The following is a 264,864-nucleotide window of genomic DNA, read 5'->3' on the forward strand; positions in this document are numbered from 1 at the left end:
TTTTCTGTCATTTCATTTTGAATATTATATATTTTTATGACCCCATTTCATTCTAATGCAAATTTATTATCATATTTTCAATATTTTTTTTCAATTATTCCAACAATAATAAATAAATAAAATTGTGTTATTTCAATAATCCTTTTATTAACATCCTCTTCTCCCTCTCCCTCATACCGGATTATAAATTATCAATTTTATTAGCACCTACACAAAATAATTGACATTTAAATTGGTTAGTCAAAGAGTTACACAATTAATGAGTTGTATCAGTATCTCTCCAGTGAAAGATCTCCATTCAGAATCGAAACGTTGCTTAACACGTAATACCCGGAGGTTCAAAATAAAACACATGCGGCGATGGTGGGTCCAGATTGACACGGCTGAAATGATGAAATTAAAAGGCTTTTTATGCATTTTTCGTTCATATCCTTACTTTTATATGATATTATGTAATTCCTCGTTAACTCATAACATATCCCTTGTGTTTCTTGTATGAAGATGAAAGTTTTAGAAATTAGTATTCCGTAAATTTTGCGGTTCGTCGATATACAGCAGCGCGGACAACAACAGCTAATCAACGACTGAATCGAAGACGGCCCCGAGCCCCCGACGCACGGCCGGTGCGGGTGCCGGGTGATGGTCAGGGGAATAGGAGGGCAGTGCGGGAGGGGGGGGACAGGAAGCGATCGTCATCGGAAACAAACATTTTTATTTCTATAATTATTGAAATTTTCGATGGTGTGCATTTACAAGAATATCGTGTACTATTTAAAATACCAGAAATAAAATCACTTATTTGATAACTTCCTTGTGGCTGTACCTCTAATAGAAAGATGTGTAAAGAGAAAATAAATTCAATTTATAGCCATATTAAACAATGATTGCTTATGCAAATATTAGAAAATATTATATAATGGCATTCTAATTCAAGTTGAGTATTTACTTTCCTCACACATTTATTTGTCACAATTAAAACCATTGAATGACACACATTAAAAATACTAAAACTTTTATTTTTCAACAAAACAAATTTAAATTAACAATTTTCATTTAAAAAAACGGAATAAAAGCAATATTCTAAATACGAAAATACAAAAATGATTTGACGATTAATAAAATTTATATACATACACAAAACACCAAATGGATTTATTATTACAAATTCTAGATCTAATGTTTCGAATTCCAAGTCGCCATCTTCACTGATCTCACTGTTTGAACTGTTAAGTAGCTTTTCGATCTCATTATCAGATAAATAATTCATTGCGTTCGTACGGTACACAATACTAGAAATGTGCCCGAATGGTTGACAACATCTGCGCGGGACTGTGAGAGACAAAGACGGAAGGACAGAGCAAGAGATATGCTGTTTCGTCGGCTGCTCGAATTCAACTGAGAAGAAATGGAGTTTTTGCGTGTTTTTATACACAATTATTCTAATAACTTTTTTAAAACGTGTCCGATTTTTATCATTTTTGAGTCGAAATGTGGGTAAATATTTGATGAAAGAATAGACAGAAGGAAATTAGCCTAAACGAGATATTTGCGGCAAAATCTTTTATTTAAAAAACACTGGGTTAAATCAGACCCATCACCGGAGTCGAGGTGTTAAATTGACTGTAACCGTTTTTGGTATCAAAATCTGAATAGTCAGATACTTTAACCCCCACCTTCCTCTTGTTTTATTAAAACATTTCTTTCTCATCTCCTTTCCTTTCCCACTTTATCCTGCCTCACAACATACCCCCAATTGGCGATGCCATAGCCTTGCTGGCTCCAGACAGTTGCGAGCATTGCAAATACAGAACTAATGTACGGTGTGCAAAAAAATGTTTTTTTCAAAGTAGGTAATAAAAACTTTTTCTCAAATGATTACATCTGTTTCTTTCAAAATTGTATTAAAATAAAGCTAGGTTATGTTAGAAACAAAACTTGCATATCGAAATATAAAATTGTCTACAGTTTTATTCCGAGATTGATGAAATTTTGCAAGCTCGACCTTGGAACAAGAGAAAGGTGACTGTTGTACATGAGATTTCGAAAAACCACTTTCACACCCCTTAGCAGAATTTAGATACTTCTTGATGAAATTTTGCATACTTGATGTTCAAAATAAGAAAAAAATTACTGTCTACATCTGATTTTGAGAACCTCTGCGTAAAGCCCGGGCAGCTATTTCCAGTAAGATAGATCTATTAAGAGATAATACGTAACCAACAAACTTTAACCGATGATTGCAATGAAGTAATTTTTTTTTTTTTTCTATTGTTACTTCTGACTCGGCTGAGTAACTGTCCAACCCCCCACCCCAACTGTAACTGTTCAATACCTATTGATTTTTTATGTTTAACCTTTCCCTTACATTGCTAAAGAAATCCACGCGTTCCGGTGCTGCGTAGTCAATACACATCTCAAAATAAGCGATTTAATGTCGGAAAAATAAGAATATTCATAGCTAGCTTATGTTTATTATATTTTATATCAAAAGTGATAATAATTGTAATTTAATTGCTGAAAACATGAAAAAACCATCGGCAGATGCTAAAAAAACCTGCGAGGAGTCCATATCTAACGACGGCCCGCGACCGACTGGCGCTGGATGCTATGCGGTCGTAGGTATCGATGGTCTAAATTGAATACAACTACGGACGTGTAGATTTCTCATGTTCCCGCATAGCGAACTAAAGCGGGACATCAATAGCGTGTCCTTTCCTTGCACACTCTTCGCGTAGCAGTGTCACACGATTGATTGTATTGGTGTATTTTATCCCGATTTTTAACAAAAATCTCTGATTTTTAATTGAATTTAAATACTATGTAAAATATTATTTTTTAATTCAGTGCATAAATGTATAATGAAGGAATACCTAAAATCTGAACCCAGAATTTATTATATTTATAGAGTTATTAAAGTTATTAGAAGCAATGTGTAGTAAATACACACCACAGATAAGGAAAGGTTAATGGAACACCTCTAAAAGCAGTGACGCTACATCAAGACCTGAGAGTTGCCACATAAGAAGACTTAAAATGGGAAACACATATCACTGGTATTGTCAAATAGAAAATTTATTAGAAGCAATGTGTTGTAAATACACACCACAGATAAGGAAAGGTTAAAAGTCACCAGAGACCAAAATGCCATCTGGTCATCATCGCCAAGTTGATCCCTTAACACCCTGTAAAGCTACCTACCTATTCGACCTTCGTCCACAAGGATACGCAAGTATCCGTTACTCGATGATTCAAGTATCTCACTGCGAGACTCTAAATATGGCATCACTTGCATCGGACACTTAGTCATACCCGTGCTCAATGATTGGTGGTGAAATATCGATTTCAGTAGCGACGTGGACGTGAGAAATTGTTTGCAACGTCAGTACACAAAATTAGTATCGGATACTTAAATAGATTTGTGGACAAAGGTTATTTTTTGCAATTGGCAAGACAATTTTACAAAATCATAAATTGAATATATTACATATTAATTAATCTATACAGAGTGTTAAAGGACGTACTTGAATTACTTTTAACCAGTGATTTCTGACATTATTTGGAGAAAAAATGTAAAAGATGTTTTGGTCTCCGCTGATTTTTTTTTTTTTTTTTCAAAAACGAACTTTTTTTACTTTTTCCACATGTCTTACTGGTCACTCAGCCGAGTAACTGTTCAACCTCTTAACCCGACTTTAACTGTCAAATACCTACTAATTTTTTTTGTTTTTATTGTAAAAACAAAAACCACCAAAAATGTCACCGGAGACCAAAATCAATTTAATCAAAAAAGTTATATTCAAGGTGACATTGTAAATTTTTATATTCCATATAGTTAGATACAATAATTTATTATGACAAAAAGACAGCACAGGACAGTACAAGATAAATAATGAATTCAGTAACCAACAACTTCATATAAATACTTCAAAACTTATGAACAATACTTGTATAATATGTAATAATGTATTATATTGATGGTAACTCTTTATATTTGACATTTTCGGGAGATATTCTTCACAAACATAATCTTTTTGGGAGATATATCTCCCAGCCCGACACGGTCTGATAAAATGTATGCTATCTAATTTTTTATTAAGGTGAGTTATATGATTTAAACAGTGTTAGAAATAGAGAATACCACGCTTTATGTTTACGTTCAAAAATTTACGATACACGCTCCCGAAATTTTTTAAATAATTCTACGAAACAACATTTAGCATTTAAAAAATATTTGTCAAGGTTTGCAAATTTTTTCACAAATATTTTTATAAGAAACGAAAAAAAGTGATAATTATTTTTATAATACTTTTGTCATCAAATAAGTTTTGTCTAAATTGGTAATTACAATTTACACAATAAAAACCATTGGTAAGCCACTATAAAAATTTTAACTAGGTTTGCGTTCAAAAATTTAATATGGTTATTTTTAACACTAAAATCTGAAAGAATCTTTCGTCTCCTTTCAATAACAGTATTTTATTTTGAAATACGTTCAAAAACAGCGAATTTATCTGGAATCGAATATATCTTTTGCGCATTCTACATTCTGAGAGTTCACATATGAGAAGTACATTGAAAAATCTTTGAGGCTTTAGGGATTAATATCTACAGTAATAAATCATTTCCTTTTTAATATTACATTTACAGAAGAAGTAAGTAGGCTTTAACCACTCAGAACATTAGAACGTCAAAAGACGTAAATATGATAATAGCGGTCAAGACATTAGAACGTCTTTTCACGTAAACGCGCGAGATTTTACAAAAATCGATTTATTTCCATCACTAGTATACGGATTGCCATGATTTAAAAAACAGAGTATCGATAATGAATAACGCTACGCGTATGTATTCAAGAATATCTATGGAATGTAGAGGTGCATTATCTAAGTCGATTGGATCTGTCATCTTGTTCGTTCATAATTTATTGCGTTTCTAAATAATTTATTAAAAATATTTTAGTTTGGACGGTTAATATTTTGAGGTGACTAATAGTTTTTAATTATATTTCTTCAATATATAAAGTGTTATTTCTTTATGATACTCAGAAAAAAGTACATTTTTCACAGCTTTGAAAAAATGGTCAGCGATTTTTACATATTTTTGACGTTTTCAGAAAATGTATATTTAGAAACGCAAATATTTACGTATAACAAAACAATACGATAGTGAATTTCATAATCTTTCCAAAACATTTTTTAGAATGGGGCTACGTTTCCTAAAACGTGAGTTATGAAGCTTTTAACAAAACTCGTGAATAACACAAAAATTTTCACGTTTTGACAGTTCGCAAAGGAACACAAAGTAAATAAAAGTCTTTGTCTGAGAGGTTAACATTACAATTTGTGCAATAAAAAAAGCACAACTTCAGATTTAGGTATGTACTTACACGTATAACTTCAGATTTGGGTATGTACTTACATGTATAAATTCAGATTTAGGTATGTACTTACATGTATAACTTCAGATTTAGGTATGTACTTGCATGTACAAAATCAGCGAATTATTTAAACAATTTATTACAGAGAAGATAATATCTTGTATTATGATTAAAAATGCAAAAAAATTATGCCAATAAATAGACCGATACAGAGACGGTACAAAGTTAAGAAAAATGTAAATACATACTAATATTGAAACTTTGTACCACTGAAATAATATTATTTTTTTGGAAAAAATAACTAAATAAATTTAATTTCTCATATCCTACATTATATTTGCATAATATGTTGATAAAAAATGCACACATTATGTAAATAAATTCATTGTTATTTTATCCAAGGCTATTAATATTTAAGTACATCATGTTTATTTTTGTTGTTCAAGTAAGGTCACTTAAAAACACGTGGAAAATTTAAAAAACACTATAATAATTGAGTAAATATTTGAATTATTATGTTTTACACAATATTATTCACAACAACCATGTTAATCAAGTAAAAGATAATTAATTTTCAATTGTAAAGTTTGCACAAGACTTGAATAAATTTTATTAAAAGTATATTTCGCTATTTTGTCTATAATTTTATTATCACTTAAAAATAGGTACTTGGTCTGTTCTGCCTGCAGAATAAACTTGATTTGTACTCAAAACATTGATCTGTATCAGTTAAAGTGTTAGCCAAGTTTAAAAAATTATTCTTAGGACGGGTTGTTTCGGAGAATTTGAACAATTCATCAAATTTCAACGTTCATTTTCAAGATCTGTGAAAGATTTTTTCAAGTTCTGTTTTTATTTCAGTTTTGTCAAGCAACTAGCCTACAATGATATAATAACAGAACTTGAATAGGACTTTCACAGAACCCGAAAATGAACGTTGAAATTTGATGAATTGTTCAAATTCTCCGAAACAAACCGTCCTTGGTAACTTAACAATTGTTCTTAGTAACTTGTTGAGGTGTTACAAACTTTCTTCACATAAATGACATTAGCACCATTTTTTTTCTTTTACATACATGAAAGGTTCTAGTTAAACAACAATTCTAGGCAATTCAAGTATAAAAGGATTATTGAATGGTTTTGTGATGCGTAGAATGAATTCTTCTTTCTTAGCCTTATCTATGCGGCTATCGCATATGTAATCCATCAGCGGCTATCCCCATATACAGATGTCGTCGCATATTTGGTTCACAAAGTTTCACTAAAACATACCTATATATATATAGTGTCAAAACGTGCCGCATGATGGAATAGATTGCGATGAAAAGGCCAGCATTATAAAGGTTAATGCTTCCGTGATCTATTTCCTTCTGATTTTAATGTGTATTTTTTATTTCTTTCAGATTCCTCAAACAGTTACAACTAACCTTTAGACAACACTCCCGCGTTTTGGGTGGGTTTCGGCTTTGGAATAAATACATTACTTGTTAAGTTTGTCAGTTGATCAGAACTTCTTCAAAGGATCATATGAGGCTAGAATCGGATTTTAACAGTTTTCTAATGTGAAACAATATGGTGCTATGTAATCATTGAATAGTGACAATGTCAAATAATGTGACTGAAGTTTAAAACAAATCATCCTTAGTATGATATGTGTTTTATTGTTCTATTAATTTACACCAATAAATTGCCAATCACCAGTCTGAACAAAGTAACTAGAACACTATCATGTAAAGTATATTGACACAGGTGAACAAAAATTTGTGAATTTTCCATAAAAAAACGATTTTTGTTTATTTGGTAAAATCCAAGTGATTCTTATCGAACTCAAACATTTGAAATGAAAAAACCTGAAAAAATGTGAAAACGTTTCTAGACAGATTAGTACATACAACAAATCATCAGAGAATGAATAAAAACTTTTCTATGACAAGAAATAGAGCTACATAATATAATATGTACATAATTCTCTATGGCAAGAATAAATTCCAGAAAGATGAAAAGAAGACATTGTATTTAGATATATTTACTAAGAACCATTTTAACACTCTTATAACAGCTGTATCTGAAATCAGACCATTATTGAAGGCACAAATTAATTAATATTTACATAGGCACCTCCAACAATTAATTACCTAAACTCCTATTTTAAGTACTTCTTCTTTGCAAAGTGCATTCCTATGCCAATTAGTGAAGATATTGTTGCAATTAGTCCAACCTTCACGTCTCCAATCTTTCCCCCCCATAGCCATCCTTCGGGTAAACAGTTGACAGCGTGAACCACATCCATCATGAGCTTGATGCAGGTGATAGTTTCAATCATGTGACGCGCTGCAATCTGGAACTGGACTTCGGGACTCTGTGACCCACTCAAAACGCGGGAGTGTTGTCTTTTGGTTAGTTGTAACTGTTTGAGGCATCTGAAAGAAATAAAAAATACACATTAAAATCAGAAGGAAATAGACCACGGAAGCATTAACCTTTATAATGCTGGCATTTTCATCGCAATCTATTCCATCATGCGGCACGTGGGGATAGCCGCTGATGGATTACATATGCGATAGCCGCATAGATAAGGCTAAGAAAGAAGAATTCATTCTACGCATCACAAAACCATTCAATAACCCTTTTATACTTGAACTACTATATATGGCATATATGTAAGATCTCATCTCGAATTTGCAATTGTCATTCGGAATCCTCAATACCATACTTATATTAACCGAATTGAAAATATTCAAATAATATTTTTGAAACACCTGTCGTAACGTTATTTAAATGTAAAATGTAAAATTAATTCACATTTTTTTATGCTTCCGATTTTGTTGTCCGGGTTAAATCTTCCCCATAGGAAAAACTAAACCCTTCCACTCACTTTTCCACAAATGATCAGCTAGTCAATCAACACAATGCAAGTGCATTATATAAGCAAAATAAATACAAAACAATACAAGAACAACAACACGTCAACTCACCAGAGATCAAATGGGAAAAAAAAATTCACCGACTCCAGATATTTTCATATCAGAGGGTTCGGCTCGGTAGAACTTCTAACAGGGCCTATAAATCCTACTGATCCCTCAACATAAATATTTAAAAAATCTTTCGTTATCCTACATGTATTCAAAATGACCGACTTTTGCATCTTTATATATAAATTTTTTGATAGATCTAATACGCCTAAATTTTTAATGAGAGAGCTAGGTATAATGCCAGTAGCCGAAATAACGAACGGTAATATTTTTATAGTCTGAGAATGCCAAATTCTTTTAATCTCATTTCCTAAATCTGTGTATTTTCTTATTTTTTCATTAACAGATTTTTGAATATTACAGGAATTTGGAATAGCGACATCAATGATATAAGTGATTTTTTTAATTTTGTCATGTAAAACTATATCGGGTCTATTATGTCTAATCGTTCGGTCTGTTACATAGTATAGTTTCATCATAATATATTTTATAAAATTCGTTTTCTAAAAATGAATTTGGTTCGTATTCATAATATGGTATTATATTACGGCAGTCAATCAAGTTATGTTTAATTACCAAACTTTGGTGAATTATTTTTAAAACTTGATTGTGCCTAAATGTATATTCGGACGGTGCTAATATAGAACATCCCGATATAATATGTTCTATAGTTTCCGGAAAAGCCAAACATTTTCTACATAAATCATCAATTTGATTTGTATCTTTGATTACATGCTTCCTATAATTTTTAGTATTAATGACTCTATCCTGAATGGCAAGCATAAATCCTTCTATTTCCGCGCTCAACTCTCCAATACTCAACCATTTGTTTGACGAAAATTTGTCAACATACGTTTGGTTGAGATAATTGAAGTGTTTTGCGTGTAAAATTTTATTTGACCAGGAATCTAATAATTCCTGGTTGGGATTTATAAAAATGTTGGCATTCTCATCGTATAAATTTAAAGGTGTAATATTTCTATCTGCCTTGCAAATTATTTTGTGCATTTCTGAGCTTTCCTATGGAAAAAAGTTCTTAGCATTTCTACCTGATTATGTTTCAAAGAAGTTATTTTGACTATACCTCTACCTCCTAAATTTCTAGGTAAATTAATTCGTTCTATAGCTGAATTTGGATGATGGCAATTAAACTTTGTTAGCGTAGTTCTAATTAATCTTTCTAAGTTATCTAAATCTGTATTGGACCATTTAATTATGCCAAATGAGTATGTTAATAGAGGTATTGCCCAAGTATTTATTGCTTTTACTAAATTTTTAGCAGATAGATTGCATTTTAAAATTTATAACTATATTATTATTAACTATTATATTATTATAACTATATTATTATTAACTGGTTTATTTTATACTCACCATTTTAAATGTAAAATTTATTCACATTTATAACTATATGTTTCCTAAATAAACTTTTTTTTAAAAATGCAGAGGATGGTATGATTTGAAATTATCACGGCCCAAAATATTAAAGTGATTTATTTTTGGGTTATTATGCCGTTGTTGCGCTTCCTACTTTACGGACAGCGTCACAGCATCCATCACATCTGCCCTGATGATGGATGTGTTTCAGGATGATATAACGCTGTCCGAAAAGTTAGTTGAGGAAGAAGGAAGTGCAAAACGGCATAATAACCAAAAAAAATTACGATAAAAATGCAGAGCTTAAAAATAATCATAGGAATATTATAATTTGGAGACCAATATTTAAGATGTGTATATACACAAAGAATTTAAATTGTGGCTTGCCATTATTACTACACTAACAAATGTATAATACTTTATTAGCATGAAGTATTCTTTTAAACTTTTAGTAACAGATACAGAAAGAATTAGTGTTGGAGTTGGAGGTAGAATTAGGAGAAAGAAGAGGTGAAGGGGGCATAGAGAAAGGTGAGTGGTTTACCGGGAACATATTAAGAGTGGGTTATAGGGCAGAATGGTGATTTGCTGGAAAACGGCTCTCTAAAACGGCTTAATACTACCTTTCGTACATCATTCTCAGACTTCATATTTTTTGTTACCAAATAACGGACTATTATTTTTCAGTCTGCCTATTTTTTTTTGTAGTTGTTGTAGGCATTCGACCATAAAAAAATAAAAACATTGATACACCATACAACCCACTTTTAAAACTTCGATCTATGATTATCGCGTTAATAACGATTTTACACAATATTTTTAATTTAATATATGTATATAATACACACATCTGTAGAAGTACGGCCTCTTATTATCGGTATGATATCTGTGGATATTAATAATTAAATAAATACTTCATCTTGCACCAAATTTTCAACACATTTCAGTCTTTTACTTATTACGGGATAAAAGCCCCCGTGAATGGTGATGAAACTGTACGCTCCGTGTTTGACGGCGTATATATTTCGAAAATGCCATCAAAATGTTTCATTTCCGGGTCTACAAGTAGAATACCGACTCACTTGAACCATTACAATAATCTAAGGAAGCTACAAAAACAGTAAGTACTCACAAATTCTCTTTTTTCACGTAAATTTTGTCGCATTGTATTAGTGTCAAATTATTTAAAACGCGTAAAATACAACATTTAATATGCGTTCCTTTTCCTAACGGTTAGCACGAACGTCATAATGTTGATTTTTTTGCCCTTTATGTAAGTGTTTGTGAGTGTGAGAATTCATTGTCTTTAAGCGCTCTGACTAAGTTGAGAGAGTAACGTTTTTTATATGGCGCGTTTGGTAATAAAACCAAAAATTACCATCTAACGCCGAATCATTTTTAGTTTGGTAAAATCGGCCGTTTTAAGTGATAACAAGTCAAGTTTTTCATTGTTCCGATCTTACATGTAAGGCGTATTAATATAAGGAGTAAACAAGTTTATTACTGTTTTTTTATCTTTAGATTAAACAGACAGAAAAAAAAAAATACCATCTCACGCCGAATCATTTTTACTTTGGTAAAATCGGCCGTTTTAAGTGATAACAAGTCAAGTTTTTCACTGTTCTGACCATACATGGTAAGGCGTATTAATATAAGGAGTAAACAAGTTTATTACCATTTTTTTATCTTTAGATTAAACAGACAAAAAAAACTTTTTAAGGAAATTTACAATTATATCGCCTTTCTGTGTATAAACACGTAATCATTCACACTTTGTCAAATCAAAGATATTCTATCTATGTGTTGTAAATAATAAGAGTTTTTTAGGAAACAATTTTTTCCCTACCGAGAAAACACAAGGCCTCTAAGTCTATAATAGCTAGGTAACATTTTTTAACACCCATATGAGGTAAAAATTGTGAGGCGCATATGACGCCGTTCTATTCGTATAAAGAACAGTAACTTTAAATTCAGTAAATTTAAATGATTCACCATTTCATATATTTATTATGCGTCAATACATCTTAAACAAGAGGTCGAATCGTGGACTCGTTGAATAATATTCGTATTTAGGTGTTATATTTCAACCTATTGACGTACATTTTTTCAATAGCGTTGGTCGTTGAATGAATATAACTATTATTTCCAACGGCTAGTTATATTTTGATAGAGTACTAGTATGAATGCATTGTGCAGCCTTGCACGATAGCTACTGCTATGGTTAAAACAGATTATTGTTTAGTTGTACTAAATAACACAGAATAATTTAACAAATATATAAATTTAAAAAAAAACTTTTTTTATTTCTCAAGGTCAATATTATTAATGATGTTATTAATATGTATAGATATTCTATCAAATATTAAATTTTTAAATTTACCAAAAAAATCCACCTTCTATTTTCTCGAAAACGAAAACTCAAATAAAAAAAAGTCATAACCCAAAATTAACTTTAAATGAAAGGTAGATTCATTCACAAGTTATACCGTTTATACCACGAGATTCCGAACACCGTGTAAAACAAACTTTCTTTGTATAGGAAATGTTTCTCAAATGCGATTCGTAAAGCCAAAAGCCGTTCAAATCTAAGTGCGCCCTACTGTCGAATTTGGCAGCCATCTCTGGTCCGGAGCCCCTAAATACCTGAAAAAAACCCTTGACTCTGTGCAAAAACGGGCGGTCCGTTTGATAGATTCCCCAATCTTAACAAACGGACTGCAATCTTTAGAGCACAGGCGTCAGGTAGGTATGCTGTCCTTGTTCTATCGGTATTACAATGGAAGATGCTCTGAGGAACTAGCGTCATAGATCCCTTCGGCACCGGTGCGTAGTCGGGATATACGCCAAACGCGCGCCCAACATTTGTACACGGTTGACATTTGTCACATGAGAACGGGTCGCTTCTACGATTCGTTCTTAAGTTCAACAGCTCGGCTGTGGAACGAACTGCCGGCCTCTGTGTTTCCTCCCTCCTACAACATGGGACTCTTCAAGACCCATGTTCACTCCTTCCTCTCCACAAAAAGACCCTCCACACAGCATCCCCAAAGATGACATAGGCCCTGAGGGAAATTATTTTCTTCAGGGCACTCCTGTGTGGAGTTAATATAAAAAAAAAATTTAAAAAATTAGATTTGACAACAGCAAGTGAATGATAAACATTTATAAAAAATGTTAAATTATGCTAAATAATGTTAAATTATGTTAAATGCTTTACCAAAATAGAAATAAATTAAAATTAAATTAAATTAAATTCTGCAAATAAGTCATACCTTTTTACTAAGTTGTTTGTTTTACTTAATATTTACGATTTACGATTGCGTATGTTCATGATGCGCGACATGATGAACGCACATTTGACGTTATATTTTAACAAGTTCATTAATGTACAACTACCGCCCTCTAGCGATAAAAAATGAAGACATATTGACAGTTTGAGAAAAAATCCACTGGCATATAACAAGCGCTTAAGAATGAGACAATCACTAAATTTAATTGGTTATTGTTTATGCTCCAAATACATACTATTATTGAAATTCCGAGATATCATATCTTTGTCATGACGAAACAGGTTGATAGCGGAAATAAATTTCCTTCATTCCTTCATAAATTTCCACATTTAGCTCCATTATTAGACGATAGTAGAAAGAATTCAACGCTGAATTTTCTGCCGTTAAAAACTAAACCAAAAATCAAGGATCCGCATTGTCTCTTTATGTGCCATTCGGTGGCATTTGAGTGGGAAAGTTTGTTTTTGTGCTTCCGAGCAGAGCACAGATTTACAAACCGGGATTCCGTGATTGATTGAACTATTGGTGTGTTAACTCTCGGACATTCTGTCCGATGATATTTCATTGGGCGCTTTTATAATTTTGACGGCAGCGGCATTGCACGGCATGACAGGGTAGCAAAATCTATAGGTTAAAATCTACATGGTATGAAGATTATATAATTTACCATTTTCGCTGTCGTCCACGGCATGTCATTCAGTAAATAAAAATCGTCTTCGCAGGTGGTAAATTATAAGCGTCTTCCTTGCATTGCTGTCATGCTGTGCTATGCCATCGTCGCGACGTTGCCGTCAAAATCGTAGTACTTCAATAACCACATTTATATTTGAGAGACATGGATAATTCAGAAAACTATTGTGTGGGTGTAAAGATTGTAATTAGATTTATAAATTTAAATCTTTCAAAAATTAGCTGCCCTCTAGAATAAGTCCAATATATTTGGATGTACTTGTATTTTCTTTCTGAATGATGCTATCTTGTAACATATTTGTGTATAATCTTATAGATAAAGAAATGATTTCAATTTATTAAGAAGTGATTGATTAATATCTTAATAGAACCTTATATTGAAGTCAGATAAGAACATTGATTTTTATAGATTTTCCTAAGTTCCCAAATGTTTACAAAGATATTGTATTAAAAGTTTGATGGTTTTTATACTTACTTTCCAAGCACACACCAATGGTGTGATAGATCCCTTGCTCTGTCGGGGGCTGCCCCTTCATCGCATCACTATAAATAAATATAGGCAATTACCTGATTAATGTGAGGTACAAGGAGGTAACCCAGAAGACAGTATTGGCCGTATCGAATTTTTCCATCTGCTTTTCGCTCAGCTTTATTATTCCTAATTCTCCAAGCCATCCCACTTTTTCAAGAGGAAGGAATAGCTGGTCTACTATGTTAGTAATTACACCGAGAAAACTGGAAACTCCATCTGGTTCCTGAAATAAAAACCATTATTTATAATATTAGAAAATAAGATGAAAGAAAATAATTGTAAAAACGGTACCTAAAGGATTGTGAATTTTTTGAATGTGGACATATTGACAGAACGCTTTCTAGAGGAATGTCCCCTTCTTCAGTATTCCGGAAGCACATCTTTAATAAACCAAGTGACTTCCGATGCCGTCCATTGGCTGGAAAACCTAAGGATCCCACTTTGATCTCCTCCATACAAAGAAGAATAATGTAATAAATAGTGTTGTTTCTTCTAATGAGTCTAGCTGTATCCAGTTCGACTATGGAAACCCCAATTGGAAAATAATGTGAAATGGAAGGTGTAAGAGAAACGTTGGAAAGTATCGTAATATGAAGAGACTTTTAAATCGAGGGGCGACTCTGATCATCGCAGATATCTGCATAATTCTCACTTCCACTCAGAATATACTCGATTTTGTTGTTAATACAATGATGCTTCGAAAATAAGTGTCAAATTAGTAAATTTCTAGTTATATTCAAACATATTTGAGGCTTGAATTGTGAAGCTGTTTTGTAATATACTTTCAGACAGACAGAAACGTAAATACATTTTATACATTCCTCAACGATTATAATACTTTCATATCATTTATGTTGTAAAGTCCGTGTCTATCCATATAAAACTACTTGAATATTCTAAGTATTTATTTTTTTCCACCCCATAAAATTTTCCCCCACAAATGTTTTCATAAATAAATTACTTTATTTTTCATATCTCACAATCACTTTATGGGTACACATACTTATAATTAGAATACACATGCCACTGACACGCTGAAGACCGCTACTGGCATGTTTTTGAGCGAGTTTCTAACATGTGTATCTGCAGCTTAATGAGGATATATACTCGATTAAGTGGTATTCAAACTAATTATAAAGAGTTATTTAGTTTTATAGTTAAAAATTGATAAAAGTCACCCTATTTTATGGTACCAGGCTATTCAGATCTAGTTATTAAACGTAGTTGAAGGCATTTCAAGCAGCATTTCGATTCTGAATGTCAGGTTCAAAACATAATGTTTTAAAAAGGTCAACCACAAATGTATGTATTATTTGGAATTGATTGCTTTCTATTTTGCACAATTCACAGCTGTGCAAATTTAATGTCTACAACTGGTTATGTAAGAACATAAAATCATTAAGTTTTTGATTCAACACCGTGAATTGTAAACCAAATAATGATCATATTGCACTATTGTAAATGTAGCATCAAAACAAATATTATGCTTTTTTACTGACTAATTAAGTAAATAGACCAGAGTGGTAGATCCTGGGGAAAATAATTTTCATCAGGGCTTGTCATCTTTGGGGATGCTGTATGGACTTTTTAAGGAAAGGAAGGAGAGGATGTTCTGGAAGTTCTGAAAAAGGTATGAGGAATGGGTAGGAATCTGGGAGTAAGTTTGTCGAGGGTGATGGATGTGTCAACCCATCCCTTCCACTGCGGTCAAAGGTGACGACTTGAGAGTTCAAAGGGTCTTCAAATGGCTTTTGTGTTTAGTGACCAGATCTGAACAGCCAGGTACTTCCCAATCTTCATATTTCCTTCCCACTTACTTCTGCCTTACAACATACCCCAGTTGCGGATACCAATTAAATAGATTCAACAGTTGGGACTCTTTTGCAGTAATCTCATAAAAAAAGCCGTAAACAGTTATATTCGAAGATTCCCATTTTGGGAGACGGGTATAGGTGCCGCCGCCTTGAGAACCATTAACTGGATAACCAACACCTCTGCCATAGGTCACCCCAAGTGTTTTGCGACGTTTGATGACTTTGCAAGTGTAACAGGGTTAATGGGGTGAGGTTTAAAAAGATACGGAAGCATATGCCCTGACGGGCTGCATCGGGAGAGGCCGGTTGAGTGGGATCCTTTGATCTCTGCAACCGGACTCTCTCAACGGATGGATTTATATGTCTGTCACTCCTGGACACACTGACCACAAGATACCAACCTACCCCTCATACCTTTTTCCTTCCAAGAACTTCCAATCCTCCCTTTACTTAAAAAGAAACTCCACAAGATGACAGATGCCCCAAGGGAAATTATTTTCCTCCAGGCCTACTGTGTGGAGTTAATTTTAATTTTTTTTTTTAAATATAGCCATCGCGATGCCTGGTAGATGTGAAACATAGAAATTGGTTTTTATTAAAGGAAGTGAAAATGAAAGTAAACAATTCTTTTATTATTATTAAAATTTACACAAAGAAATATACTACGAATTAAAAATTCATCATCACTTAGAATAGATACATTGCCGATTTAATGAGAATAGAAGCAAATATACCACACAGAGTTTTGATGGCCGGGCAGAAAGAGCCGACAAGTCACGAGGCTTGCCGAATGCAGCGTTATTCTGTGCAAGAGCATCATCCCGTTTTGCCACGATTGCTACTCAAAGGTCGCTAAAAGATGTTTGACATCAAAAACTAGAATAGAAACATTGCTTGAAATGGCTCCAGCTATGTTTAATGACTAGATTTGAATAGCAGAGTAGTTTAAAACCTTCCTCCTTCCCATCCCCACTCCCTTCAGTATCTCAATATACCCCAGTTGCGGATGCTAGTCCAACTAGCTTAAGGCGATGCACTACGTCGTGTAATATTTTAAATTGAGCCGCTATCAATAACAACCCTTACGGAGATGGCGATAAGGTTTAAATTCCCGCTTAACACAATCCGCCTGTTTTGATTTATGCAAGAAAAAAACATGGCCAAAAAGTGCCTTTTATTTTATTTTGTGGATGTTCAGGCATAAATATTTAAAAAATTTTCGATCATTTTATAAATAACTTAATTTTCCGCATTATACAATAAAATCATAACCCAAAATGGGTTCGTAAGTAGGAGATTTTGAACTTTAAAGCAGTTTTCATAGGCCTTTACATTATTTTTTTCTGAGCTTATAAAAAGACTTATCTAGAAAATACTCGATTATTTCAAAGGCCAAGATGTATTCTACTCGCAGTATTTAATTAAAGCATCTGAAACATTTCTAGGTGACCAAATTTTCAAACCAAAAACACATGATTTTGCATTATTTAGGATTCTAGGACGGTATTAAAATAATTAATATTGCTCTCAAAACAACAGTCGGTAGGTAACAGGGCAACAGTTTCAGTTCCAATAAATGGGTACTTACATCTTTCCCCAGTCCGTACTCCAGGGTGTATTTGAGCATGGGTATGTCATCAAACAGTCTCATGGTGGCTCGTGTGGCAGAGAGCTTACTGCTCGCTCGGAGGAGACCCTCATTCTTGGAGGCACTGCCCCACAACTTAAGCGTGTAACAGGCTAGACGTACCACCTAAATAAAATAGAAGATTAAAGATTAGTTTATTTTAACAGAGTTAAAAATGTTAAGGCAGTGATTTTACAAAGTGGTTTTGTGGAATAATAGAGTTGTTACTTTGACTTCTGTAGTGTTCGAGTGAGATGGCAACAGACAAAGATTTATATAGGGTATTGCATACTCGCTCACTCTTTTTTCAACCCAACATTCTACTAGAATAGACATTAGCGCTCGTGATCTCTTGTGTAATTTGTCTTACAAATTATAATAAATTTGCCGAATACAGCAGACTATTAGTAATAATTCCTACACTCTACCCAGGACTGGCCCTGTGCTGGTGCATTTGGAGCTGTCCGCTCCAGGCACCGACTTGCCAAGGCGCCAAGGAGCTGACAATACCTAACACCCAATACAGAGCCCTTAAGGTTTTTAATAGCGCCAGTCGTCGTTTGGCTCAAAGCCAGCCCTGACCTCTACTCCTCTACCCCTTCACATAACAGGTTTGATATCACAAAAGGTGTTGAACAATGTCACTGTGTAATGTCACTGTAATGTGTAATGTCACTGTGGTTATCCAATCTATATGCAAGAATTGAAAGGTGTGGGATTGGGTGTGCGAAAATTAACAATTTGCTAGTATGTGATATATATATTTGTGCCTATCCGAAAGAGATAAACGGAGACTAGAGGCTTTTGAGATGTGGTCCTATAGAAGACTGTTAGGAATTTCCTGGAGAGACCATATTACAAATGAGGAGGTTCTCCAAAGAATCGAAGGAGGAAGGCACCTGCTCAGGACCTTGTCCGAAAGGCGTGCAAGATGGATCGGCCATGTTATACGACAAGAAGGCCTCTTGCATGTCATAATGGAGGGTATGACCGAGGGGACCAACTCTAGGGGACGCCCACGCCGAGAGTACCTGGAGGACCTGCTGGTGGACGTGCGCTGCTCATCATATGCAGAAGTCAAAAGAGCCGCACAAGACAGGGAAGAATGGAAAAGGAGATTAGATGAAATTGCTGCAAACCAATCCCAGGATTGAAACCAGGGAGAGAGAGAGTATGTTGTCTGTTGTATGCTGATGATACGGTGCTGACTTCTAACAGTATGAAAGATCTACAGTCTGGTGTCTAGGATAAACGAAATAAGTTTTCAGAATAAGTTAATGACGAATGTAAGTAAGACTAAAATTATGGTGTTTGAAAAATAGGGCACGAAAATCGTGTGCAATATAGTTGTGAATGTTGAACACAGTACAAAATTAACTATCAAACAACTCGGTTTTGGCACACGCTCCTTGCTTCTTTCTCATTTATACACCATCTTATACATTCTCACATTTCACGCATAGATAGGATAAGCAATAGATTCAAAACAAAGGGCGTAATAGCCATCCCAATGCTAACAAATACCACGGCTCAGCACCACTACTTGATAAAAACATTATTTTCTTTTTGTATATACGTACTCCTCCTATAAACACGAGCTCTTGGAGCTCACCTTATGGAGTAGTAGAATAATTAGGAAAACAAAAATTGCATAGTGTTATAATTTGAAATCTTGTATTATTTTGTAATAAATAAATAAAAATTGTAATGTTATTATTTTTCAATTCCTAAACTTTAAGACTTACTCTTCTATAACAAAATATAAATAAAAATCTTTTTGGATAAAAAAATAAGCAAAATCCCTTTGCACCGGAAAACAGAATGAAAAGTTAAGGCAATAAACCATTGCTGTGAAAGGGTTGCAAAATCTGGCTATCCTAGTCTAGTCACTCAAACTAGTATATGGTTAGATAAGGAATAATAATAACTTTTGTATGAATTCTTGAATTAAAAACTAATCAGATTGATATTAGATAAGTTTAATTTAAAATTAAATAACTTTGAAACCATTTTTTTTCTATTGATTTTCAACAAATATTTTTAAGATTATTTGTCGAGGTAAATGTGTGACAAAGTTTACATACCCACATAAATTTATATTTTGTTAATTCATTTTATGATCAAGTCAGTACTCACCTTATCGCGCCCGTTGTAGGTAGAGAGTAAATCGCAGATATCGTCCATTGTGAATCAAATTCAAGCGCTCTGTGTCAACATTCAGGAATTCTAACACAGCCATATGATAAGATACGCAATCTGGTGCCAATGCTTTCACTTTCAATTTAAACTGCCGCAGGCAGTTCCACTTCTACTAGGAATTCATGTCGGCGAATTAACAATTAACCTTCAAGTTTTGCATTCGTATTGATGTGTCAAACTTGACACTTGGACAGCTGGCATTAGACGGTAAATTATATTAGTATATCATTTCAAACCTTATATTTCCATTTTTATATGAAATCGCAAACCAATTTTGCTTGGCTAATAAATCTTTCAGAAATGAAACGTCAATGAACTAAAAATACTTATATAATTGGTCTTCCGTTGAAATATTCATAATTTCAAGCGTTGAACGGTTGCAGGATACTTTAATATATTTTATGCGTTTTTTTTAAATCAAGAAAGGTTTATATATTTTTTTTCCAAAACCTAATCATTTGGTATTTTAATATTGCCAGTTCTAAAACTGTAACTTAGGTACTGAGGAAATTTTAACTAAAAAAATAATTCCTATTCGTTAAAATTATTAGAAATTAGAGATCTCTTGAAATTTTGACGCAACCAAATAAACTATTCGCACATTCCACTAATTTGCATGCATAAAAAAGTTAACCATAATTAGATATTATTTATGTGAAAATGAAATACACCTCTTAATCAATAATGATCTACATGTTTCAAGTTTCAAAGCAAATGGTTTAATAATGGATGAATATTATTTACACTTTACAGCCATAAAATGAACTGACAAAACCAAATACCTTCCAAACATTGATGAGAGGTCTGGGGAGAAGTCCCCACATCTGGGGCATTTTGAATTTCAAAGGGAGAAAAGGGGAGTTTTATTGGAAAAAAGTACAAAGATTTTGTGTAATCATGCATTTTGTTTTGAGGCCATCGGTGAGCGATATCTTAAAGGCCGATGTAAAGAAACATAGTTTGTCTGGAATGGTTTGTGTTTTTCAAATATTGCTTTATGGATTTCCAATGTTTTCATAAACTAACGTATCTATCAGACGTATATTTTGCCAAAGCTTCTGCTAGTTGACATAAATCTATAATGACGGGCCCTGTATTTCAGTTGCCTTTTAAGCTTGGCTTGAGAGATATTTACGTCTGTCAAGTTGTTCTCTGATGGGAGCCATGTCAAAATAAATACATCTTTCTTAAAAATTTATCTTCACCGACTGTCGTTAATTTTCTTTGTTCTTTTTACATAACAGTTTTTATTTATCATGACAAGGGTCAAAAGTTTTATCGGAAGATTTTTTTGTTAATCTATCATTTTATAGTCAGCCAAAATATTGCGAAATAAAAAATCCCCCTCCCCCTTCTGCTTGTCGATAGCTGTTGCGCCTGTTTTAACCCCGTATTTTGCAATTTTGCCTATTTTTCAAGGTTGAAATACCGAGTTTTTCGAATCTGGGGAGTTTTGGCGAAAAAGCTGGGGAGAATATTTTTTTCGGCATTCCATCACTGATTCCAAAGCACGTCATCTGTCAATCTGTCAATTTTCTTCGATTTTGTGGTTTTTAATTAATGGGAGGTACACCATTTCCTCCCGTTTGTGGAGGTTGACGCGATTTTCATCACATAAAAAATAATATTATTACAAACTAGTCAAAATGGTGAGTAATCGATAGAATTTAAAGTATACTTCCACATTTGCAGAAAGGTGTTTCTTTATCTCTAACCCCAGGAAATCAATTTACATACAAACTACTGTAGAAATTGTTATATCAATTCGTGTGAAATAGACCATGAACACTGTGGTTGTTTTATCATTTTAGATTTATGAGCCGGCATAAAATAATTGGGTACTGAATTGTTACCAGTTTTGTTTTGTGGTCAAAAATCATTAAAGTTCATTCTGTCCTGTTTTTGTTTACAAATCCTGTAATGATATAGGTTATTCGGAAATAACCAGTTTTCCTATTAAAGTGTTGCTCGGAGAACATCTACACGAGTTTTATTGTTTTTTTTTTACCACATTTATTTTAACATTTTGACAAATACCAAGATTTTCATACGGAATGGTGAGGATATGATTATTTAATCTTTTTGCGTATATTTAAAGAGTATTTCAATGATTCAACTGGTGTATTCCACATTAACAAAGACTGATAAAGACAATTCATATAATGAAATAGATTATTATCATACAGATGCAAAATATAATCGAAAATAAAATTGCCAGTTTTTGCACAGCTTTATCGACATAATCACCTACGCATTTTGCATTGCATCCTGCTTAACCTAACCTAAAACAAGAGATAGAATGTATTTGGGAATCAACCGAATTCGGCAATAAAGAAATAAGAAGAACGCTGTTAGGTTAGGGGCACCGAAAATCAGATTGTTAGTATGTCTTTAATTTTTCTATTTCTGATACTGACAATTTGTGGTGGAGTAAAAGTTTAAATTTGTTTATAGCCATGCGAAAACTTGCAATTTTATTTTCAGTATTCCACTTGTTTTTTGGCCGATCACGCTCTATCTATTGGGTTAGGTTAGGTTAAGAGTAGAATGCACAATATGATTGTGAGTATGACTGTATCGATACAGAGTTCATTTCAGTCAATTTCAGTTGTGCTGTGACTCTGGTCTAATGAACTCGGATTTGTGTTGAATAGGGTATGTTCACTGTTTTTTTTATTCTCAAATAAAAATTAAGAAAAAATTCATGATTATGAAGGTATTTTTATGTTGACGTATAAATTTTCTGTAACAACTTAAAATGTGCCATTTTCAATTTGCCGCCAAAATGACATGCCAGGCGATGTTGGTGACAGCCGTCTTATCAGACATTGGCAGTACCTAACTATAATATAATATTTTTTTACCAGAAAATTATTTTAATTCTTTATTTTATTAATATTATTTAATGAGCAGGCAGAATTCTGCTCATTTCACAATAATTTAGCAGTAATTGGGTTGTTTTAAATTAAAAATAAGTTATTCATCTCTCACCAAATATGAATCAATCGAGCTTTAAATTGGTTTATATTAGTATAATCGATGACATGTTGTGGAAGTTGGTAATCTTAGATCATTGAGTCTATCTTCATATTGCCGGTCTTCCAAGCTTTTGGTATCTTTGTAAATCGTCTCTGTATTCTCTATTAGATCTGTATCTTTCCCAGTGGCGGTTCTTCCCTTAGGTCAATTGGTGTTTGACCCCCCAAAATTATAAGACAACAATAATAAATATAATAATCAATTATGTGCATCAAAACATTTAAAATGTAACGCGAAACAGCGGCGGCGGCGAGTGACTAGCAGTGACATCTGTTGTCTCTAATAGAAGCTTTCATTCACAAGTCCACACGATTCGCTGGGTCAATTTAAAGAATGTCCAATTTGGCATCTTCTGTCCCTACGCGCGCCATAGAATAAACGAGATGGCACTATATTTTTCGTCGAAGTAAAAATTAGCTTCCGAAGAAAGTTTAGGGACGCTTAGGTCATGACCGTGGGGGAGACAACACGGTGAATATTATATGTTTTACAGAGATGGTGACATAAACAAATGTCGTTTTTTCATTTTACACGCTTGTAGTGTGTGGAACAATGGTTGTTTTTCAATTGCATAGTTCGGGAAAGGATTAGAATAATTATTTATGTTGTTATCGATTTAGAATGAAACAAAACAAAAAACGTAAAAAATCATTGTCAAATAGAATCAAACACTGATTTTATTTATTTTAATGTTGTGGACAACTACATTAAAACTTAATATCTTAAAAATAATTTGCCGTAAGTACATGGATTGTGTATTTATTTCCAATTTATTATATTAACATAATATTTATTTAGAGTCCGCGACTCTAAAACTCTATAACAAATTGATATAGTTAATAATATATGGGCATTTTTCACAATATCAAATAAAGATTAGTCACACATTTTTTTCAAATGACCTACCACGACTGAATCCCTAGAGCCGCCTCTGATCTTTCCCCATATTTGGAAAGCATATTGCAGGAGAGGTTGAACATATTTTTAATATATATTAACATCAATTCCGGTGTTAGCTCAAGGAAGGCTTTTTTGATTAAATATGTTATTGAATTTTCTATTTGACAATACCAGTGATATGTGTTTCCCATTTTAAGTCTTCTTATGTGGCAACTCTCAGGTCTTGATGTAGCGTCACTGCTTTTAGAGGTGTTCCATTAACCTTTCCTTATCTGTGGTGTGTATTTACTACACATTGCTTCTAATAACTTTAATAACTCTATAAATATAATGAATTCTGGGTTCAGATTTTAGGTATTCCTCCGTTATACATGTATGCACTGAATTAAAAAATAATATTTTACACAGTTTTCAAATTCAATTAAAAATCAGAGATTTTTGTTAAAAATCAGGAACAAATACACCAATACAATCAACCGTGTGATACTAATACGCGAAGAGTGTGCGAGGAAATGACACGCTATTGATGTCCCACTTTAGTTCGCTACGCGGAAACATGAGAAATCCACATGTCCGCAGTTGTATTTTGATTTAGACCATCGATACCTACGACCGCACAGCTCTGTGTGTGCCAGCCGCCAGCCAGTCGGAAGCGGACCGTCGTTAGATGTGGACCCCTCGCATGTGTTTTTAGCATCTGCTGATGGTTTTGTTCATGTTTTCAGCAATTAAATTACAATTATTATAACTTTTGATATAAAATATAATAAACATAAGCGATTAGCTATGAATATTCATATTTTTGCAATATTAAATTGCTTATTTTGAGATGTGTATTGACTAACACAGCACCGGAACGCGTGGATTTTTTTAGCACAGTGAGGGAAAGGTTAAGTGTGTTTGCAAGGCTTACGGTTAGTTTATCCAATATGTAGGACAGTGCATTTTTAACATTGAGTTTTAGAAGCCTATCCTTTGTTCTTTGATATACTTCATTTAAGTCATTTTGCAGTTGGTTGTGATGTGTGTGTGGGTTGGCAAAGAATTTGTATCATCTGCGACACAGCAGGAATCTGATTTTATTTATTATTATTAGTTATACAGATCTGTGATGTACAAAACAAAACAGAACTGGACCCAGAACGATCCTTGAGGGACACTACTGGTCACATTTCGCTCAATTAACAACTGGTTGCCAATTCGAACTTGTAATTTTCTCTCAGTGAGGAAGGATTTGATCCACTCGAAGTATTTGAGAATATTTGAAATGTGTATTTCTGCTGTTTAAATTTCTTATGATTAATCTTGACAAGTAATTTCTACCAAGGTAATAATATCCTGTAATTTTTCTTCTATTCCTGCGTTAGTAAGGCTAGTATTTGTTATTAATTTTATTTATTTGCAGATGCAATTCATGCTGCTGTTCAGCCGGCAGGGCAAGCTGCGGCTGCAGAAGTGGTATGTGGCGCATCCCGACAAGCTGAAGAAGAAGATAACGCGTGAGCTCATAACCACGGTGCTGGCGCGCAAACCCAAGATGTGCTCCTTCCTCGAGTGGAAGGACGTCAAAGTCGTTTATAAAAGGTCAACACTCATTTCGGTTTTTACACGGATTGCTCAGAATACCGTGTACAAAAATACAGTACATCCTGACTAATATTATTAATGCGAAATTGTGTTTGCTTATTTGTCATTCTTTCACGTCGTAACGGAGCGACCAATCATTTTTCATCCCCTTATATTCTTAATACCGTGCGAGAGAAGACGAGGGTAAAAGCTAGTTAAAATATAAATATGGTGAAATGTGAGATATCACACCAAGATGCCAAAAAAAGTAAGTTTTAAAATTCGTTGATAAATTTTTTCACTGTCGCTCGCTGTCGGAAAATAAACGCATCCGTTTTCACACGTTTGGTATGAATCACTTACATCACTCGAAATTCTATCTCAATTCTTCCTCGATACGATTCTATTCTTCTATTCGTACTCTAATTCTAAGTACGGACACATAATATTACCATTTTGTTTTGTGGATTGTTTTATTTCAAAACCGTGCAAAAACAAAATTGGCTGTATTTATTTATTTTTTTAAAGTTTTTACAAGTTCTGCTGTGTAATTATTACTACGCGTGATGGCTGTTTCACCTTCTGAAGGCATTATTAAACTGTCTAATTATGTCTACCTAGTTTGATAACACCTTCAGAAGGTGAAACAGCTGTCACGCATAGTAATAATTATATATCAGAACTTGTTTTTAAATAAACTCTTTTTTATAAATTGAATAACAGTATTATTGAATTACATAAAAAATACTTAAAATTAAAATGGATTTTTACAAATTAAACTTGATAATATTGAATGACTGTAATTAATTGACTGTATGTATTTTATTTTTATTTTTATAGTAATCCGCCTCTTGACTTATCCGACAACAACTATTATCCATCGTTATTTTTACTGTTTGAAAGCACAAAATTTCAAAAATCACAAAAGCTCTATAATCAACCGCTATTCGTATATCAAATTCAGTAGTCTGCAGCGTGCCTGACTCGAGCATCAGCCCTGTACACTGACGGGTTGGGTTAGGTTAGGTTAGGTTGTGTTACTCTTATTCGCTCAGTTACTATGCTGTCATCGAGCTTGCTAAATCTGACCATTCTACCAATCTAATGATTTAACCCTTAAATGCATACTGTTGCAAAACTGCAACATACCGTTCAAACCACCTTTAACTCTTTGGTGTATACTTAATGCATGCCGTTTTAGAATTATCAAGTTCACGGTAATATATTTTATCGAGTGGCATCGCCTTTTTTTTCTTTCGCGGATATCAAATGTCACTTTTCCTTTAACAAAGTGAAGATTCTCGAAAATTGGTTGGAGGTTAGAATTACAGTTTTGTTTTGCTGTTATTATTTTGATTTTCTTAGGTAAGTAGATACAATAATACAATACTTATATGTAATAACTCGTATTTTTCCTGTACACTTATTAGTTTTGAGAAATTTTTTTAGGTTTTTTATTTTTTTTTCATACGTAAATTGTTCATATTAATTTTTATTAAATACATGGTGTTGTAAACTTGCAACAATTTTTTATTAATCAAATATCATTAAAAAATTACAAAAAAATAAAATTATTTATATTTCCTTGCATATGCATGTAAATATCTACAAAATATTTTTTTTCCAGAAAAATAAATAAATCGTGCATTTAAGGGTTAAGAAGAAAATTTGGTTCATTTATAGAGAGAAAATAGAAACGCGAGGTCTACTATACTGTACATAGATACTTGTTATTTTCATCCTTCTTCTTGAGTGGGTGCATCGTTAGTGAGGATCGTGACCTCCTCCAAATGCCTCGGAGAAGCGTGTTCCTGCACTCTTCACGGTCCTGCGCTGCATGGAGAGCTGCAGAAAATTGTATCACAGACGCCTGTGATACTCGGATCAGTCCATCGCATGGGTGATTTCTGCTTCTCATGACTCTCACTATGCCTGTTATCATTCTCGATATTGGAGTTGTCAGTTTGGCAAACAACTTGTCCAAAGTGTCTTACATTTTAGGAAGTTCAGTACAATGAGTATAAGGTTTTCTTGTTTCCAGGTATGCCTCCCTTTACTTCTGCTGCGCTGTGGATCAAGGAGACAATGAGCTGCTGACCCTGGAGCTAATACACCGATACGTGGAGCTCCTTGATAAATACTTCGGAAGCGTAAGTCTAAACCATCACGCCATTCTCCTAGCCACTCGAGTGATAGCGTATTAAAAAAAGAAACACCTTGAGCGATGGACATATTTATTCAGTTTAGGATTCGGCCGCGCTCATTCAAAAAATCATACCAAACATAAACTGCTCAACATAACTGAACACATCTATTTTCAGTCATTTCATTGGAATTGGATAGGTTTTATTTAATATCTTGAAAAATACTAACAGGATAAATTTTATTAATTGCAGATCTATTACAGAATAGTTTTTCTAGAATTACCTAAATTATATTGTACACGGCACAACTCTCTTGTTTGAGGGTATATATTACCCTCTTCCAGTCCCTGGTGCGGTACCCAAGGGTTGTCGGTGTACACTGTGAGTAATGATATCGATCTGTTTGACTGCTAGCCGAGCATAAACTGAATCCCTGAAACTGTAAATTATTACTGATATTTTTTTATTTTTCATTACTTCCTTTTAAGGTATGCGAACTGGATATAATCTTCAACTTCGAGAAGGCCTACTTCATTCTCGACGAGCTGGTCATCGGCGGAGAGCTTCAAGAGACCTCTAAAAAGAACGTCCTGAAAGCCATCGCAGCGCAGGACCTGCTGCAGGAGGTCAGTAGTCCTGCTAACGAACTGCTTTAGTCTTGTCGTAAAAACGCTTGATCTTATCTGCAATTCAAACGAATCCAACTTTCTTAGATATTCTGTTATTTGTATTGTCGATGATTGCTTATTTTATGTATTAATTTCTTACTCATTATTTTGGTAGGTAAATGGATAGCGAATATTGGGTTGGCATCTTGTTTGTTATTCAAACAAAAGCAATTGTCTTATATATTCTGTTATTTGTACTGTCAATTATATATTGTCTCTCACTCTTCGGGAAAATGATTAGACAAAAAAACACAAATTTATGACAGCATTTTTGCCATACTGAGTTTGCATTATAGGAAAGGTTGAAAAAATATTTTGTTTTCATTAAAAATAGGTTATGTTTATGGAGTAAGTCTTGCGTAGATAATTAAAGAAAGAATAAAAGATTATTATAGATTTAGCATTATTCAGGCCGTAACATTTTACTACTCATAGCTTGCTTAACCTTTAAATTCCCGTGTAGGGTCACTGACCTCATCTATTTATTAATTATTGTACGGCAATTGATATTTTATCTGTTATTACGATAATTGTAATGGTGGGGTTGCTCAGTTTCCCCTCATGGTTACCGGGGCTCTAAATACACGTGGAGCCGCCGATTTAAACAATATTCTTGCTTATTTTACTATCCAACCCACATTTTTATAAGCAATAAGCGCCTGACGCAAGCATTTCTTGTATTTTAAGAGCACTTAGAATTTATCAGAAGTAAAAAATTCATGTTAAATAAATATTTATAAATATTCATTTGTTCAAAATATTAAATCTCCGAAAGTTCTTCTACATTCGAATACGCATGTGTTTTTATACACATATTATGTAGATGTCACTTTTGAGGTAAAAAAAAAAAAAACTGCGCCATCTGTTGGACGTAAAAGCAACAACCGCTATTGTTTTTCTATCTGCACAGACAGACTGAGCCGCAGCAACGCGTGGCGGGGTACAGCTAGTAATTTTAAATAGCATTAATCGAAAGGAATAAGATCTGATTTGATATAATATTGATTTATGTTACTTAGGAGAATGGTTGAATTTCATTGTCTAATAATGATATCATTATTAACCCGTTTATTGTTGTTATTAATGCCACGTACAACTGTTATCCTATAAACAGCAGGAATGCGGTGAAATGTTTAATGCTTATAATGATTGGAATAATTAATATTGAATATTCTAACTCTGTTTATGTTTGAATGTTTTATTCATAACTGGGTGGTGAGAGTAACATTTTCATTATTTAATTTTGTCTATCTGAATACGTGTCCGCATAAGTCATATTTAGCCACTCTTCAAGACAGACAAGAAACCACTATTTAAAGTGCATTTAAAGCAAACTTATTGCTGTCGTTTTTTACTTTTAGAATTATTGCGTTTTTCCCATACACTACTGTCAAATGCCATTTCAGAGTGACTTATACGGTGATGGATTCTCAACGAGAGCATGATATTTATTGTATTTTTATAGTACCTACATAATTTTGCATTGTTCTAACCATTATTAGTTATTTAGAATTTTTTTGTGTGGTATTATCTTGGGAATTGTTATAAACATGTGACATTGTAAAATGTATCTTAATGTGTATGGAATTATTACATATGATCAATATGTATTTTGATATTATCTAAGCTGTTTATACATATAGTGAAACTCGCTAAACTCACTAAGTTCACCAGCGCATCCTTAACCTTTCCCTTACTGTGCTTAAAAAAATCCACGCGTTCCTGTGCTGTGTAGTCAATACACATCTCAAAATAAGCTATTTAATATCAGAAAAATATGAATATTCATAGCTAATCGATTATGTTTGTTATATTTTATATCAAAAGTGATAATAATTGTAATTTAATTGCTGAAAACGTGAAAAAACCATCGGCAAATGCTAAAGAAACGTGCGAGGGGTCCACATCTAACGACGGTTCGCGGCCGACTGACTAGCGACTGGCGGCTGGCACAAACACAGCTGTGCGGTCGTAGGTATCGATGGTCTAAATCAAAATACAACTGCAGACGTGTGGATGTCTGTGACATCAATAGCGTGTCATTTTCTCGCACACTCTTCGCGTATTAGTATCACACGGTTGATTGTATTGGTGTATTTGTTCCTGATTTTTAACAAAAATCTCTGATTTTTAATTGAATTTGAAAACTGTGTAAAATATTATTTTTTAATTCAGTGCATAAATGTATAACGGAGGAATACCTAAAATCTGAACCCAGAATTTATTATATTTATAGAGTTATTAAAGTTATTAGAAGCAATGTGTAGTAAATACACACCACAGATAAGGAAAGGTTAAGGATACCATAAAATAATTTCTCTGATTTTTAACTAGCTATTCTGGGGAAATTACTTATGGTAGATTATGTACAATTTTTATAAATATATAAACTCATTATCAGGTTAGACGGTACAATTTACAAAATTTTTAAAGTTCACATTTTTAAATACATATAGTTGGGACCCTTACAACGAGATTGATATAAAATTATCAGACGGCAAAACCTTTTCTGTCATTCAAGTAAGACCGTAAAAGGTAGAACTACCCTTCCCGCCGGAAGTGTGTTAAAAGAGTTTCATTGTATAACGTTCTTGCCTCTTAAAATCTCCCTTTCTTGAATCCATACTACTTTAAATCAATTAATTACATACATAATGAGTTAAATTCATAATTATAAATCATTCATTTTATATGTGGATCTTTTAGTAGGTTTTTATTATCAGATTCATGTAATATGTATCTTTTAAGTAAAATTTTAAACATTAACCGTTTGAGTTCCAAAAAAATTCATACAGTTGCTTGTAAAATGCCACTAAAAAAACATTATTTTTTATGAAACTATATATTTTTTTAAAACCCCATAAATTCTTTGAATTTTCAAGGATTTCGATGATTTTTTCGGTGTTTTATTAAAGAATATTGGTTTAGAATCACGCGGAGGAGGATCCCGAAGTCCAGGCGTTTCGAAAAAATGAGAATTTTACGTTCCGACGTACGCGCGAATCAGAACACGACTGACGCAATCGACGGAAATCGACGATCGGCAATCTTCGTTAAAACACGAATCGATGATTGGCACTCAAACGGTTAATGAATACATACTTTATACTTTCTCTAAAGCAAATACTGTTAGATGGCTGAGCAAACTCCATTTTATTGCAATTGTGTTATATTTGTTTATAATAGGTGCAATCATCTAAGTGATAATAAGAATATCATACGTCCAAGCCGTGCCTTTAGAAGCACAATTAATACTGTAATTATTATATCATAGTCACATAATATTACACATATATATTTGTATTATGTATTATTAAATTATATCGTAGGATTATTGTCTTTAGATTTTTATTGTTTGGAAGTAAGTTAGAAAAACAACTTAATTTTAAAATGATATGTAATGTGTTTAAGTATATAATAATGTATATTTTATGTATTTAAAAAATTATTGCTATTGAGGAACAACATATTTATTTGTATGTTGCTAAGTTTTTAATAAGTTACTGTTTTGCTTCAGAAAACAAAAACTGAATCTGAGCATAATAAAATTATTTTTTTTGCTTTGCAAATAATATTTATTGCTTGCCAAATGTGCTTTATTAATATGTATTTAAAAAAGTATTAAAAATTTATATATACTAATATATTATCATATTTCAGTCCTTAACCACTCGAGTGATCGCGTCAATAACTGAAATATGAGTCTGGTGCTTGACACTTTTTATCATTCGTTTTGAAAATTTCCTGCCCTCATTAAAAAAAATCATACCTTTGAATTTTAATATGAAGTCATATAAACTGATTGTAATTTTATATAGCCAATGAATTCACCTATATTTTGGCGTTTATTCAATATTTTTAGGATTTATAAAAAAATGATTAAAAAATTATAAACTTTATAAACACGTGAATTCTGCATACTGTTCTTTTAAAATTGCTGTCTTTTGTATTTGGGTCAAAATTGAATATTTTCTTTTTCTGTATATTGTTTATAGCCTACTTGATGATTACAGATACAAATTATATATATATAACAAGACTTAATTTTTAATCTTAAACAGCTATTCTAAAAGTTTTGTACGAAAAAATATTTTATAGAATACTTGGTTTTTGCGTAAACTGTCAAGATTGAATTCACTAAATTAGAATATTAAATACTTTTACCACAATGAACAGGTATTGCTTTAGAAAGATACTTTCACTGTATACTATTGTCAATAAGAATAATCTCGATTATTGCTTTATATACAGGCAGCCACCTACACGACATTTGACAATGCAAAAGACAAGTGGTAGAGAATTTACACTTTGATTAGAAAAATATTGAATAAAAGTCACTTCCTATGAGTTAAAAACATGTTAAATAGACAGGTAATTCAATATAACGGGTAAGGAATATGCTGGTATGTAAAAATGTGATAAATATTGAATAAAACAAACATTTGCTTCATTTTTATAGCCCAGCATTCGTAAATAAAGGAACATCAATTCAGAAAGAATTAACAATCTATGATTTTTATAGCAGTCTACTTTAGGCTTTAAACGGCGGAATTTAGACATCTATTGATAAAATAGGAAAACATTAAGTAAGTCCTCCATCACAACACAAGCAACATTTTCGGCTTTCTGTGGTGGTAGTAGGAGATTTTCAAACATTGTTGGGTTATTCGTAACCCGGGAATGTTTGTCTTTCTTTTAAAAAAAAAATAAAAAAATTATACCAATGAAAATTGTAACGTATTAAAAAATTTAAATAAATGTTTTACAAAAGGTAAAGAAAAATGGCATATTTTGGCGTGCGATCACTCAAAACGTTTTGCAAAACTTGGCATAATATGCTGAAAATCACTCGAGTGGTTAATATTGGAATTAATATTTTCCGTAAGTAAAATTTAATGTGTTCATATCTCAGATCTTAATGTTTGTACAAAAGCCGGTCTCCCGTGACCGTTTCCGTATATAATACCTCGAACATTACCACAAACATTATCACAAAAATTATTTGTTTTCGTCCACATTCCGTCTCCTCCTTTTGTTGAAACATTGGTGGGCGTGGCCACACACATTTAATTATTTACTACCTCGAAATTTTAATTGGTTTATGGATTTAAAAATAGAATATAACTGATTTTGAAGAATTATTTTTAATTATACGGCATGTGCAAAAAAACATTTCACAAGAAGTGTGAATTGACATTACATCATGATTTATGGCTACTGTCCATAGATTATACTGTTTAAGAATTTCAAAAATACAATTAATATGAAACAATCCCCTCCCCTGCCTTTCCCGTTTCATCCGCGTGGATAATGTTTTCCATCGGCCATGGAAAACATAAACGTCGCTTCTGCTAAAAATGTGGATGGTTACTTCCCCGTTTTGCATGTTTGAGCCAATGTTTGTGGTAATGTTTTAGATAATGTTAGTGGAAACGGTCGCAGGAGATTCCGCTTTAATATTTCACATACATAAAATTTATGTGGCTTTGCCGGATTGGTGATTGCGTACGAACCAAAAAGTTTTTATCCTATAAGCCAAATAGCACCAAAGCACGCCGTGCAATGCATTTATTGTCTTCACTGTAGAAAGCCTGACACAAACTACATGAATATAAAACTTCTGGACCAAAAACGTATGAAGAATGAATTAATTGTTTAAGTTAAACTATGAACCTAAACTGAAAAGTTGATGAAAGTTACGAACCAAGCCTTCAAATCTCTCATTTTAATATTCTTCACATATCAACTTATTTTATAGGTAAAATGCTGCCATCATTATTTATATATTATATAAAGTCGACTGTTGTTTTGGTAAAACCTTTCAAGCCACATTTTCTGGGAATGTTACTTTTCCGTGGTTTCATATAGAATAGTCTTCAAAGTACAACATTGTAAAGTAATGCATTTTTAATGCTAATCACTGAATTTATGCATACATTTTAGATTATTTCGAGAAAACCGTATATGAAATTACCTGGCACTCAAATATTTCATAATTGTAAATAGAAAAACAAATAACCACTTTCATATATAAGATTTTTGACAAATATTTGTTTTTATTGTATCCTGTAAAGTTTTTACTTTGTGGCTTGATAGGTTTTACCAAATCACAGTCGATATAATATTTTACCATATCTCTACTATAATTGTATTTAAAAGGTAAAAATGAATTAGTTTACATAAAATTACTGTTATGTACTCAAACTAACTCTATTCGTACGTAATAATATGTAGACATCTTTTAAACTGACAGTACATTTGTGTTTGAAGTATGAATTATCTTTATTATTTATTCTTTTAACTGATAGTTTTACAAGCAGATGGCAAAAATATAACATATTGACAGTAGTTGATATAGCATCTGCCAAACACTAATTGAAAATCTATTTTCACTTAATTTATCTTTTATATATCATCGTACAACCAAAATTGAATATGTACATCAATGTAGTAAATCAAAAGGGGTGTAACGTTGTTTCAAACATTGCAGATGCCTGCTAAAAGTGGCTCGCTGATATAAGTTGATTAATGTTAGGTGTTTCGTTTTTTACTTTTGGGTAGAACAGTTTAAAAAGCTAAAAATTCCTAAAAAAATTGAATAAGTCGCTAATAGTTACTACATCAGAAGCATTTATGTATTAGGTCAAATATGGTCAATTTGATGAAATATAAACCAGCTTTTACTATATCATTTACAAATTATTTAAAGAACGGAAACTTGCCAGAAAATGCTGGCAAACAGGGGTTTGTGTTATGACGCACGCTGTCCCAAGCGTTTTGTGAAGTCAGTGAAAATCAGTAAAAGTCAATAAAAAATTATCGTTTTTGGGCGTGAAACTATTGAGTATAGTTGGTGCTGTGACACTAATGGACAGGCTACTAATGCGTATAATATGTGTGTTGTGTCACATATTATATCATATCTTCTCTAAAACGACATCAATAGACGTTGTTTCCGCGCACTTAAAAGGCTCTCCTGCACAGTTTTTTTATTATTTGTCATATACGTATTTACTAACCCCTCTTCCATTAACATAATGAATTGGGTTCCTCTTACGCGAAACACACCTGGCTGTCAAATTAGTGCGGCATACGCACATTATTTTATATGTATAGTACACATTTAATGGGAATACGGAGAAAGCATTATTTCCCTAGGAACTGGACACCTCTAAACTCAGCATGTCTACAAAGAAACACTGCCTGTTTTAGTATTGTAGTTAGTTAATATTCTGCCATCTTTTTATTAGCATTTGAGTGTCACATCTTCTGTATATTGTAACCCGCACAGTCTGTTTGTTAGCACAGCTGTGCCTCATGCATTTAACTAATGTTGTTCTATGTTTTCTGTTTCTGTTTCACACGCCTGGCTAAAGGACCTCAAAGACAGTCTGAATCAATAAGGTTCTTTCCCTTTAATTACTTTTTTATTTTGCTTGCCCGGTATCTTTGAAATTAATGGCTTTTTGATAGATAATCCAGATCGCAGATTGGTATGTTGACTTTTCTATGGTTTGTGAGATTGCATAGACATGTCATCATTCTATGATTCTTCACATGAGTACACAATACATATATTACGTATACGTTCTGATTTTCAGCATGGAAATATTGTTATGTCTACAAGATGTGACATAATATATCGATGAGCGATACAATAATATATCTATGATTTGTGCCATAGACTAATTTTTTTAATGTAAAAGTTTTGGCATCAATTTATATGTCTACAGTTTTGTGCGCGGATATGTTATCATGTCACAATGACAGTGGCATAGAAATTTTAATACATATTTTTAAAAGTTGTGGCATATGTATCTTTAATGTATTTTCTGATGTCTATGGCATGTGGAATATATATTTCTATAGTTTGTCACATGGGTAATGTTCTCATGAATATTGTTTATGGCAGAGAAATAATCTTACATCCAAAACTATTTTTAAGTATATTTATATATTTTCTGTCTATAATTTGCGATTTTCATTATCGAACAATTAGCCATTCAATTTTATTGTTCTTTATTCCGTGATTTGTTTTCATTTATAATTGAATGTATTTAGTTCTGTTTTCAGTGCCAAATGCTTTTGTGATATTATTATATGAATATGTAAGTTTCCTACTCTTCTTGCCCATTTAGCATTGGTAAATATAATGTTGGTAACTACATAATTAATATAGTGACAGCTGAACATCAATCTAAAAACACTTATTCTATGCCAAACTTTGATCAGTATTTGATTAACAGGCCCAAAGGAAGATTTAATATACCCTGCATAATGTTTAGGGAATGGAATAGTTCTCTTAACGCCTCTGGCACATTGACCGTTATATTTCTATCATAAAGTCGGAGAATTTGTATTTATTTCTGCAAATAAATGAAATATTTTTGAACGTATCTGAAAACTGAAAGATGATGAAATACACTTTCAAGTTTTATTATTTTAAATAAACATAATTTTTGAAATATTAAATTTTTTAAATCAATTATGAAAAGTTAAAAAGTTTAAAAAAATATGAGACGATATGAGCTGTTCCCAAAAGCGAAAAAATTGACTCCAGGTTTTTAAATAGCTGTTTGTTCACAAAACCGAACAAATTGACTTTAGGGTTATAAATAGCTGTTTGTTCACAAAACCGAACAAATTGACTTTAGGGTTATAAATAGCTGTTTGTTCACAAAACCGAACCAATCGACTCTAGGGTTATAATTAGCTGTTTGTTCACAAAACTGAACAGATTGACTCAAGGGTTATAAATAGCTGTTTGTTCACAAAACTGAACAAATTGACTCTAGCATTATAAATAGCTGTTTGTTCACAAAACCAAACAAATTAGCTCGTAGAGTTAAATGCATGCTTTGGTGAAACCTAATGCATATTCAATTAAAAAGCAGAAAAGGATTTAAATGCATCGTTATTACTTGAACTAGAAAGCAGCATAGATTTGAATTATTCTCCATTAAATGAAAATAATATTCCTTTTTATTGATTTTTAGTTAGTATTTGTCAATTTACAGTTTGCGTTGTTTGTTAATTAATTCAATTGACTGACTTACTTTTATATTATTTTTTACAACTGTTACATTCTGAAGGAAGTCTGTTTTAACAGTAATCCTTTATTCATAAATAGTATTGAAAATAAGTATTTAAAAAGATTTATTTTTACGTTTTGTTTGTAATCTCTAGGCAGCTACCAAAATGCTTATAGTAGTAACATGTAAAGCCACATTCACGAGGTTGGGTTGGGTTAGGTTTTATTGGCTGTCGATTGGCTGGAAAACACCTATGTACAAGGCTGCTTTTTTATCCCCTCGTAAATGTGGCTTAAGAATAAGTTTAATGTATCTTAATTTTTATTTATACCATACCGGTCGGTGGCTGAGTTGACGTCTCGTTTGAGTCCCACCCAGGCGTAGTGTGTTCAATTCCTCAGCTGGCCTCCATCACAACGCGAGCAACATTTTCCGCTTACTGTGGTGGTAGTAGGAGATTTTCAAATATTGTCAGGTTATTCGTAACGCGGGAATGTTTGTCTTTCTTTATTTAATCAAAAAAGCGTGATAAACATAAATCTTGAAAGATATTCCACATACATATTAGATGATAAAAAGCATTTCATAACTAATATAGACGAGATATCTAGCCGATTTTATTGTCAAATATGATATTATTTTGCCAGCAAGATTATAGAATGTAAATAAAATCGTAAATAATTTATTATTTGAATAAATTGGATATGGTTTGATTTTTGAGCATTGATTATGCTGAAGATCATTTATGTATTTACAACTTTTTTCTAGTGTTAGTAGTATTTACGGTAGTGTGCACCTAGTACAATTTATTAGTGTTTTATGCATTATTTTACAGAAATATATAATATTTACACCAGAGTTTTATTGAAGGGAATATGTATAACCAAAAATGATGATCTATTAACCAAATTTTCAGAAGCGAGATATACAAATTTTTATTTACAGTTGAATGAGAGATGGTAATTTTTTATTTATGCTTTTTGCAAATATTATAAATTAAATTTATTAGAATTTCAAAAGCAGTGTAAACCAATAAGATTGTAGAGGTAAAATATGCAGCTGTGTCATTATTATGCATAAAATTGTTTGATATTTTATTTGTTCTATTAAGTTGGCTTATAAGTCTTTTTATAAACCCAGAAAAAAATTATGTAAAGGCCTATGAAAACTGCTTTAAAGTTCAAATTCTCTTGCTTACGAACCCATTTTCGGTTATGATTTTATTGTATAATGTGGCAAATTAAGTTATTTATAAAATGATCGAAAAAAAATTAAATATTTATGCCTGAACATCCACAAAATAAAATAAAAGGCACTTTTTGGCCATGTTTTTTTCTTGCATAAATCAAAACAGGCGGATGGTGTTAAGCGGGAATTTAAACCTTATCGCCATCTACGTAAGGGTTGTTATTGATAGCGGCTCAATTTAAAATATTACACGACGTAGTGCATCACCTTGAAATATATATTTGCCCAGACGAAGTGTCTTCAAAATTAGATTAATAACTTATTGAGTTAAACCTCAAAATGTAATTTTTAACTATTGAAGACATTCTTAATGACTCTCAAATTAAAGATGTGGAACACAAAAGACAAAAAAAAATTCAGTTGCATCTATGAATTAAACCACTCACTAGATCGAAATCTTCGGGGTTTTTGTATGAACCAAATTGGTACTAAAAAAGCATAGATATGCCAATATATAGACAGTACAATTCTAATTCAGAGCCTACTTATTATACTATACACCAATGAAAAACTCTGAAAGTTTATTCCATAGACTTTCAGAGTTTTTCATTGGTGGAAAAGGTTAGGCAATCATATGACGTCACAATTTATCGGTTCCAATTTTCGATCGGATTTATATCCCCCGAATTGAACCCACGACTTCTTTCTTGCCGTTACTTCCCCGACAAGGAAGAGGTACTGGGTTCAATTCCTAGTGACTGAACCTTTTCTGTTTCACATCTTTCGTTTGAGAGTTGTTAATATTGTCTTCAAAGAAAAATATTTCTTTACATAAATTTAACTTATACAATAGTAGCAAACAATCAATATGTCTACACTGGATTTCTCTAAAACTATCTACAGATAAATGTTTGAAATTTAATTCTGTTTTATTAATAACTTTATCTATGGTGTGTGTTTGAATAGATTGATTTTAAATCTGTACGTAATATGTGTTCAATTATTATTACGTCAATTATTACAGCTAATAGAATATTACATTGAAAATAAATGTAGTTATACTGTGTAAAATGATATATGTATTAAAAGAATGAAAGGAAAATTTCAATTTTCGTAATTTGATTTACATAGAAGTATGTATTTGAAAAAGAATCTCGATAAACTAGGATTTATTAATATTTTTGTTTATTGCTAAATTGGTACAGGTAAATCATTTAAAGAGAGCCTTGCTTATGTAGTGGTGTACTGGATGGATCATAAATATTTTAAATAATGACTTTGATTTTGTTAGGAAGCTGAAGAATTAACAAAAAAATATGAAAAGGACATTGTCGAATTGAATCGCGAGACTAAATTTAAACGTAATTTATAAACGTCGCTACACACTCAGTATCTTTGAGTATTTGCGGGGTAAGAGGGAACTGCGGGCGGGTGTTCCGAACGAGTTTGAAACACTTTTAATACACTGGTAAAAGTGTCCTCTTTAAAATGATTTGACTGTTTGCTCTTGTAAAATGTGTAGTGCCAAAAATGTAATAAAAGGGTGGTTTTAAATATGTAGTCACCTAATGCCCTTTCTTTTACATGTCTCTTTTCTATGGTTATAATTTTGATTCTGAAATATAATTTCCTATCTGAAACCAAATGCATGGATAATCAAATACATAGTATATTTTTTACAATTACCACCACTGATTATTTAAGTTTGTTTTCAAATTAGTATAAAATAAACTGAACATTATAATTATATAATAGTTTGCACTTACATTTCTCGTCAGTATTAATGAATTGATTGTCCACTTTTAGACTGAGAATGAATAACTAATGGAGTATGTTTTATTTTTTATGCATAGCAAAGAATAAGAATATTTAATATTTTCACTGTTTGTATTTTTGTTGTTGTCGTTGTTTTGTTCTGTCTAATGTTTAATATCTTTTTATTAACAAATCCTTCTTCTTTTCACTTTGTCTTTGTGTTGTAATAGCCCCTAGATTATGTTATTGTTTCTTGAAATATATTGAAGGAATGCTGTTTTTAATCCAAAATTTGATGTTTTAATTTCAAGTAGAGTAGTGCCTTATGGTTCCACCAGCGATATTTTGAACCCTTTAGTTGCCGAAAAAAAATTTAAAAAGTAAAAAAAAAAAATCGTAATGTTCAGATCGAAAAAAAATAGAAAGATTTTTGAGTTCTCTATGTGATGTACATTCATTCACTAGTTTCCGGATACTGTGTATATCTTGTGTGAAAAATAATAAAACAGAAGATTTAAAAATCATACCAGATGCATATTTTTCAAAGTGGATTTTTTTTGTGTCGTTTTTTGCATTATGTATCGCTGGTTTGCCTATAACAATCCTTTTCCTGATCTCGTGGAGCATGTGTTGGATATTGTCACTTAATAAAAAATACATAACGGGTTTACAGTGAAATCTTGGTTTATTGATTTTATTTGTACTAACTTAACCTCTAGTTTTGATGCAATTGGCTTTTGACTCCATAAGTTTATGTTGCACCTCTTTTAACTCGTAGGGGCCGGCAAGAAACTACACTAATTAAAAAGATTTTTTGTTAAAGCCAACACAATACCATCCTTGATAAAGTCGTTAACTAACCCAGTAGAGGTAATATCCAAAGGCAAAATGAATGTATAAGGACGTCACTGCAGTTGCAGGGCTTCGTACCACGCATGGGTACGATTATTCAACACTGCAAATGCAGGGCTCCGTCCCCAAGGGGTTAAATATAAAATCATTTAGAGAATTATAATAAATTGATTGATAAAGTCCCTGTTTTCGGCTTACTTATTCAACAGTTTAGGTTATTTTTTCATTAATCTACCACAGCAGGGGATCATTAATGTGTTAAAAATTTCAAAATATAATACCGTTGCACACGGTATCATGGGTAATGATATTGCGGATGCCTTGGCAAAACAAGGAGCGTCCAACCTTGTTGTTACCCTCGTAAACCACATTCCCCTATCTGACATTTTTTCCATCATCAAAGATAGATCCCGCAATGTTTGGTCGGAGTATTGGCACATTGCTAGTCAATCCAAGGGAGCCTGCTATGCCTCAATACAAAGGACTATTCCATCAAAACCGTGGTTTCAGCAATTCCCTCATTTTTCCAAAAAAGAAATTTCTTCACTCATTCGAATGAGGATCGGACATTGTTCCGTTCCTTCCCATCTTTTTAAAATTCACGTCGTTGACTCCTCAGATTGTACATTCTGTGGTCTAGAAGTGGGAAATTTAGATCACATATTTTTTGGTTGTCCCTCTTTAAACAAATATCCTCTCTTCTATCAAGCCTTATCTAAAATTGCCTCCCCTCCATTCAACATCTCATCTCTTCTAAGTCTGAACTCGACTCCAATTTTCATTATAATTTTGAAATTTGCCCATTTAAATAAAATTAATATTTAAATTCACCTTTCATTTCTCAATAATTTTAAATGATGGCCAAGAACACCCTTGAAGGGTGAAAGCCAGAAATAATGTTAAAAAAAAAAATACCGTTGCACAAGTAGGGAGTCATAGACAATAGAAACAGGGAGATACGGATTGGAAGCATGCCGACTGTCGAGCTGCAAACAAACTGCACAGACTATCAAAGCGGCGTAGCCAATAAAAGTTATGTGTTTGGTTTAGAGGTAGAAACAAAGAAAGGACGCCACTTTGTGTAGATGCTATTGGCAGTAGTAAGGGTGAATGATGTTGACGACACTTTTATGTATGCCGTTTAATACTAAAAATATTTCATGGCCTATCTCTCTTATTTCTATTATCTATGTGGTTAAAAAATATTCTTCTGTATAAATCACAAAAATGGCAACTATTTTTTTAATTGATTTTCCAAGGTAAGTGAGATTTCATGGTATCATTGGCTAATGTTATTTAAGGCGATGCCATACGTAGTAATGCAAAATCATGTGTTTTTTGTTTGAAAATTTGGTCGCCTAGAAATTTTTCAGATGCTTTAATTAAATACTGCGAGTAGAATACATCTTGGCCTTTGAAATAATCGAGTATTTTTTAGATAAGTCTTTTTATAAGCCAAGAAAAAAATAGTGTAAAGGCCTATGAAAACTGCTTTAAAGTTCAAAATCTCCTACTTACGAACCCATTTTCGGTTATGATGTTATTGTATAATGTGGAAAATTAAGTTATTTATAAAATGATCGAGAAAAAAATAAATATTTATGCCTGAACATCGACAAAATAAAATAAAAGGCACTTTTTGGCCATGTTTTTTTCTTGCATAAATCAAAACAGGCGGAGGGTGTTAAGCGGGAATTTAAACCTTATCGCCATCTACATACAGGTTGTTATTGATAGCGGCTCAATTTAAAATATTACACGACGTAGTGCATCGCCTTAATTATTGTTTAAAAAGGGATAAGTAGGTATATTAACGGTTCTGCAATTGAGCTCTTAACCAATATGTTTTGGGAATAGGTATCTACTCAGCCAACATGCTTTTACGGAATGCTACAGAAACAAAATGTCACATAAAATCTGGGAAATGCTTTAAAATAACTGTTTTATAAATGTCTTCACCAATCAAAGTGAGCTACCACTAAACTGGTTTACCCAGAAATATCTATGGTTTTAAAGAAAACATGTGGAAAGGGATTTAACAATAGGCTTGACTTATAAGACAGTAAGATGACTGAACGTTTCGACGCGGTAGCTTCAGTTAGTACCCTAATGCCTTAATTTCCGAGTCACATGAGGCTAGTATTTCAAGTCAGAACAGCAAGCTATTGCTAGTAATCTACATTTAAACAGAACTAGCTTTGTTTTTAACCAAGTAAGCTAGAGAGGAAGCCAGTTGCCTAGCATCTCAAGCCAGGTTTAATAGGATGGGGTTCTATTATTTGAGCTAGAATTACTATCCTGGCTTTGTATTTAGCTTTGTGTGGGCGGCGAAGCTTTTGCATGATCGGCTAGTGTAACATGTTTTTCCCTAAGGACTTGTTAATTTAGTCATTGCAATATACTGGCTTAAAATTTTCTAGCATCGAGTAAACCGCTATAGCTGAAGCCAGGACAGGACGTCGGCATAGTAGCTTGCTATTTTCACTTGAAATACTAGCCTCATGTGGCTCGGGCATAATTAAAGGCTCAAATGCACAATCTGGGTGTCACCAACGGCACTTGGCGTAATTCACTTAGTTTGGTTTGGTGAAAATGGCCATTGATTGGTATCTGTTGTATTGTGGGGGGCACTGAAAAGATAAATCGATAGAAGTGTACCGTGGGCGTGTCTGTATGCCTGAAGTAAGGCCATTTTTTTCTTACTTTAAAGTTGATCAAGCATTTAAAAATAACTGAATTCTATCTTGAACAGATAATCAATTTCATTGGCCTGTCTGGGTCATAGGAGTCAAAATGTCTAACGACATCAGCTGTCTTTCAAATCGGTATAGTTTCAAGAAAGGATCACACTTATTGGAGTTTTCAGTTCATTGTTATGAAAGCTACCAATTTTCAACCTCCAATTTTCTAACTAATTTACAGGGGGAGATTCCGGTTCTACTTAAGCATCAGGAATTGTCCTTAACCTTAAATTTTATTATTATGTTTAAACAATAACTATTAACTGGAAAAACCTATATTGATTGAAAAAAATAATTATAGTTTAAAAATAATTTTAGTTATCCTTTGTGCAATGCATAAAAAACCTTGTCTCTTAAACATTAGTTTATCATTAAAAATAATTAAATTATTGAAGATAATATTAGTGATTTTTAAAAGAAAATTTAAAACAGAAAATCAAAAAAAAATCGGTCCCTTCTGGGACTTGAACCCAGGACCTTCGCCTAGCCAGGGCGCTGCTCTACCAACTGCGCTAATAGGACCCTATCTCCTGTGGTCATATTTATCTGTATCGTGCTTCGAATAAGAACTGCCAATGTCATCTTAATTTTTCTCACTGCACATTTTTATTGGTTGCTATCTTTATGTATGATCGCAAGATTCAACTCGAACTAAATGCAATCTAGATAGTGTATTCGATAAATATATCCACTTTTTTTTATCTTAATATGCGACATCTATTGACTTTTCTGGAAGTCTTAGATGAATATTTTATTTTATTTTTGGAAAAACTTAATGAGTAAAACCTCAAATTGTAATATTTAATTATTGAAGTTATTTATCAGTTTTTTGTTAATTGTGATTCCAGTTCTCTCAGATGATTATTAACCACCTGTTCTTTGACTGTGATTCCAGTTCTCTCGGATGATTATTAACCACTTATTCTTTGACTGTGATTCCAGTTCTCTTGGATGATTATTATTAATCACTTTTTCGTTAACTGTGATTCCAGTTCTCTAGGATGATTACTATCACTTATTATTTGACTGTGATTCCAGTTCTCTCGGATGATTACTAACCATCTATTCTTTGACTGTGATTCCAGTTCTCTCGGAAGATTATTAACCACATATTCTTTGACTGTGATTCCAGTTCTCTCGGATGAGAGAGACAAAGCAATCAATTTTAAGACTTATCACAATTCCTTATTCTAAAGTAGAACCAAAATCGCCCCTCAGGTCACCAATAAAATAACATTTGCCTTTATTATTTCAATGGCGAATTTGATTTACAAAGGCGGAAAAAAAAAACGGAAGCCAATCAAAGATTTTTAACTGACTAATGAATAGGTTTCTAAATAATATTCTTTACGATTTCTACATTTCACATCGTGAAGACAATGTTATCTGACGGCGACACATTGTTAAGTTCTTAGTTTATTTCTTTTTTTAAAATAGGATGAAGCTGTGGACGGCGCACTGAGAGACATCGGTCTCCTATAAGAAGAGGATACACAGCCATACTTACACCAGCACTCCTTGCCTCCTAAATATGTACAATAATCCCCTTAGTGTTTTTATGAGGAGCAGCACATGAAAATTAAGGTACCTACATAATTTGAAAAATATTTACCAATATATATATATATATATTATAGAAAATTATATTTATAAAAATTGGTTCTTGTTAGATTCACATCTACTACTTAGATCTGGTAAGTATGCAAAGTTTGTAAAACATGGTATGTATGCACAAAATTATTGTTCAACTTAGGTCAGTTATGGTTAACTAATTTATTTTTTTTACGTTGGCTACCTGCTTTTTGACATATTGTAGCCCTGGTCACCATTCAAAAATGGTATGCCATAGTACGACAGTTACGACAAAAATAGACAATTTTTTTAATAATTTTATGAAAAAATAAAAAATTTTCAAGACAAAATTTTATGTGCTACTCCTCGTGTAATTTTTAATGAACCTATTAGTCTTAGGTTTCAATAAAAAAAAAAACACTTGTCATTTTCCTAATACATAAGACCGAAGTATAGTATTCCCAGGCAGAGCTCGTACACATATCATTACGGAGCATTCGAAAGGAACATACATCGTACCTTGCTTCTTGTAATATTGACGAGTGACAGTGACCATTCTTCTTTAATTAACGGACTTTTACAAATTGAATATATTTATATTATTTTAGTTTTTATGGAATCAAACAGTTTTAAAATTTTAAATAAATATTTAAATTTTACATGTTTGCATTAACCAGTGAAGTTTCCACGTGAAATTCATGTTAAATACAGAAAAAAACTTAAATAAACAGAAAAACACCTTAATGAAAATAACTGAGATATCTTACACACCTTTCTTAATATTAAAAATGTAGTATTATTAAGTGCCTACATCGATGTTTAAGATACTTAATATTTTATGTGTATGCATACATTAATAAATATGTGGTATCGAAAAAAAAATATGGTGTAGTAAAATAAAATTATTTGTATTTATACTCATATTTACTTATTCGGTTGAAAATGTATGCTTTAAGAAATAATTATCAGTATACTTATAGAAACATAAAATTGTATCGTAAAACAAAACATTCGTTAAATATCATTTTCACAAAAAGAAAACGAGAGGTATGTATATTAATATATTTTTTCAAGTGTTCTAAAAATTCCGTTATTCAAAATTGCATGGCCACATTACCATTTCATTACGATGACATTTGAATTTCAAGTGTTACAAATCTAGAAATAAGTTATCCCGGACAGGAACTTATATAAACTTTATAACAATATTATTTTTACGTCTTTTTCGGTTTTATGCAAAATTTTATGTGAGAAGGAAGATTTTTATGATCGACTTTCAGGACGATCGTCGATGACGTGCATACAATCTCTGCCCGGGACTAGTATAGTGTAACATTTCTTACGTGAAGACTTGCCTATTTTTAAGCAATAATTTTTTTACTTTGAATAATTTTAAATGAGATTTACCTATTTAGAAATTGAGTAGTGTTATTTTGAAGTCAATATCAAAAACTTTATTATCAAATTTGACAATATTGAGGATGTATTATTAAAGTAAGAAATATAATTCCTATTATATATACTATCAATCAATATAAAATGTAAATAATATAAAATTTCTATCATGTTAGGTGTAAACAATACAAGTCAAAAAATATTGATTTCAAATTTATAAACTGTGAGCAGTGGCGGCGACTTGTAATCACAAAAATGGGTGGTGTGCTAAAAATATTGCCATTCTATCCCTACGTCAGGTCGGGTAAATCTTCCGACCTGCTAGAATGATATGCGAACTGTAAACCAAAGTGGCGCCATCTCGCTGAAGAGTTTAAGAGGTATTGGCGAGCGCCGTTTTCAATACTATGGTCAATATCCACACTCTGCGCGTATAGAAAATTGATGTTCCGGGTGACGTTTCTCAATGAGCGATATAGAATTCGCTCACACCACGTGACTTATGAAATGCGATACAAAGAATGAAAATTCGAGCCGGTTGAATTTAACTTAATACTTTTATAGTATTTTTATTTTATATATATATATATAAATTACAAACAATACAAACAAAATGAACCTTTGTTTGTCCAACTGGGAAGGATTCCCGTTTCAGGACAGCCAAATTGTGTATTTAGTACATAATATTCTTACAATGGAATGGCGATGCTGTCAAAACCAATTTTGAGAACATTTTTGATTGCATTCGAAGTGACAGGATGGTTTCTTTATCCTTGAAAGAATCGCAAAGATGTAATTTATTACCAGGGTCAATTTGGATAACATTAGTAATTGCATTCAGAACACATGAATGGTTTCTTTCCGGACATCACAAGTCTGAGATTCTTTCCAGGGCATTTTGGAGAACATTTACAATTGTATAGTTAGATTATTATGTTACTGTTATTTGCTTTGATTTTCTGTGTTATTATTATTGGTTGATAATAATTATTTTTAGATTGATTGAAATTTTGGGATTGTGTTGTTCCAACGCTTCTTAGAGCTATCCGCCACTGACTGTGAGTACTTTTATTGGGTGATTGAGTAACACATGCCAATTTAAAATTGAAATTTATCTTTTTTATTTTGATACCACATGAAATTTTTATTTTTTATTATGTACTCTTTTACCTAACATGATAGCTATTGTAATTTTCAAGTATCCAAGTTTTTGTCACAGGGCCTATATTTTTAGGCCTCTACAACCGCAAGTTATGATATAACATTTAAAAAATATATTATATTAATAAATTCAGATTTTTTAAAAATTCAATGAATTTTTAAAACTAATAGTTATTGGTTGGTATTTTTATACCAAATAAAAAACTGTAAAGTTATTAATTTATGTGACTAAATAGATGGCCTAGCGCACGCTGTGTTAAGTGCAGTTTTAATTAAAAACAATTACGTGTTTTGTAAAACATTTATCCAGATTACTTACTTTGTAAATAGATGTTTATTAATTTACATTATTTGTTTCATCTAGAATGGAAAAAAGTATATATTAAACATTAACCTGGAGTATTCTTATAAATTGAATTTTAAAATTGCACTTAACACACTTGTGTGCGTTAGGCCATCGAAATAATGTTTTGATTCATGGCTGAATTGGGATTTGTATGACTGATTTAAAAAAACTAAAACCTTTCTCATCTAATTCAGCCATTTAAAATGTACTTACATATTTTCTTTTCAACGCAGCTGCGTATACATTTCATTCCACGGCCCACTTGCTTGACTGCACTATATATTAAAAACAGCCCACATTTTATCTTGTAAGTTTAAAAAAATATATAGTTGCCAAAAGCGGGAATATAATTAAACCAATGCAGCATTTACGTATTTTGGTCTTAAAAGCACCTAATTTAGTAAATGTAATAGTCAAAAGAAAAATTAATTGCACAGTTTTCAACTAATCATAAATACATATTAGGGACCATTTAAATTTGGCATTTTCCACACAAACAGTTGGAATTTTAACTTTTTTTATCATTGCATAAGACACCTGAAAAAGTCAAATAATTTTTAATTCCCAATCATTTCATTGTTAAATGAATATTTTTTTAACATTTATTGTAGGTAGGTTTTATAAAATTATGCATAATGTAGTTACCATTGAAATCCCATTTATATTTATAATTTTTCATTGTTGTATTTTAAAAGACTTTATTTTTTGTTTCTCGCTAACCAACCCAGCTGTTATTGGACAAATTTTATATTTTATGCTTTGTTATTATTATTTTTAAATGCCTAACAGATGCACACTAGTTTAATAAAATATATTTTTAATACTACATAATTTACTGATTAGTGTTAGGTTTCCAATTTATATTTTATGTTATTTTATAAAATATTTTATTCCTAAAGTTTCTTCCAAATCTCTTGTTGACTCAATTGAATCCAATAAAATTAAATTTCCATTTTGTTGATTTATTTTTACACAACCAGTAATTTGTCTATGACCATGAATTTTTGTCTATGACTTAGATTTAAGTATTGATTTTATGTGGATATTTTGACCTGTTTTGACTTATTCATTGCTGCCAAAAAAAAATGCAACAAAAAATTTACTGCAGCATAAAAAATGGTTTTTTATTTTTAATCTTCTACGATAAGCTTAGCACTAATTAAATAGCTCAACACATTAAATTATATGTTCTTCCATACTTGCCTTCCTTATTTATCTCGATGAAGAAATATAATAATTATTAGATAGGTACCAATTACGACTTTTCTATAATAATATAGTAAATACATGAAAAGAACCAAATTTCCATTGCAGGATGACAAAATGGCTACTTACAATCTTGTTCTCTAGTTAAATCATTTTTTCTTTCAAAAATACTCACCACTTATTTAATATACAATTTAAATTGATGTGTTTCTTTTGTACAATATTTTGATACTATTTTTAAATAATCTTTTGTAAAATGCAATTTATGTTTGCTTTTATCATATAAATTTTGTTCTTTCAATTCGATTAAGTTTAATTTTTCGTTAGTGCTCAATGGTTATTTTAATAATTCCACCTTCTTCTTTTCTCATTTTATCTTAAAATCGCACTCACTATATAATTTCCACAACACAAACCAATAACAAACTAATAATTCTCTAAATTCTTTGTTTCCTTTTTCATACTAGTTTTCCCTCCACAATCCTCCCTAATGACAATTAAAAAATGGAACACATTCAAATGTGAAATAATATCTCATAAGATCTATCCCAATTTTATTTCAATTATAATATTGTATAGTTACCTACCTACTTATGCCCATTACGTTATTCTGACTCAGTGTTTTGTTGTTCCTAATCAGTGCATGAAAAATATTTATTTAGACTTTTGTATCCGAGTACTTAAAAGATCTTCTTTAAATAATTAATAATATTAGTTTTTTTTACTTGCTAGGGGGTTAAACTTACTTCTTATTGCCTGAACATTTAAAATCACAGTAAAGGCCCTCCCCACAATCTGACTTGCAAACCGCGAAATGTCAGGTCAGGTCATGTTTAGGCAAAACCGATGACCGAATTATTATTATTCCGTTGTCGGGACATCAGAATAATAATAATTCGGTCGGCAGTTTGACATGTCAGGTTCTGCAAGTCGGATCTTTTAGCCTTTAAATAAATTGGTTGTGCAAAAACAGTAAGACTACAAAATCTTTAATTAATACATACTTATATTATATTGTTATAATAGGTGTATCGGCACTACCTATTAGCCCATCCATACCCAAAATGTATATCTCATTGTATCAGTTCATTTTTCAAAAAGATACAAAATGAATAATTGGTTGTTATGTGTTATAGGTTGTAATAAATTAATAAAAGTGAAAGGTTAAATAAATAATATTTTTGAATAGGTTTTTTTTATCAAATGCTATATTATAATATTTTTTGGACACTTGTTTTTGATGTTATTTTTTTTCCAATAAATAGAGATTTACTATATAACATTGTCTTTCTTTTCAAAATAAAGACCAAAATACTCACCTGAATGTCATCAGTATTCCACTAATAAACTCCATCTTAGGAGAATGTGAATACAGAAAATATGAATTCTACATTTTCATGAGAGAATAATTGAACGCATTTATTGGAAAGCGCTCTATTATTGTGTCATAAGCATATGGGTGTGGTTGAGGCGAGAATTGCGTGCCTTTAGCTTTCTCCTCTCTGTCAACTTCTTCAGCAACATGGAGTGATGGTTTGTGTCATAAGTGTATGATGTGTGTGAATGAGGCGAGAGTTGCGCGCCTTTAGCTTTCTCCTCTCTGTCAACTTCTTCAGCAACATGGAGTGATGGTTTGTGTCATAAGTGTATGATGTGTGTGAATGAGGCGAGAGTTGCGTGCCTTTAGCTTTCTCCTCTCTGTCAACTTCTTCAGCAACATAGAGTGATGGTTTGTGTCATAAGTGTATGATGTGTGTGAATGAGGCGAGAGTTGCGTGCCTTTAGCTTTCTCCTCTCTGTCAACTTCTTCAGCAACATAGAGTGATGGTTTGTGTCATAAGTGTATGATGTGTGTGAATGAGGCGAGAGTTGCGTGCCTTTAGCTTTCTCCTCTCTGTCAACTTCTTCGGCAACATGGACTGATGATTTGTATGTAAATGTTCAATATGTTTGGTTTTTTCATTTTAGAATAATGGAGTACACGGGAAAAATTAAACCAAATCTAATTTTCATACATTTATTTTATGATCTATAATTATTTTATTTATATAATTTTATTCTAATAATTTTACTTAAAACATGTACATACAGTAATAATTAATATATATGTGTATATATATATATGTATACATGTATATATGTATATATATGTACACATACTATGTTTATATATGTATATATATATAGATTTAATATTTTAAATACTTAGAATCAACATAAAAGAAACAATTTTGTACGAAAAGAATGAGCTTTGCTCATTCTTTAGTTTGGCATTACAGTACGGCTATCTCCCTTTTAGGGCTTCCCGGGACTGCTTCCCACGGCTGGAGGCCCGGGAGACGCTCGTAGTATCTCAAGACTTAACTAGTAGCGGTGAGGGTGAGGGTAACATAAAGGTGTATGAGGGAGATGGATGAAAACCGCGCAGGGGGCCGGAGCCCCCTGAGCCCGCGCGGCCCCGCCCGGAGGGGCTCAGCGCGCTGGAACCTCCGCCAGCGCGCCGCACCCCGCCTGCCCCGGCCGGGTGTGACCCCGCCGGGGGTCGTTAGGGGCGGACAGTCAACATGAGGGGTGATCATGAGATGGATGAAATGAATGATCTTCGCTCCCGCCGCCGCAGGAAGGTTTTTACAGCCTCCCGTGGCGACCGGCGAAGGCCCGCCCTGAGCTTGTTGTGCGGATCGGGGATGTTCCTGAAGAGCCCGCCCTTGGAGGGGGCTCCTATCATGCACCTTGTCCTGCCGGGCACTCTTGGTTTGCAACTGTCACGCGTTGCCGGTGACTGTAAATGTCCGTTGTCCCAACTTCGAGTGCCGGCGGCGTGCGCATTCAACAATCACATTTATTTTTCAAAACATTGAGACGTTTGGCGTCTCGGCACATGTCACAAATTCACTTTTCCAAATAAGATAATTAGACAATCTCTTTATATAAGATTACTTTAAATGGTGGCGTCGTAATAACAGATTTCTTTAAACCTATAGATTTGGGTATGTTCGTATATTCGTCCTAGGCGACAAACTTTAAGTTACTATGATAAGTTACCGACTAAATACTTGTTGGGAGAGAACTCCTACTGAATGGAACACCGAGTGCTCCGACTAGAAATGTACTTATACTCAAATCTATAGTACAAATAAGCGTAACACCATCGTCCTTACGATGATGTCACAATTAAGGACGACTATATATGTAATGGAGTACATCTACTATTTAAGTACAATCATAAAGGATTCCAAACATAAACGGTTAAAAATAAGCTACTGAGATCTCGTGTCGCAACACTGTGAGTTCCTTCATTCGTTTGTTCCTGTTGGTGTGAGGTGAATAACTTAAGTAAGTTTAGTTAGCAGTTAAACATCACACCTGACTAGGGGGGCTTTGGCAGAACTTAAAGAAGAGATAGTAAATTTAAAGTAAAAGTAACACTTTGTAAGTTTAGTCTTAGTCACTGGTCCGTCTGCTGGGCTGTCACTGGCTGCCACACGAGCGACTGAGCAACCCGCACGCCCGTCGTACGCACGCTCCCGATCCCGCTGTGGATCCCGTCGGGCCGCGGCCCCTACCGAGGTGGAAACATGAGCCCGTGAAGAGAGAACCTCTTTTCTTATAGTTGGGCAGGGGCCCGGACCCGAGGGGGTCCTGGTGGCGCGGGAGTTGCGGGGGAATGATGTCCAGGTTAAATCAGACGCTCGTTGTACCAGATTCAAAAGTCCTCGGTGTCGGGATGTGGCTCCAGCGCGCCGCCCATGGACGGCTCCGTGTTGCGGCGCTTCATCTTGCTCTTCAGTTTCTTCAGCATCGTGGCCTGGAGGGGGGGGGGACAAGGACAGTCACATCACATCCACTGTACTGTACTGTACTGTACTGCTGTACTCAGAGTACCCCAATACCCTCACTCAATCAATCAATCAATCCATCAATCCATCAAACAAACAAACAATCCATCCACATGACGCATGTCATGTTCACTCAGCTACGCAGCTAGATTATAATATTATCTATTGTCGTAGAGCTTCTTATATTACTTTGTCTATTACTTGTGCTACTTCAAATGCTAACATACATGTATGTGATGACTTTATAGTTATGGTAGCATTATTATATGTATTACCTTACAGTATGATGAATCCCTCTTAAGGAGGCCAAACTAGACATGGGGTATTACTTAAATACAGCTCTAGCTCTGTCTGTGGAATGTACAGCAATAATAAATGATTCAATATAATATGTATTATAAACAGCGGCCACAGCCCAAAGACTTACGCTTAATGCAATTATCATATCACATATGGTATATGCAATACTCTGAGCAATCAAGTTACGTGTTTATTCTATCCAAAATATATATATTGTCATAATAATATATGTATTGCCGAACAAATGTGGTAAAATGAAATAATAAAAGTTTGAAGGAAGCAAATAATAGAAAGGTACAAAATAGAGATATACGCATGCCAATAATGCCAAGTGGCGTGATGTGACCGTGGGTGGGTAGGTTGTTGGTTGGGGGGGAGGTGGTTGGTCGGGGTGTGGTGCGACACTGTCGCCTCACGGCTACTCGCGAGCCTCGCTCGTCCCCTCCGTGAGCTGCGGCTCCGTCATGCGTCGCTTGGCTTTTATTTTCTTGAGCATGGTCGCCTGTGTCCCCACAAAACATACATTTATTCCATCATGTACCCAAACACCTTCGACTCACACAGTATTACTAGACAGTATATTAACATACAATTGGGATACAACCCTTTTGGAAGGAAGTAGCGACGCTGATTATTATTATCAGCAAAGCAAACCTTCTTTGTAATTTATAATGAATACAACATATCCCAAAAGGGGAAATTAAGTTTATTTAACGCATAAACTGAACACATCTGTAAGCCAATGCAATGCATTTAATAAAGACAGCGACTGTATCTGCAACCAGCTACCCTGTAGCCATTTGTTACTGCACTGTCCATTGACAAAGAGAATCCACGGAAAGGATATTATATTTTATAACATATCTAACAAAACAATCTTGCAGGGTTGCTATGGGTACCAGGGCGGGAAACATAAGAAGGGACTTTTGCTTATTTATCTAAATATCATCATACCGTATTATTTGACGCTCTTAAAGTTAAGATTATGACGTTATGTTTACTACCACTATGACGCAGGTATTTTAGATGGAAGAGAATCTTATACTAGTTTACCTATCAAACAATTTCATATTGCAACATATATTTGTACAACTTTTAGACGTAAAGCAATGAGCATGCGTTCTGCATTATTTAAAAGTGAATAAATCATTAAATGTATTTCTTAACCAATTAGGTATGTTTTACAATATAATATCATATATGACATTCTGAACTTTTCCATTATGTATAAAATTAGTCAAGTATTTATCCATAGTATTTATTTATAAGTAACTAATCAACTGGTACTGTACGTAGGAAACACAGTGTTTATATTATCATATCAGACAGACAAAAGCAATCCCTTCTTATATTATATAAATATGGCGGACACGAATCATAATAGTGGGAAGTAACAAAACAAATACTGGGATGGCTTCGTACTATGCAAACATCTATAAAATAAAATTATAATGTTTACACAGGTTCATTCATACACAAAGTTTCTAAGTTGTCTTTTAAAGAAATACACATCTTCACAGAAACACTGGGTACTTGGTTATATGGTTTAAAGTATGCAGTGGAGGCAACACGGGTGACAACACGCAAGGGGCGGAGGGGTGGATGGGAGAGCCGGGGTGGGTAGGGGGCGAGGGGCGGGGGGGGGGGTGTCCTCACAAGCATGCATGTCTAGGTGCCGGATCACTTTGCCTTATGGTCCACGGCGGCTAAATGTCAAATGCAGCTTGAGGCGGTCGTATTACGAACTAACTGCCGATGCACGTTTCGTCTTCTTTAACATTGTGGCCTGAATTGTTCAAAACGAATGATTAGTAGGTATATATTGAATTACAAGACATTTAACATGCAGATGGACTTGATGTTGCATTTGACGGCTTTATCATTTACATGGGCGAACTGTGTCGTTCAGCCAAGCTGTTTATAGCTGAGCAGCTGCCAGAGAGATGGGCTGTAACATTGATGAAGCAAACTAGAATGGGACTCATTGTCAAGGAGCCAACGAGAAGTAAAATGGGTGAAGTGATTGGTAGCTCGTCTCTACACAGGATGATCCAATTCTCTCTGCAGAAGGAATGAGCGATAAGAACAAACTCGCAACAGTCATTATTTGATTCAATATATCAATCAAATATAATATCTATTGATTACTTTATGGCCATCTTGAAGCTTGAGTCGTGCTCTCAAACAAATGCTTCTAAATACAGAAATACTTCAGTACTAACCTATCATTTCTTTCATTAATAAAGTAAGTATACAAACTTGTGCAAGATACAAACTATCCACAAAGATAAGATATCAGTACGTTCAGTTAACGATGATGAATACTTCCAAATAATGCAAAGTACGGGCGAATTTGGTTAATTTTGGTGTCCATGGGATAAAGAGTGAATGAACGATGGAGGAATAACGGTGAACAGATGATCGGCAAGCGAATGGCGTTTCCTACACATGCACATACTCTCTACTCTACACAAGCGCAAGACAGAACTACAGTACAGTGTTGGATAAGCACGCACAATGATACAGAATCTTAAAATTAGTGCCACAAAAAGGTAATTTTATATTTCTAAACATGTTTTTATCTTCGGCATACTGGGACAATCCACTACTTAAGTTGGATTAATTGGAGCTAGAGTTGGGTATCAATTATTGCAATTGTAAAAAAATAGTCACAATGTAAGTTCAGTCTACCATATTAATAAGTATTATTATTGTGATCTCGTAACTCAAATAATTTGCTAAATAACCACAGTGATGAGAAAGTTAAATGTAAAGAGTTTTTGTTATTATGTTATATTAACCCCTCAGGCTTCTGGCACATTGACCATTATATTTCTTAAAGGCGCTGTCAGAAACTCAAAGAATTTTGTGTGTATTTCCGCTTCGCAACTATCCAAATAAATGGAATATTTTTGAACACCCTCGAAAACTGTTTTTGAAAGGTGATGAAACATACATTCAAATTTTATTATTATAAATAAATATATAGTTTTTGAAATATCAAAATTTCGTAATCAAACATAAAAAAGTTTTAAAAATGGCTTATCTTAAATTTTTTCGTTTAAACATCAAACTAAAATTACTGATAACGGAAATGTGAAGAGGATGAAGAGACTCCAATTTACCTACGGTGCCGATGCCCTGCCCTGGTGAGAACTAGGCGCAGATACCTGGGGAGACAGTAGGACTAGAAGACATAGCCACATATCCAATGACAACCCTGGTGAACTTTATTAAAGGGACTGGGTTGTTGTTAAAGGATTGAGGTAAAATGGGAGATAGTACAATGGGCCTATGGCCTAAGCGCTCACGGGAACTACGTGTAAACCGTCTCCGCCCTTAAAAAAAAAAAATCTAACGAAAATACACATATTTTACTAGACAAATGTATTATAAACATTATTGCCACCTCACTTTTTCGACGATTAATATAAAAATAATTTTAAAATTCACAAAATTTCATATTTTTCCTCAAATCGCGGTCAGAATCTTTAATTTCATAGAGATATATATTTAAATTCTTCCGTGATTACCTTCCAGATTTGAATATAAAGCGTGGTGTTTTCTCTTTCGAACACCGTTTAGTTTTCATTTCTCACCAAGGGAGATTTCTATGAAACTATACGAGCTGTCCCAGCGAACAAATTGACTCTACAGGTAATAAATGTTTGCAAAAAAATCGAAAAAATTATCCTGAGGGGTTAATACTGGTAAAAGTATGTTGTCACTCGTCAGCTTTAATTTACGCTTAACCGCTTCATGCTTTTAAACGAGTCACGCTCGCGCCCGAAATGCGTTCCAATATCTGCTAGCCCGAATGACGCTCGCCGGTTTCGACTTGCAGTGTTCTATTTTTAGCTAACACGAGTAACGCTCGTGAAAGTTAGGGACGTATTTTACTCAGTTTGAATTTGCCTGCAGTTGAGATGGGTCGTGTTTTTGAGCTGCTTATTTCGTTCCTATTTATATTTTAATTGAAAAATGTATAAACATTTAAAAAAAACCTAATTTTTTTTTATGTACTTTTTTATTAAAAAGCCCTAGCATTAAGTGGTTAAAGCACACAACACTTTGTGCAATAAATTTTCGTGCAAAAGATCAATGCCATATTATGATTAGATCATATTTATTCATTTGACTGTAAATAATAACTTACCATTTGAATTTGAATAGTAACCGTGTATTTAAGCTACTGAAATTCTCAATCTGTAGCCAACTTCAACCTTTTAATTTTTTTATTAAAAAATCATGTGGATTCTCCCAATGTACTCGACGATATTTCTTTGCCAGAGACATGACATTTTTTTTTCAAAAAGAGGAGGGTCAAAAATTGTTTTTATAGAAAGGGGTATATTTATCATTTTACCAGTTTCAACAATTTGCATTTTGATTTTAATAGAACCAAAGGTAATCTTTTTCAGACAGTATTAAAATATTATACTGTCAGAGGCATACCCTAACTTAAAAAAGAGAAAAAAGCAGACTATTTAGTCGCAATATTATTTTGACTGGGGTTAAATATAATTTCACAAACACATTCTTTCAACACAGTTAGTGGCATGCCTCTAATAGCATGAATGAAAAAGGAATTATAAAGGAATAATAAATTAGATTTTTCATGTCAAAATATTTGAGGTTATGTTTAGGGTTAAGAGTCTACCATAACCAAAGCATGCGTATGGACAGAGAGGGAGGTCGGAGAAAGGGTGTGCACCGAGCATGGGGGTAAGGAGCAGAGGGGCTGGGGGTTACCTTGAGGGCGGACTTCAGCACGACCACCTCTCCGGGTGACTGCACCCAGGGTTCTCCGTCCACCTGCACGGGGATGTCGGACTTCAGGTGGATCTTGATGTGGCCCCCCTGAGTGGTACACATACATAATGCAGGTAAGAAATATATAATATTTTAATATATTATAATAAAATGTTTAATTTTCTTGCTGAGAAAACGGTAAGTAACTTTAAGCACAGGTAAATTATTTCCAGTGATTCTGCAATAATTACAGACAATTGTTTAATATATATTTTTGTTTTTAATTCCAATAGACAAATACATTTCAGCCATGTTTAAATTAGTGTCATCTCGAAAGGAAATAATGAAAAACGTCCAACTTCAAATGATTGAAATCTAAAGTGGGTTAAATTTTTTTTACAAAGAAATTACTTTGTGATTTTTTACATCAAACAATCAAGCTAATCAGAAAAAAAAGCTGAGGAAGTCGCGAGTTTGAAAATTTTTGGTGTTTTTTTTTTCAATAGTATTTGCTAATTTCATTCAAAAGAATATTGGGTGAAGAGGGTGTTTTTCACACAAAATGAAAGAGTACATTGTGTACAAAAAAACACAATTAAAAAAAATTACATAAAAATATACCTTCAAAATTTACATTTAAAAAAATCTGGCAAAAATTTTTTGTTGAAATTGAACACAAAAATCACATTACAAAATATAAAAATGGCTACCGCCTAAATAAAATATCCAATAAAAAAATTACATGCAAAGCCAGTTGTTATATCAGCAATTGAAAATCTAAAAATGCTGTTTTATATTCTCTCTGTATGTGGAGGAAAAAATTCTTAAATCAATGTATTTTAAAATATGTATACACACAGTCAGAAAGGGTTAAAAGACAGTAACGTTGCTGGCCATATTAAGTCCTGGGATAGCTGTCGAACAGATTGAGTTTGATTTTCCCAAGAGACAGACTTACAACATAAATTATGCTTAGTGAAAATACCAGTAAGTACTATAAATCAAAGGGTATCTGTAAAAGTTATGAATTAGTTTACCTGAGCAATCCTCATAGCAGAGCGCAGTCCCGATTGAATCTGTCCTAGGTGTACAACCCCAGTGACTCCCACCACCTCCAGCATGCCATCCCAGTGGTTGGGCTTGCTGAAGTGATCCTCTTTCTCCGGGCCCCAGGGGTTAGCCCCCGATCCCCAGCTAAAGGAAGAATGGAATATTTTAGTGTGTGTTTACTTTACTTGATGTGAAAACGTCTTTCAAATCGATAACGGCGGTGGGGAGACAATCGTGCCCAAATGAGCAACAGTTTCTATCTAAATAATATCAAACTTCAATAACTTGGCTGAGCAACAGTTTCTATCTAAATACATAATATCAAACTTCAATAACTTGGCTAAAAATAGAAAAAAAGGTCCTTCCTGATGAAAGTTTGAGCCAGTACCAGATTCGGCACATGTCCATAAACGGGATCGTATCTCGAAGACTAATTATCTGATACGAGTGAACCAAGTATTGTTTTCAAGAGAAGTTTATTATTTATGTTACAAATCATCCAACTGTGTATCTAAAAAACTCAAAATGATACGAGGCTGTGAATTTGAAAAAGTTTGAAAATTTTCTGATAAATGAGGGCAAAGCACAAATTTCAAAAATCTCATTGAGGTTAAGTTGTCACAATTTAGTAGACCCGGGCATATCATTGAAATGCCTGAGGGCAGAAGAATAGAGATTTTGGGAAACTAGATTCTGGGCATAGTTTGAGGCAAAGACAGTAGGAATTAGATTATCAGCAATTATGCTTGCAAAGTTGAGGTTAGGTTGATAATCAAATTCATTTGAAGTGAATTAAAAGTTTTGGGTGAATTAAAGGACAGGTTTGGTTGAATTGATTAAGTTAATTTACACAGATACGATTAAATATTAAGTCACATTGATAGGCAGCAAGCTCTGTTCATTTTATTATTACATATAAGTAAATTATTTACAATTTTTTGTATTTCTTGGGCATTACCTATGCAACAATTTCTAGACATTTTTGTTTTATTGAGTTTTATTTTCCAATGTACATTTGTTACTTAAATTTTGTTTGCCAGTTTCTACCAGTTTCGATACAACTGTGTCATTAACTAGCAATCTTAAAACTAACTAACCATCACGCCGTTTCGACGAGAGGACGGACCGCCAAATATCTCGGTCTTGGCACACACTTCTTGCCTCATTCACGTTCATACATCGTCTTATACATACTCTTCTATTATTCTGACTCTTGACACGGCCCGACTCGAGTATCTGATTCACTTGATTGTGCCATGTCTTCCTCGGGCGTCCCCGACTTCTGCTACCATTCGCATTTGCATCATATATCCTCCTTACACTCCTATCTTCGCTCATTCGCTCTACATGCCCAAACCATCTAAGCGTCTCGTATTTTCTCTTCTATTTAAAACTAGAATCAGAGAGCATGAACTCTGTTACATATGTTGGTGTTACATCATGATTTCCTCATCTAACTGTTTGTTGATTTGTTGACTATGTTTGTTAATTTCCTCATTTTCATGTTCGTTGACTATGTTTGTTGATTTCTACATCTTTGTGTTAGTGTTACTTCATAATTTTCATGATGTCCTCATTGACAGATTGGGTCACGTTAAGTTGAGATACTTGTTCGTTTCAATTGAAACGACAGATAGATGGGTTGAGTTAGGTTCAGTTAACAGCCTCTTAGTTGATATTCATGTTTGGTGAGTGAAAAAGACAGATAGAAAGTTAGGTTAGGAGGTGGTTTACCTGAGGATGTTGAGGATGATGATGCCCTCCAGGGGCGGCAGCTCCACGTGGCGCCCGTCCACCTCCAGCCGCAGCTCTCGGTGCAGATCCTTGCACAACTTGCCGCAGCGTCCCACCATCTTTCGTAGACCCATCTTCACGTACACGCCTTTGTTGCGTAGCCTGAAGTCAACAAAACAATTTTAACAATATTATCAAAAAGTTAAGCATGAACAAAGCTATTTTTATTAAAAATATAAGGCAACACGCCACCTTTCTGCATAGTGTAGCAAATGCTACTCATTGAAAAGCAATTGAAGATTTGGCTGTCTGCAGTAAGCTGTTATAATTCCCGTTGCAAGTCACTCGATAGTTCTAATAGCTAACTAACAACTCATTTTCGGTTAAGTTACTTAAAGCCCCAAAACATCGTTATGACCTTGATTAATAATTTTTTTTTTTCCATTAGCTTCACACAGGAGGTTCTGAGGAAAATAATTCTCCCCAGGGCCTATGACGCTGTATGGAGGGTATTTTTTAAGAATAGAAGGAGAGCAAGTTCTAGGAAGGAAAGAGGTATGAGGGGTGGGTAGAAATCTGGGGATCAGTATGTCCAGGAGTGACAGACGTATGAATTCATCACTCCCACTACGGTGCAAGGCTGTGTTGGGAGAAAGACCTGTTGGAGAGGTCAAAAGATCTCCCTCAATAAGTCACTACCGATCTAGCCCGCAACACAGTCGGTGGGTAGACACATCTGATGCCAAGTTCCGGACAAACCTCACCCCATGAACCCGGGCACCCCTGCTAAACCACCAAACATAGCGAACCACTTGGGGAGATCTACGGCAGAGGTGTTGGTTATCCAATAAATGTTTGCCTGAGCGGCTGTAACCATTCCTGCCCCCTAAATCTAATCTGGTCTATTTTTTTAAAAGATGATACAAAGCAACAATAAATAATTGAAAAGTCCATAGAGATTAAATGAAGGATGGGATTCAACATTGCCATTTACTGAGCTGATTTAACCAGTTGATTTGACCGGTCTGTGGTGCTTGTGTAAGACGCGTCTGGGTCTCACCAAGGAGTCGTGAGTTCCTTGGCTGGCTAAGTTCTCTTTCACGATACAAGTAACATTTTCCACTTATTGTGTGTGTAGGAGTATAAAGAATATTGTCCAGTTATTCGTAACCCGGGAGTGTTTGTCTTTCTTTTAGAAAATTAAAATTCAATTTTTTGTTAATGATTGAATGATTACCTGCTGTTGAATTTGTTGGGGTTCTCCTCCCGCGCATTGTGGAAGTCTAGGCAAAGGTCGGCGTCGATGCCAATCCCAAAGTAGTTGTTCATCACGAATATCTGGGAGTTGTCCTCACTTTGGGAGCCTGCAGTGGTCACGGCTGTCAAAATAGACAAATGTTATCAAGTCATTTAAGTAATGATACAACTAAACTAATGCATTTAAAAGGAAAGAATTTATAATTATTATATGTTATTTTATTAACAAGATTGTCAAGATTTGACACTCAAAGGCTTGATACATACAAGCATAGTATTTGTAAATCAGATAACTTTGTTTCATTATTCTTTACACAATATGTAGGCATTTATTTGTAAATCAGATAACTTTGTTTCATTATTCTTTACACAATATGTAGGCATTTATTTGTAAATCAGAACATTTTGTTTCATTATTCTTCACACAATATGTAGGCATTTATTTGTAAATCAGATAACATTGTTTCATTATTCTTTACACAATATGTAGGCATTTATTTTTAAATCAGAAAATTTTGTTTCATTATTCTTCACACAAGAATTTAAAGATGTACAAGTCCTACTTTTTGCAGATGATCTAAAATTGTTTAAAAGAATACGAAATATATATGATTGCCTAATTTTACAAGCTAATTTAGATAAATTTTTTAAATGGTGCGAACAAAATATGTTATTTTTGAACATTGAGAAATGTCAAGTAATACGATTTTCCAGAACTCATTCTCATATCTTACATGAATATAATTTAAATAATGTTAAATTAACACCAGTATCACAAATTCGTGACTTGGGAGTTATATTCGAATCAAACTTAACATTCACAGCGCATATAGATGATATAACTAATAAGGCTTTAAAGATTCTTGGCTTCCTTTGTAGAACCCTAACTGATTTTAAGTCATTGGATTGCATGAAAACACTCTACATTTCACTAGTTAGAAGCCAAGTGGAATATAATTCACCTATTTGGTCTCCTTTCTATAAAGTACACTCTAACAAATTAGAACGGGTTCAACACAAATTTCTTAGGTACTTAAATTTCAAGCTTAAAATTCCAATAGAAAACATTAATTATGTAAATTTGATGAATGGACTTAATTTAATTACGCTGTCTGACAGAAGAACCATTTCAGACCTAATTTTATTATACAGAGTCATGAACAACCTTATTGACAGCCCTGCCATCGTTGCTGCTATTAAACTCTATGTACCGACAAGAAATACTAGACAAAATACAACATTCTTTTGCGACACATATAAAACCAACTATCAGTCAAACTCACTTACCAATAGGATGCATGATTTGGGCAACAAGTTTGGTGGTATTATAGATATATTCCATGATTCCCTTTATAATCTTAAATTCAAATTAAACCAACACTTTGTGGAATCATACAAATTATTGTAATAGATTTAACGATTAGATATGTTATTGTAATGTTTTATATTATATTTTGTTCTTTGTTATTGTTAAATATTATGTTGTTTAAAATGTTTCTTTACGCCATATTCTTCAAAAACTACTTGTATATTTTTTTAAAATTCTTCACTTTTATAACTCTTAGTATAAATTCTAACTCGATAACTTATGTAAAACTTATTTATAATCTATGTAAAAGCCCCTATGGGCGTATAACAACAACAATAAACAATATGTAGGCATTTATTTGTAAATCAGATAACATTGTTTCATTATTCTTTACACAATATGTAGGCATTTATTTGTAAATCGGATAACTTTGTTTCATTATTCTTTACACAATATGTAGGCATTTATTTGTAAATTAGAAAACTTTGTTTCATTATTTTTTACAAAATATGTAGGCATTTAATTGTAAATCAGATAATTTTGTTTTATTATTCTTTACACAATATGTTTCAATTTTCTTCACGTTTTTGTGATAACGCACATCACCCAGAGTGGAATATACATCGCTGATGAGAGAAAGCAATTCAGAATCAAAAAGTTGCCAGAAATTAATTTGGTCCTCTTTAGTGAGCACATGGCCAGGGACCTACTTTCTTAATCTTTCTCTATCTAATCTTCTTCCCTTCCCTTTGCGAATTTACACATTTCTCAGATGATCATACATGGTTTTACCACATTTCTCAGACAATCATACATGGTTTTACCACGCAAACGCATCAGAGATTTCATTTATACAGCATTCAGTCTCCAAAAGAACTCCATTTCAATATTTCTGCTTTTGTTATTTTGTCCATGTTACTATTTATTTTTAATTTATGAGATCTTAATCCACCAATCAAAGAATAGAATAATAATAAAGTGTGTACTAACTAGGCAGTTGCTTAGGCAGTTCCTGGTCGGGCTTGTCTTCGGGATGGAAGACCACGGTCCAGCGGTCCAGCCGGATCTCCTCGGCCTCGATGACGTCCCTTAACAGGGACAGGGGGTCCTCGCCCCCCGTGTAGCCGGGGCCCCAGCGGAGCACCCGCGCTAGGTCGTTGCCTGGAAACAAACAAAAGGGGTATGTCAATCTTCCGAACTAAATTTATTCACTAATGTCTTTGGTGTTTAGCAAGACAAGATAATTATCTTCCTGTTAACAGATGTAATGTACATATCATGATTGCTCCAGTGATATCTTTTAAGTAGCACCGAATTCAAAATTTTGTGCCCATCAGGCGGGTCTGTAGGAAGGGATTTATTAATGTGTGTCTTGAAGAGGCCCTGATTACATGAAGGAAGAAAAACAGATGCTGGTAGTTCTTTCCACATGCGAGCAGCCTTATACAAAAACGAGTCGGAGAAACAACCCATTCTCATGAAGCCAAGAACAACTGTGAACGGATATTCCGTTCATGTCTGTCGAGTGTCGCGTATGATCACTAGTACGCAGACGATTTAAATCACTGTAAATCGTTCTCCTGTATAATTTGTCAGTTTTTGCAGTATAGCGAACTTTGTCCATATGAATCATAAGAATAATGCGGTTCACTTTGTATGGTTTACCAGACAATGTGTGTGTAATATTAGTGTGTAAATTCTAATGATTCATATGGACATGGAAAGCAAACTACAATTGCGTCTTTTCATACTACAATTTCATAGAAAGCTTTTTACTGCCTCAATATATTATCTTTATTTGAAAGTGAGAGAAATAATTTTATTTGAATCCTTTAATGTTTTTCTATTACTATGTGGGAAGATAAAACTTTGAAATGTCCATTACATAAAAATAGCACACTGGTGTGATGTGCAAAAGAGTTAGGCCTCTTATGCCTGCATCTTTGATGGTACTAAACCCATTTTCGCCAAATTTGTGGCTTGGCTCCCTTTACATCTACGGCGACGATTTTAGCTTTTAAATTCAAATATGTGTTGTGTTTTGGTGACTTTTGCTTGGACAACCATGATATATAGTCCATAGATAACATCTATGGTCATTATATAATATCTAAAGGGACTGGGACACGGTCAAGCGGCTTAATCGCAAGCACGTAGTTTTTTGTCTATGGCACTTTGTGACAAGCATTTTGACCGTGTACCAAAGCTGGCTTGCAAGCGTTGCGCAATACTACGTACTGGCGGCGGGGCTTGATGCGAATTTATATTTTTGTGGGAATAGACAAATAAATATCACGTATCATAAACAATGATATTATAAATTGAATAAAATTATTATAAAATAGGTACTTAGTTATTGTTTTTGTGTTCAATTTGTAGAAATCCATCTAATTTAAAAATTCTGGAAGTATTTTAGTATTTTTTAATAATTATGACAGCGGTTTTCAAGGTCATTAATAATCAAACTGTAGAATAAATAATTTTCTGAATTTTCAATGGAGAAAACATATTTTTTGTATGAATACCGCACAAGAGTATCAACTGCTCCCATCTGGAGCCAGTGAGACTATGACATTCTAAAATATTGATAAACTATTGACATTCTAAAATATTGATACTTATTATTAAAACACATGAATAGAATAGAGCGACAAGACCAGACTGGTTTGTTTCCCCGTCAGCAGCGAGTATAAACACGATATACATAGATGCATAAATAAACCAATAAAATAAACCACCACGAAATCACAGGAAGGCGTGGCCATGCTTGACGGAGAGGCTTGATGCGGGCTGTCAAGCCGCTAAGCATAGACAATAATAGACAACAATAGACAAAAAAAACTACGTGCTTGCGATCAAGCCGCTTGACCGTGTCCCAGTCCCTTTAGTTCAATACACAACAACAATTATATATTGATTTGATTGAATTTGACATTGGCAGATAATATATTTTTACGTTACTTTTTCGTACTTTATTTTAACTACCTACATTTTGATATACATAACTATTATATTATGTTTTCATTGTAATTTTTCCTAAACAGGTTTACCTACTGCATTGCATGTAAAAGCCCTTTGGGTTCACTTGAAGTGAAATGACACTAAACTGCGCTATATAAATGCCATGTTATTATTATTATAAAATAAAAAATGTAAAATGAATAACTACTTGTTTAACCGAATGACACACAAAATAGAAATATTGTTTTATAATTATGTTTTCTTAAAATTTTATCAGTTTTACCAAGAGTAAAAATTTATGTAAATCAGATAATGTGTATTGTAAATTAGACCTGTTCCGAGGGGTACAATGGCGCACGGTGGGCTGGAGCATTCACTGTCCTGTCCCACATTATCCAAGCACTGCAACACCCAGCCGATGGTCCCATCCCCTCCGCACACCAGGATCTTGTAGTCCTTTATATGCCGGAACACGTACAGTCTGGGGACAACATGCAGACATGGTCAGTCACTGAAATGTTCCATTAAACACAAACATTTAGCCTGTATGTGTCACAATATAATAAATGTAGCCTGAAGATAAATAGGATGTAACAGTCAATATAATATGGACAATTTATTTTGTGGTATTGTGCGTCTCCTTAGGTTAGTTAGCTCGGACAAATTTATTTATTAATTGAACGACATAATATACAGGGTTTTCCAATAAGAGGTGTTATTTTGATATTCAATCGTAAAAGATCAATGGTTTCGTTGCTTGTGTGGCACGTAGCGCCGTCTTGTTGAAAGTAAACGTTGTCCAGATCAATACCATCCGATTCCGGCCATAAAAAATCATTAATCATGTCTCGATAGTGCAATCCATTCACCGTAACTGTTGCTCCAGCCTCATTTTCAAAAAAGTAAGGTCCAATGACTCCGCTGGACCATAAACCGCACCAAACAGTCACACGTTGAGGATAGAAGGCTTTTCAACAATAACTCTTGGGTTTTCCGAGCCCCAGATGCAACAATTTTGTTTGTTGACGAAGCCACCGAGGTGGAAATGGGCCTCATCACTCAAGAAGATGTGCATTTGATTCATTCAAGTGAATTTTAATCATTTCAATGCGTTGTTGAAGCATGTATCGTTCCATTTTTATTGATGGCGTAGTTTCTACTTGTCAAATGTCAAAAAATGACAGCTTCAAAAGTAACATCTACCGAAATAGCGGGCTATTCAAAATTACATCTCTTATTGGAAAACCCTGTATTTGTATACATATTTTATACAATATATTCACATAAACGAGAAATCAGACATCGACCAACTTCATTTTGCACATCAAGAGATTTAAATCTGTTTGGTTTATACTGGTTTACATTTCACAAAATAAATCAGTTCTATTTGAAGACATAAAATGTATTAAAGCCAACTTTTAATGTAACATTATTTATTTAACTACATATGTCTACAACATTGGAGTGTATGTTTCCCAAATTTTGGATTCGTCTCATAGGCGCGTAATACTGCGACGTAGTAGAAGAATTGCTACAATAATATGGGAGGTACTGTCTTGTAACTGTCCTGCCATGAAATTAAATGTAGCAACTGAGGGGTTTTCAATAACAAATTGATAATATTAAACAAACACAATAAATCGCAAATAATTCTTCGTTCTGATAATTTGAATAAATTTAATGAGTAAAGAAGGTAGCTGTAATCTAGGCATTCTCTAGGAATACCTATTCTAAAATTTACAAATCTTAAGAATTTATTTTGGATTCTTTCAGTGGCGTGTGAATGAACTTCATAATTTTGAGACCAAAGTGTGGAATTATACTCGATATGTCTCCTTACCAGTGAGATATACAATGTTTTGATTGTGTAGATATTATGAAAATCATTAGATAATCTTAAAATAAAGACCAACATTTTCAAAGCATTGTTGGAAATGATTTCTATTATACTTTATAAAATTGAGTTTCATATCAAACTATATACTGAAATCATTGATTTCCGAGACAGAAACTAACGATATATCACTAATATAATTATCAAAAATTATAGGATTCCTTTTTCGTTAAAACCTCATAATTTGACATTTGTTTATGTTGAGATGTAAGTTATTATGATAACTTGACACCTAGGGTTGCCAGATGTCCGGTTTTGGACCGGACAGTACGGTTTTTTGAATGGCTGTCTGGTCTAGAAAATTTTGGAAAACCGGACAATAGAATGTCCGTTTTCTTTTTTAAATATGCCACATATATACCTCACTCATGAGATAATTTACAGAGCAAAAGCCGTGAGCGATTCTGGCAGGTGGTAGCAAGACTTGCTCAAATCTGTTGAAAATGGTACAATATATGTGCAGTGTTCCCGTCTCCAATGCCTTCGTAGAAAGAGATTTTAGTGTAATGGGTAATGTATGGACTGACGAAAGAAATATACTATGTGTGAATACCGTAAAAAGCGAATTAGTGTTTTCTACAATTTAAATGTCAGTTGCACTGAATTTAAAGATACAATTTCAGACAATAAACGATTATTTAAAGCAGTACATCTAGTGGCAGATACGTTAAAAAGTGATTTTATGCTTACCAATAGCGATAATAAATATAAGTTTCAATGTTTACTAAGTGTTTCATTGTGTTCACCCTGAGAAATTTTCTCTGTTTGTTTTGGCCAAAATCAAAGGGGTGTATGATTATCAAAGGACCCTTTGATTTTCGACAAATTGTACCAAAAAAAACAAAGAATATCTTTGATAAAAAATGTTCGGTTTTTTTAAATGGACCATCTGGCAACCCTATTGACACCATATAAAAAGTTTGGACAAGTTATTTGACAAAATATGGCAATCATTAACATATCTTCTTGCCTTAAATAATTTTAGATGATCTGCAAACATTAGGACATGAACATCATAGAAAATATATTTAACAAGTAACAAAAACAAGATCGGTCTTAAATGTGATTCTTGCGGAACGCCACTAGTAGCAATGAATTTATATGATGATATGCATATTATGATATTAGAATGTATGTGAATGGAAAAGATATGTTAAAAGTTGCTCTTACTTAAAATAGATATATAAAAACACACCCCATATAATACATCAGTGACCATGAGTGATTTCAGTTGCTCTTTGCTCGATATGAGAAATATTTACGTTCGTCAGTTCTGATAGAAACCTTGACAACATAAGCCGACAACATAAAACCATTGCTAAAAATTACTGAAAAACCTACCGGCCGTATGGAATTTCATTGAAACAAGGCTCAAACCCCCAACATTTTATCAAACCTTCCTATAACCTCCTGTCAGCGGTCAGCAGTATAATAACACGTCATTCATAGTTATCGAACAAAAAATGTAGCACTCCTTATGAAAAGGATAGTCGTTAAGAGAATATGTGTGTACAAATAAAATAGCTATATGAACGGCCCGCTAAAATACCCTCTTAGTAACGTATTTTCATTATCTTCCAGTGATTTCATGTTATTTTATTAACTCTTATTATCTCTGTGATCCTTTTTCACGAATAATAATACTTAGATAGTTATAGGTTCTTAGGTACATATACATTTAAAGATATATGCAATTTGATAGCATTAGTTGATCCTTACTTTTAAGATATACAATTATACCAACCCGGGAAGTGGTCCTCCGTTGTCTAGATCGAAGACCTGGTACGGGTTGAGCAGCTTCCGAAAGGAGGAGATGAGCTCCAGTCCTTGGCAGCCCCCCGACTTGACGTTCACAAACACCAGCAGGGGTTTCACGCCCGCCGGCACCATGGATGGCTCGATGCTCGGAAGCAACAGGACTGGGCGACATAACCTCAATATTAGTCAAGATCAGGTTTTTTACAAACTTGAAAAGCATATAGGCTTAGTGTGAGTGTCAGGGAAGTGTACGTACTTTGTGTAATACACTCTGTTTTAAGGTTATTATAAACCATTACACTCTCTGTTTAAGTGTGTCAGTAACTGTTACATTCGTTTAGGTGTATAAGTAACTGTTACACTTATCATTTAGGTGTGTTAGTAACTGTTATACTCATTGTCTTCGTGTTTTATTAAAATTTGATTCTGCTTTCTTGGGATATAAAATAATGTCACACATCCAAACAATATGTATTTATAATTAAAATGTTATGGCAATTCTTTTGAAAACATCTGTTGGTATATTTTTAAATGTGTTATTCATAACAGGTGGTATATTTTTCTTATAAACTAGTAATGTAATAAAAATTGATTCACCTGACATGCCCATTAGTTGTTTGTCTTCGAGTTTGGCTTCTCGTAACGCCATGAGCGCCTTTACCGCCCGGTTCGCGTCTTCGTACGTGATCACCATTGATCCGTACTCGTAATATATTGGTCCAATTGTTGAAAACTTGTTCTCTGTGGGCACAAAATTAAAAAATATATCAGTAATGAGTTAAAATCATTTAAAACTACTGAGATTTATGGAAATCATGACAAAATGGGTGCCACAGTAATAGGAAGACCGAGGAAGGGGTAGGCTGACTGTGCAGAAGAGGATTTGAGTACGACGGGAAGAACTGAGGACCAGAGGTGGTTGTGCCCCAGCCATCGATATACAAAAGTACACTCCAGTCATAATTCTCACCAGGTCGTTATTTGAGCTATCTTTTATTACAAGATTCCCGCGCAAGTGGAAACTTGTAATAGAAGAATAGAATTGTGCATATTCCAATGTGCACAAAACTTTGTTTTTCCACACTATGGGACCATCACCGGCCAGTATGGAGATAGCTTGATCCACCGAAACGGTGACACGAGCGAGACAAATTACGCTCATAATGGAAAATTATGTGTTGGAGCAGGGCAGATATATAACTTATCCCTTGCACTAATGTGAATTTTGCATTTTAATCTAAGGCGTCTGTAATGAATTCATTTAGGAATACTGATTTACAATTTTAGTGCTACAACATTCACACATAGGCACTAGTGCTCGGTGAGTTTAGACACTTTCGCAAGATTTTCAGCGATGAATTGCTCTCGAGATTATTTTGAGAATGCTGACGAAGCGGTATTATATATTCAATTATTTTACAAATGTAACTGGAGTGAATGTATTGCAGTATCCTCATTAATTAATTTGCTACACCTATATTAGATACCACAAACATTTTAAAAGTGAAATGCCACGAGCCGCCTCTGCTGAGGACTAAAGACTGAAGGGATAGCTGATAGAGTAGAACATTTGTGGAGGGGGCTGAAGTGCAGTGATGATGATTAAAAGCTGGAGCGGTCGGTGAGCTTCTGTAGCCCTAATGCGGTCATTCAATAAAACCGTATATATCATTACGATATTGACTAAATCCTTCTGACTAGGCAACATTAGGCGGTATGAGCAAGTATGGTCAGCAATTGATAAAAATATTCAGACAGCCGTTAGACAAACGTCAACTAATGTATGTTAACGTGAATGTATTTCAATTCGAAACTGTCAATTTATCTGTATGCACATAGGCGTTTGACGTTTAGGAATGCAGATTGACAATAGACAATACCAGCCACTATTGCCGTTGTAGAGCGATTTCTTATATATTTTGTTGTCAATATCGGCTTGGCTATCGATAAGCCTAATAAGCGCAATCATACTCGGGAAATCGATCTGAAATCGTCAGCAGTTGGCCTTATCAATCCAATATTGTTAAGTTATCGATTTGACCGTACTAAACCCCCTGAACTGCGTAGCAACTTTGAAAATGTAGACAAAATGTAATACTTGTATTAGAAGTAGTGAGTTCCAACCTTTGCATTTTACGACCAAAGGTGTTCGTGGAGGAGGTCATATCTAACCCTGGAATATGATGTTTAAAAGTTACGTGAATTGAAAGGATGAAAAGTTCTGCAGACTGGAGAGGAATGACAAGGCACTCTAGCCTGTGGAAAACATTTGTGTAGGAGGCCAAAACCCACCATTTAGCTCCTGATGATGATTAGAAATAAGTATGTTTATACCTTTGCCCAGGAACTCCATGAGCATATTCTCGTAGTTCCGCTCCGACAGGCCGGGCGGCAGGTTGCCCACAAAGAGCGCTAGGCGGGGCCCGTGGGGATCGAGCGCCGGCTGCAGGCAAAAGCGCAGCAGCTCAGCTTGACGGATGCTCTCGCGTCCAATGCGTTTTATTATCTCCCAGGGGCGCTCGTCTAAACCCAGCACGCGTTCCGTGACTGCAAAGGAATTTCAATAATTAATATCGGTTTATAAAGGCATTAGACACATTTTGATGAAGTATTACTTAGAATAAACGAAGATGCAAAAATTTATTTTGGAAAATTTTGCTTAACCATTACATGACCATTACTCGTTAGTTTTAGTTAGGAATATTTCTTTGGTGAATTATAATATGTATTAAAATATTATTATTTTTAAATTGCTAAAATTTGACTTTTGTTTTCAGATAATATTGATCGGAATTACAAATAATGAATGCTACAAATAGAAATCAATTTTGTATTTGGAAAAATATTTTTAAAATGAACATGTCGTTTTAGCGGCAAATCGAAAATGGGACATTTTAAATTATTATGGAAAATTTATTCGTCAACATAAAAATAAAATAAAAAGCAGTGAAAATATCCTATTAATGCCTACATAGATTGAACTTGAAGCAAAGGTAGGCATTGCTTGGAAGCATGCCAACTATTGAGCTACAACCAAACTGCGCTCATGATCCAACTCCTTTGTTTCTGTTATCTATGGATGGAGGTATGAAAATAAAATGGTAATATTATTAGTTATTGAGCAGGCAGCATTCTGCTGACGCACTGCAATTTCACAATAAGCAATCCTATCTTCTGTCCAAATGAGAATCCAATCGAACTAACTTGAAATAATAATATTTTTTTATTAAATTTCTAACAGATTACAAATTTAGATTTAATGTATGTAAGAAATAACATAAAAAATTTAAAACATAAAAGATTTTCAAATACAAAAAAAATATATATAAATATAGACACCCATTCATAGCTTTAATTTTTAAGAAATGTAGCATTAATTATTGAAAAAATTGCTTTTATAGCTTTTATTTTGGGTTTTCATAGCGTTTATGGCTAAATAGGATAACGTCAAGGAATGGGAGTCGGAAAGAGAGGAAAAACAATTAAATTAGCAAAATCACTTGAAACATGTTTATGGTATTAATGATTGAAACTCAATATGGCACATGTTTCTACAGTAGAGTGTGTCATGTTCGTTCTACGATCTGTCAATACAAGATTATAGCGACTAAAAAATCTTTTTTATTATTGCTAAAAACACCATTTATCGCTTTAATTTGCGAAAATATCATTAATACTATGAAAGAGTGTCTCTATATATATATTTCAATGAAAAGAGGAATTTCAAGAGTCAATAGTATTTCCCTTTTGATGCAAAATATATCGATATCGAAAGAGATTTTTTTTTTTTCTACTCCTCCCCACCGGGAGAACCATTGGCAGGTTGGTCTTACAGGCAGGAAGATAGAGTAATCTATGATGACACTATCTAAGATATCAGGAAGATATAGTCATCAGGAATATGGAGACTCACACGCTCCAAAATAGTCGAGTTCTCGATATATTTACATACATGACGACTGGTCGGTGACCGAGTTGACTATAATGCACAAAGTTCCCACCGAGGCGTAGTGGATTCAATTCCTCTACTAACTAATTCCTCCATCATTGCAGAAGCAAAAACATCCCCTTATAACGATGGTAACAGAAGTTTTTCAAATATTGTCAGGTTGTTTGTAACCCGGGAATGTTTTTCTTTAACCGCGTAAGGACTTAGTCTGAGTATACTCAGGCGGCTATTATGTGCGGAAATTCCCACACCCGAGATAACTCTGAAAAACTTTACCTGCTAAAAGACGGCTTCTGAATATACTCGGTTGAAAATAAATATGAAAACAAATGAAAAATTGACCGGTCGGTGGCCGAGTTGACATCGCGCTTGGGTCCCACTCAGGCGTAGTGTGTTCAATTCCTCGGCCGGCTAAGTCCTCCATCACAACACAAGCAACATTTTCAGCTTTCTCTGGTGGTAGTAGGAGATTTTCAAATATTATCAGGTTATTCGTAACCCGGGAATGTTTGTCTTTCATTTAAAATGAAAAATAAAAAATAAATAAATGTTTTCCCATTTTTTAATTTTTTAATGATCACTGAAGGGGTTAAAATAAAATTAAACTTTATGAATTATAGTGATTTAATTGTGGGGTGTTTTGCCTTGTTGCACTATCTTCTTCTTTAGCCAACGATTAATAATTCAAAATTAATCACTATAATACTTTTGACCATGAAAATCTCAAATCGTAACCATTAAAATAAGTTTTTGATATTTAATTATTGAAGACAATATTAGTGATTCCTAAACGAAGATTTGAAACGCCCCTGTCTGCATAGTGTAACGATAGGGATATCGCCACCCGGTTGGGTAGCATCGTGAGGCAGGTTAAGGTAGGGGCTGTAGGAAGGAATTTATTAATGCGGATCTTCAAGAGGTCCGGATTATATGAAGAAGAAAAAACATATACCGTATATATATTTAAGTTTTCTACTTCTTTCTTTCTTCTTCTCGGTGGGTGGAGATCAAGGGAAGAACTTATGTTTGTACTTGTTTAAAACTAGTAAGGTAGAAAGGTGATCATTTAGACCTGTACCTCCGCGGTCCAGCAGCATCTCGGAGCAGCGGTAGTCCTCGGTGACGATGGCTGCAACGCCAAACCGGCGCAGCGCCTCGTTGACCAGATCGGCCACTGTCGTGTCGCCATCCACCGGCACCGAGGTGACCTCCGCCGCCTCTGACATCACGCGGCCCGGGTACACGCGCACCACGCCTTCTGAGTTCTCTTTGTCCCTGGGAAATAATACAAATGGTAAATTAGTAAAGTTTAGGCAGTTCCAGCAATGTTGCTGTAGATGGCTCTAGTGCTCATTGAGTTTATATGGTCATCCAAGAGATGTCTCCAAATATGGAGTCCTTACTTCGCAAAGGATATAAATCTGTTAGAGAGAGTACAGAGACGTTTCACTAAAATACCAAGAGCTCTGAAAGATCTACGATACGAAGATAGACTCAAGGAACTAAGATTACCAACCTTACAAGAAAGAAGAGAAAGGGGTGACTTGATCGAGACTTTCAAAATTTTATCTGGACATTACAGTTGCCCTAGCATCCAAGAAATCTTCACTACTAATAAAAATATAAATCTCCGTGGACACTCAAAAAAAATTACCAAAACGCCTTTTGCATCTAATCCTAGAAAACACTTCCTTGCAAATAGAGTAGTGGATGCTTGGAACAAACTCCCACAACATGTCATCGATGCAACAAATATAAATCAATTCAAAGCTCTATCGGATTCACATTGGAGAGAAGAAAGGACTTAGTTCAAACTTAAAACAACTCAATTGCTGTCAAACTTGTTGTGAAATCGGATATGAGCGCATCAGCAGAATGCTGCCTGCTCATTACATAATAATAATAAATAAGTTCGCCCCTCCAGTTCAGAAGCGAGGTGAGCTAGTAGTTAGAACATAACAAAAAAGATGTTGGCCTCCAGGTCAGTGTAGGGTAAATGGTTGTTTAGCAGTCAGTTGTGTAAAATTTAAAAGACGTAAGGGGAAAGTGTATTGTTGTGAAGAAGGAGTTATTTATTTCATTGTCAGGGACACTGTGCGGAATATAGTTGTGTACCTGAATCGCAGGAAGATGGCGGGCCGCTTATTGTCCCTCCTCGTCAGCTTGAGTAGTGGGTTGGGGTCCACCAGCGCAGGCTCCTCGGGGTGCAGTGCGTCCGTGAGGCGATAGGCGGCGGGGCGCCGGCCCGCCAGGTGGAACGCAGCCAACGCGGCCCGCAGGCACGCCTCCACAGGCGCTGCGCGCGGTAGGGACACCGTGCGGAATATGCGCCGCCGCAGCGACTGGTTGCCATCATATACTTTTATTACTTCTGCAATTGAAAAATTACATGTTATTACCGAGGTACCCTGATAATCAATTTGTACTTTTATTATTTTAATTTTGAATTCCGCACAAGAGGCTGTGTCATATTTGTTTGTATGCTGTGTGTAGGGTCTTTGTGAGGACAGGAAGGATTTAAACTGTTGGAGGGAAGAAACTCCTCTGCAAATCATTCCACAGAAGAGCCATTGAACACAAGAAAGAGCGACCCATTCTCAAGTAACAAATGTCAACTATGTACCATTGAAATACCCGTAGAACAAGGACAGCATTCCCACCTCTAAAGATCCATTTATTAATATTGGGGAATTTGTCAAATGGATTGACTGTTACAGCATGGAGTCAGAAGGGTTTATTTCAGATATTTTGAGACTCCAGATCAGAGGTGGCTGTGAAAATTCTACGGTCGGGCACACTTGCTGTATCAGTGATTCAATGCAATATTGTATTTGAATGCTTTTCTATAAAGAATTGAGTTTTTATACGGACAAAACTATTTATTCTTGTTCATGTTGCGTTTTTCCGGGGCAAACAAATAATTTGTCTTAACCGTTTGATTGCCAATCGTCGACTTTCGTCGATTCGTGTTTTAACGAAGATTGCCGATCGTCGATTTCCGTCGATTGCGTCAGTCGTGTTCTGATTCGCGCGTACGTCGGGTGTGGTGCTGCGGCGTTGGTAAATATTATTCTAATATTATCTTAATAGTTGTAAGATCGTAGTAAACCGTTTAAATTTCAGATTCATTTATTATTTTTTTTATTTTAGTTAATTAAAAAAATATAACGTCGAGGGCGTCCTCTGAAATGTCTGACAGCGGGAGCGACGATTTCCACTCCTCTAATTCAAGTTCGAGTAAGAGTAGCTCTGATGAGAGTGATGTCAGTGATGTCATACCTGTGTTTCCCAACCGCAGGATGCGAATTTTCAGTAATTCTTCGGATCGTGACCAAGAAATGGAGAGTAACACCGGAAATTACTCATTTTCAAATGTACCTCCCGGAACCAATTTTTCTACTGAAAATTCTCATTTTTTCGAAACGCCTGGACTTCGGGATCCTCCTCCGCGTTATTCTAAACCAATATCATATTTTGATTTATCAAAATCCTTGAAAATTCAAAGAATTTATGGGGTTTTAAAAAAATATATAGTTTCATAAAAAATAATGTTTTTTTGGTGGCGTTTTACAAGCAAATGTATGAATTTTTTGGCACTCAAACGGTTAATAATATTATATAATATGAATGTATGCGTAGATTATAACGTACGTTTGGTTTAAGCTTAAGACTAGCCTTGTATTGTCTTTTCAGCAGTTTCCATAAAATTGTAGACCGCATGCAAGTTCCTTCTTTCGGTGGCATTGCTGGCAGTGGTGGCTCATAACTTTTGAGTGTGATAGAGTGCTCAGTTTGAAGTATTCGACATTTTTGATGTTGTTGTAAAAATGATCTTTTATTTTTTTCGAAAATTAGCATTTCCGTTTAAAGAATTTCAGCGAAATTCAGTTTGGCCGTGTCCTGATTTCCAGATTTTGATTGCCAGATTTCCTGAAAATCTTAATACAAAAAAAATTTCTGCTACAACAACATCAATAGTGGCATTTTGTATAGTATTAGCACTCTAGTACACTCAAAAGTCACGAGCCGCCACAGATTGCCGGCCTATATGATCCAGCATGAATGAATCTACATCTTAAACTAGTATAATTGTAAAGAGTACACATACCTTCATCCCTATCTTCCTTCTCCCCCTTGCCTTTGTGGTGCTGTGAGGACTGCGCCTGCTGGGGCGCCTGCATGGGGGCCTGCTCCTCCTGCGGCCGCGGGGAGGGGCTCTGGTCAGGCGTGGCGCCCCCGCCCGCGCCCCCCGAGCCCCCGCCGCCCCCCGCAGTGCCGCATGGCCCTCCCCCGCCCCCACTGCTAAACTCCTCACTGATGCTGCGCGCTGGAGGAGTAATGCAAAGGATCAGAAACCATTTTTTACAGGATTGGTAATATGATAGAAGGGATCTATAAAGAAATTACTTAGATTCAATAACTATAATAATTGTCATTGGTTGGTTTATATAATTCTCCCAGATCTTGATTCCGTTTGCGTTGTTTTAAATCAGAGTCAAACACAATTTTACGGTTATCAGCTAGTTTTAGCTTAGCTTGTTTTTGCAGGGCTAGATCATATACTAATATCGTTCTGATAAAAGTGATTAAAATTAGAATCACTAACTTTACTGTCATTGACAAACAACCACTGTCATTATTGACAACTACTTTCAAAGCTATTTTGTTGTTGTTGTAGGACTATATTTTAATCCAACTAGACTGAAGTGTTTGGTATTATTACAAGCTTTCAAAGATATTTGTTTTTCGAGGACGTTATCTTAAATTTTATTGAAATAACTTTTTGAAGGTTATACTCATAAATTATAGAAGAATAAATTACCAGCCGATTGAAAGATAAAAATAAAATTGTCACTGACAACTTTTAAAGCTATTTATTATTGAAGAGCTAGATTATAAACCAACTACATTCAAATGAGTCAATCACAATGTTCAACTGTAATTGGGTTTGACTTAAATAATGACAGTTTTAGAAAAAAAGCTTGTTCTTGTTTCGTGTTGAAGAGGTGTACTGCTTGTTATATTGCATTTTAAACATTTAAGCATTTTAGCCACACCGTTTTTAGCGGAGCTCCTAGCTCTTATTGTGTTGTCTCTCAAGTTCGCCTTATTCCTTTCATAGTACCCCGTGCCTTTGATTTTAGTTCACCGGGGCTGGCATCGGGGACATTATTCACTAAAAATCACCCTTCTTTCAAAGTTAACCACCGAAAATTCGTTTACGTTTGTTTTCGAGATGGCTTAACTGTTTTATGGTGTAGTTTTTCTCATTCTATTTTGTGGGAACGAAAAAAACTGTAAATAACACTTGCACGGAAATCATTGGTGAGAAGTTCCATGATGGAAGTCAGAGAAGTCAAGATAGTTTATGTGCGAAGAGGAGGTTTAATTAATAATATAGGGTAAGTAGGTATTTGATTGAAAGTTTGTGAAGATTACAAAATATTATCATCTAGGTTAGACAGTAGTTAAGAATGTTACTTAAAAGCGAAAACATACAAACATTTAGGCACATGGACATGTGAGCTGTCAATCAATCACACCTTAAAACATAACACCAAAGCTAAGACACAAATCTCCACTGGGCTGAGTACAATAATAATTCATATTTTCTAATACATATTGCTGAGGTTTAAATTGTTTTTAATTGGTTATTTATTTATATTTTCTACTTTGAGCTTTAGTTTAGCATTTTGAAATTATTTTTAATATTTTTAAACACCTTACACATTTATTATCTAAGTTAAAACATAATAATATTGTAATTCATGCACTAGTTGATTACAGCAATGGAACCTATTTATAAATAGGTCAATGTTTATGTTGATACATGAAATAATGCAAACATGTATTGCTAAACAATAAATTTACCATTCCATTAATAATAAACACTAAACTTAGTTTAATAATTCTTAAATTAAAGTAAATGCTTTCAATGTTTTTATTCTGAAATGAAACACAAGTGCCCTGCATGCTTTTAAAAAACAGAGTGCAAATCCCAAATCAAAACACTTTTCAACATGTTTTCTGAATTTCAACAAATCTTCTGAAATACATAAATAAAAATAAACTATTCCATTAATTCAAAGTCATACATAATATTCGTTTTGATGCTAGTGATTGTTTGTTGCATTAAAACTTTAAATTTACAAACTAAAGAGATGAGTAGACTCACGCCATTACATGCTTCGTAATAACTACCCGTACCTATGAACACTTATTTCTATCATTCCGTATATGGTTACAAGTCATCATAACACCATGGTAATAGTCAAATAAATCTAAACAAGTCTGTCCTTTTGTAAACCCATTGGCATATCAATTTTTGAGTTTCCGATAATACTAACTAAACGTAACACACTTTGGGGGGGGGAGGTAGTTCAACCTTTTACGACGGTCCTACTTGAATGGCGAAAAAGGCATTGCTGTCTGATAATTTTTTATAAATATTTAATATCAATCTCTTTGTAAGGGTCCCAACTATATGTATATATATTTAAAAATGTTAACGGGTAATACATCATTACATTTATCGCACCGAAGATTTTTGTTTTTTTATGTAATGATTTTTGCGAAAAGGAAAACAATTTTTTTGTAATGTAATAAAATACACACATTTTGTCCATATAAAACATCGAATGGCCCAACATTGACTTTAACTTAAGTTTTTTGGAATTTAATTGTATTACAAAAGTAGGCTTTAATTTCAGACAATATGTAAATTATTTTTTAATTCAAATCATGTATTATTTTCAACTAGCTGACGAGTACCTCGTGTTGCTTCAATAAATATAATATCCATGTATTATATATATATATAAACCTTCCGGAAGAAATTCTCTAAGTAATAGTGAGAACCCTATCAAACTCAGTTGCATAGTTTATAAGAACTAAGCGAACAAACAGACAGACGGGAATAGCGATTTTGTTTTATACTATTTAGAGAAGAGCTGTTTAAAACAAAATCCATTTTCACGAATGGGTTCCTTGTTTTCGCCCGCATGAAGTGTGTTAATATGACACAATATTTTAAATATTTAATCCTTTCAGAAAACTGTTTTCTTATTCATCCTTTATTTTAGTCCCACCCACTTTTAAGTAGTAAAGAAACCTGTAAATAATGTTTCATAAAAAGCATATGATAAACAGTTACTCTATGCTCAATAATATTTTCACTTTTTACACCTGCAACCCCTGTTTGTACTGCACGCATTTAAGGAAACTACATATCTACGGTTTAAAGCCAATATGTATACACCTAGAAGTCGCCGTGTATCCTGTATTTTTAGGTTTTATTATGGCGAGCGATCGCTCAAAGCGTTTTTGCAAATTTGGCATAATATGCCAAAAATCGCTTGAGTGGATTATATATTATCAAAGTTTGCAACGGCAAACCAGCGTTTTGAGGCTTTTTGCTCAGTCTAGGTGAATCTTACAGGTTCAAAATGCTCCAGCAGAGGGCACTGGCAGTATGTAGATGCACAAACTATCGACTAAACGGTGCTATATGTATAAATAATATTTGGCTAATTTATATAGCGTCGTTTTCGTGAAAAATCACCCCAAGGGCGATAAAGTTTATCATTTATAATTTGTAAGTATGCCAATGGGTTAAAAAGAAAACAAATCATAGTAGTTTTTAAAAAAGGGTTTCATTAATAAAATTGCATTCCTGGGTAACAATATTTGAATGCCTTAAACCATGTATCTTCCCATGCTGAAAGAAATTTTGGGTCATGATGGAGGACCTGCTTACAGAGGACTGTGCCCACGACGCTGAGTTTGGAGTAATAAAAACAGTGACACTAAGTAAAACTAAGTGTGATATCTATTGTACTAAGTCCGTCTCGTAGTTAGTTGGGTTCGACTCTCAGCGGTGACTTAAAGCAGATGACCCGGAAACAAAAGCACGGCAAAAGCAAAGCATTGCAGGAATCAAACAGCCAAACATAACACACAGCCAAACATCCCTAGCCCACCCTACACAACCTAAACTTGGATTAAACACCAACCAATCTATCTTCTTACTCCATCTATGATTATGATTATCACCGACCGAAACCAATTGCCATAAAATTTGAACGACAACATTCTTCACCAGCCGACAAATTGACAGTGATGAAATCAGAAAATACAATAATTAATTTAGTTCCCTATAGTTCCTGATTCCACTGTGGTCAATATTTCAGTGGTGCCACTATATTATCTCTGTATTTATTAACAATATAGTCAATATGTTTATTGCATTATAATTTTCAAGGTTTATCAGGATTCGACTCGGTGACATAATATAACACTTAGTTTCGGTTGGTTCCAGCTTCTTGTGAAAAGAGGGATCGGTTGGTGTTGGTCACGCACAAGACACATGGAGAACTGTTTTGTTTCAGTGACAAATAGATTGCTGCCAATAATATGACTATTTTATTTAGTTTTCCATGTTCATTTGGGGTTTATACTTGTCTAGATGTTCCCTCTCACTAAAGTTATATAAGTATGTAGTTTGTATTTCAACCAGTGGTGGCATGTGACTTTTGAGTGTGATAGAGTGCTATGTTTAAAAAAATTCGACATTATTGATGTTGTTTAATCGAAGAGGATTTTTTAATTTCTTTCGAAAATTCGTTTTTTGTACGAAGATTTTCGATTAAGAGCGCCGCACGTATTTCTTGAAAATCTTCGCACAAAAAACCGAAATTTCGAAAGCAAAAAGAAGACAACATCAATAATGCCATTTTTTGTAATATTAGCACTCTAGTACACCCAACAGTCACGAGCCGCCACTGGTTGCAACTTCTATCAATAGAATGTTAAATATATGTTGGTAAATGTCTAACCAACACAGTTTCCTATTATATCCCGGTGTTTGTATTAGAGGTGCCATATACGCATTTTTACTGCGTACAGTTAAAACTTATGACTGTTTACGGTGGTTTAACAAGTAAGTACAGGGTAACAAGTTGGAGCAGTCTGCTCCGGGCGCCACTTGCCAAGGCACCAAGGAGCAAAGGAGTCAAGGCCCTGATAATATGTACCACCTAACACATAACACAGCGCCAGGCGCCATTTGGCTCAGGGCCAGCCCTTTAAATAAGTAACTATTTAATTACAGTGCATAACATTTAAAAACATTGTCAAGTGAGGAAATAAACATTAAAATTTGAACGCAGTGAATAGGTTTCTTGTGTTGTAATGTATCCATAATGATAGTTCATAAAGCATTGTAGCGAGGCAGAGTTACTTTAGTCAGTAGACGAAGTTGGCATAGTAGTGAATAATTGTAGTCCAATTAATTTTCAATTCAAGACAAGGAATTTTTAAACCTTCAATATTTTTTTGTTGTAATCTCTCATTGAGTTTCTTGAGAACATATTTAAATTTTATTGTTACGGAGATTGTTTGCATAGCTTCAGAAAGCGTTCAGGCCATAGGCCCTTTGATTGGGATGTTGTTTTAACTTATTCCTTTCACCTTTCGAGGATCACCATTGTTGTGATTGGGTATTTGGTGATGTTGCCTAGTTCCAAATCGCACCCTACCAGGTCTTCTCCATTAGCACCATAGGTGAATCGATAGAGCTACAGTCCAGAACTATAGTCCATGTATGGACACTTTCTATCATAGTGGTGAATTGTCACTATAAGTGGATAAGCGAAGTCAGTTGGTTCCCTGTACCGACACCGAGATATAATAGGTAGAGGGTTGTTGTAAAGTAAGATGCGAGAATAGAGGGAACATCTATCAGCGCTCAGCTAGGGGTCCCCGGGGGATGAGTGGGTATACCTCTTGAGTAGGGGGGCGAATATTGGCAGTGGGGGGCGCAGGCGCGCGGCAGCAGTCTCCGCAGCACGGAGGGCAGCACGAAGCGACCCCAGGCCAGGGGTGGTAGGGGCGCGCGCACGTCCGGGGCGCTGCGCCCCCCGCCGCCCGCCAAGCTGCCGCCGCCCCCACCCCCGCCCCAGCGAGACAGCGAGCGCAGCTCCGCTAAACCAACACATTCCATAACTTCCCGCCCTCCGCCGCACGCCCGCACCCCCTCCACTACACCAATACACCATCCTACCATCACTCCTAATACCTGAACTACATCATCTTCTGTACATCCTGATACATGTATGTTTCTTTGGTCACCACAAGGAGGCTTTGCATGAATGCTGTGCTGCATTGAAAGTAGTATGTTATACGATATAATTCAGCATGTACTACAGTATTACAGTAACTATTATGTTATTTCATTTTAAAACTTCTGACGATTTTAAATGAGAATGCTGTTGAATATTGTTGTTGGAAATGTCCACAGTAACAATGTGTGCTCACAAGTCGTCAGAGTGTTCATCCGATTGACTTGTTCACAACCAATGATGCATTTATAATACCAACTCTTTATTAATGCAATAATAATACATTTAGAAGCCATGAATATCCAACATAATAAATAACTTGAATTTACATAATATGTTTTTAAGACATTTATCAGAAGAATAAACTTAGACAAATTAATTAGACTTCGTTTAGTTCAATCAGTTTTTGTTTTAAATATCAGACATTATGCTGTGAACAAATCAAACAGCTTCAATAGTGGATTCAATTTAATGTGACTTCTACGTATTTGGTGTAAATTTGAAACTATTCATTTTAGGTAGGAATAAAGTTTACTGGTATAAAGTAACGAATAGAGAATACATTTTACACCTGGGAATAAAGCGACATACTCAATTATTCTTGCCTTGGGTGCCTTCAAATGACTTGTGTTCAGCATAATAAGCACAAATGATTAAGAATGATTTCCTAAATAATTATAATGTTCTGGCTACAAAGCAACTAGGTGTTTAAAAATATGTACTTAATGAAACTTAAATAATTCAAAGATCCAGGAGTCTTTATAAAACTTGGGGCATACATAGTCAAATAATAAATCTTCAAACATCATTTTTATATTCTAACCAAATATTTTTCTGCATGTAAAAAAGAAAATCTTTTACAAACCTTGATAAAACGTCAATAAACTTTAAAAATATGTAACTTCTAGCTGGTCATATATAAGTAAGTCCTTGTTGATTGAAAAACTAACTAAGAAGAGAATTAATTGTGTATTAGTTTAAATATAAACGTAAGTAACGTACCTATATTTAACACGTTGCAATACTTTACAATATTTTCACAAGACGAGATAAGTACTTCAAAAACGTGCCAACGAAATAAAGAAGAAAATTCATAGAAAACGATTGAAGAAGTAGTGCAAAGTGATAGAATTAGTTAAAATTGGAACTGTCTGTCTAGAATTTGAGAAATTGCTCTCCCCGTTGACTATTTACATAAGACTATACAGAGTTTTTCGTTATTCCAGTGGTAAGATTGTTGGACTAACTATGGGATCAAATCCCACACTTGTATTGTCTTATTCCATCTTAAAAATATGCTGTTACTTAGCGTAGGGGATTGGTGAGACTCTATCTACAGCGTTTGTTTAAAGATATGTATAAATATGAGTCCATTCAAAGTCCTCGCACGTATGTGTAGGGTGGCCAGGCACACGGAAAGCGGGAAAAGACGACATCCAGTTCCATTATGACATGCGCATTCAATGAGTATAAACAAGTACAGGATGGTCCGGGTACCGAGCAGTACGGATCCAGCATAACGATACAGACAGGAAGTAACTCATGGAACGATGTGACATAGATGGTTTTTTTTTACATGCTCCGGGATTTCATCTGCTCTGTTGCCAATGTGCCCAAATGTTTATCATGTTCTCTCGGTAGCAGAAGGAACCAAGAAACTAACATAGCTCGCTTATCTTGGAGACCTCGCAAAGATTGCAACAGTCACTCTAATTGCCACATTCCACAAATATTCCAGAAATGGAGTGTTTCAAAATGATTGATATCCATATAAGATCTCAGTGTTTGCTTTACTGTGTGGTTTATACTTGGGAGTCTTAAAAGGTAATATATAACCAAGATTTTGGGGAAATAGATGATATTATCACATGTTTTCGATTCTCTTGTTCTGATTATTATTTATCACTATTTTTTGTTGGAGATTTCTCTGATAATTGATCTCAACGAGTAGCATTCATGAATTTCTCAAGAGTTCAATTGAAGCGCAGGTAGAATCTTAATTGTTTAATTTATTAATTTTTCAACTTTTGATTACCGACATTTAAAATGAACAGCATTATTTTAATTTAACCGTATTGTTTTAACCATTTCAAATACTGTAACATTAACACCCGGACATCATAAAACGTAGAGACTTAAAACCCCTGCAGGTGAATAATATTTTAAATTTTGCTTACTTTCATTGTAAACAGAATAAAACAATAAGCAAACAAAGAAAACAGATATTTCATAACAATATTATGTATCTGTAAAATTACTTCTCCAGTCCAGTTGTTCTGGATAGTGAGAAGTGAACAGTAAAAACCCACAGTTTAAAGCTCACAACAATATAAATTTTAATAATTCTATTTGTATTATTTAGTTACACTTGAAAACACATTGGCGCCACTAGTTAAAAGCGGCCATCTTGATGTAATTTATCACTGACTCAATTAAAATACTTTATATTAATTCATATTCTGAAAGATGTTTACCTAGCATGCAGATATTGTAATGTTCAAATCCCGTAGAGGATACCAACTACTGATAGCTAGTCTTAACTTCAAGATAGCCGACGTTTGGCCATTCTTTAGTTGTTTTGGTGAGTAGAAACCGACTTACTCAATCTGTCAATGATAATCATACCAAAATTTCTTATAAGTGTAATGTCACAATTTTTTAAGACTAAAATTAATGCAATTCTTTTGGTGAATAGAGCCCGACTTGGTTAGTCAGTCTCTGGCAATTGCACAAAGGTGACCTTGTAACTGTAAGGTGACAGGTATTTAGACGAAGATGGACATTTTGCATGGAGTTCGAGAGTAGAACCGGGCTTAGTCAATCGGTGGAAATTGCTCAAACATGGCCACCGCTATTTTGAACGGAAATCTTTTGGTGTGCAAAACCCGACCCAGTCGCTAGTCTAAGACTTACAGAACACGATAATTACACCAAGATGGCCGCCATATTGAACAGAGTTTGTTTGGTAAGTAGAACCCGGCTCAGTCACTCAGTCTACAGTAATTACACCAAAATGGCTGCCGTTTGGCCATTTTCTTACAGTGAGTAGAATCCATCTGTCACGAAGTCTACTAGGAAATTTTGCCGCAGTTTGGCCACAAATTGGGCTCTGTTGGACCCGGCCAAGTCACTCAGTCTACAGTAAGGTGTTGGAGGTGAACTCACGGCAGGAGTACTCCCTCTGGATGGGCGGCGGGCGTGGCTGCACGCCGATGAGCGCTTCCAGTGGGACGGGCGCGCGCGGCACAGACACGGCGTGCGGGGGGAGGTAGATGGGCTGCAGCATACCGAAAGTGCATTCCGGAGGCACCATGCAGCGACACCCGCCATGGCACTGTAATCACAAATCAAGTCAGGTCAGAAAATGCGACAAACTTAAGTGTTTTAAAGTATTTAGCTGTCAAAAAGAGAATACAATTATGGATTTATAAGGAAAAAGAGTAGAGGAAGGTATTTTATTTGGCTTAAGACCACTGTAGAAGACATTCACCACAGGGTAATAACGCCAGTAAGCTCCCGCCTTATTGCTGCACTCGTCTTTTGTTGTATCACTCATGGAGCTGGTTTATATAGTGATAATCAGCAATTCACTATTGGCCGGGTTGGGTTGAGTTGTCCCTTATAATTACATGCTTATTCATAACACCTCAGGAGATATATGCAGCTGTTGTGTTTAGAAACATAGTGGAAAGCACTAATAGCAGGAGGTGCCAATGTCCCCACCTTGCTGAGATGAAAGCTCAGATGCCTGTAGAGTTGACTATAGAACTGTGAAATCAGAAGACTTTGCCAAGCACCCACATTTTATCGATAATGTCAGTAACTTATCATCATCGGTGAGCACCACTGCAGATCGCTAAAGTACAAACAACAGTTCAAGTTGAATAAATTAAGAACACTCAGTCGTTGTGAACTGTTGTTTGTTTGTTGGCGACTGCAGTCATGCTCGAGAACAATTACAAGCTACCGACATAGTCAATAAATCCTTTATCGATCGACCGTGCTCGATACTCCAGACTAGAGAGTGCAATGGTTTTTGGCTCTACAGTAGGAGGGCATAGTTAGGTATCGCGTGTAAGACCTTTAAGGATAGTAAGGCTAGGTTAGGACACAGCACAGTGGTCCTATGGCCTGATTGCTTATGGAAGCTGGTCAAGGTGAGATTTGTCTAATAACAGTTGTTTACGTCAGGTTAGGTTAGGAGAAAGCCAGCTAGGATGGATATACTCACGGTGATGCCGCACCACTCGCAGCGGTACCCCGTGAGACACTCGGCCGACCAGCACGCGCGCCTGCACGCCACGCACTTGCCCCCCGCGGGCAGGTTGCCCTCTCGCCAGTGGTGCCGATGGCGCACCTCCGCGAGCTTCACGTCCGGCACGTATGTTGCGTTCTCGCGGCAGTCTGGGGTGGCAAAGTCGGCGCACTCGCTGTGCACGTAGTACTCGCAGACTGAAACAGACCGTACACAATTAAATAAGTGCACAAATCATACGTCCAGTGCAAGTTTAACCATTTTCTTAACAAGATCCAACAAAATAAATTGCTGCATTATTTGATCAGCCTTCAAGCATAAAACATAACAGTCATCACAATTAGAACAAACGTTGACGGTTACCGACACGTTACAATATTAGAAATTCGAATGGAAAATGATAATAAATTCAAAATGGCGTTGGTGACCACTTGTCAAACGTGAAGGGGGTTCCCCGACTAAGCCACAAGTTTTATCTTTAGCGATGCCATACATAGTAATGCAAAATCATGTGTTTTTGGTTTGAAAATTTGGTCGCCTAGAAATGTTTCAGATGCTTTAATTAAATACTGCGAGTAGAATACATGTTGGCCTTTGAAATAATCGAGTATTTTTTATATAAGTCTTTTTATAAGCCCAGAAAAAAATAATGTATAGGCCTATGAATACTGCTTTAAAGTTCAAAATCTCCTACTTACGAACCCATTTTCGGTTATGATTTTATTGTACCTATAATGTGGCAAATTAAGTTGATTTATAAAATGATCGGAAAAAAATTAAATATTTATGCCTGAACATCCACAAAATAAAAAAAAATGCACTTTTTGGCCTTTTTTTTCTTGCATAAATCAAAACAGGCGGATGGTGTTAAGCGGGAATTTAAACCTTATCGCCATTTACGTAAGGGTTGCTATTGATAGCTGCTCAATTAAAAATATTACACGACGTTGTGCATCGCCTTAATACGATTATATTGTTTGTTTTTTTAGATCAAATAAGATTAATTTATTCCATATTGGTATTAAACAACAACAAAAAAGGAACCATAGGTTGTTTTGCTTGTAATTTTTCAATTATGGGAAGGAAACAGGAAACTAAATATAATAATATTTTTGGTCGTTGTTACGTTATAAGTTGAACATCCATTTGAATCACCCAAAGTGTATACAATATTCAATATTTATTAGTCAAACTAATTTTTATCCTCCATTTCGATGTAAAAAAATGCCATCTGTGAAAATTTAACAAAATAACGAACAACAGTATCACTATGATGTACTATACTTTCACCCGAGAGATCTGCCGCGGCGAAATGGAGAACTACAATAATAACCAACTAAAAATATTGAAAGTAGATGGGGACGAAAGGGTAGTTCCCGATACCACCGCGGCCAAATCTGTCAGAGATGTCGCTTATCCCTCAAAGTGCATATATTTTGAAAATATTATCCAAATCGCAGCATTGCGAATTTATTTCTTCAATATTATTCTCGTAACCGATATTTATTCAAAGTCACATCATTCTACGTTAGTGTTCAGTATTCATTCTCCCGGCAGAGAGCGTGCGCGCGCGCATGCTCTCTACGGTAAGTTCCTTCGCTCCTCTGAAATCCTTTCGCGAATCGCAGCTCAATTCCACGCCAAGGTGAAGGCAAACGTTCACTACATTCGAGATTTAATAATATGTTTCTTCCGCTGACTTGTGACAACCAAATTAACAACTTCAGGCAAAATCGGACTGAACATTCATAAAAAACAATACGTTTTACATTGTCTCTAAACCCCCATACGTAAATCGTGATTTTTTTAGGTTTAATAACCTAAAAATAATTGTTAATAATTTTTAATAACCTAATAATTACATAATTGTCACGATTCAAGCGTTATCAGAATTTTCAATTTTCCAGAGAGAAATTTTAACAGTAGATAGCTTTTACGACATTTCGAGATCAAAACAATATCGATTTGAAACTTATTGTTATTCTGAAACTTTCTGATCACAAACAGAAACGATTTCTCATCGTATTTTATCACATTTAAAAAAATTACCCTTTTTCTGGAAGTTATTAATTTCGTTTATATTCATTATTCTTGATATGATATGCAGTGATTTCCAGAATCTTGTATTTTTTTACTATCTTGTGTTGTCATAAATTGAACTACGTTGGCAACAGGCCCGTATTTTCCAAAACGTTGAAGGGGGATGTGTCCAAAGGCCCCCAAGTTCGTAGGGACTCCGAAGAGTCAAAAAATATATCAAATAGTGCTAACTGTTCTAGTATTTCAGTTTAACTAACTAAACATCACGCCGTTAAACAACTCGGTCTTGGCACACACTCCTTGCCTCATTCACACTCATACATATCGTCTCATACATACTCTTTTATTATTCTGACTCTTGACATGAACTTCATTGGATTGTTATGAATTATAAATTAACGATTTTCGAATAATAGCTGAATAAAAGTAAAAATGATAAAGAACTTTAAAAAAATCTCAGGAAAGAAAGTTCAAGACCTCATCCAGGATGAATCTAGCGCAATATGTTGACAACCTTGGTGGCTTTGGTAATTTTGAAGTCATCTCCTTCTGCGTAGGTACAGATGACGCGCGTTGTATGCAAGTCTTTCGAAAATATGCCATATTCATCCCCAAGAATAAACGATGCAACACCTCAGGGGCCGTTCAAGTATTACGTAAGCAGATTTATTACAATTATTTACCCCCTCTTCCCCCTTGTCACCAAAAGTAAGCTAAGCTCTTAACCCCCCCCCCCTCCCATGCTTACGTAAAAATTGGTACCTATATGCATTTTTCTGTTAATGTATTCTGTTTTTTAAGCGAGTACCTAAACGTATTAATTATTTGTGGGAATCCCCGAATATGTATTCGGTTTTCAAACATAGACAAAGTGTGGGTTGCCAATGTGTAAAAAAAAATAACTACTGCTGACGTAATCACTATCTCGACCCCCCCACCCCCCCATGTCATCAAAAATAAGCAAAGCAAAGCCCCCCCTGCCCCCCTATAGTGCTTACATAATACTTGAACGGCCCCTAATTAAAAAATTGCGATTCGGAAGAATTTTCCGGATCTGCATATTTTTATCAAGGCCATTCATGGTTTTACCACACATTTAGTATTTGTTTCCTCGGGCGTCTCCAAGTTCTTCTACCATTCGCTTCCACATCATATACAAATAGCATTATGGTGTAACTTACTCATGCAATGCAAGGAAGCAGTCTCGTCCAGTCTCTTGCGACACACGGTGCAAAACTTCCGCTTGTGGTGCGCCGGTTCCGACCAGCAATGTGCCACAGGGTTCTGAAACAACACAGTGCCGCATTATTACCATATATCATCTACTTATACCAACAATTCAATTTAAATGTGCTAAGTCTGGATTGAAGAATGGCCTACAGAAGCATGCTGCTCAATGGCAAGTAATCTGGATTCCTCGATGCAGATGGCGCTGGTGTGATTGGATGTCATTTGCATGATATGACAGCTATGTGCTACGGCTTAATGGATATTGAGGATTTTAACCCTTCAGGTTTTTAAATATTTTTACCAACAAGTCCCAACGACATTGTGAATTTCCTTGGAATTTTGGAATGCTTCCGAGGTATCTAAAATGTGCTACATCTTACTTATTTTTGAAGTTGTCGTTCAAAGAAATACTACAGGGCTTTCTAATAAGAGGTATTATTTTGAATAGCCCGCTATTTCGGTAGATGTTACTTTTGAAGCTGTAATTTGTTGACATTTGACAAGTAGAAACTACGCCACTAATAAAAATGGAACGATACACGCTTCAACAACGCATTGAAATTATTAAAATTCACTTGAGTGAATCAAATGCAAATCATTTGAGTGATTAGGCCCATTTCCACCTCGGTGGCTTCGTCAAAAAGCAAAATTGTCGCATCTGGGGCTCGGAAAACCCAAGAGTTATTGTTGAAAAGCCTCTCTATTTTCAACATGTGACTGTTTGGTGCGGTTTATGGTCCGGCGGAGTCATTAGACCTTACTTTTTTGAAAATGAGGCTGGAGCAACAGTTACGGTGAATGGATTGCGCTATTGAGAGATGATTAATGATTTTTTATGGCCGGAGTTGGATGGTATTGATCTGGACAACGTAAACTTTCAACAAGACGGCGCTACGTGTCACATAAGCAACGAAACCATTGATCTTTTACGATTGAATATCAAAATGACACCTCTTATTGGAAAACCCTGTATGATGGTTCGAGTGTCAAGAGTTATTAAAAAAGTGTTATAAAAAGTAATTCGGAAAAGGGATGACTTAGTTTGTTTTTAACCGCAAACTATTTATACACATAATTTTAACAGAATCGGATAAGAAATAAGTTTTGCTATTGTTTCAGATTGGCGGCTTGCGACAGAAATAACAATTTTCTGAACTAAAGTATTGAAAAGCGAGGTTAACTCGAGTTTTAAACTAGTGCCTGAAACTTAATGCTAAATCACTATTTTCGATTAATCTTTACAACGAATTTCTTTATATTACGAATACCAAAAAATATGCTTTGGATAAATTGAAGCTTTTTCCATCGTTTCTCTTGAGTAGAATTCAAATAGAATCGTTAATTACTTTATACAAAATATAAGCGTAAACTGCTAAAAATGTATTTGTTCATTATAAATGTATGAACACATATAGGAAACAACTTTAAAATGTACAATATTACCGCTAAGCTTATATGTGATAGTTACCCTTGATCAACATTCTTCTAATCACAAAATAAATAAATTTGTGCTAAAATCGAGCGTTTCAAGACTCCGTTGTCCAAGCGATTTGTATGCTTATTACCTTTATTCGTGGTGATATAAGGCACACTAAAAATATACACATTTTTGGCTTGCGGCTTCCTCTTAAGCGGCCGCTACACTACTCGCTTCGACGAAGTCCTCGACGAAGTTCGAAGTGCGTGCCCACACACTCGTGTACTTCGCGAGTAACTCAGTCCAACCAGTCAGTGATTGGTTTATTTATGCCGTGACGCTTCGAGTCCTTTGACTCGGGCGCATTTACCGACAACAATCGGAAGTCTTGCGAAGCGAAGCGAAGATGCCCGAAGCGAAGCGAAGTTCGTGCCCACACTATCGTATTCGGTCAACTTCGATCAACTTCGCGAGTAGTGTAGCTGGGCTATTAAAATATCGTTTTGTTCAAATTCAACTAAATGTACTTACGATTGTAACAGATTCAAGGCATCACATCTCTAAATTGTATAAAACAAAATCACTATCCGCGTCTGTCTGTTTGGACGCTTAGTTCTTTTAAATTACGCAACGGATTTTGATAGGATTTACAATATTATTTAGAGAATTTCTTTCGGAAGTTTTACACATATATAATATATGCTTATTATAATTATAGAAAGCAGAGAAAAGCCGGGTACATGTCATCTAGTAGTCTGATAAAACAAAATGTTTATTGTAAACTAGCTGTCGTGTACCCGGCGTTGTGAATGATTCGGAGTAAAGTTTTGACGTTGTAAACATTCCGGCGTATTTTTTTTACAAGCAATTTATTTATACTAATATATAGAAGTCTGATTAAACAAAATGTTTATTGTAAACTAGCTGTCGTGTACCCGGCTCTTGCGCGGGGTTGTGAATGATTCGGAGTAAAGTTTCGAGGTTGTAAACATAGCGGCGTATTTTTTTTCAAGTAATTTATTTATACTAATATATAGTAGTCTGATAAAACAAAATGTTTATTGTAAACTAGCTGTCGTGTACCCGTCGCTGCGCCCGTTGTGAATGATTCGGATTAAAGTTTTGAGGTTGTAAACATTCCGGGTTGTTTTTTTACAAGAAATTTATTTGTATCTACTAATATATTAACATAAATAATAAGAGAGTAATAATCGACATGCATATGTACACGAAGAAAACTTACTGAAAATCTGGTCGAATTATTTAAATTCCTGTAAAAAATGAAACTGCAGGCCTTTAACGAATGAATTGACAGGTTTCCTAACACACTGTCGGTAAAACACGAATATGTTACGAAGATGTCGGAACATGTGTTTATAAAAAATCGTCTTTATATTTATTAGGATAAGCGCAGCTGTTTGAACACGTGTTCAGATATATTTTGAATGTACTGATAGTTTGTTAGGAAATGGTGGGCCATCTTTAATAATTCAGCCATACACATTTTTCTCCACGTAACACCATTTTATTTTTCTATTTATGTTGGTATATATATTTTATTTTTCTATTTATGTTGGTATCTATATTTTATTTTTCTATTTATGTTGGTATCTATATTTTATTTTTCTATTTATGTAGGTATCTATATTTTATTTTTCTATTTATGTAGGTATATATATTTTATTAGATGTACCCCCATAAAAAGCTATATGGGGCCCATGTAACACAAACATACAGCTCCGTTTATCCTGTTATTATATAATGACGAAATGCGAAAATATTGCAAATCAATAACGAAGGTTTTTGTACTCTCTGAATGGTCGTTGAGAAGCAAATTAGATTTCAACCCAAAAAAATGTGTCACTATGTCTTACACTCGTTCTCTAAATACTGTACTTAACGATTATAAGATAAAGGGCGAAACACTATCACGTGTAAATTCCATAAAAGGATCTCGGTTTCGTCTTTGATCCCAAACTGATATTCTCTGACCATACAGGGTGTATCGGCACGTACCCGACAAACTTTAACCAGCTATTCCTTAGCATATTTGGAGTAAAAAATCTTATGTGCACTTTGCTGTCCGGTAACGTTTTTTTTTAATAAAAATTTATTATTCATATTTTCACCACATGTCACCGCTGTTTTATCCTTTGTCAAAGTTTGAAAACCCATCTGGCAAATATTTTATTCGAATTTCGTTGAATAATGCACGTGTGTGCCTATATTGGCGCACTTTTACAATCACAACGAAATGGCACGGCACCATTCGTCTCATTTTTAACTATTATTATTTAGTGTGTGCGAAAGAGCGAAGACGCTTTTTGACATACTTACTTATAACAGCTGTTGAACACGAAACGCAATGCCAATGACAGTGATGGAGTGTGGAAATTTTTAATTTTTTTGTTTTTAATTGAAAAAAAATGCTACCGGACAGCAAAGTGCCCATAACATTTTTTACTCCAAATGTGCTAAGGAATAGCTGGTTAAAGTTTGTCGGGTTAGTGCCGATACACCCTGTATATCGCAGCTCACTCAGTCTTGCTACAAACTTCTTGGGTTCGTCATTAGGACATGCAAGCGGTTACCAAGATGCTATGTTAGCATTGTTCGATGGCATACTGAGAAGCAAGCTGGAGTATGCGAGCCATGTTTGGGCACCGTACCACCAGAAGTACATTGATATGTTAGAGCAAATCCAGAAGAAATTCCTCAGGTATGTCTATATGCGGACGCATGGAACCTATCCTAGGTTCATGCACCATATCGACTTACTTGAGGAAACTAATTCTGTGAGTCTGGAACTAGGCGGAAAGCAAGTCTAGCTATTATGTCTTTCAAAATTTGGAACAATTTTATCGATAGCCCATTCCTCTTGGGATGCTATGATTTATATGTACCAGACCACTACAGCTGAAGTCGATACCATGACTTATAAACATAAACATTCAGAGTACCAAAAGGCAAAACCGACGTCCTGGCAAAGCATAGCATGCGAGGTGAGTGGTGCTGTTAAACGAACTTGCAAAGAATTTTTATGTAAGTGACTGTTTTCTAAATGACTTAAAACAATTTTTGAAGAGTCACCTAGCTAAATGCTGACATTATTTAAAATTGTACTGTAATTGGAATAAATATTATGTTTTACAGTAAAAAAAATAATATAAAGGTCCCGTAGTCAATGGGTAAGGCTCTCGACTAGCAATCTGGAGCTCTCGGGTTCAATTTGATGTGTTAAATTTGTATTATTCCACAATTTACTAGTTAAAAATAATATTTAGTAAATTTGCGGCACGTTCCAGCCGTTTTTTGGTAACCAGAGCTGAATAGCCAGGTACTTCCCTATCTTACTCCTCACCATCTCCTTCCCATCCCCACAACCTCGAACATTCGTATTTACATATCTCGCTTTGACCATCTTTGAAAGCTTACTACGGGGCCTAAATAAATTAGCAATATTTTATATCAGTATGTTTTCTCCGTGTATATACAGTAATACGTACTAAATATCGTTCCCGAGCATGACTGCAGATCCTCAACAAACAAACAACAGTTCACAATGACTAAATATTCTTATTTTATTCAATGTGAAGTGTTGTCTGCACATATACGAAATGCAGTCAAGCTCGGGAACGATGTCAATTTACCGATATGAGTTATATATAAATAGAGTCTATAATCCTTGCAATATCAGTGGGAAATGTTGTTCCCGTACGGGAAGTAGGAAGGGTGGTGTGGCAGCTGTCGATGTCGCCCGAATCCTTCCGACCGCGAACGAACTCAACGGTCGGCAGTGCGCCGCTGCGCAAATGCTCCACAATACATAAGTCAATTGGCACGACCACTGATTGTTGTAAAACCCTACTTACCGATGAAAAGTCTTGTACTTGTAGGTACAATAGATCGCGACTGATGCCTGAGATATCTAACATCGGACAATGATCCGATATGCGTGGCCCATACATCGAACGCCAAAGCTGACTCCATCTACTCGTATATGCCTCATTGCTTAGATACCCTGGACGAGCGACATTGATTATTATCATATCATTCGGAAAAAACTCACTGAAACTTGGTTCAATATTAAAATATTTAAGTAGGTACCGCACTATTATGCTTATTTATGTTGTGGGCAGAGTAGACACTAATATTTGCATTCCACGATTACATAGTGATGATGTCGTGTTGTGTCGACACCGGTGGGACTAGACAAGGTCACGGAATGTTCCAACTAGACCCGGGACTTGACTCGACACGGGGCATACATTAGCCCGGTCCTTCGCCCTCGGAGGAACGACACGAAGGTAAAACGGACAACACGCATGCAGCATATTATTTACTCCACACGAGGCGTGTGCAAATGTGGGATAGAATAGCGGACAGGGAACTTTCAGAATGTAGATCAGGTTTATTACAGTTTTTTTTGACTAGGTAGGTACTTGGATTAAATTTTTTTTTTCATTTATTTATTATTTCTATACATACATTACAGTGTCTACCAAATTATTTACATTTGTATATAACACATAAATTTAGAACTGTTGTTAATATGGTTTTTGTTTTATGCTGGGTGTGAGGTAGGTTTGAGTAGGTAGGTACTTGCATTATATATTTTTGTCATTAGGTTGGTACTTGCATTATAATTTTTTGTCATACGGTAGGTACATGAATTATGGTTTTTTCATTAGGTAGGTACTTGCATTATATTTTTTTGTCATTAGGTTGGTACTTGCTTTATATTTTTTTGTCATTAGGTAGGTACTTGCATTATATATTTTTGACATTAGGTAGGTACTTACATAATATTTTTTTGTCATTAGGTAGGTAGTTGCATTATTGTTTTTTCATTAGGTAGGTACTTGCATTATATTTTTTGTCATTAGGTAGGTACTTACATTATTGTTTTTTTCATTAGGTAGATACTTGCATTACATATTTTTTTCATTAGGTAGGTACTTGCTTTATATTTTTTGTCATTATGTAGGTACTTGAATTATATTTTTGTCATTAGGTAGGTACTTGCACTATATTTTTTAAGAATGATTGATTTTCTCTCAATATTTTTCCAAGAGCAAGATAATTGAGATTATTGATTTACATATCTTTTTAAATTTATCTATTTGAATTTTATTTTTTTATTCGTAAATGAATGAATGCAATTTTTTTAAGTGGAAATTAACCTACTTCCCGATTTGCGATCGAGTTTCAGCTCGGGAGATAGACTAGTTGCCGATGAAAATGCATTCTATCTTTTGGGGGCAATCACGCATACAGACGCGGAAAATCGGGATTTGGCACAGTTGTTAGCGCGGTTGACTTCAGTCTTTGGGGATGAAGGTTCAATCTTCAGTAAAACCGTTTGTTTACGTTTTAATAACAATTCACAGCAGTTAAGAGCTAGTCCTTGGGGAGGAGGGTTCAATCCTCAGTCAAACCAATTTTTTTTTAATATTCATAAATATAAATTTTAACGGATTGATTTTTTAAAGTCATCAAACTGTTTCTGTGCAAAATCAGTATGTCAACCAATGACATTACAAACATAGTAAATTCGATTAATCAGTGGTAAACGATTAAATCATTAATTTTATGAACGGATGGTTTAATTGGTTTAATTATAGGTAAATATAATATGTAATTAGTTTGTTAAAATCGTTGGTTATGCAAATTATAAATTAACTGTAAAACAGAAAATCATCAAAACTGACAGTAATTGATGATTTTCAAGTAGGTACTTAATTGCAACGGGATATTTTGTTCATTATCATAATTTAAAACATTGAAAAAGAAGACATCTAAACGATACACGAAACAGAACAAGACACACAAAAATAAAAAAGATTACGATCACAACTAGGAATCGAACCCAGGATCTCTTGTTTTATCGGGACAGGCGTCTTAAACCACTCGACCATCGGGACCTATTTATTAATCGTCATTTTTGTCGATCTCATATTTCTAATCCAGAGTCAACAATATCATTTTGCCACTAATTTTTCCCATATTTTTGGCATCTACCTTTTTAAATGGAAACAAAGTTTCTAATGAAATTGGTTTGGAACCTAGATAATTGGATGAACATATTCGATTTTTATTTCAAATATTTAATTATCTGTTACCTATATATGTATGAATAATACGTAATCTAATGAGAAAGTTGGTACTCTATAACTTAATTCCAACAAAGTTTACAAATTTCTCTTTCAAACCATGTTCTTTTCCTTTTTGAAGGCTCACTACGGAAAATTAATAAAAAATAATAAACGGTTATCACGGAGAAAACTTACTGATTTTAAATACTGTTAGGACGGGTTGTTTCGGAGAATTTGAACAATTCATCAAATTTCAAAGTTCATTTTTAAATTCTGTGAAATATATTTTCAAGTTCTGTTTTTATTTCAGTTTTGTCAAACAACTAGCCTATATTGATATAATAACAGAACTTGAATAGGACTTTCACAGAATCTGGAAAAGAACGTTGAAATTTGATGAATTGTTCAAATTCTCCGAAACAACCCGTCCTTAATTTATTAAAAATCTGGTCAAATTATTCGTTCTCCTGTAAAAAATGGGACTGCAGTCTATAACGGATGAATTGAAAAGGTTCCTAACAAATTATCAGTCAAAAGCGAAAGTTTTATGAGCGCGGCGGAACACGTTGTTATAAAAATACTGAAATTGTCATTGACGTTGTCGCATTCCGTCAAGATATATATTAGGAAAATAATACGTGTTCTAGATATATTCTGACTGACTAATCATGAAGTATTATCGGGAATCGTGAAATAACATCAGGAAGTTGGCATGCTGTTACTTTTTTAACAGGATTATTTTTCTCCGTGCAACTATACAAAGCGCCGTTTAGTGTGATCGGTGCTGTAGTTGATTATTTAAAAAAATTCTAACTAAGCAAAGTTTGTTCATGATTATGACTTAAGTTATAATTACAGAACGTTAAGTATTGTATACTTGATTTATTACCATGGTGTTTGTTTGGCTAAAACGGTCTTTAACCAGGCTCAAGGCAGGCTTTACCACACCAACGTTGAACAGGCGTATAAGAATCTAATTAGTAAGATGGTATATATAATAATAATATTAAAGTCTTCCACACTAGGGTTTCCTGTTATTGTAGGTGGCTTTTACTTAGTACATTTCAAAATATCAACAGATTATGACGGACTCCACTTGGTCGATAAGTAAGGCTCTCGACTAGCAATCCGGATGTCACGCGTTCAAATTTGTATTCTTACTTACCCTATTGGCTACTTTCTATAAGAAAACACATACTCAATATAATGTACTCACTCTCTACTTATCATTATTGTTATTATATAGATCGATTGTTTTTTATTTTTGTTTTATGAGTCATAATACCACATAAAGAGATATATTATAGACATAGACAAATCACACACTTACTTTCACATATTTTTGGTTCCTTGGAACGGGCAATTTGCCTAGTTAGGAATCAATAATTTCGACCTGATAAGGTACAATAATCACTAAAAATATTTGAATTATATCTTGTATCATATTGTACTGTGTGTAAATCTAAAGGAATATGAATACGAGAGAGTGGAAGGTACTTCTGTGTGGGTGATGTCATAGTAAATTCAGAAATAAATCGTTTGATGACATTGTCAGCTTTATTTAGTAACTAGATACGGATAGTCTGGTTCTCTCAGTCCATCCTTCCCCAACATCCTCTTCAATGTCAGATGAGTACGTAATATTTTCCCATGGTTCCGGGTAATTATACCTACTACTTGTGTGGTCATATTCCTTTTGTACAAACAGCCTTAGAAAATAATAATATTTTCGTTAAATAGATGATTTTCATTATAATTCGGCCGCATTCCATGAAAACTGTGTTTTTCTAGTAAGACTGAATTAATAAATTACCAATTAATCGAGGGAGAGAAAATGGAAAAACAAAAACCAGTTCCAAGCGGAAAACCAGTTATCTTTATCTTAACAAAACAGTAATGTTTATCCTATTTTCCGAGAAAACTGATTTAAATGCATGGATCTAAAATAGAACATCTTTATCCCATTAATAGTTCAGATTGAACTGGTTCCTAGAGTAGATTAATTCACAAATAACGTAAACAAATTATTATCAATTCGAAATTCCGTATCGATTTAATGTATTTTATAATAACGCTGGATTTTAATATAATGCCTTTTATGAAAAAGCTTTTGTACAGAGCTTTAAAATTTATTAAAACCAGTGTTAAAATATCCTTAAAAGATAACCCGTCTTATCAATTAGATTTGTTCATGCCCGTTCAACGTTGGTGTGGTAAAGCCGGCCTTGAGCCTGGTTTAAGACCGTTTTAACCGAGCAAACGCCATGTTAATAAGTTAAGTTGTTCACTGTTCTGAACTTACGCGCAGCGTAATTTTTACACCACAGTTGTATGGAGACTGTACGTATTTAACGAACGGAAAGCACATCGTTTGGAAATCAGATCTCGTCTTTTTCTGATATTTATGTTCTTCTATAGTCGTTTTCTCGCTTCCGAGGATTGTAGTAGAGTATAGCCTAGTATAGCCTCCAGTTTCCCAATGGACAATGCTTCTTCACTCCCCGTGGTTATAGGTAGAATTTGATTGATCACTCCAACGTATCTGTGATTGCCTTCTACCCTCCGCTACACCAGTGACCATAAGTTTCTCCGGGTTCAAGTTTTCAGTGAATGAACAACGTATTCAAAGTACCTTAGGATACTTTTTACGCAGATAATTGATAACCTATCGTGAATGCCCAGCTCTTCCAGAATGGATGTATTATATTATTGTTTTATAATCCCTGACGTAAAGTAGACTTAAAGATTCATTCAGAGAAAATACGCAGTAAGTGCACATTTTGGAATCCATAGAATGCAAGAAACATGGAGAAGATGAAGTATGTATAGAAGATGGATGTCATGGGTAGATTTCAATAAAGTAAATCTGAAATCGTAATTAAATCCGTATTTTGAAATTTTACCATCTATCTATATCTATATCATTGACAGTACTTATCATGAATATATCTTGACCAATATGTATTGACCTTTTCTGGAACATCTCTGGATAATACAATTAATATCTCTTCACAACTCTTGACTATCTATTGATTATTTCTTGAATATCTCTTGTCCATCCACTGAATGTTTCTTGATTCCCTTTTAATCTAATTTCACTACAATACCTTCACTGAGTATCTTGACCAAATATTGATTATCTCATGATTGTCTCCAATCCATCTCATTACTAGATACAAGCTATAACTATATCTTGAATATCTCTTTTGACCATCTCCTGAAGGTCTCTTGACTCCCTCTTAACCTTCTTTCACCATTATAACTTATCTATATCTTGACCATCTCCTGAATGTCTCTTGACTCCCTCTTAACCTTCTTTCACCATTATAACTTATCTATATCTTGACCATCTCCTGAATGTCTCTTGACTCCCTCTTAACCTTCTTTCACCATTATAACTTATCTATATCTTGACCATCTCCTGAATGTCTCTTGACTCCCTCTTAACCTTCTTTCACCATTATAACTTATCTATATCTTGACCATCTCCTGAATGTCTCTTGACTCCCTCTTAACCTTCTTTCACCATTATAACTTATCTATATCTTGACCATCTCCTGAATGTCTCTTGACTCCCTCTTAACCTTCTTTCACCATTATAACTTCTCTATATCTTGATCATCTCTGGATCATCTTCGGATCATCTCTTCACTGTCTTTTGACTAGTCCATCTGGAATATCTCTTAACCATCTCCTAAATGTCCCTACGCGTTGATCAATCTCGTCACGATATCTTTACTACCTTTTGATCATTTCTAGATCACCTCGATGGACTGAATTAATGGACTGGTGATCCTGCGAGGGGTGACAAGGTGACAAAAGTATATATCGGTAAGACCAGTAAGGACTAAGATAAATGGTATGGTTAGAGTGGACTTACCTTAATAAGGCTGGGCGCCGTGCTTGAGCATGATGTGACCACCGCGTTGACGCACCGTTCGTGTACAATGAAGTTGCATACTGAAAAACAAATAAAACAAAATTAGAAAAATTAAAATATTCACAACGATGATTACACTCCCCCATCCAACATACATACTTGGAATCAAGACAGAGAAATACAGAAAAGCTTTAATTTTTATATAGCTACAAAGACGAAACCAATATTATTTGATAATAATTTGTGGTTAGCACTGGATCAATTTACAAGAAAAATAATATGCAAAAATATTTTGGTTCATTAAATTACAATTTATCACTCAAGCGCATTAAGTAAGTAGATATAAGAGAAAAACTTAAACAAATTTAAAGTTTTGGTTACAATAACACTAGCAGATCTCACCTCCCTCAACTCGAAGCCAGAAAATTAGGTGACTACCTATATATATTAAAATTTAATAGTTCCCCGAGCGTGTACAAAAATAATACATAAAATAAATGTAATATTTGTTTTATGTTTTTCAAATTAAAAAAAAAAGTTTAAAATATATACTTTTTTCACATTCAAGTTTAATAAGTACATAAGGTAAATATTCATCTTATTTTATAAGAATTTTCTATGAAATTTTCGGTTATTCCAAAGAAAATCTTCACGATATACATAATTGGAATTACATATATACGGAATGACCGAATAAATCTTCACGATATACATAATTGGAATGACCGAATAAATCTTCACGATATACATAATTGGAATGACCGAATAAATCTTCACGATATACATAATTGGAATGACCGAATAAATCTTCACGATATACATAATTGGAATGACCGAATAAATCTTCACGATATACATAATTGGAATGACCGAATAAATCTTCACGATATACATAATTGGAATGACCGAATAAATCTTCACGATATACATAATTGGAATGACCGAATAAATCTTCACTATACACATAATTGGAATGACCAAAGAAAATCTTCACGTTTTACAGATATATTTATATACGGAATGACCGAATAAATCTTCACGATGTACATATATATAATCGGAACGACCGTATAAATCTTCACGGTATACGTAATTGGAATGACCAAAGAAAATCTTCATGATATACGTAATTGGAATGACCCAAGGAAATATTTATGATATACGTAATTGGAATGAAAAATCTTCACGATATACATAATTGGAATTACATATATACGGAATGACCGAATAAATCTTCACGATGTACATATATATATAATCGGAATGGCCGAATAAATCTTCACGATATACATAATTGGAATGACCGAATAAATCTTCACTATACACATAATTGGAATGACCAAAGAAAATCTTCACGTTTTACAGATATATTTATACACGGAATGACCGAATAAATCTTCACGATGTACATATATATAATCGGAACGACCGTATAAATCTTCACGGTATACGTAATTGGAATGACCAAAGAAAATCTTCATGATATACGTAATTGGAATGACCCAAGGAAATATTTATGATATACGTAATTGGAATGAAAAATCTTCATGATATACATAATTGGAATGACTAAAGAAAATCTTCATGATATACGTAACTGGAATAATCAAAGAAAATTTTCACGTTTTACAGATATATTTATATACGGAATAACCGAATAAATCTTCACGATGTACATATATATAATCGGAACGACCGTATAAATCTTCACGGTATACGTAATTGGAATGACCAAAGAAAATCTTCATGGTATACGTAATTGGAATGACCAAAGGAAATCTTTATGATATACGTAATTTGAATGAAAAATCTTCATGATATACGTAATTGGAATGACCAAAGGAAATCTTTATGATATACGTAATTGGAATGAAAAATCTTCATGATATACATAATTGGAATGACTAAAGAAAATCTTCATGATATACGTAACTGGAATAATCAAAGAAAATTTTCACCGTAGACATAATTGGAACGACCATAGAAAATCTCTACGATATAACGAATATTAATAAGCTATGAGTAGGTACCTACCTAGTCGAGGAACGATTCAGATATTGAACTCCCCAACTCCCAAAATAAACACATATTCATTCACCCAGCAACAACAAGAATGAATCCACTTGAGAATATAGAATTTAATTAACTAAAGTTTTTTGTTACTAGTATTTAACTAACTACGCGACTTCACCCAGCTTTCAATACTAATTTTTATAAGAACAATATAATTTTTCTTCATAATATATGGTGATATGTCACATTATCACACCAGGACTCACCAAGAGAATTTTTTTACTGTTTAGTTAAGATTCAATCAAATCTTTGTTAGTATCTCTTTGTTAGACTATGTTTGTATGAAAAGTTATATAAAATCATTTAAACAAGCTCTTGCTTGTCTAGTGGTGTACTGGACGAATAAAAAAATAATTTAATTTCATAATTATTTTGTTTGGTTAAAAAGCTGAAACGGAAAAATAGTCGAATTAAATCGTGAATCTAAAAGTCAAACAGAATGGAAACACGTTGCTAAGCATCAAGGACCATTGGGCATTTAAGTTTGCGGGCGACTTATTCAAAAAACTTTCAAAACTATTGTTGTGCACGTTGAAACACGTCCTATTAAAAATAATTTGCCTGTACCTGGGTATCTAGCACAGTCGATCGATAAAGGTTCTATCGATTATATCGGTAACTTGTTATTGTTCCCATTTACGACCGCAGATCGCCAACGAACAAATAACAGTTCACAACGACTAAGGTGATAATTTATTGTTTGTACATTAGCGATCTGCAGTGGTGCTAGCGAACCATATCAAGTTACAGACACAGTCGAAAAACCTTTATCGATCGACCGTGCTAGATACCCTGCAAGTAGTTTATTTCGTTTTATGTTAAAATATCAGAGTGCGTTCAAGAATCAAAAAATACACGTCAAAACAGCGCGATCCAATTAGCAGGTACACGACTGAGCGTTTCCCGGATAGCCGTTCCCGAACGCGCCCGCACCGAATTTGGGCGGCAGTAAGGGGGACGTGGGGTGCGGTAGGGGGCGACCCCCTCTTGCTGACGTCACGGGACGCCTAGTGACGTCAGCGGTCGGTCGGTTTCTTGGTTGGTTGGTAGCGGGAGTGCACGCGGCGGGATCCGACCCAGTTTGTTAGCCCCGATCCCGCACACCCATAGATAAATGTTATTGTGGACGTGTTATTTAACTGCTCGATTTATACGTGAATTAAGTCACAAGGATGATAATATAATTCAAATCTGTATTTAAATTCAACAATTTATTTCTTCGAACGTACAATGAATTCAACAAATCTTTAAAAGGTGATATAAATATAAAGCATAAACGAAGAAGAAGATAATTTCAATAAATCTAAACTAAATATGAAACAGTGCAAGACACAAAAATTAAAAGATTACCATCGCAACTAGGAACTCGAACCCAGGATTTTTTGTCTTGCCGGGACAGGCGTCTTAACCAACTTGACCATCGGAACGTATTTAAACGTTATATTTGTCGATTTTATATTTCAAATTCAGAATGTACAATATAATCTAGGGACAAATTTTTCATAAGAGATCCTGGGTATAATACAAGGTGCAGCACAACAGTTAGTCTAGTTTTTATGGGCCGCTAAATCCCGTGTGGTTGGGGTAGGAACCTGGTCTCATTGTGTCGGGAGGGTCATGACGTTTTCAGTCGTTACCATGTTTTGATCCGGACAACACCGGGGCTTCACCGTTCGCACATTTTTTGAAAATTGTCGTTTTTTCTTTGTCACCCAGCGGGCCTTCGCAATTTGTGACTTCTTCGTGTGGGGGTGCCTGAAGGAAATTGTTTTTGAACATTGGCCTCACACCTTGGAAGATCTCAAGGATCTAATTCAGGAAAAAATGTGCGGCTGAAATCTTCAGATATCGCCTTCATCAATGTATCATTGCTGGGAGCCATCATCTTTGTGATGCCATATTCAGGACTTGATGCATAAGACGGCATGATGTACCGAATAAAATGAAATATACTCCATTTCTGTAAGTTTTCGTTTTTATAATAGCCCTTCAAAACCGCCCTGTATATAAATACGCAAAAATTAAATCACCATGATTATTTAATATCATTCGAAATCTCCCGAGTCTCAAAAAATACGATTATATGGTATCAAACCTTAATATAACATATAACACATTTAAAAGGTGAGAGGAAGGTTGGACGGTATTTGACTTTTCAGAGCTGGACGATGGACAAATTTTAAAGTTAATATCTGTGAGGGTTCTATTCAAGTTCTGTTATTACATATCGTTATTGGCCATTCGTTCAACTTAACTGAAATAATAGCATAAGTTGAATAGAACCATTACAGAACTTGAAAATTATCTTTAAAATTCCATCAACAAAATTATTCAAATTCTGTGAAAAAACCCGTCCTTAAACTTTTCAGTTCTGAATTGAGGTCTTAACAGAGGCGGATTTGCAGTCTTGGCCGCCCTAGGCCCCAGACCATGTAGCCGCCCCTTTCTCAGTACCCATCATATTGACCAGGAGTATCCAAACTTTTCAGTAAGTTCCTAGGGTCAAAACCGTTTTAATTTTCCTGCCATTATCATTCATGGTTCATGGGGTGAGATTTGTCCAGGTCTTGGCGGCGGATACGTCTGCCCACCTGCTGCGTGGCGGGCCGGATCGAGAGAGACTGGGTGAAGGAGGCCTTTTGACCTTTACAGCCGGACTATCTTGACCCATCGCCTTGCACAGCAGTTGGAGGGATGTATTCATACGCATGTCATTCCTGGACACACTAATCCCCAGCTTCCTACCCACCCCTCATACATTTTCCTTTTCAGAACTTCCTATCCTTCCCTTCCTTAAAAAGACCCTCCAGACAGCATCACCTAAGATGACATAGGTCGTGAGGGAAAATATTTTCCTCAAAGCCTCCTGTGTGGAATTATTGTAAAAAAATACGCTTACTAAATTCGCTAGTTCAATTACTGTATAATTGTCGATTGTCGCAGGCCGTATTGATGACATAGACATAGAGAGATATAGACTATAGACTTTGATGAATTTACTTTATTGACAACTTTTATCGAAATCGATTCAGAAATTTAGTTAACTATAATAGCTGCTAGTTTGTAATACTTTCTAAGGTTTCAAGGATTTGAATAAAACATTTAAAACAGTTTTAGGTTTAATTTATTTAACTAGTTTCAGGTTTATTCTCATACAATAATATATAAGTGTTTCACAGTTACAATTAGGGTTGCCAGATACGGGCTGGATAAAAAGTTATTATTAAGTCTCCAAACAAATAAAAGAAATCAGCACCTCTTTTAAATAAAATTCAACTTAAGGTACATATTCGAATATAATAACTAAACTTAAAATACAAATTAAAACGTTGGTAAAAAAAATTACGTAAAGCATTATCTAACATAAAAAAAAACTGAACTCAAAACAAAAATCTGGCAGTTACAATTCTCGTCTGCACTTAAGTGCAGCAAAATCATTAATTAGATCTTCGCAATCCAATTTCCTTTAAAAATTTGCTTCTATGTTGCAAAGCAAGATTGTTCAGCCTTTGCTTCGCCATTGTTGTGCGTAAATAATTTTTTACACGTCGTAAACAAGAAAATGATCGTTCTCCAGAACAGTTACTGGCGGAAGTACACACACACATTCGAAGAGCAATATCCACGTTTGGATAAATGGTTTTAATTTCTTCAGTTCGTAACCATTTTAACAAACTGACAGCATTGTTTCGATCCTTATTTTTCACACTGCAGTGAGCACGAAAATGGTGACATTCTTCTGAAAAATGGGCTTCTAAATCACTAGAATAAATCATTTGCAATGATTTTGCCTTTTCTTCGACTTCAGACGGGCTTAGTTTTGTCAATTGAGTAATAAAATTAAATTTATTATAAAGTGATTTGTAAGCACCCAGTCGTTTTTTTAGTTCTGCTGATAAGGAATCGATTATTACTAAAAAAAGTAGCGATTCTGAAATTTTCGCGGCCGTTTTTTTGTTGCATCTCTACACCTGTATTATTCTCGCCAGGAAGTAGCTTAGGCTTTCGATTGCGTCGAAAATCTCTTTCATATTCCTGTAACGATGACAGTTTTTTGGCTTGGTTTTCGAAATCATCGAAATTATCTCGCATTTCGCCAATAAAATGTACAAGTACCTCATACAGTTCTATGACAATGGTGATGTCAATTTCCACACTCTGAAGTTTTTTACTTGTGGCGTTAATACGATTCAGTAAAAATCCCCAAAACACAGTCATGATGGCCGTTTCAAAGCGTTCCAGTTTTAAACGAATACCTCGTGCTTCACATATAACGGCTTTCTTCTGTTCTTAGGTGTGGCGAGGGCGGCTTCGGGGCGTGGGGGCGCGCTGTGTGCTGTGTGTGAACACGCTCTTGCATATCGCTATTTCGTACGTAGAATATTTAGGTACTTAGGAAGTAATTTCTTGTTATCATCTGTGACTTTTTTGTCACGATTGGCCGCCCCTAATATCTGGCCGCCCTAGGCCCGGGCCTACATAGGCCTAAGGGCAAATCCGCCTCTGCGATCTTAAGAAACTTTATATTATCTACCATTCTGAAACGTGACACAAATACAGGTATACAGGTTACAATAAAATCACATTTTTTTCAAGCCTTTAACTCTTGACAGGCGAAGATGCCAAACAAAACGTCTGTAACCAAGTGGGTCTTTCGACGACCCCATGCATTTTTCTGTCTTATGAGCTTTTGAACTATAGAAATTCAAATTATTTAGTCAATTATATGGTGACTTGTGTTTTTGCGCAGAAATAATAAGAATAATAAAATGCAATAATAATTGCATTTTTTTACATAAATTCTTAGATCTATCAAAGAATTTGTATTTAAAAATGCAAAAATCAGTCATTTTAAATACATATAGGATTACGAAAGATTTTTTAAGCATTTATACTGAGGGATCAGTAGGATTTATAGGTCCAGTTAGGATTAAACTGATTGATCAGTTTTGTAAGATCTAAGTAAGAGAAAATAATGTACAAAAAAAAACTGAATAAACACATACATAAAAAAAAATTCTACCTAGCCGAACCCTCTGATATGAAAATATCTGGAGTCGGTGAATTATTTTCCTATTTGATCTCTGGTGAGTTGGCGTGTTGTTCTTGTATTGTTTTGTATTTATTATGCTTATATATTGCACTTGCATAATGTGGATTGACTAGATGATCATTTGTGGAAAAGTGTGTGGAAGGGTTTAGTTTTTCCTGTTAGGAAGATTTAACCCGGACATAAAGTCCGAAAAAGCCAATAGAATTTCAAAAAAACAAAAAGACAAAAAGGTCACTGCTAATATTAAATACGTAAAATACTAAAATTATATGGCAAGTATTTAAGCTAATATAAGGAGGATAGTAATTTTGGGTACTACCTACTCCCCCTCTTGGCTGCGGGATAGTTGAAAAAAACATTTTTAAATAATTGTAAAAAAAAATAATATTCTATTTGATGAATTTGTGTTACTTCACAATTTATTAATTTAACATAATATATAGGTATTATACTTGCGTCACGTTACAGAGTTGAAGATACTTTCAGAATTGATCTGATGTAGGACAGAAACGCCGATGGGGAACATGCGAACATTCTAATATGATACTTATTAGAACAATTTGCGATGCGATTTTGACAATAAGGATTCACAAAATGTATGAAACACAAAATCAGCTTCATTTGGGCTAATAGAACGTTGAGTTCCATTAATATTTTTCTGATTTATGCTCCGGCCTTCAACAGGTTAAGAATTGAAACGTCGCTTGAAATGACTAGCCGTGTTTGGTGGCAAGATCTAAATAGCCAGGTTCACCTTCACCTCACCTTTCTCTTCCCCATATCCTTTCCATCACCACTACCTTCAACCTAACCTAACCTACCCCAAATATTGTGGGTGCCATTGTCTCACTGGCTTCAGACGGTCGGGAGCAATCGGGACTATTTTGCGGTAAGCACATGTAAAAATGAATGGTTTTTGTACAAAAAGTTTTTGTCCACCAAATCTAATCGATCATAGAGAAAATTGAAAGTATCAAAGTGTTCCCTTGAGAAATGTTTGTTTTTTTTCTTCATATTTTCATTTACGACCGCATATTTATGTGTGAGCTTATTAGTAGGATTCAGTAGGGCGATTTTACTAAATACACGATGTTTTGTTTAGCCCTCCGATTAGCAAAAATTACTAATTATTAAGAGTCCAACCTTCCCATCTTTGAGTCTATCTCGATCGTTCCGCCCCGGGTACATTTATGGGGTACGTTCTTCCAATAATAGCTCTCTTTATGGACTTTTTATGGCGGTTTTATGTTATATTGGTGATACGAACGTTGTCGTTCCGCAATGTATAAGTCAATTTGTAAAGTGGTCGGTGTTCGTCCTGACGCTCTCGGTGGGGCGGCTGCCGGAGGCGGGGAAGGGAAGGCAACGAAAAGCAATTGTAACTTTTTTATGCGGCATGCTTCGGGAGCGTGTGTGCTCGAAATTTTCTACATAGGCAACAAACTACTGGGAACATTCAACATGTAAAATTTTTAATTTTTTTCACAGATCCACACGCTTGACTTTGTAGTCGGGGGCGTCGCCAATGTAGATATTTTGTAGAAAAGACCAAGGATTTCACGTTTGTTTTCGTGATTGAGCGAATGCAAATCTTGAAAGTGGAAATTAACCCACTTACCGACATCCGATCGAGCTAAAACTCGACAGATAGACTCGTTGTCGATGACAATGCATCCTTTCAACTTTTGGTGGCAATCACGCATACACACCCTGAAAAATACGTATTTCTCTGAAATTGGATGACATTACAGCAATCAACTACAAAATAAATGTCAGTCCTACAAAATCGGGATTTGGCTCAGCTGTTAGTCCCTGGGGAGGAAGATTCAATCATCAGTGAAACCAAAAAATATATAATTTTAAATGAATTAAAATAGATGACTTTTTTTTCATTTCCTAGCCACAAAACTGGCACACTGTTTGTACGTTGCTTGTATTTTTTACGTATGTTTATTTCTTCGTGCGAGAAAGAAGACAAGGATCTTCGATTACGTATATACGAGCTTTCTCTGGGACTACTTTACATATTTTTTGATTCACACTCCTTTGGAATATCGTCATTTTATTTTTGGACTATTTACAAATCCACCCTCCATTCAAACACGTCACACTCATTATTCTGTCGCCATATTCGGGCCATTAGACCAAAATAATATTATTGTTATCGAACAAATAAAGTAGGTTGTATTATCAGGGAACATTTCCCATTGAGACAAAAAGATATCGATCAATGAATAGATTACAGAACGATGAAATTGGATGTTTTCCCTTTCATCAGTGAGTTATTATTGCATGAATAAACATCGCCTATCGTTGTTTTTACAGAGAGATTTCTACGTTAGGTACATAAATAGATTTATATATATATAATGTCATCCGAAAGCACATTGAAATGTTCGTATTAGCAGTGGGTCGACGAAGGCAAAGTTAGAAAAGTAACTACAGAGGCTAAACGAGGAGAAATTAGATCTGAAATTGATGGAAACGCCTTGTCGAAGCGCAGACACGATCAAGAGCTAATTTGTTAAGGCCCCGTAGTAAGCGTTCAAAGATGGTTTGAAAGGGAGATATGTAAATAAGAATGTTAGAGAGAGCGCGCTAATATTGAAAAACGATAACAATGACGCGAAAATGGTGCAAATATTTAATAAAACACGACTCGTTTGAAATAGAGCAAAAATCTCTCGACAAATGCTTTAGTTGCATTTAAAGATACACTGTGAATTTTTTCATGCGTATTAAATATTAAATAACAGAACAAAAGGTGTTCTTAATAATTTTATGAGCTTAATTTGCGATTTTTTTCTATCGAGGGAATTTCATATAATTACCGTTTCGGCATAACAAATTTATTTATTTATTTATTTCACGCCTATTAAGGCTTTTACATACATACATATAAAAAATATTAACGATTCTATACATGAAAATAGTGCAGGCGACTATTTAAAACAATTGCAGAAAAATAACTATAATCAAAATATCACTGAACTTGATCTACAAAGCATGCAGGCACAAAACATAAAAAATCCAAAATATTTTTTTCTGTTTCAGTTTAATAAATAAATAATTGTGTGTTAGTCAAATCAAATTAAATACCTTTATTAAAATATTCCACTATTTGATGAAAAAAAACTTCAATAAGGTATGCTTATATATTGAAATTGATGTACTTAAATATATCAACAACATCGTAGTATTTGTTTCCTAGCTGTTGAATCCGTCGCATAGGAGTGTGATATTGGGACGTTGAAATAGAATTGCTACAATAATATGGTAGGTACTGTCTTGTAACCGACCTGCTTGGAGTATGAAAAGAGATTACATATAATAAATCAAATGTATATTATCTTAAAAAAAATATTTTTTTGGAACTTTAAATTTAAAGAGTTAACTAAATAGGTAGAAATTGGGAATGCGGGGGCTTAAGGAAACTGGATAACAGAGACAAAGCCGGCCCTGAGCCAAACGGCTCGCGCTGTTGGTGACTGCTCCAATTACACCCGCACAGTGCCAGCCCTGAACACACGAAGAAAACTTACCGGTAAAAAATTAAAAAAAATGATAAAATTATTCCTCATCCGGTTAAAATGGGATTACAGGCTCTTGATGAATGAATTTATAGGTTTCTTGATAAACTTTTAGTAAAATACCAATGGCATTGTCACGATGTCGGAACACGTATACGAGTACATTAAAATTTTGCATTTCGTTATTATATATTATTAGGAAAACGCAGGTTCATGAACGCGTATTTCAATATTATTACAAATTTACAAAAAAATTATCAAGAAGTGGCCTGCAGTCCCGTTTTTAACCAGATTACCAATTCTCCGTGCAGAAATATCAGATCAGATAATAAGGGGAGGGAGGTGTGAAACCGGTTGCTCAGAATATTTTTCTATTATGGGGGGAGACCAATAACTTTTAATTAAATGACAATTTGTTTTCACCGCTATATTTTTTTTATTAACGCCAACCGGTTTCGGAACCCGTTAATAAAAAATATAAAGGTTTATATTTTACGTAAAATGTTTCATGTAAAAGTTACATTATTGTTCATGGAAAGTCACAAATTGACATCTCTATAATAAATTAACACTTTACATAAATGAGTACAGTTCTGAGTTCTGTTTGTTTATTTAGTACTTTTAACAATTAAAAGTGACCTTCCCAAAAATGTGATTTGAAGGATTTTACCAAAACACAGTCGAAATCATAAATAACCAAAGATAAACTCGTTGACATTTTGATAAAATGTTTTACAAAATCATTACGAGTAGGTCCTACAAATATAGAATAGTAATAAAACAATATTAATTTGTGAAAATTACATAGAGCCCAAAAGGAAATTTAATGTCAATTATTTTTTGAACCTACCGCCTTAAAATAACCAACAAAGCTTGTTATTACATATAACCTATAAAAATAATATAATACATTCCAGTGAAAAATAATATATGGCTATTTTTAGTGTGTCTTATATCCCCACCAATATAGGTAATTGACATAAAAATCGCTTGACAAGTGCAGTCTATAAATAATCGACAAGCCCGAGAGTTGTTTTTATTTATATTGTGAATAATTTTATAAGGAAAAAAGTTCGTGAAGAGAAACTGTCACAAATAATGTTAACCAAAAAGTTCACCAATGAAAACTGTCACAAATAATCTTAACCAGAAAAGTTCACCAAGGGAAACTGTCACAAATAATCTTAACCAAATAAATTCATCAAGGGAAACTGTCACAAATAATCTTAACCAAAAAAGTTCATCAAGGGAAACTGTCACAAATAACCTTAACCAAAAAAGTTCACCAAGGGAAACTGTCACAAATAATCTTAACCAAAAAAGTTCACCAAGGGAAACTGTCACAAATAATCTTAACTAAAAAAGTTCTTCAAGGGAAAATGTCACAAATAATCTCAACCAAAAAAGTTCACCAAGGGAAACTGTCACAAATAATCTTAACTAAAAAAGTTCTTCAAGGGAAAATGTCACAAATAATCTCAACCAAAAAAGTTCACCAAGGGAAACTGTCACAAATAATCTTAACCATAAAAGATTTTTCCTACAAGCGTTCATATTTCAAAATAATTTATTGGAACAAATTTTGAAGGTTATGCCCATCAATTTATTATTAATCAATGGAGGGGGTGAACATAATAATAAATCAAAACGAAACAACAAGCAGAACGAGACACAGAAAATACAAAGGTAACAACAATCGAACCAAAAATTGACAAAAAAAAAATTAGGTCGCAATAGTAAAGTGGATTGCGTTGCCCTGTAAAATCAAAACCTCCTAGATCACATTATAATTATTATTAATTATTGTGATCTAGGAGGTTTTGGTAAAACAGAGATCCGTTGCGACCGTTTCCTGTGGTGTTTGTGTTAATGTGTATAAGTGCAAGCGAGATAGTATGCTTGCGAGATTCTATAAAAGGCGATGCGTGCTAGGATAGTGTCTCTTTTGTTACAAACAGCTCCCTAATAAATACCAGTACAAGATCACGTATTACTTTACTTAGTTACTACCTTCACACGCCACACGACACGACAAGTCCATACACAACATTTGGCGCAGCCGGTAGGATGCGATGATTTTTCATTTTTTGTATCTTGTTCTGTTTCATGTTGATTTATTATTTATTACCCCTTTTTTCAATGATTAAGAAATAAATTAGTAGGTTATTTTCTTCATGTCGTAATTATCAATTTTATTTCAATTCTACTCAAGCGAAATTTCAGAAAGATTCGATATATTCAAAGCCTATTTTTTGGTATTCGTAATGTAAAATGTAACCCGATATAGTATAAATAGAGACACCCCCATTCATAGATTTAATTTTGAAGAAATGTATCATTAATCATTAAAAAATATCTTTATAGCTTTAATTTTGCGTTTTCATAGCGTTTATAGCTAAATAGGATAACGTCAAGGAATGGGAGTCTGCAAGAGGGGAAAAACAATTAAATTAGCAAAATCACTCGAGACATGTTTATTGTATTATTGATTGAAACTCAATATGGCACATGTTTTTACAGTAGAGTGTGTCATGTTCGTTCTACGATCTGTCAATACAAGATTATAGCAACTAAAAAATCTTTTTTGCTATCGCTAAAAACACCATTTATCGCTTTGATTCGCTAAAATATCGTTAATTCTATGAATGGGTGTCTCTAAGTATAGATTAATCTAAAATATTGATTTTACTGATAGCTTCACTTTAAATTTCTGGTGAAGAATAAAACGAAGTAATTATTTAACCAAACGTTAAAGAAAACACATTACCTCTTTGCAGATTTATCGTATTTCAACTAAAATAAACGATAACAAGCATTAATGAATTAATTTAACTATTTAATATCTAAGGCACAAAAAAGATGCACCTGATAAACTTGCGTCGTTTTACCTGTGCTAGACTCAATTCAGAAAAACGTGAATGGGAAAACCGGAAGCTTTCCATTGATAAATTTTAGAATACCAACGCGACCTACAAAGCAACAGGAACATTTTCTATGTTAAAAAGAAACTATCATTCTCAAGTGTGCTGCATGGTTAAGAGGAACAGCTGCGCGGCCTTTTCATACAAAACTTAAAATTTGAATTAGAAGCAAAAATAAAAACTTGATTTATTTGTGTTGTAAATTTTAACTTTGAGGCAACTTTGGCAATTATTCGTGAGTTAATGATATTTATTTGTTAATTTTTTTTTATTTGGAGCAAATTTGATGAAAAATGAAAAAAAAATTCTGATTAAAAAAAGCATTTTGATGGGCATAAATTTAAATTACATACGATCGATTTACAGTGGAACACAAATTTGTCGTAAATAAATTAAAATTTGTACCCAATAAAAAGAGTTTATTAATTTTACGTACAGTTATTTGTGTAAGATTATGTTTTTTAATAATTACACTTAACTTGCAAAAAATCATGCAAAATTTCACTCTATTAAGTCTATTGCGATTAATTTAAAACATAAATAAATCAATAAATGTTCACTAAATAGTACCTACATCTATTCTGCTCTATGATATATGATACCTTACATATCATTCTATTACAACTAACTGTACGGAAATATGTATAATATTAACTGATTACTTATTTATTTATTTATACTAGGTTTTTACAGACGATCTCACTTACGTTGGAACAATCCAGTTATAAAAACTCATTTAAAACCCAAATAGGTACAACAATTACAAAAATCTACTTAGACATATGATATATTAATTTTCATACATTTATATAAAGATTAAAACATAAAACAAATAAAAACACAAAATTATATAATTACACTAAAGATAAATAGTACAAAAAATTAAGACACAAATGGAGACGCAAGTAATCATCAGCGCAATATATTTTTTGCAGTAACAGTAATTTTTTTCTGAATCCGTATAAATTATCGATGAAAATGTCTACTTCAGCACACTCTATCTCATTATATAGTCGACACATTTGTGTCGGAGGGCTAAAGTAGGCGATATTATTTTTGTATGTATTCAGGTGAAACGTGCTATGGCGTCTTAAACAATGGGAATTGGGAACATTTATTTCAATATTGCTATGACATAAAGCAGGATCAAGATGGCCGTGAAAATTTAGTGTAAACATATTAGATCAGTAAGCCTTCTAATTTTAATTGTACTCATCTTGAAGTTATGATTGTTATGTAGACCATGAAGTTCAGATTGTTATGTAGACCAAATTTTAAAGATAACAATCTGAGCATTTGGTTTTCGAACAGATTGTACAGTGTTTTCATATTTACAGTAATGTGGATTCCGAATAGTGCTTCCATATTCAATTTAACAATACTGTAAACTGAACAGTACCTACATCTATTCGGCTCTATGATATAACCTCATACATCATTCTATTATAACTAACTGTATGGAAATATAACATTAACTGATTACAATAATATACAATGAACAGTACCTACCTCCATTTTGCTCTATGGCATAACCTCACACATCATTCTATTATAACTAACTGGATGAAAATATAACATTAACTGATCACAATACTATAGCTCCATACTATACAATGAACAGTACCTACATTTTGTCTGCCCTATGGTATAGCCTCACAAATCATTCTATTATAACTAACTGTATGGAAATATAACATTGACTGATTAAAATACTATACAATGAACAGTACCGACATCTATTCTGCTCTATGGTATAACCTCACACATCATTCTATTATAACTAACTGTATGGAAATATAACATTGACTCACTACAATACTTTAACTCCATACTGTACACTGAACAGTACCTACATCTTTTCTGCTCCATAGTATAAAAATTCACACCTTATTCTATTAGAACTGTGTGGAGATAGAACTTATGGCAGCGTGAACGTCGGGATCACCAGTATGGCAGTGTAAAGTCGGGATCACCAGTATGGCAGGATAAATGTAATTTACGATGGCTGCCGGTATCGTAAATCTGTGTTCAAGGAATTCTGATGATTGAAAGATAAAGGTCTGCGATCTTTGTTGAATTTATTTGCGAGAATGAATTTACAAGTTGAGTGAACGCAGAGACGGTGGTAGTAGAGAGTGGTGGTTTGGTCGAAAATTGAAACTAGAATGCCAGAGAGTTGCGTTCCCGTCCGTACCGAGCTCTCCCGGGGCTTCAGGTGGCGGAGTAATTATTTTAATGTTGTCATATGTGGGATGAGTTAAAGTAGTCCCCACATACCTCCCCACCAGCGTCTCTACGCGATACAATAGTAACATATAATACATAATAACAACAATGAATATTTTACAATGTCAATCATAATTTATAAAAACACAAGTCCATTTATAATCTAAGGTACATAATGTTGTGATAATATTGCGCTCGGTTAGCGACAGGAAAGTAATAACAATAGTGGCTCCATGCCGCCGTTTCATAGTAGCTGTGGCCGTACGAATTTTTATTCGCCGTAGTAAATAGGTACATAAATGATATACAGGTAAACATAATTATTGATAAACGGCGAGCGCTAGTCGCAATGTACTTAGCGTAGTAGTGAGCTACCTGTGTATACTATGATTGTTTACAATGATTTAAAAATAGCTTGTTATGACAGTTCTATTGTTGTTTTTATTAATGCACTTTTGACGTAGTACATAGTATTGTGAATATTTACATAATAAAGATTTTATTGTAGGATGCTTATATACCTGTGCGTATTATTGATTTTAAATTTTATATTGTTTTTTTTTTGTTGTTTTAGTAACAGTAATTTATTATATTGGCTAACATTTGCGATATGATAGTTACAAAATAATTTATGAAATTTATGGATACGTCAATATAAGGTTTCTGGTTAGTTTTTTTTGCTAATTACTGTGCCTTAATTGTGGTATTGCCAAATTATTACTGCGCTTGATATCTGTCCGGGAAGTGAACATGTCTTCCGGATCGAGTTGTCATTTTTGTTATTAGAGGCTGTGTGACGGTTCCTCTTGATGGGCTTTCTTCTGTGCTTTGAAAGAATGCAGGTTTCAGTCGATCTATTGAGACTCTTTTTGGTTTACCGTTGACCATGATAACATAAGTTTTATCGTCACGTTCTTTGACTTCAAAAGGTCCTTCGTAGGGGTTTTGAAGTGGTTTCCTTACGGCGTCGGTGCGTAGAAAAACGTGTGATGAATGCGGTAAATCCTTGTGGATGAAAAATTTTCCAGCGCTGTGGTTACTAGCGGGAGTGGGTTTCATCTCATTAAACCTTTTTTGTAGGCGTCCGACGTAGGTGTCGGGTTCTTCGCGGTGGGTTGTGGTGAAGAATTCAGATGGTAGCCTAAGTGTTCTTCCGTACGTGATTTCGGCGGGTGAGCATTTTATGTCTTCGCGGACTGTTGATCTCAAACCGAGTAGGATGATCGGGAGATTTTCCAACCAGTCCGAGTTATCACGCGCCATCAGAGATGCTTTAAGGGTCCTGTGCCACCTTTCAATAATTCCGTTAGATTGCGGGTGGTAGGCGGTGGTTCGGTTATGTTTGATACCGAATTTTTGAGTAAGGCTCCTGAAAAGACAGGATTCAAATTGTCGTCCTTGGTCTGTGGTGATTGTGTCTGGAACGCCGTGTCGAGCTATCCATTGTGACATTAAGGCTGTAGCTACGTTTTCTGCGGACATCTCTTTTAATGGCACTGCTTCTGGCCAGCGAGTGTACCTGTCGATCATTGTTAGGAGGTATTTGTACTCATTGCAAGCTGGTAGAGGGCCGACCAAGTCAATGTGGACGTTTCTGAATCGATCCTCGGGCAGGATAAATGTCGCTGTGGGTGCAGTTGTGTGTCGTGATACTTTGGCTTTCTGGCAAGCCACACACTGTTTGACGAAGGTTTTGATTTCCTTTGCCATCTTGGGCCAGACGAATCTCTGACGTATGCTGTTGGAGGTGCCGGAGGCGCCTGGGTGGCATACGTTGTGTACGTTGGCTATTACTTGTTCTCTCATGTCTCGAGGAACAAAAGGTCTCACACGACCAGTGGAGATGTCGCACCATAATAATTCGTCCGTGTCGGGAATTATCATCTTCCGCAAGACAAGGGAGGAGTCCTCATGCGCCTTAATAAGATCGTCGTCGTGACTCTGCTCTATCCCCATACGTCTGTAATCAATAGCAGAGGGGCTGTTTATCTCTTCTATTCGAGACAGCGTATCTGCTACGGTGTTGAGATGACCGGAGATGTGTTTAACGTCGGTGGTGAACTGTGAAATGAAATCTAGTTGTCTTTCTTGTCGCGGTGAGCTTGAAGCGCGTTTCTTGCTGAACGCAAACGTAATCGGTTTGTGATCCGTGTAGACTGTGAAATTTCTACCCTCTATTTCATTTCTAAAATATTTGATTGCTTCGAATAATGCTGTTAACTCCCGGTCGAACGTGCTATATTTACATTGAGCGGGTGTAAATTTACGGGAGAAAAATCCTAAAGGTTGCCATGCATCACCTTTGAACTGTTGGAGGGATGCGCCGATTGCCAAATCAGACGCGTCGACCATTATGGCGATTCTCGCCTGAGGATCCGGATGCGCGAGGAGGGTGGCGTTTGCCAGCTGATTTTTGCATTCCTCAAACGCAGCTGTCAATTCCGGAGTCCAAGTGAGGGTTCTTTTGTCATTTTTCCTGTAGCCTGCTGTGAAGTTGAAGAGTTTAATCTGGGTGCTGATTGAGTTCTTCAAAAATCTCCTGTAGTAGTTCAACATTCCAAGAAAACGTCTTAAACCTTGCATTGTTTTGGGAAGTGGAAAATCTTCAATCGTTTTCACCTTCTCCTTGATGGGAGTGATACCGTCCGGTGATATTGTGTGTCCTAGAAAATCAACGGCTGGTAGACCAAATTTGCATTTGTTGAGGTTTATTATCAGGTTGTTTTCTGTGAGGCGTTGGAAAAGGGCATCTAAATGTTTTAGGTGTTCTTGCTCGTTTTCTGATACAATTAAAATGTCATCTATATACACGAAACATGATTCTAAATCTCTTGTTACAGCGTGCATAAATCTTTGGAAGGTTTGGGCTGCGTTAGATAGTCCAAACTGCATCGATGTAAATTCGTATAAGCCAAACGGTGTTATTATTGCGGTTTTCGGTATGTCCGCCTCGTCGACTGGGATTTGATTGTAGGCGCGCACTAGGTCAATTGTAGAGAATATTTTTGCCTTATTTAATTTGTGAGCGAAGTCGTGGAGCTGTGGTATCGGAAATTTGTCTGGCGTTGTTATTGCGTTTAAACGCCTATAATCGCCGCAAGGACGCCATTCCCCGTTGGATTTTTTCACCATGTGTAGTGGGCTCGCCCAGCTACTTTTGGATGGCCTGCAAATCCCTTGCTCCATCATAAATTTAAATTCCTTCTTTGCGGCTTCAAGCAGTGCTGGTGCCATCCTGCGGGCTCGTTCAGTTACCGGCGGTCCCTTGGTTTCTATGACGTGAGTGACGTTGTGACTCGGAACGTCTTGACTCTTGATGTTGGGTCGAGTCAGTGTTGGGTATTTTTGTAGGATGTCCCGGTATTTTTGACTTGAAGACAGCGTTGAAATGCCAGATGAGGGTCCTTGCAGCGAAGCTCCTCTAATCTGCAATCCTGTTGACTGGTCCGTTAGGGTTCCTTTCTTCAAGTTGACGCTTAAGTTGAAGAAGTGTAAGAAATCTGCTCCTAAAATGGCTTTCGAGACGTCTGCGATGATGAACTTCCACTTCATATCGCGGCGGAGGCCAAATTGGAGATTTATGGTTTTTGTACCGTATGTTTTTATATGTTTCCCATTAGCACTGTATAATGTGGTGGGGCATGTATCTGTGGTGACCGTATTGGTCGTGTTCCCGCATGATCTTGGGAGAACAGATACGTCAGCACCAGTGTCAATTAAAAATTTCTGTCGCGTCACGAGTTCGTGAATGAAGAGACGACAAGTTTTTTGAGGAAAATCGCACGTCTCTACTGCGGGTTTTCTATTGTCGTTTCTTGACTTATTATTAATAAAAGTACATGGTTTGGTGCAATTATATGATTTGTTACCGAATTTTGCATGGTAACTGCAGTAGCCGAGTGTCGTGTTATTGGTGTTTAACTGGCTACCGCGTGACCTAGAACGAGATCGGTGCGCGGAATTTGGATATGATGTCGATGGATGACGCCATTCGCGGCGGGTGCTGGGATTTCGGTTTTCGAAATTAATGTTTGCCTGTCCATGATCATCTCTCCGAGTTGTTTTAAGTCGACTGACTTCTAGAGTGAGTGCCGAAATTTGTTCTTGTAAATTTTGTAATATAGCACTGATGTTTGGATTCGAGTTCGGGATGCCATTATGATGATTATTGTCCATAGTTTCACATTCAGATTTTTGATAAACTTCCGAGATTTTATCTGCTGCAGATGCTAGTTGTAACAGATTGTCGTCGGGTAGTGCGGTAAGAATGGCCTGAATGTGTTGCGGGAGTCTTTGCAGCCAAAGTACGCGTACGATTGGGCTCTCCGATAGCCCGGGACCAGCGAGTTCATGGATTAGTCGAAGCAGTCCAGAAGGCTTCCTGTCCTCGAGCTGTAGTCCGGTTAGAAGACGAGTGAGTCGCTTTTCCTCCGAATCTTGTAATCTCTCGATGAGTGCTGATTTGAGATGAGTGTACTTGTCTGCTGCAGGAGGATTGATGACGATGTCGCTTACGGTCCTGAGGGTCTCCATATCCAAAGCGGCAACAATAATGTTGTACTTGGTGAGGTCATCCTTTAGTCTTGAGTTAGAAAATTGGCTTTCAGCTTGTGCGAACCAAAGTGCAATGTTGTCGCGCCAGCACGCGGGTAGTTTAACCGAGACAGAGTTTATTGTTGTGTCCATTGTGGAATTATTACCGTGGATTTCGTTCGATGTCTGGTTATTCTCGAATGACATATTGTGTTGATAATACGGCAAGCAATAGGCAGTATAAAATAGGCAGATGTATGTGTAAAAATAGCAAGGAAACAAAAGCAATGACGACAGTAAATTTAGGTTTTGAAAAAAATTTTAAAAATTCAAAAATGTTAGATTGATGGTATCCGGAAATTTCAAAAATCCCTTAATCTAGAGTGCATACAATGTAAATAATGTGAATGTACTGTGACGAGTTCAACTTGTCTGGTCACTTAATTTAATAAACATGTAACAATATTGTACACTTGCAAAATTTTTTTTTTTTAAAAAGTTATTTTATAATGTTCGTATTCGGAAATTTAACTGTAAAATCACTGTATGTAGGATTAATTATGGTTCGTTACTTGGTGTTGATTACTGGGCATTGATTTGTCATGGATGTTACGAGGTCCGGAACTGGAGTTCTGCCTGCGTAGTAAATCCGGTAGATCCTTGATCTGCGATGAAATTGATGTTGGTCTGCAGAGATTGTTGCGTTCTGCGGTGAATTTGATGCTTGGTCTGCAGCTGCTGGTGCGGTGTTTCACTGAAATTGAGATTTTTTGGCACTATACTATTCGAATATACGAGTTTTTTTGGTTCAGATTAGTGTATATATTTGATATACTTAAGTTTCAGAATTGGTGGGACAATAATGTTTTTTTTTTGAAATGTGCTTTATAATTCGACAATCAGACTCTAATAAATATACTGGACTTGAAAATGTTGAAAATGAGATTGTAAGTAATGAGATTGGAAGTTACTTACTCGATTGTCCAGGATTCCAGCTTCAACGATCGACCTACCGTGTCCACTAAATATTATTATCACCAGAAATGTCGAGGGTCACCAGTATGGCAGCGTGAACGTCGGGATCACCAGTATGGCAGTGTAAAGTCGGGATCACCAGTATGGCAGGATAAATGTAATTTACGATGGCTGCCGGTATCGTAAATCTGTGTTCAAGGAATTCTGATGATTGAAAGATAAAGGTCTGCGATCTTTGTTGAATTTATTTGCGAGAATGAATTTACAAGTTGAGTGAACGCAGAGACGGTGGTAGTAGAGAGTGGTGGTTTGGTCGAAAATTGAAACTAGAATGCCAGAGAGTTGCGTTCCCGTCCGTACCGAGCTCTCCCGGGGCTTCAGGTGGCGGAGTAATTATTTTAATGTTGTCATATGTGGGATGAGTTAAAGTAGTCCCCACAAACTCATGAACTGTATACATTGATGTATACTATACTATATGCAGGTAGCTTCACACAGTATTATCTGCTGTATGGTATAATTCTACACCGAGTTCAGCCACTGGGAGAGGGGTGGGAGGAGGTAGGTAGAGGCCGTGCGGCGTGTAGGTACTCCAAGCCCGGGTTCGCGACCCAGTTTCGCCAGTTTTCATTGATCAAAAGCCTCTCCCGCTCTGACGTCATCGCCGGGCCCCATCATTCAAGAGCCTACCCGCCCCGCGGCCCCGGACTGCGGGCCTACATCGCTATTATAGCCCAAATCCTTACCTACAGTTGTACAGCCCACAGCCTGCAAGCAATCCTACACGGGAAGTCACCTGCGCGCCCAGCCAGGAAACTGATCAAATAAGGCGGGAAGGACGCCATAATAATTATTGATACTTCACATTAACATTCAGTTTAAATGTGAAACGGTAAGAGAACATATTAAATTTAATACAGGGTTTTCCAGTAAGAGGTGTTATTTTGATATTCAATCGTAAAAGATCAATGATTTCGTTGCTTGTGTGGCACGTAGCGCCATTTTGTTGAAAGTAAACGTTATCTAGATCAATATCATCTAATTTCGGCCATAAAAAATCATTAATCATCTCTCGATAGCGCAATCTATTCACCATAACTGTTGCTCCAGCCTCATTTTCGAAAAAGTAAGGTCCAATGACTCCGCCGGACCATAAACCGCACCAAACAGTCCCACGTTGAAAATAGAGAGGCTTTTCAACAATAACTCTTGGGTTTTCCGAGCCCCAGATGCGACAATTTTGCTTGTTGACGAAGCCACCGAGGTGGAAATGGGCCTCATCACTCAAGATGATTTGCATTTGATTCACTCAAGTGAATTTTAATAATTTCAATGCGTTGTTGAAGCGTGTATCGTTCCATTTTTATTAATGGTGTAGTTTCTACTTGTCAAATGTCAAAAAACGACAGCTTCAAAAGTAGCATCTACCGAAATAGCGGGCTATTCAAAATAACACCTCTTATTGGAAAACCCTGTAGTTGCAATTACCAGGTACAACGTCTAAAATATTAGGTATATATATGTCCCGTATGGCAGGTCATACGTCCGTCACTAATGGACCCATAGATTTTTCTAAGAACTTTCTCTTCTTCCTTTCTCTTAAATGACCCCCCACACAGCATCCATAAGATGACATAGGCCCTGAGGAAAATAATAACTGGAGCCAATGTAAAGTATATATTATACTCGTAAAAGAATTACAGTTCTTCACATGATGTAATATGTAAATTCTTTACATTTTTTATCATCATTATATTCATTCTTCTACTGACGTTTTCATTCAACACGAAATATGTTGAATGAAAAACGTCAGTAGGTCACAGGGAAAATATTAGAATAGCAGGTGTAACAACCCCAATTATTCTAATAAGTTTCAATATTTTTTTATCAGTCAATTTCTTTATGTCATGTTTAGTGTTGAAAGAAAAAACTAAAGAAGGTCGAGGCTTCGCTTGCGATATTACTCAGTTATTGATTACACAACATAAAAGTTCTAATTGAAGCACTGTTATACTTGATGAAATTGATCAACAATGAATTTCATGTGTTTCTGGTCAATTATTGTGATACTAGGAGCAGACCTGTGAAAAATCACGGGACATTTTGTTAGTAAATCTGCTTAATTAGTTAAAAACGCATTCCTGAAAATTGAAAAAGGACAGACCCTTGAAAATACACCAAATTCGATTTTACCCGTTAAGAACTTATACAAAAATACTAATTATGAAATTTATACTAAAAAATACTAATATACCAGTTCCAATTTTGAAAATGACATTTAAATTCAATAGTTCTTGAATTCGACAGTGTTCGGCCGAAATTAATAAATTTTTAAATTCATATTCCTTTGTCACAAATTTAGTTTACTTATTCCACATTAGGTATGCTGTCTCAGTAGAGGAAAAGTCACAAGGAGGAAATCCATAATTTAGTTTTATTTTACTATATAATTATTAATTTAATAATTATCACCCGTAGTGAATAGTATAGCTATGCGAAAAGTTGTATTTTTTCTATTTGTTTTTTATTTTTTTTATTATGTTTATTTTTTGCCATTTAATATGTTGTGTAGGTAAAAAATACTAAATCAACATTTAACTCAATGGAACTTAATTGGTCTAGAACATATGAATGTTTATTGTTATAATTTTTTACTGTACGACTGTTTGCTTCCTAAATAAAAAGAAATAATACTTATTGTACAAACTGATTAAATGTAAACTGTCGATTTCCCGAAAATGAATAAATAAATTAATGTTTTTGGTCAGTTCATAATGTCATGAAAGTATCTTCATTTAAGTACTCCAGCCAATGAAGACTGGAAATCCTTCAATTGAAGGTTATTACAATGATATCAAGTAAATTTATTATTAATCTTAAATTTTCGTTTGCAGAAATGACTTAGTGATAAGGAAGAGGATTGAAAGTGCTATGCTGATTTTTTTTTGCTCATTACGATAATAAAATTAGTGAATTCTCGAATGTGGTACGGCGCTAACTAAACACAGAATCCCAGCCAACATGAACCTCTGATGATAAGTTCTAAGTTCATGCTCAGTATTTAATGGACTGCACCTAGCCCTCCCCCATCCCCCCGTGGACGCGCGTCACGGGGCACCCCCCGTCCGCATCCCTCCCCCCCGCCCCGCACAGGCTGATCAATGGGAAGTGGGTCACTAGGGTCGATGCACCGGGGCCATTCAGGCTTCAGGCTGGCCGACCCACTGCGAGCCTTCCTTGTACGGGGGCTAAAAATAGATCCACCCGGGCAACGCCGGGGAATAAATAGATTTAGAATGAAAGCATTCGAAGGCTAAACGCTTTGGGAAAATGTGTATTTTCCATGCTTAAATTATTTAATGAAGTAATTTAAAATGAAAATATTTATTTAAATAATAATGATCGTCATGAATCATGAAATGATGATATAATATTGTGTTCCCTTTTAGCATATTTTGTGGCATAGAATAAATAGATCAATTTGGAAGGCGGGTTTGCGGCACTACGTCGTGTAATATTTTGAATAGAGCCGCTATCAATAACACACCTTACGTAGATGGCGATAAGGCTTAAATTCACGCTTAACACCATTCACCTGTTTTGAATTATGCAAGAAAAAAACATGGCCAAAAAGTGCCTTTTATTTTATTTTGTGGATGTTCAGGCACAAATTTTTAAATTTTTTAAATCATTTTATAATTAACTTAATTCGCCACATTATACAATAAAACTATAACCGAATGGGTTCGTAAGTATGAGATTTTGAACTTTAAAGCAGTTTTAATAGGCTTTATACATTTTTTTTTTCTGGGCTTATAAAAAGACTTATCTGAAAAATACTCGATTATTTCAAAGACCAGTATGTATTCTACTTGAAGTATTTAATTAAAGCATCTGAAACATTTCTAGGCGACGAAATTTTCAAACCAAAAACACATGATTTTGCATTACTACGTATGGCATCGCCTTAACGCAATATCTCCACATCGGTATAAGATACATTGTGGTATACAGTAATGCAACATTATGGTATACAGTAGTGAATGGTGAGTGAAATTGGTGACGCCCGAGAAAGACATTAGCAATAGCGAAATATTGCGGGGTCCACTGGTTTAAAACAATTGCTGTAGAAACAATATTAATTATTAATTGATCAATTTTATTTTGGCCAAGTTCACAAAAGTCTAATTATTTATTATTTATGTACACACATTATTATATTTTTATTATTTATTACATTTTATTTTTATTAATAAGCTTGAATCTATCAATATGTGCAGACTTTCAGAAATGGCAGTTTTCAATAAATAAAAATGTAAATGTTTTTTCTTTCAAAATCTCAAATCTCTAAAAGTTCTTTACCGATTGCTTTGCAATTTTGACACAACTTTGCATTCAAATACGCATGTGTTTTTTTATATATCTATATGATATAGATATCACCTGTGACAGGTAAAAATATGATTTTCAACAAAACTGCGCACTCTGTTGGGTGTAAAAGCTACACGTGCTATTTTTTCTCTATATAATACTTGGATTCTACGAAGTTATTTTCAGGCTAAAATAGGAAAACATTTAATATTATTACATTGAAGGCCTACTTGTGGGAGAGAACCTTCGCACGAATGTTATCACTTGGCATTGGCTCGAGTAGGCAAGGTCAGAAATTATTACGTTGAGAAAAAAAATTTTGCCTTGTGCTAACCATGGGAACATCGTATTTTTATCACAAAATGATTTACTCTGTAGAAGAAAGTTGATTGTTATAAATAATATTACTAATAGTTCTGTTAACAGCAGACTGTTGTAAATGTTGATTACTCCGAATTGACAGCTCGCAACAGACGCAACACTCTGGTGGAATAAAAACGTACTTTCAAATACGGCTACCATCTTGACAGAATTGACCGGACACGTAACTCACAAACAAATTAACAGACAGATGAAATGAAAAATGGTCCAGTCGAAACAAGACTTCGCTACGTTCAGTCAATTATTAAATTTGAAATTAATTCAATAATAAATACGGAGAACTGAACAAATATATATTTTTTTAAACTGTTGAATCTTAAGATAAGTGCACAAAATTAATTATTGTTACGTTTTGTAAAATTATTATTGTTATACATATTAACATTACACAGCTTTTATTTATGTATTTAGTTAGAAAGCGAAATAGTTATATTTATTTAACTATAATTAATAAAAAGTAAATATATTTTAATTATGAATATATAATAAAGATGAAGAAATATAAATATTTTGCTTTCTAATCAAATACACGAATAAACGCTATTTAATATTAAAACGTTCTATTTTTGAAAATTCGTGACGAAATTTTATTATTTGTATATTGAAACAATTTTTTTTACTTTTTTCCACTTAACCTGTTGAAAGCCGGAGCATAAATCAAAAATATATTAGTGGATCTTAACGTGTTATTAACCCAAATAATGCTGATTTTGTTTTCATACATTTTTCGAAGCAAGTCGAAATTGCATCGCAATGTATTCTAACAAGAATCATATTAGAATGCTCGAATGTTACCGTTGCCGGTTTTAGCCTTTCGCGGTTATCGTCCATCTTCGAGAAGTTGGTGAAAAAGTTTTACTTCTCAATAATTACAAATTCACTTTGTGGCATCATTTTAAATTAAAGAAATAAATAATTTCGCATACACCACCATTTAAACAAAATAATTGACATGTTTCAAAACCAATTTTTTTTCATCAGAATAATGAAAATTAACAAATATATGAATAGACAAATATTACAATGAACTGTAATTATTTAGTTAGTATTATAAAAATGAATTAAAATTTATAGCATTTATAAATACAAATTTTGAATTGAATTGCCTTTTGAAATAATATAGATTTTTTTTATAAGTACTATTTATCAGAAAAAATAAAGCATAAGGCCTATAAAAAATGCTTTATGGTTCTTAATCTCCTAAGATACGATTCCTTTTTTGGTTATGGTTTTATTTTATAATGTGGCAAATTAAGTTATTTAGAAAATTACCGTAAAACATTCATATATTTGTGCCTGAACATCGCAAAATACAGTAAAAAAACTCTTTTTAGCGATGTTTTTTTTCTTGCATGAATCCAGTAGGAATTTAAACCTTATGGCCATCTACGTAAGGAATGTTATTGTTAGCGGCTCGATTCCAAATGTAACACGACGTGGTGCATCGCATCAATAAAGTTTTCAACTTTATAGTCAGATTCTTTGATATATTTCTGATTGCTTAATAGAATAATTAACGATTTTATTTGCTTCAGACAAATTTATTTCTGTTTTAGGTATGTTTAAGATTGTGATAAAAAGGTTCATGGTCCCTTGCACTGCTTACTGGCAACATTTGATACAGCCGCCCTGACAATGTACATCGAATGAATGACGCGAGTCTTGGACCGCCCCCCTTATCGCCTGGTAGCTGGTAGCGCCCCCTATATCCCCGTCCCTCCCGCAACCCCGCCGCGCCCCCTGTCGAGCGAGGCCGTTGCACCGGTTGCCGCGATGACGTCAGCGACAGTGCATGCAGATTGCAGGTGCAATGGGTAGGAACTTAGAACTAAGAATTAAGCACTACGGCGAGCATTTTAAACAAATCAGAGCTTTTACCGATACAGATCTGCATAAAGTATTTTAAAGTAATTAAACATTTAAAATTTGTAATTTAAAGAAATCCTAAACTATGATAAATAATTATCTCTGTATCGTCCCGATGAAATGACAACATTCCGAATTTAAGCATTGCTTAAAATGGCTTTGGCCATGTTTGGTGATAAGATCTGAATAGCTAGGAGCTTCCCAACCTTTCTCTGCTTCTTCTTATTCCCTTCTCACCTAATCAGACTCCAAGGGTACTCAAATTAGAGATGCTATGGTTGCACTTGGGAGTTGTCTCCGAGACTCTGAGGTAAATTATTTTCCTTAGGGCCTCCTATGTGGGGTTAATGTAAAATGACACCTATTTTTTTAATAAACTATATTAAAAAAACGCCACAATAATCCATTGCTTTGATTCCCAATATACTTAAACGTATTATTAATAAAGTAAAATAAAATACTTTTTGTTTTAAAACCACGAGTTTTTAATAATTTTTAGAACCGACCGGTTTCGCTTTACTACTAGTAATAATTTGTACCCTGAAGATGCTTGAGTTTGAGTTTTAAAACAAAAATTATTTTATTTTATTAAATATGTCGAACCACAAAGTGATTGCTTTCTACAATAATAAACGTATTATTATTTGAAAATTAGATATCTAATAACTAACCTAATATTATTAATAGTAATTAAATTATATAATTTTCAGGAAAATTTTCTAGCCTTAATCTTTTCTGCAGAACGTAAAGATTAGTTTTATTTCTTCTACAGTATACGTAACTCTTGTTTGCAGTAGACTGCACATTGTAGGTACCTACACTGAACACAAAGCTGCCTCAGTTTTGTCTGGTTGCAGTTGCAGCGAGCTGCATTTATGTACGTCATAGCAACAAGCGGTGCGCTGCTGTAACAGTTTTATCAATCGGAACTCTTCCTCCGTACAAAACTAGACGTGACATTTACTAAACAGATAATAATCTTAGAATCGATTGAGGGGTATTATACATTTAGGTTAGAGATCGTTTTAAACTCGCAAATCCGTTGCAATACTTTAAATTATTTTATAAATTTTGAAATAACACAAATTAATCTAATAAAATTTTCTTGCGCACGCCGGTATTGGCACTCGCGACCTTCGGCTTGATAGTCGAGAGTCTAACCCCTTGACTACGGAGGCCGTAAAGACAACCTTTCAGAATCGAAACGCTGCTTCAAATGGTTTTGGCCGTGTTTAGTGGCCAGATTTACAGGGCATGCATTTACAGAGCAGTGTCTGCTCCGGGCGCCGAATTAACAAGGTGTCAAGTGGCTAATAATATCTAACACCTAACCGTCCTAACACATCGCCTTTGAGATTGTTTTTCATGAAAACGGCACTACTCGAAAATACAAATTATCTGAATATTTTTGATTGCATCAATCACCTACTTAGACGTTTACTGGTTTTGAAAAGGGATGCCAAAATTTTACTCGCGCCAGGCGCCGTTTGGTTCAGGGCCAGCCCTGCAGATTCAAATAAACAGTTACTTCCCTAACTTCCTCTTCCCATCTCCCACCCCTCATAACCTCACAAATCTCAACATACCCCAATTGGGGACGTCATAGTTTCAATGGCTCCCGTCAATAGCACTGAACAGTCGGAACTCCTGTGCGGTATTCGCCTTTTATAAAAAATAGCCGTCGCGGGACGCCTTGCAGATGTGAAACATCGAAATTGAATTTTATTAAAGGAAGTGAAAGTGAAAGTAAACAAGTCTCTATATTTTTCAAATCAAAAATGTCCACATCATTTCCAATATAACCATTTGTGAGAATACACGGAGAAAAATTATCCTGTTAAAAAAGTGTCAGCATTCCAACTTCCTGATCAAATATTAGTAATTCATAATATATCGAGAACACGTATCGTTGACCAAATACATATGACGGAATGCGACAATATCAGCAAGTCAATGTCAATATTTCATGAATACGTGTTCCACCGTCCTCATATAACATTCGCTTTTGACTTATACTTTGTTATAATGGCCGAAATAAGCGTGCGCCCTTCCGTGCAATAGCTTCGTTCTGTCTTTCCACGCTTGCTAAACAAGAGTCGGTTTTAATAGTTTTAGGACAGAAATAGTATATATGTATTATGTCAAATAGTTTTGCGTTAGATTTGTTTATCTCAGCAATAGTTTGAAGTAAAAACAACGCAAGATCTATAAATATTTCGTTTAGTTTTATGTTAAAAAAGTTTTCTGTCAAAATAGTTCTCGTGCCGGTTGCATCCAGTTTTCAGGAGCAGGTACATCTAGCCGTATCACGTACCCATTGTCATTTTTCCAATGCCTGCAGAGGGGGTGGGACGGGTGGCTAAATCTACAATTCGAGAACGTATTTACTTAGCGAGATGAAGAAAAAATATCTACGTTCCCGGGAATTCCAAATAAATTAATAATTTAATTTTGTAAGTTTTTGTGAAGCGGAATTATTATTTTTTAATTGTCTACGTATTTTATGTAATAGATTTCCATGTTTATTGATTTAGTACATTTCGTCTTCAAATTTCACTTAGTATTTTAAAAAATCTATTTGGTTTGTATAATATAATTAATTTTAAGAATTTCTCTGATTCAAAAAACAACTTACAAAATCGATAACAATGCTTAGTCAGGTATTCTTCAACCTTTCTTTTACTCTCTCCATCCCCTGTTCATTTTCTTCCATTTGACAAAATACCTTGTTTGGACGTGTTATAGTTCCATTGATTCCTGGCATCAAGAATCAAAGTATGGCATAAAATAAATAATTTTACACTAAGGTGACCATAAAACCAATAACGGGAGTTTGCTCGACGCTCAGATTTTAATTATTTCTGATGAACGTATTACTAAAATCTCGAATGTTTCTAGAGTGATCCCTAAGGATGTAAGTTATTCAAATTCAAGATCATTAAAAGCAGGACCTTTTCATAAAAATATTTTGTCTAAAACGGTTTGCAAACTTTATAAAACGTTTATCAACTATAAAATTGCCGGTAAGCACCAAATTTTATTTTCTCAAACGATGTATTGGTAAATTCCCGAGGGATCCCTCTAAAATCATTAGAGATTTTAGTAATACGCTCATCAGAAAAATTAAAATAAACCCCACGGTAAGTACGATTTTCTACGCCTGCTAGGGCAAAGTCGACCGTAGTTACCGAATATTGTTTTGATACGACTTCACCAGGGCCGCATCGCATATTTTGGTACATGGTCATTATCTCATGTTAACAGATCAAATAACGATATTTTTAAACCAAAGTTTTTTTTGTATCTACAAAATCTTTCCTAGCCACGCCACCTACTACAAAGTTAATGGTGTCAAACTGTGCCTAATTTAAAAATATTTAATTTAATCGAGCAGTTAGGTAAGTACTCTAAGGATTTAGTTTATTTCCGAATTAAATGGTCTCCAAATGCCTATTTGACATTTCCCAAAGTGAAGCCTTTCATAACACATAGTACGTAAACACATTGAGGAAAAATCTAGACCTTTTTAAATTCAGCATACATTATTATCAAAACCTGCCTACGTGTTGTTATGTATGGACATACGTATTTATCTTTCCAGAAATAAAACTGGCTTTAAATGGACCTTTGATCATGTCGTTGCTATATTTATACTGACATTTTTTTGTATTAAATCAAAGTACCATATATTTTTAAATACATCTAATGGATTTTTTTTCTTTTCTTTTTATAATGAATAACGTGGAAAATTGAAAGCAAAAATTAACCTACCTTCCGACATCCGATCGAGCTAAAAATCGGGAGATAGACTCGTTGCCAATGACAATGCATTGATGGCAGATACGCGCGCACTCAAGTTTCCAGAAATCGGATGACATGATATTTAATTATTAAAAATTTATTGCAGTTAATACAAACATATATATTTTTTAAAAAAAGCAAAAATATCCGGGTTACAAATAACCTGACAATAATTGATGGTTACAAACCTGTTAATAACCGGGTTACAAATAACCAAACGCGATGTCAACTCAGCCATTGACCGGTCAAATATATCATGTAAACGTTAGTTCAATCCAATTCAATCCTCAATCAAACCATTTTTTTTAATTAAAAAGCTCACAGCAGTTAAGAGCCAGTTCTTGGGGAGGAAGGCACAATCCTCAGTGAAACAAAAAAACATCATATTAATAAAAACAGATTATAGTAAACAAACTTTGCATTTTATAAATTGAGTTTTTAATAGTTAACATAATGAATTTAATTTTAAGTTCCAAAAATGAACTCTCCTTACAAATTATGCATCTATTTTTGGATAAAGGGTCGGTTAGCGCGTAGTATTTCATATATTTCAGTTTTTTTTTTTGATGACACAAATCTATCACACGTTACTATTGTTTCAGTATAATTTAAGATAAAAAATTCCATAAGATATTTAATCGTGCTATTTTATTTATGCCAATTATAGTCATTACTTTACAGAAAATATTTATTACTAAAATAATAAAAAAAACGCCTTAATATGATTATAATAAGACTAATTTTCACCTCTTACTTTCCTTAAACGGTTCAACAACAACATCCTCAAAACATTATTTACTATAATCTATTTTTGTTAATATGCTTTTTTGTTTCCAAATTCCTCAGTGAAACAAAGTTCCAAAAATAAACTATCCTCACATATTATGTATCTATTTTTGGACAAAGGGTCGGTTAGCGCGTAGTATTTTATATATATCAGAAAGTATTTTTTTTAATTCCACAAATCTATCACACGTTACTATTCTACGTTACGTTAAGTTATACGTTCTTTCAGGATAATTTAAGACAACAAATTCCATAAGATATTTAATCGTGCTATTTTATTTGTGCCAATTATAGTCATTACTTTACAGAAAATATTTATTACTAAAATAATAAAAAAAACGCCTTTCACCTCTTACTTTCCTTAAGCGGTTCAATATCAACAACATCCCCAAAGATAACAAAATTATAAGCAATAATTAGTCGCCTGAAATATCAATACAAATTGAAAATTTCTCCCGAGTAAAAATAAATGCCGCCGACGGGAATTTAACCCGCACCTTCTTATGTCCGGTCAGGTGCTCCGGTATCTCAGTGGTCCTTTGTGCTATGCATAAAAGATTGTCTTATAAACATTAGTTTATCATTTAAAACAATAATCCCCAGAGATGATGTTCGAAGATTACATTTAAAAATGTAACATATAAACAAAAACTTAAAACGAATAGAATATTGCAATTACACAATCGTTTATCAATCCCCCATGTTACAATAAATTTTCCAATTCGACTGCTTGGTTTCTCGCGTAGTGTTGTCGAGGGGAGAAAAGGCCCAGAGGCGTACGTGAGATATGTTCCGGGTGGGAACTCGATCCAGCGAGCGGGCGGGGGGACTGCCGAAAAATATAGGTTAACGATATCCGAGGCTGCCTCAGCGCGCTCTGACGTCATGCCGCCTCCCCCTCCCCACGGTCCCCCGGAGAGAAATGGGGGTTGGGAGAATAGGGGTGACGCTAGGCCCGCGGAACATCCAGTCATTGAAAATGCAACTGACCATTAGGGGCGCACTAGAATGTGAAGACTTGGCGTCGAGTGGCCAATTTCGCTCGAGGAAAAACAACGCAGGGGAGAGAGTTTGTTTCTTTTTTACGTATTTAGAAGACAAAAGAGAGGTTTATGAAGTCTTTGTGATGTTTTATTTGATGATTCGTATGATACTTGAATTTACGTGACTTGTTGTAACTGTGCAAATAACTACTACTGAAGATTTGGTGCGACTACCGTAATAGGACACTTGACAGATCGAAAAAATCGTTGTTTTAAGGCTATTTGAAAAATATGTATATATACTTTGTAAAGATTTTTTGCTATATAGACTCACTAGATGTTATACCTGTGGTGAATTCTACATTTTAAAACTGTTGTTATAATCATTCTATGGTGATGTGAAGCTGAAGAAGTGATAATTTAAAAATAAACACGATTAGATCTTAATGTGTTGCTTCTGTTAGTTATATTGTATATATGGTTCGTGGATATTGTGTTATTTTTTATGTTCCCGTTTGCTTTTCTTTTTAATGAAAGAAAAATAGTTGGGTAAGAGTTGAGAATGTACAAATTTAAAATTTCAAGGGGCACAATTAAAAAATTATATTAAAATAGATTACCAAAATATCTGACACCCTTGAAACCATTATTTATAACTATTCAATGTAGTGTTAGGGGAAATACTTGTAAGTTCAAACGCGATGCTCGTTATTATCAATATTGTATTGAATATTCAATATTGAATATTTTACAATATTCTTTGGTAAAATTATTCTAAAACAAAACTAAATACGAACAAAGACATGACGTACCAAAGTGATTACAATAGTATTCTGTAAATTTTATATCTATTTGTGCTGTATTGTGACTTAAAATTGCGAGTCAGCATACATCTCAATCTGAACATAATAAAATAGTGACACATGTTCATAATACAAGACTGATTGCAAACGATGAACTTGTAGTTCCCAGATACCTGAATAAATACGGTCAAAGAACTCTAGAATACCTCGTTTCAATAATTTACAACATGTTACCAAATTCAATAAAAACCTGTAAATTGACTCTCAGAAGGAAATGGATGTGAAAGAATTTTTTTCTACTTATTTTATTATGTGTATATTTTATGTACTTAAAAAATAAATTATAAAAAAATGTACGTAAAATTGTATATGTATTTTTAAAAAAAAAGTAATTGTTTAAAGAACCCGTTGACAAACTGATATCAATAGTAAAAACTGTATTTTTGAAATTTAATAAATAAAAAAAAATAATAAATAAATCAACGTATTCATAGACGGTGTTAATTAATTTATTTTATAAAAATACGCTTTTTGCATGGTATTGTTTTACAATATTAAGATACGTTATTTGTTTGCGCCCGTACGGCGTACATACGCAATATGAATATGAATAAATGTTTTTGTTCGTAAAAAACTAAATTCTTTCAAGAAAGGCATACAAATACAATATTGGTTTGAATCATATGTATGATATTGTATTATTGTACTTATGCCTTTCTTGAAGGAATAGATTTTTTTAACTAACAAAACTATTTATACATATTCATATTACGTATGTACGGGCGTAAACAAACAATTCGTCTCAATATTGAAAAGCAATAACATGCAAAATGCGTATTTAAATAAAATAATTAAATTAACGCCATCTACGAACGTAAGATTATAATGAATGTTGCGCTTAATCTTAAACCAAATTATTAGTAAAACAATGCCCACAACACAATATTATATGAATTAATGTTTCTTTCATTGTCCCCTATAATGTCAAAAACTACGAGACCGATTTTGCTGAAATTTTCAAAGTTTATTCTTATTAGTGCCAGGAGTGTCTAGAGAGCATTTTGAATGGCAGAAGAAATCGGGGACGCCTGATGAATTGTCGCTTTATCTCTGCACTGGAATGAGATACAGAGTCGAGATAATGTAGAATTTATTAACATTAACAATTTTCATTATTTTATATGAAATGAATGATAGAAAAGACCGGAATCAAAAAAGTATTTGTGGTAAATTCACTTATTCATATTTATTCATTATTCATTTATTCATCTATTCATTTATTCATTTATTCATTTATTCATTTATTCATCTATTCATTTATTCACTTATTCATATTTATTCATTATTCATTTATTCATCTATTAATTTATTCACTTTTTCATTTATTCATTTATTCATCTATTCATTTATTCACTTATTCATTTATTCATTTATTCATTTATTAATTTATTAATTTATTAATTTATTAATTTATTAATTTATTCATATATTCATTTATTCACTTATTCACTTATTCATTTATCCATTTATTCATTTATTCATTTATTCATTTATTAATTTATTCTTTTATTCATTTATTCATTTATGCATTTATTCATTTATTCATTTATTCATTTATTCATTTATTCATTTATTCATTTATTCATTTATTCATTTATTCATTTATTCATTTATTCATTTAGTCATTTTGTGTTTGTTACGTGATAATTTGAAGATGTCCGCTGACTTGGTAAAATTATTTCCCGCCACAAATAATAAAATAATAGTTGTTCCACTTTTAAAATGCATCAAGTTATCAGGTACACTAGAATTGACAACCTCAAAACTTTACCACAAAACACGTAATTTTTTAATACAAAAGTTTTTTCTTTCAGTTTAGTTCAATGCCGATTAATCGGCGTTTATTAAAATATATTTTTATACTTTTTGATACAAAAAAAGAGAACATCAATATTAGTCGGTAGTTATTGTAATTATTTTTCTGTATTATTTAATGATATGCTTTACAATTTTACATTAACTACCTTGCTAGGTTTGACCTGTTCTGAGTTTCTATATCATTGCCATAAAATTCGATGGAATATGTCAGAAAACTTATTATTTAATTGATTTTGTTATGCTTTCAGTTTGAATTGAAAAAATAAGTTTGAATATCAGAATAAGAGCAGTTTTAATTGAATGACATAAGTTTCTCTCATTGTCATTATTGATACACACACCATTTTTACATTTTTATGTCGTTATTTTACTGGTCAATGGTATAAACAATTCTTAGCACTGTAAAATATGAATGTATAAAGGACTATGAAAAGGAAATAAATAAAATTTAAATAGGAAATATAATATTTAGATAAATATTGACGGAGAAGAAATAATAAAGAATGTAGTACGTAAAAGAAAAAGAAAAACATAACATTTTTATACATATGGTTATTAAGTCAACGATTAGGTAAAATAAAAATAAATTAGTGTAAATGCAAGACAGTACTATAAGCAATGCAAAATGAATGACAAGTTCTCTTTCCTACACGAAGAAAAATGAGAATTGCTAATTTACTAAGTTTCTCTTCAAATTATGCCTAATCTGGTTTAAAACGGGATTACAGTCCCATAACGTATGAATTAATAGGTTTTCTGTTCATTTTTTAGTAAAAATGGAATGTATCGGAACACGTGTTCAAATATCGTACAAATAATAAAAATAAAAAATCATTATATTTTCACATTTCGTCATTATACGATATCAAGTCAAATGCAGGAGAATAAACACGAGTTTGGATATAAAAATGTTTTTACTAAAAGTTTATCAGGAAACGGCTTGAAATATCGTTTTTAACCGCATTACGAATAATTTGAAAAGATTTTTAATAAGTCAACAATACTCATTTTTTCAGTATTAAAAAATTTTTAAAAAAATTAAATCTGTGTAAATTGGCTTGTTCTTTATAATTTTTCAACGACTCCGTCACTCATGTAAGTTTACAGGTACACGATTTTCAATCCAACAATAGGCTTTATAACGTGATATTAATAACAAACGTTGTTACAGCTTTGTTAATTAACAGAGCGGTGGCCAAACAGTCCTCGGATGTTTCTGACGAGACAACAATAAACGCGTTACGCGACAAAACTAGTCGGTGACGATCTGATGGAAATACGTACAGATGTATTATGGAGATTGTATAATTTATTATAAGGGAGTGACGTCTGTAACGTGTACTATGTCGGGCGTCGCGTGACGTCACCGATGGCGTCTACTTTCCACGGTGCGGCGTCCCGACGGAGGCGCCGATACGTCGAGTGGCAGCGGCAGAGGACAGCGGGCAGCCATAGCAACCTTCACGTGTTACGGTATTATACTCGTAATAATACTAGCGCGGACCCGTGAAAAAATACGGGATAGTTTGAATTTTCGACAAATCAGTTCCCATTTTGAATATGGCTATTAAAATAATTATCCGTTCAGATTGTTATGTTATAGGTAGGTATTGTATCGCTTGTCTGAATTATCCAAGTAAACACTTTAGCAAATTTAGCAAATGACACTTAAATTTAAAGCAAAATTTGTATAGTTTACGAACCGGGGTTACAGACTGACTGAATCACAACCGATATTAGTGTTTTTAATTGTTTAATAATTATTTACGTAACAAAAAGTTTTAAAAATACTTAATTTGTATTTTTTGTTTTGGAGTAAAAAAGATGACAACCAAATTCAAATCAAAAGTGCTTTATTGTAAATACCGCACAAGAGTCCCAACTGCTCCAATCCGTCTGAAGCCAGAGAGACTATGGCATTCCCAATTGGGGTTGTGAGGCGGAGAGGGGAAGTGATTGGAGATGTGGGATAGGAAGGTTGATAAGTTTCTGACTATAGCGATCTAGTCACCAAATACGGCCAAATTCATTTCTAAAAATTTTTCATTCCGAATGGTGGTCTTACACCAGGGCGATACTGAGAGAATATTCCACTCTGAAACGTTCCGCAAGCATACTAGATATATTATTTATAATTAATAAATTGTGAAATAAATAAAAAAATCAGACAAAAATTACTTTAGCACGCCGGGATTTGAACCCGCGACCTTCTAATTGCTAGTCGAGAGCTTTACCCCTCAACCACGCAGGATGGCTAGAGTTCATTAAACCAGAATTACAGACAGACCCAAAGTAAGCTGGCAGTAATGTTTATAATACATTTGTCTAATATAATGTTTGTTTTAATTTTTTCTAATATCATTAATTTAAGTTAGAAAAGCGTACGATGAACCATTTTTTTAATTTTTTGCTAAGTTTGCATTAAAATAATGTATATTTTCTTACAATAAAATTTGAAATCGTATTTCATAACCTTTCCAAAACAGTTTTTTTCAGTTTTAGGATACATTAAAATATTTCATTTTATTTGGATTTTATTGCAAAGCGGAAATAATCTGATTACATGACAGAAGACCTGAGGTCTTAAAACTTTTGATTGGGAACCCCATTGATAAATATGTTCTACTAATCGTAGGTAAATGAAAATATATTCCTGTATTTTTATTAGCAATGTAGGTATATCATTAATTTGTTAGTTCGTTGTGTCATAAAAATATATTAAAGTTATTGATGATTTGTTTAAATTCTGTAATAACCCGTCGTTAGTAAATTAACTTTTTTTTATTTGACGGAGCGTAGCGATTTCCTGTTTTAACTCGACCGTTTTGCATTTCGTATGTCTGTTATTTTTTGTACATTCCGTTTCCGTTTCTAGACGGTGGCCATTTTGATGTTTCTGTAAAGATTCTTTATTCAAATGTGAAATCGACGTGTTTATGTTTTATACGTCGAGACTCTCTCATTCACATTTTTTCAATATTATGGTACCTACCTGCCTAAACTAAAGAAGATTTGAAAAAAGAATTATTATTCAGAGAGATAATTATACAAATTGTTTAATTCCTTATTTGAAATTTTTGAAAACCCTAATAAAATATAAGATTTAATTATAAAGTAGGTAGATATTTAAGTACCTACTTCTGATTTCGGAGGAAATTTTGGTTTTGATTTATTAAATAAGAGAAAATTAGAAAAATACTTTAAAATTAGGGGTCTACTACAACTGTTCAATTCAATATTGTTAATTTATCATAGTTTTTATTGAAAAACTATATTATGTGCGATGGAGAATAATAACCGTTTATATATGTTCGAATGTCAATTATTTTAACATGTACCTATATCAAATTCTAATTTCATAATCTCCCTGTTTTTTCATCAATTTTCAGATCAAATCTTATTTAGGTTAAAAATTATAATTTCTTAGTGAATCCTAAATTAGCATCTTTACCGCGAATAAAAGTCCGAGAACGTTTTTCTACCCAACCATTTAATTTGAACTTATCATATAGGGCTTTACAACGTGCAACTATGTTTTTTTGCATGTTAGAAGAGAAATATTCAATAAATTAACTATATTTTTTGTAGGTTTCCCAATGTTATTTCCATGAATTTTCAAGCATTTTCCATGCCACTAAATACAAGCAATAAGCTCAGACCAATTGGCAAAGCACACTTTCGATTGGCTCGAAGGTCGCACGAACGGGGCGCCATCTATATATAGTTTCGGGCAGTTGGTACATCTTATCAATGACACAAACCACGCGAGGTCATTGTCGCTCGACGGAAATAGAGGGCGCTATATCACCGCCGAACTAAAACGAGTACACTATTTTTAAACGGCGGTATATCCATACGGGGTCACTTATTTTTGTAACATCTCCGCTCAATTTGGTGTCTTGGCTCGGTTTCGTTTTTAATTTAAGATTTGACTATCCGAAATAAACATTGGTAACAGCTTTCGTCATTGCGTCCAAACGTTACTCGCACAACGCACTGAGCCGCTCTCAAAAAACAAACATAATGTATGTAAATAGAATTAACTTTGTGGCTTCCTATAATTAACAATATAAACACATAAATTTATTTAAAAAAACTTTCTTTTGAATATTCTTTTACTTCTGAAACCGGTTTATTAAAAATTATCTCTTATCTCTAAATAGTGTAAAATAATGTCTCCTGTTTGTGCGCTTAGGTCTTCTAAACTGCGAAAGAGATTTTGATAGATTTTTCACTATCATTTAAATGTATGTGCTTATGTTTTAAAAAATATATATGTATATTTGAGCAATCCAAATGGCTTTAAAATCAATTGTAAATATAATAGTGTTTTCTCACCTTCCCGTTAATGTTTTTTTTTTTATTTTTTATTATTTATTGAGTTAGTTTATACATTTGAATATAAACTAATATAAACAAGATCATATTTCATTTTGTAATTTTACATATTTTTACAATAAATATAACATTTCTTTTTAAATACATTCATTCTTCAGACTTTCAGGCATTTCATCATACATTTTTAGTCCTTTGTACATTAGGCAGTTCTGTGATTTTGTTTTTTTCATATGTGGCAATCTAATCCTATTTACATTTCTGGTTTCGTAATTATGAACATCTCTATTAAAAACAATTTCATCCTTAAAATATTTTGGCATTTGGTTGTTCATGATTTTATGTACAAAAATTAACACATTAAATAATAGTCTCTTTTTTATAGAAATCCAATTTAGCTGTTCTCTCATTTGATCTATGCTTGCGTATTTTCCTTTTCCTAGTATACATCTCATAGCTCTATTCTGTATAACATCTAGCTTGTTCAAGTTTCCTTCATTGGCCAAATACAACATAGTAGAGCAATAATCTAAATGTGGAGCAACTATAGTTTTATAAATCAGCTCTGCAGTGTTTCCATTTAGTTTATTTCTTAATCTTCTAAGAAAATTAACTTTTTTAGATACCTTCTTTAGCACATATTCAAAATTTGCTGCGAAAGTTAGTTTTGAATCTAGTATCACACCCAGGTACTCAATTTCATTTACTTTTTCAATTTTTTCGGCATTAATTGTCAATTTTAACTCTGTGTTATGCGTTTTGTTGCCTATGTGGACGGAACAATTGATTTTTCATCTAATATATCTATACTTGGATTTATTTATTACTTCTAAGAGAAAGAAGAGAAAACATGTTAGATTAGTTGCCAGTTGGATACTTTGAGAAAGCATTGTATATCACTAAATAGTATCTATAAAATAATGTAGCTATCCGCCTATGTCTGTTTGTGCTCTTAGTTCTTCTAAAGTCCGCAACGGATTTTGACAGGGTTTTCAGTATCATTTGGAGAATTTCTTCCGAAAGCTTTATACAGGATTTTCCATTAAGAGGTGTTTTTTTTTTTTTTTTTTTATAGTGAATACCTCACAAGAGTCCCAACTGCTCCCGTCTGGAGCCAGTGAGACTATGGCATCCCCAATTGGGAGATGTTGTGAGGCTGAAGGTAAGTGGGGAAGGGAAAGAGGAAGGTGGGGAAGTACCTGGCTATTCAGATCTAGTCACTAAACACGGCTAAAGCCATTTGGAGCAATGTTTCAATTCTGAATGGTGGTCTTACACCAGGGCGATACTGGTAGTATCTTCCACTCTGGAACGTGCCGCAAATATACTATATATTATTTTAATTAATTAATTGTGAAATAACACAAATTAATCAAATAAAATTTATTTGCGCACGCCGGGTTCGAACCCGCGACCTTCGGAATGGCAGTCCAATGCGTTACCACTGGACTATGCCGGCCGTCTGTTATTTTGAATAGCCCGCTATTTCGGTAGATGTTACTTTTAAAGCTGTCATTTTTTGACATTTGACAAGTAGAAACTACGCCATTAATAAAAATGGAACCATACACGCTTCAATAACGCATTGAAATTATTAAAATTCACTCAGTGGCTTCGTCAACAAGCAAAATTGTCGAATCTGGGGCTCGTAAAACCCAAGAATTATTGTTGAAAAGCCTATCTATCCTCAACGTGTGACTGTTTGATGCGGTTTATGGTCCGGCGAAGTCATTGGACCTTACTTTTTCAAAAATGAGGCTGGAGCAACAGTTACGGTGAATGGATTGCGGTATAGAGAGATGATTAATGACTTTTTATGGCCGATTAGATGGTATTGATCTGAAAAACGTTTCTTTTCAACAAAACGGCGCTACGTGCCACACGACCAACGAAACCATTGATCTTTTACGATTGAATATAAAAATAATAACACCTCTTATTGGAAAACCCTGTATATACATTCAAATTATATATATAGAAAATAGAGAAAAGTTGATCAATGCCGGGTACATACATGTTAGCTTGTTTGAACTGTAAATAAATCATTATTGCCATGAAAAAACAAGGTAAACATATTCACAACTAGGGTGACACATCGTTTTAGCAAATGGAAAGTATACAAAATCTTATTATTTAAGGATAATAAATAATAATAATAAGGAAATACAGATACGAAAAATATTAACACAATCCTCTGTCAACACAAACATATTAAATTTTGTATTTATTCTAACCAAGGAATCGAAGGACTTAACATAATCTGGAAGAATATTAAACGCAAGTGGAGCCTGATATAAATAGTTTCTTTGACCAAAATATGGTTTAGTGTAAACCGCCACCAACTTCAAAGGGATTATAACGTGAACTAAATTATTTATTATTTTTTTTTAATTTGAATCGGACAAAAACAAGTTTTATTATTAACTGTGTTGTGACGATTTTGATCAACAGCATGAAAAATAATATTTTTTTAAGTGTTCTTGAATGTAATTTTTTTTTTTTTTTACAAAAGTAATAAACTCATAAACACTAATTTATTATTTTCCTGAGTGAAAATTTTATATTTATCGAACTATACACAAAAATTTATATATCTTCTAATGAAGACACGTTTCAAGTATTTATTGATTTCTAAAAGAAAGACGTTACTCGAGATAATGAAATACTCCTTCACCATCATTATTTGTACGGATTCAGAAAAAAAAGTTCTGGCGCTATTAAAAAATATTAGCTAATTCATTGTGTCAATTTTCTCTCTATGCATACCTCTCGTATTTCTTATGCCTCTTACCACTTGTAATAATGTATAATGTAATGTGTTACTTGAGCGAGCTTGTATATAATTGTGTATTTTATTTTTATTTTTTGATGTTTTTGTTTTCTAATTGTATGTATCCGTATTTAATTGTATGTATCTGTATTTAATTTTTTGTATCTTTATTTAATTGTAGATTTTTGTAATTGTACAATAACTGAGTTTTTATAAGTGGATTGTTCTCACGTAAGTGTGATCATCTGTAAAAACCCAGTATAAATAAATATAAATTATGTATGGAAAATGTTACTTGTGCAGTGATAAAGGACTTCACTATCAAAATAATTTAGTGTAATTTACGTCTGAGTGGAAACCTAACGCATATGTCCGTTCCGCTACTAAATGGTAATTCTTTATATTCATGTGAGAAGTAGTACAAGTAACATTACCTTCTTAATATGGTTTAGACTGAAAATCAAACAAGGTTATTAAAATATTCACGAAAATTCACGGGATAATCTGAATTCTTAACACATCAATTACAATTTTTAATATTACCTGTTAAAATATTATATTATATAGGTATACGTATATTATACCTTATGCTTCTCTGAGTTCTTGACAAAATCAGTAAGGATTAACCTTATAAAATTTAAACAAAATAAATACGCATTTCTAATATAGAATTAAAATAATTTTCTGATGTATATATTTTTAAATTATAGCCATTAATTACTGAATTCTTCACACACCAGTCCAAATATTGAAAATGACAGTTAAAATAATTTTCAATTATTATATTTAGGTAGAAACGTGGCTTGCCTAAATTTTTGACCCAATCAGTTCCAATTATGAAAATGATACTTAAATTCAAAACAAGTCCGAGTTCATTAAACCATATTTCACACAGGAATATCGTCAGCATCACAGACAACCGAAGTTGTTATGTTTGATAATAATGTCAACACTTGAGCACAACAAGTTAAAATCACTCACAGATTGACAACCTAATTTGATATATTTGATTTATTTTCTAGGATATTGAAGGCAAGGATAAATATAATGCGATTTTCAAAAAAAAAATAGTTAAATAATATTCTAATCTTTCTCGTCATTAACTTGGTGAATTTTATTAAAAACATATTCCAACCCTATTCTTGAACCGTTTGTTCGTTTGCAAACCTATCTGAAGACCGTATTTAAAATAAAAAAATTTCTTTATCGTGTTTTTCAATAAGAGGTGTTATGTATATTTAATTCCGGCCACAAAATGATTTTTTATGGCCGGAATTGGATGGTATTGATCTGGACAACGTTTACTTTCAACAAGACGGCGCTACATGCCACACAAGCAACGAAACCATTGATCTTTTACGGGAAAAGTTTCCGGACCGTGTTATCTCTCGAAGAGGTGATCACAATTGGCCACCAAGATCTTGTGATTTAACACCTTGCAACTTCTTCGTTTGGGGCCACGTAAAAGAGAAGGTCTACGTCAACAGCTCAGCGTCGATTCAAGACCTCAAAAATGGAATTCGTGAGGCTATCGAGGACATAAGGCAGCCATTTTGCGATTTGGTTATGGAAAATTTCATAAAAAAAGGATATGGTCCTGTAGGCGTGGTCGTGGTGGTCATTTGACTGATGTTATTTTTTACTATTAACGGCATACCTTCTTCTTTATAATGAAATAAACATTTGATCATTTATATTAAAAAATGGAATTTTTTTAATATCAAAATAACACCTCTTATTAGAAAATTGTGTTTTTTTATTTCATGTTTGTATCTTTTGTCTAATGTAATTTTATTTATATTATTTATTTCTCATGTTCTCAATTATTATTCACGTCAAAATTATTAAACATATTATACTTGTGTATCTATGCCTAGTTATTTATGTGTGTATACTTATGTTGTGTGGATGCCTTACGGGCGTAAAATGAATAAAATAAATAATGAAAATTACAGAAGTGACATGGCGTGCACCCGATACAAGACGCGATCCCCGCCCATTAATGGCGTGAAGCACATACCAACATTAGCTAATCAAGGCGTTTCATCCACATTATGGTAATTATTACGTTATAGTACAGTTACAGGAAAATCATTCTGAGCGCACGTTTGAATTTTTGTGTACGCCGAAAGTTAGTAGTTCAAAATGGTTTAAAATAGTTTGGATCACCCGGCCGCAGTCCCCTTATACCCCTCAGTAATCCTACGGTATAGTGCACAGGCAAAAATCTCTAAAATATAGCCAGAATCTTAACGACGTAAGTGAGCAGCCATGCACAAAAATATACAACCTAGTGTATTGGACGCGGTTGCACATGGAATCCTTTAAAAACATTTAAGATTTTAGTAATTCGTTCATCAGAAATAATTAAAACGTGAGCGTCGAGAAAACCCCTGTTATTAGAGTACTATGTTGCTTTCTGCTGTACCGTTCTGTTATCGCGCGGCTGCCCCACAGTTGTCAAAGCATTATCGCTTGATTATAATACCTACAATTTTTGTAGTGTTTTCGCACGGTTGTAGTAAAGTTTCCTTAGCGTTATCGCACAGCTACAGTTGTCGCAGCGTCATGGCACGGTCTTATTAACCGTATTAGTTATCGCACAGTTGTCCTACAATTGTCATAGCAATATCGGATGATTATAATACCTACAGTTTTGTAGTGTTTTCGCACGGTTGCAGTAAAGTTTCCTTAGCGTTATCGCACAGCTGTAGTACAGTTGTCGCAGCGTCATGGCACGGTCTTATTAACCGTATCAGTTATTGCATACTTGTCCTACAGTTGTCATAGCGTTATCGCTTGATTATAATACCTACAATTTTTGTAGTGTTTTCGCACGGTTGTAGTAAAGTTTCCTTAGCGTTATCGCACAGCTACAGTTGTTGCAGCGTCATGGCACGGTCTTATTAACCGTATTAGTTATCGCACAGTTGTCCTACAATTGTCATAGCAATATCGGATGATTATAATACCTACAGTTTTTGTAGTGTTTTCGCACGGTTGCAGTAAAGTTTCCTTAGCGTTATCGCACAGCTGTAGTACAGTTGTCGCAGCGTCATGGCACGGTCTTATTAACCGTATCAGTTATTGCATACTTGTCCTACAGTTGTCACAGCGTTATCGCTTGATTATAATACCTACAATTTTTGTAGTGTTTTCGCACGGTTGAAGTAAAGTTTCCTTAGCGTTATCGCACAGCTACAGTTGTCGCAGCGTCATGGCACGGTCTTATTAACCGTATTAGTTATCGCACAGTTGTCCTACAATTGTCATAGCAATATCGGATGATTATAATACCTACAGTTTTGTAGTGTTTTCGCACGGTTGCAGTAAAGTTTCCTTAGCGTTATCGCACAGCTGTAGTACAGTTGTCGCAGCGTCATGGCACGGTCTTATTAACCGTATCAGTTATTGCATACTTGTCCTACAGTTGTCATAGCGTTATCGCTTGATTATAATACCTACAATTTTTGTAGTGTTTTCGCACGGTTGTAGTAAAGTTTCCTTAGCGTTATCGCACAGCTACAGTTGTTGCAGCGTCATGGCACGGTCTTATTAACCGTATTAGTTATCGCACAGTTGTCCTACAATTGTCATAGCAATATCGGATGATTATAATACCTACAGTTTTTGTAGTGTTTTCGCACGGTTGCAGTAAAGTTTCCTTAGCGTTATCGCACAGCTGTAGTACAGTTGTCGCAGCGTCATGGCACGGTCTTATTAACCGTATCAGTTATTGCATACTTGTCCTACAGTTGTCACAGCGTTATCGCTTGATTATAATACCTACAATTTTTGTAGTGTTTTCGCACGGTTGTAGTAAAGTTTCCTTAGCGTTATCGCACAGCTACAGTTGTCGCAGCGTCATGGCACGGTCTTATTAACCGTATTAGTTATCGCACAGTTGTCCTACAATTGTCATAGCAATATTGGATGATTATAATACCTACAGTTTTTGTAGTGTTTTCGCACGGTTGCAGTAAAGTTTCCTTAGCGTTATCGCACAGCTGTAGTACAGTTGTCGCAGCGTCATGGCACGGTCTTATTAACCGTATCAGTTATTGCATACTTGTCCTACAGTTGTCATAGCGTTATTTCATGATTATAATACCTACAATTTTTGTAGTGTTTTCGCACAGTTGCAGTAAAGTTTCCTTAGCGTTATCGCACAACTGTAGTACAGTTGTCATAGCGTCATGGCACAGTCTTATTAACCGTATTAGTTATCGCACAGTTGTCCTACAGTTGTCAAAGCATTATCGCTTGATTATAATACCTACAGTTTTTCTTGTGTTTTCGCACGGTTGTAGTAAAGTTTCCTTAGCGTTATCGCACAGCTACAGTTGTCGCAGCGTCATGGCACGGTCTTATTAACCGTATTAGTTATCGCACAGTTGTCCTACAATTGTCATAGCAATATCGGATGATTATAATATCTACAGTTTTTGTAGTGTTTTCGCACGGTTGCAGTAAAGTTTCCTTAGCGTTATCGAACAGCTGTAGTACAGTTGTCGCAGCGTCATGGCACGGTCTTATTAACCGTATCAGTTATTGCATACTTGTCCTACAGTTGTCATAGCGTTATTTCATGATTATTATATACCTACAATTTTTGTAGTGTTTTCGCACAGTTGCAGTAAAGTTTCCTTAGCGTTATCGCACAACTGTAGTACAGTTGTCATAGCGTCATGGCACAGTCTTATTAACCGTATTAGTTATCGCACAGTTGTCCTACAGTTGTCAAAGCATTATCGCTTGATTATAATACCTACAGTTTTTATTGTGTTTTCGCACGGTTGCAGTAAAGTTTCCTTAGCGTTATCGCACAGCTGTAGTACTTACAGCTTTCTTAGCGTTATCGCACGAACTTAGTAAACTTAATTAGCATTATAGCATTGTCATTCACATTTACCGTAGTATTACGGCACGGTCTTCGTAGGAGCAGCTGGTAGGACAATTGTACTACAACACTTGCATTCTCCAACCAAATATTTTTCAATGAGGAACTGCAGTCAATTTTTTAAAATGAATTAATCATAAAAACTATTTTAAATATATAAAAAAAATATATAAAATTTATTAAAAAATATATTTGAATAATAATAAAATTGATAATTAATTTATCAAAAAATATATATAAAGATAATTTATTAAAAATACTTTAAAATATGTATTTATATAAATACGTTATATTTAAAAAAATATAATTATATATTTTATATTATTTCTTGTATATTTTACTGTATGTTTTTAATTTGTTTAGTTATTTTTAATAGTTAAAATAATTTTCATAGTTTTCATGTTTCTTGTCTCCCGAAAAGGCATCAAATCTGTGGACGTGATGACAGTCACCAATCTCAAAAAGCGAACGTTTTTTTTCAACTACCCCTACAATCTAAATACTATATAAACAACATAGGGTTTGGCAAAAAGGTAATAAATTTATTTTATAATATTTGAGTAAGTAAAAGCTTACAAAATGTTTTAATTGTTGGAATAATTTTTTAAGGTTATACACGTCCATAAAAAAATTAATCAAAAAAGATGACGGTAGCAACCGGGGATTGACATCAGGACCCCCATCTTAGCGGGGCCAAGGAACTATTGAAGCCTTACTATTCTCAGTAATTTTTTACTGATCTCGAATTTAGAAGAATAATCAGATCTCATTAGCTCAGTGATTACAGTATTGTTCCGGTAAGACATAGGTCACGGTTTTGATCCTCAATTGCAACCGTTACCTTTTTATTTAATGTTTCATGTTTCGTTGATATTTATTAAAATTACATTCTTCTACAATAATACTAATAATATGTCGATATTTATAAACTGTCTCTAGTTATTTGTTGATTATGAGGATGATCCATTGTTAACAGACCGATTGCTATCTTTAATGTACATACGAAATGTGGGAATGCTTAGTTTGCTCTACATGTATTTTAATAGAGCTTGCTCTAAGAAGCTAGCAGCATTGATCCCTGGTGCACCGTTAAAGCAGACGTTAAAGAGTGGAGCACCCGTTCACAGTTGGTGTTGGCATCACGAGAACGGGTCGCTTCTTCAGCACGTTATTTTGTAAGACAGATCGTATGTGGAACTAGCTATCTCTTTTTCTCCTTCATATAATCCGGACCTCTTCAATATCCTCATTATTAAAGCCCTTCTCACAGGCCCTACAGCCAAAGCTCCCCTGCTTTTACACCGCACAGACGGGGCTCTCTTATGAGGTGTCACATAACAAAAAAAATAATAATAACAAAATATATTAATTAATGAAGAAGACATGCAAGTAAATTTGCCTATATTTAGGAGCCTTTTTTAATTACTCCAAGTAAATATAAGTACGTTCCTAATTCTAGTCTAGTTTTTTTTATGATAAAATCTTCCATTAGACATGCTCATTGAACGTGTCTTATTAACAACAACTTGAATCCAAACACCCTGGAAGGCCAAGTAATAAAGTAACACAGGGTGTTTTTCATTTTCACGTATCAGACATTCGTCATTCGGCGAAGGTACCGATGACGTCACCAGAGTCACACTCTCAAGTGTCGATATTGGTTACGTCATACTACACCACTAAGACACATATTTTTCTCGATGAATTATATTTTTAATGTTTGATGGCTAGCACATTCCGCTGGAGAATTCGTGAAATATTCTGGATATTAGGAAAATGGTCATGTCGAAATGTACATCTGTGTACGAATTAAAACCAATAAAATAGCAACAAACAACAAAAGAAAAAGATCCATCAAAATCTCTCAGTTGACAGTAAGTTTTTTTACATGTTTTCAAGAGTTTCAACTGCTTCCAACCTCCTGGAGCTAGTGAGACTATGTCTTCCCCTAATTGAGGTATGTTGTCAGTCTAAAAGTGATGGGTACGGGAAGTAGATGAGGAAGAGGTAGGTGGGAAAGCACCTGACTATTCTGAACTGGTCATCAAACACGGCTAAATCCATTTCAAGCGAAGTTTTAATTCTGAATTGTGGTCTTTCACCAGGGCGACAGTGAGAGTATCTTCCACTCTAGAACGTGCCGCAAATATACTATATATTATTTTTTAATAATTAATTTTGAAATAACACAAATTTATAAAATAAAACCTCCTTAGCCTTACCCCTTGGCTACGAAGGCGGTAACATTTTTAGATTTTTAAAAAGAATATATAATTTTTCCTGATGATAAACTTTCTGATCGTATTAATTATACGGAATTTTTTATCATCATCTATATGCACGGTAAATAATGGAGATGTTACTTTACCGACATAATTTTTTTACAATTTTACATACAAATTAAAACGACCTTTTTAAAAATTATTTTCATATGAAACGACAAAAAAGTGAGATGACAGAAAATTAGTGTAATTATGCGTATTGAGAGTGTAGCGGAATTGTAAATATTTACCCAATTTAGAACATTTTTTGTATGCAAAAATATTTGTTTAATAAAAATGTACAGTAAATGTAAAGTATTTTTATTCAAAATTTATATCTAGTAATATTACAACAGAGAGAGAGAGAGCGCGCAGAGACGCAGATATAGGTACGGAGTGGAAAACAGGTCAGCGTCTCGGCGTGCGATGACGCATGCGATACGCGGTGTTTGTGGTACCGCCACCCGCTACCCGCTACCCGCTACCCGCTACCCGCTACCCGCTACCCGCTACCTGGGACCGGGGACCTGTAACACCGTCTCTCCACGGCACGTCACGCCCAACATGCCACACCACGCCTGTGTTAGACACAGTGCGGGCAGAAGGGGAGCGGACGAAAATGAACTACCTCCACAATAATGACTCAGATGAATTGAAGAGATATATGATTTAAGATGAATTGAAGAGATTTTAATGTACCTCGATATTTGATTTAAGATGAATTGAAGAGATTTTGTTGTACCTAGATTTAAGTCGTGTAATTTCTATACCCACTATATCAACTTTCATTGATTTGAAGAAAACCGCAAAAAACTGTCACATCTCTAGCGTACATATGTAATTGCATTACAATTTTTTAAATAATGAATTGGAGTAATAAAATTTCGAAAAGCATTTATTTTTTTATATATGTCTAGCAATAATTAAGTAATTTCGATAAATAAAATGGATAAAGCGGATTTTGATACTCACTTCGTGATATAGAGGCTTTTGAAAGTCAACTGAGCCGACATGGCGGGTTTAGAAACACACGCGTAGATCATTTTGACACACGAGCGTGGCGTCAGAGCGGCGGCCATATTGTATTTTGGCAAAATAACTGCTTGTGATTGGTTGAATCCGATATAGCGCGTTTTGATAGTAACTTTCTGTATGATATAGCGGATTTGGTTTCTCACTCGCAGTTTTTACATGGTTTTTGGTTGTGATAAGGAGGGTTTTGAAACTCAATTTTAGGCTCCTCTTATTGCTCGCAAAAATGTGAACAAGATGTCATACTCAGATCATTTTGTCAAAAAATCGGATATAGCGGGTATAGAAATTATAGGATTCATTTATGATTTAAGATGAACTGAATAGATTTTATTGTACCTACATATATGATTTAAGATGAATTGAATAGATTTTTTGTACCTAGATGTATAATTTAAGAGATTTTAATGTACTTCTATACACGATTTAAGATGAATTGAATAGATTTTATTGTACATAGATATATGATTTAAGATGAATTGAAAACATCTCAATGTACCTAGAAAAATGATTTAAGATGAATTAAAGAGATTTTTAATGTACCTAGATATAATTTAAGATTTTCAGGGTCAAAAGTACTATCGTGATTATTTTTTGGGTTATTTTGCTGTGTTACCTTCCTTCGACACTGTAACTCCGTCCAAAACTTTAGTTAAAGAAAGAGGAAACGCTGCATAGTAACCCAAAAATTAATCACGAGAAGCCTAACCTAGACCCTAGAGTGTAGCCCTGGAGCTACTCCCAGACCATTTTTTGGTTTTTTTGTAATTAGTGTACAGTTTTTACAAAATTTTGTAAAGAAAATTTGACTTTTCAGACGATTTGTTTCTGTGTGAAAATAAAATTTTTCGAACAACGCTTTCTCATAATAGACTAGCTGAAGCCCCCCGACGTTGCTTGGTTTTTTGAAATCAGTATACAGTAATGTTTCTCTTATATTAAATGTTAAATTTGCAAAATTTCGTCAATCTCGGAATAAAACTGTAGATTTGTACAAAAATCATGGACTTAAATTTAATATTTTTTATATAAATAAGTATGTGTAGACGGATATTTGATTTATTGAATTCATTCACAATACGATTAATAATAATTATTGTTTACAACACTCTTTGATTTAAAAATATTATATGGGTATATCAAGAAAATTAAATAAGGAATTTTAAAAAATTTTATAAATGTTTTATTGTGAAAAAAAAAATGTTGATTTCGCATTTTTAGAAGTTAACCATAATGGAATTAAAATGTATTAAATATTATGATTCCAAAACACCAGCCAAACCACCAACCAACTAACACTCTAATAGTGATGGACATCCTTCGAGACACCGGTCACAAACATTTCGATTAATTCATTTTAAAAAAATCCATTCGAAATACATGTCACCTACAATTCTTACTTGTTATGGACAAATTAAAAACTTAGGTTATTCTGTCTTAATGACGGGTATTGACAATTTGATGAAAAACTAGAATGAGCCGAAAATCTACGATTGACAGAAACCGTTCAAATGTCTAAATAGCACAATCTTAATAAAGTGGATTCAAACTTTTTAACCTTTATTGGTCAGATTTTTATGTCACCAAAAATACTAATATCCACTGTGGGTCTGTCTGTGAGTGATTGTAAATCTGGTTCAATGAACTCGGATTTGTTTTTACTTTGTGTCATTTTCAAAATTGTAAAATTTATTTGGAAAATTCAGACAAGCGATAAAGTGCCTACAGATAATATAAAAATACCCTCAAATTATTTTAATTATATTTGAAATGTGTATTTCTTTTGTTTAAAATTTATAGGGTTTTAAGTCACATTTTTTTTGTTTTTATTTTTAATGAAAAGGTTATTTACTTATTAACTAGGTTTAATAACATAATTTCCCGAGTTTATTTTAAGCTAGAAGTCCACAATAGAGTGCTGGTACCTACTGGTGCTGATGAGGCATGTAGCTGGCAGAAGAAGGATGAAAGAAGATTAAACGCCGTAGAAATGAGATCCCTGAGAAGTACGTGTGGTAAAATCATAAATTCATAAATGATCGTGGGAGTAATGTGGAGATCCGGGAATTTAAGGCTGTAAGCGTAATGAGTATCTAATATTAAGAAAATAAGGCTTATATAGTTTGGGCATGTGGAGCGAATGAACGAAGAAATGGGTCTAATGATGCCCAAGGAAGGCATGGCACGATCAAGTTAATCAAATACTTGAGTTGGGAGTCAGATTAATAGAAGACTATATATGAGACGATATATAATGTGAATGAGGCAAGGAGTTTGTGCCAATACCGAGTTGTTTTGCAGTCCGTCCTCTCTGCCTACCGGTGCGGGGAAACGGCATAGTGGTTATTTATTTATTTTAGTTACTAAAACTGTATGACAACAATAATAAATTACTTTGATCGGTGGGGGGAGGAAGGGGTAAAGAAATCACAATTTTTCAATAGTCATCATGGGAAGAAATATCTAACTTCCTAGTCTGCGGCGACTGGGAGAGGGGGGTGGGGTATGATAGACAAAATTTTGACTTGTCATCTTCGTGAGAAGGGGGGGAGATGTCATAATATTTTCAAACTTCTTTGGCGGAATATTTATTTCTGTCGACGCGATGAAGATGTTTCGAAACCGATTACATGTTTGATGATGTCCATCACTAGTTCCCATTGCACTACTGTTTACATTTGCAGCGTGCAACGTAAACAAGACACGCGCCCATTTCACTATTAGTTAGACGGGAGACTTGTACGGAAAGGGAATACCAATTACAAAGGTCAACAATTATTATCCAAGCATAATACATTCATCTCGCATGTAATTATCATAAAACGTATAACTAAGATTTTCGTACATTAAAATTAGTGTTGTTTTTTTAGATACATTTCACATATTACAAACCTAACCCAACGATATTAATACAATTACTCCTACTAATGGTAGTAGTAGTAGTAGGCATATTAGATCCATCAAAAATTTATATATAAAAATGCAAAAATCAGTCATTTTAAATACATGTAGTATTACGAAAGATTTTTTAAATATTTATATTGAGGGATCAGTAGGATTGCCAATTTTAGTGAGAATAGAAACAAATATACCGCACAGAGTTTTGGCAGCCGGGCGGAAGAGCTGACGAGTCACGATGCTGGCCAAATATCGTCGTACCGTCTTGCCAGACTTGCTACGCAAGAGTCTGTTTTACCCCCCCTTAAGCTAAAATATGAGTACCAACTATAAAAATCTATCTATAAAATGTTATAGTTCATTTGTTCAGAATCTTAAACCTCCAAAAGTTCTTCCCAAATTTGGACACAACGCCAACGTTGCATTCAAATACGCGTGTGTGGTAATATACCTTTATTATATATATGTTACCTGTCACTGATAAAAACAAGCTTATTAAAAAATAAAAGCACCAACTATTAGTCATAAAAGCAACACGCGCTATTTTTTTCTCCATCTGCACAGACAGACTGAGCCACACAATGGCGTGGCGGGGTACACAGCTAGTTTTAAATAAATAAGAAAAATGTGTTTATAAATTTTAAAATGTTACGTGAAGTTATTTTGTTGGATTGTGTACACATGAGTCAGGTAATGAATCCAATAAATTATCAGATATTAAAAATGATTGCGTTCTACCCTTCGTGTCAAACTGTAATAAAGGTTATGCTGATAGGTCAAGCTGTAGAACTGATTCATAAAACTAAAAGAAATATTATAAGAGTTTCTAAATAGAAGTGCTAACAAATTCCCCTTTCTGTTTTATTGAAAATAGTTTGATTAAAGAAATGTTTATAAGAATTAACGCAGAAGACCTTGGAAATCAAGAAAAACATCGGCAAGGGGTTTGCAAGACTCAGGGGTATTGCACCATCTTTTACTAGCTTGACTATTTATTTGTTTACTAGCTTATTACTAGGTTTGGGGTTAATTTTTGAGGTAGTTAATAGTAGGTACCTGATAACTGAGTGCATTTTCAAGGTGGAAAAAATACTATTTTATTGTAAGAGTATTTCTAACGAAGTGGCTAACAAATTCCTCTTTCTGTTTTATTGAAAATAGTTTGATTAAAGAAATATTTATAAGAATTAACGCAGAAGACCTTGGAAATCAAGAAAAACATCGGCAAGGGGTTTGCAAGACTCAGGGGTATTGCACCATCTCTTACTTTCTTTACTATTTATTTATTTGCTAGCTTATTTACTAGGTTTGGGGTTAATTTTTGAGGTAGTTAATTTTATAGTACCTGATAACTGAGTGCATTTTTAAGGTGTAAAAAATAATATTGTATTGTAATAAGTATTTTTTTAATGTTTATTAAAAAAATAATGTTACATATTTTACAGAAAATATATTAATCATTTCTTCTAAATTATACATAATATGAACCATCGAGCTCATTTGTCTGTTCCTCTTCAACCATTCATTTCTAAGTCGTACATTCTTCTTAAACCTCTTTCTTCTTTCATTACTTAAGTCTCATTTGACCACAAATAGACTTGTTCTAACATTCACTTCGTGTATTATCTAAAAATCCACATTGTTAGTATTAAAAAAACTACATTAAGCCGATTTCAATTCGACTCCGTATCTCATAAAGTAATACATCTAAGCGTTCAAATCACATTCTTAACACTCCTGTCACTAATAAGAACAACTTTAAAAATTTCATCGCAATTGGATGAATGGCATAGGATCGCGTACGGGACAAATAAAGGAACTGACATATTTTTATATATAGACTAGCTGACGTGTTTATTTATTTTTATTTAAGTACATAAAACAGGCATGGTGCCCAAAAATTTATATACATGGATTTTTAAATACATAATAATAGCAAAATGATAATAACAAAAATAGTAACAAAAGGAAAATGTAAGTAATATTAATATTAATCTATTATAATAATATGTGTTACCGGCGTTACTCGACTTAGAGCAGTTAATTTAATTTAATGACACGAGACATTCTTTGAAATAGTTTTTTTCCTTTACCAAAAGCCAATTCTGAATATTTTTTACATAAAAATGATCAGTCCGATTTTTCGGTATATATTGAGTGAATTAAATATCTTGGGAGCAATATAAGAGAATTGTCGCTGGGCGAATGCTGTTTTTGTTGGAGGAATTACACATTGTAGGTGTGACGAGTAACGGATGTGAATATTTTGTTGTGTTTTTTTTCCATATGTATATAAGAATAGTCTTAATGTATAATTGACGAATATCTAGGATTTTTAATATTTTGAAAAGTGGCACTGACGGGTGTGACGGGTGACATTTGAATATTATCCTTATCAATAGTTTTTGAGTTAAAATCATGGTACGGAGAATTAAGAGAAACTATTCGGTACTTGAACCTGTGAATAGTGATTACTAGTCATAGACATATGAATATTAGTAGACCTGCCCTAAGTGATTAAAAGCGTATTATCCCCACTCCCCATACCGGTTCCATTGGAGCCGGCTGTGCTCGCGTATGGCCTCAAGTGAAATTTGAAATGGTCGAGGCATCATCGGTTCATTTTACGAAATAACACGGCAAAATGTTGACTTGTACTATGAAAACTTGTAAAAATAGATGTGAAAAAGAGATTAAACCCAATTGTCGTATTACATTCCATAATATATAAGCATTATTTTACTTTTTTTCAAGCATATTCACATCGTATAATATGAATCAGTTGTTACTATCACATCGAGAAACGTCTGGACGCGAAACACAAAGCTGATTGGTTGCTGGGTAGTAAATTATGAACATTTATAAAAGTGTCTTAACTAAATACTTAAACGAAATATTCGACTCTGAAAATAAAACCGAATTTTTTTGCCGAATTTGGACTTCGCAAATTTGTTCATAACGTGGCGAGTAATTTGCGCTCCCATGTAAAAATGTCTATTCATTCAAAAGCAGATTTTACTTTTAAGAAGTAAATGGTGATATTATAATGCGAGATGCCTATTTACTGTCAGATTGATTTATTGACGAATCACAGTCAGCTTCACTCCCTTCGTTCTTCAACAGTTGATTTTACCCCTCGCCATTATCTTCTCGTCTATTAATTCCTATGTCTGTGTTACTAGTAGAATATCGGATTAGTTAGTCGAGTTTTTTACCTATTTCGTGGATAGTTATCGAGAGGATGGTGAAAAACGGGACAAGATTAGTGAAACAAATTTAAAACCTCGGCCAGTTTGCGCGATTTCGATGATGCCATGTCGTCAAAATTATTAATATTATTAATAATAGACGTCGTACCTACCTTCGTTTATGAATTAATGAAGAATCAACTGAAGCGAATTGCTTATTATATTATTTTTAAATAATATATTATCCCGTACCAACCGGAACAAAACCGCAAGATAATATGATTTCCGCAATCAAATTGAGCAGGTTAGAAGAAATTTTGTTATAGTAAAATATATTTATACAAATTAATGCATACTTGAAAAATGGTTCAATTCTTCATTCGTTTTTAAAAGTTAAATCGTGGTGAAATACGAAAAAAAATGTATTAAAAAATATTTGGTTTTTATAGTTCAATTTTAGTCTCCGTTTTAAAATTAATCTACTTTACTTTATTTACTTATTAACTAGGTTTAATAATATAATATCGCGAATTTCTTTTAAGCCGGCAGTCCACAATGGAGTGCTGGTACCTACTGTTGCTGGTGAGGCATGGAACTGGCAGAGGAAGGATGAAAGAAGACTGAATGCTGTAGAAATGAGATCCCTGAGGCGTACGTGTGATAAAACCATGAATCATCATGTGAGTAATGTGGATATCCGAGAATGCAAGGCTGATATAAGGTGTAATGTTAAGAAAAGGACGCTTATATATGGTTTGGGAATATGGAACGAATGAATGGAGAAAAAAATCAAAAATATATTAAAAAATTTGCTTTTATAGTTCAATTTTAGTCTCCGTTTTAAAATCAATCTACTTTACTTTGCAGGTATAAAGAGGTACGTACGTTTTTGTTAATAAATTCAAATTAATTAATTAATTATGTAATAAGAAGATTAGAATGATAACACTAAAGAAATAAGTAAATTAATAAGGTCAGATGGAGATCCTGGGTTCGATTCCCAGTTGATACCGTTACCTTTTTATTTTTCTGTGTTTTGTTCTGTTTCATGTTTCGTTTATTATTATTAGCTTCTTCTTCAATGATACTAACTTATTATGTATTATTATATAAAATAAAAGTTGTTCTAGCAAAATAAATGATTTAATTGATTGAAAGTTTGTGTACCCCGTATTAAATTCGTACGTTTGATTTGCCTTGAGTTTTCCAAACAAATTTAGATATTCGGCTATTTAAAGACTCTCGATTACAAAACTCAATGGCTTTATCATGACGAAAGCGCTTAGTACAGAAATACACGATAACACCAAACAGGCAGCTGGCAGCAGGCAGTGCTGACGGAACCTATGAACCGGCCTAAAAATAAATACGACCAACCGACGCCGCGCCGTTGAGAAGGGCCGACCAACAACATTTTACTTCTCTGCAATATCCACTTCACTATTGTCTAATACCGTGAAATTTATTCATATATGATGAGTAACTGTCAAAAGATGCAAAACTACATTCACTAGCTTTTATTGACGAGTACCGCCATCTTTGCGTTGAGGTTGGAAACTTTTCAGACCACCTACTAACGGCGTCATTTCCTGACAAATCCCTAAATAGTATAAAATAAAGTCGCTCTCCGTCTGTTTGTGCGCTTAGTTCTTCTAAACTACGCAACGGATTTTGATAAAATTTTCACCATCATTTAGAAAATTTCTTTCGAAAGGTTTGCGTACATAAAACATGTATATTATATTTATAAAAAGGAGATAAAAGTCGATGTTTTATAACCAAGTCGTAAAAATATTTTTTCTGCCACTACATTGTTAACGCTGGCTAAACCTTATGATATACCTCAAAATAATATACTACGGAGTTAGATGTCTTAAAAAAACCTGCAGAAAATTTGGCGATGGTATATGTCTATCTCTTAAGGATAACGGGTACACGTCAGCTAGCATATAATGAAACGAGGACAGCAAGAATTTTCTCGATGTTTCTCGGTTCATCGAGAAGATTTCCTTATCTTAATAAATGCATCAGCCGGCAGGTGAGAAGAGGGTCAGGGACCACACCATAGCTAGATCCATATATAGCATAAGGGATAGCTTTACTTATTGAAACTTATTAAACATCATTGAGGATGATAACATCAACAACCTCCAATGAAAATATGAAAAGATGAAGACAGAAAATCTGCAATATTCGTACTTTTTAAACCTGCACTCACAAAAAAATGGAGCAAGCCCATTGATGTTATTTAGATGAGGTGCGAAGCAAAAAAATACATTTCCAAAATACAGTTCATATTTTCAAATACATTTTTATACAGATTATGTATTTATTTTCGTTACAATTGAAGATATCACATCACGCGTGTTCCGAGTTGGTTGGTATTTTCAATTCAATTCTGATTTTAAAAATCCAATTTATACAAAAACATCGCATCTGCATTTATATATCCGCGCACGTCTCGTGTAAAACCGCTTTGTGTTCAGTGCGACTGCTGTGATGCCTGAGGAGGATATACAGAAAGAAAACGGGGCCCTTTTCCTAATGGTGAGTCCTTCCTTATCCATACAACATCGTCTTATGTGTATTGGTAATTACACTAACATTTAAAGTCCTTCGATAAACATTTTTTACATTCCTTAAAAACATACCATAACACCTTTTACACACCATAGTCGGTGTCACCATAATATGCATCTCTATACGCACACTCAATGACTTTTTTTAAATACAGTTGCACTGAGATAATTATTAAATCAATTGTGAGTTTTGGAAGATATGTAATCTTTTGATTTTTTATGAATCGGCTTAATTTTTGTTATACGAGTATGCAATATATAAAATTGAGACAATACAGTTGATATAAATAAACTCTAGACGATTTCGTATGGTATGCAAAGTATTGTTGTTGGATATGGACAATGTTTGTGAAATCTTTTGTATTTCTTACTATGAAACCAAACATTTTAGCTGCTTCGGTTGTGATTTGATTACTATGACATATATATCATGACTTAATTTCTAATTGAATTACTAATTGCATAGCTCTATGAGCTAACGCCAAGCTAAGAAAAAGATCATTAGATTACAACACATTAAAGATGTCGATTAAAAATAATTCAAGCGATGTAGATTTTATTTCGTTTAAGAAACCACTGAAAATCTAAAAGATAAGTTTATGAAAAAGTGGGTCGACGATACCTAAATGATTTCGTGTATATTTTTAAGGATAAATTTAATGTTTTGTTTATCATTGAAGTAATATTTTCTTACATTTCTATTTCTTCATTGACTCAAGACGGAAGACGATACAAAAATCTAATTCCAATATTTCTAAAAAGTTGTACTTAATATTTATCGTTCGGAGTGGTGTGGAGCGTCGTGATTGCTATCGAAAAATTACTTAAATGTATTCAAAGATTTTCCTAAAATAGTTAACCTTTAGAAAAATCTTTTGACGTCCACCTCCATTTGATTAAACTCTCCATTTTTCTAGCCACAAAAGCAGCCAATTTAATGTCACACTCATCTTTAATTACGATATTGAACCAATGCACCTGTGCAAAATCGCGCATCCTAAAATAATAGTAAATCTGCCATTTTACTGGTTCGTATTACCATCAGTAACTATTCCCTAAACCTTGAGGTAGTTTTAATTAAACATTTAATTTAATTTAAAGCAGCTATATCTATTTAAATTTGTATACCTATTGTGTACCTACTTTATAATTATAACGTCTACCAAAATGATTAATATATCCTGTATAAATGTTGAAAGGAGTTAACTTGTACGTTCCTAACAACTAACAAGTATACTCGTGGGAGATTCCATGCACATTTTTATCCTCCGAAAACGAGAACTTCTGACTGAACGCGCCAATCAACAGAGCAATTGATCATTTCAATTTTAATGCATGTCACAAAATAGTAAAACTGCCCAAATAACGTTTTTTACTTTTACTTTGCTGTATTTCTTTCGCATCGTAATCAATTTCCTTCGCATCGTAAAATAACACAATAATGTCACCTCTTCTATATCAATGTGTATGCAAAAACCTTTTTAGGCCAATCTGATAGTATTATTGTCCCAGCGTCTGGACGATGTAGGCCCTCTGATTGGTCAAATTCATATTATGTGATTCGGATAAATTCTGCATTGGGGGTCTGCAGGCAAAAAATACCAATCTGCCCCTCAATTTTAAGCAACCGTAAGGTTCATTTCGGTTTGCAGGCGACTGGATACAAAAAAATAAGACATTAAAAATTAAGACACGATTTCATACTGAAAAAGAATCGCCACATGTAATACGATATTTCTTCAAAAATATCGTTTCTCCTAATATAATTTTTGGATAATATCGAAGAAAATATGTTTTAGAAAGTTTATAATCCATTGGATTAATTAAATTACAGTGAAAATTATCCACAATTACGTGATTACGTTTGACGTTTGACGAAAAAAGCACGCGTTCATTCAATATGGCCGGCAATAGCTGGCCGACACAGAGCGCACCTCTGGCGGTGTAAAAACTAACCAAATAACTGGCGCGAATATTTAAATATGCAAAATTACTTGACCATTAAGCGTTTCATAAGAAGATTTCTTCTGGAAGTTTATTTAAACTTTGCAATGGCATTTTTCATTATTATTTATAATTTTTTTTGCTTATTAATTATATCTGATTTTATATTGACATGTTTTATAATTTCTCAAATTTAAAAATTATTTATTTGCGATGCTTTAATCCTGATTGTTTATTTATATCTTAAGAAATAGGGTAAAAATACCGTTTGAAGAGAATATGTTTAATTTTTTTATTTAGTATTTCAACTTTCAATTTATTAGAATAACCGTTATTAAATGTTATTTGTCTTATGAATATATTGTTTTATGCAAATTTTTTTTTCAGGTCTTAAAATACTTCACACGGGATATAAAGCATCACAAATAAATAATTTCGAAATTTTAGAAATAAGAGAACATGTTTATAAAAGTAGATATAATTAACGAGAATTTTTTTTTATAAACTCTCTTTTAAATATTTTCCCACTTAACTGGTCTTTCATATTGTAATTCCTAATTCTTATAAACCCAGCCTACTCTTACCCCTCCCCCCTCCTTCCACTTCTTTTTTCCAATTGTAATCTATATTTAATTTTTGACTTCGGTGTTTACTTCGTTCATGAAACATGTATTGGTTGTATATAATAAAGTGATGTTAAAAAAGTTATTTGTTTTTTAATAAAATAAAGTTTAATAGGATAACATTATTTTATCTATTTCCATTGTATATCAATGCATACGTACATAATAAAATGTAAACATTATATTTATTTATTAATTGGACAATTTGCATAGCGCCGCCTTTGTGAGATATCACCTCAGGGGCGCTATATTGTAATAATCTACCTTTATATATAGATTTTTACTCTCCTGATGAAGGTGTATTTATATTCTAACTTTAAACTTTATTAGATACAGTAACAGTTTTAGGTAAAGAATTACCACCAGTTGGAGTAAAATTTACACCTTTTAATTAAACCGACTGTTAATCTCATCGCACAATTACCCCCCTTTTATCCATAAACACGGGTACAACTAATCAATATGTAATAATCTATTATTTCAGTCAACTTTGTTATAACTATCTTTGATTGTTGTGACAAACTATACGATATTGATTCAAATTATAGACATTGACGGTTGTAACACATATTTAAGCACTGCAAGTCTCCTATGAGCAAATTATATTAGGTACCATAACAGTTAATATCAGTGCCGTCCAAGAAGTGCCGCCCGCAGGGCCTAGCAGCAAAAACCCGCGGAGCGGGTTTTTAACTTCTAGTATAAATTAATATGTATTTAACATATTTAATTAAATACATTTAACCTCATTACTTCAAGCGCATGGATTACTGGGAATTACTAGTAGCCTGGCGTGGAAAAGTTGTTTAGCCGCGTACACGCAGAAAAACGAGTATTGCTAATTTATCATGTATTGCAAATTTATCATGTTGCTCATTTATCATGTATTCCTAATTTATCATGTATTGCAAATTTATCATGTATTGCTAATTTATAATGTATTGCTAATTTATCAGGTATTGCTAATTTATCACGTATTGAAAATATATCATGTATTCCTAATTTATCATGCGTTGCAAATTTATCATATATTGCCATTTTATCATGTTTTGCTAATTTATCACGTATTGCTAATTTATCATTTATTGCTAATTTATCATGTATTGCTAATTAAGAATATAATTCATTTTTTTTAATTTAGTGTATTGGGGAACAAACAGTATTACAATTTCATGAAAATTATTAAATTTTACAAGTTGCATTAACGGTGACCGGATAAATCATCAAAATGATAATTCATCACATCTTTTAAAAGTTATATAAAGTCATGGAAGGTGATGAAACAAAAAAAATATTAACTGGGTTATGTAGGTTAGGTTAGGTTAGGTTTAAATTTTTTTTTTTCATCGTTTTTTTATGACTTTATATCATTTTTTAAAGGTGTGTTGAATTGTCACTGTGTTGAGTTATGAGAACCTAACGAATGAATTAACTTGTTTCTTAATTAATTTTAGTAAATTATTAAAATATTTTCATGATATCTATACATCATATATATAATTTCAGATATATAGATATCATGAAAATATTTTCATGATATCTATATATCATATATATTATTTCTAGCCCACATGTACCCGGCGTTACTGGGGGTTATCCTTAGGAGATAGACATATACCTTTTTAAGATATACAATTCCGTGGTTTATTATTTGGATGTATCTCATAAGGCTTAGCCAGAGTTAGCAATGTAAACGACTGAAAATATTATTTTTCACGACATGATTACAAAACATCGACTTTTCTCTACTTTCTTAAAAACAATATGCATGTATTACACATATAATCCTTTCGGAAGAAATTCTCTAAATGATATTGAAGACTCTATCAAAATCTGCTGCGTAGTTTAGAAGAACTAAGCGCACAAACAGACAGACGGGGACAGCGAATTTATTTTATACTATTTATAGAAGAAGATATTTATACAGATTTAAATGAAACATGCATAGACATATGAATATTAGTAGACCTGCCCTAAGTGATTAAAAGCGTATTATCCCCACTCCCCATACCGGTTCCATTGGAGCCGGCTGGGCTCGCGTATGGCCTCAAGTGAAATTTGAAAACGTGACGTCATCATTCTTGTGCGAACTATGGTCGAGGCATCATCGGTTCATTTTACGAAATAACACGGCAAAATGTTGACTTGTGATATGAAAACTTGTAAAAATAGATGTGAAAAAGAGAATAAACCCAATTGTCGTATTACATTCCATAAGTAAGCATTATTTTACTTTATTTTAAGCTTATTCACACCGTATTATATGGATCAGTTTTAGAAACATATACTATCACATCACAATGTAGCGATTCTCAAGTGTGCTCATCGTTGTTTACTGGGGTAAGTAAATTATGAAACATTTGTAAAAGTGTCTTAACTAAATACTCTGAAACTAACTACGACTCTGCAAACAGAAGAAATTTACTTTGCCGAATTTGGACTTCGCAAATTAGTTCATAACGTGGCGAGTAATTTGCGCTCCCATGTAAAAATGTCTATTCATTCAAAAGCAGATTTTACTTTTAAGGACTAAATGGTGATATTATAATGCGAGATGCCTATTTACTGTCAGATTGATTTATTGACGAATCACAGTCAGCTTAACCCCCTTCGTTCTTCAACAGTTGATTTTACCCCTCGCCATTATCTTCTCGTCTATTAATTCCTATGTCTGTGGAAACATGTATATTTCCATGTACAATAATATGAATATTGAACGTTTGCGGTATATAATGAAACGCATTCGCCTAAAAATAAAACTGACACTTCACGCAAGTAGCAACCACACGTAAAAACTGCTAATTATAGAACTCCAGGAATAGGACGGACCTCATCAGTTAGGTTGGAGTCCCACCTTTACACTTCCCGTCCAGCAGAGAAAACCAACGAATAATATTATTTACGATTACACCACCAACTCTAACTAACTAACTAATTATCACACCACATCCCCGCAGGGGTAGACAGATAGATTTAAACGGTCAAAAACTTGTTTTTTATTAATTTAAAATATATATATATATATAATGGATACATTTTTAGTGTTATTTCACACGCCACGATGGTGTTATGGCAGGCGAAGTTTAAATATTGAAATTTTTCATAATATGATTAAATTAGGTGACGCGTACCCGGCGTTACTAGGGGTTATCCTTAGGAGATAGACATATCATCCTTGACTTTTTAGTAGACCTTTTTAAGATATACAATTCCTTAGTACTTCATTTTGATGTATCTCACGATGTTTAGCCAGCGTTAGCAATTTAGTGCCCCAAAATATAATTTTACGACGTGATTATAAAACATCAACTTTTCTCTACTTTCTATAAATATAATATGCATTTATTATATATGTAAACCTTTCGGAAGAAATTTCCTAAACGATAGTGAAAACCATATCAAAATCTGTTGCGTAGTTTAGAAGAACTAAGCGCACAAACAGACAGAGCAGATAGCGACTTTATTTTATACTATTTAGAGATTATACAATTCAGATTAAGTCATAAATATTTTAATTAAGAAAACTGGATAAGGAACGTGAGAGATATATGAAGGGAGATTAGGTAGTTGGAGTGTAGAATGTATGGGCGTTGTGATTGAAATGTATTGTGGATGTAAGGATCCATAGAGTTATTTGTGTTTTTGAAGTTGGGTTTCGTCTTTTGTAAATTGGAGAATAATAGTAACTCTGTCTTTGGACACTCCTTGTTTCAGTAACATTCACACATCATCCTGTACAGACTGTTCTGTTATTATACTCTTTAGATGGCCTGACTAAAGTATTTGATTCGTTTGGACATGCCATGTTCTCCTCGGCGTCATCGAATTTTTCTACCAATCGACCCTGTTAAAAAAAGTGATAGCATGCCAACTTTTTGATAATATATTTATCATTTAGAATATATCGAGAACACGTGTTTTTTTCCTAATACATAACATTAAGGGATGCGACAATATCAGTATGTCGATATAAATATCAGAATTTGTATGAACACGTGTTCCGCCGTCCATAAAATATATGCTTTTGACAAATACTTTGTTAGGGACTCTTTCAATTCATTCTTTATAGGCCTGCAGTCCAATTTTTAACAGGATAATGAAAAATTTATCCAGCTTTTTAATAAAATAACAGTATTTCATATCAATAAGTTTTCTCAGTTTATCTTTGTGCATCCGTTCTACATGCCCAAACCATCTAAGCGCCCCCTTCTTAATCTTATCCGTTAAGCCTAAATCAGCCTTGAAACCTTTTCGGATCTCCACTTTATTAGCACGGTCATACATGAATTTAACACAAGTACACCTCGTGGATCTTATTCCACAGCATTCCGCTTACTTGCATCCTTCCTACAACAGTTCCATGCCTCACTACCATCATTAGTATTGGTATCAGCACTCTGTTATGGACTGCTAGCATCGCTTCCAGAAACCCATCACCAATTATTTGGAATCCCAATTTGAAGACCCATTAGAATACGGACGAGCTGATAGCTGCAAGATTCGACAGAAATACCAAGAATTCGTGTATTTTTAACTTCCCGAGAATTTGTTTTTAGATATTATTTTCATCGGAAAACGATTTCGCCATTTCAATTACTTAAGATACATAAAATCTTTCCATCATTGATGTGAATTGAACCTCGGAAAAGAATGAAACGGTTTTCTTGTGTGTGTGTTTTTTAATGCCGATTTGAAATTGACCACAGCCTTTCCTACTAAAGTTCGAGCGCTTGCAAACATTTTGAAAATTTAAATCATGTCTCTAAATTTTCTGGTTTTAGATTCAATCAAAACTGTTGTTTTTGCGTCTCTAGATATTTTGTTACTTAGTTAGGTACCTGTCCAATTACATATGGAAGAAATCTATAATTATTAACGTAAACCTTATAGATACATACCATAAATACATACATATTATTTATTTTTTTAACCTAACTTAGGCGTCATTTTATGTTAATACGGAACAAGAATCCTAACTACTCCCTACCGTCTGAGGCAAGTGAGGCTGTGACATCCCCAATCAGGATACTACTTTGTGAAGTTAAATGTAGCAGGTAAGCGAAGGTGATGAGGAAGGGGAAAGTACCTGGCTATTCAGATCTGGTCACCAAACTCGACTAAAGCCATTTCAAATAACAATGATTCCAAATGATTATAAGCATTAATTACTCGCCTGACATATTCTCCCGAGTAAAAATAAATGCCGCCGACGGGAATCGAACCCGCACCTTCTGATGTCCGGTCAGGTGCTCTGGACCACTGAACTACGACGGCTTATTTCCAACACGCCAAATAATTCAATATGTACAATTACTTTACTAACAATTACTGCTTATTATATTTTGGGAGATATTTTAAATTTGTATGAATATTTCAGGCGAGTAATTAATTTTGTGCTATGCATAAAAACCTTGTCTTATAAACATTAGTTTATCATAAAAAAATAACAGTGATTCCGTTTATTTCGTAGGTAGAATTTTAAATTGAAATAACGTTAATAAAAACATTTAATTTACACGTCCATGTATATTTATGGAGTTGGCGCTTCGCAACTGTAGATAATATTATTGACAGTAGAAGTCTTAAATATTTCGTTGGTTCCTCTTTTAACCGCCTGCACGTTATAAATAGCAATATTTGTAAAGATTTTAATTAATAATAATAATTATTATTGGATGACTTGTATAGCGCTGTTTTTGTGCAAAATCACCTCAAGGGCGCTGTACAAACTTATAATACATTTCTGCAGTGATCTATGTTATTACTTGACTATTTATGGAGAAAATATACAGTACAATACTTACCTGGTAGGTCACTTGAGATAACACTTAATTAACATTATCTAATTGTTTATTGGCGAAATTTAGATACAGAATTTAGGACTTAATTAAAAAATTGAATATAACTGGACTTTCTCTTAAGAATGGTATATTTAATTTAAGGGTACGACAGCTTAAAAGGGTAATTTTTTAGTTGAGACCTGAATTCTGTTGGACTTGTTATGGATCTTAGTTCCGGAGGGAGTTTATTCCAAGCCTTCGGCCCAGATACTCCGAAAGCGCGATCACCAAACTTAATATTTGGCTTGCGCTTAGGTTCTATCAGTCTGCCTACAGCTTTATTTTTTTTATTTTTTTATTTTATTGATTTATTGTGAAAAACAGTATATTCCATTTACATTTCACAAATAACAGTTTATAAGAAGTCAGTACATACATTTATTTTCATGGGTAAATACATCAATACTATCTGATTAACCAGATTTGTTAAATAGTATGCTTATTGCCGTCTTAAATTCTCTTTGGTTCAAATTGAAAATGTCAATCACAGAAGAAATGTGATTTAACAAAGTAGTTATTCTCCCCAAAGGCATGATTATTGGTAGGTTGGTCCTGCCCCTTCGAAAAATAAATAATCTGTGCTGTCTAGCTCTGATGAAATTATCAGGGACATAAAAAGAAATTCGTTCCAGAATATCTGGATTGCAAATGTGCCCATTTAGCAGCTTGTGCGCCACTAACGCCATTGCAATATTTCTCCTAACGTCTAAGCTGATGATGTTGCTGATCTAAGAGTATAGCTAGATTCACTTAGGACGGGTTGTTTCAGAAAATTTAAACAATTCATAAATTTCACACTTAATTTTCAAGGACTGTGAAGGATTTATTATTATTTCAGTTCTATCAAGCAACTTGCCTATTATGATATAATAATAAAACTTGAAAAAGACTTTCACAGAAAACAAAAAAAAAACGTTGAAATTTGATAAATTGTTCAAATTTTGCGAAACAATCCATCCTTAGTTACTGGTTGTTTCATAAAATTTGAATAATTCATCAAATTTCAAAATCAATATTCAAGTTCTGTGAAAATCCTATTCAAATTCAAAATTCACAAAGCTCATGTACTACTTTAGAACATACGGAAATATTATCTGTATAAAGTCTAGTATGCTCTTTGCCAATCACGTTTAGAATAAGTAGACCTGACTTAAACACCCACATGAAGCAACTCGTTAAAACACGAAAGTGATAAAAATAATTATCCTGAAAGTACCCATAATAACTCCATCAAAAGAAATTTTTATAAACTAATATATTTGGTATTGTAAAACTCTCCTCAAAAAGTATCTACTTCATTTAAAAGGGACTCATTTTTCCCAACTTACTACACTGAAATCCCAAAATGAAATACATCATTTCTTCAGAAAAATCATAATTTCCATGCTACAAAACTGAAATTAAAAACACGACGGAGAAAAAAAGTTTTTAAAAATGACATAAAAATATGGCTAACTAAACATGAAGATGAGAAAATCATTAAAATTATAAAGTGACATCAACAAAACTTACAGTCAACAAACATGAAGATGAGGAAATCATTAAAATTATGAAGTAACATCAACACAACTTACAGTAAAAAAACATGAAGGTGAGGAAATCATTAAAATTATGAAGTAACATCAACACAACTTACAGTCAACAAACATGAAGATGAGGAAATCATTAAATTATGAAGTAACATCAACACAACTTACAGTCAACAAACATGAAGATAAGGGAATCGTTAAAATTATGAAGAAACATCAACACAACTTAGGACGGGTTGTTTCGGAGAATCTGAACAATTCATCAAATTTAAACGTTCATTTTCAAGTTCTGTGAAAGACTTTTTCAAGTTCTGTTTTTATTTCAGTTTAGTCAAGCAACTAGCCTACAATGATATAAAAACAGAACTTGAATAAGTCTTTCACAGAACTTGAAAATGAACGTTGAAATTTGATGAATTGTTCAAATTCTCCGAAACAACCCGTCCTTACAGTCAACAAACATGAAGATGGGGAATTCATTAAAATTATGAAGTAACATCAACAAAACTTACAGTCAACAAACATGAAGATTTTTATAATATTAATTTTTAATTTGTGGAAATCAACATACATGAAAATGAAGTAAACATGATACAAAAACACCCATACAACAACCTACAGTTTGCCTCAGAACAGAAATATTTCGTGAGGAGGACTGTGAATAGTCATCAATAAATAAATAAATTATGTTATTATCTAATTACTGTGAAACTACCGGCAAATGATTACGTAATAACGGAACTTGAATAGTAATTTTACATAACTTGAATTTTAACTTTGAAATTTGATGAATTGTTCAAATTCTATTAAACAACCCGTCCTTAGTTTTTTTTATTATTATTATTAGAATACTAAAATCTTTTTATAATAAATCATCTTATGTTTTCGATAATGAATGGCAAGTAAAAATATCTGACACTGCTATTTATCTTTCCAGAAACATAAAATTAGCAAACAATGAGAGAAACCACAATACTAGGGACGGGTTTTTTCACGGAATTTGAACAATTCATTAAATTTATTTATTACATTTCAAAGTTGATTTTCACGATACAACCTTCACAGAACCGGAAAATCTACCTTGAAATTTGATGAATTGTTCAGATTCTATGAAACAACCCGTCCTTAATGTTAATACCACTAACTTACATAATAATAAAAACAAGAGTTCTAATTTTGATTGTGGGTTTGTCCGGAATAACTCTGGTTCAATGAGAACTGGAAATAAAATTTTCTTTGAATTTGAGTGTCATTTTCAAAAATTGGAACTGAGTGTGTGAAGAATTCAGATAAACGATAACTTAAGTATCTATAAAATAATATTTGAAGAGAAAATTTTAAAAATTGGAACTGATATATCTAGAATTAAGAAAAGCAATAAATTACCTATCTTTAAATTAACATCTACATTTCGTGATTTTTTTATTGATCATTCTGCAGCAATATGGTCCTTGTTCTATTGTGTTCTTTATTTACGTTCAGCCTCACAAATTGTACAAAAAATATTTTAATATCCCGTGATTTTACACGGGTCCGCGCTAGCTTAAAATAATAATTTACCATGTGACTATTGTGTCAGGTGAAATAAGCGAGATAAGAAAACAATGTCAGAAGTTAAAACTGGGTTAGTTGTTAGGTACGGTGTGTTCACAATATGCATAACATATGGGCTGATAGCGTACCAAGTTGACAAAGAAATACATTTTTGTAAGTACATACCTACAACGTAGGAGTTGAAATAACCTTTTTTTTAAATATGAGACTGTATATTTTTTAAATCAAGCATAGATTTTATGTATAAAACAATCATGCTTTGGGACGTCAAAATTCATAGATCATAAAACGTAGAAAAAAAGAAAACATTTTCAATTAAGGCGATGCACTACGTCGTGTAATATTTTGAATCGATCCGCTATCAATAACACACCTCACGTAGATGGCGATAAGGCTTAAATTCCCGCTTCACACCATCCACCTGTTTTGATTTATGCAAGAAAAAAACATGGCCAAAAAGTGCCTTTTATTTTATGTTGTCAGGCACAAATATTTAAATGTTTTTCTATCATTTTATTAATAACTCAATTTGCCACATTATACAATAAAACCATAATCGAAAATGGGTTCATAAGTAGGAGACTTTAAACTTTAAAGCAGTTTTCATAGGCCTATACATTCTTTTTTTCTGGGCTTACAAAAAGACTTATCTAAAAAATACTCGATTATTTCAAAGGCCAAGATGTATTCTACTCGCAGTATTTAATTAAAGCATCTGAAACATTTCTAGGCGACAAAATTTTCAAACCAAAAACACATGATTTTAAATTACTACGTAGTGCATCGCCTTAAGATTGTTTTAACGTTTTTAGACAACTGTCAAATTATGATCAACGGAACAAACGCGTTTTTTTCGCAACACCCAGCAGTTAATGTCCATAGCGATAATACTACGATTTGGCGGTCAACCGCAGTGGTAAATGTGTAAATTGACAGGAAGAAATAATTAAGCTAATCGCCACGAATACAGTCACAATATTTGTCATTATGGACCTAATTTAAGTATTTTAATAACCTTAATGGCCCTCTAATTGAATAACCAAATTATTGTTGGAAGTAGGTATCGCTGATATGTTTATTCCAATCGAATATCTGAGATGCTCCCTAATCGCGAAAATAAGAATATTACAGCTCTGCTAACCTATTAAATTTTGTATCGTTTTTCTCGTTTTAATTTATTACAGCAGTCGGGAAATGCTCATTGTATGGTATTTAAAGATCATATTTAGAAATTTAAATACAGGAATCAATAGAAAAATATATTTACTTTTCTTTTCTCTGTTTTAAACCACTTTATTTTAGTTATATAGGTGGGTTGATCTTTACCTTCTTCAGGACAATGGAAATATAAACAAAATTAAAATACAGAAGAAAATTACAAGGTAAACAAAAGAGAAAGCATTTATGAGAGGGAGAGAGCATCAGAGACAGACTGGTAGAGAGGTAGAGAAGAAGTGGGCGCTACAAAGAGAGAAAGAAAATAACAAAGATTCGAATCAGAAAAAGATACGGTCCCATCTAGGACTTGAACCCAAGACTCTTGCCTTGCCGGGGCACCGCTCTAACAACTAAGCTAATGGGACTCTATCTCCTTCGGTCATATTTAATTGTATCGTACTTCGAATAAGAACTACCAACATTGTCTTCAATTTCTCAACGTACATTTTTATTGGCTGCTATCTTTATGTAGCGGTGCCCCGGCAAGGCAACGGTCCTGGGTTGAAATTCTAGATGTGACCGTATCTTTTTCGGATTTTTCTGTTTCAAATTTTCGTTTAGGAATCGCTAATATTGTCTTCGATAATTAAATATTACAATTTGAGGATTTACTCATTAAGTTATTCCAAAAATAAAACTTTAAAATTGGTCCGTCGGTTAATTCTATCTGTTTATTTAAAATTCGGCAATGATTTATATTTCATTTGATTAAGAAATTTCTTATGTTTTAAAAACAAATAATTAAGGCGTATTCCTATTTTAGTTTGCTCCTCTTTTAACTCCTGTATTTTTTATTAAATGTATGGATAGCATCAATCAACCGACACCGGTCGACCAATATAACTCAAATAAAGTGCTTTAAAACAAAGAAAAATTATCATCTGCATAATTTCAAGCCACAAAGTGTTTGCTTTCTTCGATAAAATATATGTATATAACGGTAGCAGTATTGAATCTAAAAAATGTTAATATTTTAACTTGGTAGCCAATGTGAAGCGCGGAATGTTTGTTTTTTACTAGTAAGTTATAGAATACTTGGGTATCTTCTAATATTTCCTATGAATTAATCGCAGAAGAATTCCCCAGTCCCACGTCTGTTATCTCAAAAATCTCTGCACAAAGCTATGTGTTGTGTATAGTTTATCTAGATGCCTTATCTACGTCTGCCTTATTGTTCATACAATTCACAACTTTCCAACTGTAATGTAAATAAACGCGTTAAAACATTACTTAAACTAAAGCCACGCCGTTTTTAGTAGTACTAGTTAATAAAACTTGAAAATTAAGGAATATATCGAATAAAATATCAAAGACATTCAAAACCAAACTATAGTACATGATGGTAAATAGTCTTGTATTGGCTAACACTAAAAGCAAAATTAAATGATAATATTATATTTATTTTTCGGAATAACTTTATCGAGTAAAACCTCAAATTGTAATATTGTCTTCAATAATTAGATAATATTATATTAAAAACGATTTCTCTAGATAAATTACAAAACTTATCTAACCATCAATTTCACTATTGCAATATGCTGCTAAATTTGAAAAAAAAACTTGCACATAAGAAATACAATCATTTTGTAAATCTAAAATAAATTATTTATTTATTTTTAGCTATATTCACATGAAAAATTTCACAGGCATGAAACTCACATGCCTAACAATTTAGTGTCGGAATTATATGGACAAAAACACATGGAGAGAATTACGCATGGAGAGAATTACACGTGGAGAAAATTACACACGGAGAGTATTACATGTGAAGAGTATTGCACATGGAGAGAATTACACATGGAGAGATTTACGCAGATAAAACAAAACCTAACTTTAGTTTTTCAAAAAAGGAATTTCATTAACCACACCTAGGATGGGCTGTTTTAAATAATTTGAACAATTCATAAAATTTCGAAGGTTTTTATCTAGTTTTTTTTATTTTTTATTGGAGAAAATACAGGTACAAATAATAATAAACAAGATAGCAAAAACCATAAATTGGATAACTTGCATGCATTATTATTATTGCACTATTTCTCACAGATTAACATAACAGCTGTTAAAAATAATAATAATAAGCCTAAACCAAATATTTTTTTAATAAATTTAAGAGAAAAAAAGATGTGCATATGTAAATAAGAAAATTAACTTATGTGAATAAATGGGAGAAAGTACACAATATAGGAGAAAGTAAACCTAGTTGTTCTGCGTGGTATTTTAATGTTTAATAGTTTGAGTAAGTCAGGACAGTCGATAATTTTATTGCAGACTTTATACAGGGTCATGATATCAATGTATGTTCATCGGTTAGAGAGAGTGGAGACGTTATATTTCGATAGCATATTTATGTATATCTGTTTTTGTGAAAGTTCTATTCGTGTTTTGAGAATTAGAGCATTATGGCCCTTTTGTTTCACAGAACTAAAATAATACCACAACTTGAATAGAACCTTCACAGAACTTAAACACACACACAGCCAGTCCAAACATTCTAAAATTTAAACCTATTAAAGCACATGTTTTGACATTTGTAATTCCAGTATGTATAATTCTCATGTGTAATCACGTCCACGTGAAATTCATAGCTGTGTAATTTCATTCTGTCAGCCTTAAAAACATCGTCCAGCTAAAAATTGTTAACTTTGAAAACTATCGAACAAACAGACGATAATTTCACCATCGATATTTTTTGTACCCCCAAAAAAATATAGCAAGTTGATCTGAAACTCGTCTTGACTACATATAACATGTATTTTTTCTTGACCAAAGATAAAGGTGATTGTGTCAGTATTTCGTATACACGGAAGAGATAAGGATGATTTAATCTTTGTTGTAATGACTCATAATAATAGACCAAACAGCTGTCGTGATTGAAATTTTAACAATAAAATTTGTAACAACCTTTTTGTAACAAATAATGATTTTAACATTTCAAAATAATAACTCATATTTTTGTTAACATGTTGACATTTTGATGTGTATTATGGAATTACCATTAATATGTATTTTTTATAATTAAGATTATGCCTGGCTGGGAAACTGTTTATAGATCAGAAATAAGTTTAGTACCATATTTAATATATATATTTACCGTTTAAAATCTCTTTAAGTGCTGAAAAAAACAGATATTTTTACATATTTGTGCCGTCTACTCAAAAGATTTTTTTCTATATTTATTACAAAAATAAATAACTTTTTCATAGGAAATTTTCCATTCCACAGATTGTACAAGATGGCGTACAAATTGGCTGGCCGATATAAGTTGGATATAATAAGTGATTTTAAATGCAAAGTATGTAACGAATAGGTACACAAAAAATAATGATTTATTTAATGCGTTTGTGGAAAAACTAAACGGTATCATAATGTACGGATATAGTTACGATTTTGTTTGGGTTAGTTTTACCAAATACATACTTTAAACTATAAACCACGAGCAGCTTAATACACACAGCATCGTCAAAATACTAGTAACATTTAACACCACACGCCGCTAGGAGGCGTTAGTGTAGCATGTTTCCATTTTTCCGCCTGTAATATGGCGGCAAATAATTATATTTATGTTGTAATATACGAAAAAAAATAAAGTAAATATTGAAGCTTATATTAGAATCTCTGTAAACAATAATGTTAAAAATAGATTAACTTTAGATTTTAATACATTAAAATCTGCCCCAGTTTGTAATGACTGTGACAATATGTTCTAGGCACTAACAGAATTAATTCTAGAAATTGATTGTGATATTTTAAGCAAACATTTAATGTCTAAAAAAAAGAAGTTAATTAAAATTTCTCACAATCATAATACAAATACGTATTGTATTCCGTTCCTAAACCAAGACACGCGTGCAACGATTGGCGAGGCTTATAACTGTGAATACAGACCTAATATCCTCTTTAATATATTTTTCTGTACTAAAAAAACAGCAGATTAGTCAATTGTGGATAAATTGATTTTTATTTATTTTTTAATTTTAGATTTCTTTAATTTACTAACGTAAAATAAAAAATATATGCAAAAAAACATTTATTTAAAAAATGCAAGAAAGAAAAGTACCCATACAGCATTTAGTTCTCTCATAACTAACTGAACATTGAATCAAAAAAATGTATTCATTTGGAGCTAAACATATTATAAACAATCAAAAGAATATTTTTTGTTTACATTATTTTCACAAAATATTGATTTAACATTTTTTGTGACATTAAACCGTAATTTAGTAACGAAAGTATGGAATATAATATATAAGACTTAAATTAATTTCATATCTTATTACTAACCGGTTTCACCCGAGATTTAGATCACTTTTCCGAAATCTTTTTAGTAAGGTCCAGTAAAAAAGGCATCGCAATTTTAGACAGTTAAATATTTTAAAGGCCCTTTCACGAAGAGAACATATTTGAGTTGACCTAAAAAGTCAACACAAAAATAGTGCAAATTTGATTACGCCAGAGAGGTCGTTTTATCGTGAAACCAATATATTTTTCGTTTTTTAGTTGAATGCACAATTGATTTCATAACAATGTGATCTAATCGAATCTTTTATCATGTCTTAGAAGTCAAATTCAATTTGGAAATGTGGAAAATTGTTTGAACAACGTATTGTTTCTGCAAAATAAATTCATAGCTAAATTATAAAACAGGAACCTACATCCTACATAATATTGTGTATTACGTTCATTACACGACTGGTTTTGAGAAGGGCATGGCTAGGTAGAAATTTAGGGTTCGTCAAAAATTTCTGTACAATCAGAACGTGTTTTTTGCTATATCCTCTATAGCAAAAAAACTGGTCTAAAACGTTACCAAAACGAGAATATTGGTGAATTTCAAACATTAAATATATATGGCAAAGATTTGATTCCGAAATACACGGACATTGACGAACAATAGTATCATAAACCCTCAGTCATGGCCACAACCTGAAAGCTTCAACGTTTTTCATCGCGTGTTTTTTGACAATTAATATTTGACCATAAGGCGATTAAAATTATCCATTTTCACGAATATTCGTTAAAAATTATTCATTTTCGCTTTAAATTGAGAATGTTAGCGATTTTTTTAAGACAAATATTTTAATTCCCGTGAAAATAGTATATTTATCGAAACTAAATCACGAAATATTATCAAGTTTTCTGCCCACGATTTGCGGTATTGAGATTTAGAAGCGAACGGGAGCTATTATGACGCCGATTAAAAATTATTTTCTACGAAAAAATGTTTAGCGGAAAATCGTGTAATACTTTTGGTGTGTGCGTATCGCTTTGATGAAAACACCTTTCATGTACCGGGGCTCGGGAAATCTGAATACGTCAAAAAAATATCTGTTAGGTGAGACGAAATGTTGGGATGGACTCGAGAAGGGAAATTAGGTGTAAATAGTGACTTAGGGTGTACGGGAGAGACGCATTAGAGGTCGGTGTACATATTGAATGGGAGTGAATAGTGAATGATAGCGAGCGCAGGTCGGTTACAGGGTGGAGGGCACGGTGCTCCAAGGAGCGGTGCTCCAGTCTCCGCGGGGCAAGGCGCTGTGTGGGGAGTGGGACTGACCGAGGGAGAGGCGGGTGTGTGGTGTGTGCAGTGTTTGCGGACTAACCTTCGCAGCTGTACCCCTGGCCGATGAGCCCCCACAGCAGGTCCGAGCAGTGGTGGCAGTAGGTCGGCTTGTGGAACGTTTTCTTGCCGAAGGAGTGGCCGCGGGCGGAGAGCTCGTCCGCGGAGGGCACGAGCGCCATCTTCCCCGGCCGCGCGCGAACTCTGCGAACACTAAACACGACACTCACGCACGCTTCGCACTCATATTTACAGGTTTACGTGATGTCGGAACCGTACGCGAACATCGTAGTGCCTCTGGGTCGGGCGGTATCGGCCGGGGACTCGCCTACGGGGCATTCTCGGGCGCCGAGACGAGCTTCTCACGGCTATCCACCATAACGGCGGCGGCTTCTGCTTCTCCTTGTGGCCGCGAGGCGTGCGCGCGCAGCCCCGACCTTCCCGAGCGGGCCCGAGCGCTTCCGACAGGGCCCGAATCTCACCGAACTTTCCCGAGGGGGAATGAGCTTCCGCCGAAGCACCGTAAAGGAATTTTCCCGTCGCCGGCGCGCATGCTTTCTATTCTCCGAGCGTGTCCGATGTGCTCCGAGGCGGGACGGACTTTTCCGACGCCCGAAGCTGCGCGCGCGGGCGACGCGCGCACCCACCGCGCCTACCGGCGTCGGATCGCAACCAACTAACTCTAGGAGGACTCCAACCGACCACAACCGACTCGCCAACAAACTATACTCGTTATCTACCGCGCTGTCTACATAATTATATACTGGCCTTACAGCCTAACCAATCTCTCAATCCCCGACCTATCTCTCGATGCCTCTACAAACAAAATGTTAACTTACATCCCCTTTATATTACAACAATAACATAAATTAATGTATCAGAACACAAAAAGTATGTAACGATATAATCTCCCCCCAATATGATCATTGTTTATTCCTTATTTACATCAATCAATGTGTCCTTGAAAGGAAGTGTTGCCCGGCAGAAATTACATTATTTTTCAGGAACACATTATTTTGAAACTGGTATTTGCCAATCATTCGGGGAAGTCCACCTTTCCATATTATATTAAATTTATTTAACTAGAAAATCAATTATTCTTGAAATAGATTTGAAAATTTAAGGAAATATATATTTTAAAATGCGGTTATAATCGTAAACTAGTCGTTGAATTTCGTATTTTGAGTTATTTTTTAGAAAAATCATTAGTTGGGTTTAATTTATTATTTTTTATCGTCGTTGAATGACTGGAACCGGATTTTTCACACAAGTTTAACACAGGGTAACCAAACAAATAATATTTCGGTAGAAAAAAAAATTAAAACTAAAAATATGCCGTTTAATTTTTGATGAAATTTAATGAAAATATAAAATGCAATTTAATTCATTTTTATGTTTTTATTAATAAATAATTGATAAAAACAACACAAACTATTGTTACTGATCTTGCATAAAAACTTTTAACAACTTTATGTTTCAATATTAAGTTTCAAGCGGTTTTTTAAACCAATTTAATACATGACTTAAAGGGCGTTAGATTAAATAGTTTTAATATAAATTATACTAATGGCTTCAAAGCATAATTTTCACATATTATTTAATAAAACACAATCACATAAAACATTCTATCCGGCAAACAATAAAGTTAAGAACTTTCTGAAAAACACATTTAATATAAAATCACAATTAATTTCATATTGAATGTGTAAAGATTTAATATATTTACCTTCGTCAATTATTATTTTTCTTCAGAACTACAGGCTCATAAATTAATTTCAGCTAATAATAAAAATTACAAAAACTTTTTCCATCCCCTATTTCACTGATAATACAAATATAACTGTTTATTTCGTTTTTTAAAGTCTTAAAACAATTGTGCCATTTTATAGTTTTAACACACAAATTTATTTGTTTAACCGATAATGTATAAAAGCACGTTCTTAACTCTTTTAAGAAAATATATCATTGAAACTAAATATGATTCGTTATAAGTTATAAGTCTAGAGTTCGTAGCTCTTTTGTGAAAATGTTATTTGAGAGCTAAATATAGACTAGGGTTGTTAAAGGCTTGAATGCACAAGAGACACTGAAGCTGGGTGCATCTAAAACTACCCTGCAGTAAATGCATAGAAGACTGACGTCACTAGAAAGTGGGTGAAAGAAATTTTTGCGAAAGTTTGCCAGAGCTTTTGAAGTAGACTTCAATAGTCCAAAACACCGCATTATTTATCTTATCCATTTCTTAAAATTAGCGCAATATAAACATGCACTCAAAATTATTTTTCCATAATGTAACTTTATACAGGGTGTCCGGAAACTCGTAGTACAAGCGGGAAACTGGTGAATCTACATCACATTTGGAGTCGATTTTGTAGTATATTTTTTTTTTATTTGAGCTTTCGTTATCGAGTAAATCGAGTTTGAAGTTGATTTTTTTTTTTTTTTTTTTTAATCAAATTCTTATAAATTATTACTGAATATCAAAGTACCCAACTAATTAAAACTATTTGAAAGTAAAACAAATGAAGAAACTCGGATTTGAACCATTATTTTGAAATCACCCTTCATTTAACCCGGTGTAATCATAAAATATTTCTGCTCTGCAGGCTTAAAACATCTGTTATTCAACCCTAAACACCAGAAAAAACTTTAACCCTAAAATAGCCGAAAAATATTTTTTTTTGTTTTTTTTTTTTTTTTTGAAAATGCTCAAATCAAAAAACTTTATGTTTTTTTGGGTTCCCCATGTGGTGTAGATTCTCCAGTTTCCCGCTTGTACTACGAGTTTCCGGACACCGTGTATATGCAATACGGACATGTTGAAATGAAATGATGATATTTCTCATTGTTCTTTATTGTTATTTTTGGTTGTGATACACAAAATAATTGTATTATATTTTTAAGTTTAAAACTACTATTATGTAATGATATTATTTTTCTTACTTTTGTACTCTATTATATGTTTATTTATTAAAGGCAGTATAGCCGTTTATGTATTTAAAATAAAAATAAAATAAAAATGTTCTAACCTAACCTAACCTAAACTACCTAAACGGAATACGTTTAATCACATTTTATTCTATTTGGTTGTTATTCGGGTTATTTTATTTAATTATTTGTTGATTATTTATTATAAATAATACATTGACTTTCATATTAATAAGTAAATATATTTACTTTTTCGATAATAATATTTGTTAATTCACTTTATGGAATCGTTTTAATCAAACGAAATATTATTTTTATTGATAAACTAACGTTTAAGTGACAAGGTAAATTTATATTTTAGCACAAAGGATCTAATATTATTTTTAAGCATTAATTATTAACTATTTTATAAGCAATGATTATTAGCCTGAAACACTCATCCCCATTGAAAAATCTCCTGACGCCATGGCGTCGTGTATCTTTTATCAGGAGATTTTCCAATGTGGATGAGTGTTTCAGGCGAATAATTATTGCTTGTAAAATAATTGTTATCCTTTGTGCTATGCATAAAAAATCTTGTCTTAAACATTAGTTTACCAAAAAAATAATCATTAATTATTAGCCTGAAACACCATATGAATTGAAAAAATCTTCAGACAAAAATATATTGGAATTGAACCCTTAAATAAATAACTTCGTTTTAACCACTATTCAAATTTAATTAAATTTGCTTATTAGTGATCTCCGACAATTTACTCGGAAATCAATAAGATTTATTTGATTACGATTTATGATCACGATTTTATAACGCTTTCGGAAGGCGAAACTGCTGTAACGCGTACTAATAACTACACTGCTGAACTTGTTTACATATAAACTGTTATTTTCTTTTTTTATAATGATAAACTAATATTTATAAGACAAGGTTTTTTATGCATGGCACAAAGGATAACAAATTATTATAGGCAATAATTAGTCTCCTAAAATATCCATACAAATTGAAAATATCTCAAACAAAATTTAATAAGCAGTAATTGTTGATTGAAGTACTAGTACATATTGAATTATTTGGCGGGTTGGAAATAAGCTGACGTTTCTCAGTGGTCCAGAGCACCTGACCGGACATCAGAAGGTGCGGTTTCAATTCTCGTTAGCGGCATTTACTTTTACTCGGGAGATATTTTCAATTTGAATGGATATTTCAGGCGACTAATTATTGCTTACTAGCAGTTAAAAACCCGCTCCGCGGGGTTTTTTCTGCTAGGCCCTGCGGGCGGCTCTTGGGTAGGCTTCGCCCATTTTAAGTGATATTAACAACAGTTACATTTAATATATAGATATTAGGACATTCACAGAGAGAGGGTGAGTATATATATATATATATATATATATATATATATATATATATATATATATATATATATATATATATATATATACTTATTATGCGTACATTTATCATGTTATTATTAATTAACTCCTTCCTGTTCCGTGTTTTAACAATATATATATATATATATATTGTTAAAACACGGAACAGGAAGGAGTTAATTAATAATAACATGATAAATTTACGCATAATAAGTATGACAGTTGTTTGAATAAATGAAATTTTACGTATTTGTGATGGATTATTTCAAATGAAACACTATTATTGACTACATGTCTACAACTGATATTAACTGTTATCTTAGGTACCTAATATAATTAGCTCATAAGAAAATTGCAGTGCTTAAATATGTGTTACAACCGTCAATGTCTATAAGTTGAATCAATATCGTTTAGTTTGTCACAATTAAAGATAGTTATAACAAAGTTGATTTACAGTGGGTTGCCATATTAATAGGGACAGTTTCAATATTTCGTGATTTCTTTTACAAAGGTAGAACCAATAGAAACTTTGAAGTCAGAACTAAAGAATATCGCAGGGCTTTAAATGGAAATAGTGAATCTGAGTTTGCAAATCATCTTTTGAATAATGATCACACTTTCGATAAAAAAATCAGGTCTTAAAATACTTCACTCAGGATATAAAGCATCGCAAATAAATAATTTTGAAATTTTAGAATTTAGAAAACATGTCAATATAAAATCAGATATAATTAATAAACAAAAAAATATAAATAATAATGAAAAATGGCATTACAAAGTGATAAGCTTCCAGAAGAAATCTTCTTATTAAACGCTTGTTCATCGTAAGTAGTCAAATATTGTGAGCTGCATATTTCAATATTCGCGCCATTCATTTGGTTCGTTTTTATACCGCCAGAGGTGCGCTCTGTCGGCCATCTAAAGCCGTGCGTATCGGCCATTGAAGGAACGCGTGATTTTTTTATAAACGTCAAACATAATCACGTAACTGTGGATAATTTTCACTGTAATGTAATTAATCCAATGGATTATGAACTTTCTAAAACATATTTTCTTCGATATTATCCAAAAATTATACGAGCAGAAACGATGCTTTTGAAGAAATCTCGTATTATTATGAGGCGATCCTATTTTAGTATCAAATCGTGTCTTAATTTTCAAGTTAGCTGAATTTACCCGAAACAGACAATTTTAATTTGACCAATCAGAGGGCCTACATCGTCCAGACGCTAGGACATTAAAACTATCAGATCAGATAATAATTTGTTATTTTCTTCTTAGCACCAGGAGTGAGGAAGAATATATAACGCAATATATCTGCTCTGGAATGAGACTCGTGGTCAAATTAAAGTCGATATAATGTAGTATTTTAACAGAAACATTGTGGTATACAATAATAACAGTGAACGAATGAATGGTGGAAGAAGTGTGAGACGCCCGAGGAAGATATTCGCAATAGCGAATCATTGCGGTGTCCGCTATTCTCTAAATAGTATAAAATAATTATTTTTTAATGATAAACTAATGTTTATAAGACAAGGTTTTAAAGGATAACAAATAATTAGTTTCCTGAAATATCAATACAAATTGAAAATATCTCCCGAGTAAAAATAAATGCCGCCGACAGGAAGTGAACCCGCACCTTCTGATGTCCGGTCAGGTGCTCTGAAACCACTGAGCTATGTTTTTTATTTCCAACCCGCAAAATAATTCAATATGTACTAGTACCTCAATCAACAATTATTGCTTATTATATTTTTTCCACTTGTAAACAACCAACTTTATTTTTGTAGGAAATGCTTTGTTAGTGCTAAATTTCTCACTAGATGGCGTCGAGACATATTATATCTTCATTTGTTGGTGAAATATTTTTGACTTGTGAAATATTATTATTTTTTAATGATTAACTAATGTTTATAACAAATGAAAATGAAACGAAAATGAAAATATTTTCAATTTGTATTGATACAATTATTTAGTATAAAATAAAGTGGCTATCCGTGTCTGTCTGTTTGTGCACTTAGTTCTTCTAAACTACGTAACGGATATTGATAGGATTTTCACTCACATCATTTAGAAAATTTCTTCCGCAAGGTTTATATATGTATATATACGCATTTACAGAAAGTAGAGACAATTCGATGTTTTGAAATCAAATCGTAAAAAAAATATTTTCGGTCGCTTTCATTACCAACGCTGGCTAAATGTTTATTTTATTTTATTTTTTATTTTGTTTATTTGGGAAAACCAACAGATTTTTTACATTTTTAAATAATCAACTTATAAAAAATACAAATAATATCTAATGTTTTCACTTAAAAATTTAATTATAATAAAAAAACTAAGGGTCCAGTACCCGTGGGCAAAAAATATTTACAGAAAATACTAAATAAAGTAAAAATAACATCGGATATAAGTACACAAGTAAATTTCAATATATATTAATTTTATCCTCACACAATATAATAATCACCAATATATTATGTATATACCTACAACTAAACTGAACAGATGTTTATAAAATGAATCACTTGCAGAGATGTGCAAAATGGGTATCCAAAACCATTTGAAATGCAAAATGGAAATGGGTCAAAACTTTTCCATTTGAAAATGCAAAATGCAAAATGGTTTTTAGAAAAGCATTTCAAATGCAAAATGCAAAATACCTATTTTCAAAATGCATTGAAAATGCAAAATGGTTTCTCAGGTTTAAAATAATTATTGAAATTGTAAACAACTTTGTCATTTAATAATGGACATCAATGTAGAACAACTTGTGGAATAACAAATCATACATACTGATATGTACTGTGTAAAAAACAATTGAATTTGAGTGGAATATAATAGAATCTATTATTAACTAAATATTGTCATTTTTAATGTTTTTTTTTCCTAGGGCCATCATCATTTATGTAGTAACTCTCTAGTGAGGGGACATCCACCAGTGAACAATAAAGAAATACAGGACAGTGAGACAATCAGACAATATAAAATGTTGTTTTCTAGTGCGCACCCATTATTTGACCATAGATTGTCACAGAAAACTCCAAGCAGGCGCACTAGAAAACCCACAGATAATATAATACAACGTTGAGAAAACCAATATATATTCTATATTATGTAGGTATTATGTAGCCTTAGCCATTATTAGATTTTCGAAGTACGAGCTTCTCAAAAACATCATCACTCATCTTTCTTCTATGAAGTCTCATGATTATACCTCCATTTGAAAAGAGACATTCAACTTGTGCTGAACTCGGAAGACAAGTATTGCATTTGATGAACATGTGCTTAACAGTAGGGTAGTCATGAAACATTTCAAAATCGGTTCTTTTGTCTTGAAAGTATTGCAAGGCTTCTAAATCTGGAGTTCCTGCTGTTGCTGCGGAAGAATCAGATAAATCTTCATTATCTTCGAAAAGAATAAGATTCATCTTGTACTATTAGTTCCACTTTGTGGATTTATACATAACATTTTTGGTACTTTCTTTTAATTTCCTTATTTGTAGTAAAAACACTGAACGGACTCTGTCCTTCTGTTCTTTAGGTGTGTAGGTACTTCATTTTAAAAAATGGATGCGACACTGTAGCACGAATTTTAGGTACTCGTAGTAGCGACCATGCTTCCTTTTAAAACCTTTGAACAAGTTGAGTAAGTGGCCGAAACATTTCCATTCTCAATGCTGCCAATGATGGTAACATCTTTGTAGCAAATACTTCATATTTGTGGTAATGTATTGATATCTCTCAAAAAAAAATATTTGTTTAAAATGCAGTTCGTACATATATTTATATAATGAAATAAGATAAGCAATGCCATTCAAATTATCCATCCAAATCCATCTTCACTTGTATATTCTTAAACTACTGAATATACTAACATAGCATTCTACAATTCTAGCATAATATATTGGTTTTCTTTAGGAAGCGTGCATAGGTAGATAGTTCGACATGAGATATAATAATAATAATTACAGTACTTACATGATTTTAAATTCAAAAACACCACGATTACAGATTATGAAACCATTGAAAACGCAAAAAAAATTGCGCGGGACTAATGTTAAAAAAAATAAAAAATGCTATCTAAAATTTAATATTACAGCGTCATGGCCCCATGTTCACTATTTGAATCTGTATTTTTTAATGGCACACTTAATTGCCAGTGCTCCTACCAGGTAGCAACTTGACAGACGTAAATTATCTCTCATAGCGAGGTTGAGGACCGACTGATATACTGGGCCTATGATGAAAAGATGAATGGAGATAACAGGAAGAATGTTGCAAAAAAGCATTTAAAATGGAAAATGCATTGAGAAAAGCATTTAAAATGCAAAATGGTTTTTAGAAAAGCATTTAAAATGCAAAATGGAAAATACCCATTTTGCATTTTGCATTTCCATTTGAAATGGATTTATTTGAAATAAAGCACATCTCTGATCACTTGTAACTGTACAGGGTTCATATCAACAACATGATAACTTGCAGTATGTTATTAATTATTATTTAATAATAGCTAAGGTATCTTTTTTAAATGTTCCTAAACTACACGAAAAAATCAATATAATTAAAATTCTTATTGTATAGGGTACAAGCTCTGAATATAAAAGCGTTTTGTCTGAGATTAGTTGAACATTTTTGAAGATGAAAAAGTGATTTATCTCTAGTTCTAAAGCTTGGGACTCTAAAATTAATCTCAGACAAAAGGGGCGAACAATCAATAAGGCCATTGATAATTGTATAGAGATATATTATATCTGCGGAGTCTCTTCTAGTTTGTAATGGCTTTAGTCCATAATATTCCATCGAGCTGTTAATCCCGTAGTTACCAATATTCATCTTAAAATTTAAATGATTGACAATTTTTTTTTTGGATGGCTTCAATGCGCTTTACATAAATATTATATTGAGGATTCCATATGGGAGAAGCAAATTCAAGATGACTGCGAACATAAGAAAAATACAATATTTTAAGTGTTTGAATATTATTGAATTCTTTTCCAATACGGAATAAGAATCCTAACATTCTAAGGGCTTTCTACACAACGCCGGGTGCATTCAGCTGGTAATATATAAAAATTAACAAAGTTAATTATTGTATTTCACTTTGTTAATAGCATGTATATGTTTAAGCCTATTGCCGACCAATATAATATTCGACTTATTATACTGCCCTGAAGGAGCTACGGCTGTTGCGAAACCTGGTCGGCAATAGGTATAAAGAATAAAAGAGATGTTAACAAAGTTAACGTCGTTAGCGTCGTTTTTATGTTACATTTTAATGCCACATCAAAAAGTATCTGCTTTATATGAAAATGTTAATTATTTTCATTTAAATCTTATTTAATTCGAAGCACTATGAAGTAATATCATGTGTTTTAGGTTTTGATCGCGTAGAAATATTATAGTTAGGTACTTTAATTAAATACTGCAAGTAGAACACATATTGGCCTTTGAAACAGTTGAGCGTCTTTTTATAAACCCAAAAAAAAAATCAAGCATGTAAAAATTTTAAGTGCAAAATTTCCTTTACGAACCCCTCTCCGGTTATGGTTTTATTGTATGCTGTGACAAATTAACTGTTTTAGAAAATAATCCTAAATTTTTTTCTTGAACTTTGCAAAATATAATAAAACACGCTTTTTGGCGATGTTTTTTTACGCAAATCAATACAGGTGGCTATGTTAAATTTAAATAAGATCACAAACATATAAAGCGTTTTTATTTGCAAAATTATCAAATTATCGTAATTTGTCAACTTTTATTGTTAAGTTTAGCAATGAAATTTTCACTAGTTCTTCTACCCGGTCGTGATTTCTTAAAATTTTATTTGTTAGATATTTTTATTATATTTGTTTACTGACTATTATTCAATAATAACATAAAACAGAGCATATAATACGTGTTATACATATCTCTAGTTAGAAGCATAATTGAAAACAACTCAGTAGTTTGGTCTCCCTCTTACAAAATTCACATTAATAACATTGAGAGAATACAAAAAAAATTCTACGTTTTATAAATTTTAAATTAAATATCCCACTAGAAGACTTACAATATCGTTTCTTATTAAATACTCTATAAATACACACATTGGAAGACAGGCGTAAAATAAACGACTTAACTTTTTTATTCAAAATTCTAAGCTCTAAATTCGACTGTTGCAACTTCTTCAACTCATAAACTTACGAATACCTACAATAACAACACGACAAAATACACTATTCCACTGCAATACACATAAGCGCAATTACATTGCGAACTCCCCAATACAACGGTTTCACACTATGGGAAACCAATACTTAGGTGATGTCGATATATTTAATATTTATTTTGTGTATCACGTAAAAGATTTATTTCAACAATATTCCTAAATGGAAGTTGTATTTTTGTAAACCAGTCAAATCGTTGTATTTTTTTAATTTATCTTCTCTTTATTTTTGTTTCTTGCATATATTATTTTTTAATGTAATTTTTTTTTATTATTTCTTTCTCATGTCAAAATTGTCTGTTATCAAAATTGTACCACCTACATGTAAAAGCCTTCTGGGCGTTAAATAAAAAAAATGAATAAAGATTGTATCTGAATAAAGATTATATCTGAATAAAGCAATTACAATTTGCACAAAAACTTACACCAGTTATAAATCTTATGTTTTCTAAACACTGTTTTGATGAAATATATGGTTCATGCATTATAATAATTAATAAAGATATAATACAAGATCATAATGAACTACAAACGGAATTACAGGCCGTTTCCTGATAAACTTGTCAAGTGGATATTAGTTCCTATCTTGGTAGATTGCCTGTTCTAAGGAAACGAATTTTTATGTACGTATTAATATTTTCACTGAAAAATGTGTTCTCGGTTAATTTCAACACTTTTTTTCTCACTGGGGAATTAAAAAAAAACATGCGTAAAATACTATTTTTGACAGCTTAACTATGAAAGTTCTATCTAGTGAAAAAAGTTGCGATGCGAGTTGAAAATAGTTGCGTTGATGTCAAAATTCGAGCCAGAAAAATCTTAGAAAAATTCCGATGCCAAAGTTTTTTCTGCCAAATAACAGATCTCTATTTTATTTCATATCGTAAAATAGGTGTTCATTTCAACAATGCGGCAGTGTGTTCATGTTTATATTTGATATGATAGTAATATTGTGATTTAGAATATGATACTTTTAAATACAGCTACACGGTTACCTTAACAGGCGGCTTATAGGACATTTACTATTTTTATATCCACAAACACTGCGTATTATATTTTGTATATCAATAGTAGGTATACTTGAAATGCTCACCGATGACTGCTGACATAAACTGCCGATGACTTTGAAATGTTAACACAACGTTACATTCGAAGACGCGTGTGTTTTTATATACCTATATTACATAGATGTCACCTGTGACAATAAAAACATGCTGTAAAAAATCATCGCCATCTGTTGGAAGTAAAAGCAACAAAGATGTAAAAGAGTACAAGCCGATGTATGAATGTGAATGAGCGAGGAGAGTGTGTGCCAAGACAGAGTTAAGAGGAAGCTACAAGCCAAAAATGTGTAAATTCTTGGTATACCTTATATTTTAGGTAATAGGCATTAAAATCGCTTGACAAACGGAGTCTAGAAACGTTCGATTTCAAGCAAAAAACTGTTTTTTTATTTATTTCGTAAATAATTTTATAAGAAAGCAAAAAGTTAATCAAGTGAAACTATCACAGATAATCTTAGCTATAATACTGTATTTTTTAAAAGTTGTATCCTTTTCGCGTTCATACATTTCTATTGAAAAAATATTTTTTCAGTACCTTACATTTATATTTTTTATTGAATAATTTATTATTTTATTTGTATTGTACTCAAGCAAAACGATAGGACAACCTTCAATTTATCTAAAGCATATTTTTGGTATTCATAATGTACACCAATTCGTTATAAAGATTAATCAAAATAGTGATTTAGCATTAAGCTTCGCCTTAAGCGGTTATCCATCCTCTCTGCATACCCTTGCAAAACGGAGCGAGGGTAAGTTAGTTAATTTATATTTTACAAATCCTGGTAAAGTTTAATCTTCTACATAAATAAAACTGTTATGTAAAAATGTACGTTTGTTCAAAATCTTAAATCTCAGAAAATTCTTCACCGATCGATCTGAAATTTTTACACAATTTTGCATTCAAACATGTGTTATATATAATATAGGTGCCTATCACAGACATATGAATATATAGACTAGAAATTAAAGGTGAGGGGTAAAATAAACTGTTGAAGAACGAAGGGGGTAAAGCTGACTGTGATTCGTCAATAAATCAATCTGACAGTATATAGGCATCTCGCATTATAATATCACTATTTAGTTCTTAAAAGTTAAATCTGCTTTTGAATGAATAGACATTTTTACATGGGACCGTAAATTACTCGCCACGTTATGAACTAATTTGCGAAGTCCAAATTCGGCAAAGTAAATTACTTCCATTTTCAGAGTCGTAGTTAGTTTCAGAGTATTTAGTTAAGAAACTTTTACAAATGTTTCATAATTTACTTACCCCAGTAAACAACGATGAGCACACTTGAGAATCGCTACATTGTGAGGTGACAGTATATGTTTCTAAAACTGATCCATATAATACGGTGTGAATAAGCTTAAAATAAAGTAAAATAATGCTTACTTATGGAATGTAATACGACAATTGGGTTTATTCTCTTTTTCACATCTATTTTTACAAGTTTTCATATCACAAGCAACCATTTTGCCGTGTTATTTCGTAAAATGCCTCGACCATAGCTCGACGCTAGTTCGAACAAGAATGATGACGTCACATTCTCAAGATTCACGGGAAGCCATACGCGAGCCCAGCCGGCTCCAATGGAACCGGTATGGGGAGTGGGGAATAATACGCTTTTAATCACTTAGGGCAGGTCTAATTCATATGTCTATGGTGCCTATATTATATAGATGTCACGTGTGACAGGTAAAAACATGCTTTTTTTAATATTGCGATATTGTTTCTTTATCTGCACACTCAGACTGAACCACAATAGCGCGTGGCTGGGAACAACTAGTTTTTTTTTAAATAATAAATGTGACAAGTTAGTGTAAGATACAGACATAACGCGTCGTCGTCTCGGTCAGGGCCGGACTTCCGCCCAGGCCCGAGAGGCCCCGACCTAGGGCTCTGGTTTGAACTTGCGACGCCTGGGTGGGAATCCGACGCATTTGTCCACTCGGTTACTAGCCGTTTAAGCCGAAATGTTTTAATGGTTTTATGGAAAATACCAAATGATTTTCGTCTAAATATCGTTAATACCAAAAAATAAAAATCTAATGTATTTATTTATTTGTTTACACTTTGACCTAATTTTTTTTTTTGCCGGCTGTGCTTTTACCTTGTATTTGTGATTGTAATCATTCATTTTCCACTCCTTTCACCCACATACCTATTTTAATTGGGGATAGAATGGAAAAAAATTCGCCTGTTGTGTTTAAAATGACTTTGTGAGGGTTGTTAATAATTTCCAATCCAAATCACGATTTGGTGGTAAAACTTGTCTTACATGATCTTCTTCAATATAATTATATTTTGCGATTTGTTTCTGTCCTGAAGGTTTACGCCGTTTACGGCTTTCAAAGGGGACCCCCAAACACAGCAGTGTTGCCAACTCAACTACTTCAAAATATGCTAGAGTGATGGGAAAAATATGCCAGAAACATGCTAAATTCCTTTAAAAAATGTCAAAAAAAGCCAACATAAATTTAACTTAGTATTTATGGAGAAATAGAGTGATGGGAAAAATATACCAGAAAAATGCTAAATTACTTTAAAAATTGCAAAAAAGCTAACATAAATTTAACGTAGAAATAAAATCAGTGAAATTAAATATCAATATCTTCATCTTCTTCTTGTTCATTAACAGCAGCTGATGTGGAAGGCTGAGAGACGGAGTCGTAACTTTCTTTGGTCCCAATGCAGCGTAGTACTTCGTCAGGAACAGTGTAAGAATAACAGCACTTTCCTGCTCTCTTTAGGCCAAATCTCACGTACAAAATGGCATTCAGGGTTCTCACCGCCAAACAATTTCGAAGTTTTGTTTTGACCAGACTCATTTGGCTAAATACACGTTCAATGTCCGCATTTGAATGCGGCAATGTTAAAATAGACATTGCAAACTGACATAAATCACCGAAGGGGTTATTATTAGCTGCATCTTTATATTGCATGACTTCATTCCAAAACTCTTCAGTGGAAGTCAAGGATTCCCATTTAATTTGAACTATGTTTCTCCATTGAGACACCAGTTTTTCAATCGATATCATTTTGTTAGTTAAAAAAATTGGTTTTTTATTTTCATGTTTCTGTAAAAATAAGCCAAATAAATATGCTATATGCTAAAAGCATAATAGTTATGCTAAACATGGAGTAATTATGCCAAATTTAGCATATAATATTAACTTGGCAACACTGAAACACAGTATACACATGGGCCACTTCACGGCTAAAGACGGCCCTGTTCATAACCCCGAGCAATGCCGGGTATATGTCAGCTTGTCTCTACACATTTCTAGTTTATTCGTACTACTTCCTTGTTCTTTCCCTGTAAGCTCTATAAAATAATTAAGCTGCTCCCCCCCACCTAGCTTAGAAGCTTCGAGTATATGCATTGTTTTCCCAAGAGTTAAAATACTCATTGTGGGTTCATATTATGTAGTACGGTACCTATTTTTTATTTTATACTAGGTACCAAACGCGTACTTTTCTACATAATACAACAGTAATAAACAATCTTATGGCAAACTAAAAAAAATGACATTAAATTATTTGAAATTTTAAATTTGCCGCTATTAAGTTTTTTCTCTATGGTATTACCAGAAACAATAGACAGTCGATCGATACCGCATAGCTGTCATCTGTCACCTATCTGTCAGATTCAGTTTCGTACAGTTGGTGTGTCATCGTGTTCGTGTTTTGTGCAAATTGTGGGTGGTGATCATTGGTGATGACCAGATGACGTTAAACATTAAAGAAATTAAAAAACATAATAATGCCGTCGCTAGAGGAGAGCACCTTTTTAGGCTTTGACTGGAGCACACAGAAGGTGAATATTTAATTTGGTCGATAATAACCATTTAAAATAATAAAACTATTACTTATTACCGTTATTTTAAGTTCATTATTTTGCGCTATTATTATTTGTTTTGTGTTATTTATTTATGTGAAATAAAAATTGTGTTGATTTTATCGTGTAAATAATTGTTATTAAGTAGTTATTTTGAATAAAATGGTTCAAGTTTTATTTACATAAATGTCGCGGTCTGATAAACCACTGTTTCATTCATGAATTAGTTTGATAAATCGAGTTTTTTGCGGTGTTAGTCAGAACTTAAAGTATTATTTTCTGCTGCCAAAATGGGTAGTTGAGGTTTGAGGCCATCATTAAATAAAGCATGTATTGAAAAACTTATTTATTAGACCAGTTTTTATAGTTCTTGTGCGTTTTTAATAGTTCCCTCATGATAAAACCGAGAGAAAATCATAAGTTTCATTGCAGTTACCTCTTTAACCTTTCATTATCTGTGGTGTGTATTCACTACACATTGCTTCTAATAACTTAAATAACTCTATAAATATAATAAATTCTGAGTTCAGATTAATTAGGTATTCCTCCGTTATACATTTATGCACTGAATTAAAAAATAATATTTTACATACTATTTAAATTCAATTAAAAATCAGAGATTTTTGTTAAAAATCGGGATAAAATACACCAATACAATCAACCATGTGACACTGCTACGCGAATAGTAAAGTACACGCTATTGATGTCCCGCTTTAGTTCGCTATGCGGGAACATTAAATGACATTATAGAATTAGAAAATTAACCTGGTCGCGCTAACAATAGACTGACTCTACCGTTCTACTATAATAACATACATACATTATCACATTATTACTCACCAATCAGTCGATTACACATTTTGGGAAATGAACATGCCAACATCGGCGACATTTATTTCTTAAAATTAGCGCAATATAAACATGCACTCAAAAATTATTTTTCCATAATGTAACTTTATATACGCAATATGGAGATGTTGAAATGAAATGATGATATTTCTCATTGTTATTTTTTTGTTATTTTTGGTTGTGATACACAAAATAATTGTATGTTATTTTTAAGTTTAAAACTACTATAATGTAATGATATTATTTGTCTTACTTTGTACTCTATTATATGTATATTTATAAAAGGCAGTATAGCCGTTTATGTATTTAAAATAAAATAAAATAAAAACATGAGAAATCCACACGTCCGCAGTTGTATTTAGACCATCGATACCTACGACCGCATAGCTGTGTGTGTGCACCCATCCAGCACCTGCAGCCAGTCTGTCTCGGGCCGTCGTTAGATAAGGACTCCTCGCGCGTTTGTATAGCATCTGCCGATGGTTTTTTCATGTTTTAAGCAACTAAATTACAATTATTATCACTTTTGATATAAAATATAATAAACATAAGCGATTCACTATGAATATTCATATTTTTCCGATATTAAATAGCTTATTTTGAGATGTGTATTGACTACACAGCACCGGAACACGTGGATTTTTTTAGCACAGTAAGGGAAAGGTTAATATAAAATACTAGTGGACGTCTCAATGCTTCGCTATTGCTAATGTCTCTATCGGGCATCTCAGACTTCCTCCACCATTCACTACTGTATGCTACAATGTTTCTGTTAAAAAACTACATTACATCAACTTTGTATATCATTCCAGTGCAGAGATCCTGTATAAGTTAATCTGTATTCCTCAGGCGTCCCCGACTTCTTCCACCATTCAAACCACTATCTAAACACTCCTGGCACTAATAAGAACAAACTTTGAAATTTTCAGCGATATCGATCCACTACTTTTCGAGTTTTGCGAGCACAAACAATGGCTGGTTACAAATTACTAGCTGACATGTACCGGCATAGCTTATCTTTTCTCTACTTTCTATAGATATAATATGCATGTATTATATATATAAACCTTCCGGAAGAGATTTTCTAAATAATAGTGAAAACCCTATCAAACTCTGTTGCGTAGTTTAAAAGAACTGAGCTCACAAACAGACAGACGCGGATAGCGACTTTATTTTATACTATTTAGAGATGTTTGTTTTTGTTTTAGCTAAAGGCCATAATAGTGAACAATAAATTAGAAGTTCTTCAAGAAGCAGAAGTTCACTATGACACCGATCTTCCAGAATTCAGGTGTGTTAATATTTTATTTATCAAACAACCTCAATGTGTTTCTTACTCGCCAATTGAGCGTATTTCTGCAGAATGAAGCTAGTAAAAAGATAATTATACAGAAAGTATAATAATAATAAGTGTGTATTTCGGTTTCCTGAAATGGAAAAATTATGCATTTTTATAGTCGTTTCGTTAAAATTAAAATCGATTGTTCGCTTGGCGACCATTGTTATTGATGTGATAGTTTTAATGTTACTTTTTCTTCTTCTCTTATTTAACGCAAAATATCACCTATGATCCTAAAATAGGTTCTTAGTTTGGATTTAATGAACAAAACTAGAATAAAAAACTTTTTTAATATTTTAATAGCTTAAAGAAAAAACATCTAATTATTTTTTTTAGTTAGTTATTTGAAAAATTTAACAAAATAATTTTTTTTTAAAGTTTATGTTTGTTTGTTAAAAATCTTAAATCTCCAAAAGTTTATCACCGATTGCTTTGAAATTTCGACCCAATGTTGCATTCAAATACGCGTGTGTTTTTATATAGGTATACAGGGTGTCCGGAAACTCGTAGTACAAGCGGGAAACTGGTGAATCTACATCACATTTGGAGTCGATTTTGTAGTATATTTTTTTTTGATTTGAGCTTTCGTTATCGAGTAAATCGAGTTAGAAGTTGATTTTTTTTTTTTTTTTTTAATCAAATTCTTATAAATTATTACTGAAGATCAAAGTACCCAACTAATTAAAACTATTTGAAAGTAAAACAAATGAAGAAACTCGGATTTTAAGCATTATTTTGAAATCACCCTTCATTTAATCCGGTGTAATCATAAAATATTTCTGCTCTGCAGGGTTAAAACATCTGTTGTTCAACCCTAAACACCAGAAAAAACTTTAACCCTCAAATAGCCGAAAAAAATTTTTTTTTTGGTTTTTTTTTTTTTTGTGAAAATGCTCAAATCAAAAAACTTTATGTTTTTTTGGGTTCCCCATGTGGTGTAGATTCTCCAGTTTCCCGCTTGTACTACGAGTTTCCGGACACCGTGTATAATATATGTCACCTGTGACAGGTAAAAATAAAAATAAAAGCGCCATCTGCTGGACGTAAAAGCAACATGCGCTATTGTTTCTCTACTAATGCGAAATAATATTTTTTTGGTAAGGATGAACAATCTTTACAAATGTTTGTTTAACTCCTAAATTTAGGTTACTTGTAAAGTAAAGTGGGGTGGACTTTTGCCTGCTTTGATATACCCCTGATTTAATGTTATTTACGCGGCTGTCGCATATGTGATCCATTTTTGGCTATCCCCGTATAAGGATATCTCATAATAATATACCTTTCACTGCTGAAAACCAGCTGCATTCTGTAAGAAATCTGGAATGTATAGCTAAGCAGTGACGCTTTGTCAATAAAATCAATGTAATAAAAAATATATTATTTGTACTTTTGTCAAATAAATGTTTTATTGTTATTTCTATTTTACTGCGATCCACCAAGTTTCACTGAAACACATACATATATTTTATCAAAACATGCATGGTTGTATGGATAACTTGTAAAGGTTAAAGAATAATAAATAACTCAGGACAAATGGCGGAGTCCTCAAGAGGGAGAAAGGGGAGGTGTTCTCACCCCCACTAATGTGGGTGAAGGCCCTGGATATGGCGCTAGACAGGCTGACCCTGGCCGGGGCAGACTTCTTCCAGGTGGCCGCACTTTCCGGTGGCGCTCAGGTATGTTACACATGGTTCCGTGAAAGTATAAAACAGAATAGTGAAGAAAAGTTCAGGAAAGTGAAGGAAAAAATCTAACTTAACCTAACCATAACCTAACCGACTATTTTATCGTCTTCAGTTTTGTCATTATTCTATTTTATCCGGTTACCGTTACACACGGTTCCATGACAAAACAGAACAGAGATTGAACAGAAAAGTGAAAAAAAAACAGAATAAAAAAGTCACCAAACAGAAATTTGACAAAAAAACAACAGTGACTAAATAGGACAATGACAAAACAGAACTGTGACAAAATAGAATAGTGAAGAAAACTGAAGGAGAAGAACAAAAAAAACAAGAAACTTAACTTAGGACGGATGGTTTCGGAAAATTTGAACAATTCATCAAATTTCAACGTTCAAACTCGGGTTCTGTGAAAGTCCTATTCAAGTTCTGTTATTATATCATTGTAGGCTAGTTGCTTGACAAAACTGAAATAAAAACAGAACTTGAAAAAATCTTTTACAGAACTTGAAAATGAATGTTGAAATTTGATGAATTGTTCAAATTCTCCGAAACAACCAGTCCTTATTGTTTTATAATGTTTGGTTTTATCCTGTTACCGTTACACACCCACCAATATTATTTGATTTAATTTGAACCTATCTTAGCCATAATACTCAAATTCGTATTATTTCTTATCAATGCTTGAAAAATTGAGTTGTTTTCATCGCCATGAGATCGAAAACCTTGACATTTGACCCTGATAAAATAACAATGGACAATTCAATTTTTCAAGCAGTTAAATTTAATGAATGGTTTGTGATGATTTTGCTGTCCAATTTCTAGGTATCACATCAAATATTGATTCAAACACTACATACAGTATGCATTGCTTCCTTGTCCCATAAAGGCATGCATTACATCTTGATGTAAACCAAAACTTTTCTTTTTATCAAGATGAAGGAATAAAAAATACCTGTACAAGAACTTCACTCTTTAATAATAATAATAATATCTTTATTTAGGAAAGTTTACACATTACAACTATACATACATATTATGGTGTACATTGATTTGTAACTTTTATATTTAAGGTTATAAAATTAACAGAAAAATACAAACATAATATTGTGAAGGTAAAAAGAAAATAAAAGTACAGTTGAGGTTTCTCAAATACCGCCTCACTAGGCTAGCCTGTGTTGAGGCAGAATTTTTCGTGTTAGTTCCTAATACCTTTGAACATACCTATACTTGTATTAAGATGTATTCGCTCAATAATGTGGTGACTTCAATAACTGCGAATTTGGGTGAATGCACCGTAGATGGCCCTATTCTTATTTTTGATCCAATTTTTTACATTATCTTTGAAATTTTTTTGTGGATCACATTGTTTTATGCTGTCTGGAAGAATGTTGTAGAGTCTCGTCGCAAAGTATTTAAAGTTTCGTTGACCAAACGTAGTATGTGTTATCGGTATTTGTAGTAAGTTTTTGTTACTGCTTCGAGTACATCGTGTATTTGAACTTTTTTCGTAGTAATTATGTATATTTGAGTATAGATGAGTTAGGATAGTTTTTGCATACAGCTGCCGAACATCAAACACATTCATAATATTAAAAATTAGATTCGAGTCTGTAATTATAGGTAGCCTTAGAATTATTTATAAAATTGTTTTCTGAGCCTTTATGATTGGGTCTAGTGCAGATGAAGTGCCGCCTCCCCATGCTATGATACCATACTAAATAATAGATTGGCAGACTGCAAAATAAATCATTTTCAGGTGTTGAAAGCCGAGAAAGTTTTGTATGATTCTGAAAAAGTGTTAAGATGGGGAAGGCATGACACAATCAAGTGAATTAAATACTTGAGTCAGGCCATGTTCAGAGTCAATAACAGAATGCCAAGACAGGGTTGTGTGGTAGCGCGTCTTTTCTGCCTGAGGAAGGCGTTAATTAATTAAGCTGTTACCCGAAGGATAGTAACTTAATAGATAAGGTTAAATGAGATAAACATATCATAAAAGTTCCATCTTTCCAGTGTTAATGTAACTTTTGTGTGATGTTACAAAATACATAATAATGGTTAATGGCATTTTCTGATAAATGTATTAACTAATATGTTCTGTTTACAGCAACACGGTTCTGTTTGGTGGGCCAAGAGTTCCCTGGAACTGCTGGCCTCGCTGGATAACTCCCGCTTCCTGTATGAGCAGTTTGCCATGGCCTTCTCACTGCTGGAGAGCCCTATCTGGATGGACTCCAGCACCAAGCTGTGGTGCCGCAAGCTGGAAGATGCCGTAGGAGGATCTGAGGTTAATTATTTCACATTTTTAGGTTATGTTTTTTTACACCTTACAAGAACGCCCCTGTCTGTATAGTGTAAAGACTGCCACCTAGTTGGACAACATTATGAGGCGGGTTGTAGAAAGAGATTTATTAATGTGGATTATATGAAGGAGGAAAAACAGATGCCAGTAGCTCGTTCCACATACAAGCCGACTTACACAATGTGATCATAATTCTTCTTTTTCTTCCGCTGCCCTCTCCTACTGGAGGTTTGCTTTCGTAAATAATAGAAACAAAGGGGATATGACATGGCTGTTTTGTCACCGAGTTACGATAAAACTGCACGGACCATCAAAGCGTCTATTTCGTGAAAGTTATTCATTTGATGTGATTTGCAATAGTATGTATGGACTGTATTGGACTCCTTCGGAACATTTATAAACCAAATAAATATTTGATCTTTAATCATTGAAAATAATATTAACATCTCTCAAACAAAAGATGTGAAACAGAAAAATCGAAAAAAGATTCGTTGCAGCTAAGAATTGAATCCATCACGTCAGCCTTGCCGGGACTTTGCTCTAACCACTGAGCTAATTCAAATCTATCAACTTCTTTTATTTAACTCTATAACTGCACAGAAGCTAGGTACAAAAAGGCTATATTATCATATCTTCTAAATCATACATATATTAATACTCAGTTTCTTTGTTTTTTTTGCGCGGGGAAAATTAGGCGAAAAGCGACCGCTCTCCCCCTCAATTCGATACGACTCGAGGTTCGTTTTGGCGTGCCAGAAAAAAAGTCCCATTCAATTGTTTTTTTGTCGATTTCCTGGCGAGCGAAAAGCGACCGCCGCTCTCACGGAGCCGCTTCGACTCGAGGTTCATTATGGCGGGACGCGTTTTGGGCGAAATTCAGTAAGAGTTTGTATGAAAATGTTTTCTAATTTATTCGTTCGGGGTAATTTGTCGACACAAATTTGAGTAGCATCTGGCGGCGGAAACTGGAAGCGCTCGCTGCGCGCCATACGAAAGTACGCAGTTCTCTCTCCGGCCGCCGGGATTGCCCAACACACAAAAAAATGATTTAATCGGGAGAGCTTCGCGGCGAAAAAGAAAGTCACGTGGTCACGCAAAAACCACGTGGTATGCTTTTTTTATAAAATCTACACGCTCAACTTGATGATTGCATTCCGTAGCAAACACGCAGTCTGCCTTTAAAGTTATCGAAAAAATTCATCCTCCGAAGGTTTAGGAACGTCAATCGGCCGTCCCACAAATGGCGTTCGGTTCAAAATGTCTCACAGTAACCGGCTAAAGTTTTGACATTTGCCATTTGAACCGAAAATGCCAACAATCGGGCTTTTGGTTAATCAGAGATAATAGCCGATCATAGACTAGCAGCGAAATGTTGTGAATTCAAAGAAACAATAAAAACTGTGTAGGTACTTACTTGGCAGTATATTTTTAAAAATCGATAGTGCTTTTGAACGAAATAAAATAAAGTTTGGTAAAAATAATTTTACACGGATACCGTCGCCCCGTAGTGAAAAACTACATCAATAGCGTCACGCAAATTTATAAATTGTACCAAGTAGTAGTAGTTGTAGTTGTAGTAGTTGTAGTAGTAGTTGTAGTTGTAGTTGTAATTGTAGTTGTAGTTGTAGTAGTAGTAGTGGTACCGTCGCCCCGTAGTGAAAAACTACATCAATAGCGTCACGCAAATTTATAAATTGTACCCAGAGCGCAGAAGTTGGGTAAGGTTAGCCTGGGAGCCATTCATATTAAAAGTTTTTATCTCTTTATTTTTTAATGTGTAGGTACCTAATTGCGTTATGTATATATTTTTTCGGTAAATTTTTAATAGTAGGTGCAGGTACCTACACAGATGGTACCGGGTAGAGGTCCTAGGTAGGCAGGTACTGAGAGCGTGTTTTAGCCTGTTTTCTAGGTTAGGTCCGTAGTGTTGTTTTATAACGTATGGATTTTAAATTTAAAAATAAAAAATTTTCCAATAAGAGTTTTTACATATTGCGTGTTTATAGAGCAATGTTTTTTTCCAAAATAAAACTCGCTGGGACTTTTGAAGAATGTCGGTGACAAAAACCGTACATACGATATGGGTATCAAATTACGCGTCTCGACTTACAGAATCCGAATGGCTCGGTGAAAAAATGATCAGTTATCTCCTTGGCATTATTTTTTCTCAAAATATCCATTTCTTTCTAAACATACATATATTTTAATACATTTGTGGTCACACACTCATTGTTTCATTTATATGCAAACACACATATTACATTTTTAAAAGTTTTTAAATTTTGGGTGTTAATTGAGCAATTTTTTTTCCAAAATAAAACTCGCTGGGACTTTTGAAGAATGTCGGTGACAAAAACCGTACATACGATATGGGTATCAAATTACGCGTCTCGACTTACAAAATCCGAATGGCTCAGTGAAAAAATGATCAGAAAGCTCCTTGGCACTTTTTTTTCTCAAAATATCCATTTCTTTCTATCCATACATATATTTTAATATATTTGTGGTCACACACTCATAGCTTCATTTATATGCCAAAATACATATTACATTTTTAAAAGTTTTTAAATTTTGCGTGTTAATTGAGCAATTCTTTTTCCAAAATAACAACTTTTGAAGAATGTCGGTGACAAAAACCGTACATCGGATATGGGTATCAAATTACTCGTCTTGACTTACAGAATCCGAACGGCTCGGTCAAAAAATGATCAGTAAGCTCCTTGGCTCTTTTTTTTCTCAAAATATTCATTTCTTTCTAAACAAACATATATTTTAATATATTTGTGGTCACACACTCATAGTTTCATTTATATGCCAAAATACATATTACATTTTTAAAAGTTTTTAAATTTTGCGTGTTAATTGAGCAATTCTTTTTTCAAAATAACAACTTTTGTAGAATTTCGGTGACAAAACCGTACATACGATATGGGTATCAAATTACGCGTCTCGACTTACGGAATCCGAATCGCTCGATGAAAAAATGATCAGTAAGCTCCTTGGCACTTTTTTTTCTCAAAATATCCATTTTTTTCTATCCATACATATATTTTAATACATTTGTGGTCACACACTCATAGTTTCATTTATATGCCAAAATACATATTACATTTTTAAAAGTTTTTAATTTTTGCGTGTTAATTGAGCAATTCTTTTTCCAAAATAACAACTTTGAAGAATGTCGGTGACAAAAACCGTACATACGATATGGGTATCAAATTACGCGTCTCGACCTACACAACTCGAACAGCTCGGTGAAAAAATGATCAGTAAGCTCCTTGGCTCTTTTTTTTCTCAAAATATTCATTTCTTTTTATAAAATTTTGTAGTCCCGCACCCTTGCCTCATTTACATTCAAATACTACACCACGCACCACATTTTTACCCATTAGTTGCCTGTAACGGGCAAAAAGCTAGTTATTAATTAAACTTAAGTCATATCTGTTTATAATATTTTGTATATACTTGTATCTCCTTCTAGAGCTTGAATTAATTTTATACTTTCTGTCGTCATTTTATGATCAGATGCCACGGTCAATTGTTTTTTTTTTAAATTATTATAAGTGTTTGATTATGCTTGTACTCGGTGACATGTAATTATTGTGTATGGTATATTTATACCGTGGATATTAAATAAATAAATAAATAAATAAATACTTTCGACTACCGACATTATCTTCATTTTTGTAACACATCTTTTTTAGTTGAAAGTAGGAAAAGGATGAAGTTGATAGGGTTGAATTAGCTCATTGGTTAGATCAGAGCCCTGGCAAGGCCTAGGTCCTGAGTTCAGTTCCTAGATGTAACTGATTTTTTTTTTCAGAATAACTTTTTTCATTTGATAGTTATTTTTATTGTAATGAAACGCTGTTTTATATCAAAGATGGAGAATAGACTATCATTTATTTCATATAAGTTTACATATTAAATACATAGATGGCAGCACTAGTCTTATATTGTTGTTATCATTTCAACACCCCCACTATAACTAACAATATAAATACAATTAAATTAAACAATTTGCACACCTAGTTTATCCAAAAATTCATAATGTTTTGTGGAACCCAAACTTTTGGTGAACAAATCAGCAGGCATTTCAGCTGTTGGCAAATACTTAACATTTACAATATTATTTGCTACACATTCTCTACAAAAATGATATTTAATATCAATATGTTTGGTGCGCTTATGAAAAACTGGATTTGCTGTTAACTTTTGCGCACTCTGATTGTCATTGAAAATATCAATAGTATACATTTTTTGAGTTATTTCATATTGTAAATTTCTCTAATAAATTGCTTCTTTGCAGGCTTCGGTGATGGCCATATATTCAGCCTCACTACTAGATAGTGCAACAGTATTCTGTTTTTTTGTTTCCCAAGATATAACACAACCAGATAAAGTAAAACAAATTCCAGTGTATGACCTCCTATCTATAATGTTTCCGCCCCAATCAGCATCTACAAACCCTTTTAATATTGAGCTTCCACTAGCGGAATACTTTAAACCATAATCTTTAGTACATTTTAGGTATCTCAATAACCTTTTTACATAAGAACAATGTTCTTTGGAATAACAATTATTAAATTGGCTTAAAAAACCAACCGTATATGCAATGTCCGGTCTGGTTAGAACCGCTAAATACATAAGACATCCAATTATTTGTTGATATGGAAAATTACCAACACAATGTTCATTTTTTGACACATTTAACTTTGTTTCCATTGGAGTCTGTGCAGGTTTACTTTGGCTCATATTAAACTTATGCAACAGCTGATCAATATAATCTTTCTGACTTAATATTATTGTTTGCTTAGATTTGTTAACAGTTATGTTAACACCCAGACATTTCTTTATTTCTCCTAAATCTTTTATTTTGAAATGACTTGTTAAGACATCCTTTAAATGCTTAGTTTCATTAGTATCATTTTAAAAAACAAAAAAATCATCTACAAACAATGCGACAATAGTTTTAAACTGTTCTTTCATTTTTGTATACATACATGGTTCTATTTTAGATCTAATATGTATAACCTATGCTTAACAAACATTCATCTACTTTTTTATACCAAGCTCTTGAGGATTGTTTAAGCCCGTAAATGGCCTTTTTTAATTTAAGTACTTGACCATTTTGTGTTTTTTCAGAAAAACCTTTTGGTATTTGCATGTAAACAGTTTCCTCAAGTGTACCATTCAAGAAAGCCGCTGTTACATCAAGATGTGTTGTTTTCAAATTTAGTTGTACTGACAATGCAAAAAGTAATCTTAATGTAGTATGTCTCACTACAGGAGAAAATGTTTCTGTAAAGTCCACACCTTCAACTTGTGAAAAACCTTTTGCCACTAAACGTGCACGAAAGCGGACTTTATTTTCACTATCATACTTTTTACGAAGCACCCACTTGCACTGTACAACTCTTCCATCTTTTGGAGCATCACTTAACTCCCACGCATCATTGTCTTTGAAACACTGCAACTCTTCTGTTATAGCCAACTCCCACTGTTCTTTTTCTGGTCCATTTAAAGCGTCATGCAGAGACAAACCAGCCGCATTATCATATGTTTCACTGTCAACGCACAGATTTGATAACCCATACCTCTCTGGAATCTTCCTCTCCCGGTTAGGTCGGCACTGCGGGCTTTCTTTCTCACTGTCTGCATCTTCATAATCACTGGGAACATATGTTTCATCATTATCTATAAAACTGTCCATGAAACTTGAGTGTTCTTGACTAGGCACAGGTTCAATTTCACATTGTTCTGTATCATCAAGTTCCTTACTATCCCCCACTGAATCAATATTCTGACCTTGCACTTCCATTAAATTTTCAGATTTTGATTCCTTCTCAATGATGATCACATCTCTACTAGTCGTTACATTCCTTGTTTCTGGATTGAAGACCCTATATCCTTTTATATTATCTGGATATCCTATGAGAATACATTTGGTTGTTTTCTTATCCCACTTCTTTCGCTTTTCTTTAGCTACATGGACCATCACAGTGCTACCGAAAACTCTGATATGACTTATATCCGGTTTGGAGCCAGTCCACAACTCATATGGAGTTTTATTTTCCAATGCCGCTGCCACAATCCGATTCTGCAGGTACACTGCCGTATTGGTGGCCTCACCCCAGAACTCTTTGCCTAAGTTTGCATCAAAAAGTAGACATCTTGCTTTTTCAACTATTGTGCGATTAAATCGTTCACACAATCCATTCTGTTGTGGGGTGTAAGGGTTGCTTTTCTGATGAATCACACCGGCACTATTCAGGAAATCATCAAATTCTTTATTGCAATACTCCAGTCCGTTGTCACTCCTTAATACTTTGATTGTTTTTTTTGTTTGATTTTCCACCTGAGCTTTAAAAATCTTGAAATACTTCAAAGCCTGATTTTTGTGTTTTAAGAAATAAACAAATGTCATCCTACTATGATCATCAACAAATAACAAGAAGTATCTCGAGCCGCCCATAGACACATTCTCCATAGGCCCACATATGTCTGTGTGCACAATATCTAGGAGATTACTGCTTCGTTGGCCAATGCTCTTAAAAGGTAACCGGCATTGTTTGCCTTCACAACATGTTGTGCATGAAGATTTGCTTATGTCAACTTTTTTATCGAGTGACATACCATGCACAGCTTTTTCCATCTGATTCAAATAATCTTTGTTTATGTGTCCTAACCTTCGATGCCAAGTCATTCCTGACACAACTGATGCTGCTAAACAGTCTTGTTTTAGCAAATTCACTTTATATACTCCATTGACCAACACTGTCGTAGCAACCAACTCGTTATTTTTATTATAAACTGAACAACCATTTCCAGTGAAAGATACACGGTTGCCTTTCATAATCAGTTGGCTAACAGATAATAAATTCGTTGTTAGACTTGGTACACAATATACGTTTTTCACCATGATGTCATACTCATGATTATCTGTTTTAGTCATGATTTTTACATCGCCAGAACACAATACTGACACCTTTTCACTGTTTGCGACAACAATTATTTTTTCTTGTTCATACTGCGCATTTATAATCCAACTTTCATTTGCTGTCAGATGTACACTCGCGCCCGAGTCGATATACCAATCGTCTTTGTTAAAATTTCCACTCAGGAACACTGCGCTAAACGCATTAGACTGCATTCGATCCTTATTTATCTGATTTGACAAGTTATTTTCTGTATTTGTACACTGGTTCTTGTAATGCCCGATTTGTTTACATCTGTAGCACTTTATATGCTTGTTGACGTTTGACTTTGACAAGCCAGTGCTGCCATTGCTGCCAACATAACTTTTGCTGGCCGTAGACATATTCGTATTATTTTTTCCTTTGTACTTTGAAGTTGAACGAATTGCTAAAGCTCCGCTAACTTCACTCCCGTCATGACTTGCTGAATCCATATCTAACAATTTTGTTTTTATGGAGTCTGTCGTTATAGGAATTCCTGAATGTTCTAATGCCATAACCATCGGCGAGAAACGATCTGGCAAACCAGCGAGTAGCAATGATGCTGTCCATGTGTCATTAATTTCGAATCCCGTTCCTGAAAGCTTCTGTGCTGTATCGATAATCTGCGTCACATAAGACGTCATCGAACTGCAATTCTCTCGGCGAATCGAAATTAAATTTCTCAGCATACTTATTCTCCGTGAAAATCCGTTGTCGTCGAATAATTTTTTTAATTTATCCCATAAATCTCTACTGGATGTAGCATCTTTTACGTGAACATATAAAGACGAGTCGATTGTCATAATCAATTTTGCTTTGGTTTTTGCATCATCTGCAGGTTTTATTTCAATCCCGACTTCTGGCTGCACACAATGCTTCATGCCTTCGAGGATTAAAAAATTCTGTGCCGCAAAACACCATATGTCGTAATTATCACGTCCCGTTAGCTTGGGTACGTTGACAAGATAGTTCGCCGACATTTTTAAACTGCGATATACTAAAGTTGTACACTTTTATTATAACAATCCGTCACGACACAGTTCAATCGCGTTTTGTAATCGTGTTTTTTATACTGGTCAAACAAAAAAAAAACAACAAAATCGCGAAGATTTATAAGCGAACGGCCCATAACCTGTAATGAAACGCTGTTTTATATCAAAGATGGAGAATAGACTATCATTTATTTCATATAAGTTTACATATTAAATACATAGATGGCAGCACTAGTCTTATATTGTTGTTATCATTTCAACATTTATTATTTTCAATTATTATATATTACAATTTTAAGTTTTATTCAATAAGTTATTTCACTATAAAAGTATTGAAAATAAATATGTTTTCAGGAGCTAGCAAGGAAAACAGGTTCACGCGCCTATGAAAGGTTCACTGGCAGTCAGATAGGGAAGATCTTCAACAATAAGAGAAGGCTTTACGACACGACAGAACGAATCTCGCTGGTCAGCTCCTTTGGCTGCTCCCTCTTCCTGGGGAAGATAGCGCCCATCGACTTATCTGACGCATCCGGGATGAACCTCATGAACATACACACTAAGAAATGGGATGAAAACTGCTTAAAGGTAATGTGATGTTTGGTAATTAGTTGGGTTTTCAAGCGATAGATGGCACCAGTCATAAAGCTTACTCCAAAGTCCGACAGATGTCGCTAGAGTGTAGCAATTGCCTGTAGGATATTATTGCCAGACAACAAGCTTCTAGAAAGAGAGAATTACCAACCCTCGGGTAATGAACAGTGTAGCTAAATCCAGACTTATTTATTGTAACGTAAATAAACGCAATTAGAGTAAAGAACCTTTTACTTTATCAAAGAGTTCCCAACACAGAAATCTGCAAGTAAAGCAGAGATATAACAGGTAATAAGAATTGAATATCTTATTTTTTTCTTATTATTTTTCATTTTCCTCTTTCTTTAAGTGAATACCGCACCAAGCAAAATGAAAACCAACGCTAAATCCATTCCTGCTCAATTGCTCATTCTATATTCCTTTATTGGCTCAAGGTTGCCTGTAAACCTAAGGTGACCAGATTTTTTTGGCCTGAAAAAGGTACATTGGTAGCGAAGTCTCCAGTACCATATAAATACAAGAAGATAAAACTAAATCTTCTAAATATTTATAGCACTCAACATAACCTTCAAATAAATGTTAATTAATAATGTTTCACCCGAAATAAAAACCTTATTTCTTTTAATTATGCCCTTAACAGGCTCAAAAAGGGTAAATAATAATAATTCGTTTGAAAAGGTCCTGGTTAGCAAATCCAATTAAAACAATTTCCAGCAACATTTCGATTCTGAACGATAGATCTAGTCTTTCACCAGAGCGATTACTGTGTACACAGTCCTGGGTATCTTCGCACATCTTTATAGCCTTGTTTGTGTTATGTTAATCTGAATACGTGAAAGATAAGACATTATATTGGACCCAATAAACACTACATTACATTACATGTGTCTAAATAGAATACTCTCTCAAAATCATTTGAGTACATAATATATATATATATATAGGGTGTATCGGCACGTACCCGACAAACTTTAACCAGCTATTCCTTAGCACATTTGGAGTAAAAAATGTTATGGGCACTTTGCTGTCCGGTAGCATTTTTTTTTCAATTAAAAACAAAAAATTTTAAAATTTCCACACTACATCACTGTCATTGCCATTGCTTTTCGTGTTCAATAGCTGTTATAAGCAAGTATGTCGAAAAGCGTCTTCGCTCTTTCGCACACACTAAATAATAATAGTTAAAAATGAGACGAATGGTGCCGTGCCATTTCGTTGTGATTGTAAAAGCGCACCAATATAGGTACACACGTACATTATTCAACGGAATTCGAATAAAATATTCCCAGATGGGTTTTCAAACTTTGACAAAGGATAAAACAGTGGTGACATGTGGTGAAATATGAATAATAATTTTTTTATTAAAAATAAACGTTACCGGACAGCAAAGTGCACATAAAATTTTTTACTCCAAATATGCTAAGGAATAGCTGGTTAAAGTTTGTCGGGTACGTGCCGATACACCCTGTATATTAAATGATTTTTATTTACTTATATGATTTAAAGAAAGTGTCCCGGTGTAGGTTTTTTTTTTAACCAAATCTCCAGTTTCATTTTGAGATTTATGAAATTCTGCTAATTTTGATGTTCAAAATATAAGGAAAATTGAAAACTGTCTATATCTGATTTCGAAAAACTCTGTGTAAAGTCCAGGCAATTCCAAAATTGTCAAATTCATTTTAAAATGTCAATTGTAAGAAATTTTCCTTTTTGTCATGTAAAACAAAATTGTCAAATTCATTTTTAAATGTCAATTGTAAGGAATTTTCCTCTTTGTCATGTAAAACAAAATTGTCAAATTCATTTTAAAATGTCGATTGTAAGGAATTTTCCCCTTTGTCATGTAAAACAAAATTCTCAAATTCATTTTAAAATGTCAATTATAAGAAATTTTCCTTTTTATCATGTATAACAAAAACGATAATTTTTGATTAGTGAATTCACAAGTTAAGTCACTTGTTTGTTTTATTTATTTAATGTGATTTAGCTGAAGTCCTCGGCGTTGCCCGGTGCAGATTTTTTCTAAATCAGATGTAGACACTAATTTTCCTCTTATTTTGAATGTCAAGTGTGCAAAATTTCATCAAGACGTATTAACATTCTGCTTAAAGGGGTGAGAAAAGGGGATGGAGTGATCTTTAGAAATCTTGTGGACACCTTGACGTTCCTCAGGTTTTGAATGCCAAGTTTGCAAAATTTTATCAATCTCGGAATAAAACTGTAGATTTGTATAAAAAACAAAGAAACTCCGCCACACACTCTTCTTTATAACAATGTAATATGTTTAGTACAATCTATTCTCTTGATTTTTTTCTAAGCTTGTTTAACCGTTTGAGTGCCAAAATATTCATACAGTTGCTTGTAAAATGCCACCAAAAAAATATAATTTTTTATGAAACTATATATTTTTTTAAAACCCCATAAATTCTTTGAATTTTCAAGGATTTCGATAAATCAAAATATGATATTGGTTTAGAATCACGCGGAGGAGGATCCCGAAGTCCAGGCGTTTCGAAAAAATGAGAATTTTCGGTAGAAAAATTGGTTCCGGGAGGTACATTTGAAAATGAGTAATTTCCGGTGTTACTCTCCATTTCTTGGTCACGATCCGAAGTATTAGTTTAAATTCGCATCCTGCGGTTGGGAAACACAGGTATGACATCACTGACATCACTCTCATCAGAGCTACTCTTACTCGAACTTGAATTAGAGGAGTGGAAATCGCCGCTCCCGCTGTCAGACATTTCAGAGGACGCCCTCGACGTTATATTTTTTCAATTAAAATAAAAAAAATAATAAATGAATCTGAAATTTAAACGGTTTACTACGATCTTACAACTATTAAGATAATATTTACCAACGCCGCAGCACCACACCCGACGTACGCGCGAATCAGAACACGACTGACGCAATCGACGGAAATCGACGATCGGCAATCTTCGTTAAAACACGAATCGACGAAAGTCGACGATTGGCAATCAAATGGTTAATATGCATGCAACTACTCATTATGACTGTACTTTCACAAAAATAACATTGTTTACAGGCCATTGGTGATGAGACCTTAGCAGATAAGTTAGGAGAGCCCGTCATATCGCAGGAGTGCATTGGCCCCATCTCCTCGTATTTCACTGAAAGGTTCGGCTTCAATGAGTCCTGCAAAGTGATCGCCTTTACTGGAGATAATCCTTCCACTGTTGCAGGTAGGTGATTTTTAGCCATAGTGGATATTACCAGTGGCGGTTCTTCCATGAGAGTCATTTGCTCAATGACCTCCCAAAATATGCTGCAATAGTATTAATATATAAAAAGAATTTAACAAACTACCTGATTATTAATTCAGTTTTAATATTCGTACAGTAATAGCCGGTTCCAGTGCCATCTAGCGTCCAAATGAAAAGCTAAATTTAAAGTTAAATTTTGTCCCCAAACTATTTCCTTTCTTTCTCTTTGCTATACAGACAAAGGAGGTAAACACTATCATGTCTGACAATGTCATGTCAAGGGGTTAAGCATCTGACCGTAAAGTTTGGGTCAAGTGAAGTCAAGTGATTTGAGAAATTTTGTAAAGTGCTGTGGGCTATCGCTAAATATGTCCAGAATCTTGCCACTACAATTAATATTATAATATATTCCACACATTCATACAGGAGGTTGGGAGAAATTTAAGTTGGTTCTTTGGAAAGGAATATGGAAAGTTTCGGGGTTTTTTTTAGTAGACACTGATTGATACTGATTTTGATTGTGGCCAAGAGGGAAGATTCTACATGGTTATTTATAATTTTGAAATGAAATTTGCTGTCATTTTAGATGCATTAATGATAAATATGATTTAAGATTTTCACGGCCAAAAGTATATTTGTTTTTGGGGTGTTATGCCGTGTTGCCCTAACTCCTTCTTTAGCCAATATTTCGGACAACGTTACAGTGTCCGAAATGTTGGCTAAAGATGTGTGACACATCTGCCCTGATGATGGACAAAGAAGGAGTTAGCGCAACACGGCATAACACCCCAAAAACAAATAACAAAAACATTAATGATAGTTCAAAATTGAGCTGTGATTATGTTGGCTGTCTGATTATTGACGTAGAATCTCCCAATTGCCTATTGTTATATTGGCTTGGTAGTGGAAACTAATAAGTACCATTACCTTTGTTGAATTCACCATCGTGATATTATATATTCCAACATATAATGTGCACAACTTCCTGCCATTGACATTAATTTTATAAAAATATTATGCTTAAACCTTTCATGCGTATTTCATTCAAAATTACATTACAATTAAAGCTTAGCAAATGTAAATATATATTTTATCAGAATGAACAATGCTTTTTTATAATCTTAGTTTAAGACGCACTAGAGAGGTTTTTAAAAGTAACTAACATAATTTTTTTTAAAGAATTTACATCAAATCATTTCGCATCACTAATTAAAATGAACAGATGTCTAAAACCTCGTCTAATACGTGATATTGATTAGTTTTACAAAATGACCTTTTCAATGTTATTACATCATTTACTTGTAAAAATAGGAGATTAGAATTCGTTATCTTTGCAAGTTCACCAAATGTCATTGGCCTTGGATTATTATCTTGAAGTGTTAATATTTTGAAGAATGCAAATAGGTACATAGTCACTCGATATGGACAGAAAGAACTACTTTTTTGTTGGATGGAAAATAAAATTTGAATAACCTTCTCAATTTTTTGATTCAACAAAAAAACAATTTTAAAAATGGTTACCGCTAAGAGTCCTAACTGCTCCCAAGTGTGCGTAGCCATTAGGACTGTGACTATACGAAGAGAAGGAGATGGTGAAGAGGAAGGGTGGGAAGTACTTGGCTATTCACATCTGGGTCACCAACCATGGTTTAGTTGTAAGTTTGTAAGTCACCAGTTATAAGTCTCAGTGCTTCTCAGTTTCTAGCTATATTGTTATGTTAATTTTAGTTGTAAGTTTCTACATATGTAAATATATATATCATTAAGATAGTAGTCATAGGCCTTAGTTGTAAGTCACTAAATATAAGTCTTAGAGGTAAGTCACTAGTTTTAAGTCAGTAGTTTTAGTATTAACTATTTAAGAATTATATTTGTACAGCGCCCTTGAGGTGATTTCTCACGAAAACAACGCTATATAAAATAGCCAAATATTATTATACGAGTATTTATTACAGAGTTTCTGGTCAGTATACCGTTGGGGCTTCGATTCAGATAATTTATTAATCACAAAACTTAATCACAGCCCTTTTACAGTGCTTGCCACGCAACTGTTCAATTTCTTGAGCAGTCAAACCTATTTTTGATCAAAGTAATAAATTATTCTTACGCTTATTCTCTGTCTATAAGCTATTTCTGGATACATTAAGGCCATTATTATTATTTGTTAGTTTTATCGTTGAGTTGTTTTTCAACGATAAAAAAATTGTAAGTAGTTTATTGGTATATTATTTTTTGATCAATCAGAGCAAAATGTCTTATGAAAATATCTGCAAAAAAATGGCAAACATACGTTGAAAAATGTTTTGTACGTTGAAAAATGTGTTGTACATTGAAAAATAAACAGACAAAATAAAATAATACTTAAAGGTACTATTTCCTACGCGCATTTTGACATCATTAGTTTCATATATTTATAAAATAGGTATATTATTTAATTTTTAACTCCCCTTTAAATCCACTGTCCAATAGGACATATCCAATGACATATTTAATGTCCAATAAGATACAAAGTTTTTGACTAAAAAAAATAATACTATTTGATTATCCGACAACTATTGTCGAAAGCATGAAATCAAGGTATATAATTCGCCGGTATATTCAATAGTCCGCCGCTTGCCTAGTCTAGAGCGCCGAGCTTTGTGCACCGATGCAACGGGTTGGGTTATCTTACTCTTACACCATCTAGCTTACTCTCGCTGAAGATTTTACCAGTCACCAGGGTTAATTAATGTTGTTTTATAAAATTTCGGTTAGTTCTAACTATCGCATGTGTTTCTATTCATTTAGTTCTGCCACATTTTTTGTTTGAATATGTTTACAAAATGGAGTAAGCGTAAATACTACACTTTAACTTTAAATTAAAGAATGGAAATTTTGCAAACAACGATAACGGTGTTTGTTTATTTGTATAAAATGCCTGTTTTAATTTATTGGCATATTTTTGTATGTATACGCTTTAATCCGCCCCCTTCATTAATTGGACACTTGTCCGTTTTTTGGGGTGGCTGATTACTGCGAGAGTACTGTTACACATGTGCAGAAACTTATTTTAAATTGCTATTATGAATATCAATTTAACCTTTGCAGGAATGCGTCTATCTCATGGCTGGGTGGCCGCCAGCATGGGCACCAGCGACACGCTGCTTCTGTGGCTCGAGTCCCCCCGCACGGTCTCCGACGGCCACGTGATGTGCAGTCCCACAGACCCCGAGGCGTACTTCGCGCTGCTCTGCTTCAGCAATGGCTCTTTGGTTCGTGAGCGCGCCCGAGACCGCCTGGCCGGGGGTTCCTGGGACACCTTCAACTCCATGTTGGATAGTACGCCGCGAGGGAACTTTGGGAATATGGGTGAGTTAAATTTAAAGCATATCAGGAAGATTTTTGGGGTTACAGAAATATAAAATTATACACAAAAATAGAGACATAGGTACATTTAAAATTGTGCAACGAAGTAATGATTAGTCAGAAGCGTGCAGTCGAAGGTGTAAAACTGGTTATGTCCTAACAAAATGTGAAAGTTAGTATGTTCCCATAACGAGATTGTCTCTGACAACGAAATTTCATATTAAAAATCATAATTAATGATCTTGCATATGAAACATTCGATAGTGAATAGGTATTATTGATGGATTAATAGCATTTTTGTTATTTTGATAATATTGTTTCAAAAAAAATCTTTTTTTAATTTATAAATCCACATTTACAAATAATCCCAAACTGTTGAAAATCCACCCATTTCCATCAATATAAGTGGAAAATCTTGCTGAGTACTAAACTAGTAAAGCCTGCAAAGCCCGAGTGGAAACCAATAACTACCACGCCACCAAATAGTTGCGTGTGATATTTCAAAAGATGTATTTTTCAGAAAATTATTTCACCTGCGATGCTTTTTCCGTATATGCTGTCATATTTTTTTTAATGGAGAGGTGGGGGGGGCGTTGAAGAAAAATATACTTGGAAATGGTCAGTGAGTCAGATAAGGTTGGGAACCACTTATCTGGACGAAGCCAATGAAACATGGAGTTTGTGATGGCAGAGTTTGTGGCAATCCGTCCTCTGGTATGGAAAAATTACATGAGTAATATTAGTTAGTTAATATTTGTATGTATGTATTTCCAGGTCTATTCTTCGACACCCCCGAGATAGTGCCCAAGGGGGCTGGCTCGGGCAGGTGGCTGTGGGGGCGCAATGGGGACCCTCTTAACAAGATGGCCCCCGAGGCGGAAGTACGCGCTCTACTGGAGGGGCAGTTCCTGGCCAGGAGGGCGCACGCTGAGGATATGGGCTTCGTCATTGGTAACAGGCATAATATTCATCAAATAATACTATGTATATCACGAGGACTATATACGTAGTATCAATAATTGTAACTGAAAAAATTTGTAAAAAAAAGAAGACTTTCCAATGTCATTGATTTTACATCAATCGTCAAACATACTAATTTTGGTTTTCTGTTTGTTAGTCCTGCGTGAAATCTAGATCAATGAACTCAAATTTTCTTTGACTTTAAGTCATTAAGTCAAGGGTTATCCTATACCTACCTATAATATAATGTTTTCAAGGGAAGCACAACTTACGTTATAATCTAAGCGTTAATTTATGAAAATGCACTTTTTGCAAGAAAGGCATACAATTACAATATTGGATTGAATCACCGAAACAATATTTTATTTGTATGCCTTTCTTGAAAGAATTGAATTTTTATACAAAATAACAATGATTCTTATTCATACTGCGTATGTACGAGCGAAAACAAATAATTTGTCTTAATATTTTAAAGCAAAACTTGCAAAAAGTCTATTTTCATAAATTAACGCGTATATTATAACGTACATTATTTTTAACAGAAATTTTTTTTAACTGCCATTTTCAAAATTGGAACTGATTAATCAAGAATTTAGACTATCCCGTGATTTTTCACGGTTTCTGTGCTAGTTAATATAAATATGGTATTTTTTATTAGAATAATCATCATCACAGTACTACAGGGTGGGATTAGACCTTCTCCACAAATATGCTCTTTACTGATTACGGTTCCTCGCCATTCCGCCTCCAGTCCCCAGTCCTTTCCGTTCCCGTCCATTCTTCCACACAGTCAGTCCACATCTTTCTTGATCTAACTCTGAGCCACTTTCAATGGGACACCAGCTTGGTCATGATTTTTGGTGTCCTGTCAACTAATGTCCTTTCCTTCAACACGTCCAGCTCATCGCAGTCCTTGAGGCCTACACAATTGAAAACATTACTCGATCAACGATGAATGACACATTTGCAAAATATTGGGGAAAAGATAAAACGTATATAAAATTATTTTGTTAGGACGGGTTGTTTCGGAGAATTTGAACAATTCATCAAATTTCAACGTTCATTTACGGGTTCTGTGAAAGTCCTATTCAAATTCTGTTATTATATCATTATAGGCTAGTTGCTTGACAGAACTGAAATAAAAACAGAACTTGAAAAAATCTTTCACAGAACCTGAAAATGAATGTTGAAATCTGATGAATTGTTCAAATTCTCCGACACAACCCGTCCTTAGTGTATTTCAATTAAAATATGCAGTTATTCACACAGGGAACACAATTATCGACAGGTTGTTTCAGAGAATTTGAACAATTTTTCAAATTTCAAAATTAATTTTCAAGTTCTGTGAAAGTTCTTTTCCAGTTCTGTTATTGTTCCCATTCTTTCAAGTAACTGGCCTATAATGATATGATAACAGAACTTGAATAGGACTTTCAAGGAACCAAAAATTGAACGTTGAAATTCTATGAAACAACCCATCCCAAATAATAATTTATTATAAAAATATTCAAATTGTCCATTGCCATTCATCATTGTCCATACAACTTCTGTGATCGCAATAGGCGAATCAAGAGTGGACTGTAAAAAATAATTGTGAACTTTGAAGTTGACACAACTATTGTTGAAGATGGTGAACATGGAGTAAGGAAGGAATCCGACTTACCCCTTGAATGTTCTTCAAAGATGTTGATGGTTGGTTTCACTCACAGGAGATATGGTTTATTTTATGCACAAGCTTCCATAACATCCAGGTTGGATACGAAAGACACTGAGGGAACCGAATATATTCACTGCACAGGCTTCTACCCTGAGTTGATATCAATAACAGCACTGATAACAAAGAGATGTTCATCAAACAGGCTTCATCATAAATGAACCACTCACTAGATCAATATCTTCGGGTTTTTCGTACTGAACCCGTTTATTTTTTTAAATCAATAACAATTAATAATGTGTTTTGTTATTTCAGACAAAGACACAAAGATCTTGGCGACTGGTGGAGCTTCAATGAATAAATCTTTATTACAAGTTTTATCTGATGTATTCAATGCCCCAGTTTATATTCAGGTTTGTTAAGTTTGAGTGAACAAATTCAGGGTGGCCGGGGGTAAAGCGCATTAACTTCGGAAGGTGATTAACTCGAGAGAAAGAATGGGAGAGGGCACCTGGAATGAGACAATCCAAAGTATTCATAAAAGGACCAGACCAGACCCTAGACGAACCAAAAAACTACTCGATATGGACAGAAACTCGCTGAGGGAACTGGTAGGACTACTAACGGGACACTGCCATCTCAGGAGACACACGCAGATATTGGGAGTGGAAAACACCAACAGATGCAGGAAATGTGAAGAGGATGAAAAGACTTCAATTCACCTATGGTGCCAATGTCCTGCCCTGGTGGGAACTAGGCTCAGATACCTGGGAAGACACATTGTAGAACCAGAAGACATAGCCACATACCCAATGACAACCCTGGTGAACTTTATTAAAGGGACTGGGCTGTTGTTAAAGGATTGGGTAAAAATATAAAAAAACCTTTATTATACAAAATAAACAAAAAGTATAAAGGATATAACTTATAGGTACAACCAATTTCTTAAGCTAGCCCTTAACAATAAGTGTAGTAAATATAATATTACAGTGTGATAATATTTTGAATGAGAAACTAATACAGATGATGTCTTAACTTTATGTGTAAATTGTGCTCTGTTGCATTGGTGACATTGAATTTGTTCGGTTGAGCTACTTTTTAACTAATCATTAACTAACAAGTCAAAATATTTCACCAACAAATGTAGATATATTTGTATCTTCGCCATCTAGTGGGAAATTTAGCACTAACAAAGCCTTTCCTACAAAAATAAAGTTGGTTGTTTACAGGTGAAAAAATATAATAAGCCGTAATTGTTGATTGAAGTACTAGTACATATTGAATTATTTGGCGGGTTGGGAATAAGCCGACGTAGCTCAGTGGTCCAGAGCACCTGAATGGACATCAGAAGGTGCGGGTTCAATTCCCGTCGCCGGCATTTATTTTTATTCAGGAGATATTTTCAATTTGTATGGATATTTCAGGCGACTAATTATTGTTAGGTTTTATATAGTCAGCTTTTTAGGTTTCATTATTTTGTTCATCTTTCAGGATTGTGCCAACTCCGTGCTACTCGGAGCGGCATATCGCGCGCGGCACGGTCTTATCTGCTCTCAAGCCAACACCGCAGAAGACAAGCCGACCTTCACGGCAGCCACGGAGACCGCGCCGGCTCCGACCCTCGTGTGTTCTCCGTACCCTGACGCAGCTGAGATCTACACTCCGATGCTGCACCGGTACAGGGAACATATCACCAACGTTGTCAATGAGAACACAGCAAAAGCTGTTAATTTTTCCACGCAGTAATGTTGTACTAATTGAGGAGTAAAAATGTATAATTTTATGATGTCAGGGTATCTAGCATGGTCGATCGATAAAATCCAATACGATATTGACTAAATTCATCATCTATGGTTATTAGGCGATATGTGCAAGCACGTTCAGCAATCGTTTTCGACAGCCGGTTTACAAAAACCACCTAATTAAGTGTGGTCTGTCTATGACTAACTGACTGACCTATACTATCAATCGCAACCGTCCTCATGAAATTGACCAAAATTATTGTCAGTTAAGCCTATTGGTTTGACCGTGCTGGAACACACCTAGGATGCTTGATCTCCATTAATTTAGTTTCCTCAATTTCGCATTCATTTTAACCTCTTACGACCGCTGTATCGAACCTTTCCCTAGCGGTGGCTAAATTGAAATTTTTCACTGGATTCATACCGATTGATGTAAATTAAGATGTCGCATTGGACACAGCAAAGTTATGCTTTGGGCGTGATTTAGGCCAAATTATTGCTCAACTGTCACTCAGTTTGATTGAGAACAACCGCCTTAAGTGTATTGCATAATTGAGGAATGAAATTGTTTGAATTTATGACATTGTGTTTATGGATAAGCCCAAGGATCTATGCTCATATTTATTCCTCAATCTTTACATTAATTTTAATTCCTAATTGGCGCTTGAATAACTTAAAGCATTTCTAATGAATCCTAATACATACATATAATGAAAGCTTGAATAATAATTAATTATTAGGGATTTGCGGTGCAATATTTTCTCAAAGAATTATGTGTTGTTTAAATACATACTAGAGCATAATATATATTACGTAATTTAACAGCAGTTCTACATTTACCTCATTTTTGTACAAAAAAAGCCTAGCACAATTTGCAATTAAATATTACATTTTGCATTTATGGATGACGATTCTATGCAGTGGCGGCTCGTGACTTTTGGGTTACTAGAGTGCTAATATTACAAAAAATGGCTTAATTGATGTTGTTGTAGCTGAAAACGATTTTTTATTTTTTTTTCGAAAATTTATTTTTTGTATGAAGATTTTCAGGAATTCCGTGCGGCGCACGGCTATACTGAAATTTCCTGAAAATCTTCATACAAAAAATCGATTTTCGAAAAAAAAATAAAAATCATTTTCAGCTATAACAACATCAGAAATGCCATTTTTTATAATATTAGCACTCTAGTACACCCAAAAGTCACGAGCCGCCACTGATTCTATGTCATTGAACAAAGCTGCTAAACTTTTAAAATTATCTAATTATAAACTTTAATTAATTTATTTTTGACAGTTACATGCAATGACACTACAAACAAATAGACACGTTTTTATTTTCTTACATAACACGAAATATGACAAGTAACAAATAGCTAGTGCCAAGCATTTAAAAATTATAATTATCAACTGATAATAATACCACCAATAATCATAGCAAATTACAGTAATTAATGAAATACTATAAAAGTATTGTTATTAAAAGTTAAATTCAACCGGCTCGAATTTTCGTTCTTCATATCATGTGTCAAAAGTCACGCGGAGCGAGTGAATTCCATATTGCTCACGTCACATGAGAAAATCAATTATCTATACGTGCAGAGTGTGGATGTTGACCATAGTATTAAAATCTCTCCGAGACATAAACGGCACTCACTAATGCCGCGGAACTCTTCGGCGAAATGATGCCACTTTAGTTAACAGTTCGCACAATGATAATTCCAGCAGGCTGGTAAAAGCTCTAAAATTGCTAGTGTTAGTATCCTTTACCTCTTTATCTGACCTGGCATATGGCAATTTTTTTAATGCACCACCCATATTTGTTAGTACAAGCCGCAACTGGAACACACTTTCGTTTCCAGTAAATTCATAATTCAAATGTTCATTCATGAACGACAGAGATAGACACTCTAAGAATATGTGTATATGAACCAAAAAGATACATAGGTAGTGTTTACGTACTTAAAAGTTGCATTGAATACTACATTCTACATCATGATCGAGATGACATTATGCATACTTGCTTACGCTAAGACAAACACGATTGTATGAGACGACCTATTGGCAGCAGGTTGTCCTTTGTATACATGTGTGTTTTTATGTTCGTTATCTCACTTTCTAATGGTGCTTAAAATCTTACAAAAGGCGATGTGATTCCTTGGCTTTTACTAGTGTTTGCCGTGTAATCGAAACACTTTCTCATCACAACGAGGCCATTTTGGCACTCATTTACGCAATTTGTTTAGAGGTGACCTCACGCGACGCTTGACAGTTTGGTACTAAATGAAAAGGACGGCAATTACCGTATCTTTTGCTTGTCACTTTGAGATCACTAAAACGTATGTATAAGTTTTGTAATGTCATTGGTTAAATGTATATATATTTCAACATTCCGTTGTTTGTGAAGAAAATTATGTAACAAACTGAAAATTGTTCCGTTAAACTAGACATATCAAACAAAGCACTGCAAATTTTATAAAAGCATTGTTCTCTGTTTATTGCTGCTATGGGAACAGATATCTACTTTTATACTAAATTTAAGACACAATATACTTAAGTTCAAGTTTACATTCCAAATATTTTACCTGAATGTTTTTTTTATTTTATTTAGGTAAGCATTAAAAATCAATTAATTAATATACTTGTTACATTCTGCTTTTTGACTCTTTTTAGGGTTATAGCTTACTTATTGTAACTCATATTTTTTTACAGAGCTCTTATTTCCAATGTTATATATTATTGTTATTCCGATTGTTAAAAGCTACTTATGTTAAGCTGAATCATTTTATACAGAGATTTTTAATTAATATATTGACTAACTTAATTAGATTAAGCATAATTTTGTGATAGACTATTATTTTTATAGTATGAAATACATTTTTAATAATTAGTTTCGACTTGAATTCCTTATCAGCTTGTTTATATGTTATCATAGACATTCAAATTAATAGATGAGCCAATTGGGAAAGGGGAACAAATCAATGAATCTGACAGTATACAGGCAACTTGAATTGTAATATCACCATTCGATCCTCGAAAATAATCTGCTTACGAATTACTAGTCCTTTTTACAGTGGCACGTAAATTGCTAGTTCGGGCTTGTTTCGAAAATTGAAGATTTTGTCAATTTTAAAATGTGTTATAATTTACCCACCTCACTCAATTTTAGCTTCATTACGCCAGGAGATTAATTTAAGAACAAACATTCAGATCCTGTGCAGAAAAGTCCCACAGTCGACAGCGCTACAAACCTTTGCCTTACTTTAGCGAACTCTATTTTTCTGCGCACGGTTATTTAAATGTGCGCTCTTCGGTGGTTAATGTACGACCGATGTCATAATTTATTCAAAGCATTCTTGAATCCTCCTGGTGCCAAAAATATGGTCACATGGTTTGTCTCCGGCTCATCTAAATGATACCCAGATGTCATGTTAGGGCAAGCCTATTAATTTGAATATCTATGGTTTTTATGAATCTTTACAAATTCCTTGTTATATTCCAGTAAGCTTTAAATCAATGTGGTACCTATTTATAAAGAATATATGTTGTTGTTTTTTTTGAAAATTTTATTATATATTATTTAACAAGGATATCTGACAAAAAAACAGATATTTATAAAACTATAACAAACAACGCAATATTTGTTTTTTTTTTATATTAACTCCACACAGGAGGCCCTGAAGAAAATAATTTCCCTCAGGGCCTATGTCATCTTTGGGGATGCTGTGTGGAGGGTCTTTTTGTGGAGAGGAAGGAGTGAACATGGGTCTTGAAGAGTCCCATGTTGTAGGAGGGAGGAAACACAGAGGCCGGCAGTTCGTTCCACAGCCGAGCTGTTCAACTTAAGAACGAATCGTAGAAGCGACCCATTCTCATGTGAAAAATGTCAACTGTGTACAAATGTTGGGTTCGCGTTTGGCGTGTATCCCGACTACGCACCGGTGCCGAAGGGATCAATGACGCTAGTTCCTCAGAGCATCTTCCATTGTAATACCGTATATATATATTATTTAACAAGGTTATTTGACAAAAAAACAGATATTTATAAAACTATAACAAACAACGCAATATTTGTAATAATAACAAAGAAAAAAAAAATTGCATGGTAATATTATATTTTGTTTGGACAAAAATCACAATGAAAATGATATTATGTTGTGCCCAAATTATTTGGAAATTAAAATTAATTTAGTCTTAAATACACTGGACTCCATTTTTACACAGCGGATATGTTCCATGCAATACCGTGTATACCAAAAGGAAAAAATTATTATTTAATTATTGAAGACAATATTAGCAATTCCTAAACGAATATTTGAAACAAAAAATGTTCGTTTGTTCAAAATGTTAAATCTCTGAAAGAAAACAATGAAAATTCGAATCAGAAAAAGATACGGTCACATCTAGGCCTCCAACCCTGGACCCTTGCCTTGACGGGGCACCGCTCTACCAACTGAGCTAATGGGACCCTATCTCCTTCGGTCATATTTAACTGTATCTTACTTCGAATAAGAACTACCAACATTGTCTTCATTTTTCTCACCGCACATTTTTATTGGCTTTATCTTTATGTGGGATAAAAATCGTAACAAAGATTATTCACTACCACTATCAGATGATAGACGAACACGTTTATGCATATTTTTTATGAAATCAAGGAATGTAGTAGCACCGTGTTATTTCGAAACCGTGTAAAAAAAAACTGTCTTCATATTACGAATGGAATTACAATTGCTTCATATTTATTAACAATATCATATAAAAATGCATTTTGTTTTGCGGGAGCAATTTCACTAATATTACTAGTTATTAGTGCAATAATATGCTGGAATTGTGTTCTGCGCAATAGGTTTTACACTAAATTTTATAATATTTTGTAATAAAAAATTACATCTAATTGTGTTTTGATTTGAATTCAACTTTACCAAAAACAAAAATGATATGCCTACATAAAGTTGTCACTAAATTAAGCTGCTGCCACACGCAAAGCTCACATCAACAGATAATATAAAGCACAATAGCGCTCGCCATACAATCCCATACAGACCCGACACACGTAAAAAGATAACGCGCTATAAGTGTGGTTCTGAACTTCGCTAACCGAATTTATTTTACGTAACCGCTCCCGACGCTATATTTGAAAAGTTATGCGTCCCCCTCTCCGCCGTAAAAAGGAGAGGGGGTCATTTTAATTACGGAGCTACCAACTAAGTTCCGTGTTCCCTTTGACAGCCATGACATAAGCAGCCTAATAATGCATTTCTTATTTATTATGTTAGCTCATATCGTCATGTGTGCTAGTAAATTTAGAAACATAAAAAAAAACTTTATTTGGCAAACATACTTAACATATATTTAAAATATAAATATAATCAATATTTGAATTTGAAGTAAACAAATTTTCGCCCTTTCAAAATTAATCATATTTTTAATCTCAGTATGTTTATATGGTAATATCATTCGGTTTTTTGATAAAAGTTGGACGGCTTGGACGAAAGTTGAGCTTATTTTACAATAATTTATTATATGTCGCTTTCGTCGATCGGCGTGCGAACTGCGAATTTCCTGATTCGACGGAGAGGTTATGTGAAAATGCGCTATTTACGCGCAGATTGTTTAAAATCTAAAAATTTTATAAATAGCATTTATAATTATATAGTCAACTGAGCACTGCTGGCGGCATCATCATCTGAGGATGAGTTGTCCAACAGATCCAGCAATAGGCGACAAGTATCATCCATTTCGAAAATGTGCTCAAGCTGTCAGTAAGTAAAGTTGTCACTTTGACAGATGAAATTATGTTCCTCGGCCGCTCTCGAATTCAACTGACCCCCTCTCCTACCATAGGAAGAAATATTTGATAGCGTCGTGTGTCGGTAGAAAAGATGATGCGCTGTACATTAACTTTTGATGTGAGCTTTGCGTGTGGCAGCAGCTTCAATATTTGAGTCGGGTCGTGTTAAAAGTCAGAATAAAAGAAGTAGAATAGAACATGTATGAATGTGAATGAAGGAAGGAGTGTGTGCCAAGACAGAGTTAAGTGGGAATCAATCCTCTCTGCCTATCCCTTCAGAACGAGGCGAGGGTGAGTTAGTTTATTAATATTTTACACATCCTGGCAAAGTTGAATCTTCTATCTATGTAAATAAAATTTTAAATGTTTGTTTGTTCAAAGTCTTAAATCTCCAAAAGTTCTTCACCCATTGCTTTGAAATTTTGACACAATGTTGCATTTGAATATGTGTATTTTTATATACCTATATTATATAGATGTCACCTGTGTGCAATCTGTTGGAAAGTTTCTCTATCTGCACAGACCGATGAAGCCAAGCAACGCATGGCGGGGTACAGCTGGTATGAAATAAAAGAACAAAATAAATAATGGAAGTATCAGTATATTTGTATTGAAAAGATACAGTATAAGATTTACACAGTGAAAAAAAACTGGCTAAAAATATTTATAAAAAGAATACCATATTTATCAACTACAATATACTAAAAAAAAATTGTGGAACCAATTATTACAACAATTTGCTAAGAACAAATGGGCCCGCCATTTATGAAATAACTACATATTTGTAAAATGACAATATTAAGTACAAAGCCGAAAACACAATAAATGAATCTTGATAAATGATTACCACATAAGAGTCCCAACTGCCCAGAGCCAGTGGGACTACGGCATCCCAAATTCGGGATGTTGACTAAAGCCATATCAAGTAATGTTTAGATTCCCAATTATCTGCAACTCTGTACCAAAAATATGTAGGTAGGAGTTTTGAAAATACTGTTTTTGGATAATACTAGTATTTTTTTGTTATTTCATATTATATTTTATACTACATAAAAGGGATAAATGCAGACAGTATGAAAATAACTGCCAAAATAATTTAAAAAAATACAATTCTGCCACTGATTTTAGCAAAATTGAAACTGTGCAAACATACTAAGTAAAAATTAACCAAAATAAAATCAACTCAGACAGGAAACATGTTGATTTCTTCAATAATGTTCTTTAAGGCGATGCACTACGTCGTTTAATATTTTAAATTGAGCCGCTATCAATAACAACCCTTACGTAGATGGCGATAAGGTTTAAATTCCCGCTTAACACCATCCGCCTGTTTTGATTTATGCAAGAAAAAAACATGGCCAAAAAGTGCCTTTTATTTTATTTTGTGGATGTTCAGGCAAAAATATTTCATTTTTTTTCAATTATTTTATAAATAACTTAATTTGCCACATTATACAATAAAATCATAACCGAAAATGGGTTCGTAAGTAGGAGATTTTGAACTTTAAAGCAGTTTTCATAGGCCTTTACACTATTTTTTTCTGGGCTTATAGAAAGACTTATCTAAAAAATACTCTATTATTTCAAATGCTAAGATGTATTCTACTCGCAGTATTTAATTAAAGCATCTGAAACATTTCTAGGCGACCAAATTTTTAAACCAAAAACACATGATTTTGCATTACTACGTATGGCATCGCCTTAATAATTTTTTTATCAATATTGACACATAATTTTCTTTTGTATAATTACATAAAAACTTAATTAAACATTAATTATTGTGTCTTTTAACTTTTATTTTTTTTTTATATGCAATGATATGCAACAATGTATAATAATTTTTATATAATATAATGCACCTCATTGTATTTCATACATTTGTTTTCTAAGCTGAGAAGTTTCATACTAATTCCCCCAAATAGTTATATATATTTTAAAGAATAAATATGCAATAGCTTCTCACATGTCTTTTAAAATACACTAACCTTGACAACACAGAACTTAAAAGATAGTATTTAGTTTATACATAATAAAGATAATAATACTATCATTAAACTAACAAACAGTTAGATGAAGTGATTAAATCAAAAACTCAACTTTAAGACTTTCAGACCTCGTCACCAAACACGGCTAAAAACATCAAGCGACGAAATAAGCGAACAATCAGAAATAGAAGATCATTTCGTCATTTAATTTTTTATATGATTACCACTGCGCAAGAATTCCACCTTCCTAAAACCAGCGGGACTATGACATCTCTAATTTGGGGAATGTTGCACAGCTGAAGGGAGTGGGAGTTGCGAAATAAATATCTTAATAGATCTGGTCACTCTATATGGCTGAAGCCATTTCAGGCAATGTTTCAATGCTGAATGGTGATCATTAGCTAAAAAAAGACATCTAAGATGCCATAGTCCCAAAGGCTCCAGGCAGGATTCTTTTGCAGTAATCACACAAAAAAATTAAGGACAAATAATTGTGTAAAGATGCTATGTTAGAAAATCTAAATTTTTTCTGCAAATAATAAAATCTGAACAATACACTAGAACCCCGTTAATTCGAAATCCACGGGACCTTGAAAACCAAATTTCTATTTCCAACGTAATTCTTAATAAAAAAGTTGTGTGAAAAGTTATCATATTTGTAAACATATGTCATATCTATGTGTAAATCAAAAAATTACAATTATTGAATTACAAATAATACGAATTAGGACGATGTATAACCGCGTAAATAGAAATTTTACATCATAAGTCAGATTCAGATTTACAATAGCTATATATTTTCGACCTTGAATTTTTTCAAAGTACACAAACAAAGTTTCATGCTCGGAATAATATAAATTTCCAATTACGAATATGAATTTTATTTTTGAGGATTTTTTTCAAAAAAAATTTCGTATTATGAATGTTTTTGAATAATCGATGGTGCTAAAAGGATGAACAAAAAACATTCTTCCACATAGAAATTTTTTTTTGGAAAATTATATCATAGCACCTTTATTCACTTGTGTCTTCAATTGCTTTTTTGCGAGAAACAGAAATATTATTACAAACTCGATCCACTCTGTGATTAAATTAAGGTAAACATACATATGTGCAGCATGAATAATACAGAGATGAACAAATATTGAATAACCATTATGTATACATAATTGTAACAATGGAGACATAATATGTATTGCCATTTATAACAATGAGGTTGTCTCCCACAAAGAAATTTCATATTTTTTACAAATACATCATATTAATAACCACTCGAGCGATTGGTGTCAAATATACACATTTACCATATTATTAAATTAGTAGCATTCCTCAAAATATTAATATGGAAACCTATGAAACTTCTTACTGCGATTTAAAGCTAATGAATCCACCTAGATTTTGCCGTCCATCCCATATTTTTAGTTTCAATAAATATGGCACATGACAAGAGATTGCTCAAACGTTTTCGCAAACTTGACATAATCAATATATATTATAAAAGTATGTGTATAATGTGCGTGCCGCTAAAACTCAGAAATGAGTCCTGGTACGATGAAAGGCGTTATACGGTGTGGTAGCCCCTCATCTTTGAAGAAGTTTCCCGTTTATACCTGAAGGGCGTGCTTTTGAAGATATAAGGGCTAGAAGTTTCGGCTTCTAGAAATTTCTAGAACAGTCCAGAACATTCGAAAGCATTCTACAACATTCCAGAACATCGCGGAACATTCTGGAATGTTATGGTATGTTCGGGAATAGTCCAGACGGCCGGCATAGTCCAGTGGTAACGCATTGGACTGCCATTCCGAAGGTCGCGGGTTCGAACCCGGCGTGCGCAAATAAATTTTATTTGATTAATTTGTGTTATTTCACAATTAATTAATTAAAATAATATATAGTATATTTGCGGCACGTTCCAGAGTGGAAGATACTACCAGTATCGCCCTGGTGTAAGACCACCATTCAGAATTGAAACGTTGCTCCAAATGGCTTTAGCCGTGTTTAGTGACTAGATCTGAATAGCCAGGTACTTCCCCACCTTCCTCTTTCCCTTCCCCACTTACCTTCAGCCCCACAACATCCCCCAATTGGGGATGCCATAGACTCACTGGCTCCAGACGGGAGCAGTTGGGACTCTTGTGAGGTATTCACTGTAAAAAAAAAAAAAAAAAAAAAAAAAAAAAAAAAAAAAAAAAAAAAAAAAAAAAAAAAAAAAAAAAAAAAACAATACATTGATATCTCTAAATAGTATTAAACAAAGTCATTATCCGCATCTGAACTCTGCAACGAAGTTTGATAGGGTTTTCACTATCATTTAGAGAATTTCTTCCGGAAGGTTTATATATATAATACATGGATATTTTATTTATTGAAAGCAGAGAAAAGTCAAGCAACACCGGGCACACGTCAGCTAGTGTGTCAAAAATCACTTCAGTGGATAATTAGAACATGAGAACAAAATCTTGAGAATTTTTGTAAAATAACAAATATATAAGCCATCCCAAAATTGATATTTGTGGCTGGCCAAAAAACTGATATTGGATACCATTGCATGCATTTTACACAAGTTCAGTTTGAAAGCTCATAACTTCCGTCATTTCTGTAGATATCGAAAATACTAATTTTACTGTCGTTATTAACTCTTTACACAGAATACATTTTCATTAAAATAAAAAATTAAGAGACAACCTCATTGCTCAGCGTGTCGTAAAAAGTGCAATTTGCTTTAAATTTCAATCAGCAAAGCACTCTAACGAGAAATGTAAATTTTATTATATACTCCATAAAAATATTTTTACCGACCAAAAGATAAAGATACGTAGTGATATATTTTATAGGGAATAAAACATCAGTCATTTTTTTAAATATTTTTAAAGGAAGAATTCACGCTAAAGATACAAAGAACATTAAAAAATATATTGTTTCATGGAGTGTTAAACTGTACTTATTGCACTTTCGAATCAACGTTTCAGACAGCCTTGCAGTGTCCATCACCGGGAAGATGGGTAGTAAAAAAAAAAAATAATGTGAATAACCCACAAGAGTTCCAATTGTTCCCGTGTATCCGGAGCCAGTATGGCATACCCAATTGAGGTATGTTGTGAAGCTGAAGGTAGTGGGAAAGGATATGGCTAATCAGATCTGGTCACCAAACAAGTCTAAAGTCATTTCAAGCCATTTTGAATGGTGGTCATTCAATAGGGCAATAGATACTCTCGAACGAGCTGCAAACATACTATATTATTTTAAGTGAAATAACACACATTAAATAAATAAAAATTATACTACGCAGGCTGGGATTCTAACTCACGACCTCTGGATTTGTAGTCGAGGATCTTAACTGCTCAACCACAGAGATCATTGTGTAATTTAAATAGTCGTACATACGTCTGTGTATCACAGACCAACATACCAATGGAGCCATAATTCCCTTCAACACTCCAAAAAAACAATTAAATTGGCAGTGAAAATCTTTTTTTTTATTGCTCCGAAAGCCAATCAAATAGTAATAAAAATAACTACACATATTTATATAATAAGTCTTTCTTATACCTGCCGCATTTAAAATGCAAGACGTAATATTATTTTTTGTGACTAAGTAAATAATAATGATAACTGTTTCTTCACGCAGTTTCATAGAAGAGTAATGGATATAATAACAGATTTGAATCCTCCTAATATTATTTGAGAAACTGATGTGAGAAGAATCTTAACATACATAATATATCAATTGAGCCTAGCATCGAATGTGAAAAGTCTTAACTCTCGTCTGGTTTTAGCCCAAGCCGTGGTCTTCGAAGAAGCCTTGAGGGGTCTCCTCCTGCAAATAAAATGTTTAATTAGGCTTCAATCACAAGAAGTTCTTAACCTTTACCTACCTGAAGGTAAAAATCACATATCACTCGAAGGAGAGTCACTACGGTCCCCCAACAACTCCATCAACTCTTTATTTCTTAATATGTATTCAAAAGTGTCAAGTCATTCATTTTTGTAAAATCCAAAGTCGTATAATTTATGAATACTCTTTACATAATGTGAAATTAACACCAGTTGCCCAAATCAGCGACTTGGTGTTATATTTGACAAGAAGCTAACTTTTGTTCTACACGTAAATGAAATAACCAATATAGCTATAAAAATTATTGGTTTTATATGCAGAACTGCAAATGACTCCAAGGCATAGAATGCTTGACACTTCTTTAGTAAGAAGTCAAGTAGAGTATAATTCGAGTATTTGGTTTCTATTCTATAAAATAAATTCCAAAAACATAGAAAGAGTACAGCACTAATTTTTTACATTTATTAACTTTAATCTGAATATTCCAATTCAAAGCATTAACCTTATGCTTCTGATGAAACAACTCAAATTGATTGCGCTGGCAGATAGGCGGATTATTTCTGACCTTGTTTATTAAGTAAAATTATTAATTATCAGAAATTCTCGTCAAAATAAAATTATATGTACCAACCAGAAAAACGACACAGAGTGCTACCTTTTTCTGTGTCAATTTTAAAACAAACTATCAGGTTCATACACCTATAAATCGACTGCATAATTTTGGTAATACATTTGGGAATGTTGTAGACAAGTTTAAAGATTCTGTATTAGTGATGAAAAGAAATCTTCATAATTACTTTTCCGAATTGTACGAGATTACCTCTCCATAGTGAATATATATCTTTTCCTGTACCTTTTTTTTATTTATATATATTCCAAAATTATTTTTTTTAATACTTTTATATTTGTTTAAAATTTACACTATTTAATTAAAATAGTTAATCTTATTTCTTACTTTAAAAAAGTGAGTTGTCTATATTATTTCAAATGTACTAAACTAAAATAAAAACTACTAGAATAAAAACTCCAACCTCTTGTAACAAGTCTTGTGCGGCGATGGCTTTCAAGACGTTCTTCTTGGAGGTCTCTTGAAGCTCTCCACCGAGCACCAGCTCATCGAGGATGAAGAACGCCTTCTCAAAGTTAAATATTATGTCCAACTCACAAACCTGAAAGCAAACATAAAACATAAAAAGCATAAAACTTTATTTTTTATTGAAATTTTTTAACAGTTACAAAATACAGGGTAATAAAATGAAAATACAAAAAAATACAAGGAAATACTATTTTTGATGTTGTGTACAAAACATCCCACAAAGAAAAACCTGTGTGTAGATATTATAATATTTTTTTAACGAATTTTTATGATTTAAGAATTTAAATATTGCACAAAGTTTTTTCTAGGAAAAATTATATAAAAATACACACAAAATAATAAAATGCAATCATGAAACTTTATGTTCCACTTGTTAACAACAATATTATATTACTATACAATAACTTTAAAATTTACATTTTAACTTGCTTTTTGTTTTTTTTATTTTTTTTTGTCAGTATTTTTTTATACTACCCACGCACAGGCAGTCCTCTGTGGGTTCCCTTAATTTACCTTTTTTGACATTTTATAATTACATCATTTATTTATTTTAAAAATATGTGTACTTAAAAAAATGGAATTATAAGCAAAATAAAATAGCCATGATTTGATATATCTATATCTTTGCCCAAAGACAATTCTATTACCTTGGTCCAAAATTATTCAACCTCTTACCCGATTTATGGAAATCGAAAAGCATAAGCATTCTGCGTAAATTAGTTTATTATTGGCTTCTAGACTTAGGAAGAGTCGAAAGCGAACTTATAATGACCAACAGATAAACAAAAATGTTCTGTACTCACATTTATTCATTGTTATTGGCAGTTAAATAAAAAATTCCTACCATGCATCTGATTTATACAATGCGATTGATAATTTTTGTGATTGATAATGTTTATACAATATGTTTTCATGTACCTTGTTTATATTTTTCTTGATTATGTGTATTATATTATATGTACCTTGATTATGTAAATTAATACACAGCACAGTAACAGCGTTCAAATTAAGAAACCCACCTAATATTTTTCTTATATTGTAACTATAAATTGAATTAATCCAATATGTTATCATGTACCCTGATACAGCGTTCCTTAATTATGCATATTATTACATGTACCTTGATAAAATTTATCAGGTGTTTTCATAAAAAAAAACTAATATTCGGGTGTACAAATATGTCTGAAAAAGTTTTTATTTTGATTACTTTGATAAATATATATGTATATAGACTATATTACTAGCGTAACTATTAATTTAAAGTATGGAAACATAATTCATAACAGCAGCGTGTACAAATGTTAACTAAAACAGGCAATTTGGCTGTCCTAAAACGGGAAAATTTCCTAGTTGGACAGCCAAAGCTTCCTTAATATGTATGTAATTACATATTTGTATCTAATAAATAAATAAATAAAAATAAATAAAAATAAATAAATGTAAATAAAAATAATATTCATTTATTCAAAATCTTAAATCCCCGAAATTTTGTTTTTATATACGTATATTATATAGATGTCACCTGTGACAGGCAAAATATAGATGTCACCTGTGACAGGCAAAATATAGATGTCACCTGTGACTTCTCTATCTGTAACAATGCGTGGCTTAGTCTGTCTGATGTTGACGTTAATGTTTTGATACACCATGGTCTCTCCTAAGGTTGTAACTAGTGAATTGTACATTTTAGGGGCCATACATTTAATATGTCTTTGGACTAATCGGGTTTTGCAATGGGTTACTGAATTTACTCATTCACATGATGTCTTTGGCTAGAACGTTGTGATTTTTTTATGAAATTGTTTGAACGCGTCTAAATAAATTTTAAACATTATTGTAAAGGTGCTTTACAGGGTTTGATGACAAAAACAGCAAATTGAAGAAAATTGAAGGATAAGAACAAAAAACAATTACCCAAACCTAATATTATTTTTACAGTGTTTTTTTCTCCATAGATAATGTATTTCAAATGCAATTTTTTTTTTAAATGAAAGACAAACATTCCTTGGTTATGAAAAACCTGACAATATTTTAAAATCTCCTACTACCACCACAGTAAGTGGAAAATGTTGCTTGTGTTGTGATGGAGGACTTATCCAGCGGAGGAATTGAACACACTACGCCTGGGTGGGACCCAAACGTGATGTCATCTCAGCCACCGACCGGTCTCATGAGATAACTGTTAATCATAATACCAACCATCCAACTAACTAACAGTTCTCCAGTAGGGGTAAGATGGAACACACTCTCGGATAAAGGGGTTACACCCCTTTGAGATTTAAAAAAAATGTGACTATTTTTTTTTTATTTACTTGATGGCTCGTATCTTTGTTATTTTTTTATTTTTTTTATTCACTATGATAGCCGCGGCGGGCCGGAAGACCTGCTGCCGTAACGTTTGAACCAATCCGTTTATGCAAGTATGGTTTGCGTGTTTTTGGTTCATTATCATTTATATCAGTTATTATTTCAAATTATTCATAAAAATACTGTGTACATGAATATAATAAAAATTATTTTATATATTTAATAGCTGTGTCAAAATATATTTTCTCACACTTGGACACCTTTTTCTCTGACTCTTGACTTGAAGTAACAATTTACAATTATTATTTTTTTTTAATTCTAAAGAAAGCAAACATTCCCGAATTATGAATAACCTAACAATATTAGACTACTAGACTGGTCGGTAACTGAATTGACATCGCGTTTGGATCCCACCCAGGCGTAGTGTGTTCAATTCCTCGGCTGGCTAAGTCCTCCATCACAACATAAGCAACATTTTCAGCTTACTGTGGTGGAGACTTTCAAATATTGTCAGGTTATTCGTAACCCGGGAATGTTTGTTTTTCTTTTAAAAAAATAAAATAAATTTGAAAACTCCTTCTGCCATCATTACAAGCGGAAAATGTTGCTGTTGCTTATGCAATGATTGAGGTCTTAGCTGGAAGAGGATTTGAACCCACAACGCCTGGGAGGAATCTAACGTATTTGACCACTCAGCTACTAACGGGTCAGGGTTCAACTAAAAGTTTATTGATTCTCTTCCTCAGATTTCTTTTACCATAAATTTTTGTGTCGCGTATTCTCCTTACTTCGTTCATCCGCTCTACATGTTCAATCCATATAAACATCTCTTTCTACTTAACATTACACTCACCTACATGATTTTATCGCACATGTGCCTCAGAGATCTCATTTCTACAACATATTTATATTTTTATATTACCCTTTTCTATATTGACAAATGCAACACCAACTCCAATCAAAACGAATTTGTGAACAGAACCTGCCATTGGTACAACAAAAACCTTGCAAATATAGACGTACATGCTGACATATTCACTAGAGATGTGCCGATTATGACTTTCGCCGACTAGCCGATTAGTCGGTTGTAATAAGACCGACTAGTCGGCTAAGCCGATTACGGTTTGAAGCAGAAGCTTTAGTCTTCTTACATCATAATTTACCCTTAATTAAAAAATATAAGTAAGTCATAAAAAATATAAGGAGATTATGATATTTTTGGTTGTCACAATTGTGACTTTGATTTGATTAGATTATGTAGGTATGGTTATAAGAAATATGTTTTTTTCATTTTTTTTTGTTTTTATCAAACAGTTCATGTTTAGAATTTTTGGATATATATATACATATATTACTGTGCATATTGTACATACAATCTTGCTTTAATACATATAACTGAGTTTGTTAATTTTATAAATCTACTTTTTATTTTAATAATAAGAAATACTTATAAAAGTTCATTGAAGATAAGAAGATATTATGTTGTTTTTTATGTTAATTAGGATAGGTACTAATTTTGTTCAATAAATGTCATAATTATGTTTTCTTTACAAGCAAGTAATTTTAAAAACTGATTACCAAAAGAAAGATTGCTTTACATTTTTTAATGTATAAGACTGATTATAAAATAAAAAAATAATATATAATCAAGGTTTTTATTTCATGTAGTTCCCCGCATTCATATTATTGAGAAATACATACAACGTAAGAAGCCGGATAGTCGGCGCTCTTTGCCGATTAGTCGCCGACTAATCGACGACTACAATAGTGGCCGGATAGTCGGCTTTACCGACTAGTCGGAACATCTCTAATATTCACTGCTAGTTACTATCGTTACAGAAGTTCATTGTATCACATTTTAGGTATGAATAGCACGAAATCATAATGATTGAATTAATTGTACCTTATTTTATCTTTAAATTGCTAATTTATTATTTTTTTAATTTCACTTATGCGGAAACATTCCCTCATCCCTTTCCTCCCCCATCCCGCTACAACGCCAAAACCTGTTTCCCACTCCCACATCCGTCCTGTATACTTAAAAACACATATATTCTTATGTAATGCATTATAAAAATATAATGCATTACATTATAAAAAATGGAGGACATGTTGTAAAAATACATGAAACCACCGTTCCCTTTGTTGATGCTGCGCGCAACCTTGGAATAATGGTGGACGGTAGATTGAGGTATGATGAACATGTTAAAAACAGGTCACAGTGGTGCTACTCGAGGCTTCGTCTATTGTACAATATAAGAGATAACATATCAGTGAAACTACGCAAGATTATTACTGATAGTCTTGTTCTCTCAATATTGGACTATGGAGACTCAGTTTACGGTCCATCTTTATTGAAAAAAACCCAAAAACAAGTACAACGAGTCCAAAATGCATGTGTCCGATATTGCTATAATGTCCCGAGACGCGAGCATATCTCGCCTTACCTCTATCGGCATCGAATACTGAATATGTCGAACAGAAGGAAGTTACATCAAATGTGTCAACTGTTCAACTTGATGAATTCAAAGGTTCCTTCCTATCTGTTTGACAGACTGCAGTGGTCCCGTGACTCACATGCACATAGTACACGCCAAAGAGACCATTTACTTGTTCTCCCCAAACATAAAACTGCTGTTTTTGAGGGTAGTTTTAGCTACTCATCGTCAAAACTTTGGAATAAAATACCACTGCCTATTCGAACAACAACATCGTTGCAGTGCTTTAAGAAGCTCTGCAGCGAATGGTTGCTGACAGCACAGTCAACCGCACAACATCATAATTGATCGAATTTAAAATGAAAGAAGGGACACCTACTTGTGATTATTATTTTTTTTTATTTTATCTATGTATTTTATGTAAATTTAATCCTGAATTTATATTTTATTTTATTTTAAAGAAATTTGTATTTATCGATTTATAACACATTATATTAAAGGCACTGCTGAAAACCAGCTACATTCCCGGAGAAATCCGGAATGTACAGCTGAGCAGTTGCCCTTTTGGCAATATAATCATCTAAATGTATGTGTACAAACTATATGCAAACATGTAAAAAATTATTGTCAAATAAACGTTTTTATTATTATTATTATTATTATATAGGTGTATTACATTTGTTCTACTTCCATTTTATACTTTTCTATACTTGTTACTTAGTTTGGCTTTTAAATTTGTTACTTAGTCTTGCTTTTTATATTTTAGTCTACATTCATTAAATACTTAGTTGTATAATACCAAATCAACCATCTGTGGACATTTATAATTGCTCTGTTTCTTTTCCATCCCATTGTGGACTGCTAGCCTCGCTTCTACTTCATAATACTACATTATAAAATAATGTTAGAACAATAGTATTTTGTAATACTACTATGAAGAATTTGCTATGGTCATCAATTTAGAAACAAAAGCAAAATGGTTATTACTTCCAAACAATAGGCAATAATTCAAGGCTTTGTGAAATAACTAAAATTAAAACTCTTCAAAACGAAATGTCTAGAAATTATTACATAGTTAATGCCCAAGAAATACAAAAAAAAATGTATAAAATTTCTACTGCTGACCTCAATTTTATTTTGCAAACATTCTCAATTGTTGGTTTAATATTTTTTATGCATAGTAGATCCCCTCAAATGGAATGGCCATATTGAATCGACAAAGAATGTTTTATCATGCTAAAATCATCCATAATTATCATCCTTCATTTTAAAGTTCTAAAGTTCATTTCCAATGAACTTTAGCATAAGAAACTTCTGTGGCTTGACTTCAGTTAACTTGTATGTTTATCATTGTATATTATGTAAAAGCTGTTTGTTTCTTACAAATAAATAAATAATCCTTCATTTCCAATGAACTTTAGCATAAGAAACTTCTGTGGCTTGACTTCAGTTAACTTGTATGTTTATCATTGTATATTATGTAAAAGCTGTTTGTTTCTCACAAATAAATAAATAATCCTTCTCAAAGTTCTTGCATGAAAATCAAAGAGATAGAAAATATCATTATGTCGAAAGCTTCCAACCAAATACCGATATAAATTGAACAAATTAGAGGTTAGACGAGAGATGCCACTGTAGCAGTAGTAGTAATTATCATCCTTCAAACATGTTTTGCATGAAAATGAAAGAGACAGAAAATACATCTCGATTTTTAAATACAAATACAATCACTAGCCATGAAAAAATTAAGAGATTATTTTACTTACGCTGCCGAAATATTTGTCTAGAAGTTCAACGTAGCGATGGATCAGCTCTAGAGTTAAAAGTTCATTATCCTGCTGCTCTATGGCACAACAGAAATACAATGAGGCGTATCTGAAAAAAAAAACATTTTTTTCTAAATTCTGTGTCCAATTGAATAGACTATGGTAAATCAAAGTTAAAAGAGTAATAATTGGTTCCATGATATTTGATCAAAATTACAATAAGGAAGTTGAGTCCATTTTTTTTATTTTTTTTTATCAATGTTCGCATTCAAACTTAAATACTGGTATTTTTTTTTTTTTTTTAAAGTTTGTTTTCATAGTTAAATTAATTCTCAAAGTTTAAATTTTATTAAGCCCGCCAAAACGAGCGGAATCCGAGCGGTAACAGGCGGGGTGTAGTGTGACGTCATTAGAACTGTGAAAACCACGTCGCTTAAGCATTATGTATGGAAAAAAATTTAATTCTTCAACAAGGAATTCCAGTAATTTTTTTACCAATGTTAACCGTCTATTATAATTGATGTTATTAAAAAAAAAAGAAAATTGATTAAGATTTCATAGTTAAATTAATATTTTAAGTTAGAATATTTGCTTTTCACGCCCGATACGGTACTTGTACGGTATCGCCGTCGCTACTTGTTGACGTTCCCCGCGCGAATTCAGGACCACCGCGCAGAAAAGTAAAGACCAAAAGTAAAATAACGGTTTACAGCCCAGTTCACTGTGAGACTTTTCTGAGCGGCCGGCGGCCTGAAGTGTATCACATGCTTTGTGACATGTATAATAATAAAAACATCTAAGTTATGCAATAAACAACATATTATTATAAAGCACTATACGAATATGTATCTTTAGAAATCCATTTCATATAATAATAATAACAAATACGTACATATATTTGACAAACCCAAATAAACCTTTGGCCTATACACCTCTCTCATCTAAATCGACCATCTCTCATGTAATAGAAAGAGATGCACCATAGGTGTTCCGTTGTACGTACAAGTCACGACACATGTGACGACAGAATTCTTTCGACCAATCGTGGAGCGTATACAGTATATTGCTATTGAATGCTTTTTCAAGAACGTTTAACTAATTGTAAGAATAATAATATAGAAATATATTTATATATTTAGAATCGATATTTTTTGATCTACATGAACATATTTTTTATAAGTCAAAATATTTTTCACTCAACTTCCTTATTAAACACACCTATAAAAAGTGATATAGAGTCATTAAAAGTGATGAAACAAAAACTAGGTTAAATAGTTACCTATGTAACCTATTTAACCTAGTTTTTTGTTCACTTTTCATGACTTTATATCTATGAGATACCCAGTCACTGTAATAATTATAGGGGGACATTGTTGCAAAGGTAATAATTGAGATTAAAAAAGGGATGTTTAGATGATTTTGACATGTAATGGCAGATAGACGGAGAAAGGATTGTCTAGAGATTTTATGTGAATACCGCACAAGAGTCCCAACAGCTCCTGACTATGGCATCCTCAGAAAAGAACTTGAGTGAAAAATAGTATGACTTAAAAAACATGTAAAGTAGAGTGTTGATAATCCGAAGTAATGAAAATAACACCTGTTCAGACTTGTGAGAAGCATTTGGATTATACAAGTGTGTTAGACAGACAATTAAATTAAACAGCTTTTTGCTTGAGAAAATCATACTTAATAAACTTCTAAATCACAAAACACATTCACCTAGTCATAAACTGATATAATTTAGTCTGGAGGGTTATATTTATTCTCCAAGAAAAATGTTTATTGCTCAATTTATCATGACATGCAACATCTTTTCGGATAATGACAGATCATTTTCATCAGCTCAGGGCAACTGTGTGATGCACGTGGAGCACAAAGTATCGAGGTTATGGCGCAAGAGCTCTTACGGGTAACTACAGAAAAATAATAGCATTATCAGCCTCGGGATGAGGAGAGAAGGGTCAAAAGGAAAACATAACGTAAGTGTATAACTCAGTATTCGTATATAGTATGTAAGCGAAAAATAGATGAAATAAAACATTACCTTTTATAAACCACCTTGACGTCTTTCCATTCCAGGAAGGAACACATTTTAGGCTTCCTAGCTAATACAGTTGTGATGATTTCCCGAGTAATCTTCTTCTTTAGCTTGTCTGGATGAGCGACGTACCATTTTTGCAGACGCAGTTTCCCTTGCCTGCTAAATAATAGCATAAATTGCATCTGTAAATAGAAAAGCCAACATATTGAGATAAAAATAACAAACGTTGTCGTTAAAATGCAATGTAGAACTATAAATACTAAGAAATGCATTGTATTATAATGTGATTTAGGATAGGCTATCAATTTCATTGCCCTACTAGGAGTTTTATCGGATTTACAAGAACATCTATCAGAGACTCCGACAAAATTTAAGGACTTCAAATTCAATAAATACAAGGTTATACAAACCATTGTGACCTGTAATTTTTAAGAGATTTTGGTTAGTTAATTCACTATTGATTTAACTAATGACAGACTAGTAAATGCATGACACGACGCACCAGTAATTATGTCAATTTGCCGATGTCAATTATTTGTACCGCATCCGCGATGACCGCAAACGTCAGGGTAAAAGTCATAGATATTCTCAAACATTTACCATAGACAGCAATCTAAGTGTTGGTGAAGGAAAAAATTGTATTATGGGGTGCAAATCACTACATCGAGAGAGGAGAAGTTTTGAAAATATTAAAGAACCCCCAGCCTACGGCTAATCGACCGAGTGCGCCCCCAAAAATTTGGCACCATAGACTTTAGCATAGTAAGCCTAAAAGGAAGTCGGGCCCTGAGAATGAGCCACATCTCAATGGTAATAAATAAATCCCAGTCTGTAACAAGAATGAACGTTGTTATATTTTTGACTAACATTTCACATTTCTTTAAATTTTTCCTAAAATAATTTTTTCCTCCCAAAATTTAGGGAAATTTCCTTAGATATCACATCACTGATTGCGCATATTATCATCATAATAATTTTAAGTTGCTAGCTGCACGTAAACAATAAACATATCATTGCCCGTGTGAAAACATTTGTTTTGTTAACAGTGCCTACCTACAAAAATGTTGCCATATCAATGTGCTATTTTTGTCTATGTAAAAAATGTTGCCTGTGACTGCGGTTTATTTATGGCAACACTTCTTATAATGGCGTTATATCTCTGACGTTTTCTGTGCGTTCTCAATTTTAATAATAAATAAAAATGGAAACAATATTAGAGCAGCAACGTCGTTATCATGAAGAGAGAGAACGGTTGATGGATGCCATGGTAAAAGAAATAATGCATAAGAAATCTGGGGTTAGTGAAATGTCATTTTGTTTTTAAGTTTTAGGTTATAAAATCAATATTATTATTTCTGAAATGTTATTATGTTTTTCAGTTTCGCGAGACGATTAATTCTGAACACAGGTTAAAGATGCTACTGGATGTAAGTATTATTTTTTTCTTATATTTCATTTAATAAATGTATTTAATAGGTACTATTATAAATTTGATGTTTTTCAATAATGGTTTGGGTTTTTCTATTCAGCAATACTCTGAAGGCACCATGCATTTAAAGGAGTTTTATGAAGACAAGGATGGATTACGTAAAGAAGAAGTGTCTGCGCTTTCGGGGCCTAACGAATTCCAAGAGTTCTACGGGCGGTTAAAACAAATTAAAGAATTTTACCGCAAACATCCTAATGAGGTAAGCACCATTACTTTATCAACAAGATTGTATCATTTTTTCAGAGTAAAGTCACGTTACTCCGCTGCACCCTCTTAAAAAAATTATAAAATACCACCTGGTTTTTACTCATTTACATCGGGGGAGATGGCAAAACGTACTTAAATTGGAACTTGCCGTCTAGCAGTGCCCTTACTGTTTTTGCGCTAAAATTGTCAAATTGCCAAATCTCGACGGAATGAGAAGTAATTATGAACTTACCTTGGGGCAAACGTATTATGCTTCATTTTAGTTGAAATAATAAAGGAAAAACATGGAAAAAAACAGGAAATAGCTTGAGATAGACATTTATTAACAAATTATAAGCGGTCATGTTGATTTCTAATGATGTAATTATTTTTACAGTTTACTATACTACCTAACCCAGTGATGGGCAAAGTACGGCCCGCGGGCCAAGTCCGGCCCGCCAGGCTAGTCAATCCGGCCCGCGACATTGTTTTGAATAACCCTACCACAATTTACCAATTGAACAAAATGTATTTTCTACGTAGATAGAATAGAATACTTAACGGTTTCCTTATCATTGTGTTTTAAGTACGGTATTATTGCATCTAATATTAGTTTCCACACAACCTCGCGCTTTGCAGATCGGTAGCATGGCGAATGCATGGCGATGTGAAGTGCAATGCGTGTGTTGCTCGGCTAAGTTCGGGACGAATCGGGCGCTACCATTTTCGTTTCCTCTGTTGTCAAGGTCAGTGTTCAATCGTTCAATGTTCATCAGTGTAGTTCGGACAGTCAAAACGCGACGTCGCGTGCGTAGTCAGTGTCAAGTCACCTCTGCGGCTGTATGCCTGGCTTGTGTTTCTATGGTTGTGCTTTTTTGGTAGTGTTTTTGACATTTTTGATCGTTACAATGGCAAGTAAAAAACGTAAAGTTGATTCAGAATGTCGTATTTTTAAAGATGAGTGGACTTGGAAATACTTTTTAGACATATTAAGGATAAACCTGTGTGCCTCATATGCAATGAAGCTGTAGCGGTATTTAAGGAATTCAACCTCTCACGACACTTCATGACAAAACATAACAACGCCACTTATGAAACTATGACCGAAGAGGAACGGAAGCAAAAAGCAGAAGCTCTACGTAAGAAACTGTCAGGTCAGCAAAATATTTTTAAAAAACAAAGCTGTTCTCAAAAGCTAGCTACACATGCCAGTTACGTTGTAGCATACAATATTGCAAAAAGTAACAAAGCATTTTCTGATGGTGAATTTCTAAACACTTGTATGGTCCAAGTATGTGACATTTTGTGTCCTGACAAAACAAAGGATTTTGAGACAGTAAGTTTGTCTCGAAAAACAATTTCTTCTAGAATTGAAGTAATTGACAAGCAGTTTGTCTCACAACTAGAGTCAAAGATAAGCGAGTTTAAATTCTGTTCTTTTGCGTTGGATGAAAGTACGGACATAATTGACACAGCTCAGTTACTGATATTTATAAGAGGTGTTGATGACAACTTTTGTGTTACTGAAGAATTAGCTTGCATGCATTCATTAAAGGGAACGACCAAAGGATCACACATTTTTCAAGAATTTCAAGAAACTATGACGTCTTTGAAAGTACCTTTGACCAAAATTTCTAACATCACTACTGATGGAGCACCGAATATGACAGGGACGAAATCTGGTTTCGTAGGCATGTTTAAGGAATTTCCTGGGAACGAAGCTGTGTTTCTTCATTGTATCATACATCAAGAAGCTCTGTGTAAATCTGCTCTAGACATGAAACATGTGCTTGATGTTGTTATTAAAAGCTTGTTAATAGCATTCGTTCACGAGCACTCAATCATAGACAATTTCGAGAGTTTCTTGACTCATTGCAGTCTGAGTATTCTGATGTACTTTACTACACTAAAGTAAGGTGGCTCAGTGCAGGACGAGTTTGGGATTTAAAAGACGAAATAATCTCTTTCATGGAAGAAAAAGGAATGGACGAATGTGAACATATGAAAGATATTGTATGGCTTTCAGACTTTGCATTTTTTACAGATCTTCTCAGTCACATCAATAAATTGAACCTTAAACTCCAGGGAAGAAATCAATTAATCAATAATATTTGGGGTCATATCAGGAGTTTCAAAATGCAATTGAATCTATTTTTTAAACAACTAGTCAAGAAAGACTTTACCCATTTTCCAAGACTAAAAACTATTGCAGTTAGGGAGGACCAACTTAAGAACTATGAGAAAAGCGTGAAATATCTTTATGAAGAATTTGAACGAAGATTCCAAGACTTCAAAGTTATAGAACAGGATCTGGACATTTTTAGCATGCTATTTAATATGGATTGTGAATCAGTCAAACCAGAGTTGCAGCTCGAATTGATTGAGTTGCAATGTAACACTGAATTGAAGCAACTGTTTCTCAACGTTTCCAAAATTGAGTTCTACAAGGCCCTGTCAAAATCAAGTTTCCCAAACCTGAAATCTCACGCTCAGAAGATAATTGCGATGTTTGCATCCTACATCTGTGAACAGGTGTTTTCTACTATGAAGCTTCGCAAAAACAGTGTTAGAAACCGATTGACTGACCACCATTTAGCTTCACTACTGCGAATCAGCTCATCCCAGTTTTTACCAGATTATGATAAACTTTTAGAAGCTCAGCCACAGTTTCATCTGTCACATACGCCTTCATACTCGTCTAAAGAATAATCAATTTTTGTTACTTTTTTACCATTTTAGCATATAATGTACTCAATATTATGCATGATGTAAAAATTAAAAAATAGAATATTTTTTTATAAGTGATATAAAAGTCCTTATATCACTTATAAAAAATTATTTTATTAAATTTTTTTTCCAGCCCGCCTAGACAATTTTTTATTTTATCTGGCCCTTTCCTTAAAAAGTTTGCCCATCTCTGACCTAACCTAACCAGTGGGATATTTTAATAAATATGTCACATTTATTTTGAGTAAAAATGAAACGAAGTGAAATTTGTTCTAAGTGAAAGCTTTGCACCTGAGAACAATACCACGGGCACAGTTTGAGATCATCAGGAATTAGTAATTATGTCGGAAAAGTGTTAAATTTTATTGGGCACTCGTAGTCAGCGTATACCCTTAAATTAGTTTATTAGGTACTCAGGACGGGTTGTTTCAACAATTCATCAAGTTTCAATGTTCATTTTCGGGTTTCGTGAAATAATAACAGAACTAGAAAAAATCTTTCACAGTACTTGAAAATTAACTTTGAAATTTGATGAATTGCTTAAATTCTCCGAAACAACCCGTCCTTAGTTTGGGTTATTTTAATAATTTATGTGTTCCTAATCTTCAAAATTTTGTCAAATGTCAGATTGGTCTAAACTGTCAATACAAGTGAAAGTTTGAACTTGATGAAATTAACTGATTGAAATGAAAGGAACTTTGGAAATTATTCGGGATCGCTGGCCATGCTTAATACGATATTTTTAAATAAAACCTTTTGATTCACCATAATTACAATAAAAGACAATCTGGATTTGGGAAATTTTAATTTTTTCATTCTAATTTAAATTAAGTACACAATGAAAATTCACTTTCATTGTATGGGATGACAACTAGTTACAATAATTTAATTAAGCGTGGCCATCGATATTGAATATTTACCGGAACTTTATTGCATCTTTACTATCTCCCCTGATATAAATAGTAGTCTCTCATAGTAATGAAGCTGAAACATATTATTTTTTTAACTGTGTATTATGCGTGCAGAAGAGTAATACAAATTTTACAATGCCAGAGCAAGAAATTAAGCGTTTTTTGTTGTTTTTCTTTTCAGATTAGTATTCCAATGTCTGTTGAATTTGAAGAATTAGCCAAAATGAGAGAAAATCCTTCTGAAGACACAAGTGAGTAAATCTAATATTTAATATACGATGGTGGGTCAATAAGTCCTTGGAAAGGCCGACAGGTGGCGCGACTAGTACTGTAAGCGGTTTGTTTTCATGCAGCGGCACTACCGATTCAGTATGCTGCGAAGTTTCAAGCAGATTGGTCGGGTTGTTGTGTGTTTCTCGTACATTTAAAAAAAAATATTTGCTTGTTTACAAAAATGGAGAAAATTCACTTGCAACTATTTATAACTGGTTAAATGAATTTAAACGTGGTCGTACATCAACAAAGGATGAACCACGCTCAGGACGTCCTGTAGAGGTGACTACACCAGAAATGATCAATAAAATCCACGATATGGTGTTAAGTGACCGAAGATTAAAGTTGAGTGAGATAATTGAGGTTACAGGGATCTCAAAAGGTAGCGTCATTTCTATTTTACATGACAAATTGGGCATGAAAAAAATTTCTGCAAGATGGGTGCCGCGTTTGCTCACAGTCGACAATAAACGCAATAGGGTGGTGGCCTCTAAAGCCCTGTTGTCGCTCATGCAACGCAATCCGGATGAATTTTTTCGTCGCTTTGTGACTGTAGATGAAACATGGATACACCACTATACTTCCGAGACGAAAGAACAGTCAAAGCAGTGGATTGCGAAAGGCGAACCATGTCCAAAGAAGGCGAAAACCGTAAAATCAGCTGGTAAGGTTATGGCTACTGTATTTTGGGATGCACGTGGAATTATTTTCGTTGACTATTTGGAAAAAGGAAAAACAATAACAGGGGATTATTATGCATCTTTATTGGACCAGCTAAAAAACAAAATTGAAGAAAAACGACCTCATTTAAACAGGAAAAAATCCTCTTTCATCAGGACAATGCCCGTGTTCACACATGTTTACGATCAATGGCTAAAATTGAAGAATTGAAGTTCGAATTGGTCGACCACCCACCGTATTCGCCAGATTTAGCCCCCACTGACTTTTTCCTTTTCCCAAACTTAAAAAAATGGCTAAGTGGACAACGTTTTTTTTCAAATGAAGAAGTCATCGATCGGACAAATGCTTATTTTGAGGACCTTCCGAAAACTTATTTTTCTGACGGTTTAAAAAAAATTGAGAAACGTCTAACCAAGTGTATTGAGCTCCAAGGAGATTATGTTGGGAAAAAAAAAATACAAACTGTTTTAATGCTTTTTTCTAAGGACTTATTGACCCACCCTCGTACAACAAATCAACAATCAGCACCATTTTAATTTTTTTACATGCGAATGGTTCCTGTTTTAGCTTTTAATCAAATAGTGGTCAGCTTGACAGTTGATCACAATATGATCAAAAGCTGAAATGGAGCAAGGATCAGTGTTTAATGGGAACCGATCAAAAATTCAAAATGGCGCTGATTGTTGAAATTTGATGGTCATCAATTATAATGTACGTAGTTTGAAACGTTGACCTACAAACACTAAAACATTTCATTTGCAAATATTTATTGTTATGAAATATTATTACAGATACCGTAGACTTTACTGATGAAGAAGGCTATGGAAAGTACCTCGATCTGCATGAATCTTACGAGAAGTACATCAATCTGAAAGGCATTGAGGTAAGTAATTTATTTATTTTATTTATCTTAAAAAACATAACAGGATTATAAACATACATACTATTCAAGGTAAAAATAGAATAATTCAAAGAACAGTAATAGAAAATGTGTAAAATTGCGCAATAATAAAGATACAATAATAATAGGTATATTTAAGTTCGATTTATCCTGCTTCACCACTCACCAGCACCAGTCACATAAATAAACGACTCACTAGATCGATATCTTCGTGCTTTTTGTATGAAAAAAATTGGACCTAAACAACCTTAGATATGCCAATATATAGAGAGTAAAATTCTCATTCGGAGCTAATTATTATACTATACACCAATGAAATACTCCAATTTATTCCATAGACTTTCAGAGTATTTATCAATGTCTTGAACACATTTCAGAAGGTGGATTATATCACTTACCTCAGCCTGGTGGACCACCTCTTTGACGTGCCGAAGGAGCGCAAGAACGGCGACTACCGTGCCTACATCCGCGCCCTGCTGCAGTACCTGAAGAACTTTGTGGCCAGGGTGCGGCCGCTGCAGGACCAGGCCCTGGAGATGGCCTCCGCCCACCAGGACTTCCTCAAGCAGTGGGAGGCGGGGACCTTCCCTGGCTGGCCGGTTAGTGGACTTCTATCGATTAATTAATTATTCCCTGGAATGCTACTTATATTCAGAGTTTATTTTTTTGATTATGCCTATAGGCAATACGAGGTTAAGATTGTATATTGCAACACAAATCAGAATATGATAAAGTTAAGTCATTAAATAAATACTAATCACATATTTTGAATTGCAGAAAGAAACGGGCAGCGCTTTGACGAATGTGGGAGCTCACTTGGACTTGTCCGCCTTTTCCTCGTGGGAGGAGCTCGCTTCCCTCGGACTCGATCGGCTGAAGTCTGCCCTCATGGCCCTGGGGCTCAAGTGCGGGGGCACCCTGGAGGAGAGGGCACAGAGGTATAACACATAACGACATTACCTATTATTATTCTTTCGTTCACTTTTTTTTTAGTTGACTTAAGACCTTTCTCTGGGTCTACTGGAGTGTGTTTGTATTCATTTGGAATTTGTATTCAGTTTAATTATGTACCCTTCTTCCCTCCACAAGCAAATGCTCGTAATGGAACACAGTTAGTATTTTAGTCAATCATCAGCAATACATTTATGCAGGTATTGAATAAAATATTTAAAATTGCACAGTGGAGTTGCAAATATTGAATGCGAATCAATTTGTAGTTTTATTGTGGACTGAAAAAAATATTTGCTTACGCAGGTGACATCTCATCACAGCCCAAGCCAATACCAAATGGGTCGAAAACAGTTGCGACAGCTTTCCTTCTTAACAATTCATAGTCGAATACCAAACTCTGTGTTCAGTTTGATGGAAAAAATATTTACTATGAACCCCATACCCGCTATCTGGGAATTACTTTGGACAGGAGACTGAATTTCCGGCAACACATCTCAAACTAGCAAAAGGCTCAAAGATGTTCAAATTAATGCCACAAGAATCAGCTGGACTTTAAAATCTACACCTCTCCCTTGGCTCCCCATACTTGCAAATATAACCCCTCCAATTATCAGGCCAGAGATTGCGACACTGGGGGAATACAAGAAGGCGCTGCAAATATGCGCAATACCTTTGCACGATGATGTTGTCTCTCACCCTGCATGCTGCCCGAAGTCCCGAAAACACTTCTGGATGGAAGGAGAGAGGTTCCTTCGATCGATGGAAACTTGAGTGGCAATCAGCCGACGTGAGAAATGCCCATCTCGAGCACGGCCCCACTGAGAGACAGTGCCTCGTTAACTCTGGTCCGCCATCAATAGGATAAGGTCCTCCCACAGCCGCTGTGCTCTCATGATGCACAGGTGGGGTCTTAAAGAGTCAGCGATGTGTGAATGCGGTACAGTGCAGATCACGAATTAATGCAGCAAAGAATGTTTGCTGCATTCATTCTCGGACAGGATTTGTGGGGACCACAGGGCGACGCCTGAGGCCGTAGACTGACTTACTGACCTAAATGTTCCCCTCTGACTCCCCCACTATACGAAAGAAGAAGAAGACTATCAAGAAAACAAAGAATCATTATATATCTCCCAGTCCGCACATAATGGAAGATGGACCTATATATCGTCAGTATTTCGCAAACCGATGTAGTAATGGGTTGTTTTTTTTTTTAACATTTTTAGACTATTCAGTACAAAGGGCCAGGCTGCTCTGGATAGGTCCCTGGTGGCCAAGAAGGGAACAGGCAGAGCGAAGGCGTCCACGCAACACAGGCACAAGGATATTGCAGCTATTGAAGCACAAGTTTACAGGTTAGTTATGTTTCAAAATACTCTTTACAGCCTCCGTTACGGATACATATTAAAGTACTCTCTCAGTAATCCGCTGCTAGATTATCCGACAACTAATATAATCCACCTTTTTTTTTTCAAGTTGAAGCACAAAACAGAGTCCTATAATTCACCGGTATTTGTATGTCAAATTCAGTAGTTCACCACGTACATCTGACCGATCAATTGAAGCTGTTAACGAACTCTTCCCAAATAAAGTGATTTCTCGTAGAGGCACCATTAACTGCTACCCAGGAGCCCTTTCCTCAGTCCGCTGAATTATTTTTTTATGGAGATATCTAAAATGTAAGGTATACGAGAACCAACGGACGAATTTGAAACTATTGAAGCAAAATATAATATCAGAAATGGCAGCCATCTCATTTAATTTTACTATTTATAATTTTTGTTTAATCAAACATCAAATATCCGTTACCCTTTTTGGATACCCTGTATTTGTTATATAATTTTTCCATTCATATAAAAAAAAAAATTACATGTAAATAGTTAAAAAATACATCTCTTCTACACTCAATTCGACTCAAAGCGACTCTCATACATTTAAAGCTGGCAGATCTTTTCAAATCGTCAGCCCATATCGATGATATCCATCGCTTTATTATTATTAATAGCCTCAGACGGCCAATTTATCGGTGTGCATAGACTGCTGGAACACTGGCTGCCTAATGGTGAATTAAAATATCGGTTTTTGCCACGCAACTAGTTGTCCTGTCGTGTCGTTACGACTCGCCGCTCCAAATAGATAAATAGCACGCTCTATTTGTACAATTGATTAATTTCGCATGTGGCCGGTTCCGTTGTGCTTAAAAATTGCGACAAGTGACTGACAATTTTCACAGTTGATTTTTGTCACCAGCAAAGGTGAAACAACAGCGAAAGTCTAATGCTAGCCTACTTTGGTGCTTGCGATTTCAGTCACCTGCGGCATGTCGAAGCAACTAATTACATTATAAGCAATAATTATTGCTTAAAATAATTTGTTATCCTTTGTGCTATGCATAAAACCTTGTCTTATAAATATTAGTTTATCATTAAAAAAAATTACAAAACTAATTACATGGTCGATTTTTGCCCGACTGGTGTAAATGCCACATTACTAATAAATGTGTTTTCTATTTAACTGATAAACAATATGTATGGTAAACGAATGTTTATCAGTTGTGTAGAATTTAAAACACGTTTATTGGTAAGGCTATAAGCCTATAAAAACAATGACAAAAGAAAAACTGTGGGAGAAAGTCTATCAGAGAGGAACTTTTTGAAAAAGGGTTAAATAAAATAAATCTAACTCATTTTTTCCGTTAAAATATGCTCTCTGAAGTTATCCTTGTTGTTTGACCGTATAATATTCGCAGATACGCCTCGCTAGTATCGGAGCAGCGCGCCGCCACCAAGGAGAATGTGCAGCGCAAGCAGGCGCGCACGGCCGGCGAGCGGGGAGACAGCTCCGCCGAGGAGAGCGAGGCAGACAGCGACGGAGACAATGACGATGATGACATCCCTTTCAACCCCAAGAACCTGCCGCACGGCTGGGACGGGAAGGTAAAAAAATTGTGATGCTGATCTTCTCAATATGGAACTCCAATCCTAACAAACAGTTAAATAGCAATATATTTTCTTCTAAACTAAATCGTAGCAAATGTTGAACTATTTTTAAAACTACAATAAGTGAGTAACTTTTTTTTTAATACTTTTAAAAGGGTTTATTTCAATAGTTTACAACGGGGTGTACATCCTAACCATAAAAACAGTATCGATCTCTCTCTTTTCTCTCAACTGGGTGAATGGTACTACTGAATTTACTAAGTGAACACAAAATAAGGGGGTTTTAGGTTGAAGATAGCTTACGAGTACGTCAAGTCATGATGCAGGAAGTCACACTTGCTGTCCAAGGCGGGGAGTTGAGTCGGTACACACACGGATTCAATATTAGGTTAACTCCCAGGACCCGATTATAGCGGTCTTGGTCCATGGTCTAAGGATACCGGCAGTATTACCGTTTCCAAACAATAGATACTACGACGCGGCTTTCACCGCGTTGTTTGTGGTCTCGGCGCGAATGCCGCGTGCTTACTAGCCCGGTGTCTGATTTCAACTGGCGAAGCGGCCGATTGCTTCCCAGTGTATAGGCGAGCGGGGGATTTGTGAAGCTCTTGCTATTTAGGATGGCTTGAATTGTATATTGCGTATTAGGGTGGGCCATGTTTCGTAACAAATTGCCAGAGTAGCGTGGTACATTTTTGTCAAAGTTAGCTAATAAAAATAAATTAACTCATCAATCCAGTCAAATTGTTTTTATTTTCAAAATGTATAGGCACTGTTAGTTTTATTTTGAGCTATGATCAATAGCAGGGCTTTTCAGAGTTGTGTAATGAAAATTAGAATCTTAGAATATTAAATTTTGTAAATCACACCTTAGTTCAAAAAACTGAACTAAGGTGTGATTTTTTATGAAATTCATATCTTGAAAAATAACCACTTTTTAGTAAAACCATATTATGATATTCTGTTTTTTTTAGGAGTGGCCTATCAGGCCCACCATAGGATAACATTGACTTTTTGGGACACCATGTAAATTTTTCAATGGTAGTTTTTATAGTTAATATGACTCCTACGCTTTATGTAATTCAGACATTTTTTTTTAATATTTTGACAATCAAAAGTGTATGTATTTTGTGTGTGTTTAATGGAAAATGTATGTAGTCACATTCGAAATGTAATCAAACTTTCAAAGGTCGTAATAGATAATATAATCATCTACAGTAGTCGCTTTAGAGCTAATCAAACTTATATAACATTTTGTTGTGATTCCAGCCCATTCCGTACTGGCTGTACAAGCTGCACGGCCTGAACATCTCGTACTCGTGTGAGATCTGCGGCAACTTCACTTACAAGGGCCCCAAAGCGTATCAACGACACTTTGCCGAGTGGCGGCATGCGCACGGCATGCGCTGTCTGGGCATACCCAACACGGCCCACTTCGCCAATGTTACCAGCATCGAAGATGCACTTGCCCGTAAGTACTTACATATTATGTACATTTCTAAATATTATACACATATATGTATATACTGGAATATTTCAGAAGCAGCTATATTTTCAGAACATTTGAGAGTTTGACTTTTTCCGGGACCTTTTTATCGTAGGTGCTACATAGTCAAAAATTTTATAATTTTTACCTTTCAAATCGGATTCTGTGGATTTACCAATCTTATCTAATATTTCGTACAACTCTCTCCACTTTTTCCACCTACGCCGGCGTTCAATGGATACAAATTTTTCATTGGCGATGGGCACTTCCGGCACTCAAAGAGTTAATGTATTCTGCTATGTAGTTAAATTATTCTTATTGATAGGGGAGGTATCAATCGGGCTCAAAAAAAATTAAATCAATTGTCTTTGTGATGGTAAATTTATTTACAAATGTTAGTTTTATTTAAACGGTTCACATATAATATTCTTAAAGATATGGAGTGTATATTTCACAATTATTTATACTACTGAGTGTCTGTATCAGTAAATTTAGTTTATTGGAATTTGCTTTTACACCCGGCACTCTGCACTTCGCGGTTATCTACTTCCCAAAGTGTGTGTGATTGTTTGTTTGTTTGTTTGTTTGTGTGTGTGCGTGCGTGAGTGCATGTGGGTGTGTGTGTTAAAGGTCTGTGTAAGTTCTTCCAGTTGCTAGGTACCGCAGCATTTACAGATAATCTTTCATGAGGTGAAATTGATTGCTTCATACGGGTGTTATTTTTTCTAATTAATGGGGTAACTGTTACGTGGCTGTAATCTGTATGTCGTTTCAACCACACCTTCACCCAGTATCTTTTATTTCGCTTTAAACTCATTTTACGAGCGAGCAATTCGACACGCGCTAAACAAAGCCACTGGCTCGAACTGTTCGGCGTATACTGAACGTCGAGCCAATCTCATCAAGTAAAACCATAACTTCGATTCGTTCTTACTCTTTATAAAAATTTTGTACTTATTTTCCATGTTACAAATTTGTTATTTGTTTTATCTAACCATTGTTGTTTTTTTCTTGTATTCTAGTTTGGGAGAAACTCAAGTCGCAGAAAGAGGGTGAGAGGTGGGTGGCGGAAAACGAGGAAGAGTACGAAGATTCCCTTGGCAATGTGGTCAACAGAAAGACCTTTGAGGATCTCAAGAGACAAGGATTGCTGTAATTCCATGATTCGTTCCGCGATAACAATTTTTACACTACTATTGAATTATGATTTTTGTAATGAGGCAGAAAAAATTATACTAAATAAATATTATTAGTTGCGCGTGAGGTTTAAAATTGAATAGCCTTAAAATGTGTACCTTTCACCCCCCCTTTGCCCCTTGTACCCTTTCCTTGAACCGGGCCAAAAGACAAGTAACATTGTTATCGTTGCATCTTGGTCCGCGAACATTCGTGTCATCTTGTGAATACCCGCATAATATCTTGAACTCGGCTGTGATTGTTTTGGAGCACACATCGTCCAGTGAAACGTTTTTACCCGCCGCAGTGAATGTCACTGTTTTCTTTTGTGTTGAGTGAGCGAATGTTAAAAGGGAATTGCCCTTAATTGTATGCAAGCTGATAAGTGTAAATAAGGAACCAGCGGCTACGGAGGACGAGACCAGGGTAAGTCTTTGGCCTTTCCCACTCATTTCCTCTTGCAAACACTAAGGCAATTCAATTCGTTTTTGTTTTGTCCAAAGTCTTTATCGCACTTACCGCAATCAACCCCGCACAGTTGCGAACAAAGGATTTGCGCACCACCAATTATGTTTAAAAAATTTGCATATTTTGATAATGTGCCTGTCATTTATTTGTATACCAAGTGATCCCTGATTATAGAAATATAGAATTAATAATAAATATATATTTTTTAAATGAACGCTTAATGGTTTGACATGCTTATCTCTGCGTGCAGCCAAATTGCGAACTAACTTACCACTGCGCCGTAGAGATAGGCGGACAGGTTTGACTGCTTGACAACTCGACATAATATTATGTAATAATCAATTTTTTTTAAAATTTAAATTCAGATATTTTTTTGTATCCACAAAATGCGACCTACGCTAACGACCCCCCCCCCCCCACTAAAGAGATAAGTATGTTGACCTGGCCTTGCAATTTTTTTTTTAAATACAGCAGTCTCTGTTTGATGAGTTTGTTTAGCTCTCTAATTTAACTAGGAAGTTCAGTGACCTCGCATCTAAAAAAGTATATTTCTAATTTTCTATTACTAAATTAAAACAGAAATCATAAGATTTGTAAGTAGGTTCTTAATACCTACCTACTAAATTACTAACCACATTTTCTCCATTATATTTTATTAAATTTCAAATAAGGAATTATACAATTTGTCCAAAAAAAACGTCAATGCATCATTGACATTTTTTTTTCAGACCTTCATGCAGTATAGGTATAGGATTGAGTTAAAACAGAACTTCGCCATGCTCAGTAAAAAAAAGAAGAAGTTAATAATAAGCTGTATCGGAATTCATTATTGTCTGTTGAAATATTATGGACTTGCATTGGATGAGATTTATATTTTAGCTCGTCGTCCCATCGATCAGTAAGGGTGAGGAATGGATATACAGGGTGTATCGGCACTAACCCGACAAACTTTAACCAGCTATTCCTTAGCACATTTGGAGTAAAAAATGTTATGTGCACTTTGCTGTCCGGTAACGTTTTTTTTTAATAAAAAATTAATTAAACATATTTTCACCACATGTCACCACTGTTTTATCCTTTGTCAAAATTTGAAAGCAACATCGCAACTCTCGCGTGTTGCTGCGAACGAAGCCCGTATTACATAATCCAGTACCAGAAAAGAAATATTTTATTTAACAATAATGATTATTCACATTTTTCGTATGCGAATCACTGATTGTCTTCTTGTATTGTACACATCAGTTTTATTTTTGTATCTAAATTGTTTCACCTCTGGAATGCTTTGGTTTCACCTCTTACGCGTTTCACGTATTAAATAGTCTAATTTTGAAACTAAGAAACTAATTAGTAGATTTCCTGAATTTATAATCGAAGTCCAATAATTCTGAGCACTTTTAAAAACAATTTTCCTCACTTAGGTACTTATCAATAATAATAATTGGATTATTTGAACAGCGCCGTTGTTTTTTAAATCACCGTAAGTGCTCTGTCAAAATGTTACTTGCTAGGCTATCCTACAACGTATATTTTTTAATAAATTTAGTTATTTACAACTTCGCGGAATGTGATTTATGAATATTATTGCTTATGTTAAAAGCCTTCCAGAATTACCGGAATATAACGAGCAGCTTGACACACTTAAGTTTATTTCCACTAATTTGAAGGTACAAAGAATGTATAGTTTTAAAAACAATCCCGATGAATCAAAAAACGGTTCATATAAAACTGCTGCGCAACACACTGAGACAAAGGAAAGCACTCACACAAACGTCATGACTGCATTGGATTGACCACCTGCAAATGAATGCTGCCAGATTGCTAATTTATTTAAACAATAATTATTAAATTTTATTTAAAATATCGCAATTTTTTTAAAAAATCGACAATAAATTACAACTATAATTTAAAAAAAATATTCTTAACCCCACGCTTTTTCGTAATTGATTAATTAATTCAGAATTTAAACGTTGCTTGAAATGACTAGCCGTATTTGGTGACCAGATCTGAATATCCAGGTTCAGAATTTAAACGTTGCTTGAAATGACTAGCCGTATTTGGTGACCAGATCTGAATATCCAGGTTTAGAATTTAAACGTTGCTTGAAATGACTAGCCGTATTTGGTGACCAGATCTGAATATCCAGGTTCAGAATTTAAACGTTGCTTGAAATGACTAGCCGTATTTGGTGACCAGATCTGAATATCCAGGTTTAGAATTTAAACGTTGCTTGAAATGACTAGCCGTATTTGGTGACCAGATCTGAATATCCAGGTTCAGAATTTAAACGTTGCTTGAAATGACTAGCCGTATTTGGTGACCAGATCTGAATATCCAGGTTTAGAATTTAAACGTTACTTGAAATGACTAGCCGTATTTGGTGACCAGATCTGAATATCCAGGTTCAGAATTTAAACGTTGCTTGAAATGACTAGCCGTATTTGGTGACCAGATCTGAATATCCAGGTTTAGAATTTAAACGTTGCTTGAAATGACTAGCCGTATTTGGTGACCAGATCTGAATATCCAGGTACTTCCTCACCTTCCACTCCTTCCCTTAGCCATAAAACTTACCCCAATTCAACATAAAAATTGTTTAAATTATCGGATGTAATGAAATGCATAATAATTAGACCCCAAAATACTTAATTATTCAGGGAAATAAACCCCTGAGTCATCAGTTGGAAATACCAACGACATTAAGTGAAATTAACAATGCAATAATCCTATTATTGCATTGTTTAAAATTTCACTTAATTATTAGCATTAGCAAATAATATTGGGATTAGCAAATAATAATTTACGACAATTTACTCGGAAATCAATAAAGCCAGAATAATAAAAAAAGAAAGTTATCACTTACGTCGTCTGTAAGTGGCTTTACCAAAGTTTGATAATGCCGTCAGAAGGTGAAACAGCTGTCACGCGTAATAATAATTACAACTAGCAGAACTTGTTTATAAACACACTGTTTTTATAAATTTTTTAATAAGACTGTTAAAATAAAAAAAATCTCTAAATTGAAATGGAGTTCTACAAACTAAACTTAAAATCAAATAAATTTATTGCGAAGGTTCAAAGTACTGTACTGTAATATTATATTAAATAATTTTTACGTGTTTAATTATTGTTTAAAGTCAGATTAAAGCGATTAAAAAACCCACCTGGCAATTCTTATTCGAGTTTCGTTGTTTTTACGTATTGGCGCGCTTACAAGCATCAGTCGTCTCATTTTTAACCATTAATATTTAGTGTGTAGGAAAGAGAGAAGACGCTTTTCGACACACTTGTCGAAAAACTTGTTGAATGCCGACGGGCATACTCTTCTACAGATTTTATTAAATATTGATATGTAGGTAATATTGATGTGTAAATGAATGACATTGTGAGAATTTTACCAATAAATAATAAATGAAAATGCGGACATGTAGTTTATGTTAATTTTTTTATTGGAGCATTTGTTCGAAGTGACTACCATTATTTTCGATGCAAGCGTGTAGTCTTGTTATATTTTGATTATTTAAGTTTGCAGGATTTGCTTTAATTTCTGCAGCGGCTTCCATCACTCGTTCGAGCAGTTGCTCTCTTGAGGCTATTGGCTTAGCATACACTTTTTCCTTGAGAGCCCCCCACAGGTAGTAATCCAGGGGGGTCAGGTCGGGTGATCTTGGTGGCCAAGCAATGGCCGGACTTCCACGGCCTATCCAACGACCAGGAAACTCGACATCCAAGTAGTTCCGCACGGCAATCGAATAGTGTGGTGGGGCTCCATCGTGCTGGAACCACATTCTCCGTAGTAATTCGAGGTTCACATCTTCCAGAATCTCGCCCAGTTGCACTTGTAAGAACTCCAAATACATCGGTCCATTTAGTCTGGGAGGCAACTCGATTGGACCGAGTATTTGATTTCCCAGGATTCCTGCCCACATGTTGATGGAAAATCTGTCCTGGCTCGACGACTCCCGAACAAGCTTGGGGTTTTGTTCAGCCCAATGGTGCAAGTTGTGCACATTTAGCACTCCTGTTTTAGTGAACTGTGCTTCGTCGGTAAACAATATGTTTTTCATGAAGTCTGCATCTCTTATGACATTATGCAGCATTCTTCTGCAGTACACGACTCTGGAAAAGTGGTCATTCTCCATGAGGCCTTGGCAGCGCCTATAGTGAAAAGGTTTGAGCCCGTGCTTCTTCAGAACTCTCCATACCGCCATGTGTTCCCTGTGTCCTATCATCAGAGCGACCCGACGCACGGACAGCGTGGGGTCTTCGGTAATTAAGTTCAGGATTCTCTCCTCAACTGCCACAGGAACGATGTTGTGTCCTCCGCCGGCGCCTTCAATCCGTCCGATGCCACAGTCACGCAATTGTTGATACATCTGAAACAAAACAACAAATAACAACTGCTTTTATTATTCAGCTCAGTAATAATGTCAAATAAACAATCGCGGGCTTTTTCACTCATTTTATTTTTAAAGAACACTTATTTTAGGCACATATCAGAAAACTTACGTTTTCTCTTCATTTATTTCATTTTTTTATAGTAAAATGTATAACAAAGTGTTTTAAATTATAATTTTCTTAACTAGGTACGGTTGATATCTTGGATTCACAGGGGTGAAATTGAATTCAAGTAATTTAAATAATCCCATGGTGAGAAAGGGAGTGAATTCAATTGCAGTGAATGATGCATTTATTAGAGATTAAAATTAATTAACTTTTTAAAACGCCGTTTAGTGACCACTGAACACAAATCACCTAAAGTACAATTTACATTTTTAAAGTTGGTGGCCCCTTGTTATGTTTTTAATGTTCCCAGTTTAAATTTCAAAAGCGCTTTTTGGCATTATCAATGAATGTAAATAGTTTCAATAAACAATTGATAGGGTACAAACCTGGACAAAGGTAGCATGGTGTGGGACGCGTCTTCCAGGAAACCTCATGCGATACTCCCTTACGGCTGCTCGTGAATTTCCATTGCAAAATCCATAAACAAAAACAATATCTGCTTGCTCGGCAGGTGGATAATTGAGGGGCATATTTCAACAGTAAAAACTTAGATAACAAAACAAAAACGAAACTAGAAACTTGATGACATGCGAACTCCCAAAACAGCACTGACCACTGATACGAGACGGGGTGGCGGGAACCACACGGGACTTGAGACAGAATATGTGTGAAAGAGATGACAGTAGCGCGGCGTTGCCAATTATTTTACCCCTATACTGTGGGCAGTAGCGGAGTGTGGAAATTTTATTTATTTTTTGTTTTTAAAAGAAAAAAAATGTTACCGGACAGCAAAGTGTACATAACATTTTTTACTCCAAATGTGCTAAGGAATAGCTGGTTAAAGTTTGTCGGGTTAGTGCCGATACACCCTGTATAAACCCTACGTATAAAAGTCCCATGATGAATTGCGCTGTAGACCGATAACTTACTTTTGCGAATTTAACTTTTCTGGGCCAGCACTGGGTTTATATCGATTCCTTACCGGCTAATGGGACGAAGGCATTACACTAACGGATTATACTGGAATATAAAGTAGCATTGGGAAATTACCGACAATAAAATAAAACTACTAACCCCGTATTATTCTTGAAGGCGCATGTAAAAAATATGAATCGATATGATGCATATTTTGGAAACGTTGTTTTAGTATCATAATTTTCCGCTAGATTAGCCAATACAATGATGATATGTCTGGGGAGAAGTCCCCAGATCTGGGGGGTTTTAAGTTTCAAAGGGAGTTTTTTTTTTTAAGTTAGAAATCTGGGGGATTTTGAGGAAGAAGATTTTATGTAATCATGTATTTTGTTTAGTGGCCATCTGTGAGCGATGTGAAGAAACATAGTTTGTCTGGAATGGTTTGTGTTTCTGAAAGATTATGAAATATTACATGATGGATTTCCAATATTTTAATAAATTAATGTATGTATCTGGCATATTTTGCCAAGGCTTCTACTAGCAGACGTAAACCTCTCTCATAGGCCGCTATATGAGTTGCAGTTTAAGCTTGGCAAGAGATATTTACGTCTGTCAAGTTATTCTCTGATAGGCAGGGCCGGCTCTGAGTCAACGCGGCGCCTGGCGCGGGTAATTTTTTCGCCCCTTGTCAAAGTAGTAGGCGCCCAGGTAGGTTATCACTGTTTTGTATTTTTGTGTTAGGACTGTTAGGTGTTAGGTATTATCAGCGCTTTGGTGCCTTGACAATTCGGCGTCTAGAGCGGATTGGTCCAATTGTGCCCGCGTAAGACCGGCCCTGCTAAAAAGAGCCTTGCCAATTGAATCCATTTCCGAAAATTCCATCTTTACCGAGTGTCGTTATTTTTCTTTGTTCTTTTTACATAACAGTTTTTATTTATCACGAGAAGGACCAAAAGTTTTTTTAGGAAGATTTTTTTAAGATCTATCATTATGTTGTTAGTCAAAATATTACGAAAGAAAACATGAATCGGCCACACAAAACGTGTGGCCGATGAGATATTTTGCCGCATCTGGAGGATACCTACAATGTCATTTGTTAGGTACTTCTCCCCACACAAAAGTTGGCCGATCGATTTTTTTTTCATAACAAATTTGCAATCCTTGAAAAATACCTTTCTTCTAGCGACATTTTTAAATTACCCGCGTAGACCACAACGTTCTCCTTGATATAATTTTGGCCGAATGATAT

The 264,864-nt window shown here is 33.9% G+C and overlaps 6 protein-coding genes and 1 long non-coding RNA gene across 15 annotated transcripts; 3 read left to right on the forward strand and 4 right to left on the reverse strand.

Annotated features, from left to right (window-relative positions):
- Positions 1-5,725: 5,725 nt before the first annotated feature.
- Positions 5,726-20,253, reverse strand: LOC149418133 (peroxisomal membrane protein 11C-like). The gene is made up of 4 exons (XM_089639669.1): positions 19,816-20,253; positions 17,641-17,805; positions 14,274-14,461; positions 5,726-7,797 (listed from the first exon to the last, which is right to left on the reverse strand). The coding sequence occupies exons 1-4, from the start codon at positions 19,861-19,863 to the stop codon at positions 7,521-7,523; spliced, it is 678 nt and encodes a 225-aa protein (XP_089495795.1). The 5' UTR covers positions 19,864-20,253; the 3' UTR covers positions 5,726-7,520.
- A 1,136-nt stretch (positions 20,254-21,389) lies between these two features.
- LOC149418134 (AP-1 complex subunit sigma-2-like) lies at positions 21,390-46,139 on the forward strand. 3 transcript variants are annotated; one of them, XM_089639670.1, is made up of 5 exons: positions 21,390-21,527; positions 25,223-25,401; positions 27,425-27,533; positions 28,016-28,153; positions 45,201-46,139. In XM_089639670.1, the coding sequence occupies exons 1-5, from the start codon at positions 21,525-21,527 to the stop codon at positions 45,243-45,245; spliced, it is 474 nt and encodes a 157-aa protein (XP_089495796.1). In that variant the 5' UTR covers positions 21,390-21,524; the 3' UTR covers positions 45,246-46,139. The 3 variants fall into 3 exon arrangements, with proteins under 3 accessions (XP_089495796.1, XP_089495798.1, XP_089495797.1); XM_089639672.1 differs by lacking the exon at positions 45,201-46,139 and adding an exon at positions 35,572-36,697; XM_089639671.1 differs by lacking the exon at positions 45,201-46,139 and having other exon boundaries at positions 28,016-29,462.
- On the reverse strand, positions 27,914-37,583 carry LOC149418135 (uncharacterized). Its single transcript, XR_016303154.1, has 3 exons — positions 37,564-37,583; positions 28,058-28,210; positions 27,914-27,979 (listed from the first exon to the last, which is right to left on the reverse strand). It is a non-coding gene; the product is annotated as an uncharacterized LOC149418135 (long non-coding RNA).
- A 5,342-nt stretch (positions 46,140-51,481) lies between the features above and the next one.
- On the reverse strand, positions 51,482-182,080 carry LOC149418136 (diacylglycerol kinase theta). 7 transcript variants are annotated; one of them, XM_089639675.1, is made up of 19 exons: positions 181,733-182,080; positions 103,282-103,361; positions 91,841-91,943; positions 88,596-88,816; positions 87,530-87,698; positions 84,027-84,227; positions 78,355-78,573; positions 76,362-76,617; positions 75,325-75,521; positions 72,632-72,844; positions 70,895-71,038; positions 70,284-70,458; positions 66,978-67,126; positions 64,675-64,845; positions 62,356-62,497; positions 61,119-61,280; positions 59,372-59,528; positions 58,335-58,442; positions 51,482-53,251 (listed from the first exon to the last, which is right to left on the reverse strand). In XM_089639675.1, the coding sequence occupies exons 1-19, from the start codon at positions 181,869-181,871 to the stop codon at positions 53,150-53,152; spliced, it is 3,108 nt and encodes a 1,035-aa protein (XP_089495801.1). In that variant the 5' UTR covers positions 181,872-182,080; the 3' UTR covers positions 51,482-53,149. The 7 variants fall into 7 exon arrangements, with proteins under 7 accessions (XP_089495801.1, XP_089495800.1, XP_089495804.1 ...); XM_089639674.1 differs by having other exon boundaries at positions 75,319-75,521; XM_089639676.1 differs by having other exon boundaries at positions 53,229-54,084; positions 75,319-75,521.
- A 14,845-nt stretch (positions 182,081-196,925) lies between these two features.
- Positions 196,926-222,958, forward strand: LOC149418137 (xylulose kinase). The gene is made up of 10 exons (XM_089639347.1): positions 196,926-197,084; positions 199,163-199,245; positions 200,822-200,969; positions 203,086-203,265; positions 211,586-211,819; positions 214,872-215,028; positions 218,137-218,397; positions 219,169-219,345; positions 221,324-221,421; positions 222,500-222,958. Exons 1-10 carry the CDS (start codon positions 197,031-197,033, stop codon positions 222,752-222,754), a joined length of 1,647 nt encoding a protein of 548 aa, XP_089495473.1. The 5' UTR covers positions 196,926-197,030; the 3' UTR covers positions 222,755-222,958.
- A 9,794-nt stretch (positions 222,959-232,752) lies between these two features.
- AP-1sigma (AP-1 complex subunit sigma-2) lies at positions 232,753-244,569 on the reverse strand. The gene is made up of 5 exons (XM_089639348.1): positions 244,423-244,569; positions 244,016-244,194; positions 241,969-242,077; positions 235,393-235,530; positions 232,753-234,343 (listed from the first exon to the last, which is right to left on the reverse strand). Exons 1-5 carry the CDS (start codon positions 244,423-244,425, stop codon positions 234,299-234,301), a joined length of 474 nt encoding a protein of 157 aa, XP_089495474.1. The 5' UTR covers positions 244,426-244,569; the 3' UTR covers positions 232,753-234,298.
- A 583-nt stretch (positions 244,570-245,152) lies between these two features.
- On the forward strand, positions 245,153-257,828 carry noi (splicing factor 3a subunit 3 noi). The gene is made up of 11 exons (XM_089639349.1): positions 245,153-245,309; positions 245,392-245,439; positions 245,542-245,700; positions 249,507-249,576; positions 251,071-251,162; positions 251,558-251,779; positions 251,958-252,118; positions 253,355-253,483; positions 254,878-255,064; positions 256,337-256,538; positions 257,576-257,828. Exons 1-11 carry the CDS (start codon positions 245,214-245,216, stop codon positions 257,707-257,709), a joined length of 1,500 nt encoding a protein of 499 aa, XP_089495475.1. The 5' UTR covers positions 245,153-245,213; the 3' UTR covers positions 257,710-257,828.
- Positions 257,829-264,864: the final 7,036 nt, after the last annotated feature.

Source organism: Hesperophylax consimilis, chromosome 14 (genome assembly GCF_061612785.1).
Source record: "Hesperophylax consimilis isolate HC1 chromosome 14, BYU_Hcon_1.0, whole genome shotgun sequence".
Classification (NCBI taxonomy): Eukaryota; Metazoa; Arthropoda; class Insecta; order Trichoptera; family Limnephilidae; genus Hesperophylax; species Hesperophylax consimilis.

Bases quoted from the DNA above. Each gene is read 5' to 3' on its own strand.
- LOC149418134 (XM_089639670.1), top strand. The intron at 25,402-27,424 runs GTCAACACTCAT...TCTTGTTTCCAG, and splicing joins GTCAAAGTCGTTTATAAAAG to GTATGCCTCCCTTTACTTCT. The intron at 27,534-28,015 runs GTAAGTCTAAAC...CTTCCTTTTAAG, and splicing joins TTGATAAATACTTCGGAAGC to GTATGCGAACTGGATATAAT.
- LOC149418137 (XM_089639347.1), top strand. From the start codon at position 197,031: ATGCCGTCGCTAGAGGAGAGCACCTTTTTAGGCTTTGACTGGAGCACA. The intron at 211,820-214,871 runs GTAATGTGATGT...CATTGTTTACAG, and splicing joins GGGATGAAAACTGCTTAAAG to GCCATTGGTGATGAGACCTT. The intron at 219,346-221,323 runs GTAACAGGCATA...TTGTTATTTCAG, and splicing joins GGATATGGGCTTCGTCATTG to ACAAAGACACAAAGATCTTG.
- LOC149418136 (XM_089639674.1), bottom strand. From the start codon at position 181,871: ATGGCGCTCGTGCCCTCCGCGGACGAGCTCTCCGCCCGCGGCCACTCC. The intron at 87,699-88,595 runs GTGAGTATATCC...TTGTGATTACAG, and splicing joins GCGAGTGGTGCGGCATCACC to TGCCATGGCGGGTGTCGCTG. The intron at 72,845-75,318 runs GTCTAAATGATC...ATTCCTTTGCAG, and splicing joins GCTGGACCGCGGAGGTACAG to TCACGGAACGCGTGCTGGGT.
- noi (XM_089639349.1), top strand. From the start codon at position 245,214: ATGGAAACAATATTAGAGCAGCAACGTCGTTATCATGAAGAGAGAGAA. The intron at 245,310-245,391 runs GTTAGTGAAATG...TATGTTTTTCAG, and splicing joins TAATGCATAAGAAATCTGGG to TTTCGCGAGACGATTAATTC. The intron at 255,065-256,336 runs GTAAAAAAATTG...TTGTGATTCCAG, and splicing joins CGCACGGCTGGGACGGGAAG to CCCATTCCGTACTGGCTGTA.
- AP-1sigma (XM_089639348.1), bottom strand. The intron at 235,531-241,968 runs GTAAGTAAAATA...GTTTGCTTTCAG, and splicing joins TAGACAAATATTTCGGCAGC to GTTTGTGAGTTGGACATAAT. The intron at 234,344-235,392 runs GTTGGAGTTTTT...TTTTATTTGCAG, and splicing joins CACAAGACTTGTTACAAGAG to GAGGAGACCCCTCAAGGCTT.
- LOC149418133 (XM_089639669.1), bottom strand. From the start codon at position 19,863: ATGGACGATATCTGCGATTTACTCTCTACCTACAACGGGCGCGATAAG. The intron at 17,806-19,815 runs GTGAGTACTGAC...TATTTTATTTAG, and splicing joins CCTACAACGGGCGCGATAAG to GTGGTACGTCTAGCCTGTTA. The intron at 7,798-14,273 runs GTAATTGCCTAT...TATTTCTTTCAG, and splicing joins TTGTACCTCACATTAATCAG to ATGCCTCAAACAGTTACAAC.